The sequence below is a fragment of the Balaenoptera borealis genome, assembly GCF_965194805.1.
Source record: "Balaenoptera borealis genome assembly, chromosome: 1".
NCBI classification, from domain to species: Eukaryota; Metazoa; Chordata; class Mammalia; order Artiodactyla; family Balaenopteridae; genus Balaenoptera; species Balaenoptera borealis.
This window is the reverse complement of record NC_138860.1, coordinates 4098263-4386620: the sequence shown is the minus strand read 5'-3', so window position 1 is coordinate 4386620 and position 288358 is coordinate 4098263. Positions and strand designations below refer to the sequence as shown.

At 38.5% G+C, this 288358-nt stretch overlaps 2 protein-coding genes across 7 annotated transcripts; one reads left to right on the top strand and one right to left on the bottom strand.

Annotated features, from left to right (window-relative positions):
• Positions 1-44909: 44909 nt before the first annotated feature.
• ATP6V1G3 (ATPase H+ transporting V1 subunit G3) lies at positions 44910-65595 on the bottom strand. The gene is made up of 3 exons (XM_082395822.1): positions 65451-65595; positions 52304-52404; positions 44910-45123 (listed from the first exon to the last, which is right to left on the bottom strand). The coding sequence occupies exons 1-3, from the start codon at positions 65530-65532 to the stop codon at positions 44950-44952; spliced, it is 357 nt and encodes a 118-aa protein (XP_082251948.1). The 5' UTR covers positions 65533-65595; the 3' UTR covers positions 44910-44949.
• Positions 65596-147137: 81542 nt separating this feature from the next.
• On the top strand, positions 147138-279550 carry PTPRC (protein tyrosine phosphatase receptor type C). 6 transcript variants are annotated; one of them, XM_082394190.1, is made up of 32 exons: positions 147138-151690; positions 151772-151887; positions 204076-204102; positions 207667-207864; positions 213689-213832; positions 214619-214699; positions 215872-215901; positions 217578-217781; positions 219023-219151; positions 220307-220450; positions 227348-227467; positions 232055-232213; positions 233393-233607; positions 238547-238607; positions 246276-246384; positions 246993-247027; positions 249637-249746; positions 250316-250406; positions 250498-250574; positions 255705-255741; positions 255839-255936; positions 256656-256781; positions 258498-258655; positions 258869-259004; positions 260671-260820; positions 263887-263977; positions 265203-265336; positions 266404-266538; positions 268148-268270; positions 268494-268672; positions 270198-270333; positions 271832-279550. In XM_082394190.1, the coding sequence occupies exons 2-32, from the start codon at positions 151815-151817 to the stop codon at positions 272105-272107; spliced, it is 3786 nt and encodes a 1261-aa protein (XP_082250316.1). In that variant the 5' UTR covers positions 147138-151690; positions 151772-151814; the 3' UTR covers positions 272108-279550. The 6 variants fall into 6 exon arrangements, with proteins under 6 accessions (XP_082250316.1, XP_082250317.1, XP_082250319.1 ...); XM_082394191.1 differs by lacking the exon at positions 207667-207864 and having other exon boundaries at positions 147138-151887; XM_082394193.1 differs by lacking the exons at positions 207667-207864; positions 213689-213832 and having other exon boundaries at positions 147138-151887; positions 217581-217781.
• The last annotated feature ends 8808 nt before the right edge of the window (positions 279551-288358 follow it).

The following is a 288358-nucleotide window of genomic DNA, read 5'->3' as shown; positions in this document are numbered from 1 at the left end:
GAAGCCAGAGTCCAGGTCAATTTTCTCCCCTTCCTTCCTCCCTCCTTCCCTCCCTTCCCTTCCTTCTGTCCATCTTTTTTTCCTTCCTTTTAGAGAGTGGGGAGAAGGAGAGAATACTACCACATTTACACATAGTTTTTGAAAAGATAAAACATTAGTTTTATTCAAAATGATAATTTGTGACTCAGATTTTTAAAACTTCCCCTTTTAGAATAGTTTTATATTTACAGAAAAATTGCAAAAATAATACAGGGAGTTCTTATACATCCCACACCCAATATCTCCTATCATTAATATCATGTAATAATATGACACATTTATCATAATTAATGAACCAATATTGCTTCCATATTAAGTAAAGTCCATATTTTATTCATATTTCCTTGATTTTAACCTACAGTCCTCTTCTTGTTCCAAGATCCTGTCTGGGATGTCATATAACACTTTGCTGTCACGTCTCCTTAGTGTCCTCTTGGCTGTGACAGTGCCCTTGTTTTGATGACCATGATAATTTTAAGGGCTCCTGGTCAGATCTTTTGAACAATGTTCTTCAATTTGGATTTATCTAATGTCATGGTTAGACTGGAATTTTGGGTTCTGGAGAGGAAGGTCATAGAGATAAAGTACCGTCAACACGACTTAGACTGTTAACCTTGGTCACCAGGCCGGGGTGTGTTTGCAGGTTTTTCTGTCGTGCAATAAGTCTTCTTCCCCTCTTCCTATTCTGTGCTGTTTGGAAGAGGTCATGCCTAGCCCTCATTGAAGGGGTGGGGTGTTTTGTTCCACCTCCTTAAGGTGGGGAGTTTCTGTATACATTACTTGGACAGGAGATTTATTTAATCTCCCTCACTTACCTATTTATTCAATTGTTTATTCCTCTTCATGAGGACTCATGAATACTTTGAGTGTCACAGATTTTTTAGATTATACAAAACTTGTCTGGTTCAATTTGGACCCCGTCTTACCAGCTCAACTTCAATGGTTCCTTACCCAACACCCCAGATTCTAGGCACAGGAAACTCCTGTGTGTTCTCAAACATGTCTCTCTCCCAAGCACCCTGCTTCTTCACCTGGATGCCCTAATCCACATTTTATAGTTGAATGCAGGTCAATCTTTAAGATGTAGCTCATATGACAGCCTGGAAGTTAGCTTCTCCTTTTGCTTCCTTGGTAGTTTATGTGTCCATTAGGGTGTTTGTCATATCATCTAATAAATTTTTGCCTGTTTATCTCCCTAACGAGCTTGTAAAATCACGTTAGGGTGTTTCTTACTCACTTCTCCATCCTTGGGCATCTGGCGTCCCACCTGTCATAGAGGAAGCTCTTAACAAGGTATTTGAATGGCTGGACGAGGAATGCCACTTGGCTAGTTGACTTTGGAGTTGATTTTGGAAGCACTCTCTGAGTCCTTTCTAGAGAAAAATGGCATCGCAGATCCACTGTTATTAGGATACACATTTTCTGTTGTTTTTACCTTCTTGTAATGATGTGTCTATTCTGACCATCTAGGTTTCTGAAAGTGGTCATCTTTTAAGCTCAGGCATTGGTGAGATGGCTGGTCAGAGTAAGGGTCACAATTCCTGGCCAAGGAACAGCCCTAAACCCTGTGAGGAGGATACACCCCCCAGGCAAGGATGGAAACGAGGTGACCTTTGTCTCATTAGCAGGCGGCCCTAACCATCCGAGCTCACCAGCCGGACTACAAAGGAAGCAGACAAGGAATCGAACAAACACAGAAGCTCACTCTGCAACCTAAAAACTGGGGCCCATCTTGACACACACAAACTGGCTTGACTGTTTTGACTGTCAAGTAGTCAAGAAAATATTTAAGTCAGTGAAAAAGCAGTCGAGTTAGTCAAAAAGCATGTCTGACTTTTTTTCCTCCGACTAGACTTTGAGTGCAGAATTGACTGTCTATGTTTGTAGAAACAGTCACATTTTCCTTGCCAAAAGAGGAGGCTTTTTTTCTACTGAAACTTAATGAAATAACGGTTACATCATATAAATTCATTTCCTCAAGAATATGTGTCAGACTATCAAATCAGTTAAGGAAAATTCTCATCTTTTTTTCTCTTTGAAATTATGGGTGGGAAGAGTTTGGTTCCAAATTAAGTGAGTTCATAGCGCCATCTAGTGCTTCAAAACAGAATGTCAGCACAAAGGTGGAGAAATTTTAAATCCAGCGTTCGTTGGCTGCAAACAGAGCTTCCTCAAGATCACTTGTCCGATTCAGGCTAGCATTTTCTGGTTTTAAGATTATTACTCACAGTTGACTAGGTATTGACATTTTATCACTCTTTCTAGTGTGAGTGATCATTGATTAAAGTTCAACTTGAAAAGAATCCCCCAAACATAACCAGGAACATAGGTCCCTTCTCTTCTAAGAGTATTAAGCCTGAGATGAACCCACAAGTAAAACCCAACAGGCCCGCGCAAGACAAATGATGTAAATCACAACCTTAAGTCTCCTCCCACCCAAAGAGGTGAATTAAAGTAGACGAATCTGGGGACAGATGTCATCTTATTCCATACACTTCTGAAAATATATATTCTCTGAGTGTGTTTGGCATTAAAACACAGAAAGGAAGATGTTCACTGGAGAGAAAAAGCAACTTACTTTGCTTGACTTCAAGGAAACAGGCAAACCTCTATTTACCAAACAATTTCTGCCTTGATCATCTTCTCCTCCTATAGAAAATTGTATGAGTTTTGAAGCCACTCTTGATTTGGAACCATTTCTTTATTTTTCAATTAGTTTTTATTGGAGTATATTTGCTTTACAAGGTTGTGTTAGTTTCTGCTGTACAGCATAGTGAATCTGCTATATGTACATGTAATCCCCTCTTTTTTTGATTTCCTTCTCATTTAGGTCACCACAGAGCAATGAGTAGAGCTCCCTGTGCTATACAGTATATTCTCATTAGTTATCTATTTTATACATAGTATCAATAGTGTATATATGTCAACCCCAGTCTCCCGATTCATCCCACAACCACCCCACCCTTGGTTTCTATACTTTTGTTCTCTACATCTGTGTCTCTATTTCTGCTTTGCAAATAAGATCATCTGTACCAATTTTCTAGATTCCACATATATGCATTAATATACGATATTTGTTTTTCTCTTTCTGACTTACTTCACTCTGTATGACGGTCTCCAGGTCCGTCCACGTCTCTGCAAATGACACAATTTCTGGAACCATTTCTGATCAAGGTGCAAATGTGACAAATTTACATTTTTTTCTTTGTCTTTGAAATCTAATAATATTTTATGTTTCTCTGCACTTTAGAATTTTGGAAGCACCTGAATGTGTTATTCCATCTCAAGCAGCCCTGGAAGCATGATAAGCCCCACTCTCCAGTGAACTGCCGAGCAGACGTGCAAAGCGCGGCTCCTCCACTCCAGGGCAATCTCATAGCTACACGTGCCTTAGTCCCCTTTCCTTAGTGGGATTTTGAAAGCTTCGATGAAACAGTAAGAAAAGAGAAGAAGAATCAAGAGCGCTGGACAGGGAGAGAGGGAGGCTTAAACTGGGGCAAGAGAAGCAGGCTGGGCAAGGTTTATGCACCACTGTATACAAGGCATTGTAACTCATCAAGTTATACTTTTTAAAGATGGGAAAATAATTATGAATATTGTAAGCAATCCCATCGTAATGACATGTCCCCACGTAAAAGTTTAATAATGACCAAACACTGGATGAAAATTGCTGATGTAAAGAATGGATAAAAATTCACTCGGGAGCTTGTTCAACATCGTGACTGCCATCCTATCCATCCCAGTTACTCACACACAACCAAAAAAAAATTTTTTTTTTGGCTTTTTCTTATCCCTTCTGATTCATTTCAGATCATTCACTTTGGGGTTTTAATCTGGCTAGAGCAGCAAAGTCGTCTTTTGTAAATAATTCGCAGTTAAAAAATACTTAAACGGTGTTAGTTTTTTAAACGTGATAATAAAGCTCCGTTTTCAGTAGTGCTTCGTGTTCCTCATAGCAGATCAGCCAGTGAAGGTACTCAATTAAAAGGAGTTTTCTCAGTCTCAGGAATGTTCTAATCATTGCCCCTACCTCTCCTTAATTGCCCATCCTAGGAGAAAATCCTTCACCCCTGAAGGATTATGTCACTGTGGATGAAAAAGATGCTTACCTGCTAAAATATTTATGACTTCGTCTACCTGCATTATCAACTCATCAAGACTTGTTGGTAAGCAATCGCCGTGCCTCTCGGCTAAAAGAGCAACCCCAGAAGCAGTAAGGATCTCGCTGACAGCTGGGCCTGGTCCACCGCTAGCGACTTCAGGGCTCCTTGCCCTTGGCAAATCTTAGCGAGAGAACAAGAAAACGTATTATTGTAAAACACTCAAATGTACCCAGTTTGCCAGTTTGCATATTTCTCTGCAGGACCCATGATCCAGGTAGCTGTGGGCAGAGCTGCAAGCTCTGCGAGCCTCCCTGGCTTTGAACAAAGGTGTTTTGTTTCAGGCTGTTCTCTCAGGTGGCTTCCTGTGGGTATTTTGAGGAAGAGTGGGGAAAGAGGTATTTTTGTTTTGCCTTGTTTTTTTTTTCAATAACAAACAACAAATCATGAATTCATTTACTCCTCACAAAATGGAAACAAAGGGAAAAAGCCTTCGGGAATCACCTTTGAGAGGAGCCGGCAGCAAGGAGGAAGAAAACATTCGCCACAGCCATCAGAAGCACATATTTGTTGGGCTGGATTGATTTTTGTCATCCTCCAAAAGCCTTCAGTTGACTTAGCTGCTGTGTTTGGGGGCACAAAATGAGGTCTGTCCACGCCGGCCCTCCTGCCTGGAGTGTGGCCACGGCTGTCGCCTTGGCCGTGGTGTAGACTCACTTTCACCATCTGTGTCTGCAGCGCCTTGGCTGTGCCAGCAGAAAAAGTGAGCTGGCTCCAAGTAGTTCCAACCCCAAAAAATTAGGCAGAAAGAACTTGTGATTCAGAGAGAGCTAATAAAGGAATAATTCCTGTATGCCTCTGGAAAAAAAGCTGAGTTATTTTAAATTGTAGTTTCCTGCTTTCCTGAAAATATCAGCCTTCTGCCTTGTCTAAGTTTTCACAGTGCTTTACCCAAAACCACTGTTGGCATTGAACACTTTAAATTGTATCTATTTCTGTCCTTCTGGCCTCTGTGGGTAGTTTCTGAAAATCATTCTTCTCCGCATCACTTGGAGGGTAGCACAGAGCCTTGCATGCTGTACCTACTGAATAGTTATTTGTTGAATGAATGAATTTACAAAATACCCTAGCAATATAACGAAGAGACTTCTTGAAATTAAATGAAGGTGAAGACAGTGAAGGATCATGTTATACACCGATCAAATATATTTTTGAAGTGTCACAGTGTAGGTAAATATGTGATTTGTGTAAGTATTAACATAAGCACCCAACCAAGTTTTATTTCCTGTACCTGTCAGGCAATCTGTTCTTCCTTAATCATATTTTAGTTTTTCTATAAACCATCCAAAATGGCCAACCCTCTATGTTTTAAAAAGATAGTTTTTTATTGTTTCCTTTCTGTAGAATGAAAATCTATTTCTAAAAATAGGTAAAAGAAATTTTTTTCAGAGGAAATTGAAAATTAACATTGGTTCAGGTCTAACTATATTCAAGAAATGTAATTTTGTGTGAGCTTGTGTTGCCTGTAAGTAAATTGTCATGCGGTGATTAAACAGCAAATTCAAGTGAATTAATACAGCCTTCTTTAATTATAGCTGCTGCAGGTATAAGAAACATTAAATGGTACAAAACAGGAAATAATCTTTATTTCCCCTTCCTTATCTCCCACCCTCCCTCCTTCCTAATTTCTCTCTCTCGCTCTCTCTTTCTCAGTTTTGTACTAAGAGATTTATAGAGAGAGCATTAACCCAGAAGTTGTTCTTTTCCTATCAAAATTCCTGGTTAAAATAGTAGTGTGTGAAGAAATAATTCCAAATGTTTGTTTGGAAGACTGGGCTATATTTTCAGTTTTCCACAAATGCACAGATCTATACAGTAGTACATAGGAAAACAAAAATGAAAAGCTCAAGTTATGGAAATACCATAGTTGAAGAACATCGTTAATTGCAGACTGAAAGATTGATAACATTTTGTAATGAACACATCCAAGCAGACAAGACCAAGTGTTCAGTTAAGATGAAACAAGTCATTTAGCATAAAACACGGAAGAACAGAATGCACGCATCGTTGCACCCACATGGACACGCACGCACACAGGAGATAAAAGAGGAACTGGGCAGAACAAAGACCAAAACATTTTGTTTAAATACATCTGGCTAAAAAGTGTTTCACCTCCTTGAGGCAGGATTGGCATCTAAGACAAATAGTACAATGTAGTTGTATCTGAACAGTTCATTAAAAAATAATTACTTTTTAGTTGGCATATGAACATATACCTAAGCTACTGCTTAGTAAACATTTCATGGTGTGAATTAAGTTGTTCTAGACAAAACTGTTATAAAATTTTCAAATTTAACAGACAACAAAAACTAAATCCTAGGTATATTGTTCAGAAAGGGTCCCCCATCCCAGTAACACCCAACTGATGACTTACCACAAAACTCTCGCCATTGGAGGGGGAAAGCCAGTTAACCAGCGCCTATTGGTGGCTCCACAAGGACACTTGCAATGCTGTGTTTGCCTTGATGCCCATCACTGGCATTTCTTGAATATTTCCCCTTCTCTCTGTTTCCAACCCTTCCACTGCCGTGGTTCTGCTCTCTCTCATCTTTCATTTGTTATAATATGATGCAAATTACTATACGTTTGAAGAGCTGTGTTCCCTGGCACCCACTTTATACTTACTTTCCTTTATCCCATTCCCTCCTAGTATCCTGTATTTAAAAAAAAATTTATTGAAGTATAGCTGATTTACAACGTTGTGTTAATTTCTTCTGTATAGCAAAGTGACTCCGTTATACATACATATGTGTATATATATATTCTTTTTCATATTCTTTTCCATTATGGTTTATCACAAGATACTGAATACAGTTCCCTGTGCTAGACAGTAGGACCTTGTTGTTTATCCATCCTATATGTAATTGTTTTCCTCTGCTAACCCCAAACTCCCACTCCATCCTTTCCCCAATCCTCCCCACTCTTGGCAACTACCAGTCTGTTCTCTATGTCTGTGATTCTGTTTCATAGATAGGTTCATTTGTGTCATATTTTAGATTCCACAGGTAAGTGATAACTTTGTGGAGTATCTCTTCTCTTTATCACGCAGGGACCACTCTTAGTCATCTTATTATTTCTTCCAAAGACTTTCAGTGCTCCCAGAAGAGGAAGGGGCACCAGCTCTGATGGTAGAAAGACATGAGTTCGGAGGATAACTTATTCCTCACGAACTGTGAAGCTGTGATAAGTTTCCTCAGTTTTCTTGTCTGTAAAATGAGGATAATAATTCCTACCCTACAATCTGTTGTCAAAATTAAATTAGGAAGTGGTTGATGTAGCAGTCAGGGACTGGTATCCGATAGAAAGTTCCAGGTAAATACTAGTTTCCATTTTGCAAAATCACCCCACCCCCAAGATATTTTGTTGGCTCTTTGAGCCAAAATAGTTGCATGAATCACATTCATTATTCCTTGTTGAAACCCAATAATTGGTAAGAGAGGAAAAATACAAGAGTGTGGTTTGTCAACTTTGTGGGTGGTCATTCTCTGTTAGAAAAATAAAGTCACTTTATGCTGTAGATCAACTCTGATAGGAGAGTTTAGGGAATATAGCAATTAGGGAAGGATTGGAGAATCCTTGTAAATGGTGAATTTACCCTGGCTGTGAGAAGAATTGCAACCCAGCAAATAGAAGCAAGAGAGCATTAGTGAATATCTATCTGTCTATCTATCTATCTATCTATCTATCTATCTATCTATCTATTTATCTATCTGTAATATAATATATATATAATATTATATATATAGTGAATATATATATATGTATATATATATACATATATATATGTAATAGGTCTTCATCATGTTTCCAGCCCAGAGCTCCTAAAACCCTTAGAATTTCCTCAGGGATGCGGGTGACAGAGCTGTTCTTGCTGTGTTAATGAGGTGACTTTTGGAATGGCCCTAGATCACTAAGGATGGGGGCTGATCACCAGGGGAACCAACCCATGTGATGAGAGGGCTGGAAACTTGAGTCCTCACCCCTTCACCCCTACCTCTGGGGAGGGGGAAAGAAGCTGGAGATTGAATCAGTCACCAGTGGCGAATGATTTAATCAATCATGCCTATGTAATGACACCTCCATAAAAACCCCAAAGGATGGGTTCTGAGAGCTTCCTGGTTGATGACACATGAAGGTGCTGGAGGGTTGAGTATTGGGATAGCAGGAAGCCCTGCACCCTGTCCCCACACCTTGCCCTGGGCATCTCTTCCTTCCAGCTCTTCCTGAGTTATATCCTTTTATAACAAACTGGGAGTCTAGTAAAGAAAAGGCTTCTCTGAGTTCTATGAACTGCTCTAGCAAATTAATCAAACGCAAGGAGAGGGTCATGGGAATCTCTAGTCTACAGTCTGTAGCTCAGAAGCACAGGTGACGCCCTGGACTGGGGAATGGAGTCTGAAGTGGAGGGTCGGGGAGGGGGAGCCGGGGGAGGGAGAGGAGAAGGACCTTCATTTGGTTGCAGAGGCCGATGTCATGCTCTTAGATGATACAGTCATCTCTAATTGATTTTGATTAAACATATATTCTCAGTAGGAATTTGGAGACGTAAGAAATGTGATGCCTCATATCTGTGTGGCATTCAGTAGAACAGGATGACTAATGTGATTAGAAAATTTTTCTCTTTAAATATTAAAATGTATGTTGCTACCTTCTGAAATATTCAAAGGACCTAAATATTTCCAGTGAATGATTTGACCTATAGAAAAAAATCCTCCCAGAAATAAAACCCAAACCTACAGTGTAATTTGAGAGTCACTTATAGCTCTCTCTGTTCCCTATAGATCTTTCCCATATTTGCCAAGGAGCAGACTATTTCTACTATTAGTCTGAGTTTAACACAGGGCTTTAACTGTACATAAGACTTTGGATCAATTATTCATTAATTCATTCAACAAATATTTATTGAGAACATACTATGTGCCTGGCACCGTCCTGTACTCTAGGAAAAACAGTAATAGCAGAGAGAACTGCAGGCAATGCCTGTGAACAGAGAAATAATTGAGATGGCTTTAAATAATGAGATGACAAGGGTGATGGAGGTAGGGACTCCTTTAGATGGATGGTCCCGAAAGATCTCCCTGACGTGGGGACTTAAGAAAGGGATAGTCTGTGCCGTTGAATAATGAGAAAACTGGGAGGAAAAATCCACATGTATGTGGTAGAAGAATGGGCCACACGTGGTAGTATGTTTCCCATAAGAAAAGGTCAGCATAGATTTCATAACTGAGTCTTAGTACATCTTTAACAAGAAAGAATAGTATTCCCCCAAATATAATAAACTGACAAGTAGGCATGGATTTCCACATGAGATCACGTCCTATAAATGTTACACTTATTGTTAACAATATTCCAATGTCATATTTACTAAAAATTTGCAATGATGATGTTGGATCATGTATTCACGGCCAGTGGTACCATTCCTTAGGAATTTCCTGTGGTTTAAATTGTCTTTTACTATTGTAAGGTGAAGGGCAATAAAAGATAGAAAGCCAAAGCAACTGTGATACTAGCTGTGAATGATACAACTAGTGTACTGGGTACAAGGCAGCCACTTACATTGTATAAGTAGGAATTACTGAACTGGTACTGAAATATACAGAAATCCAAAGTCCACTACACAGTGGTCTGAGCAAGTAGATAACAAACTCACAATTTAGGAAATTTAAGGTGAATTTCACATACAAAGTGCAAAAATACTAAAACAGATTAATCTTAGTAGGTTAATCAATGTCAACTATAAATCTGACCATTATAATTTAAAAATTGGATTGAATTCTTAACACTTTTTTTTCTAGCAATTGTATCAAACTTAATTCTAAGACATACTATAAAATTTCTTAATTAAATTAAGAACACTGGAAACTTCTATACCTGTTTGTTTGTGTCCAGCTTTTGGAATGTTGTACCCAAAAGGATATGGACCTTTTTCTCTTTTTATATAGCTTACTTTTTTTGTTTTTTTTTTTTAAATTTTGAGTTATTTATTTATTTTTGGCTGTGTTGGGTCTTCGTCTCTGTGCGAGGGCTTTCTCTAGTTGCGGCGAGCGGGGGCCACTCTTCATCGCGGTGCGCGGGCCTCTCACTATCGCGGCCTCTCTTGTTGCGGAGCACAGGCTCCAGACGTGCAGGCTCAGTAGTTGTGGCTCACGGGCCCAGTTGCTCCGCGACATGTGGGATCTTCCCAGACCAGGGCTCGAACCCGTGCCCCCTGCATTGGCAGGCAGATTCTCAACCACTGCGCCACCAGGGAAGCCCTATAGCTTACTTTTTACTGAAGTATAGTTGATTTACGCTGTTTCAGGTTTACAGCAAAGTGATTCAAATATATATGTATATATATACTATATATATGTTCTTTTTCAGATTCTTTTCCATTATAAGTTATTACATGATATCGAATATAAGGAATACAGATGTTGAGAAAGACAAAAGAAAAGCCAACTGCATTATAAGCTTTAGATGGATAGGGACCCTGGCTTTTATTTTATTTGAAATCCATATGCCTCATGATAAGTATGTCAAAGATACTTGCTAGAATGTCAAGGAATTAATCCCTCAGAAGATGTTTATTGGTCCTATTTACAGGCAAGGCACTATCCTATGACCTTGGGGTCTAAGTCTGACTTCAAAGACCTCACAGTCTAGGGGAATTCCCTGGCGGTCCAGTGGTTAGAACTCAGTGCTTTCACTGCCGAGAGTGCTGGTTCAGTCCCTGGTTGGGGAACTAAAATCCCACAAGCCGCATGGCATGGCCAAAAAAAAAAAAAAAGAGAGATCTCACCATCTAAGTGGAGGATTGAACACATGTGTGTGGACACACACGCATATCTTGCAATTTAACAGTATATAATTTACTAAGGTGCCAGCAATAACTCCAGAACATGTATAGATATAACACTTGATTTATTCGGACATGGATTCATCTCGACATGGATTCACATGGTCTAAGCACCATTCTGATGGGGCATCCCTTTCCTGGTTTCCCTATTCTGTGGACTAAACTCTTGACTAAAATTGTAATGAGTGAGGCCGATCTATTTCAGGAATCCATCTTTAAATGGAGGATTTAATGTAAAGACAATCCAAGAGATTAGTTCAGAGTCCCATATTGTGAAATTAAATTTATACAGTTTACCGAATAACTAACTTGGACAACAAATAAATGTATGCAATGGGATCTCGATGTTGACAAACACTATCTCCTCCGTAAAAGACTCCATGGTGCAGTCCATGGTCCAGGGCTATCTCCTCTGTCCCAATAGTGGTGGAAACGCTTCCTTTTAGATTTCTGATTTGGATTCTCCTTCCACACTATTTCACCTCCTACGCCCTGTGGATCACAGTACAGTGTCGTGGTTTAGACCAGGGGCGCTGGAATTAGGCAACCCGGCTTTGAATACAGCTCATCCTCACTTCAGAGTTGTGAATCTGTGGGCAAGTTGCTAGCTGTCTTCAGGCTTCAGGATCGTTTTGCAGAGTAAAGATGCTTGTGCTACTGCAGTGGGATGAATGGGGGTCTCCTGAAAGATAACTCCACATCCTAATCTCTGGAACCTGTGAATGTTAACTTATTTGGAAAACAGATCCTTGTGGACGTAATTCAATTAAGGATCGTGAGATAGGATGGTGGTGGATTGGGCCCTAAATCCAATGACAAGTGCTTTTAAGGAACAGAAGAGGGAAAAGTGACGTGAAGAACAAGGCAGAAGGATAAGGCGGCCACAAGCCAAGGAGGCCAGGGCGTGCTGGCAGCCCCAGAAGCTGCAAGAGGCGAGGAGGATTCTCTCCTAGTGCCTCCAGGCCGGCTGAAACCTTGACTTCAGACATCTGGGCTCTGGAACTGTGAGAAAATACATTTCCATTCGTTTAAGCCACCCAGTTTGTGGCCATTTTTCACGCAGCCTCCGGAAACTAGTACAAATGCCTGCATCTGAAATTTGTTGTGAGGATGCAAATTCATTGGTCCCACGTCTGACATGGAGTAAGTGCTCAGTCAAGTCGAACTGTCATTGTTCTTTCAACGGTGGCATTCTGTAGTGAGGTCTGCTGTTTTTGTGCCTGACATTCACGCTTCTAACTTGTTAACATCACCTTGACCTTCCTTGAGGGAACTTCTGAGTTTTAATCTTGAATGAATGATACATGGGCACAAAATGATTGATACCAATTCATCTAGGTGTCCTAAAGGGACCGTTCCTTTTCTCCTGACATCAGGCCTTGAGATGCCCCATTTCTTGGCCTTTTATTCCAGTTGGTGGGCTGCATGGTAGCTTTTTTCCTCTTAAGTTACACCTGCGTGCAGTACATAGGTAATCTCTGGAAAGTACTTAAACCGTTATCAGCACATGCTGACAGCTAAATAAAATAAGATCTATTAGTATTACTGCCAATCTTGCTCTCCAATTTTGAGTCTCGTTTTTAAATTTCTTTTTCTTTTTTTTTTTTTTAAAGAAATTCACGTTCTTTTATTTATTTATGACTGTGTTGGGTCTTCGTTTCTGTGCGAGGGCTTTCTCTATTTGCGGCAAGTGGGGACCACTCTTCATCGCGGTGCGCGGGCCTCTCACCATCGCGGCCTCTCTTGTTGCGGAGCACAGGCTCCAGACGCGCAGGCTCAGTAATTGTGGCTCACGGGCCCAGTTGCTCCGTGGCATGTGGGATCCTCCCAGACCAGGGCTCGAACCCGTGTCCCCTGCATTGGCAGGCAGATTCTCAACCACTGCGCCACCAGGGAAGCCCTCGTTTTTAAATTTCTTGTTGGATATTTCGACTTGGTTGTTTGGAGATGATTTCACTCTCAGTATGGGTAAAATAATACTGTTTATCTTCCTCAAAAGCTCTATTTTTAGATTCCCCTTTCTCTGATAATTACATTATTTTCTTATTCAAGCTTCATTTGACTCATCTTTAACTTACTTCTTTTTTTTGTTTGTTCGTTTGCAGTGTTTATTTGAGTACACCACTTCTCTTGTTATTAAGCTTTCCTTATATATTTCCTTGGCTTTCTCAGCATTAATACCTGTTGATGCCCATATGGTAATCTGCATATCTTTTTTTTTAATTGTTTTTTTAATTGAGGTATAGTTTTTTTTGTTGTTTTGTTTCCTTTTTTCTTTTTTTTTTTTTTTGGCTGAGCCATGCGGCTTGCGGGATCTTAGTTCCCTGACCAGGGATGGAACCTGGGCTCTGGCAGTGAAAGCCCAGAATCCTAACCACTGGACCACCAGGGAGTTCCCCTAAATTGTGGTATAGTAGACTTACGATATTATATTGATTTCAGGTGATCTTTAACTTATTTCTATCTATCATGACTAATAACCTACTAAAGCCATGTAATATTATTCAGAACTCCTCAACAGTTTTTCTTTTTTTCCCCAATACTCAGCCTAGTTCCGACTCACAATTGTTCATACTGAGATTATTGACAAATGTTAGCTGAATGTAAGATTTTTCTCCACCTCATATTTAGAATTCAGACTCTTGAAGATAAGTCTTTCTTAAATACAGTTCTTATTCACAATATTTTTCCACTAAAAATTATAATTCCACTTATCTAACAATAGAAAAATACCAAAATCTGCAAAAGCACATGTAAAATAATATGTCAAAATTATGGTACAAATTAGAAATAGTTTAAATTTTATGCAAGTCTTCTTCAAACTCCTTCTCCAGTGTTTTATTTAAGCTTTAATACTTGCCAAATTCAAAGAAACTATTATTAAATGATAAATACTAGAAAGCTTTTCATGTTCAATTTCTGTTTTTTAATATGTAATCTTTTTAAAAGATTAGCACATCAAAAATTACTATATTATCACCTATAATTGTCACAGAATAATATTGGTTTTGGGGGGTCACATATACATCTATGCAATTCACCACAATATCAAGAAACATTTGGGATGAGATAGAATACCCAGGAATTTGTACTCTAAAATGAGCTTATTGGAAAAGAAATTCTCTCTCAGAAATAATAAAGATTGCTTTTAAGTAGACAAAGTTCAATTTCCATATTTTAACTTCTATGCTGTTGTCTTTCCTCTTTTTTTCTTTCAGTGTTAGGATGATACTAGAGACTCCATATTGATGAGTCATGATTCTCGGTTCAGATCTTTTTTATTTTCCGTGACAGCCAAGTCCTGAGGGATACAGGGTACCTGACAAAAAAATAAAAAATAAAAAAGAAGGGATGCTGGACGGTGCAGCATCTCTGCCAGGCAGAGTGTGGTTGAGACCAGAGGCCCCAGCAGGAAAGCAGGGTCTCCAAAGCAGGATGAAGCAATTCTCAGCGGATCTTATTCTGGACCGCAGAGACCATTTGGCCAGCCATTTCCTCTTTTAGACTTCAAAAACCCCAAGATTGATTTAATCCATTAACATATAGCTATTATCAGCTGTAACATAGGACTATGGATGGACGTTTTGCAGCAGGAGTGCAAGTCTGAGAATATAGAAAATTTTATCACCACCTGGGGTACTTGGTGTGTTGGGAACCTGGGAGTGAAAGCATCCAGAGGAAGGAGGTCTCGAAAAAGAGGGGAAGGAGGAGGAATTCCCCGGCGGTCCAGTGGTTAGGACTCTGCGCTTTCACTGCTGAGGGCATGGGTTCAATCCCTGGTCGGGGAACTAAGATCCCGCAAGATGCACAAAAAAAAAAAAAAGAAAAGAAAAGAAAAGAAAAAAAGAAAAAAAAAAAGAAAATGAGAAAGAAGGGAAGGAACAACAGCCCAGGGGAGGAATTGGGGCAGCCCCGAGTAGCTGATTATAGGTAACTTTCCAGGTAAGAAAAGGAAGAGCTCTGCCTTGTATAGGGTGAGTGAGGGAGGTGGTCATCCTTGGGGTGCTCTGCTGTCAGGGGTTCTTGGGTATAAGGGGAACAGGACATCATAGAGTCCCTTGTCAAAGTGACACTGCTTTTAACCTTTATGGTGAAGAAGGATGCATTTCCCCATAGCTTGTTATCCTAAAAGGGATTCAGAAGCAGCTGTGCCCTCTTCAGGCTCTGGGATGAAAGGGTAGAAAATACTGGAGCAAGTCCTATCCACCCACCTGAACGCAGGGGGCTCCCGGGGCTGTGACGGGGGAAGAAATCACAGGAAGAAGAAGCTTTGTGCAGTGAGGGAGGAAAATGGTATAGAATCTGGCTGGAGTGGGAAAACAGAGAGAAGCAGACACAATAGCGGAAGGTAAATAAGAGGTTGTTCCCGAGAGCAGCGAGGAGAAGAGGGATGGAGAGCCCTTCAGGAGATGGAGCTTTTTGTCTGAGGGCAGGATGCAAGCACAGGGGCGGCATCATCGTTGTAGGACTGAATTGAGGAGAGCAAAGCAAGTGGGAATAATAGGTCTGTAGATGGGACCCAGGCACGGGCAGAGAGGAAGGGAGTGGGTGCACCTCCCCTCAACCCGGGGAGAGCTTCATGCCTAAGAAGTAGAAAGGAAATGAGTCTTCAGAGACTTGGACCCAACATTTTATCAATATGGAGCTAGGACAGCATAAAGTAGAAATATAATCTAATACTTCAGAAGATGGCAACCAGTGATACAGCCTCTGAAATTCTGGAAGCAGGAAAACATGGTCTTAATGTAATACCAATCCAAAGGCTGGATACGAGGAGTAAGATTTATTTTAAACTGAGGTCTTGATTTAGGATTTCTAAGTGACCAAAACATAGGAGGTCCCTTCTGGGCAGGATTACCGGCTGAAGAGGGATTTTTCAGGATGTGCATGCAGAAGACGTGTAAGGGCTGGCAGAGCGGACATCCTGGTGTCCAACACTGAATCCTCCCAACTGTGGAGAGCAGGAGGGAAGCACCTCTAGTTGTTGCAGTTTTCTAAAGGAGAAAAGTGAAATTGCAAGGTCATGGAGCACATAGAGCCGCTTTGGTGACGTTTTGCAGAATGACACACATTCAGGCTTGCATCCCAGTTCCTGGCTCTGTGACTTTGAACAGATTGCTCAGCCTCTCTGAGGTTTAGTTTTGTCACCTCTAAAATGGGGAGACTGGCACTTTCGAGCTACGTTTGTGACAAAGACTGAAAATACTGATGTGTAGAAAGAACCCGGTTCTGTAGCTGCAAATGCTCAGTGATGCGTGGGAGGGGGACATTTTTGTTGCTGCTGCTTTATGTGTTGTTGAGAATGTGAGATCAGTCCAGGACCGGAACCCGACTCCACTCCAGAGGGCTTCCTTCCACACCGGACAGCTAAATATGAGAGTGGGACTGAAAATGCATTTGTGGGCGTGATTTAGATGAGCGAACATAGGACACTGGGATGTGGGACATAGTGTTTGGAAAAGCGTGGGAAGGTTTTTCAACTGGACACAGGAGACAGTGATAGAAAGAGTCCAGAAGTAGTCAAACGTGATCCGTGGATTTAAATATTTCCAAGGGTGTGAAGCAGGGTTGGTCACTACTTATTTACACACAATCTGGTGCTGTAATTGTTCCAAATCATTCAGCCTATTTCATGTTTGTGTTTATTAAAACAAGCCAAAGCTTTTGTGTGTGTGTGTGTGTGTCTGTGGTGTGTGTGTGTCTGTGTTGTGTGTGTCTCTGTGTGTGTGTCTGTTATGTGTTGTGTGTCTCTGTGTGTGTGTCTGTGTGTATCTGTGTGTGTTGGTGGGGACATTTGCAAAGTGCAACCTAATTGTTATAAATAGGCAAAGCAGTTTTGCCCAAATTGCAAAATTTTAAGAACAAAGCAAAACCCAACCACTATTTAAGATGTGAGCAGTTATGACAGGGTAGATGTAGATTTTTAACCTCTAAGCACCTCCGCATGGCAGGAAGTTAATAATATTAATTTTGTTTTAACACTCGGAGTATTTGGAACCTCCAGCATTTTTCTAATTCATCTCAACCTTCTTCTGGACAAGCTTCACATTTTCAAAATGCGCCTTTTAATCCTGAATCTAAACATCCCTAATTCATCGTTTTAGTTATGTTTGTAGGAAGACCTAAAAGACAAGACAACCTCTGACATCCCTGTACACCAGATCATAGAAATCACAGTTGAACACTCAGAGCCAAACTTGTGATGCATCATGGGACTTCCCTGGTGGCCCAGTGGTAAAGAATTCACCTTCCCATTCAGGGGATGTGGGTTTGACCCCTGGTTGGGGAACTAAGATCCCACATACGGTGGGGCAAGTAAGCCCGTGCGCCTCAACTAGAGAAGAGAAAATCCGCATGCCACAACAAGAGAGAAGCCCTCGCGCCCCAATGAAAAGCCCGCACATTGCAGCAAAAGATCCCACGTGCCTCAGCCAAGATCCTGTGTGCGGCAACTATGACCTGACCCAGCAAACAAAATTAAAAAAAAATAATAAATATTAAAAAGAAAACAAACTTGTGATGCATCAGATGTACACAGCACCACCCATGTTATTAGTTTCATTGTAATTTACCAGAGACTTTAAGGGAATGTTTAGGTTAAACCATTGCACAAAAATGAAACCATATTTCAGGACATTTTGAATAAAATATTATTTTATTTTATTTTATTTTTTTAACATCTTTATTGGAGTATAATTACTTTACAATGGTGTGTTAGTTTCTGCTGTATAACAAAGTGAATCAGCTATACATATACATATATCCTCATATCTCTTCCCTCTTGCGTCTCCCTCCCACCCTCCCTATCTCACCCCTCTAGGTGGTCACAAAGCACCGAGCTGATATCCCTGTGCTATGTGGCTGCTTCCCACTAGCTGTCTATTTTACATCTGGTAGTGTATATATGTCCATGCCACTCTCTCACTTTGTCCCAATTTACCCTTCCCCCTCCCCAGGTCCTCAAGTCCATTCTCTATTAAAACATTATTTTAAAGTGAAATGTTCAGATTAAAGGAAAACTTGGCATGATGGGGTCCTGAAGAAATACTGACCATGAGTTTTACAAGGCCAGGCTATGACTGATTCTTACCAAAGAGAAAAGGGGGCTGTTGAATGGGTAGAGATGGTAACAATAGTGGAAGAGTCTTTCTCCCCTAAAATTAATGTTTCAAAAGCTTGAAACCCTGGCAGACACCTATGGAAGATGAGCAAATCCTTGTTAAAACGGGAAGACATCAAGAATAATCCAGAGATGAGAAGTCTTCCTAAGACACCAGCGAAGATTGGAGGCGGGGGGAGCGGGAAGTACTACGCTGTAAAATAAGAAGCTAGAGAACATTCTAGAAAGGAGGTAGGGACATTGCTGGTGGTCCGGTGGTTAAGAGTCCACACTTCCAATGCAGGAAGCATGGGTTCAATCCCTGGTCGGGGAACTAATATCCCACACGCCACGTGGCAAAAAAAAAAAAAAAAAAAAGAGAGAGAGGAGGGAAGTTAATGATTAAAGAGCAAAATAGACACGAATAGCTGCTGAAGGGATTATAGGAGGCAGTCCATGTGTAAGTTGGATCAGAGATAGCAAAAAGCAATAAATGCTTGTAGGATAGAGTTAAGGTCACATATGGAGTTACAGTGTTCAAACAGGGATTCAGACACAGCCTCCAGGCACCCGGGAGTATTTGCGGTGGTCAATTTATGGGATTAAAACTGATAGATTAAGAAAGAGAAATTGTGGATAATGGAAAAGTTCTCTAGAGCCTTGTTCAAGAGCAAGAAAAAGGGGCTCAGACAGGAAAGAAGGTGGCTTAATGCCTCTTCGAAGTATTGAGAAGCAAATGAATTGGACAGAAGGTCAGGACAGGGGGTTATGATGGAGACGGGGTGTTTGCTGGTCCCAAGTTCTCACTTTCAATTCTACGCACTTTCTAGCACCAACAGGGGCAGCTTTTTTGGTTGAATTTTTCATGGAAGATAAACGGGGAAAGGTGAAGTTGATTGGCAGAAGTAATAGTTCATGATATCTCTAAAAGGCAGGGTAGAGAACATAAAAATTGAATGTTCGAATGTCAGTGAAATGACAGACTATTCTGTTGGACCTTGCTTATAAAAAAACAAAGAAGCGCTAACATGATAAAGAGGCCTGCCCTTGTTGGACATACCTTCCCTGCTCATCATAGCAGCACATCCCTCCTTAATCTCTGAGGGCTGCTCCAACCTTCTCTGAGATGCCTTTCTTTCCTTGCTGGGGCCTCTCCCCACTGCACCGCCGCAGCCTTGCACCCATGATGCTGAAAACTCGGCCTCTGTGCACCGGTGCCGCATCAAATCTCAGAGACAGAGTTTTGGGTGAAGTAGAAAAGAGTAGCTTTATTGCTTTGCCAGGCAAAGGGGGACACAGCGGACTCATACATCTCAACACTGTGTGTCCGGACCCGGGAGGATTTGGTGAGGAGTTTTATAGCAATGGTTCAAGGGCGGGGTTGCTGATAAGATTGGGGTGTGTGCGTACAACACTGAAGTTATATGACTTCACTCTTCTACTCAAATCTGGCAATGACTCAGCAGTTAATTCAGCGTGAAGAGCTGGATTTCCTACGATAGACTGTAGGGCCCTACATGATGCGCCCCCTTCTTGAACACTTCTCCTACTAACCTCTCACTTGCTAGCTGTGCTCCTACTTTTCTGCCCTCTTACTGTTCCTCAGAGGGACCAGGTATGCTCCAGGCTCAGGGCCTTTGCTTAAGTTTTTTCTTCTTCCTGAAAGCCCTTTATTATATATCAGTCAGCTCAGGAGAACACCAAAAATCAGTGGCATACAAAAACAAAGATTTGTACTTTCTAAAATGTTCGATGTCCAGTGCTTACTCTGAGTTGTGTTATTCTCAGATCCAGTTGGAAAGATCACCTCTTATCTGAACATTACTGATACTGTGACAAAGGAAAAGGAAATATGGGAAGAACATTCAAGAACATGGCTCCCAAGCCTTCTTCTTAGAAATGGGGACATAATTGCACTCACATTTCTTTAGTTAAAGAGAGTCATGGCCACTCCTGATGTCAATTGGTCAGTGATTTATAATCTCAAAAAGAGAGGCAAGATGTATTTGGACAAGGATGCAATCTATCTATCACTCTCCACATATCACCCTGACCAATTCCCTCACCTTCCTCAGGTTTTGCTTAAATCTTATCTTCACAATTAGACTCATCATTTTAATAATACAATCTGCTCTATCTTATTCTACTTGTTTATAGTACTTACACCTTCTAGTTAAACCCATTCCAGCCGCTTCTCAAAAGTATCAACAAGAAAAGTATCCTGATAATCTCTAGGTCCATCCATGTTGAAAGAATGGCATTATTTCATTCTTTTTTATGGCTGAGTAATATTCCATTATATATATACATTATATATATATATACACACCACATCTTCTTTATCCATTCATCTGTCAATGGACATTTGGTTGTTTTCTTCTCTTGGCTATTGTGAATAGTGTTGCTATGAACATAAGGGTGCATGTATATTTTCTTTTTTTTTTTTTTTTAAACATCTTTATTGAAGTATAATTGCCTTACAATGGTGTGTTAGCTTCTGCTTTATAACAAAGTGAATCAGTTATACACAGACAATATGTTCCCATATCTCTTCCCTCTTGCATCTCCCTCCCTCCCACCCTCCCCATCCCACCCCTCTAGGTGGTCACAAAGCACCGAGCTGATCTCCCTGTGCTATGTGGCTGCTTCCCACTAGCTATCTATTTTACATTTGGTAGTGTATATATGTCCATGACACTCTCTTACCCTGTCACATCTCACCCCACCCCCTCCCCATATCCTCAAGTCCATTCTCTAGTAGGTCTGTGTCTTTATTCCCATCTTGCCACTAGGTTCTTCATGGCCTTTTTTTTTTTTTTTTTCCTTAGATTCCGTATATATGTGTTAGCATACGGTATTTGTTTTTCTCTTTCTGACTTACTTCACTCTGTATGACAGACTCTAACTCCATCCACCTCATTACAAATACCTCCATTTCATTTCTTTTTATGGCTGAGTAATATTCCATTGTATATATGTGCCACATCTTCTTTATCCATTCATCTATCGATGGACATTTAGGTTGCTTCCATGTCCTGGCTATTGTAAATAGAGCTGCAATGAACATTTTGGTACATGACTCTTTTTGAACTATGGTTTTCTCAGGGTATATGCCCAGTAGTGGGATTGCTGGGTCGTATGGTAGTTCTATTTGTAGTTTTTTAAGGAACCTCCATACTGTTCTCCATAGTGGCTGTATCAATTTACATTCCCACCAACAGTGCAAGAGTGTTCCCTTTCCTCCACACCCTCTCCAGCATTTATTGTTTGTAGATTTTTTGATGATGGCCATTCTGATTGGTGTGAGATGGTATCTCATTGTAGTTTTGATTTGCATTTCTCTAATGATTAATGATGTTGAGCATTCTTTCATGTGTCTATTGGCCATCTGTATATCTTCTTTGGAGAAATGTCTATTTAGGTCTTCTGCCCATTTTTGGATTGGGTTGTTCGCTTTTTTGTTATTGAGCTGCATGAGCTGCTTGTAAATCTTGGAGATTAATCCTTTGTCAGTTGCTTCCTTTGCAAATATTTTCTCCCATTCTGAGGGTTGTCTTTTGGTCTTGTTTATGGTTTCCTTTGCTGTGCAAAAGCTTTTAAGTTTCATTAGGTCCCATTTGTTTATTTGTGTTCTTATTTCCATTTCTCTGGGAGCTGGGTCAAAAAGAATCTTGCTGTGATGTATGTCATAGAGTGTTCTGCCTATGTTTTCCTCTAAGAGTTTGATAGTGTCTGCCCTTACACTTAGGTCTTTAATGAATTTTGAGTTTATTTTTTGCATGGTGTCAGGGAGTGTTCTAATTTCATACTTTTACATGTATCTGTCCAATTTTCCCAGCACCACTTATTGAAGAGGCTGTCTTTTCTCCACTGTATATGCTTGCCTCCTTTATCAAAGATAAGGTGACCATATGTGTGTGGGTTTATCTCTGGGCTTTCTATCCTGTTCCATTGATCTATATTTCTGTTTTTGTGCCAGTACCAAACTGTCTTGATTACTGTAGCTTTGTAATATAGTCTGAAGTCAGGGAGCCTGATTCCTCCAGCTCCATTTTTCGTTCTCAAGATTGCTTTGGCTATTCGGGGTCTTTTGTGTTTCCATACAAATTGTGAAATTTTTTGTTCTAGTTCTGTGAAAAATGCCAGTGGTAGTTTGATAAGGATTGCATTGAATCTGTAGATTGCTTTGGGTAGTAGAGTCATTTTCACAATGTTGATTCTTCCAATCCAGGAACATGGTATATCTCTCCATCTATTTGTATCATCTTTAATTTCTTTCATCAGTGTCTTATAATTTTCTGCATACAGGTCTTTTGTCTCCTTAGGTAGGTTTATTCCTAGATATTTTATTCTTTTTGTTGCAATGGTAAATGGGAGTGTTTTCTTAATTTCACTTTCAGATTTTTCGTCATTAGTGTATAGAAATGCAAGAGATTTCTGTGCATTAATTTTGTATCCTGCTACTTTACCAAATTCATTGATTAGCTCTAGGAGTTTTCTGGTAGCATCTTTAGGATTCTCTATGTATAGTATCATGTCATCTGCAAATAGTGACAGCTTTACTTCTTCTTTTCCTATTTGGATTCCTTTTATTTCTTTGTCTTCTCTGATTGCTGTGGCTAACACTTCCAAAACTATGTTGAATAATAGTGGTGAGAGTGGGCAACCTTGTCTTGTTCCTGATCTTAGTGGAAATGGTTTCAGTTTTTCACCATTGAGGACAATGTTGGCTGTGGGTTTGTCATATATGGCCTTTATCTTTTTTTTTTTTTAAATTAATTAATTATTTTTTATTTTTGGCTGTGTTGGGTCTTCGTTTCCGTGCCAGGGCTTTCTCTAGCTGTGGCAAGCGGGGGCCACTCCTCATCACGGTGCGCGGGCCTCTCACCATCGCAGCCTCTCTTGTTGCGGAGCACAGGCTCCAGACGTGCAGGCTCAGCAGTTGTGGCTCACGGGCCTAGTTGCTCTGCGGCATGTGGAATCCTCCCAGACCAGGGCCCGAACCCGTGTCCCCTGCACTGGCAGGCAGACTCTCAACCACTGCGCCACCAAGGAAGCCCTGGCCTTTATTATGTTGAGGAAAGTTCCCTCTATGCCTACTTTCTGCAGGGCTTTTATCATAAATGGGTGTTGAATTTTGTCGAAAGCTTTCTCTGCATCTATTGAGATGATCATATGGTTTTTCTCCTTCAATTTGTTAATATGGTGTATCACATTGATTGATTTGCGTATATTGAAGAATCCTTGCATTCCTGGGATAAACCCCACTTGATCATGGTGTATGATCCTTTTAATGTGCTGTTGGATTCTGTTTGCTAGTATTTTGTTGAGGATTTTTGCATCTATGTTCATCAGTGATATTGGCCTGTAGTTTTCTTTCTTTGTGACATCTTTGTCTGGTTTTGGTATCAGGGTGATGGTGGCCTCGTAGAATGAGTTTGGGAGTGTTCCTCCCTCTGCAATATTTTGGAAGAGTTTGAGAAGGATAGGTGTTAGCTCTTCTCTAAATGTTTGATAGAATTCACCTGTGAAGCCATCTGGTCCTGGGCTTTTGTTTGTTGGAAGGTTTTTAATCACAGTTTCAATTTCAGTGCTTGTGATTGGTCTGTTCATATTTTCTATTTCTTCCTGGTTCAGTCTCGGCAGTTTGTGCATTTCTAAGAATCTGTCCATTTCTTCCAGGTTGTCCATTTTATTGGCATAGAGTTGCTTGTAGTAATCTCTCATGATCTTTTGTATTTCTGTAGTGTCAGTGGTTACTTCTCCTTTTTCATTTCTAATTCTATTGATTTGAGTCTTCTCCCTTTTTCTCTTGATGAGTCTGGCTAATGGTTTATCAATTTTGTTTATCTTCTCAAAGAACCAGCTCTTAGTTTCATTGATTTTTGCTATTGTTTCCTTCATTTCTTTTTCATTTATTTCTGACCTGATCTTTATAATTTCTTTCCTTCTGCTGGCTTTGGGGTTTTTTTGTTCTTCTTTCTCTAATTGCTTTAGGTGCAAGGTTAGGTTGTTTATTCGAGATGTTTCCTGTTTCTTGAGGTAGGCTTGTATTGCTATAAACTTCCCTCTTAGCACTGCTTTTGCTGCGTCCCATAGGTTTTGGGTCATCGTATCTCCATTGTCATTTGTTTCTAGGTATTTTTTGATTTCCCCTTTGATTTCTTCAGTGATCACTTCGTTATTAAGTAGTGTATTGTGTAGCCTCCATGTGTTTGTATTTTTTACAGCTCTTTTCCTGTAATTGATATCTAGTCTCATAGCGTTGTGGTTGGAAAAGATACTTGATACGATTTCAATTTTCTTAAATATACCAAGGCTTGATTTGTGACCCAAGATATGATCTATCCTGGCGAATGTTCCATGAGCACTTGAGAAAAATGTGTAATCTGTTGTTTTTGGGTGGAATGTCCTATAAATATCAATTAAGTCCATCTTGTTTAATGTATCATTTAAAGCTTGTGTTTCCTTATTTATTTTCATTTTGGATGATCTGTCCATTGGTGAAAGTGGGGTGTTAAAGTCCCCTACTATGATTGTGTTGCTGTCAATTTCCCCTTTTATGGCTGTTAGTATTTGCCTTATGTATTGAGGTGCTCCTATGTTGGGTACATAAATATTTACAATTGTTATACCTTCCTCTTGGATCGATCCCTTGATCATTATATAGTGTCCTTCTTTGTCTCTTGTAATAGTTTTTATTTTAAAGTCTATTTTGTCTGATATGAGAATTGCTACTCTAGCTTTCTTTTGATTTCCATTTGCATGGAATATCTTTTTCCATCCTCTCACTTTCAGTCTGTATGTGTCTCTAGGTCTGAAGTGGGTCTCTTGTAGACAGCATATATATGGGTCTTGTTTTTGTATCCATTCAGCCAGCCTGTGTCTTTTGGTGGGAGCATTTAATCCATTTACATTCAAGGTAATTATCGATATGTATGTTCCTATTCCCATTTTCTTATATGTTTTGGGTTTGTTATTGTAGGTGTTTTCCTTCTCTTGTGTTTCTTGCCTAGAGAAGTTCCTTTAGCATTTGTTGTAAAGCTGGTTTGGTGGTGCTGAACTCTCTCAGCTTTTGCTTGTCTGTAAAGGTTTTAATTTCTCCATCACATCTGAATGAGATCCTTGCTGGGTAGAGTAATCTTGGTTGTAGGTTTTTCTCCTTCATCACTTTAAGTATATCCTGCCACTCCCTTCTGGCTTGCAGAATTTCTGCTGAAAGATCAGATGTTAACCTTATGGGGATTCCCTTGTGTGTTATGTGTTTTTTTTCCCTTGCTGCCTTTAATATGTTTTCCTTATATTTAATTTTTGACAGTTTGATTAATATGTGTCTTGGCGTGTTTCTCCTTGGGTTTATCCTGTATGGTACTCTCTGTGCTTCCAGGACTTGATTAACTATTTCCTTTCCCATATTAGGGAAGTTTTCAACTATAATCTCTTCCAATATTTTCTCAGTCCCTTTCTTTTTCTCTTCTTCTTCTGGGACCCCTATAATTCGAATGTTGGTGCGTTTATTGTTGTCCCAGAGGTCTCTGAGACTGTCCTCAGTTCTTTTCATTCTTTTTTCTTTATCCTGCTCTGCAGTAGTTATTTCCACCATTTTATCTTCCAGGTCACTTATCCTTTCTTCTGCCTCAGTTATTCTGCTATTGATCCCATCTAGAGTATTTTTAATTTCATTTATTGTGTTTTTCATCATTGCTTGGTTCCTCTTTAGTTCTTCTACGTCCTTGTTAAATGTTTCTTGCATTTTGTCTATTCTATTTCCAAGATTTTGGATCATCCTTACTATCATTTTTCTGAATTCTTTTTCAGGTAGACTACCTATTTCCTCTTCATTTGTTAAGTCTGGTGTGTTTTGACCCTGCTCCTTCATCTGCTGTGTGTTTTTCTGTCATCTCATTTTGCTTATCTTACTGTGTTTGGGGTCTCCTTTTCACAGGCTGCAGGTTCGTAGTTCCCGTTGTTTTTGGTATCTGTCCCCAGTGGGTAAGGTTGGTTCAGTGGGTTGTGTAGGCTTCCTGGTGGAGAGAACTAGTGCCTGAGCTCTGGTGGATGAGGCTGGATCTTGTCTTTCTGGTGGGCACGTCCACGTCTGGTGGTGTATTTTGGGGTGTCTGTGGCCTTATTATGATTTTAGGCAGCCTCTCTGCTAATGGATGGGGCTGTGTTCCTGTCTTGCTAGTTGTCTGGCATAGGGTGTCCAGCACTGTAGCTTGCTGGTCGTTGAGTGAAGCTGGGTCTTGATGTTGAGATGGAGACCTCTGAGAGATTTTCGCCGTTTGGTATTATGTGGAGCTGGGAGGTCTCTTGTGGACCAGTGTCCTGAAGTTGGCTCTCCCACCTCAGAGGCATGGCCCTGATGCCTGGCTGGAGCACCAAGAGCCTTTCGTCCACATGGCTCAGAGTAAAAGGGAGAAAAAATAGAAAGAAAGAAAGAAAGAAAGAGGCTATAATATAGTGAAGTAAAATAAAGCTATTATAAAGCAAAGCTATACAGACAAAATCTCACCCAGAAGCATATACATATACACTCACAAAAAAAAGGAAAAGGGGAAAAATTAATATATCCTGCTCCCAAAGTCCACCTCCTGAATTTGGGATGATTCGTTGTCTATTCAGGTATTCAACAGATGCAGGCACATCAAGTTGTTTGTGGAGTTTTAATCCGCTGCTTCTGAGGCTGCTGGGAGAGATTTCCCCTTCTCTTCTCTGTTCGCACAGCTCCTGGGGTTCAGCTTTGGATTTGGACCCGCCTCTGCATGTAGGTCGCCTGAGCGCGTCTGTTCTTCGCTCACACAGGACGGGGTTAAAGGAGCAGCTGCTTCGGGGGCTCTGGCTCACTCAGGCGGGGGGAGGGAGCGGTACGGAGGAGGCGGGGCGAGCCCGCGGCGGCAGAGGCGTCGTGACGTTGCAGCAGCCCGAGGCACGCTGTGTGTTCTCCCGGGGAACTTGTCCCTCGATCACGGGTCCCTGGCCGTGGCGGGCTGCACAGGCTCCCGGGAGGGGCGGTGTGGAGAGTGACCTGGGCTCGCACACAGGCTTCTTGGTGGCGGCAGCAGCAGCCCCAGCGTCTCACGCCCGTCTCTGGGGTCCGCGCTGATGGCCGCGGCTCGCGCCCGTTTCTGGAGCTCCTTTAAGCGGCGCTCTGAATCCCCTCTCCTCGCGCCCCAGGAAACAAAGAGGGAAGAAAACGTCTCTTGCCTCTTCGGCAGCTGCAGACTTTTTCCCGGACTCCCTCCCGGCTAGCTGTGGTGAGCTAACCCCTTCAGGCTGTGTTCACGCCGCCAGCCCCAGTCCTCTCCCTGCGATCCGACCGCAGCCCGAGCCTCAGCTCCCAGCCCCGCCCGCCCTGGCGGCTGAGCAGACAAGCCTCTCGGGCTGGTGAGTGCTGCTCGGCACTGATCCTCTGCACGGGAATCTCTCCGCTTTGCCCTCCGCACCCCTGTGGCTGCGCTCTCCTCCGTGGCTCCGAAGCTTCCCCCTCCGCCACCCGCAGTCTCCGCCCGCGAAGGGGCTCCTAGTGCATGGAAACCTTTCCTCCTTCACAGCTCCCTCCCACTGGTGCAGGTACTGTCCCTATTCTTTTGTCTCTGTTATTTCTTTTTTCTTTTGCCCTACCCAAGTACGGGGGGAGTTTCTTGCCTTTTTGGAGGTCGGACGTTTTCTGCCAGCGTTCAGTGGGTGTTCTGTGGGAGCAGTTCCACGTGTAGATGTATTTCTACTGTATCTGTGGGAAGGAAGGTGATCTCCGCGTCTTACTTTTCCGCCATCTTCTCTCCTCTATATTTTCAAATTATGGTTTTCTCAGGAGATATGCCCAGGAGTGGAATTGTAGGATCATATGGTAGATCTGTTTTTAGTTTTTTAAGGAACCTCCATACTGTTTTCCATAGTGGCTGTATCAATTTACATTCCCACCAACAGGGCAGGAGGGTTCCCTTTTCTCCACACCCTGTGAAGTAAGACAGACAGAGAAAGACAAATATCATATGATATTGCTCATATGTGGAATATTAAAAAAAAGAAGGTACAAATGAACCTATTTCCAAAACAGAAAGAGACTCACAGACATAGAAAACAAACTTATGGTTACTAAAGTGGAAAGGGGAGGAAGAGGGATAAATTAGGAGTTTGGAATTAACATATACACACTGCTATATGTAAAACAGATAATCAACATGAACCTACTGTATAGCACAGGGAACTATACTTGATATTTTGTAATAACCTATAAAGGAAAAGACTCTGAAAAGAATATGTATGTATATACTTATATATAACTGAATCACTGTGCTGTACACCTGAAACTAACATGGTATTGTAAATCAACTATACTTCCATTTAAAAAAATATATTGCTTTAAAAAAAAAAGAAAAAGAAAAGTATCCTGGCTCTCAGACTGAACTCAGTAAATGAATGACCTTTAAGATAAGGTGAAGGACACTCTTCCCTGTGCCACAGATGCCTTAGGAACTCTCCTGGGAGCAGCTTCCTCTTTCCTGCACCCCAGGCTTGCTGCAGGTGGAGCTCCGTGTCTGAAGCTGTCTGCATCATGGGCACTGGGTTATGAAATCAATAGGTGTGCATTTAAATTCTTGCTCTGCAAATCAAACAGTTATATAACCTTGTGTTCAATATTTAATCTTTTGGAGCCTCAATTTCTTCATCTGTAAAATAGAGAGACTAATCACTTCCTGAATAAAAGATGGCGTTTCTTCAGCAAAAATAGGAGATGAGGAACAAACATGTAAAGCTGTCAAGGGGAATACAAATTCAGTAAAAGTATAAAAAAGTGAAATGAATGATGAAAAATGAAATATTATTAAAGTTATGCTTGGTTATTAAAGTTATCTATTACATTATTACAGCCATAAAAGTGAGAAGAAATAGAAGTATGATGCTATTAAATAAATCAGTAGAGGCTTTTAGTGAGACTGTTCAAATTAGGGAGGAATAAGATGCAAAAGGAAATTAGGAAATTAACATAAGGGAAGAATATATTATTTTTGTTAACAGAGATTTAAGAAAAATATCGGATGAATACAATAAAAAAAAGAAGAAGAAATAAGAAGAAAACAAGACGAACCAAAAACAGAGACTTTCATTTATCATAAGAAAATAAAATGAGTGTTCTTTTTTTAAAAAACAAATTTCCCTGCACATTTCTTTGTAGCTGGCTTCTGCTATTGTTCCGTATTGTGTACTGACGGGGACATGTTGGTGGTCCAACAGGGCACACGTGTGGCAGGGATGCTGAGAGTGACTAATATACAACTGCTTTATAGTATAATGGGATTCATCTCTAAGAAAAGACAGAATCCCAACAATCCAAGGTCAAGTTTTGCATTCCATTTCCTACGTAATCAGACGTTGGAAATAGAATACTCTGCTCAGAAGAAAAGAATGTTTTGAAAAGAAAAGGGCACTTGGCGACCCAAGAAAAGGACATGGCAAAGAAGATGGCAGAGTGGAGGATAAAAGTCAACAACTTGAAAAAGAAGACCTGGATCGCTACAGAGGATGATCAAGGAACTTGATACTGTAAAAACAAAATGTATGTAAGACTTGAGGATAAGGACATTTAGAAGAGATTTGAAAGGTTTGCAGAAATAGAACTCAGAGAAAGCAGAGATGTCATACATAAATTGCTGGTTAAAACCAGCAGAGCCCTGAGGTAGGAGAGGGGCTGCCCCCCTTCTCCCCCAACAGAAGGTGAGATCCAGGGAAGTCATCTCTCCTTGGAGCTTCTACTGTGAACCAGGTTCTGGAAGAGGATCTTTATTCCCTTTTCACTTTAATGTTTACAGCAAATTTGTGAGTTGAGCATCATGCGTTCTTCAGATGAGCACGCTGAGTCTTGGAGAACTTGCAGAGGGCTAATCTGGTGGGACAGAGCTGGGTTTCAACTAAGAAGTGTCCAACTTAGTGTCTACTTTGCTGCCTGGTCCTCGGCCATGCCCTGTCAGAGACCACAGCAAAGGCAGCTGGAGCCACTGGGAACGGAAAGAAAAACTATTGGCAAATATATCACAAGGAAAGATGTAAAGGATCTGTGAAGGGGGAGAAAATGAGAAAGACTGAGAATATTAACAATAAAGAAATGGCAAAAAAAAAAAAAAATATACATACCTCCTCACATATAAATGAATAACAGACCAAAGAATAAAAACTTACTGTGGAAGAAGAAGAGAAATCAAAAAGTAGGCAAGTCCTGTGAAAATTTTATTGGTTTTGTTTGGTGAGGAAAGAAACACATATTAATATATTTTATAATAAATCTTGGCAGGACATTTTTTTAATAATAGAAAGAGTTCAAGCCCTAAAAAATCAACATGGGCTAGGTATTTTATAATTAATAATTCAGTACATTATTAATAAAGAATATACGACCAAGCATCATCTCAATTTCTTCCTTATTCAATTTTCCCTTCTCAATGTCCCACATTTAACACACTCACACCTGGATTGAATCACATGTACTTTTTTTCTCTCTCTAAATCTACCAAAAGTATCATCCTTCACAAAGTGTCTTAGGTTGTTGTTGTTGTTTTTTATTGTGGTAAAAATACACATAACATGAAATCTATCCTCGGCAAAAATTTAAGTGTATTAGTATTGTTACCTACAATCACATTGGTGTACAGCAAAGCTCTAGAACATTTTCAGCTTAATGACTGACACTCTACCCATTAAACAATAACACCCATTTACCTCCACCCCAGCTGCTGGCAGCCATGATTCTACTTTCTGCTTTAGAGTTTGACTACTTCAGATGCCTCATGTAAGCAAAATCACACAGTGTCTGTCCTTCTGTGACTGGCTTATTTCATTTAGCATAGTTTTCTCAAGGTTCATCCATGTTGCAGCATATGACAGGATTTTCTTCTTTTTTAAGGCTGAATAATATTTCATTGTATGTGTATATCACACTTTCTTTATCCATTTATCTATCTTTGGTTGTTTCTATGTCTTGGATATTGTGAATAATCCTGCAATGAACATGGGAGTGCAGATATCTCTTTGAGATACCGTTGAATACCTTATGATAAATACCCAGAAGTGGTGTTGTGGGATCATGTGGTAGTTCATATTTTATTTTTTTGAGGAACCTCTATACTGTTTTTCATATCAACTGCACTGTTTTACATTCCTACTAACAATGTATAAAGCTTCCAATTTCTCCACATCCTTGCCGACACCGTTTTTTTTTTTTTTATTAATGGCCATCCTAGTAAGCGTGAGATAAAAACTCATTGTGGATTTGATTTTTATCTCCCTAATGATTGGTGATGTTGAACATCTTTTGCATATATTTGTTGACCATTTGTATATCTTCTTGGGAGAAATATCTATTCAAGTTTTTTGCCAATTTTTGAATTGGGTTGTTTGTGTTTCTGTTGTTGAGTTTTAGAAATTTTCTATATATTTTGGATATTAATCCTTATCACATATAATTTACAAATATTTTCTCCCATTCTGTGGATTGACTTTTTACTTCTTTGATAGTGTCTTTTGATGCACTGTTTTCTAATTTTCATGAAGACCAATTAGTCTAATTTTTCTTTTTTTTATAGAGGAAGCCCATGTATTACAGAGTCCGTATATTCTATTGATCTAAAATGATACAGAATCCAAATATTCCATTGGTCTATATGTCTGTCTTTATGCCAGTACCACACTGTTTTGATAACTGTAATTTGGTAGTTAGTTTTGAGAGCAGAAATTGGGAGTCCTCCAATTTTATTCTTTTTCAGCATTGCTTTGGCTATTTGAGGTCCCTTGAGATCTCATATACATTTTAATATGGGTTTTTCTATTTCTGCAAAAAACATTATTGGGATTTTGATAAGAATTGAATTAAATTTGTAGATCTTTGGGTAGAATTGACATCTTAACAATATTAAGTCTTCCAATTCATGCACATGAGATGTCTTTCCACTTATTTATATCTTAAATTTTTTTCATAAATGTTTGTTTCCATTGCACAAGCCTCTTTCACCTCATTGGTTAAGGCAATTCCTAAGTATTTTATTCTTTTTGATGCTATTGTAAATGAGACTGTTTCCTTAACTTCCTTTTTGGGCTGTTCATTTTTAGTGTATAGAAAGACTATTTTTGTATGTTGATTTCATGTCTTGCATCTTTACTGAATTTGCTTATTAGTTCCAAGTTTTTTTTCTGTGGGGTCTTTAGGGTTTGCTTACATATGAGATCATCTACAAACAGAGATGATTTTACTTCTTTCTTTCAGATTTGGATGACTTATATTCATTTTTCTTGCCTAATTTCTCTATCTAGGACTTCCAGTACTATGTTGAATAGAAGTGGTAAGGGTGGAAATCTTTGCCTTGTTCCTGATCATAGAGAAAAGGCTTTCAGTTTTTCAACATTAAGTATGATTTAGCTGTGGGCTTGTTACATATGGCCTTTATTAAACTGAGGTAATTTCCTTCTATTCCTAGTTTATTGAGTGTTTTTATCATAAAAGGAAACTGAATTTGGTCGAATGATTTTTCTGTACAGTATCTGTTGAGATGATTATATGATTTCTGTTCTTCATTTTGTTAATGTGGTGTGTCACATTTATTGATTTGCATATGTTGAACAATTCTTGCATTCCAGAGATAAATCCCACTTGATCATGTTGTATGATCCTTTTTCGTGTGCTACTGAATTCAGTTTGAAACTTTTGTTGAGAATTTTTGCATCTATATTCATCAAGGATATTAGCCTATATTTTTCTTGCAGTATCCTTGTCTGACTTCGATATCAGGGTGATGCTGGCTTCATAAAATGAGTTTGGGTATGTTCCCTTCCTCTTTAATTTTTTGGAAGAGTTTGAGAAGGATTGGCATTAATTCTTCTTTAAATATTTGGTGGAATTCATGTGTGAAGCCATCTGGTCCTGGGCTTTTTGCTGTTGTTGGCAGGATTTTGATTACTGATTCAATCTCCTAATTAGCTATAGGCTAATTCAGATTTTCTGTTTCTTCATGATTCAGTTGTAGTAGGTTGTATGTTTCTAGGAATTTATCCATTTCTTCTATGTTGTCCAATTTGTTGGTATATAATTGTTTATAGTAGTCTCTTATGATCCTTTGTATTTCTGTGGTATCAGTTGTAATGATTCCTCTTTCATTTATAATTTTATGTATTTGAGTCCTTTCTCTTTTTGTCTTGGTAAGTCTAGCTAGATTTGTCAATTTATTTGTCTTTTCAAAAAACCAGCTTTTAGTTCAATATCAAAAAAACAAACAACCCAATCCAAAAATGGGCAGAAGACCTAAATAGACATTTCTCCAAAGAAGATATACAGATTGCCAACAAACACATGAAAGGATGCTCAACATCACTAATCATTAGAGAAATGCAAATCAAAACTACAATGAGGTATTACCTCACACCAGTCAGAATGGCCATCATCAAAAAATCTACAAACAATAAATGCTGGAGAGGGTGTGGAGAAAAGGGAACCCTCTTGCACTGTTGGCGGGAATGTAAATTGATACAGCTACCATGGAGAACAGTAAGGAGGGTCCTTAAAAAACCAAAAATAGAACTACTATACGACCCAGCAATCCCACTACTGGGCATATACCCAGAGAAAACCATAATTCAAAAAAAGTCATGTACCACAATGTTCATTGCAGCTCTATTTACAATAGCCAGGACATGGAAGCAACCTAAGTGTCCATTGACAGATGAATGGATAAAGAAGATGTGGCACATATATACAATGGAATATTACTCAGTCATAAAAAGAAACTAAATTGAGTTATTTGTAGTGAGGTGGATGGACCTAGAGTCTGTCACACAGAGTGAAGTAAGTCAGAAAGAGAAAAACAAATACTGTATGCTAACACAAATATATGGAATATAAAAAAAAAAAAAAAGGTTCTGCATAACCTAGGGTCAGGACAGGAATAAAGATGCAGATGTAGAGAATGGACTTGAGGACATGGGGAAGGGGAAGTGTAAGCTGGGATGAAGTGAGAGAGTGGCATGGACATATATACACTACCAAATATAAAATAGATAGCTAGTGGGAAGCAGCCACATAGCACAGGGTGATCAGCTTGGTGCTTTGTGACCACCTAGAGAGGTGGGATAGTGATGGTGGGAGGGAGACGTAGAGGGAGGAGATATAGGGATATATATATATATATATATATATATATATATATATATATATATATATATATAGCTGATTCACTTTGTTATAAAGCAGAAACTAACACACCATTGTAAAGCAATTATACTCCAATAAAAATGTTAAAAAAGTAAACAAAAAATAATAAAGTTTGAAATAAAAATAAAGCAGATATAATTTTTAAAAACCCAGCTTTTAGTTTTGTTGGTCTTTTCTATTGTTTTTTATTCTCTATTTCATTTATTTCTGCTTTGATCTTTGTTATTTCCTTCCTTCTGCTAATTTTGGGCTTAGTTTGTTCTTTTTATAGTTCCTTGAGATGTAAAGTTAGGTTGTTTATTTGAAATCTTTCTCTTTTTTAAAAAATGTAAGCATTTATTTCTGTAAACTTCCCTCTTAGGACTTCTTTTGCTACATTTTATAAGTTTTGGTATGTTGTGTTTCTATTTTCACTTATTTCAAGGTATTTTTAAATTTCCCTTTTGATTTCTTCTTTGAACCATTGGACGTTCAGGAGTGTGTTGTTTAATTTCCACATATTTGTGAATTTTCCAGATTTTCTTCTGCTCTTGATTTCTAGTTTCATTCTGTCATGGTCAGAAAAGATACTTGGTGTGATTTCAGTCTTACATATTTTAGGGCTTGTTTTGTGACCTAACATGTGATCTATCCTAGAGAATGTTTTATGTGCACTTGAGAAGAACGTGCATTCTACTGCTATTGGGTGGAATGTTTTGTATATGTTAGGTCCATTTGATCTATAGCATTGCTCAAGTTCTCTGTTTCCTTACTGATATTCTTTTTGGATGTTCTATGCATTATTTAAAATGGGGTATTGAGATTTCCTGTTAATTTTTGTTGCTGTCCATTTCTCCCTTCAATTCTGTTAATGTTTGCTTCATATATTTGGGTGATTTGATCATGGGTGCATATGTATTTATATTTGTTACATCCTCCTGATGAATTTACTCATTTATCATTATATAATGTTTTTCTTTGTTTCTTGTGATCACTTTTGACCTAAAGTCTATTTTGTCTGATATAAGTATGGCCACCTCTGCTCTCTTTTGGTTACTATTTGCATGGAATATCTTTTTTCCATACTTTTATTTTCAGCCTGTGTGTGTCCTTTTGTCTAAAGTGAATCTCTTGCAGACAGTGCAGCATCAGAATCACCAAGTGTGCCTGTTAAACAAGCAGATTCTTGGATTTCATCCCAGACCTACTGAATTAAACTCTCTATGATGGTATTGCCATATTCACATTTTTAAGAAGATAAATTTAAAACCCAGTATTCCCATTTCTTCCTGGAATTTAAGATTAGCTGTGTCTACCAGAAAGAGTTTTGTGGATTATCTGGGAAATTGTGTACTGTAACTACCTTAAGATTGGAGCTTGTTATTTAAACTTTCCCATTGCCTTATTAGAGGTTGGATCCTGGTAGCTGGATGATTCTTTGTTTGCCAAGCAAAGTGACGGATGTGGGAATATCCATTTTGGAGATAGAAGCTGATGCTGGATTTAGTTATTCTTTATTTCCCCCCAGGGATTATATAAGGAAGTGTGCAGGGAAAGAGAGAAAGGAAGACAATGTAAGAAGGAAAATTTCAGGAGGAAAGAGACTAGGTGGCTGGTTTCCATGTTTTTGAGGTTGGTGAAGCATGACTGCTTGAAAGAATGGCTAGAGAGACCTTGGGGGAAAGGCAGGAGCAAAAGAGAATTTTCAAGTGAAATGCTGCATGCTAGGGCATGAACAATCCCTTTGACCCCATCAATGTTCAGGAAAAGTATAAAACCCATAATATGCTTGGAGAGATGAGCTTGGAGAGATGAGCTCTCTTGAGAAAGCCTATGATGGCATGAGATTGACTCCAGGTCATCATGACTCAGAATAGAGTGCACTTGCCTGCATGAACAGCTGTACATCCTGCACAATGATGAGTGTATAGTAGGTACTAGGATATTTCACACACCTACCAATCCTCCCAGATCTCCAGGCTCTCTATGTTGTTTTGTGTTGTTATTGGGAGGGAGGAGAAGGAGACAATGGCGGGGGCTGGACGATATAAGGGGATTGAGATGGAGAGAGCTGGACAAAATCTGAGAGTCAAGATTCTGGTGGGGCGAAGGGGTGTCAGTAGTGGCAGGTAGATGTAAAGATAATGTAGAACTCCACAGGATTTCAGGTATATTATTTTGATTTAACCTTGATTTCTGCATAGGATGACAACTGGGAGAATGAAAGAGGGAGCTCTCTGTAGTCTACCAGGAAAACAGGTATAAACTGAGTCTGTCTGTCTGGCAGGAACTAGCCAGAATATGTGCTCAGTCTCCTTCTGCAGGACTGTTAACATCTGGGTCTCCCCTTTGTCCTCAGGACTGTTTCTTCTCAGTGTCCGCAGTCTTTTTTTCCCTTGAATTCTCCTTAAATTTCTCTTTTTTTTTTTAGAACTCTATCATGTTTTCTTTTCATATCCATTGAGTTCTCAGGTCATTTCTACCTCTTTATTGTCTCTCTTTCTATCCTCTTGTCTCTTTTCTTGCTATGGATAAGGACCTACTTATCACCCACTTGGATTCCAACAATAGCCTCCTAACAGATGCCTTGGTGTCCAGTCCGGTCCCCCTTTCTAATCTGCTGGAGGTACTCTGATCAATACATGTGCAGTTCTCATTATTTTACTTTACTGCTTACAGCTGCTCAGTGGCTCCTGATCATTTCAGGTAAAGAACAAACTTCTTAGCATGGCCTCGAAGGCCCTTCATAAGCCACCCTTGTAGCCTCTCCAACAGCCATTTAAGCCTTCTGCCAAATGCAGTTCTCTAGCTTTCTACATCTCCTTGCCTTTGTGGGTGCTCTTCTCTCTAGCTGTACCATTCTCCCACCCTCCCACATTTACCAGGCTACCTCCTAATCAACTTTGTGTTTGGTTTTTTTTTTTTCTTTTCCTAGCAGAAAAATAGATTCTAAGAAATGTTCTAAGTTCTAATTCTGTGAAATTCCTGTTGCAGTGTTCATGAGGATCTATTCTCATATCATAATAAGAACTATTGATTACTATGAACTTTAAATTTATTAATTAATCACTAACCAATCCAGGGCCAAACACTGAGTTAGGCCTTAGGAGATGAAGATTAGTAAGACATAGCTTTTGACCTGGAGGAATCACAGTTAGGGGATGGGGAGAGACCAATAGACTATGTCCTACAACATGGGAAGTGTTATAATAGAGCTATAAAATCACCAAAATGGTAATGGCCACCTTTCCTAGGGGAGTTGAGTAAGAATTCACAAATGAAACAAACCTTTAACCCTAGTGAAACCAAGCTGGACCCTGTGGGGCTCCTGGGCATGGAAGCCTTTCTGTACCCCATTTTCTTGTTTGTAGGGAATGGACCTCAGATTCCATGACCTTCCCTGAGTTGCAAAGGGCATATTCGAATAGTTGCTAATCAGGGAAGGGAGGGGATACAAAGACAAGGGAGGAGCAGCCAAGAAACCACATGAGGCTACATTAAAGGAACCAGAGAAGACCATTCAAGAAGATTACCTTAGACCAGATTAAAGGAATGCAGGCCACGCATACACCCTAATCTTATCAGCAACCCCACCCTTGAATTATTGCTATAAAACTCCGCATCAAGTCCTCCCAGTTGGGACACATAGTTTTTCAGGGCAGGAGCCCACTGTGTCCCCCTTCACCTGGCAAAGCAATAAAGCTATTCTTTCCTACTTCACCCAAAGCTCGGTCTCTGAGATTCTATTCGGCACGGGTGCACAGAGGCCAAGCTTTCGGCATCACTGACTTGAAAAACCAGTAGAATTTGCCAGATAGAGAAAGAAAGAAAAGAAACTCTAGACAAAGAGAATGGCAAGTTATTATAATAACTGGCCTTAATATTTTTCATTTGTTAATATTGCTGCTAAGACTGTTGTTTTGACTTTCTCACCATTAGCAAGGCCTTAACTTGAATGAAAGAGAGAGGTATAGGTTACTATAGACTATCGATGCGATTACTCATTTCACAGCTGGGGTGGGGAGTGGTATTGTGTTGGTGTATATATATATTGCCTGAGGGTTTCTCTTTCCCTTCTGTGTGATCACAGATGATTTGGAAACTTCTTTCACGAATGGTGGGCTATCCAATGTTCAATCAGCAAAATCACAGCTCTTTCAAACTTTGCTGACTCTGATAGGATCACTGTGGGAAACTTCTTGCCTCTTGTGTAGACTGATATGTACATCACATTCGGTGCTGGTGGTTTTATTTGGGGTGTTTGGGCATATTTACACTTTTGCTTAGGAAAGCATCTTTCTAAACTGTGACTGCAAACTGTGAATTCACTAGGAAACAGGTCTTTAGAATATTGGCAAGGTTCTCATATTCACTGTAAGCTCTATTGAAATACCTCTGGGGTTGGTCTGTGGAACACATATGTTCTTATTAATTGATTACACATTAATAAAAATGATAACAAGTTAACACTTGTAGATGCTTTTTCAGTGGAAGTGCTAGCATGATAAAACAGGCTCCATTAAACTTCTGTGCTACTGGATTCTACTTCACCGAAGATAAACAGCTTACTCTAAAAATGAGATAATTTCATAATAGTCTATTTAAACTGGCTGCAGAAGTAAATTACAAGGGTTTTCTGCCATTCCCCACCTCACCACCCCATACCACAATCGTTCTGTCCTTAAATCAGTTGATGTGGCTTAGTTCTTTTTCTACTATAATAATAATAATAATGATAATTATTATTATAAACTCTTATATATCTCACATCATGTGCCAGGTAACATTCTGAGCATTTTATGGGTATCTAGTTATTTAATATTTACAAGAACTCTCTGTGGTAACACCATTACTATTTTGTTCGAGGAATGAGGGAGCTAAAACACAGAGAGGTTAGTAACATGCTCAAGGTCACAGAGTCAGTAACGGCTGGTGTTGGGATATGAGTCCACACAGTCTAGTTGCAGGGATGGTGCCCTTTAATACTGTGCTACACGATCTCTCTAGCCACGGTCATAGTCAATATGCTTCTCTTCACAGTGTCATAGCAGGAGTTTAATTGACTTGAGGACATAGGAACCCCATGCCCTCCAAGTACCCCCTCTTACACTGGAAGTGAGCACTTGGGTCACTGGAGGTGGGAGAAGTAAGAACATGGACTTGTCAATTACCGTAATGGCCCTGGATATATTTCCCATCTCCAATGTGTGATTTAATGGAATTCAGCAATCGTGGTTGAATAAATGAATGAGGGGATGAATGATTACTATTGCACAGGATGTAAGATCTCCATTATGTCATTGGCAAGAAGCTCCTTCAGGCACTCTGTGAAGTGAGTGAAGAAATTCCCTACACCAGTAACTCCCTGCAATGCCAGGATCCCACCGTCCCAGGAGGATGGAGATGGAAGAATGGGAAACAGGACAACCAGCTAGAAACAGCAGCAATTGCATTCCCTCTCGCTGATAAAATAAAGCCATAATATTTTCCATGACCTCTAGATTCCTTCCTTTAGGGAATTCCCAGGCCATCCAGTGGTTAGGACTTGGCACTTTCACTGCCATGGCTCGGGTTCAATCCCTGGTGGGGGAACTAAGATCCTACAAGACACGTGGCATGGCAAAAAAAAAAAAAGAATATATTCCTATGTTTATTTTTAGTGCTTTTCTTTCAGCGATCTTGTTTTCTTTAAGTCTAGGGCTACAATAACCATTTTGAGGAGAATTTTCCTAGTGCAACTTTTGAGCTGAAGGAAGCAGGACAAGAGAGCTGATCTCAGGTCTTTGTTGATGAACCTAGAGGTGGAACGAGACCATCTGCCCACCCTCTGCCCACTCCTGAATCCCGCTATCACCAGAGAAAAGCACATGACTGGCGTCATCTCATTCTAAAAGGATGGCAATGTACTATATCTCATTTTGACACTCAACACTGTTGGCAATCCTATTACACTTCCCTAGCATAGCCATCTTCATACTTTCCAAAATGATCATTTCCCCCCTTGTTTTGTCTTGCTAAGTCTCCTAAAATTTCTCATTCAGCTAATCATTTTCCTCCTATTTATTAAAACAAACAGCAGCAGCAGCAGCAGATCAGACAGGAACTTTCTCATCTTCCTAGCATTAAATCTACCTACCCATTTGTATGGCAATCCCACTGCCATCTTCCTGTTCATACAAGAGTCCCTACTTTTATCTAAGGCCAACTCTTCTGCTTTAATCAGAATCCTATGCTTCTTGCCCTCTCAGGGACGTGGCTTCTGCAATAGTTTTCTTCTATTCTGCATCACCATCTTTTCCTCTTTAGTGGAATTTCAGTCAATGTATGAATATGCTCTAACGTGTCCTGTCCCAAAAAAAGAACACATGTTTGATACACACTGAAACCAAGCAGGACCCCGTGGGGCTCCTGGGCGTGGAAGCCTTTCTGTGTCCCCTGTTTCTTGTTTGTAGGAAATAGGCTTCAGCCTCCAAGACCTGCCCCGAATTCCAAAGGGCAGGTTCAAACAGTTGCTAAGCAGGGAAGGGAGGGGATGCAGAGACAACAGGTGTAGCAGCCAAAAAACAAGAGTGCAGCCTTGGGGCAGGGTCCTGGTTCCGCCTCAAGGGATACGCATAACAATGTCTTTGAGCTCTTCTGCAGAACTAAAACCCCCAACAAATGAGAGATATTAACTACTTGATGAAGCATTCTTCATTCCAGAGAGAAGATCACAGTTTGATAACTTCGAGAACCATGGAAGCTCATCAAGAGACCGCCTGAGGCCAGATTAAAGTAATGCAGGCCCTGCACACACCCTGATCCTTATCAGCAACTCCAACCTTGAACCATTGTTATAAAACCCTTCACCAAATCCCCCCAGGTTGGGACACACAGTTTTTGAGGGCACAAGCCTTCTATGTGCCCCTTTTCCTGGCAAAGCAATAAAGCTATTCTTTCCTGCTTTACCCAAAACTCTGTCTCCGAGATTTGATTAGGCACCAGTGCATAGATGTGAGTTTTCCGCATCAACATCTCCCTCAAGCTGCGTTTCCATGTCTCTGGTGGTGTTTGCAGTTTTAGGGTTATCTGTAGCTGGTATCTCTCCCTTGCTCACCACACATTCTCCCCTTAAACTCCTCCTCCTCATGCCTGAATCTAACAGTCTCACCTCTGTATTATTTCACTGGAGCTCCCAGCAGCATTCAAGACAGATGATTACCCTCTCCTTTTTAAAAACAATACCGAATGGGTCTATCCGTTAGCTATCGCTTCCCAAAGCATCACACCAAAACTCAGTGGCTTAAAATAACAGTTTACTGTTGCTCGTGAGTCTATGGGTCTTCTGGGCAGTTTATGTGGTCTCTTCTTTTCTCACTCATGTGTGATGGTCAAGTGCAGGTAATGTGGTTCTGCTGATCTAGGCTAGGTTCTTACATGCTGTGGGTTGGCTGGTTCTAGGATGGCCTCAGCTGCAAATTTCAACATTGGCAGCTTTGCATACTCTGGCCAGCTCTATTCTAGCTCAGTCCCTCTGTAAGGTAATAAGGCTGATTTACTGGTGGCAATTTGTGATTTTGTGTGTGTCTGTGTGCTAATATAGAGGAAAAGAATCTGAAATATTTTTATCCCTCTACGTTGCTGTAAATGGCATGGTTTTGTTTTCAGATACAATGGAAATGAGTAAGAACTTAATGGAGTCATTTTTCAGGTTGCAAAGGAGCAAAACAAAAATAAAGGAGGATTCAAAGCATCCTTAGGTTATTCCATTTCTGTGTGAAGACCTGTGGGAACAGAAAAAGCATTTTAGGATAAGGACATGTGCAAAAAGGTCAACTTTTTTTGTGACTGAGAAAGCTATCAGAGATAGGCGAGTTACCTCTGAAATATGTAAAACCTTCTTCATATGTAAATAAAATAAACCCTGGTTGCTCTACCTTCTGTGAGAGTGTAAGAGTTCTTTGACAATGACTCATTCAGTTAGGCAAAGACATTAAACCATATTTGAATGTATAACTATGTGAGTTACAGAGAATCTAGGAAGCTGGGTATCAGCACATACTACTGCCAATATAGCATGTAGGGTAGATATGGGGTCAAGGAAAAATTAGCAAATACTACAGAGGTAGATGAGAAAATGCCAAGTAGTGGGTACTGCTCTTTGAAATTGGTTTGATTTGATTGGTGGAATTAAATGTTGAAGGCCTATAGGGATCGTTTAGTTCAACACCATTTTGTCTATTAAGCCATTAAAAAAGAATCTGAAGTCCAACAGGACCTAGACAGGACATAGACATAGACAGGGCATAGAGAGCTTGGGGCACAGCCAGGACCAGACTCACCCAATCTTCATTCTTGTCTTCTGGCTGTGGGCGCTACTTTACTGCTGAGAAAACTCTTGTACTGATTTTAGTGTGTTTCCGTCGTGCTTAAGGCTTAAAAAATTATCCTATCTCCTCTGCAGGAATTTATTAACTTGGGTGTCCTGGACACTATATGAGCTTTTTACATCCAGAAAATTGACATCTTGATGGTTTTCATGAGGCAGGGTATTTAAGATATTTTTCATGAGATTGATATTCAAGGCAAATCACAAGGTTGTGGTTTTCAAAATGATCTTTTCACATGATAACTTTTCAAACGTGCTGTTTCACTCATTGTTTTACATGTCTTGATCTGTAGGATAGAGTAATTGAATTCTCCAAATCTGTGTTGAGCTGGAAATCCTCCATGGCTACCCTCATTTTATGGAGGTAACTTTACTTGATGCCTTCACCTCCTTCTCCAATCTTCTCCTCCCCCTGAAAAAATGAGGGGCAGTGTCCTAGGAAAGGTTGATACCTTTCTGGTCATTAATTGGGGAATCAATTGTCTTTCTGGTAAATGGAGAAATCTTCCACATAAAACCAGTAAGCTAACCTGTTTGGTTTTCTTGGCCCCCAAAGTTGGGAAAACAAATGGAATTCAAATTTTCTTCTATTAACCTAATGTGAATGTACGATTGAATATTTCTGAGATCTAAAACTATGGTAAAATTTTAACTTTGTCTGTTAAAAGGAAACAGTGATGCTAGCAATCTAAAACAATGATCAGTTAGAATCATTACAGTTTGTATTTGGAATTGATTATACACATAATTTGGTAACAACGAAAATTTCCTAATTAAATTTTGCTTGCAGCGGAATTAAAATTGGTCTGCATATATTATTGGAAAATCAGAGCACCTAGGATTCTTAATGATATAAATGTAGAAACTTTTCAGAGAGGCAGCAGGACCAGTACTGAAGCATGGGGACACTGGAGTCATATTTCCAGATTGAAGCCCCAAATTGTCAGTGTTTCTCAAGCAACTCTAGGCAAGTTTCCTAATCTCTGTTTCCCATTGTGTAAAATGGGGATGCTAATACTGCCCACCACAATGGGATCAAGATAATTTATACATTGCACTTAAAGTACCTGGTACTTAACAAGAAATTAGCTGTGACTCTCTAGGCAACTGAGCTAATGGCACACTGTCTTAGCCCATTGGAGTTGGTGGGGAGGCTCCTGTAACAAAGTACCACAGACTGCGTGGCTTATAAATAACAGGAATTTATTTTTCATAGTCCTAGAGGCTGGAAGTCTGAGAAGAAGGTGCCAACGTGGTCAGGTTCTGATGCGGGCCCTCTTCCAGGCCATGGGCAGAGGGCTTATTGGATCCTAACATGGCAGAAAGAGGGTGAGCGTCCTCTGGCCTCCTTCAATAGGGCACTAATGAATCCCATTCACAAGGGTGCCACCCTCATGACTTAATTAACTCCCAGAGGCCCTACCTCCAAATGTCATGACATTGGGGATTAGATTTCAGCCTATGGATTTTGGGGCAATACAAACATTCAGTTCATAATACATACTAACCTACTATTTCTCCTGGGAGGTTTTGTTGCTGTTATTTTGCTTTTTTGTTTGTTTGTTTTTGGTTTTTTTAGCCTAAACATGTATGCTAGCAACTTATTTAACTGTCATTTAATTTTTTTTAACATTTCTGCTAGAAAGAGAAGAATATTTGGTTTGTTGAGGTTAGGCAGAGAGGATGTTTATATAACCCATTACTCTTTAAGTATCTATGTATCTATCTGTCTATTTATCTATCATCTCTCTTTCTATCTATGAAGTTCTTATTCTTCTTTGAACTAGTGATAACATCTTACTGGTTTCCTCATTGATTATTGAATTAAATAAAATCCTTAACATATATTCATTTTATATCTGTATCAGAGTCATGATTATATCTCCCTTAACAATGATCTTTTAACAACTGCAACTAAGAACACATTTTCTATATTGATAAAAAGGAGAGGAAATTTTAAAAAAAAACCTACACCCACTAAAAAATGGTCAAGTCCATGTTTTTTCTTCAAGTGTCAAAAAATATGTTGCCCTCCATTCCTGACTTACTCCGAGTTAAAAGACAAGGTCATAGCTATTACCAGGAAAGCTGTAACAACTTTTTTGTTGGTTTGCTTTTAAATTCAGTATTCATGTATGAATTATGTCACATTATAATCTGTAGATGTCTAGTAAATTTAAGATGTACAGTTCAAATCTCTTCATATAAACATGAAACCATAAGCAACCAGGGGGCATGCAGACGCCGTTTATTGAACAATGGGGTGCACATTTAGTTGGCGATCCTGTAGTTCGCGTGGATTTCTGGTTTCACGTCACAGACGATGTTCAAAAGCTGGTTGATCACACTTTCCATGGACTTGTTGTAGCTTCCATTCAGTTCTTTTATCTTCTCTAGCGTTTGTGCTTCTATTTCTTCCGAGATATTACTCTGAGAGCCCATTATCTGCCAAAATAAAACAGACAATTCACTACACTATACATCATATTAAAATTCAGTTGTTTTGTAAGAGTAGCATCGACATATTTACACTACTGAATGTGAAATAGATAGCTAGTGGGAAGCAGCCGCATAGCACAGGGAGATCAGCTCGGTGCTTTGTGACGACCTGGAGGGGTGGGATAGGGAGGATGGGAGGGAGGCGCAAGAGGGAGGGGATATGGGGACATATGTATGCATACGGCTGATTCACTTTGGTGTACAACTGAAACTAACACAGTATTGTGAAGCAATTATACTCCAATAAAGATCTATTAAAAATTTTTAATTGTTTTGTAAGTTAAATTCATTTTGGCTTGTTTGTCATTTACATTATGCATTATTTTTCCAGAATTTTTTCAGAGAATGGGTAAGATCACCAGTGCTATGAGTGGGATGGATACACTTTTCTAAAAGAATATTATCTGCAAAAAAAAGTCAAACCTGAATCACTATGCTGTACACCTGAAACTATATTGTAAACCAACTATTAAAAAAAAAGGAAGCTGGCCACAACAGGTGACTTCTACTTCCAAATTGGCCTTCACACAGTGCAAATTGATTGCAAGTTCACAATCATTATACCATGCTCAGAAATTTTTTCATGTATTGATATTTATAATAGTTTCCATTGAGTTCCTGTATCTTACCTATTGCTTACTTTCTGTATTAAAAGTCTGGAAAATAAAGCTGAAAGACATCATTAAACCCATTTTGCTGGTCTTTAAAGAGCAAATACCTGGTTTGTCAATTTTTAAAATACATTAGCTGGACTCATTAAATCTTTTTATTTTTTTTAGAAAGATACAGCCACAGTATGCTCAATAAGATACTTTCACATGCACAGGTGTATCTTTTTTTAGGTATTAGATATAATCTTGAAAATTTTGGTATAAATTAGGATATACAGACATTTGGTCCCTAATTTCTGTGGCTCAAGTTACAATTTTTTGATGGTGTGAAAGTGATACAAATTCAGTAGAAACTGTGCTTTGAATTTTGATCTTTTCCTGGGCTAGTGATATTCTATACGATACTCTCTTGTGTTGCTGAGCAGTGGAGACCACAGCTCCCAGTGAGCCCAGCGATCTCAATGGTCAACAACCCTTATACTCACAGCCATTCTGTACCCAAACAACCATTTGGTTTTTCACTTTCGGTACAGTATTCAATCAATTACATGAGATATTCACTTTATTACAAGATCAGCTGTGTTAGATGACTTTGCCTAACTGTAGGTTAATGACAGTGTTCGAATCACATTTAAGGCAGTCTGGGCTAAGCTATGATATGGGTGGATTAGGTGTATTCAATGCATTTTCGACTTTGATAGTTTCAACCTACCATGGGTTTATCAGGAGGTAACCCCACCATAAGCTGAGGAAGATCTGTACTTGTCCATTTAGTTCCATTGTAATTTTAGACTCTGTTTAACTTATCTTTCTGATTGGTCTTTCATGGGCAGTGATTCCCAGTATTTCCCAGTACCTCCTCTATCTCTTAGCCTCTCTGCCAAGTAATGATATGACTGAAATATAATTTTACCAGGGGAGTTACCAATTTAAAGGGATTCTTCAGAGAAACCCTTTGTAAGGTTATCCCTTGCTAAAGCAAACAGACAACTCCTAATTTTATCTCTGTTGTAAACTCAGCCTTTCTTGAACAGGACGTTGCGAAGGCAACACAGCTGGTTTTTGTTTGTTTGTTTTTCTCTTCCATGAGTGTTTATGGAAAGTATGCATTTAATTTAGTCCAAGAGACCTCACTAATGATTGATTTTTTTACTTCAAGGTAAAGAAGGCTATTCTAAATTCTAGAATCCACATGACCTTTCTGGGTCCCAAACTTGAAATCAAATGCAATTGAGGCGATCAGATGCAAGTTCTTTTCTGTTTATAGTCCAGGCAATCGGGGCTTCCTAGTTCAAAGAAAATCATTTTGAGGTGATATAGCTTCTAAGACATCAAATAACTTTTATAAAATAACATTTTGATAAGTGAGTACACAAGAAGCACAGACATGTGGATGAAAATTCCCTTGCTACGAAGATATGAAAAATAGAAGAGAACTACTTACCCAAATAGTTCTACCAAAATAAAATTTTTCCTCTAAATCCAATATTGGATTTTTTTTTTTTGAGTTTGTTAGAGTCTACCAAACTCAAAAAAAAAAAATTATTGTCTCTAAATTCAATGTCTTAAGCGGTGAAAAATTTAAAAGACACACAGTTATGAAACTATTACCTACTTTTCTTTGGAGTAGTGTTAAAAATAGTTATTATTAGGCTAAGTTACTGCAACTGTCTTGAAGGACTTTGGAAAAGTTCATCTCAACCTTAGGCTCTTTATTTTTTATTTTTTATTGGAGTGTATTTGCTTTACAATGTTGTGTTAGTGTCCACTGTACAACAAAATGAATCAGCTATATGTATACATATATGCCTTTCCTCTTAAACCTCCCTCCCACCACCCCATCCCAGCCATCTAGGTCATCACAGAGCCCCGAGCTGAGCTCCCTGTGCTATACAGCAGCTTCCCACTAGCTATTTATTTTACACGTGGTAGTGTATATATGTCAATGCTACTCTCTCAACCTTAGGCTCTTTATTTTTTAAATGGGGATAACATCACCCATTTGATGGGATCATTTAAAAAAGTCAGCCAGATTCATGAGTGCAAAGTGGTGCTGTCCAACAGAAATGTAATAGCCCCAAAGTGAGCCATGTAAATAATTTTAAATTTTCTAGAGTTGTATTTAAAAAATTGGTAAAATTAACTTGAATAATATTTTTATTTAACCCAATATAATCATACTATTATTTTAATATACAGTGTAATATTATTGCATTATTGTTTGTCATACTAAATCTTTGTAATCTGGTATGTATTTTACATTTATAGAATGTCTTAATTTGGACTAGCTACATTTCAAGTGCTTGGTAGCTACATGAGAATTACCATCATTTTTGACAGTGCAGGTCTAGGGCAGCAGATGACAGCCACTAGTATTAGTTATATTCTTAAGGTGCTTTGTTAAGGCAACATGATAATTTTCTGAAGATATTTATTATGAAGACGGTGTTTAGCACAGAAGCTTAGCACTGAGCAAGTAATCAGTAAATGTTAGTAATGATTTTTATGATTTCTCACTGTGTTGCTTGTACTTTAAAATTTGTATAATCCATCTTAAACTTTCAGAAACATTGGAATACCCTTGTCAATAACCCATACTCCTATGTCTCATCCTGCATAATTATATCACATTATTTCTGAGTTTATTTGATCTGCAATAATTTGAGTTTCTGCATTGTTTCCTAGATGGTACGATACCATGACTCACCATACACCACTTTAAATGGTCTTCCTTGGGAAGAATTGCATTTGTATCTGAAGACAGTGCTGCTTTAAGCCATGTAGGAGTTTAAATGAATGAACGTAAGCTCCACAAAGGGAGGGATAAGTGTCATATCGTCCACTGATGAGTTATAACTGCCTCAAACATTGCCAGGCACATAGTAGATGCTCAATACATATTTGTTGAACAGAATAGAATGAGCAGATCACCAGGTGTTACAGAGAACTTATTACCTGTTCTACTGCTCTTCTTGGCCAAAGCCTGCTGCTTGAATATTTGAGACACTGTATAAATTAGAAGTTGATAATTAAGTGACACGTAATGGTACATTTGGTCAAAGGGTACAATTTAAAGACTTCTCTACGTGTATTTTCAAACCTTCAGTGTTGAGACTGATGTGTATAGCTTTACAGCTTAATGACCGATGGTGTTGGTGAAATCTTTCAGCATTCAATAAGTTTCTTTTTAAGTTGTTTACATGTTCCAGTTTAAGGGCAATCAGAGGTTCAGATCCCACACACAGTTTTGCGTTCTCAATTTGTGGTTGCTTCAAGGAAACAAAAATGTTTTCATGATATGAATTTAGGAAGAAAGATTAAAGACAAAAATCTTCAATATGCCCAGGGCAACCATTTTCAGGTCTTTGGTTTAGATGAATGGTGCGTCTAACTTTTACTTGCATTAACAGTAGATTTAATTTTTCCACTGTAGTAGTCCAGATTTCTTTTTATCTTCTTCGGTAGAAGATGTTATTTTGTAGGACTTTTCCAAAGTTCTACAGGATGGTTGCAGTAACTCCATCACTATAGTTTTGTCTTTTTGAGACTATCATATAAATGGAATCATACAGTATATACTTCGTATCCAATATAAATGGAATCATACAGTATATACTTCGTATCCAATATAAATGGAATCATACAGTATAAATGATGGCCTTCTCTCACTCAGCATAGCACCTTTTTTAGAGTCACCCAAGCTGTTGCATATATTTTTAGTTTGGTCTTTTTCATTGCTGAGTGGTATGAAATTCTAGCAAGGGATAAAGTGAAACAAGGAATAAGTAAATAAGCAAGGGATCAGAAAATCTTTGTTATAAAAATATTCGTTAATATACAGCCCACATTGGGATGCTCGCGTCTATTGACAAGTCAAGGGAGTTGGAAAAACCCAGACATTAACAAGAGCTAAAAAGCAACCAAAAAAATAGCATCAAGGAGCAACACCCACAGCAGGCAGAAAACTGGTTTCTTGGGTCTCCTCCCAGACCTCCCACATGCCCTGGGTTAACGATGATGCACTTTAACTGGAATAGCGCTGTGTCTGACATATGGAGGTCATGCCAGGAAAGAAGATCTATGTTCATGGTTGACAATATGCTTGAGGTAGCAGAGGCCTAAACATGCTGACCTTTTTATGTAAGCTTTTGATCAATTAGTTGTAAGATTGGCTTAGAGCTCTAATTATGAGAGTAATGAGGAATTTTAATTATTCTCCAACGCAGAGAACAAATATCCTGAACCAGATTTACATTTTAGCAGATTCTTCTGGAGAAATAATATTTCAAGAGATTAAACCCAGCCACTTTCTAAAATGATGGTCAGTTTTGTAATTACTTAAAAATGCATATATTAGAAATATCCAACACAGGATCAAAAGAGCTGATTGGTGTGAAGAATGATTATTTTTTCAGGTCCTAATATGGCATGGCTATGACAGAACTCAATAGGAAAGATAAAGGCATGGAAGAGATGTTTAGTTATTCATCCTTACTGGATACTTATTGGATACTTACTGTGGAGCAGACTCCATACCAATGTCAAGGAAAGCAACAGAGAACAAAACGAAGAACCTGCATTTTAGTACTTATAGTCCAGAAGGAAAGATAAACAATAAGCAAAATATGTAAATATATAATATATCCAGTAGTGATAAATGCTATGACTACAATGGGTACTTACTTTCTTTTTTTATGAGAGACACAGTTTTAGATAAGGTGATCAGGAAGAAGAGCTAACAACTAAACAGAGCTCAAGGAGAGATGAATGTGTGTAAAAGAAGAAGATCCTTGGAATGGATAGAGCATATGCAAAGGCCCTGTGGCAGCAGCCTGTTTCATTCTTCTGGGGAAAAACAGGGAGACATATGGCGAGAACAGAACAAGTAGGGACAAAAGTAGTAAAAAATGTTACGAATGACCAAAGTAGATGTTGTCGTCTATTGCTGAAAAGTCTTCTGGTATTTCCTTATGATTTCCTTTTCAATTAGCTGGCTTCATTCCATAAATCTTTCATGAAAATATAAAGCAATGCTGTGTCCTACCTTAACATTTAAAAAATATCTGCAGTTCAGAGTAAAAGGTAAGTGCATGACATTTTTCAGAGCTGACAGTTTAGAGAGATAGCCAAGGGCCAATCATAGAGGGCATATATGCATGTGTGGACTTGGGACTTTATGATTCCTTTTTCCAAATATAGATAAGAAGAATTTATTTTTGCTGAGTGGTCCACTTTGTCCTAGAAATGGCTTTTTATTTTAAGAAACAGCCCACTGGAAAAGTTTTTCCTACCGTGTAATCCAATTTACCTGATCCCACATGAGTTATGCACCTACTGCCACTAAAGTCAAAGCTGTAAACAGAGAGATTTACTAACTGCTTGTAGTTCATCTTGCAATGTCAGGCTTCTGCACAGAGCTTTATTTGTATTTTTGCTGAGGCAAAAAGAAAATATATAAACTTTAGTTATGGCACATGGAATTTAAGCCATATTGCAATCAGCTCTGAAAAGTTCATGCGCTTATATATTTTTTTACTGTAAACTGCAGATATTTTTTAAGTGCTAGCGTAAGAAAAAGCATTTCTTTATATTTTCCTAAAAGATTTGTTGAATGAAGCCAGCCATTTGAAAAGGAAATCATAAGGAAATACTAGAAGACTTTTCAGCAATAGATGACAACATCTACTTGGGTCATTCCTAAATCTTGAATCCACCAAAGGAAGTTTGGCCTAACAAGTTCATTGTAGAACATTGTACAACACTTTTTATTGATTCTATTAGTAAACGTTAACAGACAACAGCAACAAAAATGTTCTCTGATGTTTCTTTCTTTCTAAAATGTGTTAGTCAATAATCTGTTGTAGTTGTGGCTCGCGGGCTCTAGAGCGCAGGCTCAGTAGTTGTGGCACACGGGCTTAGTTGCTCCGCAGCATGTGGGATCTTCCCGGACCAGGGCTCCAACCAGTGCCCCCTGCATTGGCAGGCCACAACTACTGAAGCCTGGGCACTTAGAGCCCAAACTCCGCAACAAGAGAAGCCGCCTCAATGTGAAGCCTGCGCACTGCAGTGAAGAGTAGCCCCCGCTCGCCGCAACTAGAGAAAGCCCACGTGCAGCAACAAAGACCCAATGCAGCCAAAAATAAATGAATAAATAAATTAATTAATTAAAAAAAATAATCTGTTGTAAGAATAATACTTTAACCAATTCCATACACTTGTATGTTTGAGAATACGATTTTTAATCTACACTGTGTTAGACAATAACTATCGATTGTCACTTTCTATGACAAATCAAAAAGCCTTGGAAGTGAAAATGTGAAATCAGTAATTCTGTAACGTTTAAGATTTCGCTTGCTATTCAGCCTTGGTTGAACTATATTCACTCCATCCAGTGTATTTTTCTCTCCTGGTTGTGTGCATGACACCTTATGAGGATTAATATCTTATCATTATTAATGAATATTCATACCTTATAGTCTATGCGGCAAAAAATCAGTGCTGACTTTCTTACTTACCTTAGCGTGTTTCTGTCGAAATTCTTGATCTCTCTGCATTCTGTACTGGTCAATTTCTGCCATTGCTTCCTCCTTGGCTTGACGCAAATGCTTGGCTTTTCCTGAAAATTAACAGTGGCATAGAAGGAGCGCTATTTCTTTTCAACCCGTCTGGAATTTCCCACTTGATTTTTAAAAATACGGGTGAGGTCTTACATTATTTTTTGATGCTTTTTTTTCCCCTAGAATGACATCCTGCATTAAAAAATGATAGATATTGAAAAATTCCTGTTTTTTTTCAACTGGATTCTTTAGAACATGGAAATGACAACGTTCTTTCACACCTCCATGTTTCAATAAAATATCTGCCCATTTACTCACAGCAGTACCAGCCAGAGAACAGATTTTAGCTGTCACTGAGTCAAAAAGACATTATTTGGTCAGATTTTCTGTCCTGATTTGCTGCCAGGAATCCTTCAGTCCATACCAACTGGATTCTATTTAATACTGGCAGATCTCCAAATGCACAAACATGCAGCTCAGACTCTATCAAACCAACTAACAATTTTTTAAAGCATTTTATTGGGTTTTTTCCTTGCCATTTGTTGACTCTAGAAAGTCTGATTAAGCCCCAGAGCACATCAAAGTAGATACTTTTTGTAGTAGCTTTCTCTGAGGGGGACTTGAAAGTGATTGTAAAACCAACTGTTTTTAATGGTTAGGAGATTTAGTTAAGTAGCTCTCTTTTCTTTTATTAAGAGCAAAGGTGTAAGCCTTAAGCCAGCAGACAGCAATGCAGATGAAAGTTTCAAACACAAAGCTGTGGAGATCATTAGGTAAGCACATGACTTTTTTTGACAACCAGAGTAAGTTTGGGGGGTTATAGAGTAATAGTCATAGCCGCTGGGCACTCACCACCCACCACCTTCAGATACTAATGTTTTGTGATCATTAAAACTTTAAAGAAATTCTCAACTGTATTAAAATTAATTTGTCTTGGAATCTATCGTCTTTTTATTTTAGTTAAATGCCTTTATTCTTTTGCCCATTTAACATAGTTTCTTCTCTCTGATACGGTCTCAAGCTTTTGTTTTTAATTTTTGTCAAGGGTTTGTTATATAGTGTAGACTTTGAACGAAATAAGTGTATTTTCAGACATAGAAAACAAACTTATGGCTACCAAAGGGGAAAGGGGGGAAGAGGGATAAATTAGGAGTTTGAGATTAACATATACACAGTACTATATATAAACGTAAATTAGATAAAATAGATAACCAACAAGGACTATATAGCATGGGAAACTATATTGAATATTTTGTAATAACCTGTAAGGGAAAATAATCTGAAAAAGAATATATATATATATTATATATACACAGATATATATATATATACACAGATATATATAATATACACAGATATATATATATATATATATATATATATCAGAATCACTTTGCTGTACACCTGAAACTAACACAACGTTGTAAATCAACTATACTTCAATAAAAATAAAAATAATGAATAAATAAATAAATAAATAAATATGTTCTCATTAAGTAGCATTAAAAAAATCTTAAATTTTTATCTATGTGTCAATCTAGATACAGGTTTTTACATGGTTTCATCTTTCTGTACCTTCATTGTATTTGAGTGTAGATGGTGTCTAAATTTCTCTCCCTGCTGCGTATGAGTTGCTTTGCTAGTCACTGTATATAGATGGGATAAAGAGAATCGCTGAGTTATAAATTGAGATGTGTCTCTTTGAATATGTATTACCCTTGAATGGGACTGAGCTGACCTCATTCAGAACAGAATCTGTCTACATTCTCTGTAAAATCCAAGGTCTCATATAAATTAATGGTCTTCTGATGCTTGAGGCTTAATGGAACAGTCACAGCAATGCTTACCTTTTTCCTGCTTAATTAATGCTCCTTACCATTTTGCATATACAGATTTCTTTATTCTCTATAGTTCTAACCATTCTGTGGCAACCAAACACATGCTATCCGCAGAACAATTAGATATGTTGGCAAGGAAAGCTGTTGCTGGATCCCCAGCCCACTTTCTTATCACTGCTCATCATTCACATTAGGACAAAAATATATTTAAGATGTATTAACATTTTCTTAGTTATAATGGGTTGTAGGATACATAATGATGGGTTGTAGGATACGATGTTATCCAATCAACCACATAAAACATCTTGACTTTCCACCTTAATTGCAAATTATGTAAAATATACTGGTTTCAAAGTCACGACTCTAGCACATAAAAATAATAATAGAAAGAAGAAAATCTCCGTGTGCCCTGCCGCCGGGAAGAATCCAGTATTCCACTTAAGAGGCTGCATATTAGCTCCATCACTCAGTGACAAGCTCAGAGTGTGTCTGATCCCCTCCTCATGGCACCAGTCACCTGCTGGTTCTCATTCAATTAAAGAGGAGAGCCACAGGGAAGTCGCTGCTGGCATAGCAATTTTCTGGAAGGACTGGGCAGCTGCCGCCTGTGAGAGCTTGCATATGTTCCACCTGATTTCATCCAGGGCAAGAAACTAGAGCCTCACGCTGGCTGTCTCGCTGGAGGTGAAGCAAAATGCATGCATCAAATCCACTTGTATTAACCTCTAGCTGGCTTCTCTGCCTGTGCGGGAGATTTCCACATTTTAAAATTACACCTCTTTCGGAAAGACAAATGCCATTTGATATCGCTTATATGCGGAATCTAAAAAAAATGATGCAAATGAACTTATCTACAAAACAGAAACACAGTCTTAGAGAATGAACTTATGGTTACCAGGGGCAATGTGTCGGGGTGTCGAGGGATAGATTGGGAGTTTGGGATTGGCATGTACACGCTGTTATATTTTAAATAGATAACCCACAAGGACCTACTGTATAGCACAGGACACTCTGCTCAGTACTCTGTAATAACCTAAATGGGAAAAGAATTTGAAAAAGAATGGATACTTTATGGGTATAACTGAATCACTTTACACCTGTAACTAACACATCACTGTTAACCAACTATGGTCCAATATAAAGTAAAAATTAAAAGAAATAACAGCATAAAAAAAATTACACCTCTTTCTTCTTAAGCATTAAAAACATGGCTGCTGTGAACCAAAAGGGGTTCATTTTCTTATTTCTCAATACTTTCTCTATCAAACACAAGGGCGACCCTATGGGACAGTCCAGATTTTAAATACAACAGTCAAATTTTTGTCCCAAATTTCCTCCAAGATTACACAGGCTTATTAGGCTGAATGTTCTAATTTTTTTTTAGAGAATGTGGTGATCTCACGCGTCACGATTTTAAATACTGCTAAAGCAGGTGCTTCAGGGTGGTGCAGGAAAGGATGGTTTTCATTTATTCATCCATTATTCATTCAATATTTATTGAACATGTACTACTTATTATGCACGGGGCTAGAAACAGAAAAATATATGATATGGTCCTTGCTTCTAGCTGAGGTACATATGGTGTATTTTTGTTTTCTTGGCTGCGATGCGAGGCATGCAGGATCTTAGTTCCTTAACCAATCAGGGATCTAACCCACACCCCTTGCATTGGGAGCACAGAGTCTTAACCATTGGACAACCAGGGAAGTCCCAATATGGTGTATTTTGGAAACATGTACATGCTGCTTCAATGTCCAAGAGGAAAATTAGAAAATGCATAAAATTGTGAAGGATACACAAAATCAACTGTGAAAGCAATGAAACAGAAATCTTGGTTCTATTTGTTTTGTGACAGTTAAAAATGACAACATTTATGGAAACTTCTACTATGAAAATCCTAGAGCCTGTGCTTCCCCTTCATCCCAAGAGTCATGTTGCATCTTCTGGTAACAGAGGAAGTGAAAAATATAAACAAATAGACCCACACATGTAGAGTAAGGGGCTCAGAAAATGCTGCTAGGGGAGGTCAGGGAAGACTTCTGAGGAGGAAGCGTTAAGCTGAATAGACTTATTAGCCAGGACAGAAATGGGAATGAATTGTCTACTTTTGAGATTAGAAAAAATACAAAACAATCTTTTCTGAGATATTTTTGGGAAAACTGGACTACCAGGGAATTCCCTTATTTTTTAAAACTTATTTTATTGAAGTATAGTTGATTTACAATGTTGTGTTAATTTCTGCTGTAGAGCAAAATGACTCAGTTATACATATAGATACATTCCTTTTTTCATATTCTTTTTCGTTATGGTTTATCACAGGATACTGAATACAGTTCCCTGTGCTTTACAGTAGGACCTTGTGGTTTATCCATCCTCTATATAATAGTTTGCATCTGCTAATCCCAAACTCCAAATCCATCCTTCCCCCACACCTCCTCCCCCTTGGCAACCACAAGTCTGGTCTCCATCTGTGAAGTCACTCATTTTTAGACATTTGGTTTGTCACACAGAAATGTCCTACATTCAACAAGCCATTATTGGGATCTATTCCATAGGATGTTTTGTGGGAGGAAAAGTAGGAGAGAAAGATGTTTGGATTGATTTTTAGGTGATTTGTGGGGAAAGGATTAAGAAATTGGGCAGGTTACACCTGAACTCTATGTGGGGACAGAGGGCAAGGCTCACAGCTGCATCCTGCCTGGCTTCTTGGCTAGAAGAGGCCAAGGGACTGAGTGTCCCAAGACGCTGATGGGTCCTTGAGACACTCTGTTGGTTGTACGGCTAAACTGGTTCTGGAACTCGTTCTGGTGGGAAGACAAGATGACATTGATCATTTCAGAAGGAAATCAGAATGATACAGTAGGCCCTGATACAATAAGATGTTAGAAGCTTTGTAACCTTGCGCCACTTTATTTAGAGTTTCTGAACCTGAGTATTCTCATCTATAAAACAGATTTAAGAATCTACTGCAAAGAGTCTTTGGAAGGATTTTTAAAATTGTATATGAAGTGATTGTAAGAATATGCAACAATTTCTAATCATTGTTAGGAAAACAGATTCCAATTCCTGGGGACCTTTTGCTAAGAAGGAAGGCAGCGAGTAAAGCATGAGCTGGAGGAAAGGTCCCTAGGATGCCATCAAAAGAGAAGCCTCTGTAGGCTTCCCTGAGGACACCTACATGGGGATATCCAGAGGGCGGCTGGACAGACATCTTTGGAATTCAGGAGAAAGGTCTAAAATGGAGACAGAGATTTGCTTGTTAGTCATCTGAGTTTGTGCGTGTACTAGTCCTAGCAGCGGGTTTGCACTGAAAGCAACGCCAGGGGACAGGGTGGCGGTGGGGGTGTATGGAATGAGAAGAAAAGAGGGCTAAGGTCTCAACTTAGGGATCGCCAGCATTGGGGGATGAAGAAAGGAAGAGGAGCCTCAAGAGGGTCTGAGAGTAGCCGTCGGAGAAGTAGGGGAAACCAAGAGAGAGGACAGAGCAGTGCAAGGAGGAGGTGGCCAACGCATGTTCCACGGAGTGGAAATAAGAGACATTTAACCAACCAATAGTCCTGTCTATCTACCATGTCCCCCACTCTTCTAGGTCTGTGGATACAGCAGTGAGAACCCCAAACAGACAAAATTTCTGCTCTCGTGGAGCTCTGGATGTAAGAGGGAGAAGCAGAGATAGGAAACAGGCAGTAAGGATACGACCCGGCAGGGGTGATGAGCGCTGTGCTGACGAATCAAGGCGCCTAGGGGACAGAGAGACGGCAGTGGGCGCTGACACAGATAGCGCAAGCCTTTCAGAGGACGGGATACATGAGCAGAGACTTCAAGGAATGAGACAACTAGCCATGCAAATGCCTGAAAGGGAAGAGCATTCCAGGCAGAGGGAACAGCAGAGGCAAAGACCCTGAGGGGGAAGGGTATTTGACCGGTTCAAGGAACAGTAAAAGCATCCGCCTGGCTGGGTCACAGGTCAAAGAGAGCAGAATGGTTGAATGTTAGGAAATGATATCAGAGAGGCAGCAGTGGGGCCAGGTCACAGAGACCTCATGGGGTTGATAAGGACTTGGATCCCTGAGGTGCTAAAGCCATGAAGGGTTTTTAGCCACAATGTGGCGTTATACTACTTCTGATTTAAAAGGATTTCTTGGGACTTCCCTGGTGGTCCAGTGGTTAAGACTCTAAGCTTCCAATGCAGGGGGCACAGGTTCGATCCCTGGTCAGGGAACTAAGATCTCACATGCTGTGCACAGTGACCAGAAAAGAAAAAAGAAAAAAAAAAATACAAGAAAGGATTTCTTTGGCTAGTGTGGTGAAAATAGATTGTAAGGGCTAGGGAGAAACAGGAAGATCGATTTGAAATCTACTGCAATAGGTTAGACAAATGTTAATGATGATTAGAAATAGTAAAGCAGCAGTGGAATTGACAAGAAGTTCTATATACTTTGAAGACAGAGTTGATGGATAAACAGGAGAGACAGATGAGTCAATGCTGGCTCCATCATTTTACTTTGGGGCAGAGTCAAGAGAGCAGTTTAATTGAGATGCCCATTAAACATCTAGTGGTGATGGAGAGAAGGCTGATGTTTATATAAATTTGGAGATCAGGGAAGCAAGTCGGGCTGGAAATATTAAGTTTGGGGATCATCCGCCTGGAGCCAGGATTTAAAGTCATGGAATTAGATGTAATCACTTAGGAAGTATCTGTGGATACAGAAGAGAGCAAGTCCCACCTGGGGCCCCAACCGTAGAGATTGGGAAGATGACAGAAAACCAAGCGTGAGAGCAGGGCTGCGTAGTCTAGTGAGGGAAGAGTTTCAGAGATGAAAGAGGAATTCAGTTGGGATTGACATAGTTAATTAATTGGATTTAACAACTTTGCTGGTCTTGACAAGGGGGGCTTTGGCGGAGTTGGAGGGACAAAAGTCTGATTAGAGTGGGTTCAGGAGAAAATGGAGTTTAAAAAAATGTAGACACGGGGAATACAGGCAACTTCTTTGAGACGTTTTCACTAACAGAAACAGACTAAGAAGGTAAGGACTCAGGACAGCCAAGTGAATCTGACAATTAGAGGATGTTGGATTGTGTCCTTCAAAATATGTTTACATCTGGTACCTGCGAATGTGACCTTACTTGGAAAGAAGGTCTTCGCAGATGCAATCAAGTTAAAATGAGGTCATGCTGGATTGAGATGGGCCCTACATCTGAGGACTGGTGTCCTTCTAAGGAGAGGCAGATCTGGAGACAGAAGCATAGGGGCCCATAGCAGACACACAGGGAAGAAGGCCATGTGATTACAGAGGCAGAGATTAGAAGGATGCAACTCCAAGCCAAGGAAAGCCAAGGATTGCTGGCAATCAGCAGAAGTTAGGAGAGAGGCACGGGACACATTCTCCCTGAGGGTCTCCAGGAGGAAGCGACCCCGCCAGCACCTTGTGTCTGGACTTCTGGCCACCAGAACTGGAGTTAATACATTTCTGATGTTGTAAGCCACGCTGTGTGTGGTGATTGGTTACAGTAGCCCTAGGAAGATAATATAGTGGCTTAGAGAATCAGAGAAACAATGTTAGCTGAGCTTTGGAAACCAAGTCAGATACTTGAGTGTGGTACAAAGAGTAGGTATACAAATGAAAAAAAAATAGGAACAAACAGAGCAGAGGTCACCTTGATTTGGTATAAACACAAAGTGCACTTGAGGAATGCTTGGAGATTTCTATCTGTTGCTAATAACATTTTTATTCTGCTCTACCACGTAGAAGAAAAAAAGAAAAAAGCTTTCTTGGCTTTGGGGGGTTGTTAATATTATGATATAACCAACCTGGTTTGAAGAATGCTTTTATTTGGCTCACCTACTACAAACATTGGAAAAAGTGAAGTCGCCAAGGAAACAAAGAAGCTCCTCTCTTCTGGTGCCTACCCTCATCTCTCTTTTCATTACTCTACCTCCTTGTAATTACTTTGCTTTTTCTTTTACTTGTTCTTTCCTTGTTTAAAAAAAAAAAAAAAAATATATATATATATATCATAAGTAGTTTTGTGTAGATCCTGGACTGAATATAACCAAATGTTATTAAGAGATGAAAATGTTGTGTGGTTATTATTTTAACATGACCCACTCAAAGAAATGAAAGTCCAATATACTTACAAATACCCCATTAGTCTGTGGACTATAAAGAAAAAGGAAGAATTTACAAGCCTACAAAACATACAAAACAGGGCCATGAATTTTTACTGTAACAATTTTTATTTTATTAGTTCAGTAGAAGTCGTATCTTCATGAATCAGAACACACACTTGCATAGTGAAAATTGATGAAATCAAGGTGCTTGTTTAAATAAACTTGGAATATCTGTATACTGGGAAACAAATAAACAATTAAAAATGTTGATTTACAAAAATATTGTTGATAGGCCTCCTAGAGATCTAAACAAACCTGCATTATTGTATTCACTGATGTGTTATCTAAGTAAGAAGTAGAAATATTTAAATTATTTATTTTGCACTAAAGTATAATTCAATGGGGACTTCATCAAAGATGCTGAGGAGGTCAGGGGAACTCAGTTGAACTCAGAATCCTTGTTATTAAGTAGCGGAAGAATACTCATAGCTAATTCTTGTGCAGCCCCTTCTGGGTACCAAGGAGTGTTTTAAGTCCTTTATAAGCATTCGCTCAGTTGATTATGACATCAACTCCACGAGGTAGATACTGTTCCACCAATTTGAGGCTAAGGAAGCCAAAGCATCAGGATCCTAAGAGACGACCTGCCCAGTGCCACCCAGCCAGTTGGAGGCTCAGCCCACATTGTCTGGTTGCAACCCCTGCGGGTGTGTCCCTTTCCAAGATTGCAGTGGTATAAGTGAAATAAATACTGCTCTCATAAAAGGTCATAACTTAAAGTAAAAAATCATATTCCAAAGAAAAACAAGTCCTTATTCCTCCTGTTGATAATGGTACCTTGAATTTCTATTCTAATTCTGATCAAAGATGCAGTTCAATTCCCCAAACCTGGGCTCCAGGATAGGTCCCAGTTCTGTTGCAAAAATGTATTTAGTTTGTCTTCGGCCAACACGCCCACTTTGATGTTTGATTGATGAACAACTTTTAGGCAAAAGGTATTAACTTCAAGTAAGATTATTTCAAATAGTGTCAACCTACTGTGATTCCATCTAAATTCAACCAAACAGTGTCTCAAATAAAAATTTAGGTGAGGGTCTTAACTAATAAATACAATGGAATCCGTAATCGGTGAATAGAGGCAAATATCTGAGTTCTTCAAATAAAAATTTAGGTAAGGATCTTAACTAATAAATACAGTGGAATCCATAATCAGTGAATAGAGGCAAATATCTAGAAGCAGACCCAGTCTCCCCCATTATAAGAAAAATTGACCCAGAAGTTGCAGCAGTTGTAAAAAAAATGAAATTAGACTGTGTATTCTATTCTTCTATTTCATTCTTCTATTGTTATTACTTATAGTAATATGCAATATGTATAGTATAAGTTAAAAACAACAATAACTATTTAGTTTGTACTCTACTGCCTTAGGCATCATTTTCTGATCGTTAAAAAAATTTGGCCATATATGTATTAAATATTTATATAAAATATAATATTTATATTTAATATTATAAACATAATATATAATATAAATATTATATATAATATTTTATTCTTATATATTTTTATATGTTAAGAAATATAAGAGATATTTATATATTTTAGAAAAGAAAAAACTGAAACTCAGAGATGCTCAATAACTTGTACAAAGAAACATAAGAAAAAGCCAATGTTTTTTCTATTTTGTTACCTCACTTTTTAAGTCTGTTCACTCACCCCCATCCCTGCACTCCCCCTCCCACAAAACAAAACAAAAAGACTCATCTGTCTCAGCAGCTGGTAAGTGGGGACCTGTGATCCTTATACACGGGGCTCCAACCCCTAATCTGTACCCCTTAAGGCAAAACCTTTATTTTTTTAACATTTATTTATACCATCTACTGGATTATGTAACAGCTTCACCAGGATCTGAGGCAGCCTCCTTAATGGAATAAATCAATATTTTTGCAACATAATATTGAACATTTCCACCTTATTAATCTTATATTTTTCTAAAAGGATTAACATGTAAATTGCTGTTTTTTTCTCTCTCTCTCCCTCCCTCTCTTTCTCCCTTTTAAAATGAATATTCCCAAGTCTCTTTCTAGCAGAGACTCTATGTGTAAGTTTCTGAAGGACTTTCAAATAAATGGATTTAAGAAAGAGATGGTGATTCTAGACCTTCTACAATGGTGTTCACTATCGTGATCTGTTGGTTCTCATTCTGAATCTCTATTCTGCCTTCGTATGTCAGATTTTCAAATAAATCTCTTTATGGAAAAAAATAAAGTGAAACATATGGGTTTATAAAAATGATGGTTATCTGTACCTCTCATGTCATTTACATTTATGTCACTGGGGAATTCTTTAAGGAAAGGTCTAGGTCTACTCATCAGCATATGTATTAGAGTGGCTTGGAAATGGTGGGTGCCCGATAAGTACTTACTGAATTAAATGAATGAAATAAAACATAGTGAAATATGAGAGAAGCTACAAAATACCAGGTAGCAAAGGTATTATTTTATTTTGCCTTAGCATGCTTAAGAAGTAAGTATGATGCCCAATTATAGCTGGGCAAGAAAACAGCTTCTATCCAGTGAAAATGGTTCTCAAAGCTCTTTGAGGCAGAGGAGAGACATTCTCTGTAAAATTGAGTGCAGAGGTTATTGGTTGAAATAACATTTGGAAACATATTTTCCAAAATGTTTTTAAGGTCTGGGTATTTACTATTACTGATTGATATTTGCTTGAATATTTAAGAACAAAGACGAAGAAAAAAAAAAGTACACAAGTACTTTAAGTGACCGGCAAACAAAATGAACATTTTGTATACGAATAATACAGTATGGATTTTCTAGTACTCACTTCTGAGGAAAGATTGCCCAAGGACAGCATACGTACTTGAGGAAAGGAAAAGAAGTTTGGCTTTTATCTTTATTATGAAATCTGAGCTTAGATTGTTCTGACTGGTTCCCACTTTCAAACAACTTGTATGATTCACAGTACTTCTCTAATGATGTTGAAAAAGGAGAGGTAGTTGGTAAAAATCACTTGGATCCTATAATAATATTGATTCTTTTTTTTTCTTTTTTTGGTTTCTCATTTGTTGTTTACTTATTTTTTTATCGAAGTATAGTTGATTTACAATGCTGTGTTAATTTCTGCTGTATAAGCAAAGTGATTCAGTTATACATACATATATATATATATATATACACACAGTCTTTTTCAAAATATTCTTTTCCATTATGGTTTATTATAGGATACTGAATATAGTTCTCTGTGCTGTATAGTAGGACCTTGCTGTTTATTGATAACATCAATTCTGTACGTGCTTTATCATTGTTTCATTTCTTCCATAATGGAAAACAAAGATAACATAATGATCACATCTTAAAATAAGTTGGTCTTCTGTTCTGGATATTTTAAATGTGGTAAAGAAATCTGAATAAAAAATAAGGGAGTTTTCTACACTGTTTCAGCTGGCAGGTCCCGGGCTGCTTTGTTTCCTGTACAAGTACTCTGCATTCATACCATTTTGCCATCCTTGGCATGGTTTCTTATAGAAAAAGAAATGGAGAAGTAGGTAAAGTTTTCTTTTTCATTATCTTTCGCCGTCCTGTTCTCTTCTAGCTCCCCGACATGGGGTCTTTTTCTTTTTTGTTTTTGGTGCCCACCTTGCTGAGTGTTCAGGAAATCAATTTATCTTAAGAAAGGAAAATGATTTTGCCTGCGGTAGAAAACCCCAGGGGACAGAGCAGTGCCTCAGCCCGATTTCCTCTCTCTCATTGTAATGTCCTGTGCCTGCATTTCATGCACTTGAACTAGCACTGAAACTAGCTTCTGCCAGTATCACCCTATTCCTATCACTCCATACATCCAACGACTTACACAAGCAACGATTTTAAGACATGATCCCTGTCTCGCAGAGCTTTGAATCTAATTGCAGAGACAGGGCATGTGATCAGGGAGAAGGTAAACGACATACCTTGCTATAGATTAAGTCATCATGTGATATGAAATGGGACAGTGGCAAAAACAGAGGTCTTGGCCCAGGGAACCTGAATTTGGGTTGCAGATCTGCGATCTTAGTTTATTCATTATAAAAATCATGTACGTTTTGTACCATGCAGTTGTTAAGATCGCGGCTGGGTAATCAGACCCCATCCAAATCCAGTCTCTACCATTTACCCTCTGTGAGACCTTGGGAAAGGGGCATAATTTCTCTAAGCATCACTTTCCCCTTTTTGCAAAATAGATTTGTGTGAGGGGTAAATAAGATAAGCTTTGAGCATGGTGCTTGGATGATATTTTCTATTTTTAAAAAATATTATGGCAAATTATGGACTTTCAGTTTCTACATACGTGAAATGGAAATAATAGTAATACCTAATTCATATGGTTGTTGTTGTGAGTATCAAGGAGAACAGGAAGGGGGTTGAGGTTTATTGAGAACATCTTACCTGTTAAGTCAGTAGATGCAGGGCTAAATAGCAAGAATATTAGAAAATGAGAATAAAATGGAAATATTTTTAAAGATTAGAAATTAAAAGCTATCCAGAGAGGGAGGAGAATGAGACATTAACTGTTATGATCACAATTTTACAGAAACAGAAACCGATGCTTACAGAGGTTAAGTCACTTGCTTAAGTTCACTCCCTAGTAAGAAGATTCAATCTGGAAGTTGTCTATCTCTCTCTCTTTTTTTTTCTTGGCCACACTGCACGGCTTGTGGGATCTTAGTTCCCCAACCAGGGATTGAACCCAGCCCTGGCAGTGAAAGCACCAGGTCCTAACCACTGGACAGCCAGGGAATTCCCAGTGGTCTGTCTCTGAACCATGTCACAATATTGAGACACTGAGGCTGGGCAATGTGAAGGAACTTGCAGAGGCAAAGCTTGAGCTTGTGTCTCCATAACTTCAATGTCCATTATCATTTCACTTAGCAGGTGGCCTGTCCAAAAGATCTGAGTTGGCAAAATCCATCCCCACTACAGTGATGGGAGACAGACAACTGGGTAGTTTCTATGAACTGGCCAAGGTCTCCCAGGGAGTGTGGTGGAACCAGGATTTAACCAGAGCCTGCCTGCCCCTGAGATCCGTGCTCATCCTACTGCGCCCCCCTCGTCCCTTTTTGTGACAAAACCCTCACAAATCAGACAGAATGGAGACTTACTCTTCTTAGCTTCCTCGAGCTTGTCCTTGGCCCTTTTCTCTGCCTGGAGGAGCTGGTGGATCCCCTGAGACTGGCTGGTCATGGCGGCGGCTCCAAGTCAGGCGGCTTCTGTGACTCTGGGAAGTGATGGATCTATTTATCCTTAGAGAAATCACCACATAGCTCAAATTGTTGTGTCAACAGTGAGTTCTAAGCACAGCTGTGGGTTCCAAGATGGCCTGAGTGAGTAGGATAGTTGGGCTCCAAGGAGAGCCCAAGGGTGGAATCCAGAAGAACAAGTTAAGTCAAGGAAGTTGAGAACTTATTTCTGCCAACTTTAGCTCTTTTCTATGAAAGGGGTGTTGCATCTACTTACAAAGAGCAAGTAAGATGTCTTTAGGGAGATCAGCGTCCCTATCCTTCCTAGGAATACTGACTTATTTACTGATTTTTTTCTTTCAAGTTACAACATCTTTCTTTGTTCTTTCTCCTGGTGGTTCTAGTTTCAGGTCTTTATTTGTTTCTAGTGATTCAATTATCTCCTCAGGACAAATTTATTAACATTTTGGGGAGGAAAGGGGATTTCCTGGGTTTATGATAGACATCTATTCTGTTCTCTCCCTAGGCCCCAGGTGATAGGAAAGAAAAGGATTCTTTGGGGCTTTGTGTTGTTCTGTAGCAGTGCTGTTTGCTAGAGTTCGATCTTAGTACAGTGACTAAATCAGCATTAAGGGAAATATTACTGAAGCTTTTGAGTTTAAATTAAAATCACCTAAACATGCATTTTATGTTAATTGCTTTGTGCTTGCATTGGGGGTTGTCCTAAGACAGTCCGATAAAATCCATCATATTTGATTTGATTCAGTCCACTAGTAATTGGACAAATCGGAACGTTCATCACAGTAGAGGATCATAAAATATCATTCACACATATCTAAGAGTTTTATTTGAAGTGAAAAGTTAATCTTTTGACATATAGCCAAGGCTCTATAATCAGCAGAGTGGAGTGTCATGTACTATTGCTTTCATAAACTACACCTCTGTTGCCTCATCTGTAAATACCAGGTGCAATTTCTTTCAATAGATGAATGAATTTAAAGACAAGTAGAATACATTCTGAGAGCTAAATCTTTTAAGATTTTAGCTTCCTCCTAACAGTTTAAAAATATCTCATCGTCCATACCTGTATCAAAGCACCAGGTGTACATCATGTGTACAAATCTTTCCAAACAAAAAAAAAAAGGTCTTTTTCACAAGGGCACCTTTCTTTCTTTTTGCATTCATATTTAATCATTTCATAAAATTTAATTTTTATTGCATAATTACAATCCAACTGGGATAAAAAGATATGTGAACAAACACAGCTCTTGGTAAACGCAGATTTCAATTGTAAGAGCAGAAGACTGAAGGCGAACTAGAAACTCGTTCATTGGCTTCAAGTTTGGTCTGTCTTAGGCATCAGTTTTAGTACTTTTTTACTAACTGAGAGAATGGAGATCATCAGTGATTTCAGTGAATGGTTAGGTGGAGGTCATTATAAGAAACTTGCTTTAATCTTATACCAACAGTGTTTATTAACTATCTCCTGAATGCATTGCACCAAATGAGGCCAATTCAGGAGAATCAGATCTTGAATTACAGAGAAAGGGTGATTCTGGAGGGAGATTACAGGAGAGGAATTAGGTAAGAAAGATGATTTTTTTATACTAGCATAGAAAAATACTAAAAGCTTGAAGAGACAGCTATGACTTTGTCATCATTTGAACAAGGTACTTAGCTAGATTCTCACCAGCAAAGGCATCTCTGATCCACAATAAACACCTTCCTGGCCTGATTCTAAGACTCCTTTCCTGGGTGTTTCATTTTTTTTTTTTTCATTCAAATCAGTTTGCCCAAATAATATAATATTAATGTGTGTGTGTTTTAAATCAACTTGGAGAACATTTTACTTTCAGAAACTTAGTACAGAAAATATGTATTATGTGAAATACGAAAGGTGTTCAACACCACTTCCTGCCACTAACACAAAGTGATGTCCATCAGTGATTTACATTGGGACTAATTGCAGAAATTCAAGCACTCAGAACTCAGCAATGCCCTGATTGAATTTTGGTCTACAAAGTTCTCAAACACTTATCAGAATCCTGTATGTAAACTCTGATAGCAATAATGATAACTTCTTTTTAAAATTTTTATTGAAGTATAGTTGATTTACAATGTTGTGTTAGTTTCTGCTGTACAGCAAAGTGATTTGGTTATACATATATATATATTCTTTTCCATATTCTTTTCCATTATGGTTTATCACAGGATATTGAATATAGTTCCCTGTGCTATATAGTAGGACTTTGCCGTTTATCCATCCCTTATATAATAGTTTGCATCTGCTAATCCCAAACTCCAAACCCATCTCCCCATTCTTTGGCAACCACAAGTCTGTCCTCTATGTCTGTGATTCTGCTTCATAGAGAAGTTCATTTGTGTCATATTTTAGATTCCACGTATAGGTGATATCATATGTTATTTGTCTTTTCCTTTCTGAGTTACTTCACTTAGTATGATCATCTCTAAGTCCATCTACATTGCTGCAAATGGCATTACTTCATTCTTTATTATGGCTGAGTAATATTCCCTTGTATACACGTACCACATCTTCTTTATCCATTCCTCTGTCTATAGACATTTAGGTAGCTTCCATGTCTTGGCTATTGTAAATAGTGCTGCTATAAACACAGGGGTGGATGTATCTTTTGAATTATAGTTTTGTCTGGGTATATGCCCAGGATTGGGATTGCTGGATCATATGGCAACTGTATATTGTAGTAATGACAAGTTTTGAATAACCTAGATGTTCAGTCAGAACAGAGGAATCACCCATTGTTAGATGCTACTAACACAATAATACTGTCAGATACTTTCGAAATACCTGTAACTTACAGTGAACATATCCATGGCAGAAAATTGTATCATATTTCCTTTAAGATCTCACACATAATTTTAAATTTTATGACAGAAGTTTTCCTTCTCTTCATTTAATTAATAGAGGAGTCTTTCTCGGGACCAGAAATACCAACAGGACATTGCACGATCCTTCTTGACAAAAGGATGAAAAGTGGAATATTGAGAGAGGTGTCCACTTACACAGGAGAAAAGGGCTTTGAGTGTAGCTCAAAGTAGGGAGTTAGAATGATTCCATCTTGTCTTCCCCTGACTCTCAAAGGGTCACAGTCCCAGTTAGAAGGAGGGATAGAAAAATCTACCCATAAGCAGAGAAAGATCTCATCTCAGCCTGGGCTCTGGGTAAAAAAAAAAAGGAACTACAGGCCTACACTTGTGTAGATTTGACGGTATATTAACAGGATCTTCTGTAGAAATAAAACCATGCTGAACAGGAGCTTACAATCTAAACTGCAGAACAAATGGGAAGGTAAAGTCCAGGGGAAGTGGGCAGTGTGGAGGTGGGCAGCGCCGGAAGCCTGGGAGGGGAATCTGAACTTTATCATAAATGGAGGGGATTCGTTTTTATCATATGAATGGGTTACTTACTGTAACTGTGTTAGTCCCTTTTAAAATCAAAGTGAATTCCAGATGTGACTTTTCGTTTATAAAATTTAACATTTTGAGGATAATCATACTTTAAACATTTTATCTGTTAATAACCCAGATTTGAGGTGTTCTTTAAATATTGTGTGTTGTTGAGGCATTAATGGACAAGCATTTCTTTTTCTGTTCACCAGCAAAATAGCAACAAAACTGGGTCTGAGACTTCACAATTCCAATGCATATTTCCTTACATTCACCCATTTGATTCTCTGGGTAGTCCTGGAAATGGGTATTGTTGTCACATATCACATCGATTTAATCAGTAAAGAGACTAGGGCATCTATAAAATAAGCAAGACTAGTGTCAGGAAACTGTGGCTCAGAAAATCTGAGAGGCAGCCCCAAGGTCAGGGGCTCCTAAGTGGAAGTACTGAACTGATCTCAAGGTCAACTATCTCCCTCCCACCCCACCCACCAATCCTCTCTCTTCCCAGGAACAATTTCCTTCCGTATTTCTTTTTTCTTCATGAAAAAGATGAACAGAAAACAAGCCTATCAATTGGCATTTCCCTCTGTATAAAACACGATCAAAATATGGATCAAACAAAATGCTAGGTGCTCTAACAATTGAAAACAAAGATATCAAAACAAAGTGGGATTTGGCTTAATTTAGATCTCCTTGATTAGTGAAAATTTCCTCCTCAGAAATACTTGTTTTAGGCAGCTAGAGTTCTTCCTATCCTATTTATTTGGGACCATTTGTTCTGGTCTTATTGTTTATTCTAGTCTATTTTATCTTTCCTTTTATGCCTAAAAATTAAACCAAATAATACAGTTTTCTTTAATTTGAGTGGTATGAATCATTTTTCGTTTCTGTGTTAATGTTGATTTCTATGTGTAACCATATAAGAAACACAATTTACTGATACTATTACTTATTATTATATTATTGATTATATATATGATGTTATTTTATTCTTATTTATTATTATTTTCAATAATAAATTGAATATTTAAGTTATATATTTTTATACAAATTCCAAAGAGTAGAAGTGATTTGGTTTCTCAGATGAGGTAGAGAAATCAGACATAGCACTCAGTAACTTTGTAAAAAGGAAGTGTAAGAATTAGTGTAGTGTAGATTTAGGTCTTTGTTCTTTGATTCTCTTTTCTAAATACTTTCATATTTCTTTTTTATTAGCGTAGAATGCAAAAAAAAGGTACAAAAAATGACAAACTCTTAAAAACAAAACATGTGCCCTTTGAAAATGTTTCACTGTTGAATGTTGAAGGATTCCAGTGAAATACCTCTTAGTTTTGCTTGTACTTAGCTTGAAAAAAATGTAGCATTGAAAGTTTTGAATAGCTAAATTATACATTTAGCGAGTGTTCAGTCTATATTTTTTGGTTTCTCTCGTTTGAAGTTTCATTTCTGCTCAGACTTCCTCTCGCCATCCATCCATCCCCTGCATATTTCAGCTAATTATATGATGCTTCCTCCTTTTGCCCACGTTGGTTTAGTCCCTGAGTCTGAATAATAGTGAAAAGTAGCTTAATTCCTGGTTTCCTGTAGGCCTGGAGCTTCTAGGTATTTCAAAACTGTAAGCTGCAATTTTTTAGGCAAAGTGCCAAGACTTGGTCTGGAGGCTTCTACAGAACCCAGAATCATTATTCACATCACGTATTCATTATAGCTGAGCAGTGATACATAAAACAAATACCAATCCAATATGATCCTCTTCTCTTTCTTTATCTGTCACTCGATAGGGAGGCGGCCCTCCTGACTCCTGTCTCCCCTCCTCTGACCCTCTTCTTCCTCTAGCTCGTTCACCCTACTACTCATCCTCTCTCCCACCCCCAGAAACCTTCCTCCACGCCTTTATGCAGACTCTTCCTTCTGCCTGGAATAGCTTTCTTGTATTGCCTGGAAAACAAAGCCTTCAAGGTCCATTTCCAATGTCAACTTGAAAATGAAACTTTCTGGATCCTCTCAGACCTCACTGATCCCTTCTCCACCTTGCAGGACCTTGTGCTGACCTGTCAGAGGGTATTTCTCAAGCTTCACTTGCCCTCACATATATATTTTCACTCCACATATATATATATTTTTATTACATTGACACTTTCGTTCATATGCAGTACAACAAATAACCCTATTTCCTGTGAGAAACGTACAATGCTGTCACTCATGTCTTTCCGTGTCTTTCGCAGTATTTAATGGCTTCCCCATCCCCTGTGAAGCTGATGTTGCTTCTTGGGATGGATTCTGTGAAAAATCTTGACGGTTCTAGTTTAAGGAAGTTGTCCTGAGAATGTTGTGTAACTGTCTACCACCGCCTCTACTCCCTGTTCTACCAACAACTGTTGGTACTGAAGTATCTGAGTGTTTATTCAAAAGGATGGAGGATACAGTCCTCAGTACTCCATGTTGCTTTGAAGGGTAGGCATGGGCATCTCTGGCCATGACTCCTGGTTGAATCACTTGAAAGCCTCCTTCTACATACCTTGAAGGACACCAACAATCTTGATCTTCCTTCCATCTCTCTGGCTGCTCCCTTTCTGTCTATTTCTCTGGTTCCTTCCCATTTTCTTGTAAGTTTTGGAGCTGCCCAGGATTTGGTCTTTGGACCACTTCCCTTTTTATCTATATTCCCTCCCTGTGTGATCTCATCCTGTCTCACGGGTTTAAATGCCATCTATATGCTGCTGACTCATAAATGAAATCTCCACTTTGCACCTCTGCCCTGAATACCATCCCCGTATTCGCTTGGGTGTTTAAAAGTCATCTTGGATTTAACAAGTCCTAATCAGAGTTCCTGAAACCCAGCAAACGTGCTCCTCCTACATTTTCCCCCATTTAAGCAAATGGTCTTTCCCTTCACATATTTGATCAAGGCAGAGTCATTCTTTCTTTCCTTGCCCATATCCAGTTCTTCAGCAAACCTGTTGACTCTCCTTTCAAAATAAATTCAGAATCTGACTTCTCACCTGCTTCTCATCATCGTCTTGGGCAAAGCCACCATCATCTCAGATGGATGATGGGCCTTAGTCTACGAATCTCATTCTTCTATGTCTGTTCTTGTTCCACTTAAATCTGTTTTCAGTGCAGCAGTGAGAGTGATCCTATTAAAACAGCCAGAACAATGTCATTCCTCTGCTCAAGGCCTTATAGCGGTTGCCCTTAGAGTAAAAATCAGATCCTTGGGACTTCCCTGGTGGTGCAGTGGTTAAGAATCCGCCTGCCAACACGGGGGACAGGGTTCCATCCTTGATCCGGGAAGATGCCACATGCCGTGGAGCAACTAAACCTGCATTCCAGAGCCTGAGAGCCGCAACTACTGAGCCCACACGTGCTGCAACTACTGAAGCCCATGCGCCTAGAGCCCGTGCTCCGCAACAAGAGAAGCCACCGCAATGAGAAGCCCGCGCACCACAATGAAGAGTAGCCCCCGCTCCCCGCAACTAGAGAAAGCCCATGCGTGCAGCAGCGAAGACCCAAAGCAGCCAAATAAATAAATAAATAAATATTTTAAAAAAGGACATACTTTGAAAAAAAAAAAAAAATCAGATCCTTAACCAAGATATCTGAAGACTCCCGCTCCAGGCACGCTGCTGCCTCAGAACCCTTGCCCTTGCCCTTTCCTCTGTCTGCAGTGCTTCCCCTAGTATCTGCTGGCTTGGGTCCTCCCACTTCCTGTCTTGACTCACGGAGGGCTTCTCCGACCTCCCATCTGAATCTGCAGGCCCTGCTTCCTCCCTTTCCCAGACACTCACTACTCTGCTTCTCTGTTTATTTTACGCCATAGCTATTAGCACCATCTCACATTTTGTTTTTCTATTTCTCTTATTACCCATCTCCTCCCTCTAGAATAATACATTCCATGAAGGCACAGATATTACCTGTTTAATTCATTCCTTTACACTTAGTTTCTATAACAGTGCAGTAAGTCCCCTACATACGCACCTTCAAGTTGTGAACTTTCAAAGATGAGAATGTGCGTTTGCGTGTCCAATCACGTAAGTTAGTTCACGGGTCTGGCGTACGTTGTCACTTGCGTGCATCCTCTACAAGTGGTTGTGCTTCTGTGTACTTTACTGTAAAGTACTGTATAGAGTGCAGTAGTACAGTATCTTTATTTCAAGCCCAGGATGTCCAGAAGCAAGCATAAAAGCAGCAGTGAAGTAGCTGGTACTACTGTACTTTTCAAGGTACTGTACTGTAAGATTAAAAATGTTTATTTTGTGTGTTTGTTTGTCTTTTATGTATTATTTGTGTGAGAAGTATTATAAACCTATTACAGCACAGTACTATATAGCTGATTGTGTTAGTTGGGTACCTAGGCTAACTTAGTTGGATTTATGAACAAATTGGACTTATGAATGCACTCTCGGAATGGAACTTGTTCGTATGTAGGAGACTTACTGTATCTGCTAAACAGTATGTCCTCAAATATGGCTACAGGAGCAAAGGTATATGGGGCTTCCAGGGAGAGTATGACAACTGCAACTGGTCTATCCCATAGTAAGTGTGAATGTTTCTGTGTAAGAGGTCTGTTCATAAAGTACATTCACCACCACGTTACCTCTTTACTCCCTGTCTTGTACATATTAATCAACCACAGACCTAAAGCATAATGAGGCAGAAAAGAGTGAGAGAAAGAAAGAAGGAAGAGAGAGAAAAGGAAAGAGAGAAGAGAGATTCTTTTTAATAAACTAAGTAGATCAAGGTTTCTATTACCAGGAGGAAAAGCAATGTTTTAAAAATTTACTGTACAATCTGTTCTTTGAGAAGACATTCAACTAGATTTAACCTGTACTATAATATATTCCAAAATTGTTGGTCAAGGCATTAAGTGACTATATCTTAGTTTCCACGCCCTCACTGTCTAGTTAGGAGTATGCATCACCACTAATAAAACAGCATAAAGCTGGTTAACAGCAGGGACTTGGGAGCAGAGAGTTTAGTCTGGGTCCCAGCTCAGATCTTCCTCTCACTGTGCCTCAGTTTCTTCAGCTAGAAAGTGAGAGATAAAGCCAGTACCTACCTTACAGGGCTGTTGTGAAGATTAAACTGATCAATATTTATAAAGCACTTAGAATAGTATCTAGCACAAGTTACTGCTACATGTTTAAAAATTGAATAATTAAATAAAAAGTGTTCAAAACCTTACATTTAGTCCCTTTATCTCATCACCCTCACAGCTCACATCCTTATGATTTTGCTATCGGCCCACCAAGAGAACTCACTTCCCTACTCTGCCAGGACCTACTGTATTTATTTTTTAATCAAATTTATTATTTCAAGTAGAATCTTTGTTCTCAAGACAAACTTCTATGGCTAAAAGGAATTGTCTATGGAATAATGATCTAGAAACAGTGCTTCATTTTGTGACTTATAACAGTAAAAAGTCCTATCTTTTGGCCTAATTTTGCTGTGAGAACCTCTATCGATTTCTAATTATGAAAAACTAGGGTTTGGATTAGCTAAGATACATTGCTAAACTCTGTTTTCAAGGAAGAATTCTCACTATCAGATAGACAATTCAGAGATAAGATAAAAGGATTTAAATGGGAATCCAGGGAAGGGCTGAAAGAAAAGCAAGACACTTTTATTAAAGATATTTTCTAGTCCTCAACGTTTGAAATGTATCCCAACTAAAAGGGCAGATTTCAGTGCAGTTCTTCTTCAAAGATACGCTACATGTTTTTTGCTTCCGAATCCCTTGCTCCAGAGGCTGAACCCCTGGCAGCTGGACCCTGGCTTCTTAGGGTGTACAGTGGCTCAGAAATGCCACCCAAAGCTCAAGACACTAGGGCCACACCCCTGTCACTGATAAGGTTGGTAATCTTGGGCAAGTTATTTAGACTGATCCATGAAACATTAGATAAATCAGTACCTGTGTCATGAGTACATCTTGAAGATTAAATTGGATCAAGTGTGAGAAATGCCTGTCATGGAGAAAGCACTCCGTAAGTGTTGCTATTATTGGTAGCCCTTGGATAAAGCAGAAATAATGTGCAACCTTCCTGACTTTTACACGGCATGGGTTATCACAGTGACTCTGTCTAGCAGACTTCTGAACCGGGCAGTCCTTTTAAGGTCATCATTACTGTGGTACATCCTAGTGGAAAGAGCCATACACATTGGATCCACCTCGGGCTTAGGTTTTGACAACACCGTTTTCTAGCCAAGGAACCTCCAAAGTGTTGCTTTCCTTAGCTGAACGTCTCTTTTTTTCTTCTGTAAATGGTGATAGTTACATCCACCTTTTTCTGTCATTGTACATATCAGAGATAATCACAAAAGATGCCTATTGTAATGAATGGCATAGAGATGGTTCCCGGCAAATGGTAGTTATCAGTGTCAGCTGTTGGAGTGCTCAAATGAAGGAAATAGCAGTGGCAGAAGTAAAAAATAGTCTTACTGGGAGTCCTGGGGTCGACTTGCAGTTTATAAAGCCATTTTAGGTCCTAAAGTCTATGGCTTGCCCATGTCAAGATACGAATGAAAACCTTTGAAGTCCTGTGAAGTTTGGTTTACTTGAATTTGCTTAGGGAAAAAAAAACCTGTGGATAGTAATTCCTTGAATTCCAAAGTTTAAAAACCACTGACATAAACTGAAGGGAAGAACGAAAGGAGAGAGTATCTGGGTTTTCCAGTTTTTCTGGCTTTCGGACAACTATCAAATGGTTAATGGTGAGTGGAGTGGGTTGGACAATTGGGAACTGTTCCTGATTGCCTGGAATGTTGGCTTTACTCTGTTTTACTATTAATTTCTAACCATAACATATGCCATTAGATGTGCTTGGTTTTGCGAAGATCAAACAAGATAATGGAGGAGATAGTCACTGAGTTAGATTTTAATGTCAGGCCAGTAGACTTACGTTGAGACTTCACCCTTGATCTTCCAGAGGTAGCTCTAGATCGAAGGAAAATAAATGGTATAAAATGCACTTTTTTATTTGACCTATTTTAGAGCAGCCTAGAGGTTACAGGTTTTGGAAAATCAATCCTCCATCGAATGTTTTGTGATGCAAATTAGTTGACTTGAACTCCATAAATTTCATGGTGCTACTGGCAACCACAGTGGACTCTGCAGCAAAGGAGTACCCACGCTCACGTGATGTTAATGATAAGATAGAGGACTTGACACAGTCATAATATATACATAGTTCTTGACACTTTGCTGAGCACATTCGTATGTGTTACCTCTTTTGAATCTCACAATGACGCCATGAGGTAGGCACAACAAGAATCATTTTGCCCATTTTATAGATGAAGAAATTAAGATGCAGGGAATTCAGGAGATTGGTCCTAGTTATCTGGCTCCTGAAAGGTCAAGTGAGGACCAGGATTTGACATTGACTCTGACTTTTAATATTCTTTCTACTTAATATGCTGCCTTACTCTTAAGAGGTTTAGGAATAAAGTATGCCTGGGTTTGCATGGAAAAGACTGGGTATTCTGCAGATAAACTGGATTGTTTGTATGTGGCATGAGGTGGTTGGAGGTGGGCATGGTATCCAAAATTTTGTGGACATCCATCATCGACAACCACTGGAGTTATCTTCTCCCTGTGCCTTTTGCCACCATCAGCAAAGTGAAGAAAGAAGCAAGGAACAGGCTTCCCTGGTGGCACAGTGGTTAAGAATCTGCCTGCCAATGCGGGGGACATGGGTTCGAGCCCTGGTCCGGGATGATCCCACCTGACATGGAGCATCTAAGCCCGTGAAGCACAACTACTGAGTCTGCGCTCTAGAGCCCGCGAGCCACAACTACTGAGCCCGTGCGCCACAACTACTGAAGCCCGCGTGCCTAGAGCCCGTGCTCCTCATCAAGAGAAGCCACTGCAATGAGAAGCCCGTGCACTGCAAGGAAGAGTAGCCCCCCCACTCACTGCAACTAAAGAAAGCCTGTGTGCAGCACCAAAGACACAACGCAGCCAAAAAAAAAAATAAGAAGAAAAAGAAAGCAGCAAGGAAGCTTGAGGTGGAATCTGAAGATGCAGAGCCTCTGAGGTGGTTCCTTGAGGTAAAATGGGGTTGAGTCACCCCTGGGCTGGAACCAAAGAAATTGATGAGGTAGCCCTTGGGGACCCCATGGTCTTGGTCAGGGTAAAAATTGCCCCTGGGTGACTTAGGACATCACAAGACTGGGGAGAAGAGGGTGTTTCCCAGCTTGTTTTATAGAGAACTGAGACCACACAACATCATCTTCACATGACCGCCTCACCAGAAACTCCACAGGGAGGCAAAGAGGGGGGCGGCCTCCCTCTTGCCTTTCACCCTCGCCCCAGGCTGCCCTTTTTATCTTCTAGGACTGCCTAAATGCTCCTTTAACCTAATTCCTGCTTTATGGGTATATGGGAGAGGGAAACAAGGAACAACCACTGAGCTAAACTTTGGTGACCCTGAAGAATGTTCAGGAAACCTCAGCAAAAGGGAGGTAAGGTGTCAGGGAGAAAGTGCCCAGGAGTAACCCTATTACAAATGGAATTATTACTAGAAGAATTATTACTGACAAAACCAAACTGATATTTGATGTGAATCCATAGGAGTTTAAGTAATCACATTAAAATAAAGGTTCCATATTGCTTGGTGGTTAAAAATCATCATCATAATAATAATGCCCAGGAGCAGACCTAGAGAAGGGGCTGCCTGGTGCAGCCTTTCCCCTGGAATAGGTACTGGCCCCATGCACACCTTCTGGGTCCTGGGACAGTCCCAGTTCTGCAACGTAGTCCCAGTTCTGCAACGTTGGCTCCCAGGACACCATGTCCCCTTGGCCAGCGAAGCACCCGACCATAGAGGATGAAAGAGAGCATCAGGAAGGAGAGTTCAAGGAGATTAGGGAGCTCGAGAAGTTCTTCTGCATTGGGAACTCACACAGAGAAAGAAGGGTTGGTTGGAAGAAGATCCCGAGGCAGAAGGAGCTGCACACCCATCAGAAGGAAATGGTAAGCTGTGACAAAGTGAGAGAGTGGCATGGACATATATACACTACCAAACGTAAAATAGATAGCTAGTGGGAAGCAGCTGCATAGCACAGGGAGATCAGCTCGGTGCTTTGTGACCACCTAGAGGGGTGGGATAGGGAGGGTGGGAGGGAGACGCAAGAGGGAGGAGATATGGGGATATATGTATATGTATAGCTGGTTCACTTTGTTATGCAGCAGAAACTAACACACCATTGTAAAGCAATTATACTCCAATAAAGACGTTAAAAAAAAAAAAAAAAGAAGGAAATGGGTAGCTGTGGGGGAAGGAGGAGGAGGGGGCTGGTGACGAGCAGTGGAACTGAAGCTTGTGGGGTGGATGGGAGCAGCGAGGGGAAGCCTGGGCTCATCTTCATGAAATAGGTTCCTATTCTCGTAAAAGGTAGGCGGTCCTTAACCCTCAGCTGTGTGCATCAGGCACCCTCTGAAGTCAAGACAGACATAAAGTACTTGGATTATTATCTAGAACTGATGTTACATACATGGAAGTTAAATCCACTAACCCAGTGGAAAGGTTCATCATTTTCAAAGGTTCATCATTTGACATTGATCAATGTCAAACATCAAAAAAAAAAGCCCAGACTGTAGAGCTGCTTTGTGCAAAATGGTAGCCATCTGCCATACCCACCCATTGAGATCACATATGTGGCTGGCTAGCCCACAAGGAGATGTGCTATAAACGCAAATACCTACTGGACTTTGAGAGTGTAGTGTGCATAAGAGAATGTAAAAACATCTCTTTGTAAAATTAATTGCATGCTGAAATAATATTTTGGATGTCCTGGGTGAAATAAAATGTATGAGAATTAATTTAATCCATCTCTTTACTGTTTTTGTTTGTTTGTTTGTTTGTTTTTGGTTTTTTTAAACATCTTTATTGAAGTATAATTGCTTCACAATGGTGTGTTAGTTTCTGCTTTATAACAAAGTGAATCAGCTACAGATATACACACGTTCCCATATCTCCTCCCTCCAGCATCTCCCTCCCTCCCACCCTCCCCATCCCACCCCCCCAGGCGGTCACAAAGCACCGTGCTGATCTCCCTGTGCTATGCGTCTTTACTGTTTTTGATGTGACTACTAGAAAGTTTAAAATTACATCTGTGGCTCATGTTATATTTGTATTGGACAGTGCTGCCCTTGAACCCAGTTCTGACATTTATTTGCTGTGTATCCTTGGGGAAGTTAGTTAACTTCTCTGTACCTGCAATGCCTCAACTATAAAGTAATTGAGTTGTGAAGATGAAATGATTTGATATACGAAAAGTACTTAGAAAAATATTTGCAATGTAGAAAATTTAGCTATTATCTATCAGTCAGCTATAACGAATACATTTGTATTTGTATGTGTGGCACCAGAGTGACATACAAAAGCATTAACTATTACGAAGTGCTTTTATCACAGTTTTCTTTCTTTCTTCCTTTCTTTCTTTCTTTCTCTGTCTTTCCTGCTTCCTCCTTTCCTTCCTTGCTCCCTCCCTCCCTTCCTTCCTTTCTTCCTTTCTTTCACAAAAGAGTTTCAGTGAGCTACAGTTACAAATCAGAGATGAACCTTTAGAAAGGGGTTGAATTGGAATGCATTTCTGTATTTCCAGCCAACTGTTGTAGCTATGGAAAGCATCTAAAGTATATTGCTGATAATGGAATAATAATAATTCAATTAGCTCTCAAAATAGTTTCACAATCTTTTAAAAACGTGAACTCCCATAGAGCTTTCTTGTTTTGTGACTGCAATGACACTAAACCCACAAAGCAGGGTCCAGCAGGTACAGCACCGCATTGTAGTATAAACAGACAAATGTTTCTGGTTGTTTACTGTAAATAAGAAAAAATTACATTGGAATTTGTGAGTTGTTTAATTAGAATCTGCAACTTATTTGTGTGTTTCCTTTTGCTAGTTTCTTCTCCTAAACTACTTTTAATTTGCTTAGAAGTGAGTCTAAAACCTATAACATGTGGACACTTCTAAGGACGGAAGATCCGAAAGCTCTGGTTGGATTGGAGGAGGGTGATTAAAAGAAAAAGGGGAAATAGAAAAATTGCAGTTGCTGTAATTTAAGGGACTTGACAGGATATCAAGAATATGATATGTGATTCAAGAATTGCTTGCACACGTAGAAATCTATGCACACACCCTGGGATATATAAACAGGAGTAGAATCATAGGAGAGTTTCTCTTTTATGTGATATGTATCATTGCTCCAATGCTTTTTAGGGGGGACTGATTTTAATTTTTGACTCCATAATTTAAAACGAATGTGATGGATATAGAGAAAAACAGCAAAAATGATGAAAGGATTAGCCAATAAAATACCTGAAAGCAAAGCATTTTAACACAAGAGTTTTTTAGCCCTTAAAATGAAAACCCACAGAGTTTTTAAACTGGGAAAGGGATGAGTGACAATTTACCAAAATTGGAAATGACAAATGAGACCGAGGCCATGAGTCTAACAAGTGAACACGGGCATTGTTACATGATTGTCTCAGGTGCATCCCTGCCACCAGCTACGTGCTTTCAAGCTCATGCTTCTTATTTCTTCTCATGCATTTGACATTTTTGGAGGAAGGGGGGCACAGATCTCCTTCTTCCATGTGCCCTAATACCCTGTACCTCTCTCTAACATGATGCTCAACCCTCTGTATTGTGATTTTCCACTTTTGTGTGAGTCTCTCTAGATCTCCGAGGACAGGAACTCAAGCCTTCTTTGTCCATTTTCCCAGAACCTGGCAGTGTCCTTGTATGTTGCCTGAATGCATGAATAAACGTAGGGATGTTAAATTTTCTGGAAAGGGTATTTTAGAATAATTTGAGATAATTAGTTTGTTGCCGTTAGGACCATTACAAATAGTTCCTTAATAATTCTTGATTTTTTTTTTTTTATAAATTTATTTATTTATTTTTGGCTGTGTCGGGTCTTTGTTTCTGTGCGAGGGCTTTCTCTAGTTGCGGCAAGTGGGGGCCACTCATCATCGCGGTGCGCGGGCCTCTCATTATCGCGGCCTCTCTTGTTGCGGAGCACAGGCTCCAGACGCACAGGCTCAGTAGTTGTGGCTCACGGGCTTAGTTGCTCCGCGGCATGTGGGACCTTCCCAGACCAGGGCGCAAACCCGTGTCCCCTGCATTGGCAGGCAGATTCCCAACCACTGCGCCACCAGGGAAACCCAATAATCCTTGCTTTTAAGACTGAGGATGAGATGAGTTGATGGTGCATTGTTACAGGAGTTTTAGAATCAAACAGCTCTTTTTCTAGGTTGGACAAGTTGCTTAACCTTTCTGAGGCTTATCTTTTTATCTGTAAAATTGGAACAGTCATACCTAATGCCCTGTAGGGTGAGTGTGAGCTTGTAATTAAAATGCAGTTGTGCACAAAAAGTAGTTAAGCTAAGTGTCTATCATCATATAAGCACTACATTCATTCATTCATTCAGCAAGTATCTATTACTATGTGATAAGCACTAAGAATATAGCAGGTGTTAAGAATATAACAAGGTGATTATCATTATTATAAGATATGAAAGCTTTAGGTAAAATTACCTGTCCATGATGCTCTGTCTCCCATTGCCAGGAGGCCCATGCCAGGGTTGCTGTTATGGACCAGTAAACCCCATGTAATGCAGAATGTTGGGAACGCAGGTAACCCTGTCTACCGGTGATCTGCAATCTGAAGGATTCATGAGAACAGGTTGGTCTCAGGACTGACTCTCCCTGTTGGCCCTAAGCTTCCAACGTTGAAAAACCCATCTGACTCCAAAGACCTTCCAGACTATTCAGCCTGAGATTACCAGCATTAGATCTGGCAAAGAAACGCTCAGAAAAATTTACCTTAGCCCTTCCTGGAATCTCCTGTGGCTTTCTAGAATTTAGATTTATTAAGGAAAGTTAAATATTTAATGAAAGGAAAGCAGACTTCTTGACTGTGGCACATGTGTTGAAGGTTTCGCTTTCACAACCCTAGTTCCTTCGCCACAGCTTGCTGGGTCTGTTGCCAGAATGGACCTCAATTTCTTTTTCCTCTTCCTGGTGTTTCCTGTGATCTCAGTAGGAACAAGGAGATAAACACATGACACCCCTCATCACTCAATCTGGAAAATTCAGCGTGCTCCAATTCAAAAGCCAAGTCCTAAAAGAAAATGGGGCATCCTCTAAACCAGCAAGTTAGAAAATGTAGCAGATCCAAAGACAAGAAGATTATACTCTTAGTTAATTTTGATATCCCTCCTGGATTTCTTATTCAGAAGGGTCTATCTGGAGGGCTATTTCTGAGAGTATCTTCTCTGGTAGAGGCTTTCCTTTCTTAATTTAGGGAAAAGAAGAGTTGGAGAGAGAAATGGGCACTGATAGAGAAGAGAGAGAGGTTACACTAAAAAAAATATGATCAAAGGCAGATTCTGATTTTTTAGGTCATTTAGAAAAGTTGATCACTTTGGAAGGCTACTGAAGTCTAAATGAAGTCGTAGAAATGATTTATTTTGTCAGAGAGATTTGTGTCTCTACAGGTTGATGGTTTCATTGGATGTGTAAGACAGCATTACAGGGGTCCAGAGGTGAACAGTAACAGAATGATTTTTTTTTCTCTCTCCTCTAAGAAATTCAGCTAATTCTGTTTTCTTTCTTCTCTTCTTCATTTCTCCTTCTCCCACTCCTCCTCCTCTTCCCCGCCTTCTCCTCTTCCTTCTTCTTTTTGGGGGATTCTGTCCCAGGCTGGGAATGATTCCAGGAGTCTCTGCTGAGCTTGGCTTGTAAAGGACCTGGAGGAGGTTCTTTCTTACCCAAGAAAATCAGGTTGATTCTAGAACCAATTGGATGTTTGAATCTGCCCTTGAGTAGGCCTTAGATTGTTCCCAAGAAGTTGTGGTTCTGCTGGAATGGTGGTCATTCTCATCTGAATTCTTAGGCAGGACAATATTTCTCTCTCAAAAACGTTTGGTCCCTGGGGCGTGTTCTTTTTAAGTTAACTTAAAGGTGTGCTAATATTACGGCTGATGTCTGACGGATGAAAAGACAATCAGTCCCCGATGGAAGGCAAGGAAATGTCTGTGCGTTGTTGCCAGTCTCTGTGCTGGGAGCTGTGTAGCCCCTCATAAGCTCCTTAAAACTTCAGAATGACCGTGCTAGATGATTAGAACCCCATTTTTAGTTGAGGAAATTAGTGTTCAAATACTTGATTCTCTAAAGGTTGTACAGCTAAAAGTGACTCTAGAAGAATTTGGACACAGTCTGAGTCAGTGCAGATCATTCCTGTTCATGCAGACACCGCCTCAGCTACCAGGACTCCCTGTACACACTACCTTGGCTTCCTTTAAGGTCACAAGTGCTTCTTGAATTCATGTGTCCTGCGTTTTCCAGAATGAATAATGCAGGTCACCACAGAATGGCAGCTGAAGGGTTTGGGAAAGAAAACCAACATTGTGTCAGGAAACTTCTGTGCCACAAACCTTCAAGATCCCATCTGGCTGAGGAGAAGATACATCCTGCTTACATGAAATGGAAAATGGGACCTACTCCTTCAACCAAACAATTCTGCCTTTCCAAGGACCAACGTGGGACTAAAGCAAAAACGTAGCCCTTGGATGAGGAGAAATAAACCAGCCCAAAATGAATGGAATTCCAAGAGGAGGATTCGAAGAGGCAAAGGAGATACCAAAAAAGAGTTCATAAAGAAGATTGAGTTGATGTACACATGGTTTGTATCTATTACTACTTGTTTGAGTTGAATTGAAGATAAAAATGTTTAAGTAGCCAGTCTCATGTGCTGTACTGCAGTGGACATGGCCCTAGAATCACGGGTAGCAGGGATTGCCAGAGTATAAGGGAAAAGTCCATGGATTTCACCAGGATGATCTTTTGGAAAGAAATTTCCAGTTGCCTGGATCTTGGCACTGACAAATTACTCAGGGAAACAGGGAAGACAGGAGTGGAAAGATGGAGACAGGAGAAGGAAACAGCTTTACTTAATTTCCTTTACTTCAATTTTCCCGACTTACATCAACCTTCCCCCTACATGAACCTGTCCCAAAGCCTACCATGTGACACCAAAGGGCACAGTCGAAACCATCCAGAGCTGCGCAGAGAAGTGCAACGATGCTCTGGGCATGGTCGCCTGTGTGAATGGTATTTCCGGCTTCCTGTCATCTTAAGAAAAAGGAAGTGCAGGAGTGAGTCTGTGTGTGTGTGTGTGTGTGCGCGTGAGCGCCGGCTTGTGAGTTTCTCACTGTGTGTGTGAGATTTCGTGTGTGTTTCCGGGTGAGTGAGGCGAGGCTGGTTGCAGGATGGAGACAGTCAGTGTGGCCCGTCTGTCCACCTCGGAGACACACTGGGTGCCCAGTGACACTCTCCATTTCCTCCGGTCTGGGAATGACTCTTTTCGATTACCTGTTTGGTTTTACTCCCATATTTCTGTGCTACTACATCTACTTTTTATTTTCTCTCAATTACAAAAGCAATATATGTTCAATGAAGACAATTTGGAAAATAAAGAAGACAGGGAAAATCACACTGGCTCCTAATTCTGTCACCCTGCAGTAGCTATTCACATTTGGTCATGCATCCTTCTGAGCATTTAGTTTTACAAAAATGGGTTGATACCCTACACACAGTTAAGTCCCCTACACATGAACAAGTTCCATTCCAAGAGTGCATTCGTAAGTCCAATTTGTTCGTTAAGTTCAACAAAGTTAGCCTAGGTACCCAACTAACACAATCGGCTATGTAGTACTGTATTGTAATAGGCTTATAATACTTTTCACAAAAATAATGCATAAAAAACAAACACACAAAATAAACATTTTTAATCTTACAGTACAGTACCTTGAAAAGTACAGTAGTACCAGCTACATCACTGCGGCTTTTATGCTTGCTTCTGGACATCCTGGGCTTGAAATAAAGATACTGTACTACTGCACTCTACACAATCCTGTACAGTAAAGTACACAGAAGCACCACTTATAGAGGATGCATGCACGTGACAACGTATGCCAGACCCGTGAGCTAACTTACGTGACTGGACACGTGAACGCATGTTCGCATCTTTGAAAGTTCACGACTTGAAGGTTCATAGGTAGGGGACTTACTGTACTGCTTTGTAACCTGTGTTTCCCTCTTGACTTTGAACTCTGTTTTTCTGTGACGAATCCTCATGTGTTCTGGATGCTTCAGCATCTCACCCGGGGAATTCTCCACCCTCGTGCAGACCCATCCATTGACTTTAGGCTGTGTTTTTTTCCCAAGGATTCCCCCATGTCTCCTTTTGACTCCCTGATTCTTCCATTAAATCATTTCTTGGCTTATACATTCAAATTCCTCTTTGTGATCACCTGGTAAAACTTCGAACCTCAAAAAAAATTTATTCTACTGTTTCTATTCCATGTGAAACATTGCTGGAGAAAAACACGTATCTGAGTGATTCCTCAAAATGCTATTCCTCAAACCCGGCATCCCTCTAATAAATAAAATGTGCTCCCACTTTGGGCTTCTGAGTGTCCCTCCTGCCCAGAAATCTCTTCCCCGAGTTGTCTTCTCCAGCCTATTTCTTTACCATCAGGAATTCCTTCCCTTAAATGTCAGCTCTAAATTCAGAGAAAACTATATCACTGGCCTCCATGCACTGAATTGAAGTGATTGAGTCATTTCTTTCTCTTTTTTTAGCCTGGAGGCTCCTTGAAGATAAGAACCATACCTAGGGACTTCCCTGGCAGTTCATTGGTTAGGACTCCACGCTACCACTCAGGGGCCATGGGTTCAGTCCCTGGTTGGGGAACTAAGCTCCCTCAAGCCATGAGGTGTGGCCAAAAATAAAATAGAATAAAATAAAAAAGAACCATACCTAGCGGAGTTTTGTCACATAGTAATTGCTCAATAAATGTCTGCTAAATAAAAGAATAAATATGTGAAAAAAATCTTTCAGTTACAAAGGGCTTTTACCTACATTATCATATTTGATTCTTTTTACAAATCTCCGTGATATTGGCTGGTGACAGCATTTTGGTCATTTTATGTATATTTTGAGCAGGACTTGACCAGTTCACACCGCTTGCAGGGGGAAAAGCAGGTCGTTGTGACTTTTGCTCTGCCTTACTTCTCACACTTTCCCACCAAGTAGTCCTAACAGCAGAAGAAACTGTCAGCCCTGGATGCTGTGGGCGCTCTGTGTAGCTGGACATGTCCCGCTGAAGCATGACATTTCTATGAAGTCTCTAAAACTTGTGTATCTTAAAATTACCCTAAAATTTGTACAAATTTAGTGTATTGCTTCATTATCTGTTTGCTTCAATATTATCTTTTAAAATAACTTACCAATAAATTTACTTTGTTTTTATTTCATTCATTTTATTTAAAAAATTTTATCTTATATTGAAGTATAGTAGATTTACAATGTTGTGTTAGTTTCAGGGGTGATATAGCAAAGCAGTTCAGTTATACCCATACAAGTATCCATTCTTTTTCAAATTCTTTTCCCATTTAGGTTATTACAGAGTACTGAGCCAGGTTCCCTGTGCTATACAGTAGGTCCTTGTTGGTTATCTATTTTATATATAGTAGTGTGTATATGTCAACCTCAAACTCCTAATTTACCCCTCCTCCCCACATTTCCCCTTTGGTGACCATAAGTCTGTTTTCTATGTCTGTGAGTCTGTTTCTGTTTTGTAAATGAGTTCATTTGTACCATTTGTTTAGATTCCACATATAAGTTATATCATATTATATTTGCCTTTCTCTCTCTGTAAGTAAGTCTCTCTCTGACTTACTTCCCTTAGTATGATAATCTCTAGGACCATCCATGTTGCTGCAAGTGGCATTATTTCATGCTTTTTTATGGCTGAGTAATATTCCATTGTGTATATATACCCCATCTTCTTTATCCATTCATCTGTTGATGGACATTTAGGTTGCTTCCATGTCTTGACTATTGTAAATAGTGCTGCAATGAACACTAGGGTGCATGTATCTTTTCAAATTATGGTTTTCTTCGGATATATGCCCAGGAGTGGGAATTTTTACTTTAAATTCTTTGACTCTCCCTCTCCCCCTTCCTCAAGTAAAACTGCCACTCCAGAAAAGCCTTCAGATTCATTCTGTGGCTTCCTTCCCAGCCTCTCCTGCATCCCCTCGATGACTGCAGAGGCATGTATAAACCCAATTTGAGAAGCAGGGGCTGGACCACACAGCCGTTCCCACTTGTGGGTTGAAGACAGGTCTTGATAGTGTCTGTACATCAGAGAGTGAACTGAGAAGCACCAACTCAGTTAAGCAACATGTATTTCCAATGCAAGTTTTCTGAGCACGATCCTAGCTCCAAGGGTTAGCAAAGATTTATAACATCTGGACATGCTTTTGAGACATTGAAACTCTTTCAGACTCTCCTGGATATATAACCGCACTCTGCTCTCTCCTCATCTGAACAACTAATGCACCTCCCATGGATAACTCAGACATTTATTGCACATATATGGAGGATATAATGTTCTCTAGAGAGAAAAAATTAATAAACGTTTATATGTCTGGAATGAGGAAAAGTAAGTCGAGTAGATGAAGCATCACATTACCTGACTCCCAGATACACCTGCTCAAACTTTCAGAGGCCAGAGTCCTAATAAAAAGCTAAAAAATGCAACAAGAGAAGTATCAATGCATATTTTGATTGTATCGCTGAGGGATTTGCATTTTATATAGCAGAAAAAGACAGGAAATACTCTATTATTTATGGCGGATTATTTACGGGGGATAGAATTTTCCAAAACCTGGCTTTCTGCTTTATAAAATTATCTCCAAGTGCAATAATCATACATAAATTCTCTACTTTCTATTGCTACTCATAATGGCCTTTTTGATCAATATTTCCTTCTGTCACCAAAAAAAAAAAAAAAAAAAAAATCCAAATAACCTGTTTTGATTTATTTGCTGGAAAATCATTATAAAATAGCAAGAATACTGCATTCTTGTGAGGACGGAAAATACGTATTTGTGGCAAGAAAGTGAATTCTAAAGGCAGTGCGCAGAACCTACGTACTTGAATTCCCTTTGATATTTGCCTTGGTTTTAATTATCTTTTGTTTCCTTGGATTTTGATATCTGAAAACCGGATTCCTCTCTGGAGGAAGCACTGTACACACCGCCAAGTTGAAAGGGCATACAGAGCTCCAGAAGGGTAGAATATAAAAAATAAAATAAAATCAGCAAGCCAAATATTTAAAATTTAATAAATCGCTCTTTGGGTCTCTAACCCTTTATGCTTAGGATGGACACGTGGGGTGATTCAAGATTTCAAGCAAGAGCTTCATATCAGAATTGTCCTCTCTAGACTCAAACAATATTCCAAGAGTTCTGACTTGGGGGAATCTTAAATTTATAGCTTTCTTTTAAAATGCTGATTGTTAGCAAGGTATACAAATACACAGACTCTGGGGAGGCAAAAAGCATTCACTCCCTCCCTCCCGCATCAGCTCTGTTTCCATCACTCCGCTCTGGTGGCTGCAAGCCAGTTCCTGTGGTAAGGCATTTAAAAACAACTGTGTGTCTCCATATTGATTGGCAACGCGAAATTTGGCTCCATGAAGTCTGGAGAATGATGCTGTTACCTGCCCGGCTTCAATGTATCTTTGTTTGTTTCCCACAGAAAAAACAATTTAATCACAGGCGGTTTACAGCCTTGATTAGAGTGGGAGGTTCAGTACTAGAAGCGCTGGCAAAACTCAGCCAACAGATTCATGGTTTTATTTATTTATATTTTATAAAGTCAGCTTTTAATGGCCCACGGGTGATGGAATCCAGAATTTCATAGTCTATACTACTGACCTCTGTTATAGCCGGGGGCCCTTGATTTTGCCAAGACTCTCTGGCTGTGTATATAAGATACCAACAGGACCAAGATGGAAAAGGCAATAGACTAGCTATTTTGTCTGTATGACAATTCTGTTGTTAATTTTTTAAGCGATCCAACCAATATAACACAACTAGGGAGGGGACAGACATGCAGCGTGCAAGTGGAATTTTGCCCCAGGAAGCATGCCCTTGTGAGTCTTTTTATACAGATTTTACTGGGAAAAATTAGTTGTTTGTGTTAACTTGTAAGCTGTATAACAGAGTAGAGTATTCACCTCACTTACTTGAAATCCACATATTAAATTTAGTTGGAATAAGCAGGTTTATTAATGATTATTGTAATATAGGTCATGATGATTGAAAATAGCAATTTAAGATTGTCCTTGAGTATTAGGCTTTTCCTACTGCCTTGGGTTCTTGTTATTTATGTTCGTATATTTCTATTAAATTCAGGCTGTGGCTGACTGTCATTTTGTGAGGGTGATAATACAGAGAAGTGTTGGCTTTAACTTTGGGGGGACTTTGCAAGAAATCAGGATCATCCATTTATTTTAATCCATTTTATTTCTTTAGTTTGATCATTTTTCATCCTAGGCAAAAGAGAGAACTGCTACTTGTGACTCAGTGAAAAGCAAATAGTCTAATTTGTAGCAGGATTTAGGAGCATTTATGACACCATAATAGAAAATAAAATAGAAGCAAGACATAAAACATAGGGACGTTCAAAACCCGAATCCTCGGTCTCCAAGTGTTTCATTTCCCAGCCCTGCCCGCCTTTCTGCCTGCACCTCTGTGAATAACCTGGCTTGTCTGGCTTTCTGCCATGTTCTCGTCCTTTCTTTCACACCAGTAGCACCTACATGTTAACACGAGCCTCTGGTACTAGTTAAAATTTCCTGTCTTTTAAATGCCTTTTCATATTAAAAAAAAAAAAAATAGGAAAAATAAAAGAAAAAAGGTTGAGAGAGATCTAATTATCTTCTGCCTTTTTCTCCCTTTCTCCCTCCTCCTCCCCTTCCCAGGAAAAGACTGCTTCAGATGCTAGGGATCAATATGCTTCTTAAAAAATTAATTTATTTTTTTACATGAATAAGTCAAAATTATTTTAAGGTGGGTTATTTTTAACTTCTATTTTTTAAATTAATTTTTATTGGAGTAGAGTTGATTTACAATGTTGTGTTCGTTACAGGTGTACTGCAAAGTGAATCAGTTATACATATACATATATCCACACTTTTTTAGATTCTTCTCCCATATAGGTTATTACAGAGTACTGAGTAGAGTTCCCTGTGCTATATAGTAAGTTCTTATTAGTTATCTATTTTATATATAGTAGCGTGTATATGTCAATCCCAATCTCCCAATTTACACCCCACCCATAACCAAAAGCTTGTTTTCTACATCTGTGACTCTATTTCTCTTTTGTAAATAGGTTCATTTGTACCATAATTTTAGATTCCACATATAAGCGATATCATATGATATTTGTCTTTCTCTGTCTGACTTACTTCACTTAGTATGATAATCTCTAGGTCCATTCATGTTGCTACAAATGGCATGATTTCATTCTTTTTTTATGGCTGAGTAATATTCCATTATATGTATGTACCACATCTTCTTTATCCATTCCTCTGTTGATGAACATTTAGGTTGCTTCCATGTACTGGCTATTGTAAATAGTGCTGCAATGAACATTGGGGTGCATGTATCTTTTTGGTTTTCTCTGGATATATGCCCAGGAGTGGGATTGCTGGATCATATGGTAGCTCTATTTTTAGTTTTTTAAGGAACCTCCATACTGTTCTCCATAGTGGCTGTACCAGTTTACATTCCCACCAACAGTGTAGGAGGGTTCCCTTTCTCCACACCCTCTCCAGCATTTATTGTTTGTAGATTTTTTGATAATGGCCATTCTGACCAGTGTGAGGTGATATCTCGTTGTAGTTTTGATTGGCATTTCTTTATTAATTAGTGATGTTGAGCATCTTTTCATGTGCTTTTTAACCATCTGTATGTCTTCTTTGGAGAAATGTCTATTTAGATCTTCCACCCATTTTTTGATTGAGTTGTTTTTTTTTTTTTGATATTGAGCTGCATGTGCTGTTTGTACATTTTGGAGAAAAATCACTTGTCAGTTACTTCACTTGCAAATATTTTCTCCCATTCTGAGAGTTGTCTTTTCGTCTTGTTTATGGTTTCCTTTGTTGTGCAAAAGCTTTTAAGTTGAATTAGGTCCCATTTGTTTATTTTCAGTACTCTAGGAGGTGGATCAGAAAAGATCTTGCTGAGATTTATGTCAGAGAGTGCTCTGCCTATGTTTTCCTCTAAGAGTTTTATAGTATCCAGCCTTACACTTAGGTCTTTAATCCATTTTGAGTTTATTTTTGTGTATGGTGTTAGCATGTATTCTAATTTCATTCTTTTACATTCAGCTGTCCAGTTTTCACAGCACCACTTATTGAAGAGACTGTCTTTTCTCCATTGCATATTCATGCCTCTTTTATCATAGATTAGGTGACCTTAGGTGTGTGGGTTTATCTCTGACTTTCCTGTTCCATTGAACTATATTTCTGTTGCTGTGCTAGTACCATACTGTTTTGATGAATGTAGCTTTGTGGTATAGTCTGAAGTCAGGGAGCCTGATTCCTCTGGCTTAATTTTTTTAATTTTATTTTTTTAATGAAGTATAGTTGACTTACAATGTTGTTTTAGTTTCAGGTGTACAACATAGTGATTCAGTTATATATATATTATATATATATATTCTTTTTCATATTATTTCCCCTTATAGCTTATTAAAAAATATTGAGTAGTGTTCCCTGTTGTATACATTAGGTTCTTGTTGGTTATCTATTTTATGTATAGTAGTGTGTATATGTTAATCCCAAACTCCTAATTTATACCTCACCCCTCCCTACTCTGTCTAATTTAAACCCTTTACAACATGTCCAGCTTTTCTACTTGGTCCCTGTGGGAGTTTTGCTCTATAACCACCTCTGTCTTATTAGAGAAGCAAAATCATCATTGCATTTTCTTGATTACTAGTGCAGCTTTTCATTTTGGGGGATATTTGTCTTCTGTTCAGAAATTTTAAATTTTGACCCCTTCTGATTTAACATCTTTTTCTTTATAATTTGCATCTTTTATTTCATGTGTCAGAAAACTATTTCCAATTTTGATATGCTAAAGATATTCTAACACAATTTATTTTTTAAAGCTTCTTTGCTAGTGAAAGAGCATACTAACCAAATAAGATACCAAGACAACATACATAAATGAGGTTTGGTCTAAGCAACTGATAAACACTGTCACCCTACCCAAGACCCATATATATGTATTTATCTCTTACCTTACCTTATCTGTCCAAACTGAATCAGGGCCTCCTAATAACAATAGCTAACATTTATTACTGATTACATGTTGGAACTATGCTAAATGCTTTACAGACATGTTTTATTTGATTCTCACACCAACCCTGCAAGGTAGCTATTATTATCATTCCTGGTTTACAAATGAAGGAAGTGTCACAATAAAAGTAAGGAGTCTGGTAAGCAACAGAACCAATACATGAATTCAGGAAGCCTCTGTCCTTAGTCACTGTGGAATGCTAAGGACATTTACTAGCACATACAGAATGCTAGTAATTGCTCCCTTTGCCTTTGGGATTTCTCTTGGTTCTGCTTCTTTTCTTCTTCTATCTAGCATTCGTTTCTTCCACTCCTTTGCTTTTGACTTAGATTCCTACTTTTTGCTTAGGCTCTTTGAATTGGAAGCTCTGTTTTAATGATCTGCCCAGCTTTGATTTAATACTAACTTTTATTGCTACCTACTACATTTGGCTCCACTTCCAAACCTTTGAGCTTTCTCTCCATCCAGTGCTCAGGGCTGAGTCTGCTGATTGCCTAACAGGGAATATTGAATGAGAAATGTGCTATTCTCTTCCTGTAACTCTAATAGCAATTTATGACACATCCAATACCTCCTTTACATACCATTTGTTCACTTATTTATCCATTCATTTAATCAATGGTTCCCTTCCTCCCTCCCTCCCTCCTTCCCTTTTCCTTTTTCTTTCTCTCTTTCTTTCTTCCTTTTTCTTTCTTCTTCTTTCTTTCCTTTCTTTCTTTCTTTCCTTCCTTCCTTCTTTCTTTATTTCTTTCTGTCTGTCTGTCTGTCTGTCTGTCTGTCTTTCTTCTTGAATTTGTCAGACATTTATCAACATCAATTTGGTCTATTCTAAGCATTGGGCATATGGAGGTGAATAAGCTTTGTGTAGAGCTCATATTCTAGGGGCTTAAATTAGAATGCTACACTGCCATATATTCCTTTAAAATTGAATGGAGTTAACCTAAAGGAAAGAGCGTTGATGATCCTGGAAGAGGGGTTAATGATCTCAGAAAGAGGACGAACACAGTATGTTTATTATGTTAAACTCTTTCCTTTGGGCCTTTACTTTCTTTATTCATTCCCTCCTTTCTTTTTCATATCTCTCAGGGTGGTTTCGGTAACCACAAAGCTGGTGACGATACATTAGTAACTTGTATTTCAGATACTGTATAGCGCACTGGAGAGGTTCGTGGTTTAGTGAAACCCTAAGAAGCCACAGGGACCCCTCAATATCTGAGAGCATTCAGGTCCAGGGTGCATTTTACTTGCATAAACCGCTGTCAGGGTAGAATAACCCAAAGAGCCATTTAAAATGTTTCTTTCTTCACTTTCTAGGAACTTTTCTTGATAAACTATCAAAGTAGTAGCAAGAATAGTTATTTTAGAAAACTCATTTAGTTCAGTCAGGTTGAAACAAAGTCAGTCCTTATGTTGTTTTTATATGTGGACATTATTTCTACTGTATACCTCTTACACAGAAAAACAGCATCCAACAATAAATTTAAACTCCTAAAATATTTTCCTTAATTATACTTAGTTTGCCTATAAAATATGGCCAAGCCAAAATATTGAGAATAGGTTTCATTTGTCATAAAGTTGTTAACCTATATCTTTCCTAAGTTAAAGAAGAATTTTAACTTCATATTATGGAGACTGAGCTGCCACTACTAAAAAGTTCACAGTTATGCATTTTACTAACCTCTCTCTAACTTCATGTGGTTTCTAGTCCAATTATTTCTGTTCAGCCCTCTAAAAATGATAGCAATTTTGAGAAACCCTATGTTATCCATTTTTTGCTCCATCTAATATTTTCTGATTTTGTTGGTTAACTCTTTATTCCCAAACACAAAATAAAATGATTGCTTTTTTAATTTAATTACTGTATAAATGCACTAATTTTTTTAAAGTAGGCACATTAATAAAAAAGAGAAAGACAAAAAGAATGGATAGCACTCTCTTTTACCAAATTAAAAGTGACAAAACTATTTTTTTAAAGAAAAGGACCTAGTAACCATTTTCAAGTTCAGAGTTGTAAGTAATTTTGGGGGGTGGTTATAATAAGAGGAAATAGGTTTAATCTGTAATAGAAATGATTAAATTAGATATTAAACAGCACTGCTGAACTGTATAGTATAAGAAAAAATAAAGAATTACCCATGTTCCACTAAATTTTGAAGCACAGTGCAGTTTAAGAGTAGTTCTGGCCTGGGTCTCTAATTTAAACTTTTTTTGTTTTGCAAAACCAGAAGATTGCCTACCTCTCCAAAAGAAAGGGCAGCTTTACCAGGGATAAGAAAGAAATTTTAAAAATAATAAATTTAGAGCAGAAGAAAAACCAACAAAACTTAGAGCTCATTTATAATAAATCCACAACCCAATTTTGGAATGTCTCCTAAATATCTCTGATAGGTAATTATGCAGGCTACTAATATATATATATTTTAGTACACAGCTTCAATAGAAATTTTTAAGCATTCACCTCTGATTTCTGAATATAATTCATTTATAAATTATACAAATTTTCAAATGTAGTCAAATATAATAAAATATTTATAAAATTTAAAAAATAAAAGGATGAGATAAAGATCAAATGAATAATCATTTATAATACATTTTATTTATGAATGATTCAAAACATTTTAATTTCCCTGAAATCTTATTAATGTGTAAAGTGAAATATCAAAAACTGTTTTGATTTCACAAAGAAGATGTATAAGAATATTTTCATAAATGAGAAATATGGAAATGCTCCACAATTGTCAAAAAAAAATTTTTTTTTTTTTGGCCACGCTGCGCGGCTTGCGTGATCTTAGGTCCGCAACCAGGGATTGAAGCCCCTGCAGTGGAAGTACAGAGTCCTAATCACTGGACCACCAGGGAATTCTCCCAAAATTTTATGATAAAGCAATTCTGGTACTTGGTTATAGTGGTTGTCATGACTGAAAAATATATACCATGTTGATGTCTAGATCCAAAAAAATTATGTATGCAATCATTACAATTGGCTAAGATGAAATTTTTATCTTTATTTGTTCTTTGTTATGAAATGTCAATTATCGAATATCCTGACAAGCTAAGTCCTCAGGAGCTTTGTGGAACGAGAACAAAGGTAATAGAAAAAGTGAATTTCGGATCTTGAAGATCCAAACCTCCTGTGTCACCAGAGGCAGAAGTACTAAGTGACGTTAAGTGAATTGATTAAGGGCACAAAACAACAGTGGTGAGCTGGACAGACAGGATGTGGTTCTGGACTCCTGGTCAGAGAAAGTCTTCTCCACTGCCCACACAATATTCTCCAAGCTTCCTAGTGGGTTAGCGGTCTAAGACATCCACAGTCCCCTTAAGGAAACAGAAGCCCTAGAACACAGCTTGCTGTCCGGGGCTTTGGCACTTGCATTCACTTTCAAAGCAGCTCCCCAAGTGCACTTGTCAACTTGATGCACTGGGAGAAACTCACCTTCAAAGGGCTTTCTCAATCAGTCGTGGAAAATGCCCTCTGCCTTCTGCTATGTCTTAGCTGTGAGTTGGAGGGAAAAAAAAAAAAAAAAAAGCTCTTTTCAAGTGAAATCATCATTGAAGTACAGTTCTTTATTCTATGGGACAGATTGGGAGACTGACAAACGTGGGCTGTAGAGGCAATGTTAAACAGTTAAGATGCTAATAAAGAAAGTTCCATAGTTCTCAGCATCAGCATGGCAAAGCGTTCTTGAAACCCACTAGTCAAAAGAAACAAAAGAGGCTCCGTTTTGTGAATGTAGCATGCTTCCGGAAGCCCAGCAGCTAACCTAGCCCTGCCAGCTGCCAGACTGGAGTCAGATTTAAGGCTCTTCTGGCCTGAGGTGTCACTCGTCGTCCAGCACTTAGAACTGCTCCTTGGTTTAATGCTCTGGCGTACTGTTTGAGAAGCTTACCAGTTTTGAACAAGAAGTCCCACAGGTTCACTTAGTATGCAGTGAGTCCCGGAAATTATGTAGCTGGTCATGGAAGGAGGTGAGAGTTTTGGGCTGTGGTTTGTGGCCAGAGCGCAGAGGTCTCCTAAGTACTGAATTCTCTGCGGCGGAGGCTCTGTGCTCACAAGGTTCCCCATCAGTCAGTGGTAGCAGCTGTCCCCCAAGCCAGATCCAAGCTTTGGACCTTCATCATCATGTCCTCACACATCCATTTGGTTACTAAGATCTGTGGTTTCCATCTCCTGCATCTATTTAGACTCGATTCCCTCCACTCTGTCGCCTCTGCTAAGGGCTTCCTTCAAGTCTCAACATCTCTTGCCGGCTCAGTTAGTCTAACCATGTCCCTGCAACATCTGACTCTGGTTTTGGTCTTATCTTCTCCAATTCCTCCTCTCTAGCAGGATCAAATTCCACCGGCTACCGCTGCCTGCCTCTGTGACTAAACTGTTGTTAGAACAGTCACTCCCATCAGTGTACCTGCAGCTATGGCCGCTTTTGTCCTATAGCAGCAGCATGGGAAATACTCTCTTTGCCCTAATAACACCTACAGCTATAGCCTCCTTCTTTTTTTTTATTCATTTCTAAATTTCTTGCAAAGTTGTCTGAATTAATTGCCTACACTTCCTAAGCAGTCATTCACAGCCCCCTACCATCTGCCTGCTTCCCCACTTCTCTGGTGGAATTACTCTATCAAAAGTCAATGTTAAGTAGACTTACTGTGATGATCATTTCACAGTACAGACAAATATCAAATCATTATGTTGTACACCTGAAACTAATATAATGTTCTGTGTCAATTATATCTCAAAAAAAAAAAAAGTCAGCACAAACTCATTATTGTCAAAATCCAATGGATCTGTCTCATGTTTGAGCTTCTTTCACAAGGCTGCAGTATTTGATAACATTTTTTTTTTCTTGAAAACATTTCCTCTTTTAGCTTCTGTGACCCTGCCTGTTCCTGCCTTCCTCTCACCTCTGTATTATTTCCCAATCATCTTGTCTGGTTCTTCCTCTTCCTCTTGTCTGTTGAGCTCAGATGTCCCCCCAAGGTTGTGTACTGTCTTTGAGCCTTTTCGTCCCCTTCCACAGTTTCAGTTATCAGAGGACTTGCTGCCATTCTCAGTCATGGGCTCTTTCAGCATCTGACCAAAGCTACGAAACACCCCCCAACCACCCACATTTTAACATAAAAATGTAACAGCTAACGTTTATTGAGCACTTACTACGCGATCTAGTAAATCTTCCCAACAATTTCATGAGATTGGAGAAGGAAACTTGCCAAAGATCCACCCCAACTAAATTAACTCGGTTGGGATTCAAACCCCAGCAGTTTGACTATAAATACACAGTAGCACTCAACTTCTGCACACATCGCTAGCAGAATCACTGAATTCCTTTTGAGAGAGTCCTGAGCTATCACCATCAAGTTGATGGCTATAACATCACTCTCTAGCTACAACCTGAATTCCCACTTTTCTTTCAAAAACAGATTTTATTGAGGTACAATTGCCATACAATAAACTGCACATATTCAAAGTGTATGATTTAATGTTTTGACAAATGTATAGACCTGTGAAACCATCACCATAGTCAAGGTAATAAACAGATACATCACCTCCAAAAGCTTCCTGAGTGCCCTTTGTATCCCTCCATTCTGTCCCTCCCTCACCACTCTGCCCAGAGGCAACCACTGGTCTGCCTTTTGTTACTCTAAAACAGTCTGCATCTTCTAGTTTTACATTAATAGAATCATACAGTAGGTACTCCTTTTTGCCTGGCTTTGTTCACCCAGTTTACTTATTCTGAGATTCATCTTGTTGTATGTAACAGTGTTTTTTCCTATTTATTTCCAAGTAGTATTCCATCATATGGATACACTGATATTTTTGTTTATTTATTTATTTATTTATTTATTATCTATTTTGTTGCACTGGGTCTTAGTTGCGGCAGGTGGGCTCCTTAGTTGCGGCATGGGTGCTCCTTAGTTGCGGCATGTGAATTCTCAGTTGCGGCATACATGTGGGATCTAGTTCCCTGACCAGGAATCAAACCCTGGCCCCCTGCATTGGGAGCTCAGAGTCTTAACCACTGTGCCACCAGGGAAGTCCCGATATACTGATATTTGTCTGTTCCCCTGTGAGGGGCATTTGGCTTGTTTACATTTCAGGGCTGTCACAAATAAAGCTGCTAAAACCACTTTTGTATGAGTCTTAGTATGAAGAAGACTGGTTAGAACATATTATATGTATATATATTTAATTTTTAAAAAGATGTCAACAGTTTTGCAAAGCAGCAGTACCGTTTTACATTTCCATTCTTGATGTATAAGAATTAGAGCTGTTCCACGTTCTCGCCAGCACTCAATATGGTCAGTATTTTTAATTTTAGCCATTCTAAGAGGGATATACTGGTATCTTACAGTTTTAATTTGAATTTCTCTAATGACATAAAACTGAGCATCTGTTCATGTGCATCTCCTTTTTATACACATATACTCTGTTGAAATGGCTCTTCAAAATTTTTTTCCATTTAAAAAATTGAACTTTTTCCCTTATTATTGACTTTTGAGAGTTCTTTATATATTTTGAAAACAAGTTTCTTATTATATTTATCATTAGCAAATATTTTCTTCCAGTCTGACTTTTCATTATCTTAACAGTCTTTGGAATATCAGAAGTTTTAAACTTTGATGAAATCCAATTAATCTTCTCTTTTCTTTTATGGATATGTTTTTGGTGTTGTATCAAAGAAATCGTTGCCTAACACAAAATAACAAAGATTTTTTCCTTTTGTTTTTCTTTTTCCAGAAATGTTGGGGTTTTTGGTTTAACATTTAGGTCTAGAATCCCTTTTTAGTTCATTTTTGTATATGATGCAAGGTGTGACTCAAAGTTTATATTTTGAATATGATTATCCAATTGTTCAAGCACCACATAAAAAATGAACTAAAAATGGTCTTCAAGCACCATTTGCAGAAAAGACTCTTTTCTCCACAAAATTGACTTTTCACCTTTGCCAAAAAGTTGTCCATCTATGTATGGGCCTGCTATTCTGTTCCATTGATCTATTTGTCTATCTTTAAACCAACACCACACTTTCCTTATTACTTTAGCCTTATAACTAGTCTTGAAGTCAGGTAAAGTTAATCCTCCTTTGCTCTTCTTTTTCAAAATTCTTTTGGCTTTTCTAGGTTCCTTGAATTTATATGCAAATTTTAGAATCAGGCTATCAATTTGTTACAGAAAAGTGCACAGAGATTTTGATTGGGATTACACTGAATCTATAGATCGATTTGAGGAAAATCAATATAAAAAAAAAATCTTGTTTTCTGACCCATAAACTAGGAACATCTCTCCTTTTATCTAAATTTTCTTTAATTTCTCTCAATTATGTTTTACAATTTTCAGTTTATATAGCATGCACATCTTTTATCAGATTCACCTTAAAGTAGTTGATTTCTTAAATGCTGCTGCAAATAGTATTTTTTAGAATTTCAATTCTGATGGTTCATTGCTAATATACAGAAATACAGTTTTGATCTTTGTATATTGATCTTTTATTCTACAACCTCTCTAAATTAACTTTTTTCCCCAGTAGTAGTTGTCCATCAGATTTTTTATGAAGATGATCATGTTGTCTTCAGATAAAGACAATTTTGGACTTCTTTCTTACCAATCAGGTTGGCTTTGCTTTCGCTATTCTTGCCTTAATGATTAGAATCTTTTATACAATGAAAGGAAGTGGTGAGAGTGGATATCCTATCTCGCTTCTGATCTCAAGGGGAAAGCATTTAATTTTTACCTTTAAGAATATGCTGGCTGTAGGATTTTCATAGATGTCCTTTATATATATATAACAACCTGATGTAAAAAATGGGCAGATATGTATATCTCACATCTTCTGTATCCATTCATCTGTTTTTTTTTTTAATTGAAGTATAATTACTTTACCATGTTATGTTAGTTTCTACTGTACAACAAAGTGAATCAGCTATATGTATACATACATCCCCTCCCTTGTGGACCTCCCTCCCAGCCCCCCATCCCACCCATCTAGGTCATCACAGAGCACTGAGCTGAGCTCCCTGTGCTATACAACAGGTTCTCACTAGCTATCTATTTTACACATGGTAGTGTATTTATGTCAATCCTAATCTCCCAATACATCCCACTCTCCCCTTCCCCCCTCTGTGTTTGTAGATAAATACCCAGGAGTGGAATTGTCAGGTCATATGGTAGTTCCTTTTTTAATTTTTTTGAGAAACCTCTATACTGGTTTCCACAGTGGCTATACCAATTTACATTCCCACCAACATTGCATGAGGGTTTCCTTGTCTCCACACCCTTGCCAACATTTTATTATTTGTAGTCTTTTTGATGATGGCCATTCTGATAGGTGTGAGGTGGTATCTCATTGCGGTTTTGATTCGCATTTCCCTGATGATTAGCGATGTTGAGCATCTTTTCATGTGCCTGTTGGCCATCTGCCTATCTTCTTTGGAAAAATGTCTATTCAGGTCTTCTGCCCATTATGTAAATCAGGTTGTTTCTTTTTTTGATGTTGAGTTGTATGAGCTGTTTATACATGTTGGATATTAACCCCTTATCAGTCATATAATTTGCAAATATTTTCTCCCATTCAGTAGGTTGTCTTTTCATTTTGTCAATGGTTTCTTTTGCAGTGCAAAAGCTTCTAAGTCTAATTAGGTCCCATTTGTTTATTTTTTATTTTCTTTGCTTTAGGAGACAGATCCAAAAACATATTACTATTATTTATGTCAAAGAGTATTCTGCTTATGTTTTCCTCTAGGAGTTTTATGGTTTCCAGTATTACATTGAGGTCCTTAATCCACTTTGAGTTTATTTTTGTATATGGTGTTAAAGAATGTTCTAGTTTTATTCTTTTACATGTAGCTGTCTAATTTTCCCAGCACCACTTATTGAAGGGCCTGTCTTTTCTCCATTGCATAATCTTGCCTCCTTTGTCACAGATTAATTGACCATAAGTACGTGGGTTTATTTCTGGGCTCTTAATTCTGTTTTGTTGATCTATTTTTGTGTCTGTTTTTGTGCCAGTACCATACTCTTTTGTAACTGTAGCTTTGTAGTATAGCCAAAAAAATCAGGAAGTGTGATTCCTTCAGCTCTGTTCTTCTTTCTCAAGATTGTTTTGGATATTTGAGATCTTTTGTGTTTCCTTAAAATTTTTAAAATTACTTGTTCTATTTCTGTGAAAAATGCCATTGATATTTTGGTAGAGATTGCATTGAATCTGTAGATTGCCTTGGGTAGTATCTCTGCTTGGTTTATTTCTTTTTAAAAAATCTTGTCTTGTTCCCTTGTTTGAAACATATTCCTCTGTCTCCTCATTTTCTCCAGTTATCTGTGTTTATATCTATGTGTCAAGTAGGTTACATTCCAGATCTTGAAAAAGTGGTCTTATGCAAGAGGCATCCTACTGGGCCTGGTAGCATGCTCCCCTCTGGTCACCAGAGCTATAGGTCTAGTGGTGATCCCTATGTGGGCTGCCCACACCCTTCTGTTGTGCTGGGGTCAACTACTGTGGGCCCACTGGTAGGCGGTGCTGGCCCCTGGCCTCGTTGGCTGTGAGGCCATGCCTCATGTGATGGCTGTGAGCATACTGGAAGGTGGGGTAGGCTTCCCATGCAGTTGGCTGCATGGCCCAAGGGTGCATAGAGTGTTGCAGGCCTGCTGGAGGGTGGGGCTGGGCCCCCAGCATTAATAGGCTAGAGTGAAGATTCCAAAATGGAGCTTGCCAGCACTCATGTTATTGCTGTAGAATAAGCCCCCCAGAACGCCTGCCACCATTGCCTCCTTCCCCAGGATGAGTCTCAGCTGCCTTCTGCCTCGGCAGAAGGCTCCCCAAGATCAGCAAGTGTGTCTGACCCAGCCTCCTTTCAAACTACTGCCTCTGCCCTGGGACTCAGACCATGTGAGATTTTGTGTGTGCCCTTTAAGAGTGCAGTCTCTGTTCCCTACAGCCATCTGGCTCTCCCAAATGTAAAACCCACTGGTTTTCAGAGCCAGGTGTTCTGGGACCTCGTCTTCCCCATTTGGGACCCCCAGACTGGAGAGCCTGATATGGGGATTGGACCCCTTGCTCCTCAGGGAGAACCTCTGCAATTGTGATTATCCCCCTGTTTGTTTGTAGCTGATCCAGGAGTGTGGGTCCTGACTGTACTACATCTCTGCTTCTCTTACCCATCTCATTGTGATTCCCTCTTTGTGTCTTTAATTGTGTAAAATCTTTTCAGCTCTTCATCAGGTTGTTCTCATAGGTAGCTGCTCTATAAAGTGGTTGTAATTTTGGTGTGTCCATGGGAGAAGGAGAGTTTAGGGTCTTCCTATTTCATGATCTTGATCACCTGTCTCTACATTGATTGATTTTTAAATGTTAAGCCAACCTTGTGTTTCTGGGATTCAACTCCACTTGGATTCAATTTGCTAAAATTTTGTTTATTATTTTTGCATCTATGTTCATGAGGAATATTGGTCTGTAGTTCTTTTTGTGTAAAGTCTTTGCCTGGGTTTAGTATTAGGGTTTTGCTAACCTACTATAAAATGTTGAGAAGTAGTCTGTCCTCAACTGTCTGGAATGGTTTTTGTAGAATTGGTATAATTTCTTCCTTAAATATTTGGTAGAATTCATCAGAAAAGACATCTGGACCTGGAACTTTGCTTTCTAGGAAAATTTTTTAACTTCAGATTTGATTTCTTTAATAAATGTTGGGCTATTCTGATTATTTTTTCTTGAGTAAGTTTGGTTACTTGTGTCTTTCAAAGAATTTGTCAACCTCCTCTAAGTTTCCAAATTTATTGTCATAAAGCTTTTTGAACTATTTCCTTACTCTACTCCTAATATCTATAAATTCTGTAATAATGTCAACTCTTTCATTCCTGAAACTTAAATTTTTGCTTTATTAATTTTATTGATTTTTTCAAAGAATGAGTTCCTTGGTTTCATTGATTTTCTCTATTATTTTGTCTGTTTTCTATTTCAGTAATTTATATTCTGATCTTCATTAATTGCTTCTGACTACTTTGAGTTTATGTTGTTGCTCTTTTTCAGTTTTCTTAAAATTTGGGTATTAAGAGTTTAAAAAAATATATAACTGTTTAGTGTTACAAATTTTCCTACATATTGCTTTTGAGGAATCCCCAAATTTTTAATTGCTATTCAAATGCATCATAATCCATTTTCATTTCAAAATACTTTCTAATTTTCTCCTGATTTCTTTTTTGAACTATAAATTATTCATAAGTGTATTACTTAGTTCCATATAATGGGGATTTTCCAAAGATATTTCTCTTATTGATTCCAATTTAATTTTATTATTGTCAGAAAACATATTTTATAAGTCTTGACTCTTTTAAATTTGTTGAAACTTGTTTTATGGCTTGAAATATGGTTTATTTTGATAAGTGTCCCATGTGCACTTGAAAAATTTGTGTAATCTGCTATTGTATGATTAGGATCGAGTGTGAATTAGGTCAATTTGGTTGATCGTTTTGTTGTCTAAGTATTTTATATACTTAACAATTTCTCTACTTGTTCTATCAGTTATTTACAGAGAAATATTGAAATCTTGAACTATAGTTGTAGACTTATCTCTTTCTCATTGTAATTCTATCAGTTTTTGCTGTATGAATTTTGAAGCTCTGTAATCAAACACATATTTAGGACTGTAATGCTCTCTTGAATAATTCGCCCCTTCAGCATTGTAAAATGATCATTTTCATCTCTAATAATATTTCTTATTCTAAAATGAAGTTTGTCTGATCTTAACATAGCCACTTCAACTTTATTCAATTTGTATCATCACGATATATCTTTTTCCATTCCATTATCTTAAAACTGTGTCTACTTAAACATCATTTCTTATAGGTAGTGCATAGTTAGGTCTTGTTTTTATATCCAGTATGACTGTCTGCCTTTTAAGTGGTTTGTTTAGACTATTTACATTTAATGTGGTTGTTAATATAGTTAGCTTACAACCTATCATTTTGCTATTTGCTTTTGACTTGTCTCATTTGTTCTTTGTTCTCTTTTCTTCTTTTGTCTCTTTTTTTTTTGGATTGAGTTTTTTCGTTTTTGTTTTTGTGATATTTCTGTAGACTTATTAGCTATCACACTTTTATTAGTAATTGCTTAGGGTTATCAGTATACCTATTTAAATTATTAGTTTGCTTTCAAATGATATGATATCACCTTATGTGTAGTATAAGAGCCTTACAATAGTATATTTTCATTTACCCTCGCCTGCACTTTGTGGTTTTGTTATATACATTTTACTTTTACATATGTCAAAAATCCCACATTACCTCATTATTTTTTGTTCAAATAGTCAATTACCTTCCAGAAATATTTAAATAAATAATAGGGAACATTTTACACATTCACTCACCTAGTTACTATTGTTGGTGATCTTCATTCTTTTGTGTAGATTAATATTTTCATTAGGTATGATTTTCTTTCTGCTCAAGTACCTTTTTTAACTTTTTTTTGGTAATACAGATCTGCTGGTGATGAATTCATCAACTTTTGTATTTCTGAAAAGGTTTTTGCCTTTATTCTTGAAATATATGTTTCCTTTCTATAGAATTCTAGACAGTTTTCTTTTTTAAATTTCAGCATTTTAAAAATTTCAGGTGCTTTTCCTCACCTTGATTGGTTTCAGTGAGAAATCTGCTGTCATTCTTATCTTTGGTCTTCTCTATGTAAACATGCTTTTTTCTCTTGATGGTTTCAATGTTTTCCTGTTATTATTGATTTTGTGAAATTTGATTATGATGTTCCTTGCTATAGTTTTCTTCATGTTTTGTGCTTAGGTTTTTTATTTTTATTTTTTTTTGAACTTCTTATATGCATGTGGATTTACAGTTTTCATCCAGCTTGAAAAGTTTTCATCCATTGTTTTCTCAAATTTTTTTTCTGTTCACCCCTTTCTGTGGACTTCAATTAAATGCATATTTTTTTTAATTTGTTATTTATGGCTGTGTTGGGTCTTCGTTTCTGTGCGAGGGCTTTCTCTAGTTGCAGCGAGCGGGGGCCACTCTTCATCGCGGTGCGTGGGCCTCTCACTGTCATGGCCTCTCTTATAGCGGAGCATAAGCTCCAAACGCGCAGGCTCAGTAGTTGTGGCTCACTGGCCCAGTCGCTCCGCAGCATGTGGGATCTTCCCAGACCAGGGCTTGAACCCGTGTCCCCTGCATTGGCAGGCAGATTCTCAACCACTGCGCCACCAGGGAAGCCCCTTCAATTAAATGCATATTAAGGAGTGATGCCACCAAAACCACAGAGTAGAAGACCCCAGCCTCTGTTCCCCAACAAAAATCAACAATTAGACAGCTACCCATGAACAGAAATAGCTCTGGGAGATCTTAGAAGTCCGCTTAAGAAACTTGGCAACACAGTGAAACAAAATGCCTGAGAATAACTACACAAAAAGAGAAGGAAGAGCAACTTCGTTTTGCTTGCGTTGTCCCATCTCCCAGGCTGAAACTGCTCAGTGCTAAGAGGAAACTCCCCGGCTCAAAAGAGTTCCCCTTGCCAGGAAAGGAAGAGAAGGGTGGCTAGTCAGCCTCCCCGGCCTTCTGTGGGCACTGCACAAAGAAGGACCCACTTTGGATTCACCCCACCCAGAGACCAGCAAAGCTGAAATGAATAGAAGACAACTTGGAACAGGAAAAGGGCCAGTACGAGCCACGTGGTGGGAGTGACCACGGTTCCCAGGGGCATACTCTGCAGGGGATCCCAGCAGCTTTTGCAGCTGGAGGAACCAAAGGCCAGCACAGCCACCATGGACCCCCTGCAGACTTCACCACTGATGTTTTCTTCCTATAAGTCCCATCTTTGCAGATGCCAACAGCTTGAATACCTCCCTCCTCCCTCCTCCCTACCCTCTAGCCCTCACTGGAGCCCAGGATCCACTGACCAGCCAGCCCTGACCTCTGCAGCTGCACAGGTACAAGACACCATCCTAGACCACTGCAGCTCACCACCACTGCTCTGTGCACACTGTGAGCTAGAACCTCCAGCTGTGCACCTGCATGCCACTGGCCTGACTCCCATCACAGGCCTCCATGCCATACGTTTGCCTGTGATGAGACCCTGTAGCCACAGTAGGGCACTCTGACAGCCAGGTCCCCCCTCCCCCCAGGCTGCTTGTGGGCCCAGATCCAGCCCTCTCTCTTGACACTGGTGTGCACTGTGGGACTCCCCTGCAGCTGACCCATCCATCTGTGCATTTGCATGCCCCTGATCCTGCTGCTGTTACTGGTCTGCACTGTGTGCGCCAGTGGTAATGCCCAGCAGCCTTGGGAGTGCATGTTGACAGCAAGGGCCCTCACAGCTGTTGTGCCTGCGCGGTTGACCACAGCCATTGCTGCTGGCCCAGGCCCTCAACACTGTATGTGTGTCTGCAACCAGCCCTTGTCACTACACAGGCACCTGCAGCCAGCCCTGCAGCTGAGTGTGTGTACATCACCATACAGCCCATGCCTGCTGCCTTTCCTGGTCCCTAAGTGGTGGACTTGGAGGTGCTCCAAAACACCCCAATAGCCCTTGAAGCCTCTGCAGACCCCTTCTGCAGTGCTCGCTAAGAACTATGCAGTGTCGATGTCATGAACCCCAGCAGCCTGAGCAATCAAGACATCACAACCCCCAGACCCAGAGCCTCCACATACTCTGGTGCTTAGCGCCCTGCAGTATTAGACCCAAGGTCACAGCATGCTTTTCTGGACCCCACTCCACAGATGAAGGTCTTCCTGACTGAAGTCAGTCTATAAAGACTGGAAGAGGTGACTGGTTCTTTAAATGTGCAGACATCTACACAAAGCTAGAGGGGTAAGAAAGCATCAAGGGAAACATGACACCAACAAAGAAACACAGTAAACCTTCATAATCTGATCCCCCCTCAAATGAAGGTACATTAATTGCCTGACAAAAAATTCAAAATAATTGTTCTAAAGACGCTCAGAGAGCAACAAGCAAACACACATAAACAATTTAAGAGAATCAGGAAACCAATACAAGAACAAAATGAGAAGTTCAGCAAAGGGATAGAAACATGCAAATGAACCAAACAGAAATTTTGGTGCTGAAGAATACAGTGGCTGAACCAAAGAATTCAATAGATAGCTTCAACACCAGACTGGACCAAGCAGAAGAAAGAAATCCTGAAACTTGAAGACAAATACTTGGAAATTATCCAGTCTGAGGAGCAAAAGGAGAAAAGAAAAAAAAAAAGGAAGAAAACCTATGGGACTTATGGGGTATCATTAAAAGAAATAAACTATGCATGCTTGGAGTCTCAAAAGGAAAAGAGAGGGAGAAAGGAGCAGAAAGCTTATTAAAAGAAACAATGGCGGGACTTCCCTAGTGGCACAGTGGTTAAGAATCCGCCTGCCAATGCAGGGGACACAGGTTCGATCCCTGGTCCGAGAAGATCCCATATGCTGCAGAGCAACTAAGCCCATGCACTACAACTACTGAGCCTGTGCTCTAGAGCCTGTGAGCCACAACTACTGAGCCCGTGCACCACAACTACTGAAGCCCTTACATCTAGAGCCCATGCTCTGCAACAAGAGAAGCCACCTCAATGAGAAGTACACGCACCACAACAAAGAGTAGGCCCCACTCACCACAACTAGAGAAAAGCCCGCACATGGCAACGGAGACCCAACACAGCCAAAAATAAATAAATAAAAAATTAATAAATATATTAAAAAGAAAAAAGAAACAATGGCTAAGAACTTTCAAAAGCAGGAATAGATTTGGAACTCATATGTCCACAAATTCAACTCGAAGAGATCTTCTCCAGGACACATTATATTAAAACTGTCAGAAATCAAGACTCTTGAAAGCAACAAGAGAAAAGAAGCTTGTCATTTAGAAGAAAAGCCCGTAAGTCTGTCAGTGAGTTTCTTAGCAGAAATCTTAAAGGACAGGAGAATGGAATGACATATTAAAAGTGCTGAAACAAAAAAAAGAAAACTGTCAACCAAGAGTACTTTATCTGGCAAACTTGACCATCAGAAATGAAGGAGCAATAAAGACTTTTCCAGAAAAATAAAAGCTGAGTCATCACCACTAGACCTGCCTTACAAGAAATACTGAAAGGAATTCTTAAAGCTAAATTTAATGAATGCTAATTAGTAACATGAAAACATATAAAAATTAAAATACATTGGTAAGGTAGGTATATAGTCAAATTCAGAATGCTCCAATACTCTAATATATTAGCGTGCTAATCACTTAACTCTAGTATAAAGGTTAAAGGACAGAAATATTAAAAATAGCTATAGCAACAATAATTTGTTAATAGGTACACAATATAAAAAGATGTAAATTATGATATAGAAAACATAAAATACATGTAAGGGAGTAAAAGAACAGATTTTTTATATGCAATTGAAGTTAAGATGTAATCAGTTTTAAATAGCCTGTTATGTCTATATAATGATTCATGTACAGGGCAACAGCAAAGCAAAAACCCATAGTAAATATATAAAAGAAAGCAAAGGGAATCAAAGTATAATATTATGGAAAACCATCAATTTATAAAGGAAAACAGCAAGAGAAGAAGAAAGGAACCCAAAATTTCCAGAAAACAATTAACAAGATGTCTGTAGTAAGTACTTACCTACTAATTATATTACATATAAATAGATTAAATTCAACAACAAAAGAAGACACAGAGTGGCTGAATTGCTAACAAAACAAGACCCAGCTATATGTTGCCTACAAAAGACTCACTTCAGCTTTAAGGACACACATAGGCTCAAAGTGAAGTAGTAGAAAAAAATAGTCCATGCAAATGGAAAACAAAAGAGAGCAAGGTAAACTGTATTTATGTCAGGCAAAATGGACTTCAGGTAAAAAAACTGTAATAAGCGACAAGAAAGATCATTACACAATGATAAAGGGTCAATTCATCAAGAGGATATAACAATTATAAATATATATGCACCCAACATCAAAGCACCTAAATATATTATGCAAATACTAACAGATTTGAAGAGAGAAATAGACAAAATACAATAATAGTAGAGGACTTCAATACCTTGCTTTCAACAATGGATAGATCATCCAGACAGAAAATCAGTAAGGAAACATGTATACTTTAGACCAAATGGACATATGTGGATATATACAGAACATTCTATCAAACAGCAGCAAGATAAACACTGTTCTCAAATGCATTTCTAGTTGTGTTCATCTCCCCAAACTCTTGGCTCTATCTCCTCAACACAGGAAATGTTCTGATCCTCCTTTCTGATCTATGAACTGGAGTCTCATTTAAGTCAGTAGGCTAAGGCAATTGTAGAGCTGACTTTGTTAGTTTCTTTCAGGAATTATTCTTCTTTGTTGCGTGATATCCAGCGTCTTGAAGACCATTGTTTCATGTATTTTTTTTTTCCTGGTTTTTGGTGACTATAAAGAAAAATAGAGCAAGGTAGGGGATGGAGATCAACGTGGAATAGAGTATAGATTTGGATAGGCTGCTCAGGACCCTCTATGAGTGATTAATTGGAAGAAACCAAGAAGTAACGGAAGGAGTGAGCTACGAGGCTATCTTGGGGAAGAACGTTTGAGGCAGAAAGATAAGCAAATTTAAGAACAGCGGTGGGAAAATGACTGGCTCAGCAGAGAACACGTGGAGGTCAATGAAGCTTGAGTCAGTTAACGGGGCTGAGAAGATGAGAATGGAGAGAGAGACAGGTGCTCAAATAATAGGAGACGCATAGGAAGGAAGGACTTTGGGTTTCATTCTCAGTGCGATGGGAAGCAATTGTAGGATTTTTAGCAAGGGTGTATGTTTAGAAGTAAGAGATTTAACACTTTAAAAGATAACACTAGTTGCTATGTAGAAAACTGATTGTAAGCGGATGCTTACTACCCTTTTCTAAATTGGATTCCAAAGGGATCAAGAGTAGAATCCAATTTACACAAGGGTAGTAGCATTGGAGGTGGTAATAAATGATTCAATTCTAGAATATTTTAAAGGAGATGCTGAAAAGATTTGATAGATTGAATGTGAGGTGTGAGACAAAGAAAGGAGTAAAGATGTATTCCCAAGATTCCAGCCTAAATGGTGGTCTCTTTTCCTAACATGGATAGCAACAGAGAGAAGAGTGATGTTGGGGAGAATTAAATTATGTTAAGTTTGAGATGCAAGTGGAAATGTCAAGTTGGCAGTTGGATATTCAAGCCTGGAGTTCACAGAATATGTTAAAGGGGCATCACTAGGAAGTGTGAGACTTAAAGAAACCCAGGGACTGAATCGTGGTGCTTTTTAAACTTTAGAGGCTGGAGAATTGAGGCTGAATCAGCAAGAGACCAAAAAGGAGCAGCCAGTGAGATGAGACAAAACACAGGAAAGCGTGGAATCGTGAAAGCCTAGCATAGAAAGCATTTCAAGTAATAGGAAGGGATCAACCTTATCGAGTGTTACAGAGAGATCGAGAAAGATGAAAACTGAGAACTGATATTGGATTATTCAACGTGCAGGTCTTCAGGGATAGTTCCTTTCTTATTATCTCACAAGCCTCAAATATTGGAGGCATTGCATTTATTAAATGAAATTCAGATGAGCATTACAATTCACGATGCGCCCACATTCTCCACTCCCGAGTTTGGAAGAAATTTTTGCTATTTGTCTGTGTTTAAATTGAGAGATATCCTGTGTTTTCCATTTTTCACTCACTAGGTTGTTGAAGGTCACTGTGGGATCGGTGCCCTACCATCTGAGGGATGATAGGACACTGTCCTAGAAGGGCTGCCTTGTGGAGCTCCTTCGAGCAACATGAGCAGTGACCTAGTGGTGGATGGGCTCACCTTGTGCCCAGGGGAGAGGTATCGTCTCTTGACCAGGACCTAAAGGAAGAAGTCGGTATTCCATTCAGAGTTTATTTCTTTGTTTAATATTGAATATTATCATATTCTATATGTACCCCCAAAGATACTAGGAATCCACAAGAACCCAAAGGTACAGCTTGATAAAGAAAACTCTCCTTTTCACTCCATTAAAAATATTACACTCCACCTGTGATTAAAAACAGTAAGACAGAAAGAGAAAAACAAATACCGTATGCTAACACATATATATGGAATCTAAAAAAAAAAAAAAAAAATGGTTATGAAGAACCTAGGGGCAGGACAGGAAGAAAGATGCAGACGTAGAGAATGGACTTGAGGACATGGGGAGGGGGAAGGGTAAGCTGGGACGAAGTGAGAGAGTGACATGGACATATATACACTACCAAATGTAGAATAGATAGCTAGTGGGAAGCAGCCGCATAGCACAGGGAGATCAGCTCAGTGCTTTGTGACCTGAGGGGTGGGACAGGGAGGGTGGGAGGGAGATGCAAGAGGGAGGAGATATGGGGATATATGTATATGTATAGCTGATTCACTTTGTTATACAGCAGAAACTAACACACCACTGTGAAGCAATTATACTCCAATACAGATGTTAAAACAAAACAAAACATTAAGAAAAATAAATTCAAAGTAAAATAATTAACTATCAAACTTATTGTCCTGTTTGTGTTTATAACGTTTCATTAATTTTAACTTAAACACTAAAAAGGAATTTCAAAAGAAATGTCTACTCAGAAGCTCACGGATTTACACAATGTTTTATGTCCATGGTTCAACACATTGGTTTAATTTTAGCCTTCCAAGTGTAGTTGCCGCATTTAAGCTACTATATTCTTTGTATCTGAGTTGACTTTGCACAGCACATCTTCTTCTTGCATCATTATCTCGATGCCATTTAGAATGGTTTAAATAATCCATAAGTGATATAGTTTCTAAATGAAGCAAACTTTATTTTTCAGATATGGTAACTTTGGAGAAAAAGTACTGTGAGAGTTTTGAAGGGCTAGAAAGAGCAGAAGCGGGTGCTTGGTTTAAATGTGCACTTGGCCTCCAGTGACACAGGCCCTGCCCATGAAGTTCTTCAACAATGAGAGCTTCTCTTTACCCATCAGAGCTGCAAGGAGCTAGCAGGCCCACTTGAATGTCCTTCCTCCCAAACTTACAAAGTCCATCATATGACTTCCTACGTTTGAAATCAATCGTACTGAAGAGTGTGGTAAGAACCAGTGTTTTAAAGGACAGCTCTTAGCCCCTCTCGGACAAGATAAGGGAGTAAAGTCCAGTAAGAACCTCTCCTCTTCTTTGTTAGCACTCTGATTCTTAGCCTTGCTTTATGTTCCCCTCTGCGATGGTCAATTTTATGTGTCACCTTGACTGGTCTTGGGACGCCCAGAGGGAACGTGATTTCTGGGTGTGTCTGGGAGGGTGTTTCCAGCTGAGATTAGCATTTGAGCGCATGGACTCAGTAAAGTAGACGCCTTTCCCCATTGTGGGGGGCAGGGCTTATCCAGTCCTGAGGGCTGAATAGAACGATGGACAGAGGAAGGGGGAACGCTCCCTTTGTGCTTCCCTGTTGAACTGGGGCATCTCACCTCATCTTCTGTCCCCAGACTGGGATTTACATCAGGGGCTTCCCTGGTTCCCAGGCCTTCGGACTCAGACTGAATTACACCACCGACTCTCCTGGGCCTCCAGCTTGCAGATGGCATGTCGTGGGACTTCTCAGACTCTATAACTGTGTGAACAAATTCCTTCCTCTCTCTCTCTCTCTCTCTCTCACTCTCTCTCTTGCTCCCACTCTCTCTTGTTTTCTCTCTCTCTCTCTCTCTGTTGGTTGTCTTTCTCTGGAGAATCCTAACTAATATACCTTCCCTTTGGTCCTTGAGCATAATAAATCAAATAAAGATGCTAAAACATGGCTCCTCCAATCAGACCTTCAAAAACATCCTTTTTTTCCTGAATTTTATTTTATTTATTTTTTTATACAGCAGGTTCTTATTAGTTATCTATTTTATACATATTAGTGTATATCATTTTGAGTCAAGTAGGGGATCGTTAGTGAGCGCTCCCACAATGGATAGTCCTGATCTGGAGATCTGAATTCTTTAACTGAGGGGGGAGAGCCTCCTTTCATGAGGTTTTGTATGGATAGGGTAGGTTAGGCAGTGGGTACTAACAGCCTCAACCTCTCAGAGACTTAGAACCAAGTTTGTTTCTTGGTCATACTATAAGTTTGTTTCTTGCTCATACTATGTGGGTTGGCAGGGAGTCTTTCTCTCTCTACCCATTGCAGTCACTCAGAGATCAGCTATGGTCCTGCCTTCAGGATCATGTAGTAGGGAAAAGGAAACTGAGTGAATCATGCCCTAGATCTTCACGCCGCCACCCAGAAGTCACACGTTACTGGAACTCACATTTTATTGGGCCAAGCAAGCATGAGGGTGGAACGATTCAGGCTTCAGTAGAGAACAACTAAAACCACATAGTTAAACCAGATGGCGGTTCTCGAAGTTCATGGCTGGGTTACCCCACCGTGGTTAGAAACATAGCTGCCAATATCTGGGGCTATAACAGCTCCAGGTTTAATGATCCAGGGCCAGGAACACAAGTCAGGAAAGCATTCCAAAGAGGGAGAACCCAAGGTGAGACTTAGCTGGGTAAGTGCAAACTTCTGAGCCGTAATGAAACATTAAATAGGCAGACAGCCAAGCCTCTCCAAGTATCTAGAATGGATATCTAGAAGCTTTCCTCTTCCATCTGACATTTATTCAAATGTTAATTCCAAAGGACACAGAATGTTTAGTTCTTTATGGCCCACTCATATTTAGATTCAATTCCCGACCTCAAAGAACTTCAAACTAAGAGATTCCAACACCTTCAAATTATTTCACCCTATTATAAAAATGGACACAAGTTTACTCTATACTTTACTTCCACCAGACATTTTATATGAAAATGGTAATACCTAAGCATCTATTAATATTCCCATAATAAATTAGCCATGGTTATTGATCTAGAGGTGAAGTGCTGGATATTCATTGAGAACTTTCTCTCTGCTAGACATTTAACATGCTTTATACAATTTGAAGCTCATATCAAGCCTGTGAATTTGTTGTGAGAAATTTGATGCCCAGAGCCTGTTTACCAACTGCTCACCACATTTCAGACCCTGTACATCACATATTTTACATGGATTATCTCAGCTAGTTCTCACAACAACCTTAGCTAACCACAAAAATTTAGGTAAATTTGCCAAAAGTCACAAAGCTAAAATACAGAGGAGTGGATTTTTGGATTAAGTTTGTCTGTTTGGCAGACTCTATTCCATTACAACAAGCTGTTGTTTATTGAAAAGAAATTCTAAACTAAGAATAACTAAAAAAAAAAAAAAATCTGCTTTATCTCATCCCCTGCTATCAATTAAGATTTCAGTTCAGTTGGACTCACACAATTATATCCGTGGCTTACCTGCCCTCCACTTATTTATTTTTTTACCTAAATTGCCACTTGGATGTATTGCCCTGCTGTCAGCAAGGATTCATTTATAACAGAAAACCCTACCACTGTCGTTTCAAGAGTGAAGGTATTTATCGCTTTCTTAACAAGAAGTCTGGAGTTGATTTATCAAAATCCTGGGTTGGTATTCTGTAATTGTGCGGGACTTTTTAATGCTGCCACCCCAAAATGATGCCTCACATCCTTCACATTTTATCATTCCAAGCAACGATAATGGCAGCTTGAGTAGAGACACCTAAACACATCCCTAAACCGGATGGTTCCTGACCCTCACATCAGAGGGCGTGGGTAGAAAGCAAAGGGTCATTTAAGGAGGAGTGAAGGAAAGAAGAGGGAGGGAGAGAGATCTCATCTGACTCTCTTCTATCAGGTAAGAACCATCTTTTCTAGAAGCCCATGCAGCAGGAGGATTGCTTCCACTCACCTCTCACGGGTGATAGCAAGTCCACATTGCAATCCCTATCTACGAGGGAGGTTGAAAAAAGGAAGTATCTGTTTCAAAATATGTTGGGGGTGGTAATTTTCCAAAACTTGTTGTGGGTGATGAACAAGGGAGGGAAGTTAGCTTAACCAACTATGACTACCACAGGCCTCCTAGCCACTGTCAAGCGATTCAAAACCAGTTTATTTCTGTTCAGCCCTGGGATTCACCCTATTATCTGCTTTTGATATCACAACTATGCTTTCATTCAAAATTCAAAAAATTTTGTCATCCCATTTACCAACAAGTTCTTCCGGTTTTAATGTTTTCTTCTGGTTCCTGTATTAAAGTGCCAAGAAGTGGACTTTTAATTTTCTGTACAAAGAGCCTTCCAGTTTTGAACTTTTCTACCTTCACATCTCACCCCCATACCACCCCCATCACCATATTCAAAGTGGTGACGTCAAGTCCCGTCAACCCTACCTCAGAACCACATTTGCAGCCTGTCCATTTTCCTCAACCTCACTCTGACTCTCCTTATTTCCAGGCACCATCATTTCTCATGTTGCCCATGGCAACAGCAGCCAACTTGATATCTTCACCTCCATCCTAGATTCCCTATAATACATGGTCTGCAGAGTAGTTCAAGGAGATTAAAAAAATGTAAATCAGATTATGTCGCTGTTTGCTTAAAACTCTTAATGACCTTCCCATTGTGCGGCTCTCAAATCCCTTCTCATGGACCACACCCCTAAACTGAGAACTTCTTGAGGAAAGCGACTGGAACTTTGGTTCACATCCTACATTTAGCAAACAGGACAGTGCCTGTTATATAGGCATGTGTTTGCATGGAGATGTGTGTAGTAGATGAATGAATGAATGACAGAACTGTAAGTTATTGTTATCAGAATACATAAAAGATTCGTAGTAGAAACTCTTTGAACAAGTTCTTTGCTTTCATGGAAAAGATATTCCAGGGGCCCCTTTGCAATACCATGTGGATAACAGGATCATAGAGCAATGATCATATAGTCAATACAAAATAGTATTGACTGACTTAATTCACATTAATACTGAGATAATATATGTGAACACATAACATATCCAACTAATAGGCTATTTTCAATTCTGTTGTTTTACATGATCTTCTACTTGAAGCATCAAAATTTTGTCTAAAAGTATCAGTTGGATCTACCAGTTTACCATCTTAAAATGATGCCTCCAGGCTATTCATTTAACATTCAGCTACATAAAGCTAATAAAATAGTCGGGCAGGAAGAAACCTCTACTATGAAATAACATGTCTAGTTTACTAAACAGTTTAACCTAAGCATAAACATATCTACTATCTACAAGTAATATAAAAATTTAACAACATTTTTCTGCATTAGTTTCCATTTATTCTCACCTGATTATTAATGAGAATTGTAGTCAGAAGCAATTAATGCAGTTTTCTTGTTCCTGTCCCTTTTGATGATTTTCTTCTTTTGACATTTCTCTGCCCACCTTTTGCATCTTGCTCTGATCTATATCCCACGTGAAGCCGAAACAATTCAGGTGGATGGTAATTTACCTCGGAATTGACACACTAATTAGAGATGGTCCCTTGTCTCTCCACACTCACTCCAAAGTCAGTCTTTTAAAGTACAGTGTATTAGTTAACCTTGAACTCCACTGTTAGAGTTCTGTTGTTTCTGTTTGTGTTTGGCACATCACAGATCCAGGCAATAAAATCCCTCCAGTTGCTGTTGCCAGTTACATAATGCCTGCAAGCAAGCATGTTTTCCTTTCTAAATCTGCACAGCAACAGAGGTTTTGCACAGACATTCATTTCTGATGCCACCCTGAAGAATCTCTCCAACATTACACAGTATTGAGAAATTCATCTTACTTTATTTCACCTACTGCATGATGAAATTCACACTCTACACCCCACTCCTGCTCCTGGTAACAATAGCAGTAATTAAAAACTATCTGCTTGTTGTTCACTGGGATCTTACCATTTAAATTTTTACACTCTATTGTGTAATAACAAAAGTGTCCTCTAAAATGCAAAACTATTAACGTAAAAATATCATTGTACTTTTAAGAGTAACTCTTTCGATTCTTTAGTTGTCCATTTTTGTGATTATTCTACTTATTACATATCAACCCCTCTCAGAGTTCTCCTTGTGGATTATAGCAAATGGCCCTTATTTAAAGTTTATGAGTCAAGGATAATGCTAAAGTGTGAAGTGCAATGGGCAAGCTCTATCTTAATTCCTCACTTGAATTAAATCAGAAAGTACTCAGTTGCCTTGATATCTATAGTTTTTATAACATTAAAATGCACTTAGTTAAAAACATTTTTTAAAATGTGCCTCGTGTACTAGTGGTATAAAAACCACATGAATTGATTTAATTTTGAAGAGTTCTATGTGGTATCATTTGTCCGTTGTTGACTTGGCAGTATTTCCTTACTAAAATCCTAAGTCGCTTGGTTCCCTGTTATTCAATGGTAACTGAATGATTGACAACGGGTTTACTTTATCTCCCAGCCCAGCTTCGCCTGAACACGTGGCAACACAGAGGTCGGGACCTGGTTGGGGAAAACTGGGGGGATGTCATGCAGGGAGCAGGTAACTGCCATAGAGAATTATCACATGACTCTCGACTACGGAAAAATCCACTTATCCCTCAAACCACTGCCCAAAAATGAAACACCCTGGCTTCCTACTGAACAGCTTTCTCTCCATTTCATCTCTATCAAGATATGTGGCAAAATCAGAAAAATTAAGTGTATAAGAGTTTTCCTTTCCTAAGGAAAACGGAAAGTTGGCAAAATCTATGACACTTGTCTTTGAAATATTGATAATCAATAAAACCTAAATCTATAAAAAAGAGGGAAGCTTTTCTTTTGGGAAAAAGCAAAACCATCTGATTTTGTGACCATTGTTTCTAGTAGTAAATGTATAGCAATCCTATAATTCCAGCACACGGTAAAATGACAAATAGTTACTGTGTGTGACATTAAATCAGTGGTTCTAATCAGGGGTGATACTACCCCCAGGGAACACTTGGCAACGTCTGGTTTTCACACTGGGGGTGAGGTTGCTACGGGTATCTAGTGGGTAAAGGTCAGGGGTCATGCAGAACACCCTGCAGGCGTGGGAAAACCCCACAGCAAAGAGTTAGCTCATGTAAATAATGACAAGCTCTGAGTCGGCTTGGGCACAGTCTACCATGTTAAGTCCTCCCAACGTGAAATGTCTGGGGAAAAGTTTAATTCGCAGAGCAAGTCTTTTCTTTTTCAGAGCTATCTAAAATTCCTGTGGTCAAAATCCAGATTAAAAGCTACTCAGAGTGACTCAGTCTGATAAATAGGAAATAATGTGGTAGAGGTGACAGGGTAGGGGGTATTTGGGGAGACTTTGCTAAGTACACAAACACAAAGTAGCCCTCTGAGCTGCCTTTTGTAGAAGGAAAAAACTTGTCTCTCAAGCCCGGTGTTGGCCGCTCATTAGTTTCCCAACTGGACTCTAATCTTTGCAAGAGAAACTTCCTCTGGGCTTGGGGGATGGGAGAGCAGGGGCTCCAGGGAGGGGAGGGGGCGGGCAGTTTGCAAGTCTGTGGAATACAGACCTTTGAGGTGACTTAATTAAAACCATGCTATGAAGCTGTAAACTCACTAGCGGATCTGTGGCCTCGGGTCAGAAGCCCTGCAGGGGAGCTCTTTCCTCAATGCCCGCGCTTGTTAACATCTTCTGTAAGGAGCAGCCCCTGGCGAAGTCAGCTCTGAGCGGGACCCCCAAGCCCACATCAAAAATGACCACAGGCGGGCCAGGGCGACAGGCCTGGCGGGAGGGTCACCTGTGCGAGGTTCTGTCCCGCACACCCCGGGAGAGCAGCAAGGACGGATATAAATGTTCTGTTTCATTGAAAATCACTTTGGATTAGACAAAGCCCATTCTTTTCCACTTGAAAAAGCTACCAATTGTTGCATTCGTACGCGTTTAAGAGATGAAGATTTTCCACGGGCGCCAGAACAGCCCGGTAACAATTTCCGTGCGTGTTTTACCCACACACTGCGGATCGGTGTGATGTAGCAGCTCTCCAGCCCCCTCTGCCCTGGTGACCCAGCGTCCTCCTCAGGGCTCTTAGGACCAGGCTTTCTAGCTGCGGAAACAGAAGAGGAAGCCCGCCATCATTAGCCTAGATGAATTGAAAGTGGCTTGAAGCCAATGCCAGGTAGACACCTAGTTCAAACCTCAAAACCTCATTTATTAATGCTTACTTATAAATATAAGTGAATATCACATGAGTTTGTTTTTGTTGTTTTCTAGGTTTTTTTAAAAAAATTATCTGCCTGCATTTTCATATTGCAAGATTGAGCATAAAAAAGTGAAAGTCTTGACATAAAAATTGCTTAGGAAACTACATATTCTAAATCATTTTGTGTTAAGTTTTGTGATGTGTTTTGGGCTAAATTGAGGGTCTTGATCCTATGAAATATAAAACTCAGCCTCCATGGCTGGATTCATTATGAATTATTATGTAAGTGCCCTATTTTGCTATCGTTTACGTGGTCAGCATCAGCTATATGACACAGTGTTCAAAATATGTACTTTATGTAATTCATCATGCTTTTGGCATTTTCTTACTTTTAAGTGTTTATATTTTCTATTTGGAAGTGCGAAAATAAACGAGGTGCAATTTTTTGCCTAATTTAACGAGTTCCCAAGTCACAGCTTCTCTTTCACTCTATAAATAAAGGCTTTGTGCTAATGGGAGGTGTATTTAGCAGGTTTCAGATTTCTACAAGTAGAAGCACATTACTTAATGCAATATTTGAAATCCTTTAGTCTGTCAGATCAATGCTGGCCATGTCATGTAAAATAGATGACAACACCTGTGTGAAAATTAAAGAGCTTTTTTTTGCATTGTTCTTACTAATCGACTTTGTTATCAAAGCCTTTTAAGATGCATTGTTTTATTAAATGGATTTAGGAGCAGTCTATGAGCTGTGATAATCTGCTGTCTGTATTTATGTACCGGGTCAACCTTGTAGACACCTCCACACCAAGTGCTCTCATCCGTGAAGAGACAAGGGCCATTCCAATTAAGTCATATTAAATGAAAAAGAGAATTCTAAAATTTTTGTTTCAGGTAGTGTCTAGAAATGGCACTCCAGAAATGTGATTCAACTTCCAGATCTGACAATAATTAGCCATCAGCCATGAGTTTATTGGGGAGACCATGATTGGGCTCCAGTGACCTCCTGTGTAAAATGAAAAGAGCTACGTGAAACTGTGAACTCATCTCCTTACACATATTCCTTAGGGAGTTTTATCCTTCAATAAAAACTTGCTCAAAGAAAATGAGTTGAGCATTTGGAAGAGTTACTTCAAATTTGGTGGAGTTATTGCCATTCTTGTTGTCATTATATATCCACGCAAGTTGATGTCTAGCAGATAATCTCAACTTAAAACTCTTATAACTGTTAGTTTAAAAAAATGTTACTATTTGAAGTTTTAGGGCCTCTGTTGTATTTTTAAGAGCTCCAGAAAACGTCTTATATACACCATGTAAACATTGCTTGTGCTCATTTCTAAAAGGGAAAACTGTATCTGTTACTCATAAAATGTAAGTAATTTATCAGTCTTTGGTATTTAAACTTGAGATGAGCAAAATGACTTAATAATTAAATAAGGAGAGCAATTTCTCTCCATTTATGTTTTTGAACAAGAATTCTTATGATTATTATTTTATAATATCATTACTTCATAATGAATCACTTGGTATTATCAAACGCAGCACTGCTGCTTGAGAATCACTGGATGCTCTTCTATCATAAAGAGAAAAAAAGGCAAAAAAACCCCACAAAAAACCCAAAAAACACAAATGAAAGAAAAGAGAGACCCTCAGGAGCTTTCAGCCTGGTTGAAAAGAGCTCCTACCGAAACACATGCTAAAATTTGTTTAATCACTAAAGTACTTTTATTTATAGAAGAGCATAAAAAATCAAATGCATGGTAGGCCCCTCCCCTCTGTCTTATTACCCATCACATACTCCCCCATCACACACAATCCCAAGAGGAATTGGTGGTTGACCTGACTTGGCCTTACTGGCCCTCTTGCACACCTCATGTCCAAATGCCATCCCAGCTCCAGGGGATCCAGCCGCCATCTTTGTTTTGGACCACTGCCTGTTATCACCACTCATTGGAATTCCAGGTGGAAGACTAGGGGTAGGCCAATGCTCTTTATCTACAGGAGCCTGAAAAATTACAGGATGAAGGGAGCTTCCTTCTCCCAAGACCCTGTTTTTTCAGCCTCTACAGCATATTTACTTTGTGCAAGGCAAGGGAAATCTCGGGGGGGAATTCCGATGAAGAATAGACAACGTTAAAGTTCTAGTCACCTTCAAATGTAAATTGGTGCAGCCACTATGGAGAACAGTATGAAAATACTTCAAAAAACAAAAAATAGAGTTGCCATATGATTCAACAATCCCACTCTTGGGCATATATCCAGACAAAACCATAATTCAAAAAGATACATGCACCCCTATGTTCATAGCAGCACTATTCACAATAGCCAAGACATGGAAACAACCTACATGTCCATCAACAGATGAATGAGTAAAGCAGATGTGGCACATATAATTTATTTCACACATTTAAATAGTGAATGGAATATTACTCAGCCATAAGAAAGAATGAAATAATGCCGTTTGCAGCAACATAAATGCAACTAGAGATTATCATACTAAGTGAAGTAAGTCAGAAAGAGGAAGACCAATGCCATATGAAATCACTTATATGTGGAATCTAAAATATGACACAAATGAACTTATCTTTGAAAGAGAAACAGACTCACAGACATAGAGAATGGACTTGTGCTTGCCAAGAGGAAGGGGGGACAGGGGAGGGATGGTGTGGGAGTTTGGGGTTAGCAGATGCAAACTGTTCTATATTATATATAGAATAGATAAACGACAAGGTCCTACTGTATAGTACAGGGAATTATATTCAATATCCTTAATAAACCATCTTGGAAAAGAAAAAAACAGTTCTAGCCACCTTCAACAACCCCAAGGGTCTCTAACAGTAAGTCTGAAGAGCTTGAGGCCTGCGGGGGTTGGCGGGGGAGAGGGGGGCCCAGGTCACCACTCTCCCGTTCATGTCTGTGCACTGCCAAATCCATCCCTTTCTAGTCTCTGAGTCCAAATCCTGCTCACTCTTCCACCTGCAGTAAAACCCCACCCAGCACAAAGGAGGAGACCACACGCTCAGGACCCTTTTTGATTCTAGAGGGTAGAGGGTGATCCTTTTCATACTGGAGGTTTGTGTTTTACTGGCTGCTCTTTCTGTCTCTCCCCCAGCCCCTGACCCAGCTGGGGCTGTGCTCAATGAAGGTTGCTCTTATTTTAATTCAGAGTCTTTTAGAAATAAGGCTGTTTGGGGAAGGGTTGTCATTACCTCTGCCACACAGCCTAACACATTTATAATAATATGAACAAATTGCCCCCAAATAGTGATTAGTGCATTTTAGCTGAAATATTTTTAGTATATGAGAGCAAAAAAAATATATATATATATATTCACCTGCACTTTCATAATTTAAAGTTCTAAATTCCTAAAATTTGCCATCTTCAGAAACATTCTGTTTTCGAAAGATTGTACTATTGTAATGATTGCACTATTTTCCTTTTAGCTGGCACTATTTAAATGTGTGAAATAAATTTTAGGTAAGAAAAGCAGATATCTTGGGGAACTATTTTCTGACAGGCTTTTCAGTTGGATGTCAAGAATTCAGGTCATTTGGGTAACTGAATTTCCTATTACTTGGCAGGAATTAAAAAAATATTTTTTCCTAAGAAAATGTAGTCACTATTTTTGGAAAGTGCCTACTTTCTTTTGAAAACCCTGTCTTGGGAACATACATAAATTCACTGTTACCCTTCCTCCTTTTCTTGCTCCTGTGCCATTTCTCTTTTTCTTCTCACAGCAGGAGCTTAAAGATTTCATGATTTGGTGGGTCCTCTTTATCAAAAGGAATACAGAAAGATCTTACTTTTGCAAATTTTATAAACACATACGACCATGTAAACACCTTCGTAGGTCCTTGAAAGGGGACTGTATAAGCCAGGGGCCTTGAAACTTCCACTTAATAGCTTCAAGGTACTTTTACTTCTGCTTTATTTCTGAACTCTGCATCAGTGGACTTTAATACTTTATTTCTTCCATGTGAGAGCGTGATCGCATGTAGAACACTTACCCAGCTCCACAAAGTTACTGAGAGATAAACAAAAGGATTCCAATGTAAGGAACTTGCTTCCTGGGGTCCAGGCTGTAGATTTGACTCTCTCCATCTGCTTTTCCCTCCTAGCACAATCCACATCTAGGCAGTGATCCACTTAGTTTGCTGGAAACAAACTGGGTGGGGAGTTTCTTTATCTCTGAATATGATAAAGATATCAATATCTTTGAATATTCCAAAATATCTTTATCTTGGAATATGCTTTCAAGTCTCAGGTGGTTCAGTGCTAGATTCGACCCTAATATGCATTTGGCAAATATAAATGAAAACAGAATCATCTTTGAACCCAGGAACCCTCGGCACAAAATTAGTAGAGAAAGAAAACACTTTTATTCTTGCATAAGCAGTAATCCAGAATGTGGCATATATCACAGGCAATCTGCTAAGAGACTACAAAAACAAAAAAACTCATCCCCTGATATAGCCAGGTAGATACAATCCATTACATACATGTTTTTCAGATTCTAAATAAAGAATACCTAGTCCTTAATTAAGAGAACTTGACAGTCACACATAGTTCATCCTAACTTTACCATGGTAATTGGCATCACCATTGATGTTAGCTGATTGGCTTTATCCAGAGGAGAAACAAATGCCTAATATCTTTATGACAGGCGGTAATTTTGAACTTGGAGCAAGGTAACTGCTGACGTTGGGTTTCTAGCTTCCCATGGAAACTGGGAGACAGGGGTGCTAGCTCCCTTGAAGTTACATTTCAAAGTGAAGGCTCCCAGGTGCTTGGGAGAGACAGTCCTGGTCATAAAGCTGACAAAAAGTCTATCTTGTTTTCAAAATGATATGAACACACATTGGAAAGAGAGGAGAAAGTACTTAAAATTACAAATTTCCTAAGGTAAATGCTTTACGAAAAAGGAGCGGAGGGAAATCTTTTCCCTTACTTTCAACAGGCAGAATTAAACCTCTTATTTTTAATTTGTGTTTTCCCCTATAATGTCATAGATGAAAACCTCAGGTCACTGAGGGGACTTTATCATGATTGTCTTATGAATCGTCTTTGTGTGAGGACTTCTCCTATTTTTTTTTTTTTAAACTACCTGCCAGGTAAATTTAAAAAAATTTTCCCTTTCTTTCTTCCTTCCTTCCTTCCTTCCTTCCTTCCTTCCTTCCTTCCTTCCTTCCTTCCTTCCTTCCGTCTCTTTCTTTCTTTTTCTTTCTCTTTCTTTCTTTCTCTCTCTCTCTCTTTCTTTCTTTCTTTCTTTCTTCCTTTCTTTCTTCCTTCCTTCCACTGCATTGGGTCTTCGTTGCTGCCGGTGGGCTTTCTCTAGTTGCAGCGAGTGGGGGCTACTCTTCCTTGTGGTGCGTAGGCTCTAGGTGTGCGGGCTTCAGTAGTTGTGGTGTGTGGGGTCAGTAGTTGTGGCACATGGGCTTAGTTGCTCTGTGGCATGTGGCATCTTCCCAGACCAGGGCTCGAGCTCGTGTCGCCTGCGTTGGCAGGCAGATTCTTAACCACTGCACCACCAGGGAAAGGAGTTGTCCTATTGAACTTTGTCTTGTCTGGATAAAATGTTGTTTATCTCAGACCTTTTTTTTAAATATAAACTCTTTCCAGGTACTCTTTTGATGTTGAAAACCAAATTAATTAATTTACTTTTTTTGTTATTTGTGATGATCTTTCTTGATTGATCCCATCTTGTGTCTGTAGCTCTCTAGCTATGAAAAAGAGGACCCAGGAAACCAAGTGTCACTCTCAGGCTGACAAGGTCTGTAGTTCCTACCCCTGCTATGACTTTTCCCAGCTGTGCCAGGCTGTGCAAGACGTGTTTCTGCACAGAGAACCCCATCTACTTCAGAAATGCATAAAACCCATTGAATTTTAAAACTGTTGTCACTTGGCACCCACCTTCAGTAATACAATGGTTACTTGACTAAAAGTGCATTGCCTATTTCTTAAACTCTATATTTTTAGCCTCTCTATAATAGTTGATATCATTGATCATCATTTCCTCTTTGAAACTCTGCTGTTAGAATGGAAAGGAACCTTGGGAATGGTTAGTCCATGCCTTTGTGTTACAGATGAGAAACAGTAGCCACGAAAGTGGAAAGACTCATACTTAGGAGGTAACTAGACACAACTCGTCTGGTTCTCGTCTCACTTCTCTGTCTCCTCCAGAAGCTTCTCTGTACTTAGCAAGAAGTATGCATTAGTCAAGTTTCCTTTGTTTTACTTTTGCTTTTCTATGTTCTCTTTCTTCTACCTGATGGCTTATATAATCAACCCTATGTGAGAAGGAAGACCATGGATTTAAGAGTAAAACAGCCTGGATTTGAATCTTTGCTCTTTTACCCCGTATCAACTTATAAACATGTCAAACTAATCTTAGACAAGTTAAGGACCATTTAAAGGATTTGTAAACACAAATGCTATTAGAGATGAAAGACGTAATATAAATGAGTAAAGCTTGTGGTATAAGACAATATTGGACGTTGAAAATCAAAGATCTAAGCCTCCATCTCAAGAAACTAGAAGTGGAATAGCAAATCAAACCGAAGTATTGATAACATACAAGAAAGGAGGAAATATGTATAAAAGCAAAAAACAGATAAATTAAATAGAAAATAAATATAGGTGAGAAAATTAACTAAACTTCCAAAATTGGTTCTTGGAAAAGATTAGTATATATTTAGCAAAACTCATCAAGAAAAAAGAGAAAAAAAGGTAAAATATTAACATCAGTAATTTAAAAAAATGGTATCACTACAGATCTTATGAACATTAAATTTTTTTCCAGTTTTATTGACATATAATTGACATATAACATTGTATTAGTTTAAGGTGTACAACATAAATATTTGAGATATATATATATATATACATATATAGTGAGATATATATATGTGTGTGCATATATATATAGTGAAATGATTACTACAATGAGTTTTGTTAACATACGTCACCTCACATAGTTACACATTTTTTCTTATGATGTAATTTTTAAGATCTATCCTAGTACATTTCAAATACACAATACAGTATTGTTAACTACAGTCACCATGTTGTATGCTACATCGCAGGACTTATTTACTTTATGACTAGAAGTTTGTACCTTTTGACTACTTTAACCCATTCTCCCACCCTCCACTTCCCCACCTCTGACAACCTCCAATCTCTTGTCTGTTTCTATGAATTCAGGATTTTTTTTCGATTCTACATATAAATAAGATCATATTTATCTTTTTCTATCTGGCTTATTTCACTTAGCATAATACCTTCAAGTTTCATCCATGTTGTTGCAAATGGCAGGATTTCCTTCCTATTTATGGCTATATAATACTCAATGTGATATGTATATATAGTATAATATATATCACATTATCTTATCCATTTATCTACTGATGGATGCTTAGGTTTCCATGTCTTTGGTATTGTAAATAATGCTGCTTTGAACATGAAGGTACAGATATCTCTTAGGCATAGTGATTTTATTTCCTTCAGATATAAAACCAGAAGTGGAATTGCTGGATCATATGATAGTTCTATTTTTAATTTTCTGAGGAACCTCCATATTGTTTTTCATAGTGGCTGCACCAGTTAGATCTTATGAACTTTAAAACGATAGCAAAAGAATAGCAAGAGCAACTTTGTACCAAGAAAGTTGTCAATTTAGGCTAAATACACACATTTCTTGAAAACACACTTACCAAAACTTCCTCAACAAGAATTAGAAAAACTAAGTTTAGTTTACCTAAAAAATTGATTCTATTATTAAAATCATTGCTCTCTTCTCCTCTCAACCTTCCAGGCCCAGATAGTTTTTGTAAGAATTAATGCCTGTCTTGTATAAACTTTTCAAAAGAACAGAGAAAAGAAAATAGCTTCCATTTTATTTTTAAGACGGTAGCACAATCTTTTTATCAAAAGTTTATACTGGCATTACAAGAAAGAAGTACAAAAGAAAGCAAAAATGCTAAATAAAATATTAGCACATAGGCACTAAAGAAATATATAAAGAATAATATACATCACGGCATTACGCCAAGAATGCAAGGAAAGTTAAGCATTCAAAAAACAATTCATGTATCTTACCATGTAATCGGGAGAGAAAGAGAGAGAGAGAGAGACAGAGACTGAGGCAGAGAGAAACAGAGCGACAGAGACAGAGAGACACAGAGAGAGAGACAGACAGACAGACAGACAGAGAGAAATCCCATAATCATCTGCTCAGATCCAGGAGGAAAAGAAATAAACTATGTCACAAAAAACTCACTGAACTGGGAAGAGAGAGGTACTTCCTTAATCTAAGTAAAGAGCTTCTATTAAAGAAAAAAAAAATCCTACAGCAGATACCATAGTTAATTGTATAATATTGAAAGCTTTCCCCCTGAGTTTGGGGTTGAGAAATTGTTGCCCAGTATCATCACTGCTTTTCAACGGGGTACTGGAGGTCCATCCTAGTACAGTAATGCTAGAAAAGAAATAAAAGGTATAAGGCTAAGAATGAAAAAAATATGGTCAAATGTATGGAAAATCCAAATGAATCTACAAATTACTAAAATTCACAAGTGAATTTAACAACATTGAAGCTACAGTTGCTGGATATGAGGTCATTATACAAAAACCAATTACATTTCTATGTATCAAGAGCAAACAAATAGAAAATGAAAGTAAAAACCAATGCAATTTACAGTAGTGTCAAATAACATCAAATTTTTAGAAATACATTCTAATAAAATTGTGCAAGACACCTACGGTTAAGATAACAGAACATCCCTGAGAAAAACTAAGATTATCTAAATAAATGGAGATATATACCATATTCATGGTTTAGAAAACAAATAATGTGTATAGCACAGGGAACTCCACTTCACTGTACAGTAGAAACTAACACAACAGCGTAGAACAACTATACCCCAATAAAAAAATTTTTTTTAAAAAGAAAACAAATAATGTAAAGATATAAATTATCTCAAAATCGATCTATCGAATGTAATCTCAACCCAAATCTCAGAAGATATTTTCAGAATATTGCCACACTCTTTTTAAGATTTATGTGGAAATGCAAAGTACCAAGACTAGTCAAGGCAATCTTGTAGAACAAAGCTGAAGGGCTCACATTTTTATATATCACTTTTTGGTAAAAGTATGGTAATTAAGACAGTATAAACTGTCTTAATTAGACATTATTATAAGATTATATTAAATTATTATAAGAATAAACTGCCCAGAGAGCTCAGTAGAGTCCAGAAAAACTCCCAAACATTAATTTTGTAACAATTTATGACAAAGGTGCCACTGTAGTTTCCTACAGAAAGGGATTTTTTTTTTTTTTCAATAAACGGTGCTGGGTCAGTTGGATACCTGTGTAGAAAAAAAATATTACAACCCATACCTCAACACCATGGACAAAGAACTATTTCAGATGGATTATAGAGCTGAATGTCAAAAGGTAATAATAAATATTCAAGAAGAAAACAGCAGAATATATTCATGAACTTCAGATGGGCAGCAATTGTGTAAACAGGACACAAAAATTCATAGAAGGAAACATACAAAATAAATGACATGAATGAATGAATGAATGAATAAATGAATAAAAAATGAATGAAATGAAAATTGAAAAAATGACCAATTGGATTACATTAAAAAGGAAAATTTTTGTTCACTAAAAAACACTGTTAAGGGATAAAAAGTTAAACCACTTAGTGGAAGAAAAGGATTTGTAATACATATGTCTCACAAAGTCTTATATCTACAATATGTAAAGAATTTCTACAAATTAACTAGGAAGGGAAGGACAACTAAAAAAAATGCGTAAAAGACTGACATGCACTTTACAAAAGAGAATAGTAAATAGTCAACAGACTTATGAAAAGTACTCAATTTCATTCATCATGAGGGAAATGCAGATTAAAAGCATGACGTGATACTATTATACCCCCATTGGAATAAGTAAAATAGGAAGGAAAAGAAGGAAGAGGGAAGGTGAAAACTCGGTATAGTTAGAATACTCTTCTGATGGGGTTGTAAATTGGTACAGTCACTCTGGAAATATTTTTGACATTATCTAACTAAGCTGAATATATACATACCATATAACCCAGCAATTCTACTCCTCAGCTAATTCTCATAAGAAAATGCATGTACGTTCACCAAAAGATATACCCCAGAATATTACAGCAGCATTATTTGAAATAGCCAAAAACTAGAAAAAAACTGATGTCTATCAACAGTTGAATAGGTAAACAAAACTGATATATTTGTGAGTGGAATTCTGTACCACAACCAGAATGAACTGGCTACAAATAGTACAATGTGAATGAATCTCAAAAATACAATGACGGGTGATTGATAGAAGCCACACACACAAAATAAAGTGTATATTATTTATGTAAAATTCAGAAACAAGCAAAAATAATCTACATGCTCGAGTCAAGATAGCAATGACCTTGCGGGGGGGTGGGGGACATTACTGGGTTAGGGCACGGGGGCTTTGGAAGTGTTGCTAATGATCTGTTTCTTCATGTGGATGCTTCTTTGTGCAAATTAATTTCCTATTAACTTTGTGAAAATTCATCAAGCTGAACTTGAATTGTTTGCCTTTTTCTAAAAAATACATAAGTGGGCGGTTGATGGCTTGTTTAGAGCTGGCATCCATTGTGCAGCTTTATCATGTTACTGTTTTGTAAAAATGTAGGCCCTGGTGTAGCACACAATCTCCTAGTTTTTCAAGAGAAATTAAAAATGTGAACTTGTAAGTAAATCCTTCTTATTTTTAAATGGTAGCAACGAATGCAGATTAAAACAACCACAAAAGCAATATGGGACAAAAAAAAAAGTCACAATTTTTTAAGCTGGCTTTGAAATCCACGTCCCAGCTGTGTAACAGAGATACCTCACTACTCAATATTGGTTTCAACACTTAAATGAAGAAATGTACACAGAAGTTTTCAAAAAAAATGCCTGGTATACAGCAAGTGATTAATAAATGATGGCTATTGATCTGTTGCTATTGTTTTTATTATTGCTGTTTGGAATCATAACCTGTCTCTTAAAATTTATTTTATTCTTTATGTTGATGGCTATTTCTACTGAATCTCACACCATTACTATAATAGCATCACATCTAAACTAATATAAGGTGGATGTTCAATACGAATTTGTGGCTTAAATATATTTGATTAATTTGGTGGGTTAATAATGACCTATATTTACGTACTTAAAAATTTCAGAGTAGTTGACATTATTCAATGGCATGGCCTATATCATGGAATATTGTATTAATGTTAGGATTCTGGAAAGCATGGAAAATGTAGGGCTTAATTATAGATGATTTAGGCTAGTTATAGAGGATTTGTAGGCAACTGGAGTCAAATAAGTGAACCATTAAAATACATGTAAAATGTGTTTCCTAGGCAGATGCTAAGAATAGGTTCACAGTATCCCTTCTGCCGTTTGTGAAGTCTGTCTGGTCTTCTTCACATTCCTTCCCAATAGTCCTGAACGTCCTCTATAGGTCAGGAGAGGGTAGTCTCACATGTTCTGCCACTGGCTCATCCTCTTGTGCCACCCCTCAGCATCTTTAGTCTTTATTCTTTTCAGCTCCGGTGACATCTCTCCTTCTCTAGTCCTGGCTGAAAGGTGCTACTGGTCCCTGCTGCAGCTGAAATCCATAGACACACCCACAAAGACGCTGACGTGCACTGATGAAGATGTTAATGTCTGTGTCAAGGGCATCTTACCACAGCAGAAACAATCACCATTGTATCCTGCTGCTGGAGGAGAAGCGATGCCCTGACACCTTGTACCAAGGCACTTTCAGATTTCAGTTGCACATTTACTTGTAACCCTTTGACCATTTACAGGAATCCCAAGGATTTGCACTGGAGCTAGGTCTAAGCACCAACACATGATACTATGCAGGGAATAGGGAAATGGCTGGAGAGAGATACGGAGGGAAAAACACAGGAGCCCCAGAGACAAAGAAAGAGGGGTTGACAAACCTCATTAGTTGCAGGGAGAAAAAGTGGCTTCAAAAGGGAATTAATGTCATTAATGTGCTGATTTCAACCAGGCTACATACTGCATCTGATGCAAACAAGCACAGACAAGAGATCATTGAGTTAGGGGCTCAGAACTCTTGTTTTGACCCAGATATGAGAGATCTGACAGCATCAGAGAAAACTGATGTAACCACCGGGGCCATTGCAGCTCTAGAACCTGGTTGTGCTGACACTGTACTTCTGTTTCATGTTCCTCCCTCCAGGGGAGATTGGTTCTTCCATGGAGACGATGTTTTCCCGATTTTAACTTCAGCACATTAGATCCTTAGAGACGCCCCCAGTCCAAATCATTTGTTTTCCCAGTTACAAAACTGACAGTCAGATCAGTTAAATAATTTGTAGAAATCACTCAGCTAATGAAGAGCAGAAATAAGTCTAGATTCTAGATCTTTGATGTTTAGTTGAAGGCTCCATCCACTATATCACTATTAAGGAATTTTTCTGATCCTTACTTGAGAATGGGTTTGCTCAGAAGGATGAACGAAATAAACCAGAAAGAAAAGCACTAGTAATTGTGTCATTTCACTATTTTTTTTTTTTTCTGCACGAGCTACCCTGAGTACATTGGCATGAACAGTATTGAGCATGTTCTAATCCACTAAGGAAGAGGGTAAGAAAGTTAGCTCTGTTCTGTCCAAGCAACAGCTCTTGTCTTGTGCTGCTTGTTGCATGTTGCAAGTTTTTAAAATATTTAAATGAACCACTTTGTAAGTGGGGTCCAAGTCTAGCCATGGAGAACATCTAACAAATATGGCAGAAGATGTTAAAAATTAAGGATAAATGTCATCATTGTAATAAACATGATGAGGAAAAGTATACACTCTACAACAGTGTGACTTTGAGTTTATTCCACTTCATAATTATGTACACCAATATGAAAACGACACATGTGAGATTCATTTATAAGATATACCATGAGGTGAGAAATATACAGACCTGCTTTGATGCTGATTCTTTAAATGAGTAGAAAGAGACTCATTGAAAATGTAACAGTCAGTTTGACTTATTTCTCTCATGGTTTAGCCTGCCTAGGTCTATGAATAATTCTTTCCTTAGGTACAGAGGAAAATACAGTGTTGGAGAATGTTATTTATTTAGCATTTCAAATTCTTTGAAATAGAAACCACATACTCAAATGCTATCCTAAGTGGAAAAGAAAAAGAAATATGAGTGTAAGTACAACATAAAAATAGCTCCATGCCTTTGCATTTTTCTTGAGAAAGTCAACTTCATACCTGTGTACTGTGTACATAGACTATGTTTCTGGTTAACAAGTTCATGTATTTCTTAAATAGGACAGGATTAAAGTCAATGTGTTTATCTGCTTTTTTATACTTTTGTGTTTTAAGATGATAGAACACTCATTGTAAAAAACCAAGCAAGACTAACACATACAAAGAAGAGAATATCACCTGACCATCCAACACTCAGAGATAACCCCTATTTGTCTTCTGCCAAATAGTCATCTCTATGTATACATTTGTATACACACACACACACACACACACACACACACACACACACAGACTTTTATGTCAATGGAATCTTACAAAATGTGCTCTACAGAACCTCCCTTTATATCTGTCAATAAACACACACATTTTATTGGAAGATGGATAAGTTTGTCCATGAATGTGTATGTGTGTTACATATATTCTTTTTCAAAATCTGTATTATGAAAATTTAAACAAAAATAAAGATAACTGTACAGTGATCACCCACATACCACGCCTAGACTCATCAATTTTTAGCATTTTGCTGCATTTTCTTTGTCTGTCTGCTTATCTATCCATCTCTCAATTTAATCTCTTTGATGTTTTTTTCCGGAGCATTATAAAAACATGACACTTTGCTCCTAAAGACTTCAACCAGAGTGTACAAAAATTATGAACATGCTTCTACATTCACATTTGTATCATCATAATGCCATTACCACATCCCTAATAAAATTACCATACAATCCTGAATAGCATTTCATATTGACAATTGACTTTTTCTAAAAGCCAACTTTGAAAAGCTAGAAAAAAATTTCCTTTTAATTACAGTTGGACACACAACTGTGTACAGTTTTGCACACAGTCTCCTTTGCACGTGATTTGTTGTGGACATCTAGTATCTACAGTGTGTTGACATTTGCGAGCTTCAAACCAAAACAGCTGTTTCTACCATTGGCACGGAAACACTGCCAGTTTGTGGCATTCACCCCTTTATCCAGAAACCCAAAGTGCATTTACATCCTTAGGCAGATCATCGCTGTTTTCGAACACAGTACAACATGGACCTGGTTCTTGTCTTTCAAAGAAACAAAAATTAAAGTAAACAGCAAAAAAAAAAAGAAACGAAAAAGCTGGCTTGCAGGGATTTTATTCCTCTGGATCTGTTGGGATCAGGAGGTTAAATCCTGTAGAATGAGTTGAGTTCCTTCATCAGTCTTTAATCAGGTGACTAAGATCAGAATATACATTTTCCTTCACCATATACTTGAGACTGTAAGTCATTTTGTCACTGTCATGGTCCTGTTCGATGTCCACCCCCCCCCCCCCTTTTCTTTGCAATCGTCACTTTTCCATTGAATGGACACTCAGTGCCATGGTAACAGAGGGGGCTCTCTTCTCACTCGTTTATTTCTAGGCGTAGTAGGCATTTCAACCCACTCTAGATGTCCTCAGATCATGCCTTCTTATTTAAATGAGGAAGGATCCTGTCCAGAGGTAGGATGTCTATGTCAGCTGGGGGCAGGGATGGGTGTGAGCCCTGGATGTGTGGCAGGGAAGCTGCAGTCCCCACCGTGCATGAAACACACACGTGAGGTAGATCTATTGCCACGTGAAGGGCTGAGCGTTTCTGCTTCCCGCCTCTGTCACGGCCTCAGGGTCTCTACCTGGCGCCGAACTCAGCTGCCCGGCTGTGATCTCGGTGCTGGGCCTCACCTGGGAAGCAGCCCGTACTTCCTGCCCCAGCTCCGCCTCCACCGGCGCTGGAAAGCAGCCCACAGGTGGGCAGGACAGGTCCAGCATCCAACCGGCTCCCGGTCCCACTCAGGCTTCACAGGGCAGCTAGAGAGGCCTGGCTGCGAGCCCGCAGGTATTGTGAACAAGGGGACCGTTGACTTCCTGTGAGTATCTCACCCCTGATCTCAGCAGAGGGGAGGCTGCCCGTTCATCGCAGAGGAAGTGCCCTCAGCGCCCTGGAGGTGCTCCTCCAAGGAGCTCTGACCGGTGGGTGGGGAAGGCATCCTGCAGGGAGACAAAGGGCCACATTCCCCCTGGTCAGGTCCCCCGGGGCCTCTGCTTCTCTCCGTTCCTAACTTAGCGCCAAAGTCATGGCTCTGTGGCTCCCAAGGTTCACAGCACACACTTTGCAGCTGCACCGCCCGGGGTGGGGAAGCGGCGGAGCATCGCAGGCTGGGCTCACTTCCCCGCCCACATCAGAAGCAGCGAGGTTTGTGGGGAGCTACACTTGAGCCCTCCATTAGCTGTTTTACATCTTCTAAACCGAGATGCAACTTCCTACACCATGTGCTGGCGGGGGCCACGTGTACACGATGTGGAGGGACCGCGCCCTGAAAGTGCTGAGGTTTCGAGACGTCTTCCTTACTCACCCTGGCTTCCCAGGGACCTTGTGCAGCTGAAAGGAACGCTGCTCCGCAATCCCTCCCGGAATCTTATGTCCCTAGACGCGTTCTGAGTGCTTGGAGGAAGAAACAAAAAAACAAAAACAAAAACACACGCGCACAAAGAAAGACAAAGAAAGGAAGAGAGAAAGGGAGAGAGAGAGAGAGCACATATCAACCAAAGGTTTATTAGGAAGGTCGTGGCATAAAGAAGATAAAATTTTTTTAAAAAGGGAAGTTACCAAATTGTACATTCTTGAGGGAAAATGGAAATGAGATGGTAGCAGAGAGGAAGAAAAAAGGAAGCATTTATAAGATACAAAACAAGAGCAGTTGGAATTAAGAACAGGTAGATCTTTACTTTTATCACCTTTTACGTTTGAATAGTCTGAGAGTTTTTCATTTCTCCCGCTCCTGTGGACAGTCTCAAATGTATTGATGAGGCATCTTTAGCAGCTTTGGCTTCTGGTTTCTACCCTCAGCCTCCTGGCCTTTCCTCAGCCCAGGCTCTCATCATGGTGTCATGAGGAGTGTCCCTTTACCTAAGCTATTGGTAGATCGATTTACCTCTTCCGCCCCTGCTTAGAATGCTTTGATGATCCTTCACTGCCCACAGGCTGAAATCCAAACCACTGGTGTCACATCCAAGGCCTTTCCTGACCTGAGAAGGGCCCATCTCTCCAAATTCCTCCTCTGCGCATGGCGATTCTGTGACTTGGAAATGCGTGCAGCTCTTCAAACAAAGAGCTTTGCTGAGAACCTGGGTGCAGAGCGTTTGTACCTGCCGCCCCTCCCCCACCCAGCTTGCTATCTCCTTGGGGTACCTTCTGCTGTCAACTCAGCCATGGTGGATCACTTCCTCCTTCAGGCCACAGTCTTGTCCCACTGTTATCACACTGCATCTGAATTACTTGTTTATACGTCTGTTTTCACTACTAGATGGTGAGCCGCTGGTGGCAGTGGACTTTGTGCCTACTTGTCTCTCTGTTCTTACGTCCCATCACTGATGCCTGGAATAGCCCCGATATCATTCCAAAAGTATTAGGTAAAGAGTAAAGAAATGAATATTCCACTGCAAGAAAGGCTTTTTCCATGTGGTGACTCAGGGCACTTTCTGTTGCAACTTTCACAAAATTGGACTTCATCTAATTTAAGCAAAGAGGTAATTTGGGGGCTAAGGTAAGATCAAACATTTAGGAATATTACTAAATTAGCTATAACTCAATGGAGCATACCAAAATGTCATGTGTTTCCACATCTCTTACTTCCCATCCCCACGGTTGCATTTAAGCTCTTTTTCTTTTTTTAAAATTTTTACCAGAGTATGGTTGATGTACAATGTTGTGTTAGTTTCAGGTGTACAGCAAAGTGAATCAGTTATACGTATACATATATCCCCTCTTTTTTGGATTCTTTTCCCATATAGGTCATTACAGAGTACTGAGTAGAGTTCCCTGTGCTATATAGTAGGTTCTTATTAGTTATCTATTTTATGTATAGTAGTGTGTATATGTCAATCCCAGTCTCCCAATTTACCCCTCCCCCCCCCAGTAACCATAAGTTTGTTTTCTACATCTGTGACTTTATTTCTGTTTTGTAAATAAGTTCATTTGTACCATTTTTTTAGATTCCACATATAAGTGATATTGTTATGATATTTGTCTTTCTCTGTTTGACTTACTTCACTTAGTGTGACAATCTCTAAGTCCATCCATGTTACTGTAAATGGCATTATTTCATTCTTTTTTATGGCTGAGTAATATTCCATTGTATACATGTACCACATCTTCTTTATCTATTCCTCTGTCTTTAGACTTGTAGGTTGCTTCCATGTCCTGGCTACTGTAAATAGTGCTGCAATGAACATTGGGGGTGCATGTATCTTTTCGAATGATGGTTTTCACCAGATATATGCTGAGGAACTTTAGGTTTAGAATGGGTATGCTAACAAAAGAGGGTCCAAACTCCAGCCTCTTTTATTTTTATAATTTTCAGTCTAGAAGAAAAAAAAGAGTGAGAGTTCTTTCTCAGAAATACCAAAGTCTCTTGAACCAAATTGTCTCTGACTGGTATATGTGGCAGTTGTGGAACCAATTTCTCTGGCCAGGAGAATGCTCTACTCAGATGGCCTCAGGCATGAGTTTTGTGCTATATCTGTCTGTCAGCTTCCCCAGAGCCCCGGGGGCTGAGAGTGGAGAGGTGGATACACTCAAAGGGTTACCAGAAGGGGAAAGAATTAAAGCTGGGTGACAAAAACAACAGGTCTGTGAAGATAGGGTAATAAAGGAAACACTTTGCTCTCTTAAACCTAGATTTGGGAAGTTGAGAACTTCATCTGTTGCCTCACTGCTAATGGCAAAATCAGAAAACTCACCTTCTATTGGATTTTCACATAACGCATACCTTTCAATGTGATTTTTAAATGGAAACTCTGCTCATTTTATTAATGGAGTTTTGTCTACGGCACCAAGAAAATTACTTATTTTGATCAGTACAGTCAAAATTGTTGACTCATGTGGCCCAAGGGAAGAGGGCATTTGTAAGGGATAAGACCAGTGAGATGGTCACCAAGTTTTCAAAAACATTAAATGTAGCTTTTCATTGTCATCTTTGTTATAAGGGCTATCCCAGTTAGATTATCTACCGCTGCTTAACAAACTATGGCCAAAATTAGGGCTTAAAGCAAATTATTATTATCATATCTCATGCTCTGGGAACCAAGAACTTGGATGGGGCACAGGGCAGATGACTCATCTTGCCCTGATATCTGGGGTCTCAGCTGGGAAAGCAAATGTCTGAGGGCTGGAGCAATCGAGGGCTCATGAACATCTTTTTCTCTCTCTGTCAAATGCAGTCTGCAGCCTGTTGTACAGCCTGTGAGCTAAGAAAGGTTTTAAAATTTATTAATGTTTTAAAAAAAAATCTGAAGAAGAATAAAGCTCCATGAAGTCTGAAAGTTATATGAGATTCAAATTTGTATCCATGCATAAAGCTTTACTGGCACACGGTCACACACACTTGTTTAAATGTTGTCTACTTTCTGTCTACTCTCTTTAAATGTTGTCTATATCCTGCAAAACACTTACTGTCTGACCCTTTACAGAAAATTTGCTGCCCTCTACTGTAAATGACCTCCACATGTGGCTATCATAGTAGGCTCAAGGCTTCAAGGGTGAGTATTCAAGAGACAGGACGTGGAAGCCGCCATTTTCTTAAGGCCTCTCCTATTGTTCAAATCTTGGCAAAGAGAGTGTGACCATCTTTCATCTCTCTCACTTGATCTACAGCCTTTTTCCAAAAGTGGAGATTTTTGGAGGGCAGAGGGCCTTTGTTGAATTATTTTTCCCTAAGTCAGTGAACATGTTCATGATTACAGTTCAGTTATTAAAGTGATAACATCTCTTTGCCTCGATGTCTAACTTGGGGAGAAAAAAAGCTAGTTCCATCTTGCTTTCATCTTTAGTTTGGAAATGAGGATCCAATGGAGAACTGGAGATTTTAGAATTCTAATTGCTCTCTGTGTTCTGACCTCCTTCTAATAAACTTGAAAACTTTGGTAAGTTTTCTTTTTTTTTTTTTTTTAAATTTTATTTATTTATTTATTATTTATTTTTGGCTGTGCTGGGTCTTCGTTTCTGTGCGAGGGCTTTCTCTAGTTGCGGCAAGCGGGGGCCACTCTTCATCGCGGTGGGCGGGCCTCTCACTGTCGCGGCCTCTCTTGTTGCGGAGCACAGGCTCCAGATGCGCAGGCTCAGTAGTTGTGGCTCACGGGCCTAGTTGCTCCGCGGCATGTGGGATCTTCCCAGACCAGGGCTCGAACCCGTGTCCCCTGCATTGGCAGGCGGATTCCCAACCACTGTGCCACCAGGGAAGCCGCTGGTTAGTTTTCTATGGTAAGTTTCTGATCTTACCATAGGGCGTATTCATAATTCATCCAGATGTTTCCAAATGAGGGTAACTGCTTCCTTTTTAATGAAGTTACTGATTATTAAATAGGTCCCCTTGACTTTCTACTTCATGCCAAATCACGATGAGATGGGGTTTCATTAGCTGGTCACCCCTTCATGTGTTCAGAGTGGAGGATGGAGTCTCAGTGTGATTCTAGAAAGTGGGAGGGTAGCTTCCTTTGACAGTCTTCCCAAAACACAGTGTTTCTCCCAAAAGAAACAAAGGTCAAACCCCCTAGCAGTCCATCTGAGCCAACTGATTACATATGAAAGCGAACTCCATTGACACAAACACAGGTGCTGCCCGTAGGCCTGGGGCAGATTGCTTCAGGTTTGTGATTCTCAAACACTTGTACGCAGTTATTAAATAGTTAACTAAGAGGTTGGAAAAGATGGGCTTGCAGAGTTTTGAAAGCCATGTTTAAAAGTGGTTACAAATTACAGATTGACATATTTTGGAAATTGGACTAGAATATCATTTGGAAAAAGTTAGCATTTTAAGTTTTGCTCCTCTTGCCACTATTAAGGTTCATTAAGAAACTACCTTAAACTTTTCCCAGATGAGACAATGATGGATTTAAGCCCCCAAATTAGGGCTTAAAGCAATTTATTATTATCCTATAACATGAGCTAAAGAAGCTAATATGTGAGAGAGAATTTTATACGTAGAAAAAGGTGGAGTATTTCCCTTAAGTAAAGAAATAAGAAAAAGACTGGCTAAGGGGTCAGAAAGCAAGTAAGTGGGAAACCCAAGAATAGAAATAAGTCCTTCTGGCTCCTGGATCAATGTCTAGATCACAGGCTGTGTTCTCTAAGGAACTAACATTTCATGTATAAGACATGGTGCTAGATGCTTGACATTCATTTCATTTAGTTCAGGTTCAAATTCAGTAAAGTAGTAGCTACCATTTTATATTGAGAAACTGTGCTAAGAAAAAGTGCCACTACATGTAGAGAGCACAGTAACTTTTTATAAGATCTCAAAACTTAGTGGTAGCAGTTAAATTTTCAGGAAGGAAAGCTGACTCAAAAGAGTAAGCTGTCTATATATTATGCTGTATCTCTATCTAGCAAATTTATTTATGTTAAAGGTTCCTCACATGGGAAAAAGAAATGCACTTCTTTCACTTATTCATTTATGCATCTTCTTGTTCTTGTATACCATCACTCTCTCCTTCACTAACAGACATGTACTGGGCACCTTCCAGAAGACAGAAGCTGTTCCTGGCACCCATGATTCAGTGATGGACAAAGCAAGCGGATCCCCTGCCCTTACGGAGCTTACGTCCAAGTGGGGAAGATGGATGAAAGGTTAGTAAATAAATGGACAAATAAAAATATCATAATTATTGGAAGATGTTACAAAGGGAAAGAGTAAGGGGTTGAAATAAAGGAGAGAATCAGAGTTGGGGATCTTTTTTAGGAAGGATGGTCAGGGAAGGCCTTTCTGATAGTCAAGCCATGATGTGAAAAAGAGAAGGATTTGGTGATGGGAAGTAGGAGGGAAGGAGCATAGTAAACAGCACACGTCATGGCCAATGTTGGGGGAGGACAAACGTGGGAGAAGCATGGAGTGAAAAGTCCACAGGATCAAGTGTGAGATCCAGGCTGGAACTTACAGGGCTCTATGGGGTTTGGATTTTATTTGAATTGCAAACATTTTGTCTCTTACAGTATAAATGAACTAGGGGAAGTTTCTTTACTAATCTGGGCCTGAAAACATGATGACATAATACTACCCAGCCTCATACTGGTGCTCTGATCCCATGAGAAAATTCAAACTAATGTTGAGAACAGTGCTTGATGAATATATTACAACCGCTACTACTACTATTACTACTCTTATCAGTGTTTGAGGAGATAACTAATTAAAGCCAAATCTTTCCTCTTGGTACTTTAAACATAATCTCATTCTATAGAAGTGTTCAGGTACATGATATTTTTCCATTTTCATACCAGATCCACTATTGTGGTGCCTTTGTGATCTTGCTTAGTTTACAAAGATTTTTTTTTTTTACCATGAAAATTTACTACCTTACATATTAAATATACCCTCAATTCACAGAAAACTAAAGTGTCAAGGTTATTTGACAGGTAATAAGGGGTCTCAAATGCCATGCTTCTCCTGTAAAACAAGTTACATTTGCAGGGTAATATTCCTTTGGCACCCAGAAAACCCAGTGCTTGACAATCATCTGAAGAAAATGAAGATAATTCTTCAGATCTAAGCATATCCTAAAGGTTTGAAAATTCTTATATTCATCAAAAAATTGAACACATACATACGCCTATGTACATATCTTATGTTATAGTTTGTGCATTTGTCCTTTTCCTCCCTGGCCTGAACTCCTAGAGGGTGTGGATAATATCCTACTCGTTTTCATTTGCACTGTACTCTGCACATAGCAGTTTTTAACACTCTCTTTTTTCTATGTCCAAGTTCTCCTGGTTTTTTCTTATCCAAACCCAGGGTATTTTGGGCAAAAATGTCTAGCTGTCCTCCCAAACTTATACTTATTCTCCTTTTCCATAGTATAGAGTTGCTGCAGGCACGTAGATGCCCACCTGGAGACATTGTCCCAGTCTATGTTTTCCCATTACCCCTCCCCCATTGTATCTGGATCTATGTCACAAGTCATTGTCATTAGAATGGGTGGCGAAGTGATATGTGTCACTTCCAGGCCAAGGCCTTAAGGATTGTGTGGGCCTTATCCATGCTTTCTTTGCCCTTCTCCCACTAAGTGCAGACAACGCCGAGGCCAGGGAATTGTGAAGCCTCAAGATAGAAAGGACCTGGTGCCTGAATCACCGTGTGGAGATCAGCTTCCAACCCTGGAACACCACCGTGGACTGTCTTTTGAGGCAGAAATAAGCTTTCACTGCATTTGAGCCTTTATACATTTGAGAGTCTCTTTGATCCAGCAGGAAGAATTAACCCTAACTAACGGAGTGCTTATTAGGAGGAAAGGGCCTTCCATCAAAACAGAGCTACATCTTTGGAAGATGGTTTTGGTGTTACATGCTCCTTTGTTTCTTCCTGCATACGGTGCAGAAAATGCACTTGTCTTTGAAAACAGGAAGAATAAGAGTGCCCTACTCAGCAAGTACAGATCTTCCTTCACTTATGATGGGCTTATGTCCCGATAAACTCATCTTAAGTTGAAAACATCATAAGTTAAAATGCATTTAATACATCAAACCTCCTGAATATCATCGCTTAGCCTAGCCTGCCTTTACTGTGCTCAGAACACTTACATTCTAGCCTACAGTTGGACAAGATCATTTAACACAAAGCCCAGTTTATAACCATGTGTTGAATATCTCATGTAATTGATTGAATGCTGTACTGAAAGTGAAAAACAGAATGGTTGTGAGTGTATTGGTTGTTTACCCTCGTGATCTCATGGCTGGAGCTCTGGCTACCCACGCCCAGCATCAGGAGAGAGTGTCGTATAGCATATCACTAGCCAGGGAAAAGATCAAAATTCAAAATTCGAAGTATGATTTCTAATGAATGCGTATCATTGTTGCACCATCGTAAAGTCAAAAAAATCATTAAGTCAAACCACTGTAAGTTGGGGACTGTCTGTCTATATAGCAGATATGATTCTGTGACCTTAATTCAGGTGTCCCCAAATTGTCACACTTCTTTATTTTCTGTAACTCAAACTAAATCTAACCTTCTACCCATTTTATACCAGGAAGGGTGGAAAATTTAATCCTCATCTCAGGGTTGCAAAAAAGTCCTGAGAGTCTTAGGAAGCCCGGGGGCATCCGGAAGGATGCTGTGGTCATTCATTCATTTAACAACTAATGAGAGTACACCTCTGCCTGCGGGCTGAGGTAGCAGACCTCATGGGACATATGGTTTGGTGGTAGAGAAAGAAATTAATCAAATAATCACCCAAACAATGTGACTGGTGCCATGAAGAAGATGAAATAAATACTGGGAGAGCAATGGTAGGTTATTTGGTCTAATCAGAGAAGCAAAGGAATACTTCCCAAGACAGGGATGATTGGTCCTACCTGTAGGATTAAAAGAATGTTGCCAGATGGGGGAGAGTTTTTAAAGCAGAGAGGACACTATATGTAAAATCTTTTACCTGGATAAAGCTACGGTAAACAGGAAGGTCTGAGCCAATGTCTGTATGACTAGGGTGAAGGGGATGGTGAAAAATTGGGTTTGTAGAGGAGCAGAAATCTGGGCCATGCAAAGCCATTGAGGTTCTCTTAAGCATCTTTCTTTTAATCCTAAATTCTGTGGAAAAATATTGACAGGATCGGGGGCGGGTGCCCAAGATACAATTTCATTTAGAAAAGACCTCTTGAATACAGAGTGGAGAATGAATTGGCAAGTGAGAAATAACGTTAGAGCAGATATAGGCAGAGCTATTAGGAGGTCATTTTAAGAAAATTAATTAATTAACTAATTAATTAATTTTTGGCTGCTTTGGGTCGTCTCTGCTGCGAGCAGGCCCTCTATAGTTGCGGCGAGCGGGGGCCACTCGTTGCCACGGTGTGCGGGCCTCTCATTGCGGTGGCCTGTCCTGTTGCAGAGCACGGGCTCTGGGTGCAGAGGCTTCAGCAGTTGCAGCATGCAGGCTCAGTAGTTGTGGCTCACAGGCTCAGTAGTTGTGGCTCGCGGGCTCCAGAGCGCAGGCCCAGCAACCGTGGCTCATGGGCCTAGCCACTCCGTGGCATGTGGGATCCTCCAGGACCAGGGATCAAACCCGTGTCCCCCACACTGGCAGGCAAATTCCCAACCACTGCGCCCCCAGGGAAGTCCCGGTATTTTAAATGTTTATTCAAGAGGTGGTAGTCACTTGGCTGGTGGCGTAAATGGAGAAAAATTGAGAAATTTAAGATCTACTTAGGAAGTCATATGGAGAGAAGTTAATGATGGATTGGAGGAAGTGAGTTTCGAGAATGACACCAAGGTTTCTATTTTCACAACAGAATGGCTGGTGGTGCCACAAACTGAGGTAGGAAACTCTAGAACAAAATTGTATTTGGGCGAGAAAGATTATGAGTTGAACTTGCATCTTCTGTTTCCCACAGGTTATTGTGGATGTGTCCACTGGGTCCATTTTCTAGGCCTGTCAGGTCCCTTGAATTCTAGCTATACTCCCAGAGTTCTAATTTTGCTAGGCTCCCTCAATGACATCTTGTGACACAGCCTATTATAACGACATGGGAGCGAGAAAAGGATACAAAGGTCAGGGTAAGAGATAAACCAAAGCCAGCCTGTAGGGAAAGCTGAGTGTGGGTCTCTTACACATGTGGCTCACAAAGTCACAGACCCCGTACCTCTCCTTACTCCTCTGAGAAAGCTGGCTTCTCAGAAATCACGTTTGCACTAGGAAGTACTTTGCACAACTCAGTGGCCCAAACGGCAGATCTTCTCACCCTTCTTATTCTCGGAAGCAGCATCTCTGATGCTTCAAGGTAGGAAGTCTTGCAGCTACCATAGCTTTCTGTTCATCAGTTGGCAAGAGACATATGGAACTTGGATATCCATGGTATCGACCTAGTTCCTCCTGGGCAATGTACCCCAGAGGACGTTTGGCGTGAAGCACTCCATGGACACAGGTGTTCCATGACTGTCCTACTCCAACAGGGGCTACAGGGGGAGGGGCTGGAAGACAAGATTCCTTGGAGGAGGTGGCCTCAGGTGTCTCCACCAGTGGGCCTTATTCAAGCAGACAAAATGCTTTATGAAAAGCATTTATGTTTACCAAAATTTTAAAAATCATACAGGAGTCCACTGCCCTCAAAATAGCATGTTGGGTCTTCCCTGGCCATCCAGTGGTTAAGACTCTACACATCCACTGCAGAGGACACGGGTTCGATCCCTGGTCAGGGAACTAAGATCCCCTATGCCATGCGGCCAAAAAAAGAAAAAAAATAGCATGTTATATCTCACATTATCAACCTAAAGACGTCTTCAAGATCATGTCCAAGTGAAACCAGCATAATCAGAGCTCACATGTTAAATTTAACCCAGTCAGAGTAGAGAATGAGTCTTTTTTAATGAATTGTTTTTAATTGAACTGTAGTTGATTTATACTGTTGTGTTAGTTTCAGGTGTACAGTAAAGTGATTCAGTTATACACATGTATATCTATTCTTTTTCAGATTCTTTTCCATTATAGGTATTACAAGATATTAAACACAGTTTCCTGTACTCTACAGTAGGACCTTGTTGTCATCTTTTTTAATGTGTTTTACTAACTGGCCAAAGTGATATGCAATGACTTTAAGATGCCAAGAGTCTGGCTGTTGAGATTTGCAACAGATTGAATTTCTAGGAGGACATTACATCAGATCTACACATTTTCTCACATGCTTGGCCCTTGTTTTATTTAATTTAGTTTTGTGGGGTTCAGTCCATATCTCCTCTGACACTATTTCCTTTGTGACTCCGTGTGACAAACTTGAAATATCTGCATGTCCATATTCTTTGACATTTTGAAATCGGCTGTGAGCTTTTTGAAAAAACTTTTTTTTTTTTTGTTTATCATCCATTATTTATTTGGATTAATTTCAAGCTGGATTCAGAAATTTTAACTTCAACTCAGGTGAACAGCAAAGTGATTCAGTTATACCCATACAGGTATCCATTCTTTTTCAAATTCTTTTCCCATTTAGGTTATTACTGAATATTGAGCTGAGTTTCTTGTGCTATATAGTAGGTCCTTGTTGGTTCTCTATTTTAAATATAGTACAGACTTTTAGAAATTTTTTTATGGAAAAATAAGTAAAACGCAGACTACTATTTAACAGTATTTTCAAATAAGAGCTAGCAAGAAAGAAACCATTGCTTTTATACTAAGTTGATGTTGAAGAGTTTGAGCCTTGTGTGACATGGGATGGGAAACAGCACACAAAGGTAAACACGTGCATGCAGGTGGGCAGGATACCAGCTGCGTGGACGTGATATGAAGGAAGCAACAGTGACAGCTCAGATAGAGCCCAATGTGCAGCATCTTCTGTTTTTTATTTTCTCTCTTGTTGAAAAAGTCATAACACTTAGTGTTGTGAAAACTAAATGAATCAATTGAGCGAGCACCCAGTGCATGGCTTGGAGTGAACGTGTTAGGTTATAGTGAAGGCATATACAATGGACCATACGTAGAGTCCCTATTTTACACTATCATAGTTTCCAACATTATATCTCATCATAGCATTTGGAGGCTAATTCATCTCCTGTGCTCTACTTGCTATGTGTTATATTATGCATCCAGGTAGGTGATTGGAATAGCCCACAAAGGGAAGTCATCCATTGCCAGGAGCCAGTGCAGTAAGAGAGGGAGAGAGACAGAGAGAGAGAGAGAGAGAAAGAGAGAGAAAAGGATCCTGCAGGCTTCAAAGGAACCAACGAATGTTAAACGTGGCTTGTCCTCAGTCATGTTACTGAAGTAAAGCACACACACCTCGGTTCAGACCTTATGGAACAAGAACAAAGTGGAATCCACAGACGACCTGGCCAGAGTGGAATATTCTCTTAGTTTGTGAAAAGCTACAAGACTTTCTTATTGAGGCAGATTTGGAAATGGGTATCAGAACTCACCGCCCGTCTTGTAGTTTTTTACAAACATGACTGGTTTATTAAACGGTCTGAGCTCATTAAAATAATTGTATATTTCTCCTGCCAAAGGTCAGCTATTTCAATGTATTTCATCGATTCTGAGACACATATTTTATAAAACATTTCGCATTGCTGAAATCAGAATGAGTCTTGCCATCCACAGTGTCTTTAAGCCAATTCAAGAAAACAGCATATTGAATTTGCCTTTTCCATCTCTTAACAGTATACAGGGAAGGTCCCCCAACTTCCTAATTACACTGGGGTAAAAAAAGAGGTTCATTCAGCTGAGTTGAGCACGGTCAGTGTAACCCTTTCACCTCCTCTCCTCCTGCGTCCACAGGACATCGCCTGGATGGGGTGCAGAATGTTCTGGTGAGGTCAGGTTCTCGGGGTGCTCCCCCCTCCCTCCTTTGGGTCTCTCCTCCTCTGTTTGTTGGGACTGGAAGAAGGGGCAGGACGTATGTTCTACTGTGTATGCTTCTAATTGTAACCTAGTGTATTTACACCATTAACTGAAAGCTTGTTTAATTAATTTACTTCTCACAGCAACACTAAGGTAGTATTACTAGCTCCACCTTAGGGAGATTCAGTCATTGCTAGAATTAGGATTTAACCCTGTATCTTGGCCACTAGGCAGAATCTTTTTTTTCCTTTTGCACATCAGTATTGAATTCTTTTTTTTTTAAATATATGTTTACCTACTTTTTTTAAAAAAATTAATTAATTAATTAATTTTTGGCTGTGTTGGGTCTTCGTTTCTGTGCGAGGGCTTTCTCTAGTTGCGGCGAGCGGGGGCCACTCTTCATCGCTGTGCGTGGGCCTCTCACTGTCGGGGCCTCTCTTGTTGCGGAGCACAGGCTCCAGGCGCGCAGGCTCAGTAGTTGTGGCTCACGGGCCCAGTTGCTCCGCGGCATGTGGGATCTTCCCAGACCAGGGCTCGAACCCGTGTCCCCTGCATCGGCAGGCAGATTCTCAACCACTGCGCCACCAGGGAAGCCCAGTATTGAATTTTTTGCATCAGTTGACAGTGATGTGTGGGGATCCATGGACGAGGGTTACAGAGAATCACCAGGAGAATTAAGGTTCCGATGCTCAGGAAGAGTGAAGCGGGGCCAGACCTGAACCTGTCATGTGTCACAGAACTTAGAAGTCAGGTAGAAGAAGGGCCCACATGGCAGCCGCTGAGGATAAGCCAGTGAGGGTCAGGGAAAATCAGTAGGTAATGGTGTTTTGGAAGTTGACCAAAGGCAAGGGTTGGAGGAGAGGCTGACAGTACTTAGTGCTGCTGTGTCACATGAGATGAACACAGAGAAGTGAGTGAAGGTATCAGATCTGGCGATGCGGGTGTCATTGGCAAGGAGACTTGGGAACAATGCTTTACATGCCTCAATACCTCCTGTATCTCTCAGGATAAAGGATAAAGAGATAAGTGTCCTAGAAACTACAAGGCCTGGCAGAGTTTGACTATCACCTCCCTCTGAGGCCAGATCTTTTTTTTTGTTTTTCATGTCTGACTTTTTTTTTTATTCAGATAGAACTGATATATAGCATTGTATAAGTTGAAGGCGTACCATGTGATGACTGTATACATTCATGTATTGTGACATAATATACATAATATATGTAAATATAAGGCTCTGCTTCTCTCTGTGGCAGGCTCACATGCCTCTTTCTGTTCCTTGAACACACCTCTTCCTTTAAATATAAAGTTCTTTCTGCCTGGAATACTCTTTCTTTCTCCCCATGTTCATTTAACTTCTATTATTTTTTTCAGGTCTAGCTTCATTGCTTTTGATTTCACGCAAACTTCCTTGACCTCACGACCAGACCAAATACCTTATTATGTACTTCAATCATAACATCAAGTATTTCCTGTGTGCTAATTAATTATTGTCTCTTCCACTAAAGTATATTCCATCAGGGCAGGGAGCACGTCTTTTTTTACTCACCATTTTTTCTTCATCATGGTAAAAATGACTGCCTTATATTGAGAGATGACTATATATTTGTGGATGAATAAATGGATACTATCTGCTTCTGCAGTTCATCTCATGTAATCAGTTTTCTATCTTTTTTTTTTTTAACATCTTTATTGGAGTATAATTGCTTTACATCAGTTTCTATCTTGATGTAACTTTTACTTTATGTAACAAAAAATCTGGGAAATGATGATTAATTTAAAGAAAATATTTAAAATGTAAAAATATTATATCTTTAAAAAAATCTAGTATATGTCCATCAGCTATGACTATTTTGGCATTTATTGATCAAACTTTGAGATTGTTTTGGAGTGTTTCAACCACTCAGGAAGGACCCAGCTATTTACTCTTCTATGTATAAATTCTGACGTCACTTCCTGGTCCTTTCCCAGCGTCAGTGGTTCTTAAAAATGCCATTCATCAGCCTTATGCCCAGTCCCTGTTTCTCAGAATCAGTGGATCACACCAGTGTCACAAATGCTCCTTCTGTTTCTCTGAGAGTCTGTGGCTGTTGCTGCTTGTCTAGGGCCATGCTGGGCCTGCATGTGATAAAGCAGAGATTACCTCGGGTGCCCTGTGGAGCGGCCAGCTGCTTACCAGGCCCCCACCTCTCTGTCCAGTTGTCCACCACCAAAGGGAGCTGTGCTCTGTCCCCCAACGAGCTGCGAGGGCCTTCCTTCTTGCCTTCAGCCCCTGGGTGCCTTTGCCTCCATTCTGAGAGCACTTGAATTGTGTACCTATTCACCCAGTGCTGTCTCTACATCAGGCCCTATTTCTTTGTACATTTGGAGTATCCCATAAACATTCTGCTACCTCAAAGTCTAATATTTCTGGTTGACACTAAACTCAATTTTAACACCTTAAAACGCATAATCCAACTCATTTGTTGTTAGTTAATCTCAGTATTCCTTGGGTGGAATCTCTCTACCCGCCTGCCTGAAAAGAAGTTGAATCTCCTGATTTCTTATTATTTCTTCAAAGCTGTGATATGCAAGCCCTTTTGAAATGTTTCTTTGAGGCGTCTAACCCCCTCTCCTTAGCTTGTTCAAAAGTATATTTTCTTAACTTCCTTTTAAAAGATGGTGTGTCACGCAGTTTTTTCCTGGCCTCCAGTTTTACCAAATACCCTGCCATAGTAGCAAGCTAACAGAACACAAGTATTCACTTAAACATACTCAAAGCTAATCCCCAAATAGATTTCCATGCAAATGTATTTTAAGAAATAGGCTGAGGGGCTTCCCTGGTGGCACAGTGGTTGAGAATCTGACTGCCAATGCAGGGGACACGGGTTCGAGCCCTGGTCTGGAAGGATCCCACATGCCGCGGAGCAACTAGGCCCGTGAGCCACAACTACTGAACCTGCGCGTCTGGAGCCTGTGCTCCGCAACAAGAGAGGCCGCGACAGTGAGAGGCCCACACACCGCGATGAAGAGTGGTCCCCGCTCGCCGCAACTAGAGAAAGCCGTCGCACAGAAACGAAGACCCAACACAGCCAAAAATAAAAATTAATTAATTAATTAATTAATTAATTTTTTAAAAAAAGAAATAGGCTGAGGAGCCAAGAACTAAAATTCGTGGGGCTAAATTTTCTTAGACCTACCTCCTAAACAGTAGTGCAGACATGCCCAGCTCTTTTATTTAAAAACACATTTGCAAAAAGAGAACAATATCATTTTTATGACATCAAGTTCTATCTTTCTGAGATTAAGAATTATAAAAGTACAAAGTAAAAACGATTGGAGAAAGAGGTGAGAAAAATGAAAGAAGATAGTAAGGTAAATAAGGAAAGCAAGATGAAACTTGGGGATGGTTTCAAAACATAGCTTGTTAACTTCCCGGCTGTGAGACCTTGGACAAATCACCTAACCTCTCTGAACTTCATAGATAACATGAGGAATTATCTGTCTCGTTATCTATCTCAAGGGTTGGTGTACAAATTGGATTAGGCAATTAAAGGGTTAAGCATATTCATGGGCATGGTAAGAGCCCAGTAAGTTAGCTACTATAATAATAATCATATAAAATCAGAATCCTAATAAGAATCTCATTATAGTGTTACTATTCAGAAATTAAGATGTGGGATTATTTTCATTTGCACCAAGGGCGGTTGCAAATGTGGCTCTGTAGTTCCTAGCAGCTGAAGTAAGTATAAAACAAGTAAGGTTGTAAACATCAGAAGATGTATATACTTAAACGCAAAAGTTCTGCAACGCCGCTTCCTAACCAGCTTTCTGCAAGGGCTCTGTCTCTCTCGAAGTCCCCTCAACATTATCTGTAGTTCAAATTATAATGCCTGGTATGTCTGCGCATGAGGATTTTTAAATGCATTCAGAGATTGTGACCATGATACCAATTCACTTAACTGTATTATTGAATTCACAGAGGCTTTCTGCCAGCATGAGTTTTCCTAATTAATGGACTTACTAAGAACACCATCAGAATCAAGAAGAACACTGTGTATTTGCTGTCTTTTAATCAGAAAGGTTGAGAGAGTATTACTGAGGGAGAAAAAATGGTTAACTTTTGTAAAAGACAGCTCTTGATTTAATGGTTCATCTTTCCCTCATCAGCAGCCCCAAGAATATCTCAAGTCACAGGAGTATTACTTTTTTGAAGCAGAATTTGCTGCAGTAGAAGTGGGTGTCCAATTCCATGGCTGGCTCCACAAGGATATCTATGAAAGATTTGGGGCAAACCTGTGAAGCTCCCTGAGAGTGCTTTGCATAGGAAATGGCTAGACGCTAACACTGTCATATTGCTGGGTTTTGAATGCCCTGATGGTAAATGATACCGGTTGTCGAAAATGACCAGATAGGTAGTAGTTTTCTCATTCATTTGGTCCTCTTAAAACCCATACAGGTATTTTTTACTAATTCAATTAGTGTATCATCTTGCCAACCCCCATTTTACTGTAACCATGCTGACTATCTTTCATCATCTTTTAGGTAAAAATGTTACGGATTTTTCAGGGGGGGTTATATTCGTTTTTGGTTGTAATGCATACTGTATGGGAGTGCTATTTGGATACTAAAAACACATCTTCCTTGTAGGGAACATCTTTTGAAAGGCCTGCTAACTCAGTCTAATCACTTGAGTTAAGGAAGTAAGATGCCTTTGTAGTGACTTGGAACAACTTTCTTGACTTCCTGCAAAGAGGACGCTTTACAGCATTTTTGGAGAAGTTAGTAAAACCGAATCTGACATCACTACCTAGCAGCAAGTGGTTTGTTCTTAGCGAAGGAGGAAATTGCTCCCTGTCCGATAAGACACCAGTGAAGAGTATGCATTCATTTCTTTTCTTTTTGATTCAGTTTTACAGAGAAACGTTTTTGCGGAGATAACCATTATTTTGCCTTTCAGAAGGACGCATGCTATTTCACAGGAATACGGCTGATTTCCAGATATGACCATGTATTTGTGGCTTAAACTCTTGGCATTTGGCTTTGCCTTTCTGGACACTGTAGTGTTGGTTACAGGTAAGTACGAGGAAATTCATATTTCCTTAGTTATTTTGTGTGTGTGTGTGTGTGTGTGTGTGTGGAAGGTCATTGGTTTGAAATAGACATAAAAATTAATTAAGCATTGGTGACTGGAGGTGAGGAAACCTGCTGTAAAACAGTCAAGGTTATTGTCTCTCAGAGAGACGTGGCTCGCTATGTGACAGAATACATTGTTTCTGTTTAAAAAAGGCATACATGTTTGGCCAAAAAAAAAATCACGATTTAAAAGGCAAACATTGTCTCTCTGTATCTTGGTTTACAAACTGTTCAAAGATATTACAAAAGCTATTACTTAACCCTCAGAATATACAAACACAAGTTTATGAAAGTCTAAGGAAATTTTAATGGCAAAAGAAGTAAATTTTTGTCTTTTCAACAAAAAATGAATTTTTAAAAATCATAATATGGCTTTGCTTGCATGCAAACCACTCCCTCTTTTCGGACCAGTAAGTTTGCTTCCTCAAATTTTGATTATGACTGAAATATTTTCTTGAATACTTAGTTGTATGGTAGTTTAAAATAATACAATTGGGTATTTAATTAAATATTAACTTTTTGCAAATTCTTATCACAGAATGTATTTTAAATCAAGGTTTTGGTCCCTTACAGTCGTTTTAATGATCATTTGCTTTGAAAATTCTTATGGGGCCGCCGCCCTTCCTGGGTGATGGGTAAATAGTAGAGCCTTGATGAGATAAAAATACTTAAACTCTTAAGAATCATGCAAATGCTGTATTCTGTAGGAAAATATAACTAATCGGACCTCTGGTACCTATTCATGTTTGAGATCTTTGTACACTTATGGTCCATTTAATGGGCATTTCTTGAACGGTTTCAGTTTGGGTCATGAGTACATTTTTGGTTGATATGTAATATTACTCCTTATGGTGTAGAATCTAAAAGGAATTTTTTATTATTGAAAAGATATTTAAATGGTATTTTTGTAGATTTCCAAATAAGTTAAAAAAAAAAAAAAAAAAAAAAAGAAAAAAGAAAACAGGAAAAATATTTTTTAAAATCTTGCTGATTGTAATTCACTTTGAAATCTCTTTTTGACTTTCTACTGCTCTCCTTTTCTCCAAAGGGCAGGGAAGTAGCTACCTTCTGAGCATGCTACATTGTTAATTTACATTTTGTGTAACCAAGGACAGTAGAAAGCAGTGTGGATAGTGGGTTTTTTTGTCTGTTTTCTTTAACTGCAAAAACGGATTAAACATTTTTTTATATAGGTACAGCATTTTGTCTTAGTACAGAAAATGTTTACAAAGTTACCAGTCCTATAAAGTTGGTTATAATAATAAAAACCAAATTATAAAGAATAATAATTTTAATAAGGTAATAATATGTGTATTATCATAAGTCAGAGTAAATTTCCATTAAAAATTCCCACTCAGGAACTGTTGGAAAGCATTTCTAAATGAGCATCAAGAAATTCTGAAATATTTTGTAGGCCACAGAGCAAACCACCATAAAAATTTCAACACAGTCTATTAAGGATTTTTACCATAAGAAACATCTTTGAATTTATCATCAAAATGAGTATAAAATGATCTAGAAACCTTTAAACCGATTTTGCTGAATAGTTTATACTATAAATAAATAATGTATCGATATACATAGATTTATTTTGAAAACCAAGTTTCACTTCAACTGCTCACATAAATATGGAGAGCAGACATACTCATTTTTAGAAAAAATATATAGATATAATTATCTAGGTGTGCAAATCTTGTTTATCATACTTTGAAGTCCCCAGAGAGATTTTGGGATTCACTGTATAATTTTGGAAATTATTAATTCTTTAAATGATATATTTTTCTATATTAGCAACCTATGAGTTGCATTATATGTTTTACTTTAATGTGTTCAATTGAGTTTAGTGTTTATAGGAAATATTAGACATCAAATTTATATTGTGAACTCTAAAGGCATAAAGAAATAGAGCCAAATGGAGAGTGACTTCAGTGGATAAATTGTTGCACAACTCTGATGTGTTATTTAATCTCTAAAATACAAATATGGGCAAAGTTACACTTTGCCAGAGCAGAGTAACAATGCTGGTTGAGTTTTGTATAAATGTCTGATCTCTTTACTCTGTGCCTCTATGCCATGTTAACCGGAAACCAACACTTTGTTTAAAATTTCTAAATAATTCTGGGGGACAGTGATGGTTTCGAGCATGCAGGTAGGGATGAGTGATCTCTGTCTCTAACAAAGTAGTGCCAGAATCTAGCGCTTCACACCATAACAGCCATGAATACATGAGTTATGTGAGTTATGAGTCATAACGGTTAAGAGTCATTTCCTGGACATAATTTTTCATTTTTCCATCTACATAAAAAAGAAATAGCTCTTAGTTCCAAACATGTACCTTGCCTTGCACATTGCAGGTATTCAATAGTAATTATGAATTGAATTTGATCAGCAATCCTATTAAGTTCTAAATACAATGTAGAGTTTGGGGGTGGTGAGTATGATTATATATTGATTTTTTGGAAAACATTTTCCTAACACAAATCTGCCTGGGATTGTTACCATCGCTAGACTTTGAAATGCCTTTGGTTAGAGGGAAGGTGAGGTGAGGTTAGGGGTCTGGCTTCCTTTTCCTCCCTTCCTCTATGTGCCTGAGCACAAGGTCAGAGCCCTCAGCTTTGAGCTGGGTCTTTGCTCTGTTCTGGGCTACTTGGTGTCCTTCTACCAGTGACAATTAAGTACCGTAAGAACATAGATATCTCTACACTGTTTGTATGCATATACATACACACACACATAAATAGATGAGTTATATATGTGGGAGTTATAGAATATACACACAAACATTATATATTTATGTATATATATTGGTCTGTCTGTCTATCATCTCTCTACTGGTTCTCCACATTTGTCTACTTTTAAATATTGGAGTTCTGTGGGCCTCAGTCTTCGGCCTGTTTTATTCTTATTTCCTAAACTCAGAGTTCCTTATCATCACCTACTATGTACTGCTGGTGCTGATTCTCCATGTTCAGACTCACCCCTCAGAGGGTGGAACCTACCTCCTTTCCTTTTTTTTTTTTTGTTAGATTTTTGTGTTTAATATTTATTTAACGCAACATTTTCCAACTAAATCATGAAACACAGATATATTGTTTCATTCCTAACTCTCTCAGTCAAACAGACGGTGATGTAGAGCTATTCTAGAACTCTAACAGGATTGAGGCAAAGTCTCTAAGCAAAATTATTTTAGCCTGTGTGCTGAGGGCTTATGTCTTTTTTCTTTCATTTTACTTTATTTATTTATTTTTATACAGCACGTTCTTAGTAGTTATCTATTTTATATATATTAGTGTATATATGTCGATCCCAATCTCCCAATTCATCCCACCACCACCACCGCCCTACCACCTCCTTTCCTAAATTTAATCTTGTTTTACTGTGTTGTGTTTTTGCAAAAAAGAAAAAAAAAAGAGAGAGGGAGGGAGAAAGAAAATCTGAAATGTATATTTAAATGCTCCCCAAGTCCTATCATTTTACTTTGTAATGATCTCTAAAATCTTCGCCCCCCCCACCTCTATTGACATCCCTTTAATTCACACCTTTATCCCTTTTCACCTGCAGTGTTGTAGTAGTATCCTAATCTGTCCATTTCTTTTCACACCCTACAGCTTAAAAATATAAAATGAAAGAGGAAAAAACCCTCCGACATCTTTTCGTTGCCTTGGTTTCTATTCTAAACTTTTGCCAGAACAACTGAGTCTGCCGATGAGCTAGGAGCATGGCAGGAGCTGGGCAGGGATCTTTTTTTCTTTTTCTTTTATGATTGACTAAAATAGAACAAGCAGCAGGTAGTTTCAACACCCTGCCGCTCTACACTTCCTCAAGACCTCCAAGGCACTGCGCCAATCCTATTTCCCCTCTAAAATTCTCTTTCGTCACTCTTGCCACAAAACATCTCCACTGAAATTGGGTACTTTTTATCACCTTTCCTTGTCATTTTTCACATACTATTTCAGTTTGCTGTTGTTGACATTATTCTTTACCAATCAGAGCATTATGGCCATTGCAACCTACATGATAGCAGAAACCGTCTTATGCCTTTTTTGTATCATCTGTGCTTGATTTCTTCCCAGACACTGAAAAAGCAATGGGCGTTTTTTGATGAAACTGCAGATTATAATAATAGAGGAGAAGGAGGAGGGTAAGAAAATTTTCAGAAAGAAAGGACAGAGAGGGGAAAAACATGAAATGAAACAACTAGTCAGAGGCGAAGTGGAAGGTGGAGGCCATTGGACAATTTTATCAAGATTAAGTAGAATCATTTTAGATCTAGATCTTTACAGGCTTTGCCCTTTCCCACCCCCCCCATTTCCTTCTTTCATCTCCTTATTTTACCTTTTCTTTGGAAAGAGCCTCCTGATTTTTAAAAAATCCATAGTTCATGCATGTTGTTTCTAAATTTTCCTGACCTACTCTTTGGACATTCTCGCTAGTGGCGTTTCATCTGATGGGTCTGGTTTGTTCTTCAGATCCAGACGTCCACGGGAAGAAAAGTAAGGAATAGGGAGGGAGGGACTCATGTAGCAGGGGAACGAGACACTGGAGTCAGGTCCAGCCCTTGCACATACTGGCGTGGGTAGCACTTGACCTATTGCCCTGGGACTGTTTCCAAAGGCAGATGGCAAACGGCTCACCCTGCCAGTTGCATTTTGTGTGCACAGAAAGCCTGTAGGAGTCTGAGCATCATTTCTTAATAGATAATGTGATAAATAATTTCAATCTGAGCAGGTAAAGAGCAGAGATCTGTAGTCAGGTTGATTAACTTTGTTGATGAAAGTGCATGCAGCATTAATGTTACAGGGTTTTGTGTTCAGACCATGTGTATATAAGAGTTACTGGTGCAGAGAAAGAAATTTGTCATCACTGCAGATCTTTGATCTTTTTCAGTCATCTTATAAGTCTATGGGAATTGTTAGACAGGAGAAAAGAATGGAAATTTAACTTAACCTCAGTTTAAACTTAATTTCAATCTTGTCTAAATAGTTTTGTCAGTACGAGATACCCAACCACTTACTAGTTGCTGATCACCAAAGAGTTAGTGCTGTGACTTTTGCATGCATAAAAATAGTAGTCTTATAAACAACAAGGTCCTACTGTATAGCACAGGGAACTACATTCAATATCTTGTAATAACTTACAATGGAAAAGAATCTGAAAAAAAAAAAATATATATACAACTGAGTCACTTTGCTGTACACCTGAAACTAACACAATAATGAAATCAACTATACTTCAATTAAAAAAAAGATAGTAGTCTTATGGAAGGATAAAGAAAAAAATACAATATTGCAGGCTATTCATTTAGCAATACCATGTGATATCTATTTCTACACAATTCTGAAATATACAGAAGTAAAAATTACAGTAATTAATAGATTTTGTGTACATGGCTCTAATCAATATTTAGATAAGAAAATATTTAATTATTGCCTAAAATCTTTAATGTGCATTCCTTTTATATGTCAATATGTTATTCCAATTTCAGTCTCTCAAGAGTCTAGGGAATGGCTATTGTAAGCAGAGTATTATGTGTTCAGGAAAACAACAGAAACAAGAAAAAATAAAGAAAGAAATGAAAACCTTCCTTCTCTTTTAGCTGGGGCAAGCATAAATATATATAAAGTCAGTGTTAGGGAAATAGTCAAGAATCTTTCACGTTTGTTCACTTTATCTTCAATTGATTCCCTTCTGAAAAGATAATCAGCAAGATTATCAATACTTTTTTAGGTTCTTTACTGAAGACCCAAACTCAAACAAACTTTAACATCTTTTATGGTACATACACAGTGTTGAAAGATTAAACATTCATTTCCTGTTAAAAATGAGACACAAGTATCTGAACTGAAAAAAGTGACTTTACTAAAATTTCTATTTCTCCTATAAATATATCGCAAGTGTGATAAAGTTGTAACTACATGTCATGATATTTAAATGAAAATGATTGCCATTCATATATTCAAAAATTTGCTTCCAACCAAAATGTGAGCAACTGGAGGAAATTCATCAACCATCTGAAAAAGTGATCTGCTGGAACAGAACTTGAGTCGAGGGCAACTCAGCATCACACTCAGACGTAGTGTTAGGACATGAATACCTGGTAAAGTGAACTGAACACAAATCACTGATAGATAAGAAGAAACTCTTTGCTTTGTAAATTAAAAAAAAAAATTGTCCTGATAGTCATGAAAATAGATTAGAGACACCTATACAAATAATAATGCTGTATCGATAAAAGAGGTTATCAAAGGGACAAAATCAAGACAATAAAGTGTGGTCACCATATATTAAATATTTCCACTTAAAGAAAAAAACAATAATTTGTTTACTGATAAAAGAAATATTAAGCATCATAGGAAATGAGTCAGGAGCCATCCAAGTTGGAGAAGACCATGGCAGGTGGAACGAGAAATATTTTGGAAAGCAAATTCTATGAATAGTATGATCTGGATCCAAATCATTTTCCTTCTCTGATACACCATTTCCTTATCTACAAAGTGTTGTAAGCATTAAACATGATAATATTTGTGACACTGCTTTGAAAACGGTGAGGTACTCTGCAAAGTTGTAAATTTCATTTACGTAATCCCTCGAAATCACAGCACACAGCTCTTTCCCATTGAAACGTGATTCCAAATCACATCTCTTCCTTTGAGAGATTCTGAGAAGATAAGGTTTAAGGCTGTGGCAGAGGAATAAACTCTTATAGATCTTTGAATGTTTTTAACTTTGTATCCCCCATTTTAGGGATTTTCGGACTTCTCTGGATTCTACCTCTTAAATAGTTTATAGATCCATTCCGTTATCACAACTCTGCCACAGCGTCTTAACATTAATAGCCTGGAAACTTGTCTCCCTTCAGCTGTTACCAAGATAATCTTTGTAAAAGGCAAAACTCACCTTTGTACATTCCTCCTTCAATGGCTCCCAGTTGGGATAGAGAATATACTGATCCCATGATTGTGGTCTCAAGGTGTTTTGACTCAACATTTATGAACATAAACATTAATTAGAATATACCAACATTTATAAATTTTTCTTGAAAATACATTTCACAGAAAAATTCCCCTCCATTAAGCTAGTTTAATTCCTTGAGTATTTTTCATATAACCTGATTAAATCATTACCAATTTTTCCATTTTTATTTTACTGAACTAATGTTCAACAGCATCCATTTTCATTTAATTTTTACAATCGCTATTAAATTCATGAATTGATTTTTATCCACGGCACATTTTACTGATTATAGTTTATGCCTGTGGGAATTTTCCTTTATGGTTATTATTTTTCTAAGTGCAATTTTTCTTGTCAAACCACACAGATCTAAATTACCCAAAAAGGCTTTAATTTTTCTATTTAGCCAGAAATAACATTTCATGTGTGCAGTTTTAGCCACTGTTGGTTTCTTTCTTTCTTTTTTTTTTTTTTTTTTTGCATATCAATGTCACATAAAATATAAGTGATGTAATATAATTTTTCACTTTTGTCAAAGTTTAGATTGGGCAGTACTAGCCATACTCAAATCTATTTTGTGTTGATATTTCTATTAGTAACATCCATTTTGTGATTGAGAGCTCCTTCAGCAAGATTCCTTTTTGAGATTTTGAGAGTTTTGGGTTATTTCTCAGGTAGCCAATGGAAACATTAGTATCACTTATTAGACTGCTGTATAGTCTAGCATTGGTATGTTTTAATTCTCATTCATTTGTACCAACTTCTTACTAACTGGTGGAACAAAAAGCAAATAGAAGAATCAACACAATTTTAAAATGTTCTCAAGACACAATGGTGGGTGAGGTCAAAATAAGGTGTCAAATCACCCTCCTTTGGTCTCTGTGCACTTAGGAAAAATGAAAGCAAATAGCATGGCACACACCGTTCTAATTTAATCCCTCCAGATTTCTCCAGCTTTATCTGGGGCCACTTTGTGACATGTACTATGTACTCTTGTAACTTTCATTTTCCTAAAAATATAATGTTTTCCTGTCTCCAAACTGTTGCTCACCCCTCCATGTTTTCTTCCCTCCATAATTTTTTTAAACTGGGCAAATTATAATGCCCTTCAAAATTTAGTTCAAAGGTCACTTCCTCTGGGCAGCCCTTCTGCACATCCCCTGCTCTTTCACCCCTTTCACACCTGCACAGGTCCTCTTCTGACCTTCTGGGGATCTCTTTACCTGGCTCTTTCTCACAGTAGCTGGTGAGCTCATGTAGGTTTTCATTGGGTCTCTTCTTATTTACCAGTGAGATGAATGAATGGATGGTGTGTCAGTGCAGCCCAACCCTGTACGTAGAAAATACTTAACAACTCAGGCAAACAATTTTAATTGTCCTTTTGTTGTTGTTACTTAAGTGAACTATTCATGGCAAAATTTCTACATGATAGAAAATTTCAGGAAATAGAAGAAAGAAAAAAATTGCTTTAAAATCTTTGCCAACATTTTTTCTTTCTCTCTTTCCCAATCTTCCTCTCTTTCGATCACATGCTGTGTATAAAATTGCATATCCTATTTTTTTCCTAAGTAAACCATGATTATTCTAGGCAACTTGAGAAATACAGAAATGAATACATAGGAAAATAAAAATCAGATTACCAATACCATCACCTAAACACTTTATGAGTATTTCATTTTACCAGGCTAGCTAAACCTATTTATTTATTCATTTATTCATTTCATGAACAAATATTTTATAAGTGTTTTCATTGTTCCATGAATTGGGCATACCATATCCCATTCCTTTCCTTGTGAAGTCTATAATCTAAGTGAAGCAGTGGCTGCTTAGAGATGGGGTTTTAAATCTTCCAAATTCTTCATAAGCTTTCTCCTCGAAGTAATAGTATACCTCACAACAGATAATTATTTGTGTTCTCAATCTTCTATAAATTATTCTTTTAAAATCTGCATATAGTACACTATTTAAGTAAAAACTCTATTCTTGCCAAACTACATTTAGGCCTCCATTCCAACCAGATTCCTTTGGCAGGCTTTTGGTTATAGAAGTTTGGGAGCTGCAGAACTAGGCAATAGCCTCAATTTGTTTTTGGTTTGTTTTATGATTTAAACTGAAAATAAAAGATTTATTTGGAGAGAAATTTTAAACATACACTCATACACACCACACAAACAAATCCTCAACTGTTTTGGTGATCTTCCACAGTAATTTTCCAAGGTCACCAGTTCATAAGGAGTGGGAGTTGGGGGGAGAGGGTTGAGATTTCATGCTGAGTCTCGCTGATTCTAGGTCTATTTTTTTCAGCCTTCTGAAAGGTCAGCTTAATAACCAGGTAATTGAGGACATGATGATGGTGGGCAAATCACAGCAAGACTGAAGGGTAGTTGGAAGTTGCTTAGAGGTCATTTGTGTGAAACATGCATTAATCCCCATGCACCTGATTTAGCTGCATGAGTGAACCACTGTATACTGAGCCACTTCCATATCCCTAGCGAGATCTAAAACTATAAAAAGCAAAGAGGCATCTTTAATTAATTTGTCTTTACTGTGAATGCTGATGCCATGTTAATAATGCAGAAGTGATGTTGTCACCATTGTCTTGAAAGGTGGTTAACAAAGCATAGCACCCAGTCTGTCTCAAGGTGAGTGATAGGATGGAAATAATGGATTTTCCCCGTCCCTAATTTGTTTTTGATATTACATAAAATGAAAGCCATTGAATAATGTACCAAAGTATCTAGATTTTTTTTGTTGTTGTTTTTGAAGTGCAAGGGAAGTAACTTGACATTTGTTAAACACTTTGATCATGGAAAACACATGAGGTTTTCATATTATTCCAGGAAGTGTAGACACTAGATAATCTTTTCATACTCATCCAAGAGGCATATTAAATGAATCAGGTAGAGCTGTCTTACAGTTTGCTACTCCAGGAATAAGTTGACTATAACTTAAGGGAAAGTGAAGAAAAAAGTATGTGTATTATTTGGTTACTCTGATGAATGTGGGCTGCCAATCAGATAATTCAGGCCAAATATTGTACTTTGACTTCTTAAACTTGAGTTTCCAAATCCCCTTTTTGGTTTCTAAACTATGATTTTAACTTATGCCTAATAAACCCTGTCATTTTACTTTTCGGTCGTTTTATTTTCTTAATTTACTTACTGATACTTCAGGCATGATCAAGATATATAATATCTAAGAAAACATAAATGAAGTGGAAGACATCAGTTCAGAGCTTGACTGTAAGAGGAAGTGATGACATGAGGGAGGCAGATGAGGAAAAGAAGAGGGTCAGGGAGCTGATGGAAGTAATTTAAAGAGATAATTATAGAAATGTTGGATTCAGACATGCTCTACTTTTAAAGTGCTTAAGAAATTAGTGTTTGACATCTTGTCTGGAGTCCATTCCGAGCTTTCCAATTATGAAATGTGAGGAAAATTACCTTTTAAATTCTCAGCTTCATTATCTGTACAATGGGAATAATGGCAGTAGTTCTTAAGTGAGATGATTTACTCCTTGATTCAGTTGTTTTTAGAGCCCCTACTATGTGCCAAGAACTATTCTAAGTGCTGACACAGTGGTGCATACAACAGAAATAAAAATCGTAGTAAATAAAAATAGTGGTAAATAGTGGTAAATAAAGCTTTCATGAAGCTTATATCTTAGCAAGAGAGATAACAAAAAGCCAAAAAAATAATAGAGAAGTTTCAGATATTGATGAGTGTTGGGAAATGAAACAGTGTGATATGACAGAGACAGGCCAGACTTGGGGGTGAATGGCCCTTTAGACAGAGTGATCAAGGAAGGCTTCTTTGAGAAAATGTCGTGAAGCTACCTATTGGCTGATGAGACTGTAAAGATTCAGGTGAAGAGGAACTGGCAGGTGCGAGGCCCTTTGGAAAAAGCAAACAGTTGGTGGGTCCAAGCCACAGAAAGGAGGCCGGGTGCTTGCAGGATGGCAAGTAAAGGCTGAGTGGTGTGTGGTGAAGAGGGAGACAGAAACAGAAAGAGAGAATTTATATTCACCCTAAGTGTAATGAGAAGAAGCCATTTGGAATTTTTAAGCAGGGAATGGTCAAATCTCTTTTCCATATTAAGAAACCACCCTGGTTGCCATGTGGAGAGCAGGCTGGAGGTGAAACAAAGCCTGGGGATTAGTTAGAGCCCGCTGAGTTGGTGGAAGGGAGAAGGGTTGGGGATCTGGACCAAATGTTGACAGTAAAAGAAAAGGACAGATCCACATGGGATCTGGAGAAGTTGCTGTGCAGAAGAGGAGTAGGAAGTTGTTCAGAATGACTCTTTTTTTTTTTTTTTTCTTTTTTTTTTTCCATGAGCAACTAAGATGGGAAAAATCCCAGTTGGGGGTAGACAATCCAGTGTCTGCTTTGTCCATGTGAATGCTTGAATTCTCATCAGGCATCCAACTACAGATGCCAAGAAGGCAGCTGAAGTTAAGAGTGAGGGGCTGGTCAGGTCTTGATTGGAGCCATAGCTTTGGGAGTCGTAGTGCAGATGGGATTTAGAGCTGAGGGACCCACTATGAGAGAGTCAGAAGAATATTCAGATGGAGAAGTACCGATGCCCCGACTCTGAGCCCTGGGACACTGCATGTTTGAAGGAGTTGGAAGGAGGGGTTAGGAGAGGAAAGTCAGAAGGGGCAGTCAGTGAGGAAAGGAGAAGAATGTTTTGCTTGGGATGTTGAAAGAAAGAAGTGATGATTGTGAAAGGCTTAACATGTTTGCTGGCATATAATGAGAATCCAGTAAATTCTACTGAAAATCCAAATTCATGTCTCCTCTTGAAAGGTTACTGAACAGTGATTGTGAACATACTAACTATTCTCAAATATCCCCTTTTAACTTTAATATTATCACAAAAGTAAGTATGAAGGAAGTTATAGCAATATTTGGAAGAATCAAATATCTTCAATGTATGTATTATATATGTCTCTATATATGTTTATATGTATCCTTTGTTAGCTTAGTTATTAAAAAAAGGTACAGCTTAAAATAATCTGTTTTAATAAAAACTATATAAAATGTATTGAGAGACTAATGAATTAGGAATATAACTGAGAATGTCTTGAAAAGACAATGCTCTGTTGAGTCCATTTTGGGGACCTTGTTTTGATGCATATTGATAAAAATATCTTTAAATATTATTTAAGCCAATATTTGGACAGGTTGGGGGTTTGTTGAGAGTTAATTTGTTACATAAAAGGCTTATTTCTTTTTTTATTGAAGTATAGTTGATTTACAATATTGTGTTAGTTTCAGATGTACAGCAAAGTGATTCAGTTTATCTATCTATCTATATTAGATTATTTTCCATTATAAGTTATTATAAGATATTGAATATTGTTTCCTGTGTTATATAGTAAACGCTTGTTGCTTCTCTATTTTATGTATAGTAATGTGTATCTGTTAATCCTATACTCCTAATTTATCCTTCCCCCCTCCCTTTCCCCTTTGGCAACCATAAGTTTGTTTCCTATGTCTGTGAGTCTGTTTCTGTTTTGTATATAGATTCATTTGTATTATTTTTTAGATTCCACATATAGGTACTATCATATAATATTCGTCTTTCTCTGTAAAAGGATTATTTCTAAATCAAATTTTAAATCTTTCATTTCTTTAAGAAAATTGAAAGCAATTGGTTACCACATAGGCTTATACTAGGTAGAACCTAATAGCCTTGATAATTGTACAGGATACAAATAAGGATTTGTCTTTATGAGATCATACATAAATAAGATTTTAATATCAGACTTGGCAGGTTTGCTTAGAGAAAATCTTTAGGGCAACTTATTTTTTGTAGTCACTGGTAGCTAGCTAGCAAGAAAAGTAGTGCTTACCAGGTACTGCTCTCAACGTTTTATAAATGTGATCTCGTTTAACTTAAGTACACAAACCATTATCAAATCTAGCTTATACTTGTCTTTGTTAATGTGTTTCCCAATATATATCATAAAATGTACTGATTTTCATGATCTAAGAGGAAATAGCTAAATTTCATTTTCCTTGTTCTAATTTTAAATACTAAGATTGATCAAGAAGGAAAGGGAAGCAGCCCAGGGCCCCTCCTCTGTGCCTGGCCCTCTGAACAATGCTTCGCCTGCACCATGCTGGTCTCACCTCTTTCTACATTTTCTGTATTCAGAATTCTTCAGAGTATCAAATAAATGTTCCAGCAATTCTTGTTCTCTAGTCTTAATAGCGGATAGCAGAATTAAGGTTAAACCAAAAGAGTAAGTAATCTAAATATTATTGACATTTATTTTTGTATGATGGTGTTTTGCTTACGTTGAAAAATGGGCACATTGAATGTTTTGGCAATTTACTGTGATCCCTATCATGAAATCGTATTGAAAAGGCTCAGCACAGGAGAAAGTTGTACAGCTTTCTCTTCCGGCCCTGCTGCATTTTCATACGGATGTAAAGCTTAGTTTAGGCACATCTGCTTCATCACACGTGCACAGAAGTCGGAAGAGAGGATGAGAGAAATAGGACCAATTTATTGCAGGCAGTATCTTAGTGCAGGGGAAATAGATAATCATGCATGTGACTGTAGCATCAGTGAATCAGAAAGCCTAGTTGCTGTAATGCAGAAAATCTACCTGTGTGTAAGTAGTAGGGAGATAAAAGCCTGGTAAACCTAAGTAATCCATTTTCAGATGTGTGAGCTCCATTATGGAGCAAATATGACTTTATTTGCCCATTGCTTCAAGGATAAAAGTTCGAATGAAGGAAATGACTTTCCATCTAAATAATAGAGGACTCAGCATCCTTTCAATGTGAACAGCTAAGATGCTGCCTTGCTCCCTGGTAACTTTAGAACAATGGAACCCGTGAGTCCATCTACAGGTTCAAGAAAGAGAGGTTCTTACGGGGGGAAGAACATTTGCAGGGTGACCTACAACAGAAACTCACCATAGCCTTTGAAACACAAGATTATCCCTGTTCTAAGAATAGAAGGTGGTGCTGTGTTGAGGGCAGCTAGAAGGCATGGATGAAAGAACCATTGGGATGACCAGTGAGAGACCAAAGGCAAGTAGAACCTCAAAAATCTGGACGTGGAACAAGTCAGATACAATATAAGGAGAACTTCAAAGATGGGGAAATAAGAATAATAAAAATACCTTTAGTTGTCAAATGTAAAATTTGTGCCAGTTTTGTCACTTTCTATTTTTCAGGAGCATTGTAAAACTAAAGATATTTTCTATTAACATCAATTTAGCTCTACGTGTTTTTCTCATCTAACTTCATTGGTCAATTTTTAAAACAACAAAAAAAGTATATTATGTTCAAAGAATCCAAAATGACTTTTTTGTTATCCTTAATAAAATGCCTTCTTTTAAACTAAATTTTAAAATTTACATTTCTAAGTAGGAGGTGGTTTCAGAAAATGGAGAAAGCACTTCATAAAGTATAATAAAATGAAAACATAAGGGATTCTTACTTTAAGCATTTGGAAAACTATGAAGGAGTACCAATTTCTGTTATTACTATTTTTATTTTTATAAATTTATTTACTTATCTATTTGGTGTTTTTTTTTGGCTGCGTTGGGTCTTCGTCACTGCACACGGGCTCTCTCTCTATTTGTGGCGAGCAGGGGCCACTCCCCGCTGTGGTGTGCGGGCCTCTCATTGCGGTGGCCTTGCAGAGCACGGGCTCCAGGCACATGGGTCTCAGTAGTTGTGGCACGCAGGCTCAGTAGTTGTGACTCGCAGGCTCTAGAATGCAGGCTCAGTAGTTGTGGCTCACGGGCCCAGCCGCTCCGCGGCATGTGGGAGCCTCCTGGACCAGGGCTTGAACCTGTGTCCCCTGCAGTGGCAGGTGGGCTCCCAACCACTGCACCACCAGGGAAGTCCCTGTTATTACTATTGTCACTAGCTTCTCTTTTGTTTTTTCACTCTAAGAATTGAAATAAAAGTTGAAATCTTTATTTAAAAAACAAGAAATGTTTGCATATTAATCTATAAATCAAAATACAGAAATATGGAATGTTCAGCCACTATCAATGTGGACTCCTATTTTGTAATTAAACTATTTTACAAACATCTGTATTTGCTTAAGAGCAATGGACTAAGAAAAGAAAAAAATCAATGCAACCCACAAAACCATGGTTCTGTGGAATCTTTGCTCTGGTATCTGTTTTGTCAATTTATGAAAGAAAATGCTTATCATGGTTCTATTTTTTGCTAAAAGAGTCATCTTTATATTTTAAATCAAATGTTAATCAAGTATTTACATAATGTCGTTTCTGAAAAAAATTCATGTGCCTTTTATTTTAATTCACTCTTTATTCCATTCCATATTGAATGTAGAAAATATTACTACAATTCTTTTAAAACAAAAGTAAAACATAATTCATTTAAAAATCTATTTTGGCTTGCCTTGACCATGAATCTTCTCAGAAGTAACACTTCTTAAGGATAACAGATACCATAACCTGCCTTTCTTTCTAGGCCTCCATTTTGTGGGCTGAACATCTGGATTTGATGGGCAGGAAAATATTTCCTTCTGCTGACTTTTCTAATAATCCTTTCTTATAGATACACATACTTCATGTTTGTTAATAAAATTGACATGATTTTCATATCTACTGTTTTTAACACACAGTGAATTATGGAATTTTCAGTGGCTTTTTAAAAATTAAATACTTTTAAAATTCCTTATAAAAACAATATTAAGAACCACTCTAAAAAGTATTAGGGCCACAGATGTTTTCCTTTCTAGTGTTAATTGATTTAAGATCCATCAAAATGTTGTTAAAACATCCAGAGGTTAATGTGCTATAATGATAGCACATGGGTCAGATTAAAATTCTTTTTATGGAAAAAAGAAAAAAGAAAAAGAAAAAAAGAAAAGAAATGATAGCTTATTTTCTTCTGATTAAAAAAAAATTAGCTAGTGGAATGAAACAGCAATCTGACATGTAAAATGTCTTTTGCTTTTTTTTATAACGAAAAGGGGTTTAAAATTAGGACTTAGGGATTACAGGGTACCCCCCCAAATTTATACATACAGGTTACAGGTACTAGTTTTGTTTTTAGTGAAGAGATGAGAACTATACATTTTTTCTTTTTTTTTTTATCCCATGTCCTCTTTTACAATTTTAGCAACTAATCTACTGAACTTTTTAGTCTTCAAAATATAGCACATAACAAGTGACTTTGGTCCCTCTTTTGCACTAAATGTATGGGTATGCAAATTAAAATTTAAAGCACTGATTAATTTTTCTTGTCTACATCATTAAAATTACTGAGAACGAATTACAGATCCATGAAGACTTTGGGGAACTTTTATCTCAGGAAATATATCAATGGATTATATTTGTCAAACAAATTCCATTAATTCAGTAACAACATCTTGCTGATTACATGGCTGCTTTTCTTTTCTTTTTATAAAAGTCTTTATGTGGCACGTATACAGTCAAAATAAGTTAATATGTACACAGGATATAAAAGGACCAGAAAAACTTGTCTTCCTATTAAAATCATAGACAATGTGGATACGTTTTATTCCTGAATTTTATTATACACTTCACTATTTACTGAGAGTCGAATATTGGTCAAGCACTGTTTTGTTTTGTTTAAATCAGCAGCAATATTTCCTGCTTCTTTCTGGGTTAGGATTCCTAGAGAAGTTTAAAAAGAAAGAGAAAAGGAATTTGGAGACTATTATAATGTAAGGTGTTATTATTTATACAATAATAGAATTTTAGAGGAATAAAATGACTTTAGAAATCATCTATTTTAACTCATCTATTTTTTTAAAAATAATTTAATTTATTTATTTGTTTTTATTTTTGGCTGTGTTGGGTCTTAGTTGCTGCACGCGGGCTTTCTCTAGTTGCAGCAAGCCGGGGCTACTCTTTGTTGCGGTGCACGGGCTTCTCATTGCAGTAGCTTCCCTTGTTGCGGAGCACGGGCTCTAGGTGTGTGGGCTTCAGTAGTTGTGGCTCACGGGCTCTAGAGTACAGCCTTAGTAGTTGTGGCACACGGGCTTAGCTGCTCCGCAACATGTGGGATCTTCCTGGACCAGGGCTCAAACCCGTGTCCCCTGCATTGGCAGGCGGGTTCTTAAGCACTGCGCCACCAGGAAAGCCCATTAACTCATCTATTTTACGAGACAAAAAGCTGAAAGTCAAGAGTGTTCAGTGGCTTGTCCTGTGTCACACCCAAAATGAGGGACCTTGGTCCAGAATTCTTCCTGTACATCACCAGGTACTTAGCCATTTGCCTGACAGAATGAAATGAGTATCAGATTAGATGTTTAGGGACAAGTTTTGAATCTTGACTCTGTCACCAATTCCTGTTGCCTAGACTCAGACTCTGATGTGTGGTGTTGGGTCAGTCACTTGATGTCCTCAGACCTCAGTTCCTTTTTTAGTGAAATGCACTTCTCCTGAGTGTGATTGACATTTCGGGCTGGATGACTGGGCTGTCTTGTGCATTGTACCATGTTTTGTAGCTTCCCTCGTCTTTACAAATCAGATGCAGTAGCACCCCCGACCCCCTTCTTCCCTTCCCCACCGTCATGACAACCAAAAATGTCTTTAGGCATTGCCAAATGTCCCTCAAGGGCAAAACCGCCAGCCCTCACCACTTTCCTTGGGAACTAGTGGTCTAGTTGAAATCATTTCTTTAGGACTCCCCCAGCGGTACCATTGTACAATTCTGGACTACAGAGTTAACCCTTGGATGCTTCCAGGAAGGACCCACGAGGCATCATTCACCAGGAAGTTTGTTGGGTACTGTTTACAGTGACCAAAAGGGACATAGATTTTTTAGAAACTTAAGAGATCAGAAATATTCACAGGTGAGAATTTTATCACACCCATGAGATAGTAAATATTAGAAAGGTTTAAGAAGGCTTAGCAAAACAATATAAAAATGTATTCACTGTAAGTGGCATCTTTTTTTTTAACATAAGAATCATCTCTGTATTTACCAGTTGTCCCAAAGGTACAACAACAATTCAGTCTTTATTTCATAGATTAATAGGGACCCACTGCAAATCATAGGTGTCCACAATGCATGTTCCTCTCTAAGACCATTTCAACTGTGTCGGACAGTTGTTTCTGATAAGATGTGCTAGAACAAACATTAAGTGTTTCATAGTGAAAAGGGTCACAGACATATTTGCATCCTTTGCACGCGGAAGAAATAGATACCCATTATCTTCAGGTTTTAAACTAAAAGATATTGTTTCTTTCCTTTCTCTCTCTCTCCTCCATCCTCAATTCTTTTTCCCACTGAATCCAGACACCTGCCAGTAGAATAGGAGAGCCTCATTCAGAGCAGAGCTACAGAAGGGCCTCGGAAACTTGTTTAGCAATTGATGCAGCTCTGCTGCATGCCACAGTTACTTTGTTTGTCATGCGTTGCTACCAGTTCCCTGAGGAAGTTTACTGACTTAAGGTTTTACAAGAAATGCACGTCATGGAGGTGGTGGAGGGCGGAGGTTGAGCTTGCAGGGAAAGTTTAGTTGCTATAAAGTGGGAGCTGAGAGCTCAAATACGTTGGTTATGCTCTAGCAGATGGAGATAAAAATGGAGGCAGGTGTGATGAATTGGGAGATTGGGATTGACATGTGTACACTGATGTGTATAAAATGGATGACTAATAAGAACCTGCTGTATAAAAAAATAAATAAAATAAAATTCAAAAATTCAAAAAAAAAATGGAGGCATGCATCCTGTGAATAAATTGTTAAAGTATGCAGACTTCTACCAGGGAGTAATAGCAGAGTACACTAGACAAGGGGATTCAATTAGAGAGGGAAAGCCAATTTTGTTTCAATTAGATCCATTTCTTGTGTTTATAGAACATTTAAAATGCAGCATAGGATGGAATTAAGATCATCTTACACCAATAGGTGTAAATAGTATACAATTGTATATACAGTAGTCTATATGTATATGAATATCTGGAATAAAGATTCTGATTTATCTTTTTCCAGTCAAGCAAAGTTTGGGCTGATATCCAAAACTTTTGGTTATTAGAGCAGAGAAAATTACCTGGGTCTTTTCCCTAATCATAGTGTTGATAACTCCTGGAGAAAAGAAGCTTTTCTGATACTGAATACTCTCACCAGATTACTGGTGCTCTAGCTTTTTTTTTTTTTTTCATTAAAGAAATTCAACTTTTATGTCATTCTGTTTTCTGTTTTTACTGGAGTCAAACAAGGAAGACTATTTCTCCCCAAACTAAGATAAAGGATGTCAAGAATAAACTACTTTTCATTTTAAATAAAAATAGATTTATTATAGATAGTCACATAGAATCCCAAACATACCTGAATGAGGTAGACTCAGTTTTATGGGTAAAAATCAATTGTCATTTAAAAAAGAATAAGCAGTGTTTTCATTTTTAACTCTCTTGCTGCCTCTGGGTTCTGACTGAGTCCGGAAGCAGAAGTTGCAAAACATTGTGAGAAAAATTTTGCTCTATTTTTTTTTTCAATCTCCACCCAAATGGAAATACCAGAAGTCCATTTGGTACTTCTGGAGGAAAGTCCATTCTTACTAAATGCTCATTTCAGTGCTGCATCTTCACAGCAGGGCTTGGTCACCCCCCACCCATTCAAAATTGCTGCTTGTGTATCAACATCCCACTCTCATCCTGAATGAATTCTTGCAGGTTTCTTGTTGCCACTGGCTTCTTCCATGCCCCCTAAAAATACACATTGGTTAAAATCGCTTCCATAATTATAAGAAATGGTCTAATTATGTTTAGAGATACTCAATGAATCTGTTAAAGTAAACTGTAGCCAAGTAACCAGCTCTGTGGCATAGCCCAGTTTTTTTCACTTTTGTAAGGAAGAGGTTGGGTACATGTAGATTGCAGCCCTCTCACATCCCCACAGGGACATCCTTTTGATCCCTGTGTCATGGGAATGCCCTTCCTTATTTACTTTTAATTTCTCCCTACAATGCTATAAATCCCTCTCAGGAGGGACTTTTCCTTGTTTGCTTTGCATCCTCAGATGCAAATGCTTTTGCGTTAGAGAGCAGCCTTTCAACACGTCCTTGTTGAATTCACAGGAAACGAATGAATGAACCCTTAGAACTCTTCGAGGTACCTTGTTATCATAGGAATATTTTAGACTGTTTTGTATAGAGACACTGATACCGATGGCTGATATTCTGAGAGAAAAATGGCAAACCACTGAATTTGAGTCATATCTTATTGTGTTACTTCCTTGTATCAGGAGGTGATGAAACAAGGCAGCATGCATTGTGAATAACTGTACCCATGAAAGAAACGTGGTACATAAATGCTTTACGTCCTCGAGACAGAATGACAGGGAGAGCCTAGAATGTTCACCATGACTTACCAGTCTCTAGCATATGAGAAAAGTATTTATTCCATGTCAAGTGGTACGTGTTGTAGAGCCTTTTGCTTGGTCTTTTACAGACAAAGGTAATGAGTTTTCTGTGCCTCTTTCCCCCTTTCCTGTCCCTCTCACCCCCCCGAAAGGTGGTTAACACTTTGGTATTTATGACCTGGGACTCCTAAATGAAACACATCTGTCACACATACACACAAACACACACACGCACACACACACACACAAGACAAGACGATGAAATGGCTCTTCTGTTCTGATGCTAGTTTCTGAAAAAAATCATGAGAATTCAGGTCCCCCACAACGACTTCAGAGAAAGTGGCACCGCTGTGTGGAAGCTTTTCATAATAATCAGAGAAGAAACCCAGTTCTTCCTTCCCTCTGGAGTAAACGCCTCCAGAAGAAAAGGCATTTTTGAATGAGGCTTGAGAATGTCAAGTTGAAAAAGTGGCATGGTCCTACCTTACAGGACCTCACAGGACCTTACAGGATGTGGCAAACATCTGCTCCAGCAAGCAACGTTCTGCCTTTGCAGTGGTAAATGAGAAACACCATTTCCCTCCCAGACAAGATTTTACAAAATGACATTTCTTAAAAGTCTTAATGGTGAACTTAAAATTAAAGACCAAGTTACTTCTGGTGAACTTAAAATTAAGGACCAAGTGATTTCAAGTAAAATAAACACTTTTAGAGAATTGAGATTATATTTCCTTAAGGTTGGAAACTTCAGATGGACCAGTGGAAGCACCTGGTCCTAAGGCGGTGTCCACACGAGTCCTGGGTCTCTGAGGAACAGGTACCAGCAACCTCACACTTTTTGATCTCTGCCTCGTTCTCTTGCCTGTGTTCACTAGACACATACTGTGTCATAGGAATCATTTGCTTATTTCCTACAAAGACTCAACAAAGGTACTTATCACTCAGCGCCAGGGGACAGAGGACACAGCAGTGGTGGGAGGTGGCCTCTCCCCACGTGGAACTTCCTGTGTGTCCCCCCTGGAGATACGGAAGTGACCAATGCTTACTCTGAGGCCACAACACGTGGGGTCTGTCTCAGGAAAGGGACGGTGTGCGTTTAATGACCAAACCAATTTGGTCCTCAAGGATATTTGACTTACATTTTCTGTGGAAATAGTTTATTAGTTTGCAGTCAAAGAAGAACGTTTTGGCAGTTTTTCTTCAAAATGCATATCATTATGCAGAAACCCTTGTCCATAGATGTATGACCATTTCTTTAAGACAGAGTCCTTGACCTGGAATTTCTCTTTCAAAGACCAGGAATGGTTTAAGTCTCTCCATGTACATGAACACATGGCTTTTCAGAAAGATTTTCTTGTGGAGGCTCTTCCTGGCAACATATGTGAGTTTCCTCTCATATATATTTGCCAGGGTTTACTTGCATCATTTTCAAACGTGTTAATTGTATAGGTGCAACTGGTACTCCTTAGAATTTCTATTTTGCATTTAATTTGATTTTTACTGTGGTTTTTTTTTTCATTTGCTTATCATCATTTGCATTTCCTCTGTGAACTGCATTCTCCTGGTTTGCACACCTATCTTTGGTGCAGCTGTGTTTAAATTTTGATATCAAGTTGTATGGAAGAGGAGAGAACTATATATATATATTCCCAGTTGATACAAATGTTAGAACCAGTACAGTGAGTCGAGATTACCAGGTTATCAGCTGTGACATACCCTAGAAGAGGAATCATATGTGCTTCGATCAATTTTCATCTTTGAAGGACTCTTGATGATTAGTTTCTGGAATGTTCCGGGGAGACTTGTGAGGCCATCAGGGAAACCAGCCTTCATCCTCCCAGGAAGAGGTCCCCTAGGAAATGTTGGTGACTTGGGCGGTGAGCCCAGAGGCTCATGACCCTCCTCTCAGAGAACCTATCAGGGGCACAGCAGTTCAAAGTGCACTGTTCCTTGCCCGGGGGGACTCTTCACTTTTTGCTTCACCCCAAACTTCTACCCATAACCACATGCCTATCTGCCCACTCTCCCAGCAGCTTCATGAGAACAATATCTCAGTAAACTCCCTTTCGTTTCCTTTTGCAAGGGAATTGCACAATCTGAGTTGAAAGAAATCTTAGAGGCCATTAATGTCAATGCCTGTATCTCTTTTACCACATACCCTCCATGTTTGAGTAGTTTCTAAAGACTGTTATTGTAAAAGAAAAGCTTAGTTTAGTGGAGTTTAGTGGTGAACAGCTCAAATTATTTGAAATTGGTGGTTTCAAAGCCTCTGCATGATGACTGAAGCTCATGGACCTCAAACATTTTAGTCCCAGTATGCCTTCTTGAACGTTCTTTAAAATAAACTCCTTTCTTCAGCATCATTATGGACCCTGAAGAGTTTTTCTTTATGTGGGTCATATCTCTATTTACCATAGTGAAAATTAAAACTGAGACTTTAAATTTTTATTTATTATTAATTTACTAATAAGAATAAACCCAATATATGTTAATATAAATAGCATTTTTTCATGAAAAATAGCCACATATTACAAAACAAAGATTTAGTAAGAATAGTGCACTGTTTTACATTTTTACAAATCTCTTTAATGTCTGTCTTAGTAGAAATACTTGGATTCTCATATCTGCTTTTATGTTTTAACAGCTGCAGTATCATATGCTATGTAGCCTCTGGAAATATCTATTTTCTACTAATGATCGAGAAAAAAAAGGCAAAAAATAGCTTAGTATTATTGTGACAATAGTTTTGACCTTGAAGACACTTTGAAAGATTCTTGGTGACCCCTTGAGGTTCTAGAATACACTTGGAGAACCACTGACTAAACCAACTGGATAAAATTCTTTTTCTTATATCAGCATAAAATAGGGCTATACCTTCTTCCATATAATAGTATTTCAAGTATTTGAATGTATTTCTTGTAGCCTCACCAACACTATTTAATCTTAGGAAAAAATATCCTACATTTTCTTAAGTTTTCTATATTTGGCATGCTATATTTCACCCCCCATCACCATACCATTGGGTTAATCTCTTCTGAATATTCCAGAATTTCAATTCCATTCTCAATGTGTGGTATCCTGGGCTGGACCCAGCTCTTCAGGGACCTAGTACCTTGACTCAGCAAACGTATGTCTTCCAAAGGATGGCTATTGAGAAGGGACCATGTCCAACTGATAGGCCAACTTTTCATATTAAACACCGGTAATCTCGGAGCCCACCTAACTGGGTTCAGGTGATACATTTCTTCCACGCTGAATTGGTTATTTGAATAATACTGTCAATAGGAATAATCCTTAAAATTACTGACAGTATTCAGCACTTGAAATGTGCTGGGTGCTATGTTTAATGCATATATTCATTCACTCCCCTAATTCTTAGGACAATCCTATGGTGTACATGCATTTCTTATCCTCATTTTATAGATAAAGAATGTGAGGCATAGAGAAATTGGGTAAGTTGTTTGAGGTTCCATGGCTAATAGGAAGCAGAGCCAAGATGTGATCCCAAACCATTTGATTCCAGGCTCATTTTGACTTGGAATTTTCTGGAAGCTGTGTGTTTCAATAAATGTATAAAAATGTAAACATAAGCCTGCATTTGTATAAGCGTACATATCAATATATATTTTAGACTGAAATGTCACAGGTAGGAGTGGCTTATTTGGTAGCAATGAGTGAAATGGAAAAGGATGGAGAGAGAGAGAGAAGAAAGGAAAAAATAATTATGAAGATTAAAGAATCTAAAGAATCGTCCTTTCCTTGTTCTGGAGACTTCTGCTTTAAATCCACTCAGTGACTTTCCACCACACTGACAAATGTCACTCTTTGCTTTTCTAGGACAGCCTTACCGAGGCTACAGATATTCAGCTACTTGCCAGTTACGTTTCTTTTAACGTGCCTGCCTGTGTTTTCACAGGAATTATGAACATTACTGTTTCTCCTTTAGCTCGGAGGACTTCATTGCAAGCCCTTGCTCTGGACTAAGCGTCCCCTTTATGCAGTTGCTGTAACAATGTCACGCGTCCCCTGCCCAGATGCGGGAGGGAGGGGCTGAACTGCCACGGTTCCCAGCCAGGGCGTGAACCACCTGCCACGGGAGAAAGGGAGCACCTGTGTCCTACTTGCCAGGTCTCCGCGCGGGGAAGGCCCCAGCCTCCTGAGTCTGTGATCACACTGCTGGGGAACAGAGACACTCTCCCAGCACAACTGCCCCACAGGCAGGCTGCCCCTGATCATGACTCCTTCCATGTAATTCTGCATTCCTCAGACCTGAGCCCTGCTGGGTACACCTGCTCCCCTCGACACCTTGCTGAATTTCATTCTTTTCAGTCCATTTACGGAGCCAAACCAAGCTGGTAGTGTTCACAATTTGAATAATAATGGTCTTGAACTTTTAATCTTTCTTTAAAAAACAGCATTCTGAAGAGTGCTTGAAGCTATATGGTTCCTTTATCTAATTAAATAAGCTGAAACCCCTTGTAAAGTGTAAAAGGGCCCAGGTGGGTTTGTAGAAGTAGAAGGAAAAAATCCTGAGTCTTGATAAGTGGAGACACTGGCGAGCTTCTGGAAGCAGTTAAAAGAGGCTTCAGTTAGAAGTTGGTCCAACGGACGATGCCCTGACCGGGCCACTGCAGACCTGCAGCCTCCCTCTGCATCCAGAGCTGACCTGGTGGCCTTGAAAAATACTATCAGTTACAAGGTAGCTTTGAGGTTGCTTAAGATTGCGGACTTGAATAACGTAGACTTCCTGGATTTAAATCGCCGCCCTTTCAGGTACTGAATTTTCTTTGGGAAAGTTGCTTAACGTCTCTGTGCCTCGGTTTCCTCGTCTGTAAATGGTGAGATTTTGAGCATCTACCTCCCAGGTACTAAAGAATAAATGATTGGCACAGAGAAATCATTGACAATATGTTAGTATTCATTATTATCATTGCTATGCTATTATTTGTATTATTATTCCTTTATGCCTGACATCACGTTACCTGCCTATGAGCAGAGTAGAACACAAACAAAAAAGCTTTTCTCTATTAATAATAGCAACAAACACTTTCAATGCTTCAGAACTATACATTTTTCTCCCACATGCCTTTAGGTCATCTAAGGAGTAGTACATCAAATAGCAAGAATATATGGGGGTGAATAGGAAGGGAAATAATATTATTTAAGGCAGTGTTACTCTAATTATTATCTATCCACATAAGCTTATGTGTTCTAAGAAAATTGGTCTGTGGATAATTGAGGTGAGAGTGGGTTTTCATTGTTTCCTTCAGTGTCTGTGTCTGCCTGTGAGAAATAAGGAACAGACCATCTTCCCACATCTGAAAGGGAACTGTACAAAAATGGGAAAATATTTGCTCAAAATGGCTTTTTGATGTGAATTCTGCTGTAAGTGTGAAGGGCTTTAGTGACAAATTGAACTACTTGGTTGGCAAGAAGAAATTTAAAGATGCTTTGTGCATAGGAAAACCAAGTCCTGACCTATCTTTCTGAGAACAGGTTTCAAAGGACAGGATATTTTCCATACCCTTTCCATACCCTAGAAACTGTTCCCCTGTAGAAAACTAGAAAACAGAGGGGTTTTTTTTGGTCAACTCATAATTTTTAATAGTCATGTTACTTGATGACAAGGTCAAGTAGAGGGGCCCTTAGTCATATTTAGTGAATGCTTTTTGGAAATTTGGAAAATTCCAATTTAGATATGCTAAGCGCTGCTCTGATGTTTATTTCCACTCATGTGTTTGAAGCTGGCTGGAAAAGAAGACAAAATCTCCCTGAGGCTACTTAGGACCCCGGGAAGCACCAGGTTACAAGTTGAGGACTTGGGTTTCCACTGCCCTGGGCCGCCGCCTTTTAATCTCTATAGATTCTAACACCGGAAGAAGTGCTTGGACAGCTATTTTCTTTCGACTTTGTGATACTCAGTGTCAACAGTGGTCAAAGGTTAGAAGAGAAAGCAAAATGCTATTTTTATCCTTTGAAGGCTGATGTTCTGGGGGGTCTCTGAAGAAAAATTCAGGTCTTCCAATTTGGAGATTGTCTTGAATCTGAATGGGTTTGGAGCCAGTACAAGGGGAGCAATTTTGGAACCTTCCTGCTTTTATTATTTACTACAGTTTTGATGGGCGTGTTTTGACATCAAAATGGGCCCAAGAAATCAAGTTAGGCGCAAGCGCAGTGGAGCAAGCTGGAAGCAAAGCCAGTGAAGCAGCAGATGGGTCAGCCCCCAGGGCACGTGATGCTTTCATCCTGCCCTCATCCTGCTCTCTCGACACACTTATGTGTTCCTCTTTCTTGGTTCCTTACCATCTAACTGGTGAACACAACAGAAACATTCAAGTGTGTTCCGTATGGTGCACGACAAGAAATACCTCAGGGCAGACCAAGGAGCCTCTTTGGTAGAGTGTTGAAGTGTTGGCAAAAATATTCTGATTGGCGCATTCAGAATAAAAAGAGAATATGGAGAAATATGAGCGAATCTCTTCCTGGTCCTGGAAAGACAGCTCAGGGCATGCATGATTCATATTGTCATTAGTGTATCTTGACCTACAAAGGCAGCTCACTGTCTTTTAATTGGTTCAGATATTCACATTTACAGATATAGGGAGAATTGTTGACATCTACTCACAGAGTCTGAACGGTAGAAGTGGGCAAACGTGTGTCTGGAATAGTGTGTGTTTTTCACTCGTGGAAGAGGGAGAGATGGGAACAAGGGTGAGATTGCTTTGGTGATCATAGTGGCCCCTAAACAGATCCTTTGGATTTAATAGATTTTTTTTTTTCTGGGCCAAAAAGTTTTAGAAACTATTGGTGAGACTGATCTATCTTAGAAAGAAAAAGGAATAATTAAAGCATTTACTAACCATGACTAGATGTTGAAGTAAATGTAAAACTGAAAGTTCTGATAATCTATTAACTGAGTTGAAGAGATGGAATCAGAGCAGCCTTTAAAATGCAGAGGGCCGGAGCAGAGATGGTGTGAACAGCTTGTATCCAGCCTTGGTAAGACCAAGGCACAGAAGTCAAGGGCATAAAATACTCCACGAGAAAAGTGATCTTAACATAACACTATTTTCAAGGTAGACTATGAATACTTCCATCATAAATACACACTTTAAAAGAGTAGATTTATTTTCATTTGTCTTTAAAAATGAAATCTAATCTCGCTTGAATATGGATGACTGTAGGAAACCTCAGTAATGATCCTGCAGCTTACTGTATCGGTCAGCTTTGTATTCAGCTAGCAAACAAAATAAAATAATTCCTGGTGGTTCAAATATAGAAGAGCTATACAACTAGAGACCTAGAGTAATTTAATCCATGACCAGCACAGAGGCATCGGGATGGCTTAAGCAGCTAACCTCTTTTCTTGTGTCTAGTCTACCATTCTATTTTGTAGGCTTTTGTCCTCAAGCTTGCCATCTCACGTCTCCTGATGGCTGCTCTGCACCCACACTTTTCATCTGCATTCCAGGCAGTAAGAAAGGGAAGGACAAAGTGGCAGGAGGTTTTTGGTAGTGAGCTTTTGCCTTTTGTTTCAGAGATGGAAACCTTTCCCAGAGACTTTGTCTACACTTCTTGCCCAGAAAAACATCTCATGGCACCCACTGCAATATGGGATGGGGAGAGGGCACCAAGAAGTAAGATATTTTTGCTTTCCAGCCTCTATTGTAGCCTTACACAAGGAAGAATAGGGGCAGGAAGGGCTTCTGAGGACGTATTGTGTCTGCTCGTTGCCAGAGCTGGTACTCATTTCCTATGACTGAATCTATCAAATAAGGCCATTTTATCTGACAAGCTTCCCAAGGTGCAAAGATCAAAGAAAAATAGTGAGCTGGGCTTGGATGGGAATAATAATTCCCAGATGAGTCTGGGAAGCCAAGATTTTGGCTTAGTTGCTTTACTGATGGGCACCAAAGGGCGCTCATCCAGGTGTTGGGTCACTTGGGTCATTCTAGGTGTGGTATCGAGTCCTTATTATCGACAGAGCAGTGGACTCAACACTGGGCAGAGCACGGAAAAGAAAAAAGCAAAAGGCATGATCTTTGCCTCAAAAACATGTTTCCTCTATTTGTGGGACAGGACGCACACCAGCAGTTCACAAGGTGCCATAGAAATATGCAAAGTAGATATCACTACAAGCTAGGATGTCCGCAGAAAGATTCAAGTAGTTGATAGAATTTAAATCCTAAGATATGGACACGTAGTTTCTGTGTCACAGGCATTCTGGGCAGTACACAGCATGGGAAAATAAGGTCATAAAAATAAACACAGGCAGAGTGAGGGAGTGTTAGAAAATTACTCAGGGATTTAGCAGGTAGCTAACCCCGAATGCAGAAGCCAGAGTTAAAACGTGCGGTCATAACAGTGAAACAGTGACGGTAGGAGGGGTCAGTGTGGTCTCACAGAAAGAGACATAACACGGGGAGCAGAAATGGTGAGAATTAGCCATAGGTCTAGGTGGGGGAAGCACATTCCACATACTCAAATCAAAGGTGAGGATACGGTGTGATACGTTTTACATAAACAGAGGCACAGAGTGACATGGTAGCAACAAGTAATGTTAGCTAAGGTAGGGTTTTAAAGACCGGATAGGAGTCAGGGGAGGGCACGGTACACAAAGAAATAGGCACATTCAGACATCAGAAGTACGAACCTGCACACAAACGGAGGGCTTTAATTTTGCCAAGCACCTTCCATACTGCTACTAAGAATGGGCAGTGTTTAGGAGAAGGAAGCAAGACTCTTCCTTGTATTTGGCAAGTGAATGCCAAATGAGTATAGTCATTCCAATTGCGTGGTTTGGAGGAAAGACCACTGATCGAGGTTAAGGTTAAGGTGAGAACGGGTGATAAGTCATTAGTAGGTTCTGTATCAGGAAAGATGATTTAAAAGAGAAGAGGGGAAATATGGCAGCAGCTAAAATGTATCCCAGGAAAAATCAAAGATCTTTTCAGATTAGGTGAGAAAGGCACATGAGAGCAAAGATAAAGGAGCAGAGAAGACTAAGAGTGTACATTCTAGAGATAAACATGGGGTCACAGAGATTTCAGACTCCGAAAGGTGTAAGGAGATGTTTTAGCCTTTCAGAATTGGGGAATCCACTTCTCCCTATGGAAGAATTAGAGCCCTTTGGTGAACAGATATATATTTAAGGGAGATTAAAAGAGTTTAATCTTTCAAAGACCTGCCATCCATCCCTATAGCAAGACCACTGAGGGCTATGATACTTTCAGCTAGAAGGTATTTTCATATGCACAGTAGGTGACATGGGACATATAGGCTGAAATGTGGAATTGAGGCTCTTTGGTTCCTGTTGGCCTACAGAAGAAACCATCTTATGTGATTCAGCCTCATGGCAATCTCTTCAAAGGAGTGACTTTTGTGCAAGTAACATGGTTGAAATGGTACCCGCAGCTAACACACTGGGTCAGAATTACAAAGAAGTAGCTACATTGTTGCATAGTAACCACAAAAAATGAACACATTTTCAGAATTCAAATCGTGGTCGATGTGTGTTTGGAAATGACTCATTCTTAGCATTGTTTGCTCCTGCACACGCTTTTCCGGGACACGCAGCCCCCTACCCAGTCACCCAACATTCTCCTTGGATGCCCTCTGCCCTCCCTGCTCGCGCTGTGCAGGCCTCCCTCCTGCTTCAACCACAAAACAAGATCTATTTTTTTTTTTTTTTTGCCAAACCACTCGGCTTGTGGGATCTTAGTTCCCTGACCAGGGATTGAACCCTGGCCCCTGGCAGTGAAAGCGCCGAGTCCTGACCACTGGACCGCCAGGGAATTCCCACAAGATTTTTTTTAAACCTTGAGAATCCCCATTCTTTACCTCCACTGGTCTTTAATATTACATTTAGCCACTTGTTAATGAATGGCTGTGTGTAGCAGATGAAGATTACGTTTGTTTGTGGGTTTGTGCGTGTTTATGGAGAAAAGGATAGCATATTTGTGTCTGACATTAACTAGAAGCTATTCTATGCTTAGAAAAATAATTAACTCATTTGTTTCACTAAGAAAGCATCTGATGGCTTAGAAAGTCTACCAATAAGCTTCATTTGTGCAGGGAGTTGAAAGATAATTGATTTATTTGATCAAGAGTTTTTCAAATTATAAAGCCGGAGATGTAAGTTGACTTGCTTCTTTGGAAAGAGATGATAGAATTAGATTTAAAAGTTAAGTATTTCTTTTAAAATATTTTCGCTTATTTTTCAAGTTTTCACATTATTTCCATGCCATGTTTTAACCTTTGCTAAGCATCCCATTGCTGAATCCTTCAGATACGGATTACTTGGCTTATGTATTCTGTTAGAAGCAGAGCCAGGGTCTAATCCAGAACCTGTGCCACTCACACCAGCATCCCTCCCCTTCCCCCCCAAGCAAATGTAAAACCTGTTTCTCTTACAAAGAAACAACTGGGAAAGTTTTACAAATCAGGTTTCATTTTAACTGAATTAATAGCCTGGTCTTTGAGCTGTTAAATCTAGTGAATGACAGAGTCATCTTTTCCAAACTACACCCTCTTCTTCTCCACTTTTCTTCACACCCTCATCCTCCTGAAAGTTGCATTTGTAAAGGAATGGATTCGATGGGCTATTTCTTTGGCATCACTCAAAGGACCTAAGTAAAGAAAAACTAATATATGATCCCCTTTTATTTTTTCTATTGTGAGCATCTTAATTCAGAACTGTAAAGACACATGCTATTTTTTTTTCATGTTAAATGAAACCTAAAAGTATTATTAGCTTCTGCTTTGAATTCATTTTTATACTTATCTCAGGAGTTTTGTTAGTGATCTAGACATTTTGTAAATTAGGTCACAAGTGAAATACATCCCTGGCATAGCTTGGCGAGGGCCCGTATGACAGATTTAGCCTTAAATACTGAATATAAATGTTACTATTGTTGATTTGCCTTAGCATTTTTAAGGAAAGACACTGAAAACCAAAATTCATGATAACTTTGTTATAATAACTGATTAATGTTATACAACCCTATTAAGTATAAAAATTATATTCAACTTCCTAAATATGAAAACTGCTTAGTTTGGGGTTTAAAGACTGGTAATAAAAGGAAACACCATTGAAGAAATACACAGAAAAAAGAACACGAGATAGCTTTGGACACATTCACTACTTAAATTTATAAACAAAAGTTTAAAAGCTTAAAAAATTTCCTAATGGATTTAGTGCATAATATAATCCCAGAAATATTTATATTACATTTTTAAAATCTTTCTTTGATAGGCTCCAAAACAATTTGCAGCTGTGATCATCAAAACACAATTTTGGGAGAAGTACTGTAATTGTGATGTCAGTGCAATTAACAAAGAAATACCCTCTCTCCACTCTGCATCTCTAAGTCATTCTTCGGCTCTGTCTTCTCTTTCACAGACTTTGTAAAGATTTTTTCCAGCCTCACAGTTTACACCCTCACTTCGCATTCACCGACCCGCCTACGACTTTCTGGCTGCTTCTCCTCCTACGCCCCTGAAACTACTCGTACTCACACACCAGCATCACCGCCCATGTCCCAGTTTCTAAGAAATTAAATCCCATGGACCAAGCTTGAGCATTTATTTTACTCCACCTCTCCCAGACGTTTGACATTACTGACAACCTTCTTTTTGAAACTCTTTCCTCTCCTAGTTTCCATGGAACATGAAACCACCTTCTCTAGGCTTTCCTATCCATCTCAGTGCTCTGGCTTCTCTTTCTCTGCTGGCTCTTTTGATGCTGGTGTTGGTATCTTTCTGGGAGCGATCACTCACTCCCTTTGCTTAGTTTGTCTTCTGTAAGGTGGCGGGTTCTACGTCTGTATCTGCAGCTTTGCTGTCTCCTCTGCTTTAAAGACCCGCTTGTCCAACTCTGCACCAGATGCTTCCAACACACATCCCAGGTGTCTCAAACACAGCCTTACTGAAACTCAACTCAAAATCTTCTTCCATTAACCTACTCTGCTCTTGTATTCCCTAAACCAGTGAATTCTATCAGCTTTCACACAGTTCGTGTCCAAGGCAGAAACTTAGAACCTATTCTGAATTTCTCCATTTCCCTTACTCGGCATTCAGTTATAAAATATTCCTAAGTCTACAGTCTTTATATCTCTTGGAATATTCACTCCTGTCCACTTCCATTGCCACAACTTTGATGCAGCCTACAGTAGAACCATCCAAGACTGTAATCCCCTACACCTCTGTGTTTTTCTTGCGAATGAGAGCTTCCTTTTTGACAAGAAATTGATTTTGTATTTATTTAATTATTCAGCTATTTATGCCTTTCCACGTGACTTAAAGTTCAGTTAGACCTTGCTGATTCCACGTGACCTAAACTTAGGGCCTGATTGGTCAGGGTGAATGATGGTGACCATTTTCCCTTTGACACGGGTGCAATTTAGACCAATGAAACATAAAAAGGGTTTGGGGATACTTTGTTCTCAGTCTTAAAAAGAAACAAAGGGAAGACAAGGCCCCTTTCCTGTCTCTGGTTGATATTTTATGAGAAGGTGACACAGTCATTTTGAGACCTTGAGGGCAGTGAGGTCCAGACCCTGTGAATGTCAGAGAAGAAATATGGAAGGAACCTGGGCTCTGATACCATTGCTAAACCACTGAATTAACCCTTTTCTGGAAACAAATAAATTCCTTAGTGTTTATTGTGTTTGAGGGTTTTTGTTGTTGTTGTTGTTAGTTGCAGCTGAAAGTATTTCCACAGCATTTTAAAGCATTTCGCAGGCTCCTAACCCATGTCCTCATTTTGCATCCCTAAACTCTACTCTGAATGCCACACAGGGATCACTCAGCAGCTGAAAGCTTGACAGTAGTTACTGTTGCCTGAAGAAAAGAGTATATAATAGGAGGTCCCTCCACCAGCAGAGCAGTTTCCCTTCCAGAAACATTTCTAGCCCTTTCTACCTTACCTCTTGCTTTCACTTTCTGAAATGTACTAGGTTCTCCACTCGGGGCCACACTGTTCTCTTTCTCTGAAAGACTTGTCTTCCCTTCCTGCCCATCTCCAACGTGTCCTTCTCAACTCAGACATTGCTTTTTCCTGGGCGTCTTCCATGATTACCCCAAGATTGGGTTAGGCACTCTCTGTTTCCATGGCCACCGTGCTTGGCTCCACTAAGGCACTTAGCACGTTGCCATGTGGTTATAGCTCAATGATTAAAAGAATTGACTTTGAGCCCTGACGTCTGCATCCAAATCCTGTCTCTGCCACTCACCAGCTGAACAGTCCTGGTCAAGTTATTTAATGTACCTTATTATGCTTTCTTTATCTCTAAAGTCAGGATAATAATTATACATACCCCATATGATTACAATGATCGAGGAAGCTAATATATATGGTACATTTTACACAGATATTGGAGATAGTCTATTATAGTGCTGGATACATGACAAGGGCTGTGCACATGTTAGTGTTATTAGGACTGTATTATTATGACTGCGTCTCTGTTAGGCTGGAAGTTGCCTGAGGTCAAGGGCTGTGTATACTGACCATGGCCTCTTATACACAATAGGGATTTGAAAATATTTATTGAGTGAATAAAGAGTGAATAAAAAGTGAAGTGTTTGTTTTTAATAAACAAAAAGACACCATTTGGGCTGTTTCCTTTACAGAGGCAAAGTCCCACTCTGTCACCCTCAGTTTGTTATTTTGAAAAATGAAAGAGTTAACTTTTATCACTCCTCCAGTGATATTAAGGAATACAATCTCTTGTGGAAAATTAACAAGGTATGATGGAAGACTACAGAAGAATATAAGAGTGAAATAGAATTTCTCCAGGAATAAGCCTTTTGTTTGTTGTATATTTGTATACATATATATACGTATATATATGCACATATATATACGTATATATATGTTACTTTGCCGGTATTTTTTAAAAAGCAAAGCCAAATTTAAGAATTTTACAGTCAGGAGATGTTCATAATGTATTTTTCTCCAAACTTTGCTTTAATTAAATGATTAAAATCATTTAACTAAATTTCATACTATGGATGAATTATATAAACATATGGGGGCTAAAAACCCTAAAAAATAATCTTCTTTCATTGATTAGTAGACTTTCGTGTATTCATTTGGTATACCATAAAGTAGCAATCAAAAACTTTTATGAAAAAAATTATATTTACACATTTTCAACTAACTTCCGATTTATCTCCTTAAAACAAAGACATTTATTTCCCTGCATTTGCTTATTCCTTACATGCAGTAGAAATGACACTGCCTCTTTGGCCTAAAGACCATATCCTCTTTTTATGGGCCTCTGAAGCAGTAGCTCAAACTCAACATCACTTCCATTAGGTGATGGATACTGTGTCCACATCTACAAAAAGTTATGAGTATGTTTTCAGTAAAGACATTTAAGAATAAACTCACAAGTAGTGAGTAGGGGTTTTAGAAATCAGTTTCATGTATTAAGTAGATGATTAGGTAAGCTTTATTGTATCTTTCAATCCTGAAATTTTATGATTCCTTAAACAGAGCACAGTGTCCAACGTGGTCTTTTTACTAGTGGCCGTTTACAGCATCTGTATTATAACTGCATGAAGACCGGGGCCATGATGGCAAACATTTACCAGGTGTGCTAGAAAAGTGCCTCCAATTTCAAAATAATTCTATTTAAGAGTGAAAAAAAGAGCTGCTTCATCTTTCTCAGAAGTATAAAAATAAAACTTAAAAAAAATAAACTTTAATTGGGGAATAGTTTTAGATTCACAGAAAAGTTGCAAAGAGAGTTCCCATTTACTTTTCACTCAGCTTCCTCTAATTTTAGCATGTTACATAAGCACGCTCCATTTGTCAAAACTGAGAAATAGTCATTCGGATTTCACCAATTTTTCCACCAATGTCCTTTTTCTGCTGCAGTGTCTAATCCAGAATACCACACTGATTATGCGTTATGCCTCTTTAATCTCCTTGGATCTGTGACAGTTCTTAAGTCTTTCCTTGTTTCTCATGATCTGGAAACTTTTGAAGAGTTACTGGTCAGATGTTTTGTAGATCGGCTTTGAATTGGGGTTTGTCTGTTGGACCAATTGAGCTGTGATGCTCTTTCTTGACCATAGATGCTAATCATAAGTAATTTTCAAGAGAATTTTATTATTAAGACTAACTTCATTTAGGACTAATTTACAATAGTGTCACTCAGAGTATGCGATTTCATTCTCACAGTGACGCTGAAGCCTGGGGTTCTGTGACTCCCAGTGACATATTTTCCCCTGCGCAGCTAGACTGTTGACACAGGGATCTGTCCTCATCTACATGGCATTGACCTCCCCTCTGTGAAATTCATGCAGTACCTACATCACAGATCCCCTTGCACAAATATTAATGAATACAGATTTCCTTATAGAAACTTCCAACCGGTATTTGCTGTAGCCTTTCTGTAGCTGGTTGTTTCCTACCTCAAATTTGCATCCCTGGCAATGAAGACAGCTACCTATTATTTGGAATGTTTACTATGAATCTGAGGCTTTACATATCCCTAATCTTCACCACACCACTGCCAGATAAGTCTTACCCACCCAGTTTTTAGATAAGAGGGCAAAACTCACTCCCAGGACCTAAATCAAAGGGTGCGAGGCAGAGCCTCTGAGTCCCCTGTCCTGTTTCCCTGGACCGCAGGAGCATGCATTTTGTCTGTGTGGCCGTCCGGTCTACGATAATTCTATTATGCCTCCTGCCTAGCCCCCCCACAGGACATATATTAAAGAAATAGTGATCTTGCAGAGATACTGCTTGGGAGAGATCTAGAGGAGCAGCGAGAGAGGGAAATGATCCACATCAGTCAGAGACTGAGTAGAGAGTGTCCGGATGTTACATAAAGGGAGGAATAGGTAACTAAGCACCTCAGGGTCAGACTAGCAGGGGGAGGGCTTAACTGACATTAACTAATGTCATCGTCATCATCATTATTATTACTGCTGCCATTTCTACCATTGGAGGGAAGCTCCAAGTGATTTCAAGTATTTTCTCATTTTCCTAATTCTTCATTTCATATTCTTCATTTTTTTAAAGAAATGCACGTTCTTTTATTTATTTATTTATTTATTTATTTATTTATTTATGGCTGTGTTGGGTCTTCGTTTCTGTGCGAGGGCTTTCTCTAGTTGTGGCAAGCGGGGGCCACTCTTCATCGCGGTGCGCGGGCCTCTCACTATTGCGGCCTCTCTTGTTGCGGAGCACAGGCTCCAGACGCGCAGGCTCAGTAGTTGTGGCTCACGGGCCTAGTCGCTCCGCGGCATGTGGGATCTTCCCAGACCAGGGCTCGAACCCGTGTCCCCTGCATTGGCGGGCAGACTCTCAACCACTGCGCCACCAGGGAAGCCCCATATTCTTCATTTTTAAAAGACGTGGCTATGTGTTCTAAGATACTCAATGGGTCCACTGTTCTGATTTATTATAAATATATCAGCACATTATTTAAGCATCCACAAGTTTAGGGTATTGTACAATGTGATCCTTACCTTCTAAAACCATAGCTGCTGTGTTCCTGTTTATATTTTTTCAATCTTTGTCTCAAAACCAATTAGCAGAAAAGATAGAGATTAAATGTAGTTTTAAATAAGTTTCTCTCAGACACACACGATTAATATTAATTTTCTAATTACAAATATAATAGATTCATGATAACAATATAGACACAGAAATGTGTGAGTTAGATGGATAATAGTGTAAATAGTTGATAATACTTAATAGTTGACATAATGAGGCATACGCTTCTAGACTCCTTTCCCCATGCATACACCAAAGTGACTGTATTTAATTTACTCCAAATTTTAATTGTACCATATGCTGCAAAACCACACTATCAGAATTCCCACTCCATTACTGGAGACTCTGCAGTGCCCCATTAGTTTGCATAATTCTATAAAATAATGTATTAACAGTCATATAGCATGTGAATTTCACCTAACTGTTTCTCTAATCTGAACGCATGATTTCAGTTATAACAATTTTTTTCCAGTCATCCTTGGAAAACTTTAAATATTTCTCAATTCTACTCACTTTAAGAACAGTAGTTTTTTGACATGGAATTAATTTTTGTGAGAAACAGAAGTCTAAATTTTAAAGAAAATGTAGTTTTGTTGAGGTAGGCGAGAGGCTGTGAAAGAAGTATTTATTATAGGGGAAAAAAAAGCCCAGCACTTTCTCACTAAATGTGCCTCAAATTTACCTTTATCTCATTCACATTTAACTTTCATTCTTTAAAAAGGTATATGACATTAATAATATCTCATTAACCATAAGAATCTACCTAATTTTGACTTCATCTTCCCCCTCACTAGGATCAACTGGAATAGATTCTCATAAAGAGACAAAACGATGTAAAAAAAAATGACAATAAATCTATGAGCTTCTCATGAGATTTCCCATAAGAATGGTCTCAGCCCAAGTATGCTTTTTGTTCCATGATATTAAATGACATACTGGGCCAAGATCTGGATTTCCTTTGTCATAGATCAGGCATAAAAATTATTTTTCTATCTCTGTAAATTAGGTATAAGCCATGAAAATATGTTAATGAATTGATAATTCAAAACTCACGTGGTCTGTTTTCCCTGGACCGTTTTATCACTACAAAAGGAAGGCAGGCATTCCTATCCTATTTTATTTTATTTTATATATATAAATATACATATACATATATGTATTTATACATGTATGTTTTTTGGCCGTGCAGCTTGCGGGATCTTACTTCCCTGACCAGGGATCGAACCCGTGCCCCCTGCAGTGGAAGTGTGGAGTGTTAACCACTGGACCACCAGGGAATTCCCCAAGCATCCCTACCCTTAATGCTCTCCCAGTGGCTACATTTCTGGTTCTAAAATGGGTGGGTTAATTTCTGTTGTCACTGCTGATTTCACTTAAAAGGGTCACTAAAGCTTATGAGAAGCATGATTCCAGAACTGTGCCACTGACGAGAATATCATTCCTGCTTCAAAATTGAGGACTACACCTCAAACTCGAGGTTATGGATGCTCTGTGAGATTAAAATTGCACCTCAGTGTGCAAAGTAAGTAAAAGACATGGTTACAACGAGAAATAGACCAGTAACAAGTCATTTTATTTAGGCCACTGCACATCCACCCTCCAATGTTGTAATCGTTGTGGTTGTGTTTTTTAACAACTTGATTCAGTCCAACCAGTTTCAGTTCAATACATGGAGAGTTGACGTGCTGTCTGGGCACCTAGGCTGGCACCGCACATGTCAAAGACTCAGGCCTAAGGAAGCCATGTCCTGAGGTTTTAAAAGGGTGACAATTTTATCATAGCTTGAACCTAAGCCTACGGTGTTCTTTTGACTTTGGGGAATGCCTCAGCCCGTCGGTAAGGAGAAACAGTGAGCTGAATGTGAGTCTGGAAAAAGGCCGTGCCTGTCCGTTCTTTTGTACAATTGTCAAACTTAAGATCTGTGTCAGTGCGTGAGGGGTTCTGGAGTCGTGTTCTGGGTGATGGCCAGGAAGCTGGGTCCCAGACAGCATGGCGCTGGTGTCTGAGCACCTTTGGGAAGGGGCACCTGGGATTCAGAACCCATGGGACCCAGCCGTTTCCACTGCTTGCCCCGAGATAGAAATCGCAGGTGATAGGTCATTGGGAAACCACGTGTTTTTGAGGTCTGGTATCTTCATGGTCACTCATAAGCCTTGCTTTGATAAAATTTTTTCAAAGCCCTCCAAGGGATGGGGGGCATGCAAAAGGAATATAGAAAACACAGCAATGGATATGAAAAGCACATCCAAGCTAAGGGAACACGGAATGCTATATCCTGGGTGTGTAACTCAGATTCTTTCCTTTCTTGCCCAGCGCAAGTTGCATTAACCATAGAAAAAGTCTGCAAACATTCATAATTCAAGACAGTAGGCACATATAGATTCTTACTCAACCCACAATGAAAAATAAAATGAGATTTTGTGTGCCAATTAAATAAACAGAAGGTTCAGCCCTGAGAGCCTCTTAAAATGGTAGTTTTAACTACCACTGGATTCCTGACTCTCATCTGAAAATTATGACCACTGATGGCCACTAAGTGAAAAAGGCAGAGGGATAGATGGGTGTTACTGTAGTGAACATTTACTCAACATCACCTGTGTGCTTGCTGTCTATTTTGTGAGGCCCTTTGCAAGTATTACTCCATCTAACCCTCCTATGTACCTGTACATACACTAGGTGTGCTGATTCTGTCTCCACATACAAGGAGAACAAAGCTCACAAATATTATTTAGCCTGTACAAGGTCCTAACTGGCTGAGCTAGGATTCAAAACCAGGTCAGTGTGAATACAATGCAAAGCCCAGTTCGTTATGGGTATAGTTTTACATTCTGTTCTTCATTGCATGACATAAATAGAGATGTTATGTGAAAATTCGAAAGCACATGAAAATGACAAGGGGAACCATAATACCATTTCATCTTATGAAATGAGAAATTACACATACCATATCTTACAATGAGTTTCAAAATTATATTGCTCAAAGTTGTCTTACCAAGTACAAAATATACTAAGACTACAACCCAAGATATTTATTATTTACCTTCCATAAACTAGCCACTGTGTAAAATGCAAGGGATGAAGGTTCACCAGCCCCTTTAAGAAACACAAACAGAGTTAACAAGTCAAATGCCCAAAGGTGATAATCATGGTGATGATGATAAAAACAGTGATTAGTATCATTTTTTGAGTTCCTAAGTGAGGAAGGGCTCAATGATTACCTAAGGGTTCAGTGCACTTAAGGGCTTCACGGACATTGTCTTCCCTAATAGCCATGCAGCCCTATGAGCAGATATTATAGATTAACGGGAGAAGAACTGAGGTTCAGAGAGGGTATGTCACTTTTCCAAGGTCACACAGCTAGAGAGTGGCAATGGAGAGATTCAAGCCCTCCTGTGCTGGTTCCAAACATCTATGGTCTTAACTGGAACATTCCATGTAAAGAGATAACGAACTAGATAAGTCGATTTATGATATGCATCCCCAAGAGTGCTACACATTATTATTCTTCTAAATATTAGAAGACTTTGGTGGCCTGAGGGGACCAGGAAAATTGTCACGAAGTTGGATTTTGAATCAAGTCTTGGGGATGGCTATGAATCAGGGTCATTAAAAGAAGGAAAGATATCCCAGGCTAGGGTAAAATTAAACTGAAAGGGAGAGAGGCGGCGTGTGCTGAAACCCTACTGGGTGACAATAAATTGTATTTGAAGTGAATTTGAAATGAAATAAGTGATTTCATTTAAGAATATTGATAATGTTATTGAAAAGACAACTTGGAGATGGATTGGGAAGGACTTTCAATAATAATAGTAAAGATTCTGGAATCTTCTACTAAAATATTTTAGCAAGAACAAAGCATATCAGTACATTGTAAAAGTGGACTCGTGGCAGTATCTAAAATGCATGGGTGGGGGGAACTTCCCTGGTGGTCCAGAGGTTAAGACTCTATGCTCCCAGTGCAGGGGGCACAGTTTCGATCCTTGGTCCGGGAGCTAAGATCCCACATGCCACATGGCGTGGCCAAAAAAATAAAATGCATGGGGAAAGGGGGAATCACAGTTTAGAACTGAGTAGAAAGGTTGGTGAAATAGGATAGGATAAGTCGTCAGACTAGGGAAAAGGAAAGAAGCCCAGACCCCAGATACTAGATATTCACGGACTATGTACCAAAGTTGAGAATAAAGTCAAATAGATACTCTGTATCCTGCACTCCCAGGAGGTGGCCTTATGTGGTTAGTAAAAAAATGCAAGAGCTTTGGTGCCTGGTAGGCCTGGGCTTGAGTTTCTGCACTGTTACTTATCACTTTATGTATTCATTGAATTCAATTTATTCAAATTGTCAGCCTCCTCATTTCCTCATTTCTAAAACAAGCGTAATAACACTTACCACACAGAGATATTCCGAGGAGAGTAGGTATTCCAAAAACATTCCTTTTTTTACTCGAGAGAGAGAAGTTTCCTGACATAAAAAGCCACGAGAAACCGACCCAATATGAATCTTTCTGAAAATGTTCACTAAAAATGATCTCATGACCTTTTCCAGGATAGATAATTTATGGATGTTTTCCAGGGTAGATAATTTATGGATGTTCATATATTATTTTAATATTTTCTATATCGTGAGCTAATTATCTTTAGCTAAGACCTAAGACCGTTGGTAGAAATACTCAGCATGGAAAATGATTACCAACCAGGGCTGAAGCGTGTCGGTTAACATGGCAAAGGTAGCAAAACTCACCTGTACGTTTCTGTGTTCTCAGGCGTGAACTTTCAGGAGACTTCAAGTGTGATATTAAGGAAGTCACTTAACTTATTTAGCTCAGAACATTTGCTTGCAAAGGGTGGTATGTGGTATGTCATAGTGGGAGAGTAACATTCGTACGTGATGATAAAGAGCTGTGTACTTTGTGAAATATCCTCACCTCCGCTCTGTTTGGTCATTTCATAATCTTGAGGTTAAAGGAGTGTGGATTCTATTTACAAATAAGCACGTTTGTCTTACTTTTCTCTTTGGAACCTGTTTTCTCCAAGTTGCGTTATGTAATGAATGAATCCAATTTCATTGCGAGCCCAAGAGAGGGTGACTTTTTAACGTTACTGAAGAGACGATTGGATTTAACTTTTTTTTCTCATTAAAATATGATTTGCAAATGCCTTTCAAAACGCAGTGCTTCCAAGTGAAACAAATCATCCTCCTCATCTTCAACCTTCTCTCTGAGACACCTTTTCATTGAAACAAAAACAAATCACCCTGAACTTCAGTTTTGCTGCAGGAGCTCATTGTCTTATCAGCCGGCTTCACCATAAACTAGAGAAGTTGTGGTTTAACTCCGAGATGGGTCTGCTGCGGCCGCTGCCATGGCAACCCGCTGCACCATTTGCAAAGGCTTGTGCGCTTAACCGCACCAGCTACACCTCTTCCTTTCCTATAAAGACTCAGAAAGAGAAAAACAGAAGTACCCCGAGGAGGAGAAACCACAAGAGCAGAAAAGCCACCAAGGCTGCTCGGAGCTGTGCAAACAGCCGTCTGGCGAGGAGAGCGTGTTGAAAACCTATTCTATTTGAAAGGGGAGCTTTTCCCATTAGGCCCGGTTCCTTTAATGATTTTGAAAGTCAGTCGAGTGTTTCTGTTCGGAGATTGCAGCAAGGGGAAATGAGAAGAAGTTAGTAGCGCGTGTATCGGACTCTGCTTTTATTTCCCTTCCCTTCTGGGTAGGCTCGGCCGACCTTGGGCTGCCGCTGGCGAGACGGAAGGCCAGTTGGTTAGGCGGATTCCCTACGGTCTAGCGTGGATCTTCTGTTTATCTCTTGTTATCTTGTATTTAGTTCACCAAAAAAGGAGGATGATTTAGATTTCACTCCTGATTCGTCTAAAAAAAAATCTGTGGATGGTGCTGCCGGGCGCTGACCTTGACGCAGAACTGAGTCAACGCGCAGCCCCGCCCCCAGCTTTCAATTACCCGCCAGCAGGGAACCTGCCCACCGTCTCTCTCCCTCACCCCACTTGCTTTAGGAATTGTAGGTTTGATCAGCACAGTCTTTTCTGTTTGTTTGTTTGTTTAGTTTTAAAGCATGCCCGTAATAACAGTAAACCATTTTCAGGCGTGCTCTATTTTTCCTTCCTTGAGGATTTGGGTAAAAATACTGAAGGATAAGGTCCCAGCTCGGTTTTAGTTTGTCCGAGGTCTGTTCACATCCCCTGCCCGCCTTCCCAGCTCCTCCGCCCTCCAACTTTTCTCTAAATAAGAATCTACCTCTTTTAATTTGCACTTTTTAAAAACGCATCTCAATGTGGGACTTACTCTGAATCCCATTTTGATGGTCCACACGTGATATTTTACTCATTTTGGGTCTGTTTAGAGTAACTGCTGGATTTAGCGTTACATACGTTTCCCTCATGGCAGTGTGCAGCTGAACAAGTGTGGCGCTTTTTAAAGTCAGATCTGCATTTAAAACCAAACTCCTCTTGCAATGAGCTCTTTAGCCTTGCATAGATTTATTTATCGAGCCTTCCTCTGTAAAAAGAGGACAATGCCATCTACTTTGTGGGGTTTCTGATTAAATGAAGTAATACGTACATTTATTTATCATAGTGCCATTCACACAGGATTCAGTTATTAAATAGTAAAAACTATTAATAGTACTAAAGACACTTGTAAAACAATTTCATGACTTGTGCAAACATCCTTCGATGACTCTTTGAATTTCTTTGACTACGATCTTACCCTATCCTAGAGAAAGCAAAGAGCTACAAAAGCATGCTTACTAAGAGATTCATACAATTAAAAAGTTTTTGCTATCTGGAGTATATTTGATATATGTGGTATTTATCCCTGGATTTCAATAAAGGAAAATAGACTTTTTCATAAGAAATAAAAAGACATTTAATACATAAATAAACCTACTCAGAGAAACGTTTTTACGGAGTCAATGCGTGAAGAAGTATTTTCACCAATCATTCTTAACCCTGGTTCCCCACCATCACCACCATCAGAGCTTTAAGAAAATACCAGCCCACAGATCCCTGCACACCTCAGATGTACTAAATCAGAATTTGCAGAGATGGAGCCCAGGACTTTTAATCTGATTTAATCTGTATTTTGGGTATATGTGTACAGTTGCACGTCACTGGTACAACCCAGCATCACTGGGGTTCCTGGCCCTCATATCCATCACATCGTCTACAGAATGTCCGTGGAAAAAAAATGCGTTTGTGTCAAATGCTTTTGAGAGATTCTGGGTTAAACAAAGCTGCATAAATCTTCTCTTTGCCTTTACTATATTAACACACTTTATATATCTCTCCAGGGGACATGTAGCATGAAATACTTCTGAAAAAAAATTGACTATGGGCCATTTTAAGACCTTTCAAGTGTGAATCAAAGACTCCAGGTTGGCCTTCAATACCCAAGAAGTGATAATCTCGTTTTCTTTCCCCCCGTGACTTACAGACACATATTTTAAGATAGAAAGTAAGGCAAAATAACCAATCTTTTGTAGATGGTCATCTTGCATTTATTATTATTTTTTGTTATTTGTTAGTTAATTACAATGGCTAAAATTGATAGCATGTTTTAAGCCAAATATGAAGGACATATAAATGCACGCCTAGTTTTAGAGGTGGATGTGTGTATACTCACATGTGCTCACGTGTGAACAAGAATATTTGTGATGTGGCATATGACAGTTATTTGGGAGACAGCTAGATATGATTGGTTTATTTATTTATTTATTTTTAATTAATTTTTATTGGAGTAGAGTTGATGTACAATGTTGTGTTAGTTTCTGCTGTACAGCAAAGTGGATCAGTTATACATATACATATATCCACTCTTTTTAAGATTCTTTTCCCATATAGGTCATTACAGAGTGTTGAGCAGAGTTCCCTGTGCTCTACAGTAGGTCCTTATTAATTATCTATTTTATATATAGTAACGTGTATGTGTCAATTCCAATCTCCCAATTTATCCCTCCCCCACCCCCTTTCCCCCTTGGTAACCATAAGTTTGTTTTCTACATCTGTGACTCTATTTCTGTTTTGTAAATAAGTTCATTTGTACCACTTTTTAGGATTCCACATATAAGCGATATCATATGATATTTGTCTTTCTCTGTCTGACTTACTTCAGTATGACCTCTAGATAGCTAGATATGATTGCTGTATTGAAAAAATTAAGAATTTTAAAATTTTATTCCACTCCAAGGCCATGTGCATTTGCCCTATTTATCCTTAACTGAATTTTACAAATTGATACCTTTCTTTCTTATTTGTGTTTTTATTCAAGTGTGTGTGTGTGTGTGTGTGTGTGTGTGGAAAGTTTACACGGGACTGTAAGTTCTATAGTAAGGCAATCCTTTGCCCCCATCCTACTCCTCATCCCCCATCTTTCCAGAAGCAAACACAAACACAAAGATATGTCACCATTTCTAAATGGTATTGTCTGTTGTTCTGCAGTTTCTTTTTCTTTTTTCCAAAGATTTTAGCCGGTATCCATTGACTTCCTTTCTTCTTCTTGGAATGTTGCTTTTTAATACCCCTTGTTTTGCTCATGGATGCAATGTTGTCTCATTTCTGAGAAGATGAATTATAGTTGGTTTTAGTGGTTTGTGTTCTCCTTGAACTGTCTTGTTTCTCCCAGGTCTGTCTTCTGTTTATCTTGGTCTCTGTCCTTCTTCTTAGAGCCTTCAGTCTAAGTTTCTTGGAAGCCCATTGTATTTAAGAGTGAGGTTCCCCAATAGGTATGTTGAAATTCTGTCGTAATTGATGGAGCTTATAAGTCATGGGTCTTACTAAATTGCGTGAAATCAGAAAGGCATTTAAACTCAATGAGCCTTAGTTTCCTTATCCATCAAAGGAGCTACATGTCAATAGATATTAAAATCCTATGTTTCTATACCAGTTGAAATGTCTAAAATTATTTTCTGGTGGTCAGCAGCAACTATTTTATCTACAGGACTCCCGGCACTTATAACAATATAAGCAATGTTTTAACACAAATCCTGCATGAAGCATAAGAAAACTAGTATTGGATAGACTCCTTCACACCTACCACTTCCTAGGTGTGTGACTGATCAAGCTCCTTGAATTATCAGTTTTGTTCCCTATAATATAGGAAAAATAATTTCTAACTCATTGACTTGCTGGGATGATTACGGGCAAAAACATGTAAAGAGGTTTGCATAGTATCTGATACATAACATTTCAGAAAACTCTTGCTATAATTATTATATTTACTGGTGGAGGGAAGGAAAGACTACTTCCTATGATTCTCTGAAATCCAGCTAATGCTTTGTTTGTCATTTGCACAAAGGGCTTACTCCACAGATACTTGGTAATTTGATGCATTTATTAGATTTGCTGTTTGTGGACCATATATCACATTTACAGAATAAGTAAAGGTAGAATCCTTTTATTTTTATTTATCTGCTTTATTATTATCCTGCCTTAGTAAGCAAGGAAAACCATACATATCTGTTTTAGTTGACCTGTGTTTTTTGTCTTGATTTGCTTTTTCCATTTTTGTATTGCCTTTATGTTTATGGAGGTCAGGTGTGCATTCTCAACCTTCAAAACATGAGACCATTCATTTTAGGCTGGATGCTGAAAATCAGCATTTATTTCATCTCTTCTGTTTCACCCTTCTGTCCTTGTACTTTTCTTAGATTTGCTGAACTAGACAGATTTAATTCCCTTTGGAAATGGTGTTCCATTCCTTTTGAGGAAGTGGGGGGTCGGGGTGGTGGTGGTGATGGGAACAGTTGGTATTCAAAGCCTAAGCATGTCTTTTGAAATGTCATTTTCACTCAATTGATTCCTAGTTTTTGCTGAAATCTCTGATGGGGGACTTAGGGGTGCAACTTCAAGGTAGCTTTGATTTACAATCACTTGAACATTTTGAGTTGTAAAAGAAACATATTGGGAAAGGTAAATTCAATAACAAGACACATGTTAGAATAACACAGCTCTGAAGATCAAGTGGTCTGTTAACTACATTTTCATTTGTTTAATGTACCTAGTCAATTCCACGGGTGATTCACAACAGCAGGATTATAACGCTGGGAAATGATTTGCAGATTTTTGGTGCTATGGTGCCACCTACTGGAAGGTTTCTAAATAGTCCTTTGTCTAAATAATGAAAACAGGCACTTAACGTATGTTTAAAAATGGTGTAGAAAATATTATCCCCAGAGGAGTAAAAGTCAAGGGATAATATATAGAAACACAAGATATATAACAGTGCTCTTTTTATTATATTTATTGGACGTGACGTGTGTGTAGAATCTAAGAGACCATTCAATGCAGTTCACACTTTGAGAAATCCTGACACCTATTTACTGTCACACCCTAAGCCTGTGACCTCCTAATTCCTGCCGCTATTTCACGTATTTTTCATTACCTGTTTTCCACACCCTCCCAGTATTGTTCGCATATAATGTCTACACATATTGTAATGCTATTTATATTAATACAATCTCCTAATTTTAAATAGGTATTTATTGTACATTAGTTATTAAGTGCTTTAGGCAGATGTTTTGTTTGCTTTTCCAGGTCTATTTGACTCCACTATCGGTAGATGATTGCTTTCTAGTCATACATAAACTTGGGTATAAAGACAGCAGGGCTGCCCACCTACATCAGACAACAGAGGTAACCACATTAACTCCGCTGGCCGAGCAGATCCCTCTGTGACCAAACCCAGCAGCCAAATGGGTAGATCGTGACATAGTTAAATACCTCATACAACCCGTCTCATCAGGTCTTCCTGTTTGGTGATGAGAATTCAGCACAGTCCCTTCTGTCTATGATTTTGCTAACGTTCTGATAATGTCTGAAATGCAACGGACACTTGAAATCACTTGAAGAACTACAAAATGTGATGAGACATCGACAAATTATGCAGACATATGGTAATATTGTCTCCTCTAAATATTTAAGTAACTTCACCCATCCTCTACTTTACCATGTTTTTGTTTGTTTGGTTTTTGTTTTTGTTTATTTTTCACCGGACCTTGGGGCTTGTGGGATCTTAGTTCCCCGATCAGGGATTGAACCTGGGTCCTCGGCAGTGAGAGCGGGGAGTCCTAACCACTGGACCACCAGGGAATCCCCATCCGCTACTTTATCTTGTGTGGAGAGACAGTCTCTGCAGAAGTATTTGTCAGTGTACATTAATATAAAAGTCAGCAGATTATTTGGGAGGTGGATATGTCCTTTAGATATTACTTAGATTTATAACTAGTCTATTTCATGTAGATTGTCTTTATATGTGTTCCTACTTTCCGAATTGTAGTTAATTTTCTGATGTTTTAAAAACTAATTGAAATATTGTTTTAAAATGTATGTAGTCTAGTGGATATAGCTTATGGAAATGAAAGTGTCATTTCCAGTTACATTGCTGTAGTGCCTGAATATTTTCTTTAAAATGTTGGCTTAAATTTGGGAATGGCTCACATTTGTAAAATTTTATTTTCAAGTGCTTCTATCCTATTTTTTGAGTGCCTAAATAATTTTCACGTGATTTATCATGTTGACTAAAAGTGTTACAGAGACTGCAAATCTGCTTACAGGGATTTTGTGACCATGAGAACAAGCGGTTTTAGTCTTACACTGAGTATAAACTGTGTTGCCGAGGGCTTGGAATTTTCTTTCAAAAAGATAGAAGGCTCTGTGTGTGTGTGTGTGTGTGTGTGTGTGTGTGTGTGTGTAATACTCTATAAAGAAAATGAAATAAAACATAAGCATCTGTGTTTTAATACACTAAAAATCACTCAGTGGATGAATTTAGAATCAGATTCTGAGATAAATGGATAGAAAAGAAAATGCATATTCAATCTGAGAAGCTTTTATGGGAAGTAAACAGGAACAGAGAAGAAAGGAAGTGTGACCAATGTTTAGATATTATGTTGTTTTCCATGGATGCTGAGTTTTGTTGCATTGAAGGTTAAAGGATTTGGGGAAATGTTGGATATGAGACCATGATTAGACCAGAAATATGTAGATATAGGTACAGATAACTTATAGATATATAGATATACAGATATGTTATTATTCTATTCCCAAGCTCCAGAAGCCTCGTCACAGCTAAACAAGAGATGTGTGAGTTGTAATTCTTTTGTTGGTGTTACTGTTGTTTGGTTGCCTTTCCTGTCAAACTAATATCCCGTAGTAAGCTAAATTGACACACCACTGAATTTTCTGATATTGGTCTGTACCATACAGAGAGCATTCACTCAGCAAACTGTAATTTAGTCTGAATGTCTATATTTAGGGTCAAGTTTATTTTAGCCTTTGTAACACTATGAGTCATTTACTCTGAGGTTCGATCCTGATTAAGATGCTTTTTTACTCAGCTTCTGAGCTTTTCATAAACACTGATCTCTATGGAACCTAAAACACTGGCTAAAAGAATTTCCTGGCTGAAAGGTCAAATGGAGAGAAAGGCTAGAGGGCCAAGTTGATGGGGAAAGCAGGATGCCGGAGGGTGGAGAGATGGCCTGCGGAGTCGGACGGGCTCAGGGTCAAGCCCTGGCTAGCCTGGACCAGCCCTGAGAGCTCGGTCAAGGCATTCGTCTTCTCTGAGCTCCTGTGGGTTGCTGTGATGCTTCAGAAAGAAAATACAAGCAAAAGGCTTAGCGTACTGCCTGGTACCCAGTAAACACTCAATACACATTAGCAATTAGTAATAAAATATTATTTCTGAAATGTTCTTTAAAAAAGACAAATCTCTAGTAACTGTCTTCTTCATTTTGGTAACTTACCTTGCTCTCCTTTTCCAAACTTAGACTAAAATACTGGACATCGTCTATTTCCTTTAAAGAAATGCATTGCTTTCGAACGAGCTGGAATTAAATGAGTATCGCTGGGACCTTTGACACGAATGTGGCCTGATAAGTAGTCTACTGGTTGGAAACATTTCTAGCATATTTATTCTAGTATTCATAGTTCTTAGATGAAAAAGAAATAGCTTCCCCATTGTCCCATCATTTCTTTTCTCATATCCACAATAAATATGTGATAAATTATAATTCCTTATTATAAAATGCTCCATGTCATTTGTGTTACATATTTTAGTGGCAAAAAATTAATAGATCAGAACAATAGATTATAGTGGTCTGTGGAATTAGTGATGGAGCTAGTATGGGTACCATTAAGATTTCTCTTTTCTCTGATCATCAAATCTACTATTTGATTTTTCCTCTATATTAATTGATTCCGTCACTCAGGAAAAAATTCAGTCTCCTTACCTAGTCTCTAATGTTCACTCTTGGCTTTTGTCCCAAAGCTGTTGTTTTCAGGTCTGATTTCTCCCTTGCATTTACTCATGCTCAGAATCATTCAGTAATGACTTGTGGACCACATATTATATGCAAGACTCTTTGCTATGTAGCCAAAGCTTCTTCTCTTCCTTCCCATCCTCATCTTGTGTGATTCTTGCTGACCTCAGGTGGACGGGATTTTATTTATTAGTCATAATAAAGTACATCTATGACTTAAATGTCTTTGCAGACCCCTGAAGATTAAATCTCTATCTATATGTCTTATGGGTTATGAGCTTTTCCAGGGAAAAGGACCATGCCTTCATCATGTTCAAAAGTAGCCACTAATAGCATGCCAGCAAAACAATACATCTTTCTTGGACCTGACTGAATCAAATGAAATTGTCTGAAGTTCCAAGGATTTAAGTGTTTATACCGAGAAGGGGCACATCAAAATAGTTTTAGATAACTTAAAACCTTATATATTTCTCAGATAAAGAAGAGGGGTGTATTCTATGAAATGTGTTCATACACTTAAACTAACTTGAATATTTTGAATGTGGCAATATGCTAAATTCTTTATGAACAATTACCGCGAGGTCTATTTTTTCTTCATCTTAAAACACAAGATGTTAGTTACTGATATGCTGATATTTTATTTCTCTTATTACTTTTTTTTACAAATCAACACAATTCTAAGAACTTTATTTAGAAGGAAATAAGAATAAATGAGACAAAAGGGAAGACTATTAACAGGAAGATAAAAACTTTAAAAAAGTCATTTTATATGGGATAGAAAGATAAAAAGCTGGCTAAAGAGGAGGGACAAAAACGCAGGTCATGAAGTCTCAGGCGTATCAGATGCTCCTCTCCCACCTGCTTTTCTTTCTTCTTTCACTCAGTGAAAGCGTCCACAGTCTACCTACTGCAGTTCACCAGGATGTTCAGTTACCAACTTGAACGTCTTTCCAATTACCCCTCCTCCTCCTCCTTCCTCGCATTCAAAGATTTACAAAACCTTGATGACTACTTCCTAAGCGTTTCATGAATCCCATTTTTTTTTGAGTTGTGGGTACAATTTTCCTCACGTAGGACATCATCCTTCCCATATGCTTTTCTTTAAGTCTCCTCATTTTCCTGTTCCCAACTTTGCCTTCTGATAATCTATCTTCCATTTCATAACAAGACTGGTCGAAAATTGAGATGTTTCTCCATTAGACCTCCCCTTAACACCTCTTGCCGGTGGCTAAAGCCTGCAAGATAAATCCCAACTTCTTCTTATTCTAGGACTAAGGTAGCTGTCCATAATCCTTTAAGTCACAGACTAAATGTACCCACGAAACCCTCTCTAACACCTCCTCCACCAGCCAGTCACCAACCCGGGGAGTCTGAATTAGGTGATCCTCATATTTGTTTCTGTATCACATTTCCGCTCGTCTGTCATCACACTGTATGGCTTTCTTTCTTTTCCTTTCTTTCTTTCTTTCCTTCTTTCTCTTTCTTACTTTTTCTCTTTCTTTCCTTCTTTCTTTCTTTCTTTCTTCCTTCCTTCCTTCCTTCCTTTCTTCTTTCTTTCTCTCTTTTCTTTTTTTTGTTCTATATCTCACATTGAACTAAGCTCACTGGGGGCAGAGAATTTCTATAACTCGATCATATTCTATCCTAGAATGTGGCATAATGTCTAGAATATAGTAAGTACTCAATCAATAATCATCATCTCAATAAAGGAATGCATTTGGGAAAATTTTTGCAGAAGTCTTTTCAAAGTCTTTTGCAGACTTGAAATTAATTCCAAAGCTCTCCTTTTTTTTTCTATTATTTTTATTTTACCTGAGAATTCAAAAACTAATAGCATAGTTTTGACATACTTGGGCTTTGTAAGCATGATATTAAGAGAAGGACTATGGTTTCACCGGGGTAAAATGTACTGAAAATTGTCACTTTGTGAATGTGAATTAACATAGGGATGCTGTTTGTATATACGTATGTATATACACAGAAATCTAACTTATATTTACATATGTATGTATGAAGTTTGAAACTTTCTAAGAGATGTTTGTTTTCCTTTTTGCAGGAAAAGACACCATTTCTTCCACTCAAGGTATTTACATTTTACTTATTCTTGCCAAGTTTATATATTTAACATTGATAGAATTTTCTTTTTTTTTTTTTTTTTAAATGTTAGCCACTATTGATTAGCTTTTTCCTCCTAACGACATTTATTCTTTTTAAATTAATTTTATTTTATTTATGGTTGTGTTGGGTCTTCGTTTCTGTGCGAGGGCTTTCTCTAGTTGTGGCAAGTGGGGGCCACTCTTCATCGTGGAGAATTTTCTATTATTTTCTAGTGAAATCGTTTTCTAAGGACAACTTTATAATCATGAGTAGTCCTTGACATTCTCTTGTTCTTAACATTCCTGCTTGTAAGATATAAAGTTTGATAACTACCTGAACATATTTTTATTTGTAGATGTATTATTGTGTATAAATTATAGCTTTTCTTACACCTGACAGTTAATCACATAGCAGGTTTCCAATCTCTTTTTAAATTTTACCACTATAATTAAATCAATTTATTTTAGTTAGATTGCAAAACTTCATAGTTACGGAACTATATGAGAAATTAGAATTCTAAATGTAACTTTATATATCTATAAATTCCTGCAAGAGAAAAGTTTTGACAATATTGAGATATTTTGTAATAATCATTTCCAAATTCAATTGTACAACTGAATTGTCTTAACAAGTGTCCTAATCCTGAGATAAATTTAAGCAATGAAGATGCTGACAATAAATTCATATATATCAAGTGTCAAAGAAGAGAGAAAAATTAGATCTGGTTAAAAATAAATTACACCACTGAAATGATATTGTTATTGAAAGTATATTATTGATGTCCTGATTAATCATATGGTTGACATTATGCATTAAGAAGATAAGTAAAGCCCTTAAGATAACCCTGATTTAACAATTATAATGCACAGTTCTAATGAGGCACATTCAAAATATTCTGAGAAGTGGATTATTAGAGAAACTCTACCATGGCAGAGAGGTTTTATAAATATATTGAAGTCATTGATGCATAGCAGTTTGTGATTGGTTTATGCCACCTAATGACATGCAACTCAGCATCTCCACCTTTTACAGAAGAGTAAATTCATCTCAACCATAGAAACAGGTTACTTTTGCAGAAGGGGAATGGGAGGGAGTAGAAAGGGGACTGAAGGTTTGAAACAGTAGGTGACCCTCACCTTATAGAGAGAGTGTCCTGATCTCTGCCCAGACTCGATCACAATAAGCCCCCAAATGGTGAAACCAGGTAAGTTAAAATAGTGGCCCCCAATGCAAATCAGAACGTTCTCTCCCAAATACTGCTAAGGAGAATGTGATCAGTGGAAACCAGTATCTCTCCAAAGCGGGAGCACAGGGGCAATGTGGAATTGGCAACTGAAGCATGCTTTCTCATCCTAAATTCAGTTCTTATTCATGAAGTGAGGGAACGTGCATGGAGCTTTAGAATGTCTGCAAGGATGTTAAGGCTTCTAGGTGGAGGGTGGTTCTCCAAACACCCTTTCTTCATACACCATGAATTGAATTTGCTCTTGACTAGAAGTAATCCTTAGGAATGCTACTCTTCAAAACAGTAAAGCACTGTTATATGAGATATTTGCAGTGATTTTCCCTCTTTGGAATTCAAGTCTAGCAAAAGCATGGAGGGGGTGATAAAGGGAGAAAGTTGCAACAGTTTCCTCAAAGCAAATGAGATCATTGGAACTTTGCCGACACCAAAATTAGTTTAACCTGAAAACAGTAAACGAATAATTGGTCGTCTATAATGTTGAATGTGAATGAATGTTATTGGACAGAATTTTAAGCTCCTTCCACCCTTCCGTCTTCTCTCTCTCCCATCCCTGTTTCCCTCCAGTCTCTCCCCCACCAACCCACCTCCCCTCCTTTTGCTCAGTATATACCGTAACGATGAGAGAACACTACAGTTAGATTTAGGATTTGACACTGAAGACAGGAAGACACCACTTGCTTGTTACTTAGTTGAACATGTTGGCATGTAATTATGGGTGAAAGTTTGTTAATAAAAACATTTATTTGTGAGTTATTAGGCTATGAAATTTCAGGGATTGGAATTTTTCTTTGGAAAAGAACACATGTAACAGCTGTCCTAGCTCTTTGGATTTCTGTAATCACAGAATAGTTCTGTGATCTTTCGTGTACACTGACGTCGAGGCAATTCCATGCAGCTCAGACGGGTTTTACAGGTACTTAGTAAAAATGGATTTCACATCACCTTCAACATTAATGAATAAAGCTGGGACTTCCTTGTGTCGTTTCTGTTTCCATTTCTTAATTCTCTACTCAGTGATCTTCCATTTCCGTTCTTAGTTCTGCCCTTCTTAGCACTTCTGCTCCTTTTCTGGTTCGCCCCCCATTCTCTCCCTTTTCCCATATATTGAACTGAGTTAATTAAAATGCTTGTGATATAACTTATTGAACTGAGCTAATTAAAATGCTTGTGATATAACTCAATTTGAACTGAGTTAATTAAAATGCTTGTGATATAACTCAATTTTTTATTAATTAGATATTGCCGAACAAAATTTGCTATTCATAGAAGTAAACACATGTTAAACAGAAAATTCAGAAAAAAATGAACCTCTATAATCCTAATATTCAGAGAGCACAGCATGTTTTTTCTTTAAACTGGTGTGCTTCCCCATTCTTCGAGATAAAGAAATCCACTTTCTGAATAAGAGAGCACACAAATGTAAAGGTCTTTAGTACACGGTTCTCATTTGCTGTGCAGGCAGGTCTTTCCATCTGTGTGCTCACCTCAGCTGTGCACAGACCTACTTCACCACCCCCTTGCTACAGTTTTCTTTTCCCTTGCCACAGTTTTCTTTTTCCTGAAGTGAACTGAAACTGGGGAAAAAGTTATATCAGTATCGCAAGTTGTGTTTCTTCGCTTATCATGAAAAAAACATTTTTGTAGACTTGCGTCATCTGTATATTTGTTTGTGCATTTTGTTTTCCAGTCTCTTGCTTGGTCTTTGCTTTGTTTGAATTTGATTGATAAAGAAAAAAAATCAGTGTGTGCGTCTAGAACTCTTGTCTTTCATTTTCTTCTCCTGGAATGCTAGCCTTCCTAATAATCCCCTTCCAACTTTATCTTTCTTTATTCTTTTCTTCGTTGATCAATCTTTCACAATTTCTTTTAATCATCTTTACGCCTGGTGTTTCATCCTTCTGAACCCAATTGCTTTGGACAGTTGAGAATCCACCAGTGAAGTGAGAAGAGGGCAGGGAATAGCTGCTTTCACCTCATTTCCCCATTTTCACCTTTAGCACCTGTTCTGCAGCTTGCTTTCTGACTAAGTCCATATAGTCCATCTATCCCTCTGGATGCATCTATATTTGTGTATATATGCATGTGCATACATGTGTACACATTGTCAAATACACACAAACCCCATATACACACACACACCATAACTCATATCTGTATGGTGTGTGTGTATAGGCACACGTATAGGTAGGTATATTTATGTACGTGCAGTCATGGGCCGGGGAGCTAGCCGGCTCAGATGATACGATTCAGGGTATGACTCACATGTTTATTTTCTCCCCCCTCCATCTCCCATGAATGTGACAGGACTGAACACAGCAGAAGAGTCCTCTACTCTGCCTCCAGGTGATACCTTACCCGCTCACACCACTGCATTCTCACTCGCAAGCATCTCTGAACGAGGAAATGACTCCTCAGAGACCACGCCTCCTCCTGGTCCAGAAAGTAGCACCACCGAAGTATCCCTGAACTCTTGGGATAATGATAGTATTCCTGCTGTGACAGGTTGGCAGTGATCTTAACTGAGACGGGATTAGGGAAAAACTTGTCTCTCTTTGTTTTTTCTTTTTAAATTTTAAAGTTATCAGAACAGTTTAAATTATGTTCAGTTTCTACGTGTGAGATTTTACTAAAGTGTGTAAAACGTAGAGCATCTAGGTGTTAATGAAATATTGGCCGGCTAAAGTAATGAAAACTGTTGTTAGGGAGAGGGGGTGGGAGGGAAGTCCCCTTAAGTAAAATCAGGGTGTGTTGACGGGGGACAGCGGCGGTTCTCGGGGTCCTCTGATCCCCACGTGCTGCATCATTTTCCTGGTTCCCGCTCACCTAAGTTTTCTGTAGCCCCGGGGAGGTCAGAATGTCCTCTTTCAGGTCTTTGTTGGTCTCGCACTCCCCGGCTTTTACCCCAAAGTAGAATTTTTCTTGGTTCAATCCCAGATCCTCAATATCAGAAAATTATTGGAGACAGACAATTTATTATTTTTTTAAAAAACCACACTGAGGATTAATAATTCAGCTTTGCTATTTGGATTTCTTCCAGGGATATTTGCACTGTTTTTTTTTAAAAAAATATTTAATTAGGGTTGTGAGTCCCAACGGTAGAATTTAAGATGATGTGGTCCTGTTCGTAGCAAAGTATCAGAGTGACATGGGAGGTATTTCTCCTGGGGAAAACCTCTGATGATCCTAGAATCCAGGGACACCATAGATCCACTCGTTTTCTGTTTAATGTTAGGTCCACAAGCGTATCTGGTACACAAACTGACCATCCTGAGATTTGTTCCCGCCTTTTCCTAAATAATGTGCTGTGTGCCACTTTCTGAGGCAAACTAGTTAATAGACATGTTCTGTTTAAAAAGACTGAGATATTTGTTCAATAAGGTCATCAATCTTAGCTTGAAATGCAAGCACGGGTAACACCATCACATTCCTGGGTGATGGGTACACGCAGTGTTTTGAGTACCATCCGGATGAACTTTATTGGCTGTGGTAAGTGGTTGAATAAATGTTCAGTGCCTTTTATATCAATGACAGTAATGTATATTTAATCTTTATCCCATTTTCCCTGCTACCATAGGGCAGCGGAGGTGGCTGGGACCTATCTAAACATTGCAAGTGTTTGAATTCCTTTTAACAAAAGGAATGTGTGTATGAGGGAACTGATGGCTAGGTAGAACTTTTCATGCTAAACTTTTTTATTGACTGAATAACATCACACAGAGTTTTCTATTTCAAAGCTTCCACATTTCACCTCACATGCATAAATACACCCATACAACATTCCTACCTTTTTATTTCCCCAATTTTTCCCCCTGAAAATGTTAAAGCCAGACATTTACATATGAAGCAAAGTGCAAGAAAAAAAGGTTTAAAATGAAATAGATTGGACATATGGATGAATTATTTAAAAATACTAACTTGCTCTGGCTCAATAATACTAGTGATAAAATTAGCTTGGAAAATTTCTTATGCTTTCAAACAATGCAACACATTTTCTTTTCTGGAAAATAATCTTGGTGATATTTCAATTCTCTACTGGGATAAAACCTATATGTGTTATTTATTTTATGTTTATGATTGATTTTTATTGTGGAATGGAATGTAATCAAATTTTTCTTGCTTACTAATATATGAAGGGGAAAAATATGCCTCAATCCATTTTTGTAACAGTATAATATACACCATTTCAAAAATTAAAAAAATTATTACAGTAAGCATTCACATACATAACACTAAATTTGATTTTGTAATATTATCTTTATAAAATTAATGTATGCGTGTTGCAAAACAGCATTATAGAAGCATTACACACACACACACACACACACACACACACACACACACACAACGAAAATACACTCTCCCCAAACACTGCTCCTTAAAAAGTTGTCTATCTTCCAGACTCTCAGCATATAATTCTGTGTGTGTGTTTCCTCATATCACTTCTGACACTAGCTATTATCAATCTTTTAAAACTCTGCCAGTATGATAAACATTTTTCATTTTGATTTATGCTTTGATTTACGTTAAACTCTTTTTCATAATAGTGAGCATCCTTGCATATACTATTTGGCCATTGTCTCTTACATCTCTCGCACATTTTTCTGGTCTTTTCCTTGTGATGTGTAAGAGATTCTTGTATATTGGGGGATTCTTTGCTTATTCTGCCTACAAAGGAATGTCCTCACTTTCAGTTGTGGAGTTGATGGAGAATTCCAAAAGCTCATAGTGACCCGGAAGTCACAAAAGCCATCTGGAAACATGAGCCACCTATGGCTGCATCAACCCAGATAGGCTCCGAGATGTGTAAACGAGCACGCAGGTGCTACCTTTCTGTCAGGTGAACTTAAAGACGAGCAGACTTGCACTTGAACAGACTGGGCCGTTTCACAGTTTGGTAAACTATAATAACAGTTTGCTCCTTATGACTTCCTGGCATTTAAAATTTTCGCCTGCAATGGGGAGATATTGATGAAATGATCTCGCTTTCCTACCTTAGAGGTTAATCAGCATAGAAGCCTCACCTGCCGGCTCCCGCAGACCTGCAGTTGCCTCTCTGCACTCACCCCTGCTCTGGGCAGGAATGTCAAGTCCAGTTTGTGGCTCCTTCAGACTTGTGCAAATACAAAGAGCGCATGAACACCGTCTAAGTACGGAGTGAGGGAATCCAACCACTGTTCCACGTGTAGCATTTGCTAGTGGATGGATTTGGAATTTCAAACTTTCATAGTTACCCCTATTCCAAGAGGGCACCTAACAAAGGTCCTTGTAATAGTGATGAATTGATAAAGAATGAGAATTATGAGAATACAGGAAAGACCTGTTCAGGGGGTTAGTGAGGGCTTTATATGTTTGCTTATATTTTAGGCAAGTATAATTCTGCAGTGAAAACTTCTTGCTAGTAATAAAGAGTATATGCACAGATTCTTTCCTTAAAGACCTCCTACCTAAACAAAACAGTGAAGAGTAGATGGTGTACATTATCAATAAAGGGCACTGAGAAGTTATAACCACAAATACATCGGTTTTAAAAGAATGAAAAAAAAATAGATGCTCATATCCTCCATTCAAACATCAAGATTCTTTCAGTTCAGCATCTCTATTTATAAAAACTGCAAAATAACCCCTCCCTGGTCTTTCCAAAATCCGTGTCTAATCAGTTCACGGTGCCCCTTTTTATCCTAAAAAACAAGCATGTTTCTCAGGTTACAAATGCACACAGCCACAGGTATACACTTAATGACCTGAGTGTCTGAAAATTAAAGATATGAATGGGGAACCTGGCAGTGAAGTGACCTTGCTTTAAGTGTGGCTCCAACGAGGAAGCCAAGTGTATCAGATAGAATAATTATTATTTTGAAGTATTAAAACTGCTCCTTTGGCATAAAAATCATGACAGGCAATCCCGGAACCTTAAACAGCCTGGAAAAGAGCTGCCCGCTTCTCCCTGCCCCATTTCACTCGCTCTGGCTGCCATGGGAACAGCAGTAAAAAGATCTGGAGCTTTTAGCAAATCCACAGAAGTTGTGGATGGGAAGGATCTGGGGAAAAGCTAAGGAGGGTTGACCTGGGAGGCTGGTCGTCACACAATTTAGTCTGCTTTGCCCCATCAAGGACTTCTTCCTCTCCCAGTGGCTAATTCCACTAATTAAAAATCTATTAGGATTAATTAACGTCGTTCAAATTGTAATTGCCACTCCTAAGCCATCGCTGAGATGACTAAACCAGGGAAAGTAGTTTTCCTATGAAGAGGGAAGGTCGGGGATGTGCAGAGGGTGAGGGTGGGAGACCTCAGAATGGCATGAGGACCAGGGACCTTGGGGAGGGGCAGAGGGAATGAGCTAGTGAAGCGAGGAGTAGAAAAAAGTGTGGGGAAAAAAAAAAAGCAAATACCCCTAGGAGAGAGAAGACCGCTAAGAGCTCAAGGTCTTAGTAAAAAAGAAAAAAAAAGTGTGGAGAAAGGCTAAAGTCAAGCCTAGCTGATTTCAAAATTTGCAGAGGGCCAGTTGTGTGCCTGCCATTTTTTTTTTTTTTAAAGGATTAAAAAAAATGCATCTTCTCTTCTGGTTCTGTGGGAGGCTTCTGCTGAGGAAGCTGAGGACGTTTAAGTTATTCATCCTGTTCTGCGGTTTAGTTAAATTTGGGGTTCAGTGGTTTTTGAAGACTGAGCTGAGAACCCAAGCTCAAAATTTAGTGGATGCGTGCTCAGTCCTAGTGGCATGGATGTGTGTGATTGGAGGGCGCCTGAGGGCTCGCGGCAGAACCATTTGGGGACGCGCATGCGTGTGTCACTCGGCTGAAACACTGAGCATCTGACTGCAGATGCAGGACCCACCTCACACCGTTGAACCGGTGACCCCAGGGATCGTGACAGTGAAATAACCGCACAAAGCTCAACTAGGAGCTAGCCCTATTTCTTTTGCTTCTGCCAGGACCACCAGCATAGTGCTAGGTGTCTAGTTGGCACCCAGTGAATACACGTTGCTCCCTTGTGCTGTGATTCTGGGTGTGGTGTGTGTGCGTGGGGGGAAAGATGTGACACGCGGTGGGTGCTTTGAACCTTGACAATAAAAAAGTCCTAACCAAATACAGCGTGGGCTTTTATGGGCGACAACCCTTGATTCTATAACCCAGTAGCTCATCTGTAACTGGAAACAAAGGGGATGCTGTCAATATAATGGGAAGTTCCTGGGCTCTAAACCAGTTTGCTTTTTCCTGGCAAGGGGACCCTCCATAGTGAAGGTAGCATTGTGACCTTCAGCTGGAAGGAAGAAAATCCCCCAGTTCAGCAACTGCACAGGCGGGATCCCCTTCAGCTCTCTTTTCAGAAAATCGGAAGGAAGCACCTGCACCCAGGGGTCCCTCCCCAGAGAGGTGCACCTCACCCACGGCGCTTGGCAGGGGCGGGCGGCAGTTCCTCTAGTGGTAACCTCACCGCAGCAGCCTTTTGCCCTCAGAGCTCACGTCCATCTCTGTGGTCCCTGCGCCAGCCAGCGGCACCCACTCTGTGCATTTTCAGTGTTGCCTAAGGCAGCCCCCCGCCAGGAGGCTTGGCCTCCCTGGGCGGTCCAGGCTTTCTCCCGAGGTCCCAGATACTTGTAACATGTGTGCTCTGATGCCAACGCTGCATAGGTTCTGAGGTGTCTGCCTTTAAACTCATCTCTCCCATAAGCCGTGTTATCTTCCATCCCATTTTGTAGACGCACAGGTTGTGATGTAGCAGGAGTGCTTCAGTGTTTACTGCCCGGCCTTAGCTTCTAAAGTGATTTTTTTTTTTTAATTTATTTTTGGCTGCCTTGGGTCTTCGTTGCTGCGCGTGGGCTTTCTCTAGTTGCCAGCGAGCGGGGGTCTACACTTCGTTGTGGTGTGCGGGCTTCTCATTGCCGTGGCTTCTCTTCTTACGGAGCTCGGGCTCTAGGCGCGCGGGCTTCAGTAGTCGTGGCACGTGGGCTCAGTAGTTGTGGCTCGCGGGCTCTAGAGCACAGGCTCAGAAGTTGTGGAGCACGGGCACAGTAGTTGTGGTGCGTGGGCTTCAGTAGTTGTGGCATGTGGGCTCAGTAGTTGTGGCTCGTGGGCTCTAGAGTGCAGGCTCAGTAGCTGTGGCGCGCAGGTTCAGTAGTTGTGGCGCATGGGCTTCGTTGCTCCGTGGCATGTGGGATCTTCCTGGACCAGCGTTCAAACCCGTGCCCGCTGTCTTGGCAGGCAGGTTCTTAACCACTGCGCCACTAGGGAAGCCCTGGCCTTAGTTTCTATTAATAAACATGCCTCTGTGGGCTGTGTGGCCCCTGCCCTTGTGGGGCAGGAATGCTGACGGCCTTTGTGATTGCAGGGGCTCCAAGAGAGAGGACTGCACCCAGCGCCTTGCCCGCAGACACAGTGTTCCCCCCAGTAACCACGCTCAGCCCTGTACACAGCAGTCGCGCTGCCTCACCTGCACGCATCTCCAACTCGACCACCCAAGACAATGCCTCAGGTTTGACCGTGATGCTCTAGGTGTTTTAGGTTCTGGATAATGAAATGGAAACTTGAAAACTGTCATGCAGCTCTTTTATTTCACACCAAATATGACTGTGGGTTTCCTGTTTTACAAATTTTCACACAGTGTTACTAAATTAGGAAAAAAAAAAAAAAAAACCTTACCAGTAAGCTTTCTATGGGCATATTTTATTTTATTATTTGTATTATAAAAGTTCATGGCGAAGAAGAAAGATAACAAATTTTAGTGTCCTGTAGCCCTGAGATCAAATCCAGCCTCTTCAACTTTCTAAGTTGACTTTAGGACAAGTTACTTGGACTTTCTGTGTGTCAGTTTTTCTTTCTGTAAAAATGGGTATAATAATACTCATTTCATAGGATTGATAGGAAGATGGACTATGTAAAAAGCCTGGTATGAACTGAATAGTACAAAAGGGTAACGGGTATCCTTGTTAGTAATTAAAATAAGGATAGTTGTAACGGGATGAGAGGTAGTTTGGGGGAGACTGCACATGTCAGAATTATTCTAAGGAATGAATAGTTTCTTCTCAACGTATACAATGTCTAGTTCCAGTTGTTTGCACTCTTAGTCATCTTAAAGGGCCACGTGTAGATAAATCTTTGACTCACTTTCTTATTTTAGAAACAAGCAAGTGTCAATTCAAACGAGGAGGAAGTCTCTGGCAAAGATTCAGTTAAGAAATCATCTTTGCTAAAGAGTTTTCCCCTCGACCCTCGATATGACAAACTCATTAACTGTGACCCTCTGTTCATTTCCTTGCAGATGTGCTCAACGCGTCCACTACACCATCCTCTCTGACCACTGCAGAAAACATTATCTCTACAACTAATCTCACAACAATAGGTGACAACCTGACCCTCAGTCATGCAGTCACGCCACCACCACGTGCTTTGGACATGCTCATTGAAGGGTCTTCCGTTGGCTCCGCCCTGGGCTCTTTCTTCGAGAAGTTCAATTGAGTGTTCTAATCCTGAGGGCTGTGGAAGGGCAGTTAGTCCAAAACACTGATCAGTTTTCGCAGTGCAACAGCCGATGAGATCAGGGCCGGTGTTACTGTGATAACCTCTTACATCATGGTCGTAGCATCCCCCAAGAGTTGTGTACTCTATGAAAACTCGTAGAAATGACCAGCTATACTAGGACTTCTAAGAGTGGGTTTTGGTGTTGGTATGAAAAAGAACAATTCTCTCAGTGGGACTCTCTGTTCCAAGAGGTCAGTGACAGAGGAGTGATCGCAGAGCCCCAGACACACACGTGGGATGTGGAGACAGAGGTGGGGGGCACCATGCAGGGAATGAATGTCCAGGAGGTGGTGGAGTCTGCAATGGGTCAGCCATTCAGAGCCTGCCAGGGCACTATTCTCCCTGCAAGTTCTCCATCTCAAAGACCAGATTAGCAGAGATCTCTTAGCTTCCACAAACCACATTTCCATCCAATTCTTCAGTTAAATACATATGCTCACACAAGATAGGTCTCAGTTGGTGGACAGAACAATTTGTTACCCTGGATGTATTATATGGGCAAAGAGCTTACAAAAGTTAAACCAGATAATGAAGCAGCCCTTGCCTATTTTATGATTTTTTTTTTTTTTGTAAACAAAGGAGTAAACTGAACTTTCTAGGGGTTATAATTATATAAACCTATTTTGAGATTAATCAAGGGGAGGAAGACTTTTAAAATACTTCTGGCTGTGTAAATAGTCAACCACGTCACCATTCCATAATCAGATGTGCGCCCAAAAGTCTTAATATTGTATTATCACAGTTGTGTTTATTGGGTAAATTCATGAAAACGTTTTATAGAACTAGCTCATTGGTTTACAACGTTCGAAGTTTTGAGATCCAAATGTGGGAACAGGCACTGCAAACTCGGCATTATCTGTTAAAGCTAACTCGGTAGATTCTATAATTTATGAAGATGAAACATTGTAAACCACCCTTCCTCAGAATGACTAGAGCAGAGATATTCTAGAATGCAATTTTAATAATTTGCATTTTCTTTTTTTTCTATTACAGCTCCTCCTACTACACGTAAGCCTACATGTGGTAAGTCTGTCTACCTAGAGGCAACATATATCACTTTTTTATTTCCTTTTTTATTACAAGCTTTCAAGACCCCCCAGCAGGCTAAGCTCACTGGCTTTAATTTCTCACCAACGATTAGCTCCACCTCTTAAGAGCCAGGGTCCTTCAGGGCAAGAAGCTTTGATGTCACATTCAGACCTAGTTTTGAGGATCAGGATTGATAATTACTAGCTAAACAACTTTGGTGGAGCCACTTAACTTCAGTTTGGGTATTTGTAAAGTGGGATGCTAGCAAGTTTGTTTAGGGGTTGGGAGAGGATTCTGTGTAATGATAAATATGAAATGTGAATAATACCTTCAAGGCTCATCAAGAAGAAAAAGTCTCTCTGTCTCTCCAGGGTTCGGCTCAAAGCAGATGCTTGAGAACAGTTTGTATCCATCCTTTTCCCATTTTCTTCCTCTGTTCTCAGTGGAAGCAGGGTCCTTCTTCGTGGCCAGGGCTCATCCTTCCACGTGTTTCTAAATCTCACCGCTGGAGTCCCGACCTTCAGTAGCTCTCCGTATATTTAGTGCAGACATCAGCCTTTGTATGTTTGATTAATTAATATGATCTTGATGATCAGGTTCCTCTTGCACTAGTGCCTCCTTACACTTTTCACTTAAGTAACATGGAAGTGCTCTGTTTCTTAAAACATGTTTCCTCCTGCCCCTGTGTTCACCCCTGTTCTTCTTCCTCTACACTTGGAATGCACCCTCATCCGCCACCTCCCACCCCCATCAATTTTTCTATGTCCTGCTCATATTTTAAATGCAAACTGACTCACCTCTCTGGAGGGCCCCTCCTGGTCCTGCAATCTGAACAGACTTCTCTGCCTCTTTACCCCTGTATTATTTTCTGCATCATCTTATTTCGGTGTTTTCTGTAGTTCACGCCTGTGCCTGTCTGCACGTTAGATTCTATAGTTCCAAAAGCAGATCATTTGTATTCCTAGTGCTTGGGACAGTGTCTTAAGAAAAATGAAGGCTTCATAATTTTTTTGTACTAAAAATGAGAGAATAAGTGAATGTGTGTTGAAAGATATTTTTACGAGTCAATGGAGTCTTTAAATAAAGGGAAGAGTGTGAGATGACACTCAGAGAAAGTGCTTAGGAGGAGTTGCTATCAATAATTTTACACAAATAGAGGAATAACGTGGCCTCTGCTCCCTAAGTAATTAATGTTCCCCGTATCGGGAGAAAGAGATAATCAAATACTACACTTTAGGAAGCAAGCGAAATGATAGAGCAAGAAGAAGAAATTTGTCAGATGCGTTGTTCATTTCTGCGTAATTCAACCATTTTTGAGCCCTTTCCGATGACAGGTTTTACACAAGGATCTGGATTTATGGCGATGGTCAAAATTGATGGGATTTTTCTCTCATGGAATTTACAGTCCAGTTAGGAAGACAGACATTAATCCAATTATCATCCAAATACAAACTCACAAGCTGAGGTCTTTGATGGGACAGTGATGAAAAGGGAATCACGAAAGAATAACATGGAGGCATTGATGTGTCCCTTCTCTTTTTTATGTTCCTGGGGTTATTTTGTTGGTGATTGGATATTTTAAAAAATATACATTAAGGAGTTTGTATTTAATATAGGTTTATTCGTTCTGAAAAATAAAAGATAAGCTTCACTATTTTATTTTCTTTCAGAAGACAAATATGCAAGTATCTCTGCGCACTTCATTTATAACAAGGAAAGTGACACATATAATGCAACATTTAGTGAAGTGAAATGTGAACCTCTTGGGTGTGAAAAGCAGCTCCATGGCCTACAGGAATGTGAAAAGAAGAAGATCAATATATCAGATCTTTCATGTCACCCTCCATTTGAATATTTATTAGAGGTACCACCAGGTAAATATCAGTTGATTTCTGTTCGCTCATTTACGGCAACAGTGCAGTTTTGTGTGTGACATGTCCTACTGGTCACAGGAGTTAGTAGGCAGGGGGACAGGGCTGAGGGAAAGACGGCGGCAGGAGGTCAGTGTGTGGACTTCTGCCCTCCCGACCCAGTGAAAACGGTAACCTCAGAGAAGCCTTCTCTGTTTATCCCTTACCTGCCTCCTTACACCTCTTTTACAGAGTGCTTCATGTCGATTGGATCTAATTTATCCCACTGAGTGGTTATTCACAAGCTTTCTTTTCTCTCCGCTACTGAATTCAAGTCATTATATATGTGTGTGTGTGTGTGTGTGTGTGTGTGTGTGTGTATATATATATATATATATATATATATTAATCCTTTGAAATACAAGTGTGTCTAGAATATCTTGGGGGAATAACACAAAGTCAAAGATTTGATGTTTGTGGAAAGAACAAAAGTACTTTCACCAAAAAAAAAAAAAAAAAAGGGGGGGAGCATTATAGTCATGTTAAGGCTATCAAGCTGGTTTTAGTACCTAAGCTACTGCTGGGAAAGAGGAAACTAAGGTACCAAGCTGACTTCAGAGAAGCTACCTTCACAAAGCGCATTTTCCAAAAGGGATTCAGGGACTGAATAAGCTTGTTGTATAAGTTTGTTGAATCTCTCACATCTTTTAATAATTCAAGATCATTGATTGACTTATTAACATTTAAATAGGTTAAATATCTGATGTTTTTGAAAAAATGTCATTTAACTTATTCATTTTTCTCTAAATGTTACTGGAACAAATGATCAATTAAAAACAGAAAATGACAATTTAAAGCAATGCATTCCCCAGAGTGAAGCCCCCATGCTCTGTGTAATGATCATGCAATGAAAAACAATCAAAGAGTAAATGAAAAATTGAAGATACAAATAAGAAAACAAAATGGAGTGAGTCTTTTAAAATGTGCAAAAAATGCAATTTTATCTAGACGCTTCCTTGGGTTCCATTTTTTTTTAAAGTAGCATAAATTCTAAGTGAAATGCTACCAATATGTGTGACGTTAAAAAAAGAATAAACTCAAGAATCAAGAAATGCAAAACACTGAGAGTTATTAGACTTTTTTCAACAGTAATCTAAATTCTTGCCAGATTCTGTATCATGAATGTAATTTCAATGACTGTAATTGACCATAAGGCACACATTATGAAATATTAATCATCTATTTTTGTATCTTTTTCTTGACAGATCCTAAACATTTTCAGCTGAATGAGTGTGTAGAACCTGAAAAGGCAAATACTTCTCTTTGTTTACATTGGGAAATCACTAAAAATTTTACTTGTGATAAAAAGAAAATAACATATAAATTTGAATGTGGTAAGAATTTAACATTGATCAGAGGAGTTTTTTTCCTATAGTGGGAAGTTTTTCTAGATATTATCTAATCCTTCCTTCCTTTCTTCTTCCTTCCTTCCTTCATACTTTCCTTCCTTCTTCCATTCTCTCTTTTTCACTCTCTCTCTTTCTCTCTCTCTCTCTCTCTCACACACACACACATAGTCCATGATATGTTTGGAATCAAATCATTGTATTCTCTATACAACTCAAATTCACAAAATAGACAAATATTCCACCTGAAAAATAATTTTTGAAATAGCAATATCAGTTAATTCATAAGCATTTTCTTGGCAACCGCTATACACCAGGTATTGTTGAAAATATTATCAGAGGAGAGAGTTATAAAAAATTATGGTACACATACTCTTAGAATGAAAGGGAAAACAACCATAATTTCGCGTGATTCCAAGAGTTTACTTTGTCAGCCCTCCATCAACAACATTTATAAACAACTACAAGAAGACTTAGATAAAATGAAAGTAGAAAAAGAATAGTAAGTGCTTCTAGGAATATGAATTTGGGTTCATGGAAAGGGGAATAATTGAGATAGCATTTCTTTTTAATGATTTAATAACTTTTAATTTATTTTCATTTGAATTTATTGGGATGAAATCTCCCCCCCTTGGCATAAAGCTATCTGCTAGGCCATATTTGGCAAGACAGACAGACAAACAAAAACACACAGACTCTCACACAAAGGATGGAGTATGATACTGCTTATAATCATCTTGTTACGGGGAAGATGCACGGCTCGGACACGAGCAGGGTGAGGAAAGCAAGGACAAACGTATGACAGACTGATGATAAAACAATGATCTAAGATATCTGCGAGGTAAAGGCTATGTCAAGTGCAATCTCAATTTCTGAACAGAGAACAATGAACTAATGCCTCATTTCATCAGCTAAATTAGAGACACTCTCAAATTCAGTTCTACCTCTTAATGTTTTCTTTAAAATTGAGTGTAGCAAAATCATGCAGTATTATAGCTGATATCAGGTCCTTTTACTTATTGTTTTGACCATTTGCATAGGTTTTCAATCTAATAGATATTAATTATAGATATAAAACCGAAATGAAATTTAAGTGTGATATATTGTATTCATATACTCATATGCAATATTTATTCCTTTTAGGTGGCCTTAGTCCATATAATAAAAGTGGCAGATTTGAAAAGGGCCAACTTCAACCCCAAAGTAATTATACTTGTAGTTCACAAGTATCCTATAATCACAAGCTTCTTACTAGCCAAAATAAAACTATTCAAACAGATTTTAGAGGTGAGTATATCACTTACATTTATATGTTAAATTTCTTTCCTTTTTATATTCTTATGAATCATTGAGAATCACAGAAAAAGATGTTATGGATTTGGAGAAAGGGTTTCAGAAAATGGCTTTGTGTCCATTTTAAAGTAAGAATTTAGAAATAAATGACAGCGAATCCAAACCTTCATCAAGGTTTTTGCAAACTGTAGGCTGTTGTGAGGTCGGGGTGGAAACAAAACTGTGAGGTAAGTGAAATGCTTGTTCACATGTTTCCCATTTTATTTCCTCTTTCTTGCTCTAGCAGAGTTCTTTTCTTGGTGTGTCCTGCATCTTTTGCCCTCTCTATCAAATCCTGACTCTGATAGGAGTAAAATGAGCACAGAAGCTCACTTTAAGAAGCTAATAAAACGCAATGGTAAAGCTAAGTGCTGACGGCAAAATAACAGTTATTATTACTAAAATGTCAGCAATATAAATAATAACAAGACTATCATAACTAATAACAAGTGGAAAATAAAATTCTGGAAAATAATAGCATTTGGAAGATGGAGGGGAGAAGGAAGTGAAAAGTGCTAAAATTTCAGTTGTATTTAATAGAACAGGGGTCCCCAACCCCCAGGGAACTGGTCCTCGGACTGTTAGGAACCAGGCTGCACAACAGGAGGTGAGCATCGGGTGAGCAAGTGAAGTTGCATCTGCTGCTCTCCATCTCTCGCATCACCGCCTGAACCATCCCCCCCACCCCCAGCCCCAGTCCGTGGAAAAATTGTCTCCCAGGAAACTTGTCTCTGGTTCCAAAAGTCTGGGGACCGCTGTAGTAGAAGTAAAGAGATTCCAGTTAAATTTAGAATCTGCTAGGAAAATATGTTAATCGTGCATAAGACAACTTATGAGGAACCACTAAAAACATGAAAGACAGATAAATAGATGGCATTGCCTATCAGCAGTAGAAGAAAGTTATGGAATAAAAAAAAAATTCTTCATGTTAAAGGAGGAAAAGGAGAAAGAAGGGAAAAGAGGGAGGAAGACGATGGAAAGAGAGTGTGAGAGAGAGAGGGAGAGAGGAAGAAGGAGGAGAAGGAGAAGAAGAAAGAGGGGGAGGGGGAAGGGAAGGAAGAAGAAAAACGTGGCAGGAAGAGAGGGAGAGAGAGACTACTAAGTAGGAAACAATAGGTAATATAGCAGAAACATGTCAAAGTATAACAAAAGTCACTATAAATATAGATGGCTTAAATTTACCTTTTGGAACAAAGATATTCAGACTTGAGTAAAGTAAAGACATATTTGGGGGGAGGAATTTGCAGCCTTAAGTAAGACCAAGTGACATTTTATGGGAACTTTTATCACTTTGCTCTCTGTTGAATGAAAATCATTGGAAAGTGCTTGGAAAAGAACCAGAAAGCAAAAGCAAAGAAAGCAGAAAATAACAAAGTTTAGAGTACAGATTATTGAAAGAAGGAACGAACAAAAATTGCAGGAATTTACTAACCAATTTAAAGGCTTGGTTTTGAAAAGAATAATAAAATAGTTAGATCTCTAGCAAAACAACCTTCCCCCATGCATTATAAAAAGGAAATTAAAAATACAGTAGAAATTTTACAGATTATAAAGAAACTTGCATCCAATATGAAAAGTTAGATAAAATGGATAATTTTCTAGAACATATGAAGTATGGACATTTGCCTAGGAAGAATTAGAAAATTGGAGTTATATATAAAATAATAGTCTAATACCTCTCCAATCTCTTCACACTCCCTGTCTGCTTACCTCACCTGCCCTTTAAAAAAGAAAAACCAGAAAGGTAAGTTTACAGTTAGTTCCTATCCTATCCAAACTGTTCCACAGTATAGAAATCATGGAAATCTATCAACTAATTTTGATTATTGTTAGGGTGGGGAATAGGCTAGGGTTACTGTTATGTGGATACCAAACTTGGGCAGAGCTGAGGCAACTATAGGCCAGTCTCTGCTATGAACATAGATACTAAATAGTAAATGAACTGTTAGCAAAGTGGATCCTTTAGTACATTATAAAATATATAATTACCAAAGAAGTTATATGGATGGCAAATAAGCATATGAGAAGATGCTCCACATCACATGTAATTGGGGAAATTAAAATAACAATGAGATATCACTGCACACCTTCAGAATGGGCAGAATCTAGAACACTGACAATAGCAAATGTCAGCAAGGATGGGGAGAAACAGGAATTTTCATTCATTGCTGGTAGGAACGCAAAATGGTACAGTCACTTTGGAAGACATTTTGAGGGTTTCTATAAAACTAAACATCATCTTACAATGCAATCCAGCCGTCACATTCCTTGGTATTTACTCAAAGGAGATGAAAACTCATGTCCACATAAAAAGCTGCACATGGATGTTTATAGCAGCTTTATTTATCATTGCCAAAACTTGGAAGCAACCAAGATGTACTTCAGTAGGTGAATGGTAAATAAACTGTGGTCCATCCAGACAGTGGAATACTATTTAGCACTAAAAAGAAATGAGCTATAAAGCCACGAAAAGACATAGAGGAACCTTAAATGCACATCACTAAGTGAACAAAGCCAGTCTGAAAAGGCTACATACCATATGGTTTCACTATATGATATTCTGGAAAAGGCAAAACTGTGGAGGCAATAAAGAGATCAGTGGTTGCCAGGAGTTGGAAGGGAAGGAGGGATGAATAGGCAGAACACAGAGAATTTTAGGTCAGTGAAAGTACTCTGTATGATACCGTAATAATGGATACATGTCATGTAATATATTAGTCCAAATCCATTGAATGTACAACATCGAGTGAACCCTAATGTAAACTATGGACTCAGGTGATAATGACGTGTCAGTGTAGGTTCATAAATTGTAACATAAGTACCACTCAAGTGGAGGATGTTGATAACAGGGGATGTTGTGCATATCTCTGTGCCTTCTCCTCAATTTTGCTGTGAATTCAAAAATGCTCTAAAAAAGTAAGGTCTTAAAAAAAACCCACCATTATTGAGTAAGATTTCTTCCAGTAATGCAGGAATCCTGCAGCCTTTGGAAATAGCGATTTAACCATTTTACATGTCATTTTATTCAGGCAACAGGGGAAATTTTTCAAGACCGTTGCAAAAGAAGCCACATTCTTAAAAAAAACAAACGCACAAACTTTTGTTAGTTCACCTACTGTATGATTCACCCATGTAAAGTATAGAAGTCAGTGGTTTTTAATATATTTAGAGTTGTAAATCATCACCTGAATCAACTTTAAAACATTTTCATCACACCAAAAAATAAATAAAAATAAAAAATAAAACCCACAAAAAAACAAGCAACAGCAAAAAAAACTGGTATCTTTTAGCAGTCACTCCCCATTTCCCTCCCACTCCCATATCTAGGCAATTACCAATTTACTTTCTGCTTTGATGGATTTGCCTAATATGGACATTTCATATAATATGTTGTCTTTTGTGTCTGGCTTCTTTCACTTAGTGTACTGTTTTCAGGGTACATCCATGTTGTAACATATCGATACTTCCGTTTTTTTATTGTGTAATAATATTCCATTGTATGAATGTACCTTGTTTTGTTTGTCCCTTTATCAGTTGAGTGACATTGAAGTTGTTTCCACTTTTTGACTATTATGGATAATGCTGCTATGAACATTTGTGTACAAGTTTTGTGTAGATATAGGTCTTCATTTCTCTTGTGTTTATACCTAGGATTGGAATTTGGGGGTTATATGGCAACTTTATGTTTTGCATTTTGAAGAACTGCCAATCAGTTTTCCAAAGTAGCTGCATCATTTTACATTCCCACCAGCAATGTATGTGTTCTCATTTCTTCACATATTCACCAACACTTATTGTCTTTTCTATTTTAGCCATTCCAATGGGTGTGAAGTGGTATCTCATTGTGATTTAAATTAATGACTAATGATCTTGAGCATAGCTTCAGCTGTTTATTTGCCATTTGTATATCTTTCATCACTATTTGCACATTTTTAGAAGTTGGGTTATTTTTCACTGAGTTGTAACAGTTCTGTATATATTCTAGACACAATTCAGATATATGACTTGCAAATATCTTCTAGAATTCTCTGGGTTGTCTTTTTACCTTGTTGATAGCTTTTGAAGCTTATAAGTTTTTAATTTTGATGAGGTCCAATTTATTAATTTTTACCTTTGTTACTCATGCTTTTGATGTCACAACTAAAAATTCATTGCCAAATCCAAGGTTATGGAGAGCTATCCCTATGTTTTCTTCTTTTTTAGTTTTAAGTCTTAAAATTAGCTCTATTAATCCATTGAGTTAATATTCGTTTATGATTTGAGGTAAGGGTCCAATTTCATTCTTTTGATGTCCTAGCACAATTTAGTGAAAAAACTACTCTTTTCCCATTGAATGTTCTTTTCATCCTTGTCAAAATTAATTAACAATAAGGATGGGCTTATTTCTAGACTCTTGCATTCCATTAATCTATACATCTAATGCCAGTACTACACTGTCCGTTACTGTTGCTTTGTGTAAGTTTTGAAATCAGAAAGTGTGAGTCCTTCAACTTTGTTCCACTTCAAGATTGTTTTGGATATTTGAGGTCCCTTGAAATTCCATATGAATTTTGAGATCAACTTGTCAATTTCTACAAAGAAGCCAGCCAGGATTCCGACAGAAGTTGAGTTAAATCTGTAGATCTATTTGAAGAGTGTTGCCATCCTAACAATGTTAGTTTTCTGGTCCATGAAAATGGGGTGTCTTTCCATTAATTTAGGTATTCTTTAATTTTCTTGGAGAATGTTTTGTAGTTCTCAGTGTGCAAGTCTTATAGTTCTTTTGTTAAATTCATTCCTAGGTTTAAATTTATTCCTGCTTATGATGGTGGTGTTTTCTTAATTCCATTTTCAGATTGTTCATTGCCCGTGTGTGGACATACAATGGACTTTTCTGTATTGATCCTGAAATCTGTCTCATTGCTGAAGTTGTTTATTAATTATAATATTACAGGACTTTTGACAGAACATACTAAAGTGATTCTGAGTTTCATATGGAAGGGATAGCCAGTTGAGAGTAAGGCAGCTTCCTAAATCCATGTCTCCAGTAGCCCCCAAAACAACTCAAAACCATGAGAAAAAAAATAAACCTACAGAAATACTATGTCCTCATGTAACTAGGAAAAATTTAATGCTTTTTGGATATTAAATACTAAAATTAGTACAGTCTTTATAAATCACTGTGACAAAATAGAAATCCCAGGAAAAAAATATTTTATTGTTTATAAAAGTGCAAAGGCAATTCAGTGAGGGGAAGGATTTTTTTTTTTTTTTGGTTATTTATTTATTTGGATATTTATTTCATTATTAGATTGTTTTTTAGTTATCCCCATAGAAAAAATAAATACATCAGCCTTTATCTCTCAACAAACACAAAGATTAACTCAAAATGGATTGCAGAGCTAAACACTAAAGCTAAAACTATAAAATGTCTAGACAAAGACGTTAGAAAAATCTTTGCTACTTTAGCTTAAGCAATGGTTCCTTAGATGGACACAAGAAGCAAGAATCAAAAGAAAAACATTTAGAAATCAAACTTCATAAACATTAAACATTCTTGCTCTTTGAATAAAGCCACTAAGGAAATAAAAATTTTTCACAATTCATACATTGTGAAAAAATATCCACAATTAATTTTTTCAACAGAGAGTTTTGCAAGAATATATAGAGAATTCTTCCAAATACAAAATAAGACATCAAGTAACCCAATTAAAAATGGGCAAGCATTTTGAGCATATGCTTCACAGAAAAAGATACACAAATGGTCAATAAGCACATAAAATTTTTCCCAATATCATTAGTCAACTGGGAAATGCAACTTAAAACAACAACCAGATGCTGATGACATCACACACCAACTAAAATGGCTAAAATGAAAAAGACTGACAATACTATTGGTGAGAATGCAAAGTAATAGCTCAGAACTTTCACTCCAGGTATTTACCAAAGAAGAAAGGACATGTCCTTTCCACAGAAAGACTTCTGCACAAATATCCATAGTAGATTCACTCACAGTAGCCAAAAGCCTGCAAACAACCCAGATGTCCATCAACAGTTGAATGAATAGGTGAAATGTGGTCTATCCTTACAATGGAATACTACTCACGAATAAAAAGGACTAACTACTGACACATACAGCAATATGAATGAACCTCCAGAACATTATGTTAAGTGCAATATGCTGGATGGAAAAATGTACTCACCGTTTGATTTTATCTATATGAAATGAAAGAAAAGACTAATTTAATCTATAGTAATAGAAGGCAGTTCAGAGGGTGTTTGGGGGTGGGCAAGGGAGCTGGCTGGACTGGGAGGGGGCACAGAAGAACTTCCTTGGTTGGATAGAAATGTTTTATATCTGATTGCGATGGTGGTTATACCGATGCATATATTTGTCAAAACCCATCCAACTATACCCCAAACGGGTGGGTTTTCATGTAAATTATACCTTGTAGTTTTGAGTTAAGCATTTATTACATTCTTCACCTCAAGTTCTGATGACTAGTTACTGGAAGTGATGACAAGTGCTACTCCAGTACTGACTGTTAACTTTATCAGCCCTACCAGTGACAGATTTCCAGCATAGGGAAATCTAGGCATCCCAAGATAGCTGGACAATAAAATAAATGAGAGGAAGAGGGGTTTTCAGATCTCTTCAAGTCAGTGGAACATTTAGGCTCCACAATGTCACCCTGGAGTGACACTCTGTTACATGACCTTATCAAACTTAATAAGACCAGATATCTTTCTTTTACTTTCATCATCAATTCATAATTAATCAAAATATGGCTATTAATAATGCATACTAATAATATGAAGAACGTTTTCTCCATGTCTTGTTTTTTATATTTTATATTCTTATTCTTTCAACAGATCCAGGAATCCCTCAGAATATGAGTTGTTCTAACTTCAGTGCACATACAGTATGGGTTACCTGGGGACCACCGCAAAATTTTTTTCATACGTTCTCTCTTTGTTATCAGAATACTTCAGGTAACTTTTATAGAATTTAATTCCATATCAGTAAAGATAAATCAAAAATTGGAAAGCACTCCACATATGGATGGAGCTAGTGAGCCACGGAGCTCTCTACACAGCAACCGCGACGGGCATCCCGTATGCCTTGGTTTTAGAACTACCTCCACTCACTACAGGCTCCCCAGCCTCTGAAATGACTAAATCTCAGAATATCCCCAATACTCATTTCTCGTTCTTGATCTTCTTAGTTCTAATCATTACACTCCAAACCTTAGAGAAGGAAAATCTCTGGAAGATAATACTCATATCTGTCTTCCAAAAATTATGTAAGGGAGCTGCACTAGTTTGAACTCATCATTCTGGACTGCAAACAACTTCCAAAGTGTGCCCCAGCTGATATACACAAAAAATTGGGTGAACAAAAGTGAACATATGCCCATTTAGCCACAGAGTTTGATGGCAGGTGGAATCTTGGAACATAGTTCTAATTAGCATTAACTAACTTCTGCAGAACTTCTGCAGAAATAAAGACAGCCCAAAAAATGTGCTATGACTAGTTCAATCTTTGGCCTAGTCCCTCCAAACAAGACACTATTTAAGAGAACAGACATCTCCTGGACTACGTGAAGTATCTAAAATACTTGTAGAAAACAGTGGGGACCGTGGACCACCTCAGAAGAGACTCAGCACATGGAATAGCCCACTTGTCAATCCTTAACCTGTAGCTTAAAGTAGTATTGAGTTGGACATCTCACAGAATTCCATCTCTTTGTTTGGTGGGTAGGAACCAGACATAAATTTTCAAATTTCGAAAAGTAGAAAGCCACTTATCTCTAGTGTGTTATTTTATATTTTGATAACATATTGTTTTTGCTTGTTGTTTGAATCTTAATAATCAAACTACTAAAGCAAAGTTCAATACACATGTAGTTTTCAAATTAGCATAAGAGGACTCAAATTCTATGGAGAAGAAATACAGGCAATGTATTTGAGGTTATGGTAATTCGAAAAGTTATGTCTATGAGAAAGGAAAAATGGAACTTACGGGAAGATGAAAAATGGAAATTACAGGAAGACAATCTGTAATCTGTCAGATTAAAGGAGTACAGTCTGCCTCACTGGACACCTCTCCTACAAACTTTCTTTGCTTGGTTTCTGTGTGAGCACATTGTTTGGTTTTCTCTTCTCTTTTCTGAAATTTCTTCTCACTATCCCTTTCTGTATTCCTTACTTTCTATATTCTCTCTCTACTATGGAGTATTTTGTATGCCAGAATATATGGTGGAAATTTATGGGGCAATATTTATTGCTTCTTTGTATTCTATACCATTTAAAAAACCTGTATTTGAATAATTAGGCTTAGAAGGACGTAATGTGTTAGTTATTGCAGTCAGACGAGTTTTTATTTGTTATTTTTGCAATGAGTACAGCTCCTTCTTATTCAGTGCTACCCAAATTTATGACTCTCCAAATAAAACACTTGAACAGAATGGGTGGGGAGGGAAGGGGCAGGTAGGCAACATCTGGCTCTGTGTGCCCTTTTCTCCAAAACTTGGTTGGTAACTAACTGAACCCAGTCTCCACTGTGGCTCATGCACTGACTCTGCTCAAAGGGCCCTTTGGAAACAGGTCATCCCCAGTCCTCTGTCTCTCGTTGCCATCATCCACCACTGCTGGGGAGGGGAGCGTGCTCTGTCTTGTCTTCTGGTTCATCGCGAGCACAAGTCCTGAGATCCTCTTCTGTATTATCTAAGTCAAAGAGAGATGATCAGAGTATAGCATGTTAGAACAATTCTTTTAACTACTCTCATTATTTCAAATAAAACCACTATTAAAAATCCACAGGAAGAAAGTCAGTGAACTCTTATGGCAATTTATATAACTTTTAATTAGGTATTAAATTCATTTTGTTATTTCCTCATTTAACCATCGCAGCGACTCTGAAAGCTGTAGACTAAAAGAGGTAGACAAATGTAACTGACATTTATTTAGTTTCCTCTGCTTGTGGGGTGTTTTTATAGTATTTTAAGATTTTGTTAAACGTTTCAACAATGACTCTGAGAGAAGAGATGCATGGATATGTTCAGAGTTCATACGATGCCCTGAGGATCACAGAACTTAAAATCAATGCTCAAATTCAACAGCTTGGACTGTGCTTTTCTCGCTACTGTAAGTTCATTTTTGAGCATGAGACACCTTGTGCATCTCCAGTATTATGTATTAACTTAAAGTGCCAAGTGACAATGAAGTTTCCTCAGTAATAGGGAAGAGGCCCTGAGTCATTGTTGCATTCAGAGGACTATTTCTCAAAAGTTATTGAAACCAGTGTGCACCCTTCCACATCGCAGCGATGTTATTGGAAATGATTTTGTTTATTGCCTTTTTGCTTAAACAACATAAGAGAAAAAATATCTCTTATTTTGGGAGGTGGCAGTGCAAAACTCTCTGGGGATCAACGGGTTTATACTACTTGGCATGGTGTTCAGGAAGATACTTTAGAGCAGTTTCAACTGGGAAGTTGTTAATGGATTTCCTGAGGTATTTGCTAAAAAGCAAAGAGGTGACAAGTGATGAAGCCAGTATCTATCTAGCCATTTCCAGTGCAACAGGCATGACTTGAAACTAGACATGTCCCTGTTGCCCTAAGGAAAACCAAATTTCATCCCTAAGTCTAATAAAGTCTTTACCTGTGCCATTTGACTAGTGCTTCTGGCCTCAGGGTCCTGAGGAAAGGTATCCCACATGGAGGCAGAGAGGCTCGTGTAAAATATGTTGACCTTTCAACCAAAGCTTGAAACCCTTGGCAACTGGAAATGAACATTCCAAACCATCTTTCTAAGCACTGAACACTTTGATTCCCCAAACAGCAATGTCTTTTGGAAAAAAATGTGTTGTTCAAAATTAAATCAACAACTTGATTTTGTCAAGCTGACTAAGATGAAAGCATCACAGAACAACATAAATGAAACTTATTTTGATGCAGAATGGTTGTGAGATTACATCTACAATCATACAAAATTAGGTCACCGAATGGAAGCCAGATGGACCTGGAGAACGACATCTTGACATTTGGGTTGGAGCTGAGTTAGAAGATGATCCTTGTCCCGACATGCAGACACCATATAAGGAGTTATGGGTCAGGGGGTGCCACCTGCCCCTCTCTAGAACTCACACCTTTCCTGTCCTCAAAGACAGTTCTCACTAGGGACAGCGTGGCTGAGCTTGCAGGTATAAATCAACTAACTCAGCTTTGGGGATTTCTGAGAAAATAGACACTTAACCAGGCTAGAAGAGGCACTTTATCTCACTTACTGTTTAGCATCCCATGGTGAGGTAGAGATATTACTATAATCTCCATGTCGTGGATAAGTAACTGAGACAAGAAATTAGCACGTGCTAAATCTTCCCTTACACTGTTTCTGCAAGTCCATTGGCATGTCCACCTAGACCAGAGAATTAAAGTGTCCAAGAGGAGGAAAAAGCTTGGCCCCATTGCAGACCCTTGTCCCCTCTTCTACCCCAGACAATATGCATGACGGTGAAGGGTAAAGCATGGCCTCTGGGACCTCAGTGTCCGGGTTTCATCCTGACTCTGTTGTTCGTTTCCTGTGAGATCATGGAGAGATTGCTAATGTCTCCGTGGCTCAGTTTTCTCATCTGTAAAATCGGATGACATCAAGAGTGCCAACCTATAGGGTTGTGGTGATGGTGAATTAATTCACATAGAACACTTCAAGATGTGCTTGGAACACAGCATAGTCTGTTCATTGTTTTTATCACTACTGGTATTATTATTGTTATCACAGTAACATGCTTCCTCTCTAACCTTCTTTTAACCTTTCTTGGTGGCACTTGGCCACTCAAAAATAGTCAGCGGCTAGTGATTTTTCAACTTAACAAGTGCTAACTCATCTGCGTAAGCAAGGTCCCACCTCCCATGTTCCTACCCAGCCAGAGTCTGCTATCCTAGTCGAGCTAGTGCCTAAACAAAAAAATGCTCCTTCTTTCCTTTGTAAAATTTTCTTTCCTTCCTTACACCTACTCAGCCTCATTCATCTTTCAATGAACAGCTCAGATTCTACTGCCAGCATGAAGCTTTCCTTCACTGTTTCAGCTCCCATGAATTACTGTAGTGCTCAGACGAATAGGGCAGAAGATACCTAGTTACTGGTGATCAAATGGATTTTGTATCTGAAGTCTATAACAGTGGCTCATACCAAAGTTCAAAGTTTGGAGGTTAAGTATCAGAAAAAGGGTTGCCAAAGTATTGGAAAAAAGACTTTCATAATATCCACCATGAGCTGTGTTTTCTCAGAAAGAAAAGAGACCATAGGTAAACAATATGTCTGAACTTATTAAATATGTTTTGTACCAAATTAATTATATGAAACCATCATTTTTGAATATTTGAGTTTATAGTAATCACATTTGTTCAATGCATTTGCTGATAATTGTATGTATTTCTGAGCACCAAGGATGTTTTCATTTCTCAATCGCTCAGTTTGGAGTTGGCTTGGAATGATTTACTGTAGACACTAAATTAAATATGTGGTAATCCTAAGTTTTGATGACTTACTAAAAGTTTCCATTTTTTCCCCTAAGCAAAAAGATGCCACACTCTGAATAAAACTACAAACACAATCAATTTGGAATATTTGAAACCTTTTACAACGTATGAGATAACATTACATGCCTCTGTCCATGGAAGTGTGGAACGTAATGGAACTGATGTGAAATGTGCAGTTAAAACAGAAGCAACATGTAAGTTATAAGCTTTAATGCTTTTTTCTATGAACAGCAAAGTCTAAACCGTTAAAACAGCATGTCCACCTTTATGCTTCATTTGAGAAACACACTGACCTGGCACATTTGTTAACATCTAGGGTTTATAATAATTTAAAACACAACAATTTAAAAACTCTCATCCTGGGTTTTCTCTGTATCCTTCAGGTATAATCATAGAATTGTAAGAATGAAGCTTGAGGGCATATGAACAGGTACAATTTATAAGATTTCAGGCAATTAAGTATCTAACCAACTTAGATAAAAATCTAACCAACTTAGATTAAAAAAAATCTATTGTTTTTTTTATTCTCTAGAAATGTCGACTGCCATCAGAACGCCTCACTCACAAAGCGTTCACTGCTTGCATGACCTCATGAAACAATATTTTGTCAGCATTTTCTTCTCCGTTACAATGAACTACATACTATTTTATTTTATGTCACATTTTACATTCATTTGACTCTTGCTCTCCCATGGGATGGCTCTATAGATGCCAGGTCCAAAGCTAGGTCTGTCTCTGGGGTGAATGTAAACTCCATGAGGTCAGGGCAGAAGAAATACCCCCTGTGTAAGGCAACAGCTATGGCTCCAGAGACCCTACCTGGCACCAGGCTCACAAAGAAAAATTGTCCTCTTCAGGGCCGTACGTAAAATACTCTTAATGTCATTTAAGTTCTGGTTTCAAAAGTCCAGGTCCTCGAGCATCATGCTTTTGTTATTTTCCTGAATGTCTGTGCTATCACAGAAACAAAGATGATTCACTGCTGCTGAAGAATCCAGCCAGGTATCACCAGGGTCATGTAAACATTTCCAAAAGGAGGACCTGGACTGTTTGTAGGCTTTCGGAGATTCCCCTTCCTGCCCCTCCACTCCTTTCTTCTCTATTTTCTATTTCTACACACTTTCTTTGGGGGAATTGCAAAACATCTCATGGTTTCAAGTACAACTTACATGCTAATATTCATCAAATGAATGTATAATTTATTTTCAGATGTTTTGTTATAGCTTTTTATGTATGTTCTATCCTAACTTCCCCATCTGTTACACCCAAATAAGCACTTAAAACATTTTATACTGTACACATATATTGTCCAGTAATTTAAATACGCATTTACCAAATGATTAAAAACAACAAATATTTCTTCATTTTGATAGGTCCAAGCGAGGTCATGGACTTACATGTTTCAAGGAAGACAGATAATAGTATGGCTGTGAGCTGTAAGCCTCCTAAAGACTTTAATGGCCCCGAGACAGGGCAGTACCATTTGAAAGTCAGTATTGGAAATAACTCGGCTGAAAGAGAATTAAAACGACGAGACTGCACATTCTTGGTAGAAGGTCTTCAATATTCAACACAATATACATTTCAGGTAAGATTACAATTTCCATAATCATACATTACTGATATACATTATAGTGATTATTCTGCAGTATTTAAGTAATACTAACACCAGTGCTCACTCAAGCTTGAGAAGCTCTGATGTCTAATGGAATCACACTTTAAAAGTGTAAAAGTTTGACTCCAAACTTTTCATCTCTAGTACATAATACAGTTGTTTACAACACATATTCTGTTGGATCTTTTTTGACCTTTAACATGATTTACTTATAGCTAAATTATTGCTCCCGTGTCAAGAAGCACAACAGTTTATGCACAGTAGATTATTCCTTTGCCACATCTTTTATTCATCTGGGCTATTTACCTTTACTAATGTGACTTTTAAAAAATTTTTAATATTTTATTTTTATTTTTTATTTATTTTATTTTTGGCTGCATTGGGTCTTCTTTGCTGTGTGCGGGCTTTCTCTAGTTGTGGCGAGCGGGGGCTACTCTTTGCTGCGGTGCGCGGGCCTCTCATTGTGGTGGCTTCTCTTGCTGTGGAGAACGGGCTCTGGGCACGTGGGCTTCAGTAGTCGTGGCACACGGGCTCAGTAGTTGTGGATCTCAGGCTCTTGAGCACAGGCTCAGTAGTTGTGGCTCACAGGCCTAGTTGCTCCGCGGCATGTGGGATCTTCCCAGACCAGGGCTCGAACCCGTGTCCCCTGCACCGGCAGGCAGATTCTTAACCACTGTGCCACCAGGGAAGCCCACTAATGTGACTTTTTAAATTACAAACGTTTTTTACAGGTACATTGAGATTAGAAAATAGCAGAAATAAATGTAAGGAAGTAGCAGTGTACATAGAGAGTTAAAAAGCTCACCCATAAGCTCGCTGTCTACTGATCATATTTTGTGTGTATACTTCTAAAATGGGAAAACTCAGTCTTTTCCTCCTGCTGTAGGGAAAAACCTCAGTTCATTCCATCTCCTGTGTGTTTCTTCCCTATAAGAAACACAGGGAAGCATTTCCAAAGAAAACCGGACACCTGAAACACTTCACTTCTGACACTTCTGGTCACCAAATGTGTGAAGTTTTTTCCCCCACATCAAGCAAGTATCTGTGACACCAGCTGGGTGTCCATTCAATTTCGACACCATCTACCCAGAGGTAGCGTCAGATTCCACAGGTGAGGGGCTCAGTCCCACAAGATTGGTCCCACCCTACGTCAGAAGACAATGAGAAGTAGGAGGTCCCCACCACTTTGTAGCTCGATTTGGCTACAAATCAGGGGTTCCCATGACCCACTTCCTTGGGTTTGATTAATTTACTAAAGCAGCTCACAGGACTCAGGCAAACACTTACATCGTTTACCAGTTTATTAAAGGTTGTGAGAAAGGATATAGGCGAACAGCCAGATGAAGAGATACGTAGGGTGAGGTCTGGGAGGGTCCCAAGTGCAGGACCCTCTGTCCCCGTGGAGTTGGGAGTGTGTCACCCTCTTGGCGTGAGTGTGGTCTGCAGCCTGGAAGTTCTCTGACCCCAATACTTCTGGGATTTTATGGAGGCTTCATCACATAGGCATGATAAATCCTTCACTCCATTTTCAGCCCTTCTCCCTTCTCAGGAGAATGGGGGAGGGGAGGGCTGAAACTTCCGAGACTAATCATGGCTTGGTCTTTCCAGGGACCAGCCCTCGTGTGGGAGCCATCCAGGAACCCACCCAGAATCACCTCAGTAGAGTAAAAGACTGTCGCCCTGGAAGTTACAAGGTTTTCTGCAGCTCTGTGTCAGGAATCAGGGTCAAAGACCAAAGACAAAAATGTTCCTGGCGCTCTTATCAGTTAGGAGACACCAGGGTTTCGGGAGTTCTGTGCCAGGAACTAGAGCGAGAGACAGACGTAGATTTTTCCATGATCTCACAAATTCCGTAATATGAGCACACCGTTTGATAAACTGCATGTTTCATAAGTCACTGTATCGCGAACGTTTTTCCATGTTAATAATCCGCTACTAGGTTTTCATGTTTGCAGAAGATTCTATCTTACGGCTTTATCACATTCTACTAACTATACCTGTTTTGACAGCAGTCAGCAAACACTCTTCCAGGGAAATAACAACATCTTTGAATATGTCTTTTATCATTTCTGTCTGAATAAATTCCCGGAAATGAATGTATTGGGTCAAAAGCAATTTACATGTATTTTGAGATTTTTTATGATACTTTTTCTTTTCCCTGTGGAAGTTACCAAATTGCCGTTCCCATGGCAGTGTGTGAAATAACTGCTCTGGAGAATCTCACCAACACTGCGCATCCCCTTTTCCTTTGATATTTACTGGGTGGAATACGGTATTGGCAACTCTTTTTGTTTTTATGGGTTTTCTTTACTTACTGTTGAGGAGAAATATCGTTTTTGTTATTCGTCTTGTAGTAACATCCTTCCTGCTCCTTTGTCTAGTTTTCTTTGGGAATGCTTCTCGGCTCTTAACAATATTAAACTCTTTGTCCTATGACTTGCAAATTTGTTTTCAGTGTATAGTTTGCCTTTTAATTTTCTTTATAGCACTTTAACTCATACACAATTTCGCCTTTTATTTTTATTCAGTCCAATCTCTCACTTTTATTTCTGGTTTAATGGGAATTTCCACAGTTGACTGTTTAACGCCATGTTGACAATCTGCTTCACATTCTTATCACTTAAAGTAGTGTTTAGGTATACATAAGCTTTCTTGTTTAGTTTTTGTTTTTAACCAGAAACGTAGGTTGGACTTTATCAAATGTTTTTTATGATACTATGTTGGGTCTGCCATGGTTGTGATGCTTTGGTGTGATTTGTGTATATGCTGAATTATAGTGATAGGTTTTCTAATGTTGAAGCAGTGTCACATTCCAAGAAAACAACCCTGCTCTCTCATTGTGTATTATTCCTTTAAAGTATTATTGAGCTCAACAGCTTAGTATTTTATTAAGCTTTTATGAATACACATTCATAAATGAGGTCATTTAATTAGTGGGTAAAGGCGACGCTGGCATAGGTGGGGACACACATCATTCTTTTCACATTTTTGTATGAAGGTTATGCTAACCTGATAAAACAGGTTGGAGGCATTTTCCTGTTCTTCTGTGTTTTATAACTTTAAATAATACAGGAATTATTCGTTCACCAAAAAATGTGTTTTAGTCCCTTTAACACAGAAGGATTCTTTGAGAATCATTTACCTTATCTTTCGATATTACTGTTCTTTTCAGGTATGTTACCCTTTTTGAGTGAGTGTGCCGCTTATATTTTCCCAAAGAAGAGTCGCAATAAAAGAAATACTTTGTTATTACCTATCATTGTACATTTCACTTCCCCTCCCTCAGTGCCCAGGAAGCTCCAGGCACACTGGTTTCCTTTTCTTTTCTCCAAACACTCAGGTTTTACTCTCTTTTAGGCACTTTACTCAACATTCCTCTCTTTCTAGAATTTTCTTCTCCCATTTGTCAATCATGATAAGCGATTCTGGAAAAATATAGGTAAACACCGTATTAAAATGCAATCTCCAAATTCAAATTAGGAGACAATTATTCAGTTATCCTTTCTCTTCCTCACTCTTCAAAAGGCTGCCTCTTGTTTTCTTCACTGCAGTTCCCATAACTTGTTTTTATGTTTATTTCAGAATCCACTGCTACATTTATACCTTCATGAGGGAGCAATCATTTTAGCTTTATTCATCATTGTGATCTCTGGTTAATAAATTAATACAGTTGTTTTCATAATTGTTAATGTATTACTTTCTTTTATTGTAGGTTTATTTTGATATTCTGCTAGTTTGGGCATTGAAAGTGATTTTTGACCATTTATTTCTTTCTCCTTTTCTTTTTTATTAACCAAAAAAAGAAAGTAAAGCTACGGATTGTTCTTTGGTAAAATTCTGACTCTATCCCATCTCTATATTACTTATTACTAATTTCTCAATGACTGACATAAAAGTTAATGAGTGGATTTTTAAAGTAGATTGTTCTTATTATTGATAATTTCTAAAGAGTATATAATTGTAATTTGGAAGAATTTTTCATTTATCTTTTTTTTTTTTAAAGAGACTTTTCTACATTTCTGGTTCCTGAATTTTTTTATTGCAATTAATTATTAGTTTAAAAGGGTAATTGGCCTTTACAATTTCTGCCCTTTGGAATCTACAGTATTTTTTACAGCTCAGTGTGTGATAAATATTTATGAATACTCTGTGAGTACTGAGGATATTATATACCCTCCATCGGGTAAAAGCTTAGATATATATTTTCCAGATTTATTATTAATCTCTTCTATTAGTACTATTCAGATCTGTTTTTGCTTCAGCTGTTTTTTTGCTGAAGATTCTTAATGCTTTCTTGCTCCATTCAGTTTCCCTTGTATATCTAAATTATTTTGCTTTATTGTGTTCAATATTTTGAACTACTTATGTCTATACTGTAGAGTTTACCCTGTATCATCAATCTTTATTGTTTTAACCCTTGTGAACTAAATATCACTTGAATATCAATACTGTGATTCTTACATTATATTGTTTCCACTTAGCCTTAAAAACCTTTTTGTACATTTTATGTATAACTCTTCTAAATAGTATACAGCAGAATTTCCGTTTTAAAGAAATGTGAAGATGTTAGTTAGCCTATTAATAGGGAATCAACTTTAAATGATGAACATTTTGATGTGTTGGATTTTATTCCTTAATTTTCACTTATTCTTGCTGATTATAACTATTAGTATTATTATTATTGCTAAATGGGCTAAGATTTCTTTATATCTTTTTCACTGGTAAATATTTTCTTTAAAACATTTTGATAATAAAGTATTGACATAATCTTGAAGTTTCAACTTTAAATTAAAGTTAACCAGTATATTTTTTATGAAAATAAACAACAATGTATGACAAATATGTATGTGTTATATTGTGATTCATAAATTTACACTAGAAAACTATTTTCTCTTTTATTGCTGAAATTCAGGTCTATTATCACAATGGGAACTATTCTGGTCATCCAAAAATTGTTTCACAATCAACATCTTGTAAGTCATCTCTTAGCTATTTATTATATTTATATTAAATATATAGTAGCACTTAGCATTATTATTTTACATTCCTACTCATGTTTAATTATTAAATGTTTATATTATGTATTTTCCATAAACATTATATTTTAAGTTGGTGTGTGCAAACAGATGTACAGGTGAACACCAGATTAAAATAGAATATCTTAAATTCAAATTAAGAGATTAAATTATTAAAAGAGTTCATAAAATAATTCATAAAGGATTTATCTGCACAGACTAATATTATGATTATGCTTACGGCGTTTCTTCATGTTAGTAACAAGCATGTTTGTTTTGTGTATGTGTTAGAAATTGTCACCTTATTTTATTCTGTCCCTCAAGCATTTGCTTAGCAGAAGCAGGCGTTACATACAAATCTGTGCTGATTTACCCGACTGAGCTAGGATACACATTCCCTAATAACAGTATGGCTTTTTAATGTTTTGTCACTAATATTTTAAAATATCTTAATCAAAATAAAGGTCATTCTAGAAAAAAATCACTGAAATGAAGACAGCCGTGTGTCACCTTCCCCCACCCGTTGTTCTGCTCTCCAAAATGACCACTTTTCACCATTTTTGTTTTCAATTCTCCTTATAGTTTCCTCCATATATAAAAACGATATTGTCTGCTGCTCTTTCTAGAGTTTTAATATTGCTTATTGATCTGAGCCTGTGGAGGAGGAAGACTTAGCACACTGCTTTAAGTTTTCTCTACTTGTTAGCTTTGTAAACTCAATTCAATTCAATTCAAAGCTCCCGGTGCAGTGTTCCGAAGCACAGGCTGTTTCTGATGTCACCTTGCCACTTCTCCGTCTTTGTCAACTACCCGCACGTGCACAATCACTAATGCTTCATTTTCCCAAGTCTTTCCAAAGAGGGAAGATATAAAAACAGCTTATTTTCCAAACTGCTTTACTAAGTCCCATACAAAGTTTTAGTTCTTTCTGCTCAGATTTATAAAATAGAAGCTCCTAATGTGAAATGCCAAACAAATTCAGCCAAGTATCTTTGACTTTATTTCCATATACTTTTCTTTTATAAGCCCTTACCATAACAACAGCTTCATTGAGTTTTTCTGATTATGTAAATAATTTATAGTGGCAGCATTTATTCTTGGGGTCATAGACTCCACTGGACATTTCATACTCCTATCTTAATAAGCCAGGCCTGGCACCATTTCCCTCAGAGAAACACAGAGTGGGAAACACAGCCGGCAAAGGGGTCTGGCCAAGAACATCCTGGTAGCATTGCCCACTGTAGTCCGGGGACTATGAACTCTTTGACCCTCTAGAGGCAACTGAGCTATAAGACTGAGGCCATATGTGTGGGAGCGACCCCGGCTTAGAAGCCCCATGTATCTCTTATAATAGTTCCACAGGCATAGCTACCAGATGTGCCAACAGGGATGCGCCCAGTAACCAGATGTGCCAGGGGTTAGTGCATTCAGGGAAATCAAGGCCAGGGCTTCCCACCAGGACACCATCATTCATACATAACCCTCGTGTCCAGATGCCCTTTGGAAATCAGGGATTGTGTTTACATTAGCAGTGTTGCCTGGTAACACAGCTACTATTCCATCTTTATCAGATTTCCACTTCAGTGGAGCTAGAGGGTTCTCCCATGCTCCTTTTTCCCCATAAAGCAGAAAAAGTATTAACTCTTTGCTAACAATAGCATTTTCATAAGAGATAAATAATGTCGTCACACTTTAATACTGACATCTACTCCAGGGGAGGTCTTGGGTTTCGAATTGCAAAAGCACAGCTGCTAGAAATGTATTACTGAGTTTCTCTGGTATCACATTCCATCATCTGCATTTTGACAACATTTCCACTTGAACTCCTGGGGTCGTTTTCTTCTGGAACTCTCTGAGGGTACCATCATAAAACTTTCCTTTATCAGTTTCCCATTTTAGAATTGCTGTATTTGAATCTCATGTATTTTTTTAAAAATTTTACTGGTTTATATCATCTAGTGTAAGAAGAAAATATTTTAATTTTTGCAGGCATGAAAATATCTGTATTCTATTCTAACACAATCAATATTTTGCTCTGGCATAGATTCTAAGTTTAAAACTCTAGAATTTAAAGTATTCCAGTTTTGTTCCCCTGCCTCCAGTATTACTTTCTCATGCCATCCTGCTTCTCACTCTTTTCATATGTTCCCTCATTTTATTTTCTCTCTAGAACTTTTAGGCTTTCCTCTTTATTCTTGGTCTTACATGGGTCTTTTCCACTTATTTTCCTGGATGCTATTGGCCTTCGTGACCTGGAGACCTGTATCTCTGGGAAGTTTTCTTTGTTCCACTTTCTTTCTGCAGTCTTTTTGGAGCTCGTCTTAGTCACATTTTGGAATCATTCGTTGATGTATTATTTTGGCATCTGCCTTTTGTGTTAAGGGTTTCCTTGAGAGTTCCGTTCTCATGGACAGCCTGGTCATAGTTACAGTGACACAGGGGAGAAGGTGATTAGAAGTTCTGTGGTCCTTAAGGGGCCGTATTGACTGAGGAGATTCTCTGTGCTGTTACCGATTTATTTTCTCCGGCATCATTCATAATCTCCAGAAATGAGTCCACAACTAGTCCTTGTCGTAGGGTGGAGGGTGTGGGATGGTCCCTCAGGGGAGGGCACGGGGCCAGTGTCCAGCCATTCCACGTGCAGACACTTGCTTTTCCCGCTTCACTTCTGTGCTGGGCCTCCTCCCTGCTCTACCCGGAGCCTGATTTTACCTCTAGACTCTTACCTTTTCCATTCAGTTTTTCCAAAGAGTAACCTTGTGTCTCCTCCCCGGTGTGTCTTTCAAGAGATCCCTGGTTTTTCTGTAAATAGACACTCGATTGTGCCATTTTGGTCTTTTGATTGGTTTCCACGTCCATGGCGCCTGGGAGCTTGAGGCCCAGGTGTTCTCGGGAAGGTGTGTGTCCCTTGTCACCACGTGCTTCTCTGGTTGTGACTTCCTTTCCTTTGTTTCCTACCTTCCAAAACTTGTCGAAATCTCTCAACTTCTGGCTCCCTGTCTCCCATCCTGTCTGCCATCATGGATCTTCGCCTCGGTCAGTGTTATAGGGGCTCCTAGAGAGAAGTGAGAAGAGCAAGTCTTAGGCCACGAGACGTATCTGAAGCCTTGGTTGTTCTATTATTAATACGTTTATGGAGGCACATCTGATGCTACATCATGTTTCTATAGAACCAACAACCCTAATTAATTGCTGTGGATTGCAATGCTCACTCAACACCATTTGGTGCATTTTTTTGCAAAATGTCTAGTATGTGCTGCTGGCCTTCTCTTTCCCACTCGATAGATAGACGTACATATAGACATAAATATAGATATAGATATAGACACACACATGACACATATATAGGCATCCTCACAACACCTTTCTGAAGAAGATCAAATCATTCCCATTTTATAGATGAGAAAATTTAAACTCGGATAATTTAATCAGTTTGCCCCATGTTAAGAGTCAAAGAAATGCCAGAGCCAGGATGCAGACTCAGCTCTGACATCTGACAATCTCCATCTGAAATTAATTTTCTATGTTCCTGTTTTTATGAATTTCCAGTTAGAGACATCTGGAGCATGAGACACGCTGTTTGGGCAGCCGTTGGCCTGGCTGAGTCAGTCCATCTTTCTGGTTGTAGGAGAAATGTCTCATGCTCAGGAAGTCTTCCATGGACCATATAGAAAATAGGTTCCCCTTACTTTCTTACCACTCTATTTTTTTCCTTTAAATATAAGGAAAATATATAATTATTTTATTTACCTGTCTAGCCTTTGTTTTCCCCCAAAGATAGGGAAAATTCCCTCAGAACTGGTACCTTTTTATGCCCTATTTTCTGTCATATCCCTAGAGACCGTCACAGTTTTAGGACACATAGCATTTGCTCAGTCAGTATGGGATGAAGACGGGTACCAATCGATTAAGGCAACGATGGATGCTATAACAGATAAACCAATCAATTAAGGCAACGATGGATGCTATAACAGATAAACCAATCAATTAAGGCAACGATGGGTGCTATAACAGATAAACCAATCAATTAAGGCAACGGTGGATGCTATAACAGATAAACCAATCAATTAAGGCAACAATAGATGCTATAACAGATAAACCCCTAAATCCCAGTGAAGTAACAGAACAGACATTTATTTCTTACTCCACACCAATTGGGGATGTTTGTGGGCAGGTAGAGGGTGGGATTCTGCTCCACACACTCACTGGAAACTCCAGGCTGACACAGGGGCTGACCTCTGCCACACGTGGCTTCTGAATTTGTGATGACACCCACCAGCCAGCCAGCAGTTTGGAGAAGAGAGGAGGTGAAGGGTCTCTCCAGAGGGGGTAAGCACCAGACCCAGAAGAGGCTTATATGCCTTCTACCCTTATCTCAGTTACCTGGACACACTTAACAGCAAGGAAAGCTGGTCCAGAAGGAAGAGAAAAGAGGTGTGCTTAAGAGGCAGCCAGTGTCAGCCATGGGCAGGAAGGAAGGAAGCCAGGGAGGGGAGGAGGTGGTTGCTTCAGCCACACTAAACTATACGGACTGTCTCCAGGCAAAATCACAGGGAGGTAATGCTTTGTATTAGTTTTCTCTTGCTGTCCAACAAATTACTGCACGCTCAGTGGCTTTACACCACACCCGTTCATTAGCTCACAATTCCGTAGGTCAGAATTCCGGCTCCATGTGACCAGGTCTTCCGCTCAAAGCTGAAATCTAGATGTTGGCCAGAATGAGTTTTTATCTAGAGAATATGCAGAAAAACGCTTCCGAGGTCATTCCAGGTTGACGGAGTCCTGTTTCTTGCTGTTGTGGGACCGATGACCCGATTTCCTTGGGGGCTGCAGGCCAGGGCTTGCACTCAGCTCCCAGAGGCCCCTCACGTTCTTTCCACCTGGCTTCCTCCATCTTCAGGCCAGAGCAGTGTGTGGGATCCTGGCGCTTCAGATCTCTGACTTCTGCTTTTAAAGAACTCATGATTAGTTTGGGCTCACCCAGAACAATTTCCATATCTTCCAGTCGCAACGGACTCGAAGCTTGAATTCTCTCTGCACAATTGCTTTGCAACAGTACCTAGATTAGTATTTTCTGAGATAACCAGGACCTGGAAATCTTGGGCACCATATCTTGGAATTCTGCTCACCATATAGTTCCTTCAAAACACCCAGTCTTCTCAGCCTACCCGTGCCTAAAACGTACCATTTCTGTATTGCCTTAGAAACATGATTGAAGAGGGTTGAATTTGTTTCCTCATTGAAAATAGTAAGAGCACTAAGGCTCTCCCTATCTTCGTGAACCATAGCCATGGTAGTGAACCCCGATGGACTGCCCCTTGGGTCCTCCACTCACTCTGTGCACAATGTCAATTCATAATCCATCATTATGGATTAACTATGAATCCATAATCCATAACCACTCTCTTGCAATTACTCTTGAATCTCTTGATCCTGTCAACCAAAACCCCTGATGTAACAGTTTTCTTCTTTCTCTCCTGCGTCCTGATTTCCCCTCTGTGCTGGATGGGTCTCATCAAGATGCAGTTGTTAAAAACCAACAAAAAACAGCAACAATCACAATATTTCTTTTGACCCTATTTCCTCTTCGGCTGCCACCCTATTTCTCTACCCCCCGCGCCTCCCAACAGTAAAGCTCATTTCATCCTATTTCGCTGGTGAGTCCCTTTGCAGTTTCCATCTTTCTCCTCCAACCTTTGAATACTGGAGTGTCTCAGGACTCAGTCTTGGGATTTCTTTCCTCTCTATCCAATTTTAATTTCCTGGTGAATTAGTCAATCTCATAGCTTGAAGTAACAGCTCTGTGTTGAAGACTCTCAAATTAATGTCCAGTCCCAGCCGCTTTCTCGCGAGATTTATGGTAGGAGAGTCTCAGATCTGCATATCCAGTTTCCTACTTGGCGCCTCCACTTGGGCATCTAATTGTTCTTTCAGACTCTCAAATGCAAAACTGAGCTTCTGTTCCCCTCAGAAGGCTGCTCCGCCCACAGCCTTCCTGATCTCCGTTCACTGTAGCACTGGATGACTACTTCCCCTAACTCCAGAGCCATCAACCTCATCTGAACCACTGTCATATTTTGCCTGGGTTATGGCATTTTCAACAAGGGGTCGTAAGGATCTGTATAATGCACATGTCAGAGTTTATTACTCCTCTACTCAAAATCCTGCAAGTGCTACACATTTAGCTCCAAAACCCGTGTAACTAGGAATTCCCTGGTGGTCCAGTGGTGAAGACTCTGTGCTATCACTGCTGCGGGCCTGGGTTCGAACCCTGGTTGGGGAACTAAGATCCTACAAGATACGCAGTGAAGCAAAAAACCAAACCAAAACAAAACAAAAAACAACAACAAAAAACCAATGTAACCTTAAAATGATTTACAAGGCCCTCCAACCTGACCCTCGCCCTCCACCGACTCCTGGCCATATTCTCAAATGGCATCTCCTGTTGCCCATCCCTCTCTCCCTCCACTTCAGCCTCTCCGGATTCTGGATTCTTGCTGCTCCTTGGACACGGAGCATGTTACTGTCTCCAGGCTCTCTCACCTGTGCCTAGAACAAGCATCCGCCAGTACCTCCTTAGCTAACTCCTTACCTTCCCAGTCTTTACCATCTTCCAACTTACTTTACCATTCGCTTACTTATTGTGTATATTCTTAACTGTCTGTCTTACATCCCAGAACATCAGTCCCATGAGGACAGGGGTCTTTGTCTGTTTTGTTCTCTGAGACATCTTAAGTACCTAAATCAGTGTTTGACACACACTAAAGACTCAAAATACTTCGTGTGAATTGTGAATAATTAGTACTGACTATGCTCCAGGCTTGATGCTAAATGTTTACAGTGACTCAAACTTGTTTAGCCTCATTTTAGGAATTAGGGATGGAGATACAAAGATAATAAGGATTTGGGCCAATGTCCCAACTAGGAAGTGGTGGAGCTAAGTCTGGCTCCCTAATGCCTCTGTGGTACTTTACTGTACTTTCACTGTAGACGAACAGTATGACCTACTTATTCAGGGCAAAGGGTATTTCCAATACACTCTCTTTTCTCTGCCCTTCCTCCAAGAAAGGGTGTGATTTCACATTAAACCTTAGTGAAAATACATGTCAAGGTAAGTCTAATCCCAACTGTAGAATTAAATAATTTTGTCCCTTGGTTAACTGATTGTATACCTCAATGAGCAGGTTTATCTCTGTGGGGCAGAGACCTTTCGGATCCCCGTAAGAGGCTACCTACTTCTGCATGTAAAGTTAAACTATAGGAGGTTCTCTCTGAGAATTGTAACTAGATTACCTCTTCGATCCCTTCAAGATGGAGCGACTGAAAGAAAGAGAATTAAATCTAAATGATAGTATCTCATAAAAGGACATTATTTGATAGGAAGGAAGAGAATTGCTCCTCTATGCTCTATCGCTCTTAAAATATGAAATGTTTTATTGGTTCTGAACAATATAGGCAAAATTTACAAAATCAGGAATGTATTGTCTTCGATCTCATTCTAAAAATTGTATTTTTTGAAAACTTCAAAAGAAATGAAAATGTTAAAATGTAAGGTGATTTTTTCAAAGAATCCAGCAAAATATTTGACATAATCAGCTCTCTTTATGTGTTCTTTTTCATTTCTAGATAATTCTAATGCACTGATCATATTTCTGGTATTTCTGATTATTGTGACATCAATAGCCCTGCTTATTGTTCTCTATAAAATCTATGATCTGCAAAAGAAAAGATCCAGGTAAGAGTTGATTTTAAGATGAAAAAATAATAATAGTAGTAATAATGATGAAAACCCATCTATGAGGCCAGTTTGGAACCAATTAAGTGAAAAATGTGAATTCAGAGATGACAGCACGAAGTCCAGGATATCACTGACCTTTTGATGAAAGACTTTCACATGGTCTTATTGTTTTATATTAAATATTAATATTTTCTACATTCACTAATAATTGGACGCATTTCTTTTAATAATAACCAATGAAAAGAATGTGTCTTTTCTTTTAGTACAAAGTGGTCAGAGAGATCTAGAAATGACAAAGGAGAGAAGTATCTAGGGAAGGATATGCATTCCTCTGTCCAGGAACAACTACATTTTATGAAAACCAAGAGGTTCCAAATAAAATAATGTGGTCAGTTATCCGAGTTTGACTGACCACCCGTGATTGGTTTCTTCCTCCCCACTTTTTCTCCCCCCCATCATCCCCTCCCATCCCCTGCCCTTTTCCTTTTTGTCTTCCCCACCTCCACTCCCTCCTTCCTTCAAGACATTCATTAAACATAAATTTATTGCCAACTGAATTCTATGTTTCTTAAGAGTATGCAAACTTACATTTCTTATTTTCACAGCAATTTAGATGAACAGCAGGAACTTGTTGAAAGGGGTAAGTATGCACATTTTTTACTGGTGATTATCCCCTTCCCATTTGAATCTACTCATTTGAAATAAGAATTCAATATTTAAAAAAAATCTAACCTGGACTTCCTCTGTGGATACAATGATGAAACTTAAGTTATATATTTATTCAACCAGCAAGGATCTATGCATTTCCCAGAGTATGCCAAATATTGTGCCAGCACTGAAAATACATCAGTGACAGGCCACAGACTCTGCTTTTAAAGGTTTAGAATCAACAGAGGAAGAGAGACATGTGGACAAATATGACAGATTTGATAGATACCATCGTTGTGGACTGTGTGTGGTTCTATAGAAAGATGGAAGATGGAAAACTGCTTGTGGAGAAGGCAGGAATCTGGGTCTTCTAAGACTGTGGGGAAACATTAGACCAACAAATGAGGAAGGAGCAGGTGGAAAGCCACACAAATGAGGAGTGCAAGTGTATTCACGTCCCTGCAAGGGTGGGACACTGGCTGTCCCCACTAAAGGCACACTGATGGACGTGACAAAAGATTGCAATTTGACTTAGGAAATGAAAACATATTCCACTGTTTCTCTCTTTTTAAAAACTTTTACAATACTTCTTTCATTTCTCTTTAAAAATGTGATTTTTGATCCATTTAAAGGGCAGGAGATAAAGAAGTTGAAAACATATTTATAATATAGGAAATGGTTTGTTTTTTTCATACTCAAGACAGGAAACATTTCAGAACTCCTCTATGTGGTTTTAATTTGTCTCGGAAGGGTTTCCCTCTGCCAGGGCAGGTCCCAAATCCATAAGCAGAAGCTTTTGGGCAGGTTCCTTGGAGCTCCCCAATAGGCTTTATTTTCCATTGCAGAGTCTTCCTGCCACTGTATTTTATATTCCGCTTGTTTGTTAATCTTCCTCCCTTGTCTAGAATGTGGGCTCTGGGACGGCAGAGAGGCTTTACTTTCCCATTTAGTGCTTTATCCCCAGTACCTGGGTGGGCATGTGGATTCAATACGTGTCAATGAATAAATTAAAGTGGAAGATAAACTGTCCCAAGGGTTAGTTTTTATAGGTGGGCTGAGGGATGGATGAAGATCACAAGAGTGACAGGCACCTAAGACAGGAGGCGGACCATTGCCAGGGGTCAAGGAGCATTTATCTCAAAGTTGACACTGATTGCTCCTTGGAGTGGTCAGAACTTACCCAAACTCCATAAAACCCCAAAGGTGGCCCTAGGTCAGAATGAATGCCGGAAATCTCCAACCACCCAAAGAAGCAACCGTACATGGACAGTTTGATTGTTATGTTTGGATAGAAAATTTCCACGGACAAAAAGATAAATGTACAACCCTAATGGACATCTTCTTTCTTCATCTAATAAATAGGGGAAATTAACATGAATACTGAAAAAATACTGTCAGATATACCTGGGATAGTAGGAGTTGTTTCAGTATTCATATACACTTACAGCTATTTACATTAGTATGTATTTTGTTCTTTAGTAAGTTATTTCACAAGCCTAGCATATAAAGAGTTTCTCTCTGGTGGCATAAAATATTAATGCAATCTGTTCACAGTCAACTGTAGAGATTATCACATTAAGATGAGTCCTGGGTATAGAGTATTCATCATATTCTCTTATTTATATGTTTACAGTATTTCACAAGTTAAAGTAGATACAATAAAAAGAAAAAATTACAATATAGATGAGTATTGTAATTGTCATAAAATGCTTTAAATCCAACAAAAAATGTAGATATCCTCACAGTGGCAATATTTGGTCTGGAATCTGTTCGTAGATAGAAAATGAGGAAGGACATTCTATCTAGAGAGAACAGTGTGTGCAGAAACATGAGGACAAGAAAGTGTGTGATGCACTTGGAGAACATTCACGCCTAAGATGTAAAGCAAGTGTAGGAAACAGTGTGGTTGAGATGGGTCAAGAGAGATGATAAAAAGGCATCATATATCACATTAGACATTGAAACTTTAGCCTTTAGGCTATGGGGCACAAACAATAGTGTGAGATTTTTTTTCAACAAGCAGAGCTGCATGCTTGTATTTATATTTCAGGATGAATTTGTGGCAGTTTAAAAGATAAATCAGGGTGGGGACAGGCTGGAGTCAGGGAGAGGAGTCGGGAAGATGTCCTTACGTGGATGAGGAGGAGTCCTGAGCGTGACCACAGGCAGAAAGGATGGAAAGTATGCGGTGACCTGTTGGATACGGGGACAGAGGGAGAAATCGTGGGTCACCTGAAAGTTTCCATCTTGAATGACTTTGTGAATGGTGGTCCTGTTTGCCAAGATTTGAGATGCTAGAATAAAGGGAAAATTACTTTGAATATCTTGACTTTGAGGTCCCTATGGAATAACTGGATGGAAAATGTGAGAATAAGAGGGAAAGATTAATACAAAGTCCAGAAGGGGGCTGGAGCCCAAGATTTAGACGTCATAAGTTTACAGGTGAATCTTTATTATGTGTGAGTGAGAATTTCCAGGTGGAATGTGTGTGAGAAGGAAAGACGCTAAGGACTGAATCCAAGGTATACATTTAACGAAATTTGCATGAACAAGGGAAAGAGAGACATTAACACTAGTCGTGAATCTTTACTACGTTTAAAGATGATGAGAGGCAACTGATGAATGTGGAGCCCATCCATGCAGATGTTTTGTTGGAAACTTACAAGAGGAAGATCGCTGATGAAGGGAGGCTCTTCCTGGCTGAATTCCAGGTGTGTGCTCTTCTCGATACGTGATGAGAAAGTTTACTCTGTTATCAACGTAATTCACCTTAAATGTCTTGTATAACCATTTGCCTTGATAGTTTATCCCACGTAATAGTGCAACGGAGTCAAAGCAGCTATTTATTAGCAGATATTTGCAGACCAGAAGAGTGACTCATTGTCATAAAACTAGTCAACATTTCAAGATAATGCTGCCTCATTGTATGAATACTAGTTATGAAGCTGTATCTCGAAACGCGTTTGGCTGATTTTGTCCTTATGCTCTAGGTAATCATCCAAGTGTGTTTTTCAGTGAATTTTAAAGTGGCAGAGCAATAACTGCTAAGTTTGCTCTCCCTCATGGGATTTATTCTCCAAGTAGCCTATCATTCATTTTTCTTAAAGAGTGTTTTTTGCATAATTCCTAATAATGTTCATTTCAATTACCATATGCAACTTGTTCATTGGTGTAAAGGAAATACGTTCCAGGAGGTGCCATTTGCTCAAAAGGATAAGCGGCAAGGGGAAATGGTTTTTCTTGAATCTGCTGTGACCCAAAGGATCTTTGTGCCTTTCAGAGCATTCCGAGGGTATTCGGCAAGTTTTCTATCAAGGATGCTCGAAAACCCTTTAACCAGAATAAAAACCGCTACGTTGACATCCTTCCTTGTAAGTGTTCATCGAGAACTGGATTTCCATACATTTAGGCTACTTGATTATTCATGATTTCACTTATTTAATAGTTCTTTTCTTTGAACAGATGATTATAACCGTGTTGAACTCTCTGACATAAACGGAGATGCAGGGTCCAACTATATCAATGCCAGCTATATTGATGTGAGTAAAAAATGCATAACAGCCAGATGGTTTTATATCTTCATCATTTTGTCACTGACCATTTTCATTTTTCTGGTATCTATGCATTCTGTTCAACTCCTTCTTTGTCATGGCAAATTTTTATTTGTTTAAAATTTTATTGGAGTATAGTTGATTTACACTGTTGTGTTAGTTTCAGGTGTACAGCAAAGTGAATCAGTTACACACGTACATATATCCTCTCATGGAAAATTTTTAGAAATATTATTTGAAATGATTTGAAGGAAGCTCATAAATGCCATTGATATAAACAACAAAATCACTAATATTTGCAAGAATAGTTATTTATTATTTGTTATTGGTGCTAGGTAATATAGGATTTTTCTTTCCAAACAGAATGATAACTAAGAATTAAAATACTCTTGTACCTGTTATACGCTGGATATTATCTATGTGTGTATTTCTCATAAGAGCCCCGTCTTTGCCCCTCACCATAGAGATGAGGACTGGGAGGCCCTGGTTAATTTGTTACTTTTGCCCTTTTTCTTTTTTATTTATTTATTAATTTTTGTTTTTAGTAAATTTATTTATTTATTATTTTTGGCTGTGTTGGGTCTTCGTTGCTGCACACGGGCTTTCTCTAGTTGCGGCGAGCGGGGGCTACTCTTCGTTGTGTTGCTCGGGCTTCTCATTGCAGTGGCTTCTCCTGCTGCGGAGCACGGGCTCTAGGCTCGTGGGCTTCAGTAGTTGTGGCTCACGGGCTCAGTAGTTGTGGCTCACAGGTTCTAGAGCACAGGCTCAGTAGTTGTGGTGCACGGGCTTATTTGCTCTGCAGCATGTGGGATCTTCCCAGACCAGGGCTCGAACCCGTGTGCCCTGAACTGGCAGGCGGATTCTTAACCACTGCGCCACCAGGGAAGTCCCTGCCCTTTTTCAATTAGTAACAGTCTGAGGATATAGTGCATGGTTAATTTATCTAAAATGTTTTAAAATGTTATTTATTAAACAATTGTTCAGTAAGTAATGCATCACACGAATTAAAAAAAAAATTAAGCAGTATAAAAACACAGAGAGACTTAAAAAAAATTCCTCCCACCCAATCCACCATCTACCCAGTGCCTCCACCTACCTTAAAAGGTAACCTCTATGTTATTTCCTATCTATCCAGCGGGAGTTTTTTAATACACAAACAAGAAAACACCAACATTTGTTACCCCCTCCTTTATCCAAAAATGTTAATGTAATATTCACACTGTTCTGTATAATGCTTCATTTACTTAAAACATATATCTTGGATACATAAAATATCACTGTTAAAAGCAGGGACTGGCAAGCTTTCTCTGTAAGGGGCCAGATAACAAATATTTGGGGTTTTGCAGGACATACCATCTCTGCCACAGCTACTCAGCTTTGAAGCCCAGTGACTACACTTCTATAAACAATACATAATGCAGCTCTTCCGAAAAACAAACTGCATTTACAAAATCAGGCCATGCTGATTTGACCCACAGGCTGTAGGTTGCTGAACACAGAACATTTCTACATCTTTCTTTAATATTTTTAGAGTAATTCTTGGCATAGCTGCATTGTGATGTATCTAATCAGTTCCTATAGTAACAGGCGTTAAATATGGTTTCTAACCTACTATTGCAAACAATGGTTTAATGAATAATCTTGACTCATATTATTTCTCAATGAGTTTCAGCATATCTGTAGGATAAATTCCTCAAAGAAGAACTGCCGGCTCAAAGAGAATAAGCGTTTGTAATTTTAAAAGACATTTCCAAATTGTCCTCCACTGGGGTTGTACCCATATAGGTTCCACCAGCAAAGTATGAGTGTTTATTTCCACACAGACTGCCAAAACAGTGACTATCGAAAATTGTTTTTGACAATCGAACAGTTGACAAAGTGTCTCATACTATCATCCATGCCGGTTTATAAGGTAATTATTTCAAATTTTTCTCAAAGAAAAAACAATTGAAATTGAGGTTTGGTTTGTTTGTTTTGATCTACATGATTATATAAGCTTTCACAAACTTTCAGTGAAGAAAGTAAAATGTTCCAATTCTATCTATCTATTCATTTACTTATTTAGACAGTGTATTAATTCCCCAGAGTGGACATAACAAAACATCACAAACTGAGTGACTTAAAACAACAAAGATGTGTTATCTCACAGTTCTGGAGGCTGGAGGTCTGAAATTAAGGTGTGAGCAGAGCCATGCTTCCTCTGAAGGGTCTGGGGAAAAATCCTTCCTTGCCTCTTCCAGCTTATAGTGGCTCCTGGCCATCCTTGGTGTTTCTTGGCTGGTAGCTGTATCACCCTGTTCTGTGCCTCTGTCATCACGTGGTCTTATTCCCTGTGCGTCTCTGTGTCACTGTGTCTCCTTTCTCTTATAAAAGACATGAGTCGTTGGATTTAGAGCCTATCTTCACCCAGTACGACCTCATCTTCCACAAAGACCCTATTTCCAAATAAGGTGACATTCTGAGATTCTGAGTGGACATGAGTTTTTTGGGGAACATTATTCAGTCCACTACACACAATTTATGTAAAATTATAGAATAATGAAAAAAATCTTTTTTACTTGGATCATTCATGAAACAATCAACTTCAACTTCTGTGTCCTTTTGTGAGATAGCTGATGATTTTCCAGAGCAAAATTCTTGACATTAATGATTATGATGACACAATGATGAGATATATATATGTATATATATATATAAAACGATACAATTTATTATACATTTGCTATTTATCAATCATGAATTTAAGTGCTTTACATATATTGATTCAATGAACTCTCACAACAACTCTGAAGCAAAGCTAGGATGTTTTTTCTCAAGCATTCTGTCTGGAGACAGCCCTGTAAACTGTACAATGTCCTACTTCCCATCAACTTTGTTTGATGCATAAGAGTTTTTGTAGGGAGATTGGGACTGACATATATACACTAATATGTATAAAATAGATAACTAATAAGAACCTGCTGTATTAAAAAATAAAAAGAACACACCCTCTCACCATACACAAAAATAAACTCAAAGTGCCTTAAAGACTTAAACATAAGACGTGACATCAAAAACTCCTTTAAGGGGCTTCCCTGGTGGTGCAGTGGTTAAGAATCCACCTGCCAATGCAGAGGACACGGGTTCGAGCCCTGGTCTGGGAAGATCCCACATGCCGCGGAGCAACTAAGCCCGTGAGCCACAACTACTGAGCCTGCGCGTCTGGAGCCTGTGCTCCGCAATGGGAGAGGCCGCGACAGTGAGAGGCCCGCGCACCGCGATGAAGAGTGGTCCCCACTCACCGCAGCTGGAGAAAGCCCTCGCACAGAAACGAAGACCCAACACAGCCAAAAAAACATAAATAAATTAAAAAAAAAAAAAACTCCTTTAAGGGAGCATAGGCAAAACATTCTCTGACAGAAATCATACCAATGTTTTCTTAGGTCAGTCTCCCAAGGCAGTAGTAGAAAAATAAAGATAAAAAGTAGAAATAAACAAAAAAACACCAAAAAAAGAGTTTTTATATCTTTGTTTCATGTTGTCCCTGTAAATCCTATCCCAAGCAACACATACCTCTTGCCCTGACATGTGCTCTTGGTATCCACAATGCAATTTCTTGTTCATATGATATTCAAAAGGCTTGTTTACAGTGGCAACTAACACTTTCAAATGTGAGGTCATAGTCCAAAAATAATTACTAGGACTGTGTCATAATTTTGGCCTCTATTTTAACTGATTCTGTAGGTAACCACTGCAGGCCTTCACAATTAGCGTTCAACAACTTTTTGTGTATAGTGTCTTTTCCAAACAATAACTTGTTCTTCAAAATAAAGTCATTGAGAGCAGATTTTATAAGGATTTAGATAGTCTCTAGGAAAAAAAAACCTTATATTTTCTGTTCAAATAAATATGGTAATTATAGTATCGAGTTACACTTACTTTTCTCCAGCAGACCTGGGAGCTCATGGAAAGAATATGTCTCCAGATTTTAAACACTATTTTATTTATTTTATTTATTTATGGCTGTGTTGGGTCTTCGTCTCTGTGCGAGGGCCCTCCCCAGTTGTGGCAAGTGGGGGCCACTCTTCATCGCGGTGCGCGGGGCCTCCCATTATCGCGGCCTCTCCCGTTGCGGAGCACAGGCTCCAGACGCGCAGGCTCAGCAATTGTGGCTCATGGGCCCAGCTGCTCCGCGGCATGTGGGATCCTTCCAGACCAGGGCTCGAACCCGTGTCCCCCGCATCGGCAGGCAGGCAGACTCCCAACCACTGCGCCACCAGGGAAGCCCCGTCTCCAGATTTTAGATAGGTACTTGACAGACTGTAGCCACTCAATGAATATTTGTTGAATAAATGAATGTATGAATAATACTATATCATGAGATAGAAGTTTCAAGAAGTTACTAAAATTAATCATGAATTATTGTGGCCCACGTGACTGAATTTCAACTAAGGGCAAAGGTTATCTCTCTGAAAGGCTTTTCTGATCACTGAGGTAAGTTTGAGGAGTAGGAGATAATTTGGAAGAAACTAGCACAGTGTCTCACCTGTCTCTATTCCTTCTTTGCCTTGGTAACTGGAGTGGAGAAAGCAGACATTGTAGGTAATAAAATGAAAGTTATTGTATCTCTTATCTAGAGTGGCAGAAAAGGATTCTAGGGAATCAGCGGTATATCCCAGCACTCGTTAAGAGGTAGAAGTATGGGGCTGACCTCAGGATGATTTATTGAAAGAAAGTGAGTAAAAATCCCCAAAGTATCTCTATGGCTGGTAAGGAGGTTCGAATTGTGGCAGATGGTGCTATAAAGGTTGGCAGGATCTAAAATATAGGAGTGCCTGTATTATGCTTATAAATTGCCGCACCTTCCCACGTGAAGATAAAGTCTATCTAGTTTTAAAAATTGTTTAGGGTATATAGCAAAAACCCATGAAGGTCATGAATATTGTTTTTAAATGTTGACTAACATATTTGACACAGTTAACTGCCATTGAGTTAATAAAACCCCACTTTTAATTTGAAACTGCCCAGGGAAATACACAATCAAGAAATGGCAGATCTAAGGCCTATCTCACACTTTTGCATGTAAATGGATAACTGAGCACTCAGTAAATGATATACCTCTGTGTGTGTTTTGAACAGGGTTTCAAAGAACCCAGGAAATACATTGCTGCACAAGGTAATTTCTCTGAGAGTCCAACATTCTTTTTGAAAAATTGTTTTATAGCACTTTTAAGAAGATATTTCTTACCAGTTTTTATTTGTTTACCGCCTAGGTCCCAGGGATGAAACTGTTGATGATTTCTGGAGGATGATCTGGGAACAGAAAGCCACGGTTATTGTCATGGTCACTCGATGTGAAGAAGGGAACAAGGTAAGGACCCAGAAGGTTCAGAGGGTGAAGGTCCAGGACTCACAGGGTGGAGGCGGGATGTTAGGAAAAGACAGTGTTGAATTGCATTTTGAAAAGGCACATATGTATGTGCTTGATGACAAAACAGACCATTCTCTGTTTGAATCAGTATAACACTTGATTTAAAATTTCATGCTTGTAGAAAAATTAAATATGCACATATATAAATATTTGTATATAAGTATAAAATTTAAATGTTTCTGCTTCATTGCTGGACTCCTATGTGATTCCTAGTTTGTTGCAGTATTATTTTAAGTTCAGTACACTTCTGTGGGCTGATTTCACAAGTACTTGTGAACGCTTGAAACACACAGACCTTGGGCAGATAGATGAAAATTCATGTAATGTGACTTTAGGAAGCGTGAAAGCCTCCCCATCCCCCAGCCTGAAATGAACCACACGCAACCTCATCATTTCTGCTGACCACCAAGCACGTCCCCATTTAATATGCAGCTAAGCCTGGGAAGATCATCCTTCTTCCGCTGGGTTGTATGAAGGAAATACTTCAGGGCACTTAATGGGAAATGGAATACTTTCCAAGCATCGCAGTTTACAGGAGACTATAAAAATGTCTTGAGACTTTCAAAGAATACATTTTTGTTTCTTTTGTTTTACAATGAATGTTTAACAAATCCATTTACATGAAAAACTGGAATCATTAATGATTTTTTAAAATATAGAACAAGTGTGCATTATACTGGCCGTCGATGGAAGAGGGCAGCCGGGTTTTTGGAGATGTGATTGTAGAGATCAATGAGCACAAAAGATGCCCGGATTACATCATTCAGAAGTTGACCATTGCAAATGTGAGTTTGCTTTATGACATAATTTTAATTTTCATACTGTTTGTCTAAAAATGTAATTATGGAATATTAAATGTGAGACATTGAAATATATCTGGAAAATTATTTTTTAATGAAGTGCAGGAGGAAGAGTTGGGTTAGAACAATAATACAAGCCAACAGGGTCAAGTTAAGTCACTAGTGAAAATAGTGTTTGTCCACATCACATCAAAAGTGTTTATAATGCTGTGACCCTTGAGGTATAAAGAGCTCATCAATTGTGTTAAATGGATGACTGAATTATTGAATGAATGATAAAATAGTCCCTCGTCTCAATGGGTTTATTACCATTATGGAAAATATATACAAATGGCACAAAGACTACTGTAAGAAGTCTAAAGTTCTAACTCTGTAGGTGAGATAAAATGTTTAGTTCAGAAAAGAAAATTGTCAGTGTGACCTTAAATAATAGTTAAAATGGCGGTCTTCTCATATATTATATGATTCTGCTCATATGAAAAGTCTAGAATAGTCAAATTTATAGAGACAGAAAGTTCGTTAGTGATTGCTTGGGACTGAGGTGGGTAGAGTAGGAATAGAGGTGACTGCTAATCTGTATGGGTTTCTTTTTGGGGGTCATGAAAATGCCCTATAATTAGACAGTGGTGATGATTTCACAACTCTGTGAATATAAAGAAAACATTTACACTTTAAAGAAATGTGAAAATATCTTAATAAAGATGTTAAAAAATGGAAGTCTTTATAGATAAGGTTGAAATTTTCTCTGAATTCCATTTATTGGAGGTTTTCTCAGTAATCTAAATTGTATTTCCATATGATCCAGATACATTTTGTGAAAGAAAAAAAATACCAGTTGCCTATTTCTCCCAAGGCCTTCTAAGGCCCTGTGGCATCACTAACAACTATGCCCTTGGAAGGCTGTGGGACAATCCCACCAGTGGTTCATGGCCAAAGACATGATGCACTAAAGCCAGGAATGTAGAGGCCAGTACCATTCTGGTTATGTTGATTAGTCTGACATTACTATTCTTCATTAACTCAGTTATTTCCTATCTGAAAATTAAAACCAACCGAGTTTGTTTGTTTGTTTGTTTGTTTCTTCTATTATCTAAATGTAGGTAGTTCTTCTTCATACTTGGTCAGAGAATTATGAATTATGCATCTTCTAGTGCTTACCTTGAAACTGGGAGAGACATGAGCTCTAATCTGGAGCTGACTTCCCTCAGTTCTCTCTCTACAGTCGAGCTGACACTTCTAATATGAGAAATAGAGCATTAATCAAATAATTAATCAGACTTTCTTCATATGACAATAGTCCTGTTTGTCTTCCTACCAAGCAGAAGTATTTCAAACAGCTGTGAGAATGGCTTTTACTTTGTATCTTTTCACACCCACCCACCAATCCCCTTGTTTTGTGTGTTTTTATTTTGTTTATTTGTTTGTTTTTGGCTTGGCAGCATGAAAGTTCCTAGTGGTTTCAGCTACACTTAACTATATGTTACTTACCTTCCTGGTAAGTAATTGCTTACTGGTTGGTGCATGCCAGTCCTGTGTGATGTCTCAATTCCTAGTTATTCATTGGAAAGGAAAATGTAATCATGAATGAAAAAGAACTTGCACGAGGAGTTTTTTGTACTGTTCCTCCCTTCCATCTACTTATGTCCCATAGTTTGCTTTGAGAAAAAAATCATCTAAAAAAAAATATTATCCCCTGGCTAGAGAAAAGAAAAAGCAACTGGGAGAGCAGTGACCCACATTCAGTTCACCAGCTGGCCAGACCATGGGGTCCCCGAAGACCCTCATCTGCTCCTCAAGCTGCGCAGGAGAGTGAACGCTTTCAGCAACTTCTTCAGTGGCCCCGTCGTGGTGCACTGCAGGTAAATAAAGACCTCCACCAAAAGCACCAGGGCTGTTCAAAGTTTCACTCCTTGTGGTGTTAGGGCCACCCTCCTCTTTGGCAATTGCTACTTTGAGAAACAGTCTACGAGGAGAAAATGACATTGTTTTCTCTGCTTCACCCTTGCTGGCTTTTCCATTCATTTTCCTGCCATGATCGATCATACCTTCAACCTTTTCATTTGTTTTGTCAGTGCTGGTGTTGGACGCACAGGCACCTATATTGGAATTGACGCCATGTTAGAAGGCCTGGAGGCGGAGAGCAAGGTGGATGTCTATGGCTATGTCGTCAAGCTAAGGCGACAGAGGTGCCTGATGGTTCAGGTGGAGGTATGTTTCAGGCTGCAGTCACTATCCTCACTTTTGCCTTTTGGCTTAAATCTTTTTGTGGTGGGAGTAGTGATCTTAAAGGAAATCCAAATTCTTCTCAACCTCGAACAATGGGTGAAAATTGTTTTCTTTTAATTTCCTGAAAACTGAAGCACCAATTGCAGTTAGAAGCATTTTGCATTAGTGGCTGAGAGTACTGTGGAAGGAGGATGACTATAAAATGTATTTAAAAAAATAATGAAATAGCACTTACACATATCAGATTGGGGAAATTTTTTAAATGCCAAAACCAAGTTTGGCAGCATCTCATAAAATTAAAACTGGGGAGACAAGAATAGGACAGTACAGTGGTTAAGAGCCTGGTTTTGGGAACTAGATGTAGTAGTTTCAAATCGTGCTTGTTATTCTTAATACTGTGCACCATTTTACCAGTGTTTAATGTCCCTGTGCCTCAGTTAAGTCATATGTAAAATGGAGATAATGATAGTATTTACCTTACAAAGTTAAGACACAAAGGGTAACCCAAGTAAGCACTTAGAAAGTCCCTGGAAGATGCATGTAGTCAGTAATTGTAAGTGATGGTTATTATCAAAATTGTCTGCATTTGACCCAGCAATTCTACATGTATGTATATAACAGAGAGAAGCATTTGCAAATGTGTGCAACTAGAAACATGTTCAAGAATGTTCATTGTGTTCAGCACTGTTAGAATAACAAAAAAATGGAAAACCTTAAATATATATCAATATGGGAATGAGCAAACAGAATGTGGACATATGGACCCTTTGTAAACCCATGCTCTGCTGCGATTGACAGGAATAATCTAGGTCTGTAGCTCTCTGTGTAGGTAGATGCTCAGATGAAAACAATGAGTGAATATAGTCACCAGATGAAACGTATGCAATTCAATTTATGTCATTGTTAAGAAAGGACACAGAAATGTACAATGTTATAAATACATAGATATTAGTGTAGAAGTATTAAAAGAGATCATACACGAGAAAAAAAAAAGAAATTATTTCCTGTGGAAAAACACAATAGAGTGGAAGGATACTACAGCCGAACTCAGGGGACTAGAGGTGGTGTTAAAGAGGCTTGAATTTTATCAGAAATATGTCATTTATTTAAAAATGGTGGATTCAAATATGATAAAAGGTTAGGAGTTGTTAAATATGGATTTGGCCTATTGTGCTTTTTAGAATAATTTTCTCTATTAAAAGGTTCTAGGAAACTCTTTTAAAAAATGTGTTCTATGGAATATCAACCCGCTTTTTTCTTTCTCAGATATAGTGTGAAACTTATTATAGTTTTATATATTAGTAATTTAACTTACTGACTCAATACTAGTCACAGAAGGAAGTAACAGATAATGTTTTTTAACTGTTAGGAATGAGATATAAGTTATGCCCTACCTTGTGGATGCCTCATCTATTTACCAAGCTATTTTTTTTTTTTCTGGAAAAAAAATCTGAGATGGAATTTGCTTATATCCCAGAGAACCATGAGAGCTAACTTCCAGATTGTTTAAATGTTACAGATATCAGTTTTCTTTTCCATACCTTGTCTCCATATGAGCAAAATTATGGGAATGTAGAATTTATTTAAATGTGATTTATAGGACTTTAAGTTATCAATTAATTATCTATATTCTTCCTTGAAACTGTAGGCACAGTACATCTTGATCCATCAGGCCTTGGTGGAATACAATCAGTTTGGAGAAACAGAAGTGAGCTTGTCTGAGTTACATCCATATCTGTCTAACATGAAGAAAAGAGATCCACCCAGTGAGCCTTCCCCACTGGAGGCTGAATTCCAGGTAACAATAGTGATGACAAGAGCACCATTACCGATAACTTGAACCTCTATCTCTTTTCCAGTGCTGTCCTATGCACTTGACATAGTTCTTGTATTTGGGCTTTGCCATGAAATGGAGCACAGATGAGAGAACTAAGACACGCAGAGTTTAAGAGAAATGCCTGAAAACACACAGCTATTCCACAGGAAACTTGTTGAAACCAAGAAATCTGATTCTATAGCCAACATTTCAACCGTTCTTCATTAAGCTGGTATAAAATAAAGTGTCAAAATAATAGTATATGGCCACAAAATTGGCCCGCCAAAGGCAATGTAGCATCTCACCTTCAAAAACTACATCTGGTTTTGGTTTGTAAAGGAAATAGTTAGAGGAGTTTATGACTACTTAGGAACATGAACTGGCTGGAGCTGGTAGACAGAAACTAAAGGATAAATATGTGTGTCCTAAGCTATTTATCAGGCAGTTACTCTGAACACTAACCTAGGATGTAGCTCACTGTGATTTCAGAGAGTTGGCATAGCTATCTCCAAATTGCTCAGTTGTCAAAAAAATGTTTTGTAACTTTTCTCTTTCACCTATGATTTTCAGTTTATTGAATCTTTCCGTAAACTACCAAACAGGTCAATTCAGAGAGTTTCACAACAAGACCACGAATGTGCTTTTAATCAGATGCAGAATCGTTTAACGTTTTGGATCAGAGTGGGAATGGGGTGGGAGTGGAGCTTGAGATAATCACCAAGTACCACGATCCACCAGAAGACTGTACTGTGGTGGAAGAGCTAGTAGGCTACTGGCATGGTCTTCAATAGAGGGGTGTTTTCTTATTCTTGCTCTTTCAGCTGATAAATTGACCGCCTTTAATACACTAACCCCACTATACTGCATATAGACAGACACTGTTTAAAACACTTATACATTTAATTTAAACATTCATATGTAAGGTCACTTAAAAAAAGGGTAAATTCTTTGGCTGAACAAATATGATTAAGTCTGTGCTCTGTACTGAGTACAATTCTAGGCACAAGAATCAAAGTGATTTGTATGTGGACATGGGGATTGAGTGTGATCCAGAGAGGTAGTGACCACAGCTCTCATAGAAACAGTGAAATTATTCCATCTAAGCAGAAAGGGAGACAGAAAATGAGGACAGAGATGGAGGTTGGTTGGTAGATTAGTGACGGGAAGTCGAGGCAGTTCTTGTCTAATTGCCTTATTTTTCTCAAGAGAATACGAAGTAAGATCATTGGTTGGGAGTCTGGGGGGACAGAATTGAGTAGGGCAAAGAAGGCCTTGTGCTTGAGAAAGAGAAAAGCATGTGAAATAGTTCTATCAAAGTAAGAAAGCAATCTCCCAGGAAAAGGTGGTAGGGGTGCCAGAATTACTGTTGGATCTTTTGAAATTTATGGTCATGAAATTAAAGAGAGCCAGTCGGTTTTTTGTTTTGTTTTGTTTTTGTATCCTACAGTAACATTGGGGTTAGAGCTGTGTATAGTTGGGTTAAATCCATCTAGAATTTTTTAAAGTGAATAATTGAAAGTTGGGAGGCAAAGCCTCTAAGGGTGTTTGCAAGTGAATGATATAGTGTGGACGATAAAGAGCGTATTGGCCACAGAAAGACATGAGGGAAAAAGAGAAAGGAGTAAAAACAATATGATAAAGGTTTTCATAGGATTGCAAATTGCTGGATTGGAGGTACTAGAATAAATGACTAGGAAGAATAGAGGTAATTTTCCATAGGAAGGATGGTTGAAGTCATAATTTTTAAAGTGATGCAATCTTTGGAATGAAATCTACCTACAAAAGTGGAGTGGGGAATGTGGATGTCTGAAGAGAGGAGGAATATTATAGGAGGTGAAGAGGCTAAGAAATGAAGAGGCTGGAGTGCGATTTGAAACAAGGTTCCATATTTAGTTTGAAAGAAGTCACCATAGTTTTCGAAACATTTATATACAATACATATTCACACACATATATGTGTATAATGTGTGTGTATAATCTTCCTGAACTTTGTACGATGAGCTCTCTCAGTTTAGGTTATTCATCCACTTGAGAAATATTTATTTAAGTTATTTATTGGGAAGAGAAGACTGCAGGCAGGGAGATCTTCCAGTAGAGATTGACCAGTAAACAGATATCTAAAGGGTGAGTAGAGGTTAGCAGAGTGAGAAAAAGGGACAAGGATAGTCCAGGCAGAAAACACACCTGAGAATCTGCCAAGAGTTAAAGGACAGCTTAGTGCCTTCCAAGGCTGGGGGAGTAGGTTTGGCTGCAGTGTAGAGGGTCCCAGCAGGAGGTGAGGCTGCAGAGACAGTCAAGGGCATCTCCCGACAGGCTTTCCGTGGGATGCTGGATCCTTCCTAACGAAGATGGGGAGCTGCCAAGAACCTGAGGGGGGACCTGCTCTGTTTTGTGTTTTAGAAGGATTAGAGAAAGTGAGATTGAAGATAAAGAGGCCAGTGAAAAAACTGCTGATGTTTTCAAGTGAGAAATGAAAGCAGATTGGACTAAGTAGGAAGAGAGAAAAGCAGAAGGATCTGAGAGCTCCACCCGGAGAAATGATAGGTCTTGTCGACTGATTAGCTACGGCGAGGGAGAGGGAGAGAGTCTGGAGGGCTTAAAGAAATGAGGTATTGATTATTTGAAGCGTGAGCCTAGTCTTCGGCAAATGCTTCATCTGGAGAATTTACTTTGGATCATTTAAAATAATTTACCATTGCTTTTGCAATATGGAGAATAATCAACGTCTATGCGGTGCTTTCAACTTATACAAGAATAAACCATACTATTTTGTTATCCAGCACCTCTTAACTGGGAAACACATTCTGTTACATAATTGTATATGTTCAAATTCGCCATGTCAAAGTACTTAATACCTGAGCAATTATAAAGAAAAATTCAGAGGCAAACTTAAAAATTGTGCCCTTAGGGAAGGTATGCAAATTTCACAAAACCTGGTGAAATTCTTTTCTTTAGGGAGCATCAATAATAAACTACAATAATAAACTAAGCCAATACATAAATTTTTAAAGGAGTTTTCCTTTCTGTTTTTTTTTTTTTCCCCCTCAGAGACTTCCTTCATATAGGAGCTGGAGGATACAGCACATTGGGAATCAAGAAGAAAATAAGAGTAAAAACAGGAATTCTAACATCATTCCATGTATGCAGCTTATTTTATTTTTTGTATCAGATAAAGTGAAGCTCTCTTTTGAATTTGTTTAATGTGAGACACACACACAAACCATTTGGAAGCAAGTTTTCAACATTTGCTTGACAGTAGAGAATAGTTATAGGCTATTTGAATTTTAGTTGTAGCAAATACATTGAACCCCAGACATTTACAATGGACTTTGGAGGACAGACAATATTCTGTGTTTTCTTTGTACCAATTAGTTCAGAAATGGGTTTTCAGAAAGATGTAACCTCTGAATCTGGGGGAAAAAAAGCCAAGTCCTCTTTACCGGTTTTCTCTCATCTTCAGTTTATTGCAGTTATTTACTCCAGGGTAATTGTTAAATAGCAAAATTACATCCTTTTATTCCCTTTATGTTTTCTGTTTATCCCTTCCTTACACCAAGGAGGTTAAAAGTAGATGGGAAATATACTATAAATCATCAAATTTAACAGATCAAAATAAGCATCATTTTCAAGACTTGGATTTTGTTACTTAAGTATATTGATAGGACCACACCTGGTACAACTATAATTTTATTCAGTTGCCTACACTAAAACTAGCATGGAGAAAATATAACCCAAGGTAATAAGCTGGACAACCAAATAAATCGAATCAATGCATGGCTGACCTAGTTAATTACTGAAGAGGTCCTTATGAATATAAACTATGGAATTGATGGTGATGTAGCTAATCAGATCATTTGATCAGGTTATTATAAATGAAAGAAATGGAGAAACAGTGAGAAATTATGGACTAAATACTTTTCTTGTTGAAATAATTATCTGAGATACCCATTTAATTAAGATTGTTAATTGAATGTTAATATGATATAATTGAGAAATTAGGTTTTTACTTAAGCTATGTATTTTATTAACATATATGTATTTTTAAAATTTTTATCCATCAGAATGATGATATTCCATGGAAATCTAAAGTATATGTATCAAAGATTGCATAATCGTATGGAACATTATGACATAGAGTTATGGCCTATATTTTTTCCTGGAACTTTCTTGGGATCTTCTTTCTATTAGGCTTTTAAAAAATAATTTGTTAATCAATAAAAATGGAGCAGGATCTCATTCCTTGTAGATCAATACATGTACATCATGTAATCTGTCACTTCTAAGTGACTTTCTAATTTCCACGTGACGATCAAGCATGGATTAGGCCTTTAAAGGAAGACTGACTGCTACTTTGTTTTGCGTAGATGACTTTAACAGAGTAACACTTAAACATGAACTGGAGATGAGCAAGGAGAGTGAGCACGACTCAGATGAGTCCTCTGACGATGAGAGTGACTCGGAGGAGACGAGCAAATACATCAATGCCTCCTTTGTAATGGTAGGTCCTTATGCTTCCAAAACCCAAGGTCCGACTCTAAAAAATATATGTATGTTATTATGGCCATGCATTAAGTGATTCTATAAAAGAATGATGAGCTTGACCATAACTATGTATTGATTGACATGAGAGTTTCCACTTTTATGTTATATCTTAACTTATTGCAACACTCAGACGTTAAAACCTAATGAGTCGATACAAAACAAAACAATGCTATTAGTTACAGTTTATGGCAAATATGACTATAATATAATTTGAAAAATAATGAACTTTCAGCAAAAGCAAGTATTTGAAAATGTTTATACTTCTCATATACACAAATTGTAAGCAAACCCACATTTGCATATTTGTATAGTTAAAGACTTTTCATTCAGATTTTCTGAATATTTAAATGAGTCTGTGTCACATACCTTTTTTTTGATACACTGAGAATTCAAACAAGGAACTTTTAGTAATTCAGTAAATACTTTTTGCATGTACACTAAGTTGAATTTATTTCTTTTCCCAGTTTTCTTAAAATATTGATATGTATTCATAGAATATTAATTATAAGATAGCAGAAGAATATATAAACAAATTAGAGACATGATGAAGATAACTTGAAATGCTTATGCTTTTTTTTCTTTTTACCATCACATTAAGCTTTCCAGTGGAAAAAATGATATTTTTGGAAGGAAAAATTGTTAGTTTTCTAAAATAATATCTTCTAAACTTGATTTCATACTATTAGCCAGGTATTATCATTAACTAAGTAAATATCTTATATATACATATCACATTGTTTTTTGGACCTAAGAATCTTTTTTTTTTTCACTTTTAAAAAGTTAAAGTATAGTTGCTTTACCATGTCATGTTAATTTCTGCTGTACAGCAAAATGATTCAGATATATCTTTTTTTATATGCTTTTCCACTATGGTTTATCACAGGATTGGACCTAAGCATCTTAATATTAGGTAACAGCATTGATATCAAATTAAGTGACTGTAATTTCAAACGGTTATTTTAAGCATCCACTGTTCTCTCTCCAGCACAAGTAACTAAGTCTCACCTTTATTTTTTTTTAAAGGGTTATTGGAAACCTGAAGTGATGATTGCAGCTCAGGGACCACTGAAAGAGACCATTGGTGACTTTTGGCAAATGATATTCCAAAGAAAAGTCAAGGTGATTGTTATGCTGACAGAGCTAAAGAATGGAGACCAGGTTTGTACTTTTAAGAAGCTTTTAAGTCTTTCTGTTCTAAAATCTGATTCTTCATTCTTGGATTACTTACTTGATTGTTATACCTGAGTCCTTTTGATCCCTCTGTCACACAATTCCATTTGTTCGTTCTCCCCGTTTTCCATCCAAGCGCTGGCCTCCAAAGTTTTGCATCCGGGTTCCGACCCTCTCTCCTGTTTGCCCCTCACCAGCCCTGCCTAATGCTCACGGATCATATAATGCACAGCAATCTCAGTGCCACCCTCTGCTAAAAACAACAAACAGTCACATTTTCCTTTTTTTTTTCAGGATAGAAACCAAACTCCTCAGTCTGATATTTATGACCCTCAATAATCGGGCTCTATGTATCTTTCCATTTTCCTCATATTATTATGTTTTCCATACTTTCCATCCTGGACAAGTAGATTTACTGACTGAATCTTGACACATCATTTGCGTTCTCCTCACTGACTTGATTTTCTGACATTCCATGTATCTAAATGTGCCCTCTCTTCCCATTTTGATCCCGTTCTTCTAGAACGATAAAACTCCGGAAAATTTATCTCAATCCTGTCTTCTTTATATCCACGTAATATTTATTGTCATAAAATTCTATAGTTGGAGGCGAACCTGAGATCTAACTTGATCTTCTGCGTAATGCCTGTTACATGTATTTGAGCCTTTCCGAATACCTCAAGTTATCAAAATTTACCTGGCAGTACATCTTAGTTTTAGCACCTAACACATTATCTGACATATGTTCAAGCTTATTTAATAAATATTCTCATAAGTATGCATTATACTATATGCCTTCTTTTTCTCTCTCTCTTTTCCCTATGTACCCTTGTACATAGAAAATAGTATTTTTTTTTTAATCTTTCTGTTTTGTCTTTTTTAAAAAAGAAATCTATGTTCAGATTTTCAACGTGGAATTCTAGCAATCTTTTCCTTCATCTAAATTGGGAAAGTCAGGAAATGGAACGGGAGTGTGGGCAGGAATGCCTATCATGGTCAGCAACTGTGGGACTGTATTTGGTGGAAAACCATTTGAGGAAGGAGGAAATACCTTTGTGATCCACCTGTTCTTCAATTTGACCCTTTCCTTGTATATTCAATCAACTGATATAGACAAGATAGAGACAAAGCTCCAAGAGGTGTAACCTCCTTCCCCAAGGATCCCTGGAGGAACAGAGAGACTTAAGTTATTGCAGGGGTCATGACCAACATCAGGTCAATCCATCCATTTTGAAAAGGTGATGGTGAGGGTACGGAAGGAAGGGAAAAACGAATCTGAGATCTACACCAGGGATGGCAGAGCCGTACCTGTGGTGTCCTGGCCACCTCGGCTATCCCTAGGTTCCCTTGATTTGCACAAGGCAACACCATGTATTTGTTGAATGGATGTCCAACATACTTCAAATAGATTTTAGATCTTTATGATTAAGATTCAATTTTAGAGCACAAGTTGTAATTTCAAATGTAATAGAACAGAGGGAAGAAAAGAGAAAGAGGACAGGGATAGAGCAAAGACAGAGAGAGGTACTCTGAGTGCATTTAAAAACAAACAGAACCCTTGGGCAGATGATGTTGAATCATGTTCTTTCTTCTCTAGGAAGCCTGTTCTCAGTACTGGGAGGAAGGAAAGCAAACATATGGAGACGTAGAAGTTCATATGAAGGACACCAATAAATCTTCAGCCTATACCATCCGTGCATTTGAACTGAGACATTCCAAGGTATACAAACAATTTCAGGAGTATGTATCTTTGGGGTAATTGATCTGGTTGAAAAACTAATATAAACCATTCTATGAACACAAAGCAACTCTCTCTATAATGTTCTCAGAATAAAAATTTTAAATGATTTAAATGAAAGTAACTGTGAGGAAAACATGACTATCAACTTATCAGATGGGCTGAGCTTCACTCGAGTTCATGTTCCCTTCCCTTCTGGTTTTAGAGGAAAGATCCACGAACTGTGTACCAGTACCAATTTAATAATTGGAATGGGGAAGAACTGCCCGTGGAGCCCAAAGAATTAATCTCAATGATTCAGAATCTCAAACAGAAACTTCCCAAGAAGAATTCCACCGAAGGGAATAAGTTTCACAGGAATGTGCCTCTCCTCATTCACTGCAGGTGGGTGGGATTCGATGGGATGTGCGCTAAAAATCAGCATCCTTCTTGACCTCTTGGTTTGCACCTTCTGTTAAATTCTATTCCTCCTAACAGATAAAAATGTATGACCGCAGTGGAAGCCTCTTAGGGAGTCGGTCACTCTCTGCCATGTGGTCCCACAGCATAACTATTATAGAAATACAGTAGAAATAATTATATTTTAGTACAATGTTGTTAGGCTGTGAACCTGGAATGTCACATGTCCTGAATGAACGAATGAACGAGTGAAATGAAGGATGCAAGGACAGACGGATGGACGGATGTTGCATTTTATTTCTGCCTAGTGCATTGAGCCATGCTATTAGGCGTCAGTAAAATCCAGAAGACTGAATGCTTTGCCTCCAATAAACATATCTTAAGCTATTTATTAAACTGAAATCTCAATGTTTAGCAGCTTCGATTTGAAACCCATCACCTGACTCTCTAAACGGACCCCAAAGGCAAAGATTTTAATAATATACATAATAATACTTGATCTGATTAACTTCTGTTATGCAGACACTTACTTTCATCTGTGATAGACATCCACCTTAAATAAGAGATATTGAAAGAAGGGTGTGTGATATAAAATGTTTGCATAAAAAATGGTAAGGTAAATTAGAAATGAAAAATAGTAAAGTAAAATGAGAAATGTAAATCTAGCAAAGGGCTTTTAGAATTTTTGAGAAACCTTCATTATTATTATTAGAATTGTATACGCTATGATCAAGACCTTAGACAGATATTACTTTTTGGCATTTATTTGAGTTTTCAAAGGTAAAACTTACATGGAAAGAAAAATAAGGGAAGCTTAGGTTTTAAAACTGTATGAGTTTCTTAGGGAATGGCTGAATACCTACTATATGTTCCTTGTTATGTACAATAAATAAAGTTCTGCTATTAACATATTCTTTAAATTGAATTTTTATTATAATCTAACATACCTTTCACAGTTTGGTAAGTAATTTGGTTGCCCTCTTTTTAATTAGTAACTTCACTAGGTATCATTTTTCTATTGGTGCAGAAGTGTTAACATTTGCAAAAAGCACTGGAGAGGCAGAAGAGAGGAGAAAAAGCATGTGGTTTAGTAATTTACAAAATATCAGGTCCAGTGTTTCTGGTTTCATCAGTTTCTAACCATGCCTTTATCTTCCCTAAATCTCAGTATCCTCATCTATCTGGCGGATATTATCATATTTGTCTTAACAACTTCAGATGTAAATTAAAGTGCATTATAATTGGTAAAGTACTAATAGAAGAAAGTATATTTTTAAAGCTTACGACAAATATTTCTTAAACTAAAGGATTATTATATTCCCAAATTGAAAAAGTTTGCATAAAACATGCACTTAGCAGAAATGCTTTGCTCTTAAGAGACTGGAATAAAATTAATTACAGTAAACATAAAGTGAAGCATGTATTCTTGTCTCGCTCTTTCAATTTTTATTCCAATGTCACTTTCTCCATGTAATGTAGAATTTTTTTTAATCTATTCTTTCTTTTTTAGAGATGGATCTCAGCAAACAGGAATATTTTGTGCTTTGTTAAATCTCTTGGAAAGCGCAGAAACAGAAGAGGTGATAGATGTTTTTCAAGCAGTAAAATCTCTACGCAAAGCCAGGCCGGGAATGGTTCCCACATTTGTAAGTATACCTCATCATTGCTTTTAACATGTTTTGCATTTTTATTTTGACGATTTCTTCTCGCTCCTTCCCTCCCCTCCCCCACTTCTGATCCTCTCCTTTCCATTACTTCTTTTCTATTTACTTTTCTAGTCTTCTCTTTTAAATTCCATTTTACATGATAATTCACATTGAATTATTATTAGTATACATCAGAGACCTAATTGGAGTTTGCCAACACTTTGTGGTGGTGGCTCTTGAAGAACATTTTTTTAAAAGCTCATGGATTCCCTCAGTTCCCCCACCTTTAATCCTGTATCAATTTGTGTTGCTGTGTAGCAAGCCACCCCAAAATTTAGAGACTGAAAATAAATAACGTTTATTATAATTCAATGATATGTTTGATCAGCTGAATAGTTCTGCTGATCACATTAGGCTTAGCCAACCTGGACCAGGCTCACTGATATGTGTGCTGTCGCTGTTGTGTCCACTGGGATTTGGCTTGTCCAAAAGGACCTTGATTGCCACTAGGCTGGCAGTTGGCTGGCATTTAGCTGTGGCAATGGGGATGAGTGGATCCCACGTCTCTCCTCATCCAGAAGCCTAGCCCGACACATTCCCATAAAGGCAGCAGGGTTCGTAGGGGCAGAGTGAGACCCCTTGGAGCCAAGGCTTGGGACTGGAGCATGCCTTCCTCTGCATTTTATTATCTGAACAAGTCACAAGGCCAGCTCAGGTGTAGGGCATGGGGTCGTAGACTCAACCTTTGTCCAAAGGGCCTGCAAAGTCACCTTGCAAAGAGGTGTGGATACAGAGAGAATAACGAGTGAGCATTGTCATAATCAATCCAAGCTGTGTCCCCTGTAAGTGGTAGTGACCACAGATGATGGTCTGGGAATTAGTAACAAAGTAAACTTAACTACTCACTCAAATATAGGCAGCTTTTACTTATGTATGACCTTGAGCTTGCATGTACTGATGTTAAAAGTATATTGAGTGCCTGCTATGTGTTTTGCCATTAAGAGACTCATTGTTTAGTGTGAGGAAAAGGCAGACATTTATTAAACAATGTAGTAAGTGAAATGACAGAGAAATTATTAGAAGAATATGAATGAGGGCGCTGAATTTAACCCAAGGGGATCAGATTGGCTTCCTGAAGCCGGTGACTCCTGATCTGATGCTAAATGATACGTAGGCATGAACCAAGACGGCGGGCACCAAAAATGGCTTCCTTCCCAAAAGCTTAGGAATGAGACACCCCACACGGCCTGCGAGGGGGCCGAGCACCAGTTTGGTGTGGCTACAAGGTAAATTCTGAAGATTGCCTTGCAATCAGTCCTTTAGAACTGTAAGGAGGGTGAACCATTTAAAATGTTCTTTTTATGAAAACACATGAGAATTGTTTTCTGATACCCAGGTCTTCCCCAAGTAAAGGATTAAGTCTTGCTAAATTTCATCTGATGTAAAAATAATGACATAAACCTCTTTTATTTAATTCCTTCCTTCTTCCCTTTATTAGGAGCAATACCAATTCCTGTATGACGTCATTGCTAGCACCTGCCCTGCCCAGAATGGGCAGGTGAAGACAAACAACCAACAAGAAGATAAAATTGAATTTGATAATGAAGTGGACAAAGCAAAGCAGGATACCAACTGTGTGAGCCCACCTGGTGCCCTGGATATGACCCCTGAAGGAAATAAAGAGGATGAAAGTTCCAAACCCGCAAGTGGCCCTGAGGGGCCAGAACATTCCGCCAATGGTCCAGCGAGCCCAGTTTTAACTCAAAGTGCATAGGAGAAGGCAAACATGGGGCAACTCAAAACCTCACATTAAACATGTTATCTCTATTTTTCTAGAACTAGAAAGGCAAAATAGATATACAATGGATTAATGAAGTGTTTCATAAAACATGTTATTTCTATTTTTCTAGAACTAGAAAGGCAAAATAGATATACAATGGATTAATGAAGTGCATGGACCAATATTTGTGGGAAGCTTCTATTTTACAACTGTAGAAAAATATTTAAGACAGTTTTGCTGAAGCATTTTGTACAGTCTTATACTTATTTTAAATTTTATCCATCATTCAGCAAAAAACAACTTCTTTGTAGTCTTTGTGTGTGTGTGCATGTGTGTGTGTGTGTGAGGCAGACAGACAGACAGAAACAGAGGCAGAGAGAGAGAGAGAGAGAGAGAGAGGATGCTTTCAAGTAAATCTAAATGCTCTTGAGAAACTTTGCCTTTTGGGTTTTTTTTTTTTTTAAGAAACATAACATTTTATACGGGAAATATTAACTGCTCAAAGGTTGTATTTTTTTAAATCATAAACTGTGTGTGGGCTCTGTGTAAGAATAACATGTACATTTCTAGAATGACCTCAAGATGGCCTCCTTGTTCTACTGAAATATATCTTATAGTTTACTATGTTACTTCTAGAAATAGACATAAAATAGTAGGTGTGTATAGTTACTATAAGAAAGTTAACTAAATTAACATTTGGAAATCTTATATTCCATATGTTAGCATTTAGTACAATCTTTCAAGCTTATTTAATCTAATTTAAAATTTCAAGAAAGCCTATCTTGTTATCTTCATATGGTGTTTATGATTTTGCAACATGGATTATTCTCTGTATAATATGTGAAATTCATTGCTTGATACTTTTCACCCAAAATTATATGTTTGTTAAAGTTGAACTTAAATAAACATCTTTAAACAAATGCAATTTGTATTCAATCCTTAGGACAAAAATGGAGTCATGCAAATGTATTTGTTCTAAATATTTACATACAAAGCCTAACGTAGCTATTTTTATGGAATAAGACATTGATATGAGATATATAATATTGCATATGAATAATTTTCATGGTAAAATTTGTCCTTGCCTTTCACTGAAGTGCATTTACTTTGAATTTCTCAAATGTTTATACTGCTTTTACCAGGAATTGATAACAACAATGAAATTCAATCATTATCTTTTCTTGTACATAAGTGTTCACATGTTCATGTATGAATTATGTAAGCAGATATTGAAATATAGGCTTATGAAATTAACATTTGTAGAACAACTCTATAGGTTTTATTTTTTTAAAGATCTATAGTCTAATAATTGTTTGGGATCTAGAAAAAATTCAAGAAAAGGTAATAAACAAAACTTTTATTGAATTTGCTTCAGTTTATTACATTAGTCACACACTGCCTCTAAGTTGGCTTGGTTCTCTAGATCTTCACTATCCTGATTGAGTTTAAATATCTCAACAATACATCATCAATTGTTTTCCATTCAACTCATATTCGTCTTGTGTTCATCCTTCTAATTCTTTTATTATACACACAAAATTAGCAATAAGTCTTTACATTATTGTATAGTACCTTGCCATTAACATATTAAAATAAGTGAATTTTAGAATGAAGCAATAGTTTCTAATTTACATTGTTTACTTATATCTCTTTACTTACTAATGATAAAAAGGGGGATTGGGAGTCATGAGCTACGAGCTCCAGAAAGAAAGAAAACTCGCTTTCATTTCTCTCATTACTCATTCAAACAATGTGCATCAGTTTCTCCAACGGAAACTTGATCAGTCGCCATTTACTAGACAATGTAGTTAAAATTTAGAGTTCTCAAATTCAGTAGACTAGCGTCATATGTGTCTATTTTTTCCTGTGAACTGCTTCAAAATGCAAAGAGCAAAAGTTCTAAAGTTTTAAAAAATTTTTATTTAAATATAGTGGATTTACAATGTTGTGTTAGTTTCAGGTGTGTACAGCAAATATATATATATATATATATATATATATATATATATATATATATATATATATATATATATATCTTTTTCAGATTCTTTTCCCTTATAGGTTATTACAAGATATCGAGTATAGTTCCCTGTACTATACAGTAAGTCCTTGTTTATCTATTTTATATAGAGTAGTGTGTATATGTTAATCCCCAACTCCTAATTTATCTCTCTCCCCACCTTTAAAAGTTCTAAATTTTAAATAATCTACAAGTAAAGTTTTTATTTAGAGGTTTCAGCTGCAAATGACATCTTCAAATGTGGATGTTGTGTGATTTAAATGTGTATTTGCCACTGGAGTTTATCCTTTTGAGAAGACACAAAATAAATACTTAGACAATAGAGCAATGGTAATTTTATCTGTTTAACAGGAGCAAGCTAGAAACATTTTTTTCTTCTGCACGTGAGAAGTTGTAGTAAAGGAAGTGCTGGAGGAGAGGCCAGTCAGAAGGTCCATTACTCTGTGAGAATATGTATCACTCAGAAGTTGGGGCCCATTGCGTTAGAAAGTGGAATCATATGTCTATGATTTTTATCTTAAAAAATAAAATAATATGTGAATTATAGACCCATGTCTATGACTACAGTTTGCATTCCTAGGGAATCTGTCATGTTATATAAAAAATTCAATTTATAAAGCTTGGCACTGCCATTAGTAATGCCAAGACCTAGTCAGAAAAATTACGCAAAAAGTTCCAACTTAATAAAGCTTGGTCCATTTTAGGGATAAGGCTTGGATTCCATTATATATTTATTAGACTGAAAGAGACTATGTTATGTTTCTTTTAGAGTTTGTTTACTTTATTTCTGGTACCAGAATTTATTGGGAATAAAAGATATAAATACTTAGTATTCTCAAAATTCAGCTCCCAATACATTAATATTTTACTTACGACAAATGAATATTTGCAGAAAAAAATATACATTTGAATATCTCTCTGCAATGGTAAAACTGTATGAAGTGATTAGCAAAATGTCTTTGCAATGATAATTTTTAAAATGCAAGCTTTTAGCTTTTACTCAGAACTCTAATACTTATACAGTGATATTTCCATATCTATTTTTGCTCTTTTCCTGCTAAAACACTGAATATGAAGTTTATTATTTCTTATAACTAACTAGGACTGATCTTAATTTTTAATTTACACTGGAGATTTGTTATAAAATGTTCTCATAGCACTATATTAGGTCTAAGTAAGTGGGTGGTAATTGCCTTGGCTAATTGCAACATGTTTCTTGATATGAAGACCTTCAAAATGCACAACTTAAAAGAATATCTGTTCAAATGAGTAGAAAAGGCTGTGCTTTCGTTCTCTCATACAGATTTTACAATTGGAAGGATCTGAAGTTTCTTCAAAGAGACAAGTTCAAAATTGGGATTTTTTCATTTCCTATTTCGGGTGAAAAGATTTATTCTGCTAAAGGTCCATTTTCTGTAATCGTTCTTTTGTAAACCTCTTTACATTTCTCTTTACATTTTCTTGGATCGATACTAACCCAATCAAAGGGTATATATACAACCTGTATCATTTCTTTATTTTCTTTTTTTTTTTTAATAAATTTATTTATTTATTTTTGGCTGCATTGGGTCTTCGTTGCTGCGCGGGGGCTTTCTCTAGTTGCGGCGACCGGGGTCTACTCTTCATTGCAGTGCGCGGGCTTCTCACTGTGGTGGCTTCTCTTGTTGTGGAGCACGGGCTCTAGGCATGTGGGCTTCGGGAGTTGTGGCTCGCGGGCTCTAGAGCACAGGCTCAGTAGTTGTGGCGCACGGGCTAAGTTGCTCTGCGGCATGTGGGATCTTCCTGGACAGGGGCTCAAACCCATGTCAGCGGATTCTTAACCACTTGAGCCACCAGGGAAGTCCCTGTATCATTTCTTAATAAATAAAAATACTATTACTATAATAACTAACATTTATTGAGGCATAATTCATGCCAGGCATTTTATTTATTTTATCTGCATTTGTTTCTCAAGACAAATTTTTTACTCTTATATCTCTATTTTATAGATGAGGAAGTGAGTCTTGGAAAAGTTTGGTGCCTGGCATCTTCCAACACATCTGGTAAGTGACAGACTCAGGATTTGAACCAGCTCTTCCTGGCACCATAGGCTGTGTTTATAACCTTCTGCTTTTCTGCCTTCCTGAGTATAAATTTTGTTCATGTGTTTTGAAAAATTAGTGGAAAAAACAGTCTAAACTTATTTTCTGTCTTTTCTTTATCCCGTGATTAAAACAAAAACAAAAACAAAAACAAAACCACGTGTAATATACACTCTCAACAACGCTGTATGATGCAGTAAGCTTAGCTGAACTCACAACACTGAAGTTATTATACAAAAATAAACACACTCTTAAACATCCCTGGGGAAGGATTGTTCCCATAATGCATATAAACAAAGATCACCTCATCACCAAAGTGAGTGCCAGGAAATAAAACCCAACAATAAATCACAAATGTCATTGTTCCATTGTCTCTCAGTTTGGTAATCAGAACATGTTCTTACTGTTTAGATCCCATTTCAGTATGTTTGTCCGAGTACCCATCAATCAGATTTTGAAACACGTTAACAGGGCACCATAAAATGCAAACCACATTTATGGAGAGCATGACTCATTCTCTCTCTCTAGTGAGTGAGTCCAAGGGAGCTCAGTTCTGATTTAGCTGTCCCCAAACTTAGGATGCCAGGGACCTGGAAGTGGACTTCCTATGTAAAAGAACACAGTTATTTCTCTCTAGAAAAGCCAGGGCTTTCTTGACTCATATGCACCTTTTTACCTTAGTAAAAGTGGGACCTCTGGGATATTATATTTAATTTTCCAGGAAAGGAGAACTTGTTGGACTCAATGGTAACTCTTAGGTATAACAGGCAAATCCCACCAGTAGAGGCTGATGACCTGTCAAAGAATAAAAAGATGCTCTTGAATTTTTATGTATTGTGTAATCTTACCATGCACACTCTGTGAGGTGGGGATGAAAGTTGTCAATATTTGGGATGAAAGATGGGATGGAGTTGAGTTACCCACAGAACTTGTCCGCCGTTGGTTAACACAGGCTCGATGAAGGGGTTTCCTCAAGATGTTAGATAACCGTGCACTGAGAATTTTTCCTGGTAATCCATAATTGAGATTTTTCCTTAGTTCAGACTAAATTATCCCTCATGAATTACATTGCATGACTTTTGTCATATGTTATGTTATAGAATACAAAGGGGAGAATTGAATTATTACATTTATAAGAAATTGACATGTAGTAAATCCCTTTATAAAGGGGTTTCCATTTATATTTAATAATTATTTTCTTTCATTGCATTGACAGCCTAAAGACAGGGATGGAAAACAAAGACTATGCAGAAGATTTAAAACTAAAAGTTTGGATAATTTCATCATAATTAACAGAAATAAAAGCTAAACTTGCTCATTGGCCATCTAGTATCTGCTTTGAGTTACTTTGAATTGACTTGGAAGATAAATCTCCCATTGTTTCTCATACATTGCTGTGGGTCTTCATAGATAATAGCAAAGAACAGTTAGCTAGCTATTTAAGGTAACGCTCTGTGGAACATTTTAGCAATGGTTATTTTACATCATCTTTTAAAAACATGTGTTTTTCTCTCCCTTACACTATTCTTTTCCAGCGGACGCACTCTGATTAGGTTACAAGTCTTAATAATCCATCAGATCTTTGTCCTAGGACCTAGACTCTTCATCTTGACGTTTCTCCCACACTATCTTGCAATGTCTAATAATCCTAAAGAACTCTGCATCCATCTTGGAGGACACAAGTACACCATAAGGGAAAACAGTTAGTTCAAACTCCAAGGAGCACTTTTTTTCAATAGCTAGAGTCGTGAATTATGAGAGAAAATACATATCAGTGATATAAATGCAGTATACTTTAGTTTAGGATTTTTCAGTGTGTGTGCAAGTATGTGGGTTTCCCCTCAGACAAACTAATGTTTCTCATCTGAGCTCACAGTCAGTTTTACTTTTATAAAGTGACTTCTTAAACAAAGCAAGTTATTTTTGTAAATAAAACAGGCTTTGGCAGTTTTCTCTTTGTTTAAAATAGCATTAAATCATGGAAGTCAAATTTCTCTTTGATGAGAGTCAGTGGTAAATAAACTCTATTTGTTCTTGTAAGAGGTAGCAAAATATTTATTCACAATTTAAATGCAGGAAGTTAAAAAAAGTCAAAATCAGTCAAATCGATGACAAGTTTAGTCAAATTACTAAAATCCACTGTTTCTCCCTACAGATTTTATAGTATGGTTTCATTCAATGCCCTGCAGTCTTTCAGAGAACACGTGAATTTGAGAAATAAAATCAACACTACATTTATACAATGTTAAAGGAAGAGATTAATTTTATTTATCATTGCAAGATGATGCACTTTGGAGGCAATTCATTATTTAACGTGATTCTAAATTTACATATTTACATATGGAGATTTACATATAAGATATCTTTCTGGGAATATTATCTGAGATTTGTGTTTTATGTAGCAGCTGAAATTATTACAAGTGAAAGACATGCTTTGATATGAATTTTTACAAAAGGAAACAAAAAGAAAAGATAACTGAGTATGGTCTGGAATTTCTAGTTACCCCATGGAGAACTCTAGTTCTCCTTCCCGTCTTGATTCTTTTCTCCTTTTTGGGCACTCACTTCACATACTTGTCTGTAGCATCCCCAGTTCCTGCCACCACCTTGGCCACCAGCCCTCCTGACCTACCGACAATTAAGTCTGCATTGGTCAGATTCCTCTTATCTCTGTTCCCACTTCCACACCTGTAGCTTCTCTGCTTGGAACTAATATTATTTTTAAAAACTTACCACCAACAGCATAGGAGGGTTCCTTTTTCTCCACACCCTCTCCAGTATTTATTATCTGTAGACTTTGTGATTATGGCTATTCTGACTGGTGTGAGGTGGTGCCTCATTGTAGTTCTGATTTGCATTTCTCTAATAATTAGCGATGCAAATTGGTACAGCCACTATGGAGAGCAGTATGGATGTTTCTTAAAAGTTAAAAATAGAGTTACCGTATGATCCTGCAATCTCACTTCTGGGCATGTCCAGAGAAAACCATAATCCGAAAAGATACATACACCCCAATGTTCATTGCAGCACTATTTACAATAGCCAAGACATGGAAGCAACAACCTAAATGTCCATTGACATGGGAATGAATAAAGAAGATGTGGTACATATATACAATGGAATATTACTCAGCCATAAAAAAGAGTGAAATAATGCCATTTGCAGTAACATGGATGGATCTAGAGATTATCATACTAAGTGAAGTAAGCCAGACAGAGAAAGACAAATACATATGATATCACTTAAATATGGAACCTAAAAAATGATACAAATGAACTTACATACAAAACAGAAATAGACCCACAGACATAGAAAACAAACACGGTTACCAAAGAGGAAAGGGGGGGGGTGATAAATTAGGAGTTTGGGATTAACATATACACACTAATATATATCAAATAGATAACCAGCAAGGACCTACTGTATAGCACATGGAACTATACTCAATATTTTGTAATAGTCTATAATGGAAAAGAATCTGAAAAGGAATATATATATACCTATATCTCACCAAATCACTTTGCTGTGCACCTGAAACTAACACAACATTGTAAATCAACTATACTTCAATTAAAAAAAAAAAAACAAAACTTACCTATTGGCATCATTAAATATGTGTGATTCCAAACTTGATTCAGGACCACAATATGGTGAGTGGATTATTTTCCTTTACCAGCCTCCTTGGTGCTCTTCCCAACTTGGACATCTCCATGGCTACTACTTCCATCAAATGCCATTGACTCATTTACTAAAAAAAGAAACAAAAATAGAAGCCACTCACCTAAATTTCTTCTTATGCATTTAAAAATATATTTCTATCCTTACCTTACTCACTCTCCCGCTCCTATCCTATCTCAGAAAGGGTTTTTCTACACTTTACCAAGCCAAACTCTTCCTCTGTGGTCTTATGCTTTTTTACAGTAAGTTTTGTTTTATAAAATTGACACATTCTTATTATAGAAAAGCAAGCAATACAGAAAAGCACCAATAAAAATTAAAATCACCCCAAATCCAATCGAAAATTGGTCAAAGGAGAATGAGAGTTCACAGAACAAGAACTACGAAAGGCCTAAACACAGGAGATGCACAATCTCACTCATATGAGAAAGATGCAAATCAAGACAACATTGACATAACCGCTCTTAATGGGAGATACACAGGAGGTCTGGGGACTGAGGACCCTCACGATTTCACCAGCCCTACTGTGGGCAACGTGGCAACATCTACCAAATTTACAGATGCATTTCCATTTCTGCCTAGAAACCCCACATCTCCAGATTTCCTTTCAGAAATAGCTATACAGTTACAAGTTGTCACGTGTACAAATTATTGCATTTTCCTATGAAACTGGAAATTATTAGAAACAACCCAAGTGTCTATCTATAGGCTTCTGGAATAACCTAAGGTGCTCCCTTTCAATGGAATGTTATGTACTTACCTGTTGGGGCTGGTGGTGGATGGTAACACAGGTAGGATCTTGTATGTCTTAGCATAACTGTTTGAATTTTAAACTGTGGATCCGTTACCTAGTTGAAAAACAGTTAAATTTTTAAAAGTCTCCAAAAGTACTTTCAAAGTGAACATTATATTTTGGTGAATATTATGCTAGTCATTTCTCTATATATATAGAAGTTACCAAGAGAAGGAAGGAGAAAGGGAAGGAGGGAAGGAGGCCAAAATAAATAAGGATTTTCTTTACATTAGAAAAAATGTGGAACAATTTAGAAAAACATAAAGATTTGAAAATACAAATCAAAATATAGATTTTTTATTTTTTAAACAAAGGATTATGTTTAATCCAGTTAAATTTACTGAAAAAATGGAATTTTAATGAGTTGAAAAAATTTTTAACCTATACCTAAATTATCTTTTTTTATTGCATATATTAATTTAAATGACTTCATGTTAACTTAAGGCAAAGAAGGATCATAAAACCTTCAAAATGTTTTAACACCGCTTACTGTTCTTTGTCTTCCTGCTTTTCAAGATAATGAGTTCTCATATCCACACTTCCTTCAACTTTGTCTCTCTCCACTTCTCAGTGCTTTTCCTATTTGTATTGCTAATTTCACAATATCAAGCCAGCAAGAACTGCATTAGGCCTGCATCTAAATTGAGTAAGGGTCTAGAGTCCTTTTGAGGGCTTTCCCACTCCTGAATTTCTTACTCTGATTAATCTTTAACTGGCTTGATTTCATTGTCAAGTGGGTCTTATCAGATATTCTTTATGATGCTATTTCCCTCTGACCTGATCCTTGAGACTGTCCAAAGTTAGCTGTATACTAGAAAGACAGCAAGCAGGAGGTAGAAAATTTAGGAGTCACATTTTTGATCCCAAATAATTTTATAGACTCTGTTTCACTGAATTCTGCCATTGATTGTTGCTGTGGAATGTTGGAGCCAACCAAAACCTATTTTTTCTTTTTAGTATCCAATTGTATTTTCTTCCTGGATGATTTCACGATTCTTTCTTGAACTTTGAAATTCAAAAACTCATCCCTCCTAATCATGGTGTTAATCTTTCTGTATGAAGTCTTCCTGGGACACAGTGTGTACCATTTTATTTTCTTTTTTTTTAATTGAGAAATAAGTGTCATATAGCAATATGCTAGTCTCAGGTGTACAATATAATCTTTTTTCTTGTGATGAGAACTTTTAAGTTCTACTCTCTAAGCAACTTTCAAATACAATATAGTATTGTTAACTATAGTCACCATGCTGTACATTACATCCCAGGACTTATTTATCTTATAGCTGGAAGTTTGTGCTTTTTGATCCCCTTCACCCACTTCACCCTTCTCACCCCCAACCACCTCTAGAAACTACCAATCTGTTCTCTGTATCTATGACTTAGGGTTTTGTTTTGTTTTGTTTTGTTGTTGTTGTTGCTTGTTTGTTTCAGATTCCACATATGAGATCATATGGCATTTGTCTTTCTCCATTTGGCTTATTTCACTTAGCGTAATATCCTATAGATCAATCCATGTTGTCACAGTGGCAGAATTCCTTTTTTATGGCTGAATAATATCCCATTGTATCCATATACCATATTTTCTTTATCCATTCATCCATTGGAGGACACTTAGGTTGTTTCCATATCTTGGCTGTTGTAATTAATGCTGCAATAAACATGGGGGGTGCATATATCTTTTTGAGTTAGTTTTCATTTCCTTTGGATAAATATCCAGAGGTGGAATTGCTAGGTCATATTTTAGTTCTATTTTTAATTTTATGAGGAACCTGTATACTGTTTCCCATAGTGGCTACACCAGTTTGCTTTACCACCAGCAATGCATGAGGGTTCCCTTTTCTTCACATCCTCACCAACCCTTGGTATTTCTGGGTTTTTTTGGTAATAGCCATTATAATAGGTATGAGGTCATATCTCATTGTGGGTTTGATTTGCATTTCCCTGATGATTAGTGATGTTGAGCATCTTTTCATGTACCTGTTGGCCACCTGTATGTCTTCTTCGGAAAATGTCTATTCAGGTCCTCTGCCCATTCTTTAGTCTGACTGATATTTTGCTATTGAGTTTCATGAGTTCTTTATATATTTTGGATATTACCGTCTTATCATATATATGATCTGCAAATATTTTCCCTTTTTCAGTAGGTTGCCTTTTCATTTTGTTGAATGGTTTTCTTTGCTGTGCAGAAGCTTTTAGTTTGGTGTAGTCTCACTTGTTTATTTTTGCTTTTGTTGCCTTTGCTTTTTGTGTCAAATTAAAAAAATAATCATCGCTAAGACAGATCAGACATCAATTCAAGTCTCTAATCCATTTTGAGTTAATTTTTGTGTATGGCATACAACAGTCATCCAGTTTCACTCTTTTGCATGTGGCTGTCCAGTTCTCCCAACACCATTTATTGAAGGGACTGTTCTTTCCACATTGCATATTCTTGGTTCCTTTGTCATATATTAATTGACCATATATGTGTGGGCTTATTTCTGGGCTCTCTGCACTTTCAACTTTTATATTTAGATTTTACTTTTTCATGATTTTTTTCATTTATTGTGTCTTTGAATTTCTCTTCCATATATTTGGTTTCTTTTAGGGATGCTTGTTCAAACCTCTAAATCCATTAGATTCCTTCAGCTTTTTAAAGGCATTGCCCTTTTGTTTCCCAGCATTGGCTGTTGCTTCTGGGAAGTCTGATGCCACTTGGTTCCTGATAACCTGGTTTCAGAGGTTTCTTGTTTTCCTTCCTGAGATATTTTAGGATCAATTATTCACAATAAGGTGCCATGATGTGGGCAGGTTTTATTTTGTTTGTTTGCTTTTTAATGTCACTGTTTTAGTCACTTGAGAGGCCCATTCATATGGAAACTAATATTTTTCTGTCTGGGGACATTTCCCTAAATTATGTCTTTGTTGATTTCCTCCCTTCCTCCTTTTCATTCTCTCTTTAATTCTCAGTTTCTCTCTGTCTCTCTCTTCCCCATCCTCCCTCATCTTATTCTTCTTTGTTTGTGGAGGGGCGGGGGGAAGGCAGGGGTGACAATTACCTTCTTTTTGTATTGAATTTGCAAATTCTCTAATTTTCTTTTATTTACTTTGCTATTAAAAAAAAATCTCATTGTCTTTTTAGTCTCTTCTCTGAGAGTCTTCATTTTCTATCTTACATTGATTATTCCCCTAAAATATAATTTTATTCACAAGAATTCTTATGAATTAATTTATTCTCAGGATCTTCATTTCTAATCACCTCATGTTGATACTTTATGATGGGAAAAATTCTCCGAGCGTATTAATTACCATTTTGTCCTATTCCTAATATCGTCTGTTTTTATCTATGTTTCCTTTGCCCAACTCTAGCCTTTTGTCCTTTCTTGGTGACCTAATAAGTTCTTTTCACTGATTGGTGAACTTCTATGCTTTTAAGACACATCCCAAATATCACTAAATCTGTAAGTATCTTCTTATTACTTCAGCTAGAGTTTATCACCCCCTCATCTTACTCTCACTGCACAGTTTTTATGTGTCATTTCCCATCATAACTTTTATACAAGTGTCTCTTTCAGGAAACCTAACTCCTCAAAATGAAGAACTATGTCTGAATCTATTTATGTACCTTTTCTGTAGAAACTTGCAGTAGCGAGAACATTGGAGTGCTCACTAAGTGTTTTAAATGCTGTCAGTCATCTTTTACTTTTCTTATGTACAGATGTACTTTGTTTTATTGTGCTTTGCTTTATTACACTTTACAAATACCACATTGTTTACAAATGGAAGGTTTGTGGCAACAGTGGGTTGTCAGATGATAGCATTTTTTATCAGTGTATTTTTAAATTAAGAAATGTACATGTTTTCAGACATAACGCTGTTGCACCCTTAATAGACTACAGTATAGTGTAAACAAATTTTATATGCACTGGGAAACCAAAAACATTCATGTGACTCCCTTTATTGGCATATTTGCTTTATGGCAGTGGTTTGGAACTGAAGCCACAATATCTCAGAGGTCTGCCTGTATAAATTTATATCAACCTCAAGTAAAATATTGACTTGATGGTGAAATAGATAATCCTTAACTTCATTACCATGTTTTCTCCTCCAAGTCACCCACCTTGAAGAACAAAAGTTGTGCTATTCCCCCCAGCTTCGGGAACTCTCCTCCCCCATGGGTGATGTCGGCCATCCCCTCCACGGTGTCCTTTCACCCCTGTGCGTTGCTTTCATCAGGGCCCACCTTGACAGAGCTCATGCCCCAGTGAGCTTGTCTCTTGTATTTCAAGCACCTGACACATGGTAGTCTCTGGGGACATTTTAATGAAAGTGTTATGAACTGGAAGGAAGCAGATTTGTGGCGGGGGGTCTCTGTGGTCTGCCACAAACCCAGGCAGAGAGCAGAGCTAGCTGCTCATGCGGCACTGAGCCTGCAGCCTGGGGAGGTCTTCCCGCCATTGGGCAGGAAGGGGAGGGCTCAGTGAGGGGAATTCAGAGACGAACTCAGAGGAGGGACTGCAGGAATCTAAATATACTATATAGTATATACTATATACTATATCTAAATATACTCAGCATGGCCCTTTCTGGGGCCTCTCGGTTGGACACTGTTGTATTGGAGGGAAACATCCGGTTCTAGACCCTCTCTCCCTGATTTTCTTACTTCACCTAAAATGAATTTCACCCTGTACCTACCAAGTTTGAAGATAAGAAATGGGGATTGCTTTGAAGCAGCTAATGAAAAACAATGCCCCAGAAGTCATAATTGGAGGGTTCTGGGTTTTTTTTTTTCATCAGACATGTGCAAAAATAAACATGTGATTAACTTTCATTGGGGTGCATGTTTAGCAATTCCACTTTAACAAAACAGCTATTGTCCTTGCAGTGAAATATATAGTACAGATAATGCAATGTGTCATACATTTTACAGGGTCTCGGTGAAGTGATTTTATTACTGAATAGGCGTTTAAAACATTGGTGAATTTTTTTCATGAGAATCTGTATTTTTAATAAATGAAGCATTTATACACATGAATGTGTATAAATTATACAAATGCAAATAACCTCCCAAATAACTAAGTTTTACCAATGGAAAGTATATTTTTTTTGTAGTATTAAAAAAGCTTTTACATTTTTTTCCATTGTGTGTAGCTCTTCATCACGGGGCCTATTACAGAGAGCTAAGTAAATATTCCATTCCAGTTTCAGTAAAATAGTCATATTTCAATTATCAAAATAGTCATATTTCAATAATAATTCTTAACAGATCACTGACTCAAAAAGTAATACTAATTCCTTAATTTAGAAATAAAAGTGGTATTTAACCCTTTAAAAATCATACCATCATTAAGGAAAATGTAAAGATCACCAGAGACATACGGCTATGGGTTCATAATAAATGGAATATGGAAATTCTTTGCTTTGTTTATATATTCGCTTGATAAAAACTTTCTTCAAAAACTATAAAAAAATCTTAATGAAGATTTAAAATTCTTAGACTTAAACAGTTCTGACCCCAATAACTTATAATCTAAAGTCTCAGAGGAAATAAGTCCCTAAATGCTCCCTGGAAAATAAATCTTCTTTGAGCTGGTAGCCCGATCTGTATCTCAGTCAAATCAGCCCTTCTAGCCCTTGCTTTATGCGAACTAGAAAATGTTTTGATAAAGCTTATTTAAAATAGATAACCAACAAGGACCTACTGTATAGCACAGGGAATTCTGCTCAATACTCTGTAACAACCTAACTGGGAAAAGAGTTTGAAAAACAATAGATACATGAATATGTATAACTGAATCACTTTGCTGTACACCTGAAACTAACACAACATTGTTAACTATACTCCAATATAAAATGAAAATTTAAAAAAACCCAAATGTCAATATACAAAATTTTGCCAGATCAACATGTAAAAATAAAGACATCATGTAACGCGCCAAAAAAAAAACAACTTATACACATATACAATGTAAATGATGGGCTTTCTATGCTAGGGTGAGAAAACCAGGCCAATAAGTTATACAATTACTTTATCCTTTTTTTAATCACTCTAAGAGGAATGTTCATTTATTAGTGAAACACAATATCAATATTCAGTGTTTAAATTTGGACTTCCTAAGACATTCTCTCTATTAAAAAAATCATTAACTTATTTTTAAACTCCAACTTCTTATTTTTTTGATGAAGACCAAATTATTAACTTTAAAAATATTTTTTAAAATTAATTCTATGGAAATAACTCTCTGAGTAAAAGAAAAAAAAGTCTGTGAAGAATCCATTTTCAATTCAGGACACTTTTTCATCCAAAACCTATATTTCCTTTCTGAATGAGCACTGAATAAAAACAAATTTGAGAAATTGTATGTTTTATTTTACTGATGTAGACTCACATTTTATTATTAGGTAATGCCGAACAGTAAATTTCATGGGAATGATTTGTATTTTCTCTGGGATAATTTTTGTCACACTGAGGTGTTTTTACATGGATGTACTTGAATTATTTTCCTCATCTCATTTTACACGGTAGAATGACCACCAGGTTGTGCTAAAACCTTTGCAATGGTTTTATTCTGCTCGAGGCTGGGGTGGAGAGGGGTGGATGGCTTCTAAATGCTAAAATTTATATGCGTGTTATGTCAGTAAACTCGATGGTGCATTCAGACACGCCTGCTTTACAAGTTTCCATGTGTGTGCTGATATTTTACATCATTGAGTTCACCCACATTTACTTAAGAATGGCACTACTAGGTAAGTCAATCATATTATTTCTGTGGAGAATGATTTTTTTCTAGACTGTCTTCCATACAATCTCCCCAAAGTGGTCCAGCCTGTCATCTCCACTCACCGATTACAGAAATCCACTTCTATCTCACTGCTCTGACAGCAGGAACCCATGGGAATGGAGTTCTCTTTGGGGGTCAGAGCTTCCAATGGTAGATCCCAAACCTTTAATCTTTCCAAGCATATCCTTTCATCTATCCCACATCAACACCAGCTCCTTCTAGGCAAAAAGCAGAAAAGGAGCTCCAGGTTGGTCATATTTTTCTTTGCCCCAAATCAGAACAATGTTGCAAAAGGCTTAGTATCTCACAAATACAGAAACATGTACACAGAAGCCCTTCTGTGCAATGCATTTTGGCTACTTGGAAGACTCAGTCAAGGGTCTTTTCTGCCTACTTTGGCTATGACTTTGTTAGACCTTTATCAGGTGGTAGGTTAAGTTCATGTAAGTTAGGTATTTCAACTTGAACATCCTCTTTGGACACCTTTTGAAACAAAAGAATTTGTCATTGAGGAGAACAAAATAACATGGTAAACGAGCAACATGTCCAATAAAGATAATTTAGAAAGTATAGTTTTTAGAAAATACGTATGCATAAATCTGTGTGTGTTTTAATCCTAAAAAATTTGAAACTGTATGGTAGCTCTTAGTAACAGTATTTCTTTCCCAGGAGTTGTTTCTGTCTCCATGCTAGTTGCGGTCTTGATTTTGTACATTCCTTCCCTTGGGCCCAAGCTTATCGCGGCTGGGCTGATCATCTTAGGAGGTTATGCCTCTAAAAATGCTGGCCTCAAGATCTTCCCAGCACTCCTCAAGAGCTGGAGTTTGCAAACTCTAATACCTTCAGAGGTTAGGAAAATAACAAGAAGGAATGAAAAAGGTTGATAAAATATTAAGGGTGGCAGTTTCAAAA

Excerpts from the sequence above, each read along its gene's own strand:
- ATP6V1G3 (XM_082395822.1), bottom strand. The coding sequence starts at position 65,532 with ATGACCAGCCAGTCTCAGGGGATCCACCAGCTCCTCCAGGCAGAGAAA. Across the intron at positions 52,405-65,450 it reads GCTCGAGGAAGCTAAGAAGA|GAAAAGCCAAGCATTTGCGT; the intron begins GTAAGTCTCCAT and ends GTTAATTTTCAG. Across the intron at positions 45,124-52,303 it reads TTCGACAGAAACACGCTAAG|ATAATGGGCTCTCAGAGTAA; the intron begins GTAAGTAAGAAA and ends TTATTTTGGCAG.
- PTPRC (XM_082394190.1), top strand. The coding sequence starts at position 151,815 with ATGACCATGTATTTGTGGCTTAAACTCTTGGCATTTGGCTTTGCCTTT. Across the intron at positions 215,902-217,577 it reads TACACGTAAGCCTACATGTG|AAGACAAATATGCAAGTATC; the intron begins GTAAGTCTGTCT and ends ATTTTCTTTCAG. Across the intron at positions 268,271-268,493 it reads TTGAACTGAGACATTCCAAG|AGGAAAGATCCACGAACTGT; the intron begins GTATACAAACAA and ends TTCTGGTTTTAG.